Here is a 288,358-nt window from a genome sequence, read left to right as displayed (position 1 = left end):
CACGGACTTCCAGACATATTTGACCCGACCTTCGCTCACAGCAAAGCTGAGACCCATGGCGGACACAAGAGATGTAGGACCGCAACTCCTGGACATCATGCATTTTGCTACCTGCATCAACTTCCCGAGGTATCCCGAAGTTGTGCATTGGGGTGCTTGAAGCCCCAGACCAGAGCACTTTTTGCACCGAAACTCAGAGCCCCACACTTCATGAGTAGCCCATGGGCCCGCTTTGTGCATCTCTGCTCGACTCGTCTTCGCAGTTCCTAGTCCGTTGGCTAGTGAGACCCCAAGAAGAGAATCCTTTGTTTCAACTTGCTTTCTTGGTTGCTCCAGGCTTGCTCCAACTTCCTTGCAAAGGAAAAGTTCCACAGACCTTGCTGGTCAGCACCGAAGCCAATCTTGACATCCTGTGTGGGTTGCGTTTGCAAAGGCTTGTTGGGTCCTATCCGTATACCGACACCGCTGTCAACTAGATCCTTCGTGGGACAGTTCCAATCCAGCTCCTAGTCGTCGTCGACGCCTCCTGGTCCTAGTGGCTGAAGAGACAAACTTTACCTTTTCACCTGAAATCACCCGACATCTGGTGGCATCTTTCTATCGCCGCCCTGGTCACTGGCAAGTGGCCCAGACTCTGTCTCCTCTGCTTTCAGGTTCTTCAGATCTTTGATCCACCCTTGGATCCACCCGGACACTTTTCCTCTGGTCGCCTGCAGCACTTCTTTGCAAATCTCCATTGAAATCGACGACAAAACCAGACACCAAAAGAGTCCTATGCACCCGGTTAACACGAGTACTCTGGTAGTCTCGAGGGTATTGGCCCTCCTAGTGTCTAAGTCTAAAAGGGTTCCATTGCAGTTCATTTAGAAGTGTCCTTAAATTGTAAAATTGTAACTCGTTCGTTTCCCATAGAAAGTCAATGGTAACCCGCAGCTGTGTTTAGACACTGCACGCATCTCCCGTGCGCCTCCTCCATCTTAACCTTTGGTTGTCCTGAGTAGCCCCAGCGATTCCATAGGCCCCAGGCCTGATTTCTATTTCTCACGTGGTTCTTATACCACTATTTTAGTATATGGTTTGTGAGGCCCCTAGAGCAAAACGTATACTGTGCAACTTATTGTATGGTAATTAAGTTCCTTGTATTGTACTTTTACCTCTGACCTCATAAAGAGTGCAGAGGGGTTGTGTTTAGAGTAAATACATATATATTTTATATATACCTTGTGTGGTGTGCTTTCATTTGGTAATCAAGAGATTATAATTGGTAAAACATCTAGCTTAATTCGCTCTCTGAAATCTTAGCCTGAAGATTGATCACCATTGCTACCCCTAGGATAGCTTTCTATAAGGTTGACTTTACAACCACCATCAATAAGGGTCGATTAGACTGGTGCAAGGTGCCCACTAGAACTAGTGGACATCATATGCAAGGCTAACTTCTCACAGGTTGATTTTCAGAATCCAGAATCGTGGCGTGTTTGGGTCGGGAATGTCACCTGCAAGGTATAAAGTTGTGTTAACCTGCCCTGAGTGCCATTTGCTATTATCTGATATACTGCTTTTTTATGGCTCAAGTCCTATGCTAATATAGGGTGTGCAGAAAGGCCTGGGCTTTACTCTTGATAAGAGTGAGGTCCTGAGTTGGAGGGGCACAACAAGCAAGTCCTTATTTGTTTGATAGCAAACTACTGTCCCTGTCATGGGTATTTTGCATGTAGAGCGGAGTTGACAGCCTACCGTGTTTTGTAAATCAGTAGTTGGGACCAAACCTTTTATTTGTGCCCCAGGAGTAAAGGCCTACCTGCCCAGTTTCTGCTACTACATGGTAAAAAAAGTTTTTGGCGCTAGCAGCACAGTGTATGTTTACATGTAAATATTGAGCATGCACTGTGTGTAAGGGTGAAACCGAGTCAAAGAAGCATATGGGTGCCATGTTGGCAGCCCCTGGCCTGTTCATGTGCACAAGATGGAGGTAAGTTTGTTTTCTCAGACAATGGAAGTTTTACACTGACATTCCTGAAGCTGAGACAGGACTCACTTTAGAATTTCTATTAGGTCCTTTTGCTACAAGGAGCTACTGATTAGTCTTTCTAAGCACTGCCATCTGGTAGTTGATGGGGGTAAAGGGTGGGACTGTAGTATCCTGTTCGAAGTTTGAAGGGTCCTTTAGGAGAGAAAACAGCTAATACTAAAAAACGGGTGCATACTGAATTTAAATGGACTTGACGTGGAAAAGCCCTTATTCTCCTTTAAGAGAAGCGCTAATTTGAGAGATATCCTAGTTCACACAAGACCCAGTGTTATAAAACCAACTAACACAAAGATCAAAGGGCATTACCTCCCATCACGAGATACACAAGTTGTGGTTCATGTGATGTGTGTCACCTGACAAAGAATACAAAAAGCGTGGTTGTGGGCCTACAATATCCATGGGAAGAGAGGGCTCACACAAACTGTAATTTGGAATACGCCATTTACCTCATCACATGCCCCTGTGGAAAACGATATATAGGCATGACTACAAGAAAAGTAAAAACACATATCATGGAGCATGTTATGTTGAAATCTGTTCCCTCGGTAAGGTGCTCCAAACTTGTAAAAAGCTTTAAAAACAAGGACCAGTACCTTGAAGTGTATTCTTTTTCGCACCGGAAGCCAGTGCAGTGAGGATGGAAGCTGAGAGGTATGGGTTCTGGGCCCAATCAAGAAAATGGCCCTTACCGCAGCGTTCTGGATCACTTGTAATCGGCTCAGGAGATAATTCGGAAGGCCGAGCTACAAGGAGTTCACATAATCCAGCCTAGAGACCACCAGGGCCTGGACAACAGTTTTCCTCGTAAGGCAGTGGTTCCCAATCTGTGTGCCGCGGCACCCTGGTGCGCCATCAAAACTAGCCAGGGGCGCCACAAACACAGTTTGGGAACCACTGTCAAGACCTTTAACTTCTTCTTCAGAACTGTACGGCACTGCTACCAAAGCTGCGAGATAAATGACTTTGAGAGAAACATCAGAACAACCCAATAAATAACTTTTCATTCACTGCCAAAAGGCACACCACGGGCTGCAAAGCATTATTGCTACAAGGGAAAAACTGTTGGAGCTGCGCACAGAGCAGCAGATGATGTGCCCTAACCCTGCCAACTTCACCTCTGCGTCAGAACTGAGCAGGCAGGAATATTTGGAAACCCTATGTTCATCTTTCTGCATTACTTTTCTCTCTCCACGAACGACTGCCTTGCAGCAAAAAAAGTCTTACGATGCAGACTTTCACCACCCTGTAGTGTCCTGGCAATCACACAAGGACACAAGGTTTATTATTAACTCTGCTCTTTATTCTTTACGTCCTCTCTCTACCAGGTCCCTACTCTAACTGCCCGGTTCCTATCCCCGGCTCCTCCTGTTCCTGCTCCTCCCATAACTCCGCCCCCCAACCACTAGACTACCTCACACAATTCTACATCCCCCCCTTTCTTAACAAAATGAGCTTAATGTCTTCAGTATTCGCAATTCTTCAATCCACCACACGGGTCGGCGGACAGCCTGTTCTTCAAGCCTCAGTAGTGTCGAATCAGTGGTGGGCTTGGTTTTGGTCAATCTTTCCGTTACCTTAATCAGGGCATTATTGACCACGTTGCGTGTGAACTGTTTACTCCCACACTCCACAGTCATCATGTTCCCTTCCTGTGATGTAACTGTTGGTTCAGATGCTTGGTCCCTTTCATGAGTGGATAATGTTCTGGTCCTCTTCTGGGCACCTGCATCTACTCTTACTTGCTCTTCTCTTGTCCGGTCAAGGGCAACACTGTCCTCCAATTCAGGGACATGTATACCAGACAGTACGGTACTATCTGACGAGACTGTCTTGGTTTGGTTCGGTAACTCATTCGCCGCATTTACTTTTACTTCTTTTTGTCTAGTCCGGGCGAGGGCAACACTGCCCTCCAATTCAGGGTCAAGTATACCAGACATACGGTGTTATCTGACGAGACTGTCTTGGTTTGGTTCGATAACTCATTCACGGCCCGGGTTGTCTGGTGAACTCGTGGGCTATCTGTGCATAGGCATGTTTCTCTCTCATCTGATGATCTCTCTCTACTGACATGTCCGGCTTTCCTTGCGGAGTGGCTGGCTGGTCCCTTCCCGTCTGGTGACTAAGGTTCACTGTCTCTGTTTTCCCTTTGTAGGTCCTTTGAGTCAGCCTCGCGGACCCCTTCAGGGGTGACAGTGTCTGATCTATGTCCGGATATACTTGTGATTGACATGACAGGTTGTCTTGTAGCGTGACTGAGTATTCAGAGACCTTAGTGTGTGACATGTTGCTCTTGACGGGAAGGATGTCCTTTGGTTCCATGGTGCGTTCGGGTGGTTGACGCCATGGCTGTTGTCGGGACCGTGACTCGGTCGACTCACGGGATCGAACAGACGTGCTCTCTGGGTCAGAGAAGTCTCTTGTCGACTTCCAGGATCGGACAGACGCGCTCTCTGAACCAGAAGAGTTCCTGGCCATACTCCTTTTAAAACGTTCCTTTGAGAGTGTATCGAGTAATGGATGTCTGAAATGAGTAGGCCGTGACGCATCGTTCTTTGACTCAGGGTTGTCTTTAAGACGCTTTTCCGGGAGCCTTCGTCGATTTGTCTTTGGCGTTGTTTCATTTGAGAAGTTGTTCAACAACCACGTGCTTGTTCTTGGTGTTTGATCTTGAGGTTTTCCATCTTTGCCTTTCTCACATGTAAACGACTTCTTCTCAGTTTCTTCGTTGCCCCAGGTGCCATTGATGCGTTGGTCTTTTCCTGTTCGTTGTTGGGGAGGGTCAGTTCGTCTTATGCGACCTATTTCTTCTTCCCACTTATTTGGTGCTCGGGCACTCATGATATGGGTGTGATGTGTTCTCCTGCTGGATGTCCCTTCAGACTCATCTTCACAACTTGGCGAAGAATGTTCCTGCGCCAACTTCCAGTTTTGACCATTGTGATTTCTTCTTCTATATTTTGTCTTCCTTACTCTCTTGTTGTGCAGGTTGCCTTCTTGTCCAGGAGTGCGATCTGTCCCACTTGACGCTCCCTCCTCGTCAGACTTTGAATGACACCATGAGGGTGAAGAACTCCTTGAGGTTGTCCTTTGACTGATTGGTCTACCTTCCCTCTGTCTCCTTTTTGTTTTGTGCTTTACTCTCTTGGTGTGCAGGTTGCCTTCTTGTCCAGGAGTGCGATCTGTCCCACTTGACGCTCCCTCCTCGTCAGACTTTGAATGACACCTTGAGAGTGTAGAACTCCTTGAGGTTGTCCTTTGACTGATTGACTCAGAGTGCTCCTTGTCACTTTGTCTCTTCCGTCATCTTTTCACTGGTCTGCCTTCCCTCTCTCCCCTTTTTGTTTTGTGTATTTTCCGAGTTTCATCCGTCCAGGCATCTTGATCTGTTGCCTTCAGAGGCAAGTCCTTTGATCTGTCTCTTGCCTTGACGTGTATTCCAATTTCAGCCTTCCTGATGATTTCTTCTAATGACCAATTTCCTCGCAGGATCTTGAGCTTTGTGTCGGGGTTTGCGCAGCCTTCAATTATCCGGAGTGGAACTGCGTCCTCATTCGTAAAGGTGTTAAAGTGGCAGCCTTGTACCAGGTTTTGCAACCGAATGATGAAACTTGGCAATGGTTCACCTGGTTCCTGCCGAGCTGTGTTGAAAGCGATGCGCTCATGATCCACTTCCGCTTGTGCGGAGAGACGGGCACATAGCTTCTCTTGGAGTCTTTCATAGATTTCTGTGTCTTCTTTGGAAAATGTTTTGATTGGGCATCGGCCCTCAGGACCCACCAAATGGAGGAGCAGCATTAGATATTTCCTCTCTCTTTGTTCACCATTGGCGTCCAGGAAGTCACCCAATGTTGCCAGCCATTGGTTTCGTTTGAGACACAGACTCCAGGTATCCGTCTGCACCCCTGGGGGTGGTACTTCAATGCAGGGATTGAATCGTTGTGCTACTTCTTCCCCGCCATGAGAGGAGGATTCTGACAGATTTTATTTGCAGGGCACGGGCTGTTCGATCGTCTTCTCGCCTTCTTAGCTGATCCTCTTTAGTCGAAACCTTCGGTCTGGTCATGTGCTGGGACGTTGATAATCTTTGCAATCATCACAGTATGTGCCAGTGAATCACGTAGATTTTGTGCGTTCCGAAGTGTCCACCACCCAGCTGCACTGTGCTAGACACAAGGTTCCTTTTCTTTCAAGTCGCAAGCTAGTGGCAGGTGGTTACCAACTCTTCCGCGGTGATGTTGGGCACGTTTGACATCTTTGTTCGTTCGGGCGTTCCCTGTGTACTGGCGCAAGTCCTCCAGTCACTTCAGGGAGTGTTGTGCTTGTCTCTGGGACTGTCTTTCGCAGTCTTGCCCTTTTCTGAACCTCGTGCGGTTCTGTGCAGAAGCTTCTCTCTTTTACGCTCTTCGGTGCGTGTTCACCATCACCTGTACCCGTTGCTTGTGTTTGTTTTCTTATTATACTCCTTGCAATTGCTCGCGATTATTGATGTCCTGTAAGCGGGGCAGCAGGGAGAGGCAAGAGACGTGTCTTAGTAACAACTGGTAGAGGCTTTATTTTAGACAAGAGCTGATCGGTACATTTTAGTCTCACACCAGACTTTCTCGGAGAGCGACTCCGTTCTGCTCGACTCTTTGAAAGAACTCCTTCTTCCCTTCTTTTCTTTAGGGTCCTCCTTCGTTCTCCACCGTCAGGCTCCGTCGTGGCCTCCTCACCGGCGGTATTATGAAAAGAAACAGGAAACGCACGTTAGTATCACGGCCTTTCTGTTATGTGCCCAATCACCAGGGGGGGGCGTGCAGAAGTGGTCGACAAGTGTGCCCAACAAAGGGTCGTGACGAACACAGGGTATGTGACTTGTGACAAGATGGGGAGGTGATTTCACTGCACAAACGCCTTTTAAACAATTGCAGGGATGAAGAGCGCTAGCGCAGCGTCCTCCATCCCACCCAGCCCGCTATACGGGAACGTACCTCGCGAAGCCACGCCCCTCCGGGGGAGTGGCTGGGCGAATCGCGATGTCGGTGGCCTCCTGGCTCCGCTTCTTCCTCCCGTCTCCCGCTGTCAGCGTCCGCTGGTCTCCCGCCGATGCCTTCCTCAGCTCTCTCTGCAAGGACCTCGTCCACGTCCTCTCCGGCGGATTCCTCCGTCCTCACCTGCGGCTCCTCCTCTCCAGGTACGCTGCCACAAGGGATCGCCTCCGGCTCCTCTTCAGATTCTCGCCTGCCGTCTGGGTATGCCGCCTGGCGCTGAGGTCCTTCTCACAGATGCGGGAACCCTTGGCGCGTCTCCTCTTCCTCTGATGATTCGTCCTGTAGGTTCTGTCGCTGCAGTCTCCACTCCAGCGAATCGTCCTCCCACCACTCGCCGTCTTCTTCTTCTTTGCTCCACGCCGCACCGCTCCTCCTGCTGACCGCTCCTCCGGTGTATAGACACACCTGGTCGGGCGTGCCCTCCTCTTTTAAGGGGGAGTCCGGCCACTCCTCCTCAGTACCAGGTATCCAGTTAAAGGGGCCGCCGTCCAGGTCCTCCTCATCGCAGCTATAGCGTTCTTCAACTCTGTGCCATGATGGTAGCTCCAGGCTGGGCTGTGGAAAGAAAAGGGGGGGGGTCACAGGTTACTTGAACACCAGGGGGCCCCTCGGGCACACCCTTACACACCGCCCCCCCTGAACGCTTCCGTTCGGGAAGTGGATAACGGGAAAGAAAGTCAGCCCCTGTATTGTCAGTTCCACGTTTATGTAGCACAGTAAAGGCGTAGGGCTGTAGGGCCAAGAACCAGCGCATAACCCTGGCGTTATTCGCTTTGTTCCGGGCCATCCACTGTAGTGGTGCATGGTCAGTATACAGGGTAAACGGTCTGCCCTCCAGGTAATATGATAGTTTGTCAACCGCCCACCGAATGGCCAGACATTCCTTCTCTACAGTGGAATACTTCAACTCCCTGGGGAACAATTTTCGACTAATGTACAGTATTGGGTGATCCGCCCCCTCCTTCGACCTTTGGGATAACACTGCCCCGATCCCGTACTCTGAGGCATCCGTGTGCAAGCAAAAAGCCCTTGTGAAGTCTGGGGAAGACAAGACCGGAGTGGAGGTGATACACCTTTTTAAGGCGGCGAAAGCCTCCTTCATCTCAACCGTCGGGTGTTGTAGGGCTTTCTCAGGGGTTCTACATTTCAACACATCTGTAAGGGGGGCTGATACCTGGGAGAACAAAGGTATAAACCGGCGGTAATATCCTATCAACCCCAAGAATGCTCTCATGTCTTTTTTTGTTTTTGGAAAAGGGGTATCAGCGATGGCTCAGACTTTTTCTATCTGGGGTTCGATCATCCCGTGACCTAAAACGTAGCCCAGCTACTTCACTTTTTGATAAGCAATTCTTGATTTCTTGGCATTGATCTTCAAGCCTGCGTCTCTCAGAGTATCCAATACTCTCTGAAGGTGAGTTAAGTGGGTTTCCCAGTCGGGGCTGAAGACTACAATGTCGTCCAGATATGCCGATGTGAAGGATGATATCTTTTTCAAGACAGTGTTCATCAACCTCTGGAAAGTGGCTGGGGCGCCGTGTAGTCCGAATGGTAGAACAGTAAACTCATAATGTCCGTCATCCGTAGAAAAGGCGGTTTTATGTCGGTCGTCCTCATTGAGGGGTACCTGCCAGTATCCCTTTGTCAGATCGATGGTGCTGATGTATTTGGACTCTCCTAGTTTCTCGATCAACTCATCAATGCGTGGGATCGGGTATGCGTCAAACGTGGAAATTTCGTTGAGTGCGCGAAAGTCCATGCAAAATCTTCGTGTTCCATCAGGTTTAGGGATCAACACTATCGGACTCGACCAGTTGCTCTTTGATGGGCGAATAACCCCCAGTTTCAACATGTCTTGAATTTCCTGTTTGATCCCTTGTCTTCGGGCCTCGGGGACTCGGTAAGGTCTTATCTTCACGATTTTTCCTGGTTCGGTCGGTATATGATGGGTAGCCAACGTAGTTCTTCCGGGTATATCTGAGAACACCCCTGCGTTTTTCTGTAATGTGTCCATCAGCTCTCTTCTTTCTGTGTTCATCAGGTCGTCATTCACGACTAGTTGGTCTATAGTACTGGGGGCCCTGGGGGGAAGTTCTTCCGTTAAGTGTATCCCTGTGGGAGGGGGCCCCAGCCATTTCTTTAACAGGTTGATATGAAATACCTGTGTCTTCCTTTGTGTGAGTTGCAGTTTATAACTCGTTTTTCCAATAGTGCTCAGGACTTGATAGGGGCCTCCCCATTCGGCCTTGAACTTTTGAGTGGAGGAGGGTAGGAGTACCAGAGCCCAGTCCCCCACCATCAGCCTTCTCTATTTTTTTCCTTTATCGTAAAACGTCTTTTGGCGTTGTTGACTTCTTTCGAGGTTAGCATAGGCTAGTTCTCTCAGTTTTCCTATCTTTGATCGGAGGTTCCTGGCATATTCCAGGGTCTTCAGCGTCTCTTCTGGGGTTTCTTTTCCCCAGGCTTCTTTGGTCATCTCTAAAAGGGATCTGGGCTGCCGTCCATACAACAATTCGAATGAAGAGAACCCCAAACTGCTTTGTTTCTGACCCCTGAGGACGTACAAAGCCAGAGGCAGTACTTGATCCCACTCCATTCCGTTGATCTCCAACATTTTACGAAGGGTGGTTTTCAGGGTGCGGTTATATCGTTCCACGAGTCCGTCGGTTTGGGGGTGGTATACAGCCGTTCTGATTTGTTGGATGTGTAGGAGCTGACAGACGTCCTTCATTAGACGAGACACAAAGGGCGTCCCCTGGTCTGTGACGATCTCTTTCGGAAACCCCACCCGGGAAAACATTTCTAGCATCTTATCTGCTATCTGTTTGGTAGTGGTGGCGGTCAAATGATATGCTTCAGGGAAGCGGGTGGCGTAATCTACCACTACTAACACATATTGGTAACCCTTCCGGGTTTTTGGTAAGGGTCCTATCAGATCCATCCCGATACGTTCGAACGGAGTCCCTATAATGGGCAGGGGTTGTAGAGGTACGGCAGGGGGTCGGGTCATGTTCTTCTTTTGACATACCTCACACTCCTGACAGTATTTTACGGTATCCTTATAAATGCCAGGCCAATAGAAGTGTCGGAGCAGATTTTGCGTAGTTTTTTCTGCTCCGGTATGTCCGGCAACCAAATGAGCGTGGGAGTAGAACAACACCTGCTCTCGGAAAGACACGGGTACTAGTAGCTGTTCTGGATCATCCCTTTGCCCCTGTCGGTAGAGCAAGTCGTTTTTCACAAGAAATCTGGGATATTGTATGGGATTTTGGTCCTTATCTCGCTCGGCAGCTTCCCAGGCGTTGGAGAGGGTAGCGTCATTGCATTGAGAGAAGCGAAAACTACGGTCCAGCACCCATGGCTCTGCTGTCACTAGCGCGGGGACGTGTCCCTCAATCTTATTAGTTTGGGCAGGGGGGTCTCCCCTGTATAGGCTTTGACTGAACATACTTAGAAAGCCCGGGTTGTCAGTACCTATTATAAGGTCCTCAGGGAGAGTGGCCAGCACCCCTACCCTTATCTTGTGGGGTCTCCCGCCCTGGGGTTCTATGGGCAACATCGCCACCGGATAAGCCCTAACGTCTCCATGTACACAGCGTATATTCACCTGTTCCTGTCTTACTATCTGGGAGGGTCTTACGAGCCGTGAGTGTACCACCGACTGGCGAAAGCCAGAGTCTAATAGGGCCTGGAGGGAGGTGCCATTTACCCCAACACTTACTCGGAAAGCTTGACCCATTTCACTGGAGAACATCACCGCCCTGGGAAGATATCCCACTTCCATCGGTTCTTCCTGTTGCTTCCTTCGGGGACAAAGGCGGGCTATATGTCCCCACGTGCCACAGTCAAAGCATTGAGGCCCTGCAGGCAGGGGCCCCTCCGTTCTCCATGTTCTCGGCCTCGTGGTCTCAGGAGGTTTTACAGGTTTCCTTTCAGTCTTTCCGAGGGGTTTGTGTCTCTCACTCTCCCAGGCCTGGGAGAGTCTAGGTTGAACCCTTGAAAAAGTAGTAGCCATATCCACGGCTTTTTCAGTTGTGAGATGGTGGTGCTGCCGCAACCACCTCTGAGTGGCGTAGGGCAAGGCCTCCAGGAATTGTTCTAGATATACCCTATCCATGATCTCTTCCTTAGTACTGACATTAGGGGTCAGCCACTTGTCGGCTGCCATTTTTAGTCTCACAAACAATGTCTTAGGGGATTCCCCGGGTACTCCTCTCTCCTTTCTGAACCTGATTCGGTATGCTTCTTGGTCCAGACCCAAGTGGTCCAGTATAATCCGTTTCACCCCTGCATACGCCGTATCACCCGTCGGATTAGCCACCTGATAGGCAGCCTGGGCCTCGCCTACTAGAAGGGGCGATAGGAAGAATGGCCATTTAGGCACCGGCCACCCACATGCTCGGGCCGCCCTCTCAAAGTTAAGCAGGAAGGCGTCCGGATCCTCACCCGGCTGGTACTTTTGAAGGGATACACCGCTGATATGAGGGTTTGTTAGAGAAGCGGTGACAGGTCCGGTCATAACCGGGTTTTTCATGACCCTGGCGGTCACTGCATTCTTCATAGCTTCTCTATCCGCAGCTGCCGTTATGATCTGTTGCTGAATGGCCCACTCAAGCCGTTCTTGCCCTTTGACAAGTGATTGCACTACCTCATCCATCTTGGGGTTACAGATGGTCACACTGCCCGCATTCTCCACCACTGTAAGCGGGGCAGCAGGGAGAGGCAAGAGACGTGTCTTAGTAACAACTGGTAGAGGCTTTATTTTAGACAAGAGCTGATCGGTACATTTTAGTCTCACACCAGACTTTCTCGGAGAGCGACTCCGTTCTGCTCGACTCTTTGAAAGAACTCCTTCTTCCCTTCTTTTCTTTAGGGTCCTCCTTCGTTCTCCACCGTCAGGCTCCGTCGTGGCCTCCTCACCGGCGGTATTATGAAAAGAAACAGGAAACGCACGTTAGTATCACAGCCTTTCTGTTATGTGCCCAATCACCAGGGGGGGGGCGTGCAGTAGTGGTCGACAAGTGTGCCCAACAAACGGTCGTGACGAACACAGGGTATGTGACTTGGGACAAGATGGGGAGGTGATTTCACTGCACAAACGCCTTTTAAACAATTGCAGGGATGAAGAGCGCTAGCGCCGCGTCCTCCGTCCCACCCAGCCCGCTATATGGGAACGTACCTCGCGAAGCCACGCCCCTCCGGGGGAGTGGCTGGGCGAATCGCGATGTCGGTGGCCTCCTGGCTCCACTTCTTCCTCCCGTCTCCCGCTGTCAGCGTCCGCTGGTCTACCGCCGATGCCTTCCTCAGCTCTCTTTGCAAGGACCTCGTCCACGTCCTCTCCGGCGGATTCCTCCGTCCTCACCTGCGGCTCCTCCTCTCCAGGTACGCTGCCACAAGGGATCGCCTCCGGCTCCTCTTCAGATTCTCGCCTGCCGTCTGGGTATGCCGCCTGGCGCTGAGGTCCTTCTCGCAGATGCGGGAACCCTTGGCGCATCTCCTCTTCCTCTGATGATTCGTCCTGTTGGTTCTGTCGCTGCAGTCTCCACTCCAGCGAATCGTCCTCCCACCACTCGCCGTCTTCTTCTTTTTTGCTCCACGCCGCACCGCTCCTCCTGCTGACCGCTCCTCCGGTGTATAGACACACCTGGTCGGGCGTGCCCTCCTCTTTTAAGGCGGAGTCCGGCCACTCCTCCTCAGTACCAGGTATCCAGTTAAAGGGGCCGCCGTCCAGGTCCTCCTCATCGCAGCTATAGCGTTCTTCAACTCTGTGCCATGATGGTAGCTCCAGGCTGGGCTGTGGAAAGAAAAGGGGGGGGGTCACAGGTTACTTGAACACCAGGGGGCCCCTCGGGCACCCCCTTACATGTCCATTTGTCATTTTTTTTTTTACCTGGCTCTTGCATGCGTCTGTGCTCGTTTCTTTCCTCACTTGCGTTGGCCAATGTTTGTCGCATCACCTTTGTAGGTGCTCGTGCTGGTTTGCTGTTTCCCACCAATGTTTGTTTATTCGCTTCTCCAGTGCTTGATTGTTTCTTTTCGCCACGGCTTGTTGGTTTCTACTCGCCACTGCTGGTTGGTTTCTGCGCACCAATGCTTGTTTGTTGGCTCTTGACAGTGCTTGTTTCTTTCTGTTAGCCAATGCTTGTTTATTTGCTCTTATCCATACTTGTTTGTTCTTCGCCAATGCTTGTTTTTTCTTCGCCAATGCTTGTTTGGCCTTCGCCACTGCTTGTTTGGCCTTCGCCAATACTTGTTTGGTCTTCGCCAGTGCTTGTTTGGTCTTCGCCAGTGCTTGTTTGGTCTTCGCCAGTGTTTGTTTGGTCTTTGCCAATGCTTGTTTGGTCTTCGCCAATGCTTCTTTGGTCTTCGCCAATGCTTGTTCGGTCTTCGCCAATGCTTGTTTGGTCTTCGCCAATGCTTGTTTGGTCTTCGCCAAGGCTTGTTTGGTCTTCGCCAATGCTTGTTTGGTCTTCGCCAATGCTTGTTTCTATTATGTTTGCCAATGCTTGTTGTTAAACTCAGCTCGCCTGACTTCAAAATGGCCGCCTACGGTTTGCACAGGGAAGGTGTCTCAGAAGTTGCCTGACTCAAAGATGGCCGCCCAACTCTCACGAGACTTGGCCACATGCAGCTCTTCTCACCATGCTGGCTTCACAGCTCTTCACAGGGACTCACCCCGGTCTTCATTTCAGTCCCACGCCTTCCTTCTGGGGTTATTTCTTCACTACCACCAGGTAAGCTCACGGAATTCACTCCGACGCGATCGTCGGACACAGATGCGAATTCCCACGCATCGGGGGTGAGATTTTCAACAAAGCGGCACAGTTCTTCTTTTACGGGATGGCGCTTCTTCTCACAGCGCTCAGCCAGTCCCCAACATTTACTCCAGCAGTGCAGCAGGGTCGGGGTGGGCTCCCGAGCCCTTGCTCAGTTTCCTTTAGTCTCGCTTCAGCCCGTACTCACGTGGGCACATGCAGTCTTTCCTTGGTGCGAACAGCGCTCGATTACAAATTCCTCCCTGGTACTCGAGCAGCACTTCGTTCAGCTGCGCCAGGGGTTTTCATGCGATTCACTGATCGCGACGTGTAGACCTTCTTCTCTGGTCCTCGTGACGGCGATCTTTGGCGGGATCGCGTGTCACAACAGCAACTCGGTCAGCGCGACGCCCAGGGACCGGACACTGCTCAATTAGGGTCTTGGGATGGCGAACTGCCATATCCCACCTTCGTCGCCAGTTGTAGTGTCCTGACAATCACACAAGGACACAAGGTTTATTATTAACTCTGCTCTTTATTCTTTACGTCCTCTCTCTACCAGGTCCCTACTCTAACTGCCCGGTTCCTATCCCCGGCTCCTCCTGTTCCTGCTCCTCCCATAACTCCGCCCCCCAACCACTAGACTACCTCACACAATTCTACACACCCCCCAATTCTTTTAATAACTTCTTGGCTGCAACAATCGTTTTGAAGCAATATTTGCACAATTTAGTCCCAAAAAGGTATGTTTATTTTTTTCCTCCTTTATCATGCTACTGGTTAGATACACTGCACTCCACGAAAGAAGTACTCCCAAGTACAGCTTAATGTTTATTACATGTCTACTTGCGTATAATTAAGTCCCAAATGCAATTGACGCATCAAAGTAGTACGCTTCTTAGTTAACGCCACAAAATATGATTCATTAGCAGAAGCAGGGCTTTAAGTGGGCCGGGTCTCAACGGTGCTGAGCACTGACAGTTTTTTTAAAGGGGGCCTCAAAACGGGTCTCTATCCGCCTCTGTTTTGTGCCCTGGCACAGGCGGTCTGTTTTTTCCAGCCTGCTGTGACAGCAGGCACATCGATGTAGCGTGCTCACACTACTCACTTCTCACTAGTGGAGAAGTTACGGCATGGTGTCATGCCAAGTGAGCGTTGTAGGCGAAGGAAAATCCTTTAAAGAGAATCATTTTCTCTCTGGATTTCCCTTCTGTTTTTGAAACTCAGGAGCAGCAATATTGTTGTGGTGTCACCAGTGCTTTAAGTGAAAGCTTTTTCAATGTTATTCACAAACCAGAGTTGCTACTTATTTATCTTATGCAACTAACAACCACTAACAAAGCCAATAGGCCTGACTTGTTGTAGGTATGATGTTACTTGTTGTATCAAATATCTGGATGCAATGACAGAAACAGCAAAATACAAGTCGGGTGGCACACTATGGTACATACAGATATTTAGCTTATGTGTTTATAAGCCACGCCCTTAATTACATTGGCCACGCCCCTTTGAGAGTGCCCCATTTTTTTCATCCCACTTAAAGCCCTGAGCAAAAGTATTATACATTTTCACAGATAGAAAGGACATCAGGGATGAAATATCACGTAATAGGAAGACAAGTTGTCCCATCAATGTAGATTCGAGCCAGAAGGACCTAGATTTAGGATTTTCTAGGAGTAACACACCCGCCAACTGAGTGTAACAGCTATTTAGTAAACCCTTTGCCCCCAGATTGAATTCGTAGGCCAGGATTTAGAGTTTCCAGGTAAGTCTTTGCCCATGATGAATGGTATCCCAATACTGAATATTCCTGCAGGACTATATCTTTATAGAATGGCACTGATATTAGTCAGGATGCAATAAAGAAATATAAAAATATCTGAGATGAAAACATTTCATGTTACACTTGGGTAGATACACAATAAGTCCTCAGACTTTCAAGAGACTAAATTCTGTTTCTTTATGTTTCAGAGGAAATGGCACTGTTAATGTAGGCCAGAATATTGGCTGTACGACCACAATTCACAACACTAACATGCAGTGGTCACCTTCAGTCTCATGATAACTGGCATTGTGGAGACCTGCTGTTGGCCCAGTTCCTGCCAAACTGGAGTGGAATATGTCCCATTGTGACCTTACAGGCTCCAGTTTTGGTAATTCCTGGAATCAATATATCACCTTTGTATGAGCACCCCAATGACCGTCCAACAACCTTGCTACATCATAATTGAAGGAAGAGAACTGTAGAGTATTATGATACAACCACTTGGAATTATGTATCCAAAGTGTATTGTTTGTTTAATGATGCTCAACTCTTCTTTGGGAGCATTCCACCATTGGTTCAATCAAAAGCAACAGCTCAATGGCAGGAAATCAACCAGTGGGAACTTCTGAAGGTTATTAACACTACAAATGATGGATTCAACGCCTTAAAGGAAGAACTGCATGCCATAAAAATGATGGTAATGCAGCATCGTTATGTAGTTGACCTCATGATGCCCATGCAAGGAGGGGTATGCAGGAAAATTGGAACAGCATGCTGCACTTTTATTTTTACTTTTAAAACATCCATGAGCTCCTCCCTCTCAGTGAGGAGGTTGTAGTCCGTACCGTGACTAGGTATCACGGTACTAGGAGATTCCCAATGATGAAGCATGCCACCTGTACGGGGTGGTGGAAATCGTACTTCCAAAGGGATACTTCACTTCATCTGGGTCTTCATTGGTAAAAGCAATTTTTATAGATCCCAGTGTTTCTTGATTGTGGTGGGTTTTATCACTGCCATCCTGGATGTCGGGACTGTTGGGAGCCTTGTTGCAAACCATTGTGGTCTTATGGCTAATATATTGTGTTGTACAGTTAATCCTAGCATGTTGTAGGACAATAGGCGCAAAGGCGGAGGGATGTTTCTAGGTAGGGACACCAGCGCAAGTAGTAAGTTCCCAGGGTACTATGTATCACCTACTGCGAAGTACAGACCAAAAAGTCAAACATGGCGCAACAACAGACACCAGCAGAAAACACACCGCTGAACGCAGTAAAAGAACAGTTTAGGCCTAAATCTTGCTCCGACAAGAGAAAGGTGTAGATTTCACTTAAGGACAAAATGGAATAAGTAACGTGAAAGGGTTTTAGTTAAAAGCCAACTTGTGTTTAGCAAGCATGAAAATATTTATGGTTTTAGCACACAGGATCAACTGCAAGCACTTCGTGCTTCCAAGTAGATTGTAACCTGATTAGTTAATGGGTACAGGAAATCCAATTAGCCTAGTACACACAGAAGTCTTAGCTGCACAGTGATGCAAGCACACAGTCCACTAAAATGATATTTAACACAAATACGCAGTCACACACAAGTGGAAGACCGCTTTGTTTGCCAAGCATTGTTGGAAAGTCCAATAAAAAATAAGTAGAGGATTAGGTCAGAGATAGGGTTTATGGGGTCACACGTTTTTTGAGTGTTTTTCAGCCTTCAATCTAGAACCTGAAAGTCAATTATTATTTGCTGTTTGTAATAAAGCATTGTGAAAAATATGTATAAAAAGAACTGCCCCTGAAGCAGCAATTGAAGAGCGACCAGAAGCCTGCCTGTGTCTAAGGAGGTTTTAAGTCACCCTGCAAAAATGGAATGGCCATGCAGTATTCAAGAAGGTACAAAACACAGTCGAAGAATTGGATGCCAGTTTAGAAGGATGGTGAGCAAGGTGTGGATAAGTGACTACAGCAGGGAAGTAGTCGAAGAGAAAGACGAAAATGCATATAATTGTCTGGAGCTTCTAGCAGGATTTTTCGCTGTGAAGAGTCTGGTGAAGGATTGACTGAGTTACTCTATAATGTTGAGGATGGACAGTCGTTCAGCATTGAGGTATGCAAATAAGATGGAGGGTCCTCATTCAAGGGGTCTTGCAGAAATGGCCAGGGAGTTTAGGCATTTTTGCCTAGAAAGGAGAATTGTGATCACAGTGGCAAATGAAGGACTCTGAAGGATGCAAGTGAATTGGGTGTTGAATAAGGCAGTGTTTCTGCAGTTAGAGTAGAAAGGTGGCTCCTTTGCAATAGATCTGTTTGTGAACAGACTGAATGCTCATATTGCGAAGTTCTTCAGTTAGAAACCGGACCTGGGAGTAGATGCATTTTTGTAGGTCTGGAGGGGAAGCTCTCTATGCTGTTCGCCCAGAGGCAATGATCCCAAGGGAATTGTTGAATGAGAAAGAAAGTAGTTCTGTCACTAATGGCTCTTTTTGGCCATCTGAGGTGTTTTCTGGGTCCAATGGAAATGCTGATGGTGTGGTAGTGTTTTTACCGTGTTTTTCAGAGTTACTAACAAATGCAGCGGGTGGCATCATGAATTTTTGTTCCGCTGCCAGCGACAGCTGATGATATGGCAGATTTTTGAAGAGCCAGACAGGTTGCAGGGGTATCTGCCGAGGCTTTGAGCCTTCTTCCAGGATCTTGAAAGCCTGGCACAGCAAAGATACATGAAGACATTCGGTTTGTTGGTGTTCTGAAAGGGGTCTGGATCCCATTTCGACTTCTTTATTATGATTCCTTTATTTGCTATGAATTTCCTGAGTGAAGAGGTGCATCTTAAAGTGCAATGAACCTGTACAGATCAACCATTTCTACAGGTTATAATTTTGAGCATTAGTTACATCTTCACTTTTTCCTGGCCCCACTTGACGGTTCATATACATACATTTGTATGTGTGTGCATTTATATATTACATATATATATTTATATATATATATACATATTTATATATAATCATTTTTTTATTGATAAAAAAACAAGTTATAGAGCAATAAAGTGATGTAATCGTTTGGTGTTGGAATAAGACTTGAGCTAACTGTAAAATCAAACAAGCATTGTAAATGCAATAGGTCTCGCCTTTGATTAAGTTAAAGCCATTTGCTTTGCTAATGGTATTCTATAGCAAAGCAAATGGGTTTAACTTAATGAAATGCAAGACCTATTGCCCTTTTAATGCTTGTTTTGAATAATAATTTCCTGCGCGAGTGGCCCCCTCCTCCCCTCCTCCTATCCTGGTAGATGCCAGCTGCCACTGCTACCAAGTCATGATGACCCTTCTATGATTTTTTTTTTAATCTGTTTATTATTTTACAACACAACCAGCATACAAGGGACTCACATCAATACAGAATAATTCACAAGACGGAACCATGAACCTTCGCCTGATTACCAAGGAGTCACCCTTCATGGCCCCTTGACCGATCCACAACTCCCCCCCCCACCCCGCTCGCAGCTGGCGCCATTCCCACAGGAAAACAATGTCATGTGCGTACCATTCTCGTGCTATAGTAGTTCGGGTCGGAAATTTGTCCACACTAAATGTCCAACAACCTTTCATGTTACGGGGATCCCCCCCCACATGCTAACTCCTCCCAACCACAAGAGTGCCTTCTATGCCTGCTCCTCCCCGCCGATGTGCCTGAGTCCGACTCCGCCTCCTCATCTGCCATCCGGAGATCCGCCACCAGGGACTCCCACTCCCTTGCCGCTTCTAACGCTCTATCATTGTGGGACCTATGCGCCTGTTGCATCCTGAGTGAACTCTCACTGCCCGCCCACAGTATTAGCGCAGCCTTCCACCTCACATAGCTAGGGCCTGCCACTGCCTTCCAGTGGGATGTTATCTCTCTTTTGGCTAAAATGAGACCTAAGTCCAGGAATTTGCTAGTTATCTTATTTCTGCTAGTATGAGGGAACCAGTGTAATAAGCACACATCCGGGTCCCTATCGATCTGCCGCTCCGTTATCCTACCGAGTGTCCCCGTCACCTCCTCCCAATATGCGCCTAACTGCGGGCAATTCCATAATATGTGGACCAGGTCCGCTCCCTCAGTCGAACATCTGGGGCAGCTTGCCGCAGTACCATGGAAATATTGATTAATTTTCGCCGGGGTAAGATACGCCCTATGCAACACGAAGAATTGGATCAGCTGAGCCAGTTCCTTGTTAAGCAGCTGGTCAGATAAAGATCAAAGAGCAGGACATGCCGGCATTTACAGTACACTGCACCCACCTTTCTATCTCACTTCCAATCTGTTTCTGTTCCTTCCTTTACGACATAATCACTGATTTGGGTTGAGGGTTTTATGATGGGTTTGTCCGGCCTGAGCGAACAGGAATATTGGAATGTGCTTGGTCATTTCTGGTGGGCTGGACAACGGAAAGTGGGATTGTCGTCATATGCTATTTTCAAAATGTCACTCTGCGATTGGTCAGTTTGTATGAACCCAATGCTAATTTGAAATGTTGCCTGAGGCTTGATTTTGGCATAAAAGACCATGCTCCGCTCATTGAATTTGTGCAGTCTCTAGCGAACCACCCGTGTGTGCTTCTTAGACCTCTGTTATTGGTTGCAGCCAATAAACTTTGGTCTTTGACGTCATCAAGAAGTGTCCAGTGTCTCTGTTTGCCAAGGCAGGGGAACTCGAAGGCATCAGGCATTTTCCCTGACGCCGCTGGGTTCTAAAACCCGATCCTTCAGTATTGGGGCAAAAGCACAGTTGAAGTTCCCAGCGCTGCTTCGTGTTATGTGGAACAATCACATGCGCCAGATTAAAACTGGAGAGGAGGCGGATGCCCTTATTGTAAAGATTAGGGACAAGCAGGGGGGGGGGGGAGTAGGAACATAGGGAAGTTTTTGTTTGCACCGAAAAGTATGCTCCTAGTAGGAAACGGTAGCAGTTGAAAACCAGGTGCCGGAACTTCTCGCCGACCCCAAACTTGCCCAGGACCTTCTCCAAATAAGGCCAGTGCACCCTGTCAAACGCCTTTTCCCCGTCAATGGAGAGGAGTATGCGTTCCCCGGGAATCCTCGAGGCCTTCTCAAGGATATGAGTCACTCTCTTCGTGTTGTCCACAGTCTGCCTGCCTGGTACAAAGCCGGCCTGATCCGAGTCGACCATGCCCGGGAGATGAAGCGCCAGTATGCTAGTGAAAACCTTCAGGTCTGTGTTCAAAAGTGAGATTGGGCGGTAGGACCCGCAAGCAGTCCGATCCTTGCCCGGTTTCGGGATCACAGAGACCGTAGCCTGAAGAAATTCAGGGGGAATGGCACCCGGCTCCGAGAATGTATTAAAAAGACGCGTCAAAAGAGGCGCAAGCTCCTGGCAGAAAGTCTTGTAGAAGAGAGGGATAAAACCATCTGGTCCCGGGGCCTTACCAGTCTTGAGCCGGGAGATCGCTGTAACCACCTCCTCAATCCGGATCTCCCGCTCCAGATATTGGGCCTGATCCGGCGTCAGCGACGGGAGCGACACCGAGTCTAAATAGTCCGTTTCAGTCCATGCGGAGGGAGACTCGCCAGCGTAGAGGTCAGCGTAGTAGTTGCGGAAAACTTCCGCGATCTGCCCGTCCTCCGTGACCGACCCCCCGGTAGGGGTAACTAACTCCTTCACTCGGTGCTGTTGGTGTTGCACCTTGAGCTTGTGCGCCAGGAGCCGGCCGCACCTGTCCCCACCGGTGTAATACTTGTGCTTCAGGCGAAGCACCGCGTACTCCGCTCTGTCTGTGTCAAGAGAGGACAGGAGTTTCCTGGCGGCCTTCAATTGCCTCCAGACTCAGGGGGCGCCCGTTCTGTGATGTACCTGTTCCAGCTCCCGCACCTGTCGAGTAAGCTCGTCCCTTTTGAGCTGGCGATCTTTGTTCTCCGCCGAGGAGATAGCGATAAATTCGACATGGAGCACAGCTTTCAGGGCAGCCCATTGCGTCGCGCGGGTAGTGTCGCCGTTGTCGTTCACACTTTGAAAGTCCGCTATGGCCGCACGGATCTGTTGCACCGTCGATCGCCTGTGCAGTAACGTATCCCTAAGACGCCAGACCCCCCTCGGACGAGCCACTGGAGACAGACGGAAGGTGCCCTCCACCGGTGCATGGTCGGAGAGAGAGAGGACCCCCATGTCGGCATTCGAGGCCAGTTCGAACATCGGGCCCGTTACTAGAAGATGATCCAGCCGCGCGTAGGACTTGTGGGCATGGGAGAAATAGGAGTATGCGCGAGTCGCGGGGTGGAGGCGGCGCCACATGTCGTGCATATCAAGCTCCTCCAGTCAGGTACGAACCGAGCCCGAAAGCTCCCCCAACTGGTGGCGCCGCTGCACAGACCTGTCCAGAGTCACATCAAAAACCACATTCAAGTCCCCCCCAGTACAATGTGCCTGTCAGGAGTGGACGCCACGTCTTCCAGTGCCCTGTGCAAAAATTGGTCCTGACGGTCATTGGGGCCGTATATGGAGCCTACAGTAAACACAAAGCCCCCCAACTTGATCCTATATGCCAGCAGTCTCCCCTTCTGCTCCGCAACCTTTTGCAAAACCTCCCCCTTGAACCCTCTTGAGAACAGAAGCGCCACACCTGCTGTTTTAGAGGCACTGGAAGAAAAGAGTTGCGTGGGGAACTTAGGGGTGCGCATTCTGGAACAGTCCTTGGCCAGCAGGTGGGTCTCCTGCAGTAGGCAGATGTCGGCCTGGGAGTTCTCTAACAGGGACAGGACAGCCCACCGTTTCACCGGATTATTCAGCCCCTTCACATTCAGAGTAACAACTTTAAGGGCCATCACGGAGGGGAACACCAGAAACGCACATGAAGGCGGGCAAGGCCCACCGGGCAAAACTCAAAGGCCACAGCAAGAAACATCATCTCACAGCGAAAGCAAACCTCCCAACGGCACAGTACAGTCCCCAAACCCCAAAACACCCCAACTGTGTGGACCCCCCCTCCTCCCGGAACCCCGCACACCCAGCCCCACACTCCCCCCAACCCCCCTCCCCCCAGCGAACCCCCAAACTCGAAACTTCCCCCAGCAACTCCCCTTCCTCCCCCCGCTCCCCAAGCCTTTCAAAAACGTCATTGTCCCAGTCCGGTCCTTATCGGACAAGGCCGTGGAAAGTCGATCAAGTGGACGTCCAGCCACCACCACCAGCACCCCCGCCCCCCCCTACCCCTAGAACCCCCGCACCTGCAATGATGAAAAGCTAATGTAGACTCCCCCCGGAGTAAGTTCAGGCCGTCATGGCCATATCGCCGTTCGTCGTCGCCCTGGAGGCCTCCTGGATGGCGCTCGACATGTCAGCTCGAATCGTGGGCGAGTCAGGCCTCGCAGGCGGCGGGGATCGCCTCTCTCCGACCTGCTGCCAGCCGTCTCGAGTGCTTCGCCTGCGGCGAGGCGTCGGGGTGTCCGTGTCCGAAGCCGTGATCCCCAATACTCCGCAGACATCCTGGAGGGACCGAAGCTGATGCAATGCTCCATTCCACCGGAAAATCAATCGGAAGGGGTGCCCCCACGAATACTGCGTTTCGTGCTCCCTAAGGAAGTCCGTGGCAATCTTAAATGTTTTCCTCTTCTGTAGCGTGATCGTGGATAAGTCCTGATAGAGAGCCACCGGGTGATCTCTGAAGCGGAAAGGCTGCTGCCGCCGCGCCTCGCGGAGAATCCGCTCCTTCAAGGGGAAGTCCGGCAAAAAAGGCCAATATGTCGCGGGGGGGGGGCGCCGAGGCCCTGCGAGGACGGCCAACCCTGTGCGCCCTGTCGATACGTATTTTGAAGTCTTCAGACTCCCCCAGGATTTCGCGGAATAGGGCTCCCAGGTAGGCGGCCACGTCCTCACCCTCTTCGTTGGACGGAACAACCCGGACCCTGATGTTATTCCGCCTGGACCGATTCTCAAGGTCCTCGGCGTGGGCCTGTAACTCGATCTGTTGTTCCCGCATCCGGAGGACCTCTTGCTGCAAGTGGGTGATCTCCTCGTCCCTAGAATGACCAGCCGCCTCCACAGTGTTAACTCGCTCCCCGAGGGAGTCCACTTCTCTTCCGACTGCCCGGACCTCCCCGGCCACCTCCTGCTTCAAAGTCTGAAAATACTCCCTCAAGGAGCTAAACAGGGATTCCAGGAACGACCGGGTCACTGGGGGCTCTCCGCCGTCAGCGCCTCTGGAGTTGGCCGGGGGGCTCGGGGCAGGTGGGGCCCCGCCACTGCGCAGGGCACCGCGTCCCAACATGTCCGGCAAAGTCCGATCGCCTCTCCTCTGCCCCCTAGCATTCGACATCTTGGAGAGGTGGGAATCGCCGACGTCCACAGCTCGGCGAGTAGGCGCCACAGGCCAGGGTGGTTGAGCAGCAGAAGCTGGCCGGTCCCTCAGTCGCTAGTAAGGGAGCATTGTAGTCCAGGGCCCCCGTTCGAGGCCGGGCGGCTGCTCCGAGTTCCTCTTAATGGCCGCCCGTTACAGGCAATGGGGCCTACGCCCAGGAATCGAGGCTGACCCCCATCACGGGTCCCCATGCAGGGCGTACAGTCAAAGGGCAGGCTCGCAGGGCGCGAGGCAACTAGGGCCGGCTCGCCGGGATTGTAAGCACGCCGGAAGCAAGAACTCACTCCGTTGCGGCCAGGGGGGGATCGGAGCAGCCACGTGGGCAGGCCTTCTCGAGCCCCGGTCTTGCGTAGTTGCCGTAGGCCGGCTACGCCTCCGCAGCCACCGTCCATTCAGCTCCGCTCCGTCGACGAAGGCCGTTTCGGCACCCACCCAGGCGCCGTGTCAAGGGCACGCCGGCAGGCCACTCGCAGTCGCTGGATCACCTCGCCAGAACACAAAGCCTGAAGGACTCACGGCTCTCGGGCCTCCCGTAGGTCTCTCAGCGGGCACCGCCTCGGTCGGCGCCCGAGCTGAACCACCGCCGCGGCGGGACAACTGGGGCTCACCGACTGCTCTGCACCACCACGGGGATCACCAGGTGTGGTAGCCGCCCGATCTGGGGGAGATCAGCGGCTGTGAGCGGTGCAGGGTTTCCAGGGGCTCGGGAGCTCTCGGCAAGTGCGTCCTCTCAGCCCGCCATCTTGGACACGCCCCCCACAGGGCTCACTTTAGAATTTCTATTAGGTCCTTTTGCTACAAGGAGCTACTGATTAGTCTCTCTAAGCACTGCCATCTGGTAGTTGGTGGGGGTAAAGGGTGGGACTGTAGTATCCTGTTCGAAGTTTGAAGGGTCCTTTAGGAGAGAAAACAGCTAATACTAAAAAAAAGGGTGCATACTAAATTCAAATGGACTTGACGTGGAAAAGCCCTTATTCTCCTTTAAGAGAAGCGCTAATTTGAGAGATATCCTAGTTCACACAAGACCCAGTATTATAAAACCAACTAACACAAAGATCAAAGGGCATTACCTCCCATCACGAGATACACAAGTTGTGGTTCATGTGATGTGTGTCACCTGACAAAGAATACAAAAAGCGTTGGTTGTGGGCCTTCAATATCCATGGGAAGAGAGGGCTCACACAAACTGTAATTTGGAATACGCCATTTACCTCATCACATGCCCCTGTGGAAAACAATATATAGGCATGACTACAAGAAAAGTAAAAACACATATCATGGAGCATGTTATGTTGAAATCTGTCCCCTAGGTAAGGTGCTCCAAACTTGTAAAAAGCTTTAAAAACAAGGACCAGGACCTTGAAGTGTATTCTTTTTCGCACCGGAAGCCAGTGCATTGAGGATGGAAGCTGAGAGGTATGGGTTCTGGGCCCAATCAAGAAAATGGCCCTTGCCGCAGCGTTCTGGATCACTTGTAATCGGCTCAGGAGATAATTTGGAAGGCCGAGCTACAAGGAGTTCACATAATCCATCCAGCTTGGAGACCACCAGGGCCTGGACAACAGTTTTCCTCGTAAGGCAGTGGTTCCCAATCTGTGTGCCGCGGCACCCTGGTGCGCCATCAAAACTAGCCAGGGGCGCCACAAACAGAGTTTGGGAACCACTGTCAAGACCTTTAACTTCTTCTTCAGAACTGTACGGCACTGCTACCAAAGCTGCGAGATAAATGACTTTGAGAGAAACATCAGAACAACCCAATAAATAACTTTTCATTCACTGCCAAAAGGCACACCACGGGCTGCAAAGCATTATTGCTACACGGGAAAAACTGTTGGAGCTGCGCACAGAGCAGCAGATGATGTGCCCTAACCCTGCCACCTTCACCTCTGCATCAGAACTGAGCAGGCATGAATATTTGGAAACTCTATGTTCATCTTTCTGCATTACTTTTCTCTCTCCATGAACGACTGCCTGAGACGTGCACCTTGCAGCAAAAAAAGTCTTACGATGCAGACTTTCCCCACCCTCCAATTCTTTTAATAACTTCTTGGCTGCAACAATCGTTTTGAAGCAATATTTGCACGATTTAGTCCCAAAAAGGTATGTTTTTTTTCCCTCCTTTATCATGCTACTGGTTAGAGACACTGCACTCCACGAAAGAAGTACTCCCAAGTACAGCTTAATGTTTATTACATGTCTACTTGTGTATGATTAAGTCCCAAATGCAATTGACGCATCAAAGTAGTACGCTTCTTAGTTAACGCCACAAAATATGATTCATTAGCAGAAGCAGGGCTTTAGGTGGGCCGGGTCTCAACGGTGCTGAGCACTGACAGTTTTTTTAAAGGGGGCCTCAAAACGGGTCTCTATCGGCCTCTGTTTTGTGCCCTGGCACAGGCGGTCTGTTTTTTCCAGCCTGCTGTGACAGCAGGCACATCGATGTAGTGTGCTCACACTGCTCACTTCTCACTAGTGGAGAAGTTACGGCATGGTGTCATGCCAGGTGAGCCTTGTAGGCAAAGGAAAATCCTTTAAAGAGAATCATTTTCTCTCTGGATTTCCCTTCTGTTTTTGAAACTCAGGAGCAGCAATATTGTTGTGGTGTCACCAGTGCTTTAAGTGAAAGCTTTTTCAATGTTATCTACAAACCAGAGTTGCTACTTATTTATCTTATGCAACTAACAACCACTAACAAAGCCAATAGGCCTGACTTGTTGTAGGTATGATGTTACTTGTTGTATCAAATATCTGGATGCAATGACAGAAACAGCAAAATAAAAGTCGGGTGGCACACTATGGTACATACAGATTTTTAGCTTATGTGTTTATAAGCCACGCCCTTAATTACATTGGCCACGCCCCTTTGAGAGTGCCCCTTTTTTTTCATCCCACTTAAAGCCCTGAGCAAAAGTATCATACATTTTCACAGATAGAAAGGACATCAGGGATGAAATATCACGTAATAGGAAGACAAGTTGTCCCATCAATGTAGATTCGAGCCAGAAGGACCTAGATTTAGGATTTACTAGGAGTAACACACCTGCCAACTGAGTGTAACAGCTATTTAGTAAACCCTTTGCCCCCAGATTGAATTCATAGGCCAGGAATTAGAGTTTCCAGGTCAGTCTTTGCCCATGATGAATGGTATCCCAATACTGAATATTCCTGCAGGACTATATCTTTATAGAATGGCACTGATGTTAGTCAGGATGCAATAAAGAAATGTAAAAATATCTGAGATGAAAACATTTCATGTTACACTTGGGTAGATACACAATAAGTCCTCAGACTTTCATGAGACTAAATTCTGTTTCTTTATGTTTCAGAGGAAATGGCACTGTTAATGTAGGCCAGAATATTGGTTGTACGACCACAATTCACAACGCTGACATGCAGTGGTCACCTTCAGTCTCATGATAACTGGCATTGCGGAGACCTGTTGTTGGCCCAGTTACCGCCAAACTGGGGTGGAATATGTCCCATTGTGACCTTACAGGCTCCAGTTTTTGGTAATTCCTGGAATCAATATATCACCTTTGCATGAGCACCCCAATGACCGTCCAACAACCTTGCTACATCATAATTGAAGGAAGAGAACTGTAGAGTATTATGATACAACCACTTGGAATTATGTATCCAAAGCGTATTGTTTGTTTAATGATGCTCAACTCTTCTTTGGGAGCATTCCGCCATTGGTTCAATCAAAAGCAACAGCTCAGTGGCAGCAAATCAACCAATGGGAACTTCTGAAGGTTATTAACACTACAAATTATGGATTCAATGCCTTAAAGGAAGAACTGCATGCCATAAAAATAATGGTAATGCAGCATCGTTATGTAGTTGACCTTATGATGCCCATGCAAGGAGGGGTATGCAGGAAAATTGGAACAGCATGCTGCACTTTTATTTTTACTTTTAAAACATCCCTGAGCTCCTCCCTCTCAGTGAGGAGGTTGTAGTCCGTACCGTGACTAGGTATCAAAGTACTAGGAGATTCCCAATGATGAAGCATGCCACCTGTACGGGGGGTTGGAAATCGTACTTCCAAAGGGATACTTCACTTCATCTGGGTCTTCATTGGTAAAAGCAATTTTTATAGATCCCAGTGTTTCTTGATTGTGGTGGGTTTTATCACTGCCATCCTGGATGTCGGGACTGTTGGGAGCCTTGTTGCAAACCATTGTGGTCTTATTGCTAATATATTGTGTTGTACAGTTAATCCTAGCATGTTGTAGGACAATAGGCGCAAAGGCAGAGGGATGTTTCTAGGTAGGGACACCAGCGCAAGTAGTAAGTTCCCAGGGTACTATGAATCACCTACTGCCAAGTACAGACCATGGTCTAGATCATGGGTACTAACAAACTTTCTCTTGGGGGCCAAATTTACAGTGTGGTTTGTGTCCGAGGGCCGCACCGGTGGGGGCGGGTCAGTGGGGGAGGGGGCGGGGCTAGAGCAACAAAAAAACTGTGACCATGAGGTTGAACACAGGTCCCTGCAGCGGACGCCTTTGTCCACTGAGCCACCAGACCCAGCATACACATATCTCTCTCTCTCTATCTCTTTCTCCCTCTCTCTCTCTCCCTCCCTCTATCTCTCTGCCTCCCTCGCTCCATCCCTCTATCTTCCTCTCTCCCTCCCTCTGCCTCACTCACTCTTGACTGTCTCACTCCCTCTCTCTCCCTCACTCCGACTGTCTCACTCCCTCCCTCTCCCTATCTCTCCCTCACTCAGACTGTCTCACTCCCTCTCCTACCTTCTCCCTCCCTCTCCCTTCCCTCTCCTTTCATCTCCTTCCCTCCCTTAGCCTCACTCCCCTCCCCCTCACTCCACTTCCCCCTAATCCCCCTCTCCCTTCCTCACTCCCCTTCCCTCAATCCCTCCCCTTCCCTCACTCCCTCCCCTTCCCTCACTCCCTCACGCCCCTTCCCTCACTCCCCTTCCCTCACTCCTTCCCTCACTCCCCTTCCCTCATTCCCTCCCTCCATGACTCCCCTTCCCTCACTCCCCTTCCATCACTCCCCTTCCAGCACTCCCCTTCAAGCACTCTCCTTCCCTCACTCCCCTTCCCTCACTCCCTGCCTCACTCCCCTTCCCTCACTCCCTCACTCCGCTTCCATCACTCCCCTTCCCGGCACGGTGAGGTGTTAGCCGGATGCTTTTTCACATCTCCCCACCCTCAGATGCCTTCACTCTCCCGCGAAATGTCTCTTGCTGTCGAGAATCCCTCCCCATCCAGGACATAGTTCTTTCTCACTATTGCCCTTCCTGTGAGGGTCTTCGGAAGATGAAACCAACCCTCCAAGGAAACGTTTCTCCCCGGATCTTATCTAGGGAGGGATTCAGCACACCGCCCCCTCTCCCCCCCACTTGTATTCACCATTAAGGTTGTGACGAGAACCCCGCTCCCCCCACGGGGGTGGTCTCTCCGGCTCACCTCAGGTGGCTGTCTTCACCTCAGATCCCTCCCCCTCTTGATATGTTCTCGGCGCAGTTCATCATGTGAAGGTCTTGGGCTCCTCCAGTGAAAGAGCACTCTATCATTCAAGTGCCTCACATGATTTGGGGCCTCACGAGGAGACTGATGCTGCTTTTTCATGTTTATTTAAATCTAGATGTATGTCTTCCTTAGCTGCTCCCGACACCTTTCAAACACCCCACTTCACGAGATACTTATAATTCCTGCTTCTGTGTGACAGTTTTGTGGCCACGGTTCCAGGACGTTGCACAAACACAGACTTCACTGTTACTTAATAGGCTGCTTCCTCCATTCTAACCCTGCCTTCTGGACACAATCAATAATTGAAATGCCTGGAAGTGGAGCCCTGAGTTAGAAGAAAAAAAACGATAGTTTACAGAAATACTGGAGGAAAGCACTCTGTCACTCTCTGTCTCCCTCCCACCTTTCTGCCTCTCTCACCCCCCTTCCCTCTCCCCCCCTCTCCCTCCCTCTGCCACCTCGCCTGGCATGCGTGTGTGTCAGCCGGGGCTGAGAAAGCTTCCCACCGCACCCGAGTACTTCACAGGTCTTTAAAAGACCACTTACTTGTTAATGAGGCTTTGTTGTTCTTTAGCCCCTTCTTAGAGCCCCTGCAGCTCCACTCTGACCTTCGCTGGAATTGCCCGGCCCCATAGAGCGCTGCTGCAACCGGCAGTGTTTGCGGACACATGACACTCTTACATTTTTCTTAATAACACTGGTAGGATGTCTGCAAGGTCCGCGGGCTGCCAGGGAAGGCTTGCCGGGCCGCTGGCGGCCCGCGGGCCGTACTATGAGTACCCCTGGTCTCGATGAAGTAGTTGAAATATCAACAAGTGAGGAGAATGTTGTAGGAAATGCAAAACATAATCCTACAATAGAAAATGTAAAAAAGTCAAACATGGCACAACAACAGACACCAGCAGAAAACACACCGCTGAACGCAGTAAAAGAACAGTTTAGGCCTAAATCTTGCTCTGACAAGAGAAAGGTGAAGATTTCACTTAAGGACAAAATGGAATAAGTAACGTGAAAGGGTTTTAGTTAAAAGCCAACTTGTGTTTAGCAAGCATGAAAATATTTATGGTTTTAGCACACAGGATCAACTGCAAGCACTTCGTGCTTCCAAGTAGATTGTAACCTGATTAGTTAATGGGTACAGGAAATCCAATTAGCCTAGTACACACAGAAGTCTTAGCTGCACAGTGATGCAAGCACACAGTCCACTAAAATTATATTTAACACAAATACACATTCACACACAAGTGGAAGACCGCTTTGTTTGCCAAGCATTGTTGGAAAGTCCAATAAAAAATAAGTAGAGGATTAGGTCAGAGATAGGGTTTATGGGGTCACACGTTTTTTGAGTGTTTTTCCGCCTTCAATCTAGAACCTGAAAGTCAATTATTATTTGCTGTTTGTAATATAGCATTGTGAAAAATGTGTATAAAAAGAACTGCCCCTGAAGCAGCAATTGAAGAGCGACCAGAAGCCTGCCTGTGTCTAAGGAGGGTATTTCTCCCTGTTGTGACAGTAAGCAAAGAGCTGTCTTTGCATCGCCAAGAGTAGTCTGTGTATTTTCTCATTTTGGAGGTTTTAAGTCACCCTGCAAAAATGGAATGGCCATGCAGTATTCAAGAAGGTACAAAACACAGTCGAAGAATTGGATGCCAGTTTAGAAGGTTGGTGAGCAAGGTGTGGAAAAGTGACTACAGCAGGGAAGTAGTCGAAGAGAAAGACGAAAATGCATATAATTGTCTGGAGCTTCTAGCAGGATTTTTCGCTGTGAAGAGTCTGGTGAAGGATTGACTGAGTTACTCTATAATGTTGAGGATGGACAGTCGTTCAGCATTGAGGTATGCAAATAAGATGGAGGGTTCTCATTCAAGGGGTCTTGCAGAAATGGCCAGGGAGTTTAGGCATTTTTGCCTAGAAAGGAGAATTGTGATCACAGTGGCAAATGAAGGACTCTGAAGGATGCAAGTGACTTGGGTGTTGAATAAGGCAGTGTTTCTGCAGTTAGAGTAGAAAGGTGGCTCCTTTGCAATAGATCTGTTTGTGAACAGACTGAATGCTCATATTGCGAAGTTCTTCAGTTAGAAACCGGACCTGGGAGTAGATGCATTTTTGTAGGTCTGGAGGGGAAGCTCTCTATGCTGTTCGCCCAGAGGCAATGATCCCAAGGGAATTGTTGAATGAGAAAGAAAGTAGTTCTGTCACTAATGGCTCTTTTTGGTCATCTGAGGTGTTTTCTGGGTCCAATGGAAATGCTGATGGTGTGGTAGTATTTTTACAGTGTTTTTCAGAGTTACTAACAAATGCAGCGGGTGGCATCATGAATTTTTGTTCCGCTGCCAGTGACAGCTGATGATATGGCAGATTTTTGAAGAGCCAGACAGGTTGCAGGGGTATCTGCCGAGGCTTTGAGCCTTCTTCCAGGATCTTGGAAGCCTGGCACAGCAAAGATACATGAAGACATTCGGTTTGTTGGAGTTCTGAAAGGGGTCGGGATCCCATTTCGACTTCTTTATTATGATTCCTTTATTTGCTATGAATTTCCTGAGTGAAGAGGTGCATCTTAAAGTGCAATGAACTTGTACAGATCAACCATTTCTACAGGTTATAATTATGAGCATTAGTTACATCTTCACTTTTTCCTGGCCCCACTTGACGGTTCATATACATACATTTGTATGTGTGTGCATTTATATATTACATATTTATATATATATATATATATATATATATATATATATATATATATATATATATATATATATATATATGCATATTTATATATAATAATTTTTTTATTGATAAGTTATAGAGCAATAAAGTGATGTAATAGTTTGGTGTTGGAATAAGACATGAGCTAACTGTAAAATCAAACAAGCATTGTAAATGCAATAGGTCTCGCCTTTGATTGAGTTAAAGCCATTTGCTTTGCTAATGGTATTCTATAGCAAAGCAAATGAGTTTAACTTAATGAAATGCAAGACCTATTGCACTTTTAATGCTTGTTTTGAATAATAATTTCCTGAGCGTGTGGCCCCCTCCTCCCATCCTGGTAGATGCCAGCTGCCACTGCTACCGAGTCATGATGACCCTTCTATGATTTTTTTTTATCTGTTTATTATTTTACAACACAACCAGCATACAAGGGACTCACATCAATACAGAATCATTCACAAGACGGAACCATGTACCTTCGTCCGATTACCAAGGAGTCACCCTTTATGGCCCCTTGACCGATCCATAACTCCCCCCCCCCCTCGCAGCTGGCGCCATTCCCACAGGAAAACAATGTCATGTGCGTACCATTCTCGTGCCATAGTAGTTCGGGTCAGAAATTTGTCGACGCTAAATGTCCAACAACCTTTCATGTTACGGAGATCCCCCCCCCACGCTAACTCCTCCCAACCACGAGAGTGCCTTCTACGCCTGCTCCTCCTCCGCCGATGTGCCTGAGTCTGACTCCGCCTCCTCATCTGCTATCCGGAGATCCGCCACCAGGGCCTCCCACTCCCTCGCCGCTTCTAACGCTCTATCATTGTGGGACCTATGCACCTGTTGCATCCTGAGTGAACTCTCACTGCCCGCCCACAGTATCAGCACAGCCTTCCACCTCACATAGCTAGGGCCTGCCACTGCCTTTCAGTGGGATGTTATCTCTCTTTTGGCTAAAATGAGACCTAAGTCCAGGAATTTGCTAGTTATCTTATTTCTGCTAGTATGAGGGAACCGGTGTAATAAGCACACACCCACGTCCCTATCGATCTGCCGCTCCGTTATCCTACCGAGTGTCCCCGTCACCTCCTCCCAATATGCGCCTAACATCGGGCAATTCCATAGCATGTGGACCAGGTCCGCTCCCTCAGTGAAACATCTGGGGCTGCTTGCCGCAGTACCATGGAAATATTGATTAATTTTCGCCGGGGTAAGATACGCCCTATGCAACACGAAGAATTGGATCAGCTGAAACCTGGCATTCCGAGTGCCCTTCCATGCCCTTCGGAGTATCTGTGACCAGGCTACATCGGGGATATCCTTTCCCAAATCCGCCGTCCACTACTCCCGCAGTCTCAAAAGCGGAGCAAGTCCGTCACCCGCTATTCTTTTATATAAACATGTAATCGCCTTATGCGTGCCCACCACCATCACCACGTAGTGGCACAATCCACTGGCTGGGGGTTCAGATAAGCCCAACCCCCAATACTTCTGCAGAGCAGCACTCAAAGCTGCATGCAATAGGAAGTGTCCCTGCGGGAGCCCAAATGATTCCTGTAGGCAACAGTGCCCTGTCAGCATACAAGTCTCCCACCATCTGCAGACCCAACTCCTCCCAATCTGCCAGGCCAGACCAGTCGCCACCGTGCGGCAACGCCGTGCATATGCCCAGCGGTATCTCGGGTGCATAGGGTTGCAGCATCCCAATCCTGCTGTGATACCGATTCCAGCAATACCGGAGGGTATTTTCCGCCATGGACAATTCAGCCAGTCTTTTTGCTGGAAGATTACAAACGACAGCACGTGCCGTGGCACGCCAGGCATGGTCTCCATCACGGGTCCTCGAAACTCCAGTGCCACCGCTTGGGTGAGGACCTGGAATTGCGCGGCCAGATAGTATAATTCAAAGTTGGGCGAGGTCAAGCCCCCCTCCTCTACGCGGTCTCATCAATGTGTCCAAGGCCACTCTACGCCGCCCTGTTCCCCATATAAAGCTACTCATCGCCAATCGGAGTGATCGGAAAAACGCCACTGGTATCCGTATCAGTAAAGTCCTAAAAAAGTATAATAGGCGAGGAAGCGCCACCATCTTGAGGAGTGCGACTCGACCCATCACCGACAACGGCAGGGAGCCCCAAAACTGCATGCTACCCCTCAATCCCCTTATAGCCCTTTCGATATTACCCTCAAAGAGATCTGCCTGTGCATGATACACCCGGGTTCCCAAATAAGGAAGGCACCTTGGCTCCCACGTCAACCCGGGTGGTAACGTCGGCGGGCCGCACCCACTAGACACTGGGGAAACACAGGTCTTGGCCCAGTTAACCCGCAGGCCCGAGATGTCCCCGAAACGATCAAGAAGGTTCATTGCCCTGCTTAAAGCGTCCCCGGCATACTCCAAAAACATAAGGAGGTCATCCGCATATAGTGAAATATGATGGATCCAGCCCCTAGGTCGAAGGCCCCAGTATGCAGCTCCTAATCTCGCGCGCGCAGCCAACGGCTCTATCGCAAGAGCGAACAACGGAGAAAGCGAGCAGCCCTGTCTAGTGCCCCGTCCCACCGGATAGGAGGAAGAAACTGCCCGCCCCACTCGGACTCTGGCAGTGGCCGATGAATACAATATTTTAGTCCAACCAATATACCCAGCCCCAAGCCCAAACGCCTCCATCGCCAAGAAAAGGAAGGGCTATCAAACGCCTTAGCGATGTCGACCGACAGCACCAATGCCTCTCTGCCCCCCCTGCCACCCTCATCAAGGATCCCGAGCAACCTACGAACACTGCTGGCAGTATTGCGCGTCGGGATGAAGCCTGCTTGGTCCTCATGCACCAACCGCGTCATCAACGGGAGGAGTCTAGTGGCAAGCACCCGGCTCAATATTTTATAATCTGTAGTGAGCTTGGAAAGAGGCCTATAGGCAGTAGGATCGATCGGCATTTTCCCAGGCTTAAGAAGCGGTATAATAATGGCCTCCCTTGTCGACCCGGGCAACCTCCCTGTTTACCGAGCCTCCCAGTACACCATCAATAATCATGGCGCCAGGAGGTCCACATATGTCGATTAAAATTCAATAGGCAAGCCGTCGCCCCAGGCGTTTTGTTGCGCGCCAACTGTTTAATTGCGCAGCGGATCTCGGCTAGTGTAACATCCTGCCCCAAGGCATCCGCCTCTTCCTCCTCTATCACTGGCAACTCCAGGCCCTCCAAATACGCCCGGGGTCTCGTCCCGTCAGCCCGTAGGCGACTGGTGTAGAGGTCCGCATAGAAGGAACGGAACACCTCATTAATCCACTGCTGATCATGCTCCAACCGGTCAGCGGGGGATGTCAGCGCCAGGATAGGCACGCTCCGACGGGTGGGGTCCGCAAGCCAAGCCAACAGGGTCCCCACCTTGTCCCGCTCCGCGTGCGCATGAGCAACAAACGCCTTGTCATCAAAGCAACAGAGCCGCTCCACACCCCCGGCCACCGCCTCCTTTTGAGCTAATACGTCGTCGCGTGTCCCAGTGCCATCAGAGTGAGCCTTTTCGGCCGCACGCAAAGCCAACTCAGCCCATTCAATCTCCTGTAGGAGCAGCTTCCGAACCCCCACCCATTTGGCAATACAAACACCGCGGACCACCACCTTGAAAGCATCCCACTCCATAGCCGTCGTGGAGGCAGTGCCCGCATTCTCGGCAAAGTAGCGTTCCACCCCCTCGCCAAGCTCCGCACAAAATACTGGGTCCTCCAACATCTCGTGGCGCAATCTCCAGTGCGGAATGCTGGGACGCTCCCCCACCCAACAGAAATTCACCAATAGAGGGTTATGGTCCGATAAGGTACGCGTCAGATACTCACTGCTGACCGCCAGCAAGGTCAGGCCAGCACTACAAAAGACAACATCAAGCCGGACATGGAGGTCGTATAGTGCCGAATAAAAGGAAAAATCCCTATCCGTCGGGTGCTGCGCACGCCCAACATCAACAAGCCCCCAATTATCCTGCCTATGGGCGCGAATCGCGGCCAGTTTATGAATCGGGGTCGAAGGCAGCGGAGGGTGCGAGCTATCCATGGTCACATCAGCGATAGATTTGAAATCCCCCCCCCCATCAGGAACGGCATCGTGAAATAATCGGCAAGGGAGGAGGACAAAGATTCCAAAAAGGATGCTTGCTCCACATTAGGAGCATAGACACTACAAAGAATCACCACGCAGCCATACAAGCGGCCGCGTGCCGCTACATACCGGCCTCCTGGGTCCATTGTATGATCTATCAGTTGGAACGGAACCCCGGCCCTAACCCAAATCAGCGCCCCCCGCGCAAAGGCCGAATACGTAGTATAATACAGCTGCCCGCGCCACCTACGCTGCAGAGCCCGCACCTCAGTGGCAGTAAGATGAGTCTCCTGCAGGAAAGCAACCTGTATCCCCCTACGCACCAGATAGGAGTGGATCTTATACCTACGCTGCATAGAGTGCAATCCCCGAACATTCCAGGTTATACATTTCACGTCAGGAGCCAGACCCATAACAACTTCGCAATATCCCGCTCAAAGCAGCCCGTCTCCCCTAGCTGCCAAACAGGGTCGTCCACAATCAAAAAGGCAACATTTGATAGCACAGATAGAATACAAAGGCGCATCAGCAAGCAACATCCCGAAAACAAACAAGCCCCAACCCCCAGTCGCCCCCCTCCACCCCTTACACTACCCCCCCCCCCAAGAACAGACACTAACAGAGTGAAACCCATCCAAACCACCCCAACTGCACACACCATGCAAAGTCAAGGCAAACAAAACAATACCATCCGGTGGGGAATGGCTAGGGCCTAAGGCACAACCTGCAACAAAAATCCAAAGACTCTGCTCATGTCCGCCCCCCCGAATCCCCCAAATCATCCTTCCTCCCAGGTCCCCCCAAATCCCCGTACAACTCCCCACTACCACTGCAGTCCCAGGCACTCATCAACCAAGCCTCCGACCTCCCCCCCACTCATCCACATTAGCACTCAGCAGCCCGCCATCCAGCACTCCAGACATATCAAGGCCACCCACTAAAGTCAATCCCCCGTCCCCTTAAACAGTCCCGCAATTACTCATCCAGCAGTCCATCAGCTGTCGCAGGGGTGATTGGCGGCAGTCTCTGATCGTCCGAGTTCGAAGATTCCCCCTCCGACTGGCCCTTTCCACTGCCTTGCTCAGACGCCTCCAATGTGGCCTGCAACAGTTCACCAGAGATCGCCACCACTGCATCCAGGGCTCCCTTGCGTTCTATGGCCGTCTGCGAGGTCGATGGTTTCCGCAGACTGCGCTTGCGGCGCCACAGCCGCTGCGATCTGTGAATCCCCAGCCAGTTCACGGGCCTCCGCCTCCTGACCATTCTTCCCCGCTCTGTAGGATTCCAGCCACTCCCAGGTCTCCTCCGGCGTGTCGTGAAAATGAGACTTGCCATCCAGCACAATGCGAAGCTTAGCCGGGAAGAATAGGGAATACTGGATCCCCTCCACTCGCAGTTCCTTCTTCACAGCTTGAAAAGACATTCGGCGCCGTTGTGTTTCAAATGAATAATCCGGGAACAAAGTGACGTTGCTATTGTCCACTTGGTAGGGGCCATCGCTGCGAGCCTTCCGTAAAAGCAAGTCATGATCTCGAAAGTGCAGCAATCGCGCCACTACCGGGCGCGGAGGGAGGTCCTGCAACGGTGGTCTAGCTGGGACCCGGTGCGCCCTCTCCAAGGTGTAAAATGTCTATAGGCCCTCAGCCTAGTTTCCGTCTGTTTCCCGCGGTCCACCAGTTTCGAGTGGTCCGCCCGCAATAGGCCCAGTCCCGTGGTGACCTGCGCAATGTCCTGCTGAAGGGCCGCGCGAGTGTCTGTGATGGCCGTCAATATTTTATCCAGCTGCAGCTGCAGTCCGGAGCTCAGCTGCAGTTCCTGCTCCGCCTTGGTCTCCTGGAGAGGGGATTCAGCATCTGACGGGGCCTGATCACCCTCCCGCCGACCCTGCGGCTTGCCCATGGCCTCGGCTAGTGCCGCACTCTAAGTCCGTCTCGCCGTCTCCTTGCTCCTTCTATTCAGCCTCAGTAGGCCTCACCTCCCATGCGTCGTGGATAGGCGATCCGGCCCAGGGCCACAGGGTGCCCTCTCCGCCGTTCGTCTGCTCAAGCTCCCGGCCTTAGCGCTCCTCCATTGTCCCCTCGCCGCAGGCCACACGCCCTGCAGCCAGCCCGGGCGTGCACACTGTGTCTTCAATGGGCGGCCAATGCTAGTCCGCCGTCGCTAGGAAACTCCTCTTCCGCAGGGCCGCCCCAAGCCTCTCCTCGGGGTCGTCGCCTTCTTCTTCGCCCCTATGCCCGCCGCAGTAGCCGCCCAGCCTGCCCGATCCGGCAGAGGTCAGTTCAGGGGCACCCCCAGTTCATCCCACTCCTCACCACCAGCGCAGCACTGCTGGGCGCAAGTTCCACTCAGGCCGGAGGTATGACAAGATCGCCTCCAGGTATCGCTGCTCGCCGTCTTACGCTGCGCCTCCACCAGATCATTGGGGCCAGTGAGGTACCCCCGGAGGCTTCAGTACCTCAGAATATAGCCCTGCCTTTCCAGTAGGAGCCGCCAGTCGCAATACCCCGCCACCTCGACCAAGCACAGGAGAAGTTCTGGGGATCGGTGTGGAGCTGCTGCAATGGTTAGATAATGTATCCTTTTGTCTCCTAAGAGCGATTAACAAGCATTTGCAATGCAACAGGTCTCGCATTAGTTAGAGTTAGAGAATTTGGCATTGTTTATATGTAGCTGGATATGTTTGCTGGTTTGCGTACCGTGTGTGTTAGGGAATGGCAGGTTTGTATGTATCTGTGGAGTAAGTATGTGTATTATAGCGTTACCATGCCATGTTTACATTGCCAGTGAGGCTAATATTAGACATATACACAGAGACAAACATACAGAGAGACACATGCACCGATACACACAGAGACAAACACACACAAACGCACACAGAGAGACAGAAACGCACATAGAAACATACACACAGAGACGCACAGACAGTCACGCACACATAGACTGACACACGTATAGAGACGAACACACAGACAGAGACACACACAGAAACAAAGATGCACACACAGAAAAGAGACGTACTTACAGAGATAAATGCACATATAGAGAGGCACACACAGAGATAGAGACGCACACACAGAACAATACACGCATATAGAGACAAGCACACCGAGACAGAGATGTGCACCGAGAGACAGAAACAAGCACATAGAACTGCACACACAGACACAGATACAGAAACGTGCACACAGCAAAAAAACACATGCAGACAGAGCTATGCACACAACACAGAGACAGAGGCGTATACATAGAGACTGAGACACACACACAGACTGAGACACACAGAAATACACAGACACACAGATACAGACACACAGACAGTTTGGTAGCTAAATGGGCCTAGGCATCCGCTACATGGGCTTGTGCTTAACCTTACGTTTACAAGACAATAAAAGATAGTTATCTTGTAGGAGTAATAAAAGGTCATGGTATGTGGGGCCTGGAATGTCCAGAGAGTGTGAAATGTGTGTGAAATGTGTGGCTGTTTGCAAAGGACACGTAAAAGTTTTAGGTAAACATGAAAGGGATATGCAAAAGTGAATTGTATTGCGTCTGAAACAGTATTTGTTAGTTTTAATAAAAACTATTATCTGAATAAGCTGAAAAGATGTGTGTAAACACATTTCTTTTACTTTTTTTAAACATTTTGCTCCCCAAAGAATGCCCCTAAGAATTTTGCACCCCTGGCAACTGCCCCTGTGGCGCCCACACTACTTCATTTGGTTGCAGAAGAAAGAGGCATGAAGAGGAATCACACATAGGCAGCCATGACATTTGGCAACCCCGACATTCAGCAATTGCGGAATCCTAAGAAACCCTGTGGGCCGCTGCACTTATTTTATTATTACTTTTTAAAATTTTATAAATAAAACACTGGGAATGCGAGACGCAGGGAGGCACAGGGATCATGCACACACAAGTATGTATAATATTGATCACACAGCTACTGTGTCTGTAGGAGTACACACTAGTGCACAGTGTATTGCACCACAACACAGGGAAATAAGAGTGCATGCTCGCAGGCATGGTCTGAGCACCCAGTTATGTTCCTGCATGCCCACACAAAGATCATGGTGCACTACCAATCCACATGTGAATGGTGGCATCTGCTAGCAGCATAACCAAACAACTATGGGTTAAACATCTTGTGGCCTAGATCTAACAGAAAGACCCGCTGCAGTGCCTCGATGTCTTCCTGTTCTCAGGCAATCTACTCTCGTTTGCCTGATTCCTGTGTTGGAAAGGCCAGGCAGATTGAGATCCTGAGGGCATTGGGTATGCCTCAGGTCTGGTAGTCAACTCAGATAAATCCATTATTTGTTGGGTGCAGGCTGGTGAAATAGTGGTCAACTGGCTAAAACATGGAGGTGCACAAGAATAAAGCGGCGCTATAAACGCACCTGTGCGTAGTGCCATGAACACAGCGCCCCTCGGGTAATAATACACTCCACCTCACACTTTCCACGCAGGCACACATTCTACTAGACATGAAGCAGATTTGACGAGGATTGCACAGTGCTTCAGGGCTGCATGAGTGGTGGTGCCAAGATGTGCTATGCAATGCAGTAGAGTGGTACGGTGCAGACGAGGGCCTGTGCACAGAGAGGTGGGTCGTGGCATGCCAGAGGTCATTTCAGGCCCACTGCAAAGCCTGAGCCGTGTGCCTGCCTTGGGGAGTCAGAGGCAGTAACCTGCAAGAGCCAATGTGTGCAGGAAAGCACGTATGCGTAAGCATGCCTGCGGGTGCACGTGCCCAGTGATGGCGAGTGTGGCCATGGGTGCAATCGCAGAAAATATGCCTTCTCCTTTCTTGTGTAATGCACAGAACGCGGTCCGTGATGCCTGTGCACAGCTTCCCAGCTGTGTATCCCTGGGCAACAGTCGACCGTGCCACTTCTGTGGATCCAGGCAGGCTTAAATGTGCATGTGTGCCAGTGGTTAAAAGTGCACATAATCTCTCTGTGCCCGTGAGCGTCACAGCTGGTGCCTGTGAAAGGAGCCCACTGTCTCTGGCCTCGTCGGGGGCACGGGCGGTGTCTGGGGGCAGCCCTCGTCACTCCATTAAAGCTGCACATGTGCAGAGTTCATCCTGAAAGTGCATACAATGTATTATAAGCTTTTTGTCAGCTACTTTTGCTAAATACTTTGCCCACGTGAAGTCTCCTGTGAGAGGCAGAGCAAAAAAAGCCTGAGTCAATTGTGAGTCAAAGCTGTATTGCTTCACAGCTATTATAAATATGTTAAAATGTATCATATAACAGAGATCGGTCCTCTCAGGAGGGGTTCAAACTATACCAATGTGATGTCTGTTGCAAGAAAGCTGCATGAAAGGCCCCTGCAGTGTGTACAAAATTTGTTCCTAAGAAAAAATACAATAAATATAGGGCATTCAGGAATCGATTGTCAAAGTGTTTTTTTTAAACTAAAGTAAATGGTTGATTCATCACAGAGAACTAAGGAAAGGCTTATTTCTCTTTTTTTAACCCAGATATTCAATTATATTAATCGCAGAATGAAAGCGTTCGTCATTGTCCGTGTTGCACTCAATGTCTTTAAATGCACGAAACAAGTGCCTGCTCGTGGGAGGCATTGCTCCTTTCACGCTGCCCTCTTTTACACACACTCCGGCTTTAATGTCCAATCCGAAGACCAGCCGACATTTTGGTGACGTTTCACAACCTCAACTCGAGTGTCACTTCACTTCCTGCACACATTTCTTTTTAGCAAATGCTGTAATGTTCGGATTGCTGGTATTTATATTTACGTGATTATGTCTCCTGACATCCTTTTGGACAGTTAAAATACATCAGAACCGAGCCGGGGTGGTGTTCTGTCCCGATCTTCGCATGGGTATTTATATAGCACCTACTACCACTGACTGACGAGGCGCTGAGGTGTTTAGTCCAGATATTTTCAGGTTTATATCTCGGAGGAAAATAGTAAACTTGACTAAAATATTCAAAGCGATCTGAGAAATACAAGAATAACATCTTATTTGAATACATTCAATGTGTTAACATTAGGAGAATATAAACTTTATTTTACAATTTGACTTCGAACGGCGGTATAACTATGGAATTGTTGTAAAATGTTTAAGATGCTATTGGTAAGGTGTAGACAATATCATCTTCTGAGAAACTAACTCACGCTCCTCTTTATCAAAAATATTTGCGAATTCGGTATTTCAAAATGTTTAATTAGCTTATAACTAAACCATCCTGTTTATTATTGAGGACACAGTTCGAATACTAAGTACTTTGTCATATAAATATTAAACATTGGAATAAAAGAGGAAACAGCAAACTCAGCTACCTAATGTCTGCGAGTGTATGAACACCTGTTGAGTGTTGGTTGCTCTGCGTTTGGCTGTTTAGGTGAATAAATACATATAAGGGGTCGGCTTTTCGTTCGTGTTTGTAAACATATAGGGGCAGATTTACAAGCCCCAAGCGCCACTTTTAACATGGGAAAAGTGATGCAAAAGTGGCGCAAGGGGCATATAAATCTGCCCCATAGTGTATACATTACACACCTTAAAAGATATCCGATTCATTCACGCTTTTATCAACGCCCACATTTAACCTCCCCCACCCCCATAAATCCCCAGAACCTGGGCAGGTCTTCTAAGAGCTGGGGCTGTACTCAACAAATCAGATCATTTTTGCATGGGGGATGTTGACAGGCTGGTGTGCTCGGCTCCCCCGCACAGTGACAAGTAAACCCGTGAAGAGCTCTACACTACACAAGCACAAGCTCAATGCCACCAATGGATTGTTAAGCCCACGATCGTTGCCTACTATGGAAGGACTAATTGATGTTCCCACTCCAGAAACTTTTGATGAGAATTGTTATCGGAACTGCGTCACTTCCCTATGTATCGGAGCCGCTAAGATGGCGGACGAATCAACGCTGGGAGTTCTCAACGGGGAAGGGAGTCTCTGGACTTGACGATGTTCACGGCACTTTCGTTCTACTACTTTGTCTTGCATTGAGTTCTATTATAGTTTCTTCGTATTCGGACTGTCTTGTGAAAGAGTTGGTCTATCAGGAGGGTACTCATGTGTCTGATCGGAAGGGGCAAGGATGAGATCGAAAGACTGGGTTTGACTCAAGTATCGATGGGCACGGGATTTGGTAAACTTATGCTATAGTAAGGCTGGGCGGTGTTTTGAAGATTCCCTTGTTAAGACACATATTTGCTGTCCGATTGATGTCTTGACTTCAATTTGGGGATCCTTGGTTCTGGCGGGGGCAGGTCGACCGGGAGCCTGTACGAATATGCCCTCCTCCACTTCTCTTCTCTGCTTCGGTAGCTTTCTTCTTTTAGAACCTTGTTAGTTGGGGCGACAGGCACGGTGCTACTGGGGGTTAGGTGATAGCCGTTTGCAGGGGTGCAGGGATGGGTTTATTGTTTTCTTTCTGTTATCGCCCATATGGTTTTCTCTCTTTTTCAATTTTTTCTCAGTCTTTTCTTTACTTGTAATACTGGCGAAATATCCTGACTTTGATCCATAACCTCTAGTATCTGGTTGCCATGATTCTCCTGATGTTTTGATTTTATGGGTGGGAAAGTTTTGAGGATCGCCACTAAACTGTTAACCGGTTATACTGATGCTAATTTTATTTTGTACTGAATAGTGCGAGCCTCTCGAATATTTTTGCTGTTCCACGACTATCCTGTTTTTTGTACCAATTCACCCTATTATTGGATGTGTATATGGCACCAGATATGTCTGTTTATTTTTTTTGCTTTAAACAATAAAAAGATTTATAAAAAAAAAATTATCGCAGCCGTGTCTTGCAGCAATAATTGAAGACGGCTTTGGTGCGTGTAACACACACCAATAGGCAATAGGCGGAGCTACGCGACCGCCTATGGCCTACTGCGTGTTCTGTTCAAAAACAGCACGCACGCAAAGCCCAATCAAAATGGACCTAAGAAATAACACGCACGAGCTGTGTGGAATTTCCGGGTTCATTTTTGATATCCTACCAAAAGGGCTTTTTCGCTTTGCTTTGCTTGCGAGCCCTAAAAAGGGTGTCATATATCAGCGCCGGGATGCTCCAGGGTTACTGCGCGCTCTATAAAACCTTTAAATAAATAATAAATAAATATAGTGCCAAGAGATTTTCACCAGACTAGTGTGTGCTTTATAGCTGTAGTGAAGCAGTTGGTGTCAAAGCATTTTACACTAGGCTCCGTGGCTTACAAAAATTGTGAAGAGCCCTAATGAAGTCTGAGACTGGAGACTGGGAAAAAAGAACATGTCTGGGTTTGATTCATTATGAACGTGTCACAATGGATGCAAGTTCAATACTCTGGCTGAAATATGTAACCCTCTTAAAACTTTCAACTACCACAGCCCCTTTTATTATGATTGAAAGTAGTGTGAAAGAAAACATATCCCCAGTAGCTCGATAACTAAGATAAAGAGACATACCGAATCGCTTTAGCCTTACGTGCCACAACGGAGTGCCCCATCCCCCTCTGGTCGTCATTCGTGAATAAAATTTGTGACGTGGGCTTGGCTAGCTGATGACCTGCCCAATACTTCCTCCGCGCTCTCTGTATGACGGGAGAGAAAACATCACAGACTGTTACCGCCCCAGTGTGCACGACCGCAATCCCTGGACTGGACTGGTTCCCCCACGGACCTGACCCTGCGGTCTCCAAACCCCCTTTTAGCACGTGTTGTGCTGTTAAAGGCCCCAATCCCAAACAGTGCAAGAGCTGTGCATAACAAGTACTCCCACAAACATGCCATGTTTTAATAGGGCGGCAAGTACTATTGACGAACTCCACAAAGACCATTAGAGCAGCTTTTATTTTATTATTTTATTTATGCGTTTTTTTATAGTGCGGACTTTACCCGAAGGCGTCAGAGCGCTTCACAATAGGAACAGAAAATTACAAATGAACAAAATTACAAAAGCAGACGATAAGTTACATGAGGTAAAAGTGACAATTTTGAGCAAACAAAATACATGAGGTAGCAATCAGTGCAATACAGGAGGAAAGAGTGACAAGTGTGCAGGTTACAAGAGAAAACAAAGTAAAATTAGAGGTATAATACTGCAATTATGCTAGACACAGAGGCACAAGAACAAACGTTACATAGGCAATGGTGGCACTTGTGAAAGTATCAACAGCAAACAAAATGTGAGAGGTAGCAAAACAGTGTATTACAGCTGACCAGCCCACAACTTTCTACGTTTATCCCCTTCGGAGCTCCAGTTCGCCTCCTCTTTCCCTGGTGATCGTGGGCACACCAGACCATCACCAGGAGAAAACTCATTACCCCAATAGGCCTGGCACTCGCCTGTGATAGTTAACAAATTGGCTGGTCCACCTCTGTGTCATATATAGACAGTAAGAATGTCTGTATAGACTGCCGGCAGACTGTTCCAAAAATGCTGAGAATTAATTTCTCAAAAGACATTAAAAAACCTTTTTTTTAAAGAATAAACCTCTGACAGCAGTAGCACGAGTGGCATCACGTACCTAAAATATTTTGCATTGTAATCGACAGATTCTCTTGAGGCAGCACTGCGACCATGTTTTTTCGCGTTTTCTTAATTTATATTTAAAAATGCAAAGTTTAAGTTTTTCATCATCAGTCAGTCGTAATCAGGTCACTTGCGATACAGAAGCTTGGAGTCCGCTTATACACAGCCAAGTAGATGCGTGGTAGTAGCCATTTTGGCTCAGGATAACACGCACTCTTCAGCAGTTCAGGCTTCTCATGATCACGGCTTGTTTACTTGACAAGGCCTTTGACACACTTTAACGGAAAACCCGCCCAGAACAGAGCAACTATCACTGGCTGCTAGCAACGTCAGTCAAATGGCACCGAGCAAACACAAATCGTGTTTTCTGACCTCCTTCGCAACATCGAAGGCGGGTTCTACGACTAGAGAGTCGCCCATTGATTGGCCGGCAAAGAAGTCTATCAACCATGTGATATAGCAAGACGCTGTCTTTGGATTGGTTGCTATATTTGTCCATCAACTTCACGTTTCAAGACGCTTTTTGTGGATCGGCTAGCGTCAGCGTCAATCAGTCCTTCTGTGCTAGGTAGGCGCGTTCCTATGATTGGTGACCTGCGTTGTCAGTCATTGTGTCGCTGCCGACTCGTCTCTCGGTTGTTCGGTGTCGGAGAGTCTGGGGATTGGCCTGGGGCGTGCAGTGGGCGGGGCGGTTCTGCGCCCGCTCCGGTATGAGGCAAAAGTGTCGTCATGAGCGGTAAGTATCTTCAGCGGGCGCGAGGGGGGAGGCGGGGCTGGGGGCACGCTTCCGGTGCAAGGGAGTGTAAGGAGGTACCGATGGGGCGGGGCCCGGAGGGGATGTAGGCCGCGAGTAGGCGGGACTGGAAGGGTGTGGTCCCGGCGGCTCTTCCCATGGGAGATTGATGTGAGGCCCAAAATAAGAGTAGTTTGTACCCTCATACCATATAGTTTATCCCGCTAGGGGGAAATCAGGGAAACCGTATAACAGTATCCCCAGGAAACTCCCGCCGACCCATCAAGCCTATGTAGGAGGTACTGAGTACCTGCAGGAGAGTGCAATTCCCGATGCCACGCACCAAATTGATACAACAATTTGAGTTTACACTCCAAACAAAAAGTTTATCTGGAACTACTGATATAAGTATTTTGACAGGCACTAACTCGGGACTTTTTAATTGCAAAGCCAGTCAACGTGCAATTCACCTCTTATTGGTACTACGCTCCTGACGGAATACGTGCGCTACTCATCCTGTTAAGTCCATAGAGTTTAGAACCCGCACCATTCAAGATGAAGGCAGATCATACTTCCTCCTCCACCCCCTTGCTGCTAAGGCTATGTAACTAGTCCCAGAGAGAGCCTATGGAAATATCTCATAACTAGTTACAGCGAAAAGCCACAGTGACTATCCCGATTGCCGCTGTGCGTGTAATGTTGTTTACTGTTGGGACCTCAGGTACCATCGCTCTCCAATAAAGTAAATCCATTTGTTCACAAGGTATAAAGGAAATGTATGAATTTACAATATTCAGCTACGCTTTTAGATACTTAACGCACTAATAGTTTTCTCTTCAAGTTTAACCTCAAGTGCAGTTTCGTCAGCATTCAGCTGCAGCAGTTCCCGCTAGTAATAGTCATAAGAAACAGACATCGTAGTAGACCGATTAGAACTTTGTATATTGGAATGCACTCTAAAATTGTGCAGTCAAATAATTATTCTTTAAGTTTACACATAAATCAACATTTGCAGACTCAAACTAAACCGGTTTGTGGACACTGTTTTGTCTACAAGGGGTTTCCAATCTTTTCTGTAGCGAGAGCTTATGATTATTGAAAATCATTGTGAGCTACTGAATGAATGCTGAACAACTCTCACATTGTTACCAGATATACCCATCTTCATTGACTTTACGACTATTGTCCATAGATCCGGAAACTATTGTTTGAACAAAATACTTTGACTAGGATCACAATAATCCTGCTGCCATGTGTGTCTGAAAGCGTGTGTGTATGAATCTGATATATTGTATGGGTAAGTGAAAGCCTGTGTCCAATGTACTTTCAACAAAGGACCTACCTTTCGCCATATGTGGCACTGTTACATAGATAGTACAAACATCATTTTCTTTTTTTTAAATGGGCGAAATTTAAAGTGTAGAAAAATGCTCATAATATGGAACATATTTCTGCACTATAAATTTCTCTCATTCAGTTAAACTTATGGCACAGTGTCTGCTGGACACTGGGAATAAAGGGCCGCCTGTTTAGAAATGCATTACTTTGAAATGGGAGAAAATTAAAAGGAAGAATTAACTTAATAATTAAGGTAACTTTTCATTTAAATTTTGTCCCATTTAAAAGCATTCAGAAACATCATTTTGGTCACAGCTCCAATATTGAGATGACGATGACTTTTATTTAAGAATTTACTACCTCAGTGCTTCAGTTGTTGACCTCTGTGCCCCGGCCTGCCTGCCTGAGTACTCATTATTAGGCCCTGCTGTCTGCAGCCTGATGATAATGTAGCATAAACACAGCCTTCCCTTAACTTTAAAAGGAACATTTGGCCTTGTGCTTACTTAATAATTAAGTCATGGCTGTAATTGACTGGCTGGACACACCTGGTCTACATCAATGAAATTAACACACATCTACAAGACAGTGATATGGATGGCATGGAAAAGTCTTTTAGGTGGACATTGTTTTTGTCATTGAAAAAGTAGCGCATAATCGGTTGTATAGTCTTGAAAAAGTTCATATGCAGAAAAAATGCTGTGTTGACTGGTTATTTGTATTCAGATGGAAAAATAAAATAAATGATTTGCAAATTGGAGGTTTAAGACATTTTTAAATAGATTTGATAAAAGCATACTGAAAAGGAATATATATTTAAAGATATGAGTTTACCATTTTACAATGCTTTCCAGTACACCAAGTTGTAATAAAAAATATACGTCTCCTAAAATGATGAACAACACGCGTGAGAAGAGAATGTGGCATAATGGCAAGAGCAGCCAACTTTGGAACTGGGGGACCTGATCCGAGTCTCTGATTCAGCTCCATGTCCTGTGATTCTGGACAAATCACTTAATCTCCCCATGCCTACAAAAAAGTAAAAAAGCAAATGTGTCCTTGTGTAATGTAGCTAGTGCTCTTATAAAGTGCCCCAATACCTTCAGGCTGGGTTTTCTCTATATAAAACTTTCACACAAAATAAAACCAAAACCAGAAATTCCCAGCAGCCTCCTAGACAGATGACTTTGAAAGAGCTTATGCGCTAGCTCATTAATGCGATGACTCTGTACAGTGCTCTGCTTCCTTTCAGCTAGGGGTGCGCTACATAGATCCTGCATACATACATACCCAGGGGTCTACACTGTCTATTGTGCAGAGACTACATGACCTGACCGCTATTGGCTCTACTAAGTGATTAGGATAGAAAGGATGTTACAAATCAGGTGTTATATTATCTGTTTACCTCTCCTAATTTCTTCACTATCCAGGTGAAAAAGGGGAAAACTCAGTGGGTTTAAGATTAGAATCTATCAGAAATCTCACAAAATATACCCAGAAGAGGGAATAGTAAGACGCCAATGTCAAATTCCAGTAACTAACATGGGTTCTGCAGTAAACGACCGGGCATGGCTAGAGAGAAGGTCATTGGTAGGGGCAGGTACAGCTCTAGGCGTGTTATTTACACTACATTAGGCTACCAGCTTTGTGAACAGTTTTGTTACTCCATGTACAGCTGCTGGGGATAGTTAATTTACGGGGTTCATACCTCATAAATACGTTTGTGGTACACATTTTCAGAGGATGAGAAGCATCCCCTGGAATGTGGGGCTTTAAATCACGTTCCTTATGGTGTTGTACATCATCTATGTGGTACCACAGTGTGAATGGGGGAAGACGTTAGGGGTCAACAGTCACTGCAGACTTACCATGAGTTTCTCTCTGATGGATCAACAATGTCTTCTGCTCTGTGAGGTAAATGTCTTTGAATCTGTAACAGCTGTTTACAAAGTGAAATGTAAGTATAATTGCAGTTTGGGGAAACACCATTTACCATGCAGCCACTACCATAATGTGCCTTTACAAAAAAGTCACTACCCCTGACTTTACCATGCGTTCCTTTACCATGCAAGTCGTTGCAACGACTTGCTTTGTTTGGGAGGTGCTTTGGACTGTTTTTTGGATTTTAGGTCCAACACTTGCCCTATTGTTTCGTAGACTGGAGTTGAAATAGTAAATTATACTATTCCAAAGTCCAGTGCCACCCTAAGGCAAGTTGTTGTAATGACTTGCGTGGGAAAGGAACGCTTAGTAACGTCACAACTGTGTTGTATAGGCATGCATGGTAAATGCATGTAGGGTTCCATCATATAACCGCTATATACAGGGATGTGGAATTCCTATAGCCCGACGCGCAGTACATATTGTTTGGGGTCAAGGGCAACAAGTTTTCGTGTGTATTTTGTCCTTGGCACAAGTAGGCCCAACCCCATGCAGCACAAACCCTTTGGCTGCCGGTTTGCAGTACCAGATTATGGATCAGGGAAGGGCACTGTTTGCAGTTAAGAAATATTTTTGTCCTTGTGTTAATGCTGTTCAAACTTGTATTTATGGTTAATTATTATTAATTGAAAACCTTCATTATTAGGGTGAGCGCTCTAAGTAAATGTTGTAAGCTCTAACTGCAATATGACAGTGGTTCCATATAAAAATGTGCACACATTTTCAAAGTTTAGCAATATGAGGCTATGTATAATGCTCCCAGAATGCGCTCTGATTTGATGCAAATATTTGCAAATATTTGCAAAAGCTTGAAAGCAAGACTGATGATTCTTTGCTTTAAAAATAAAATGTTCATAAAAAAATGAAAGCAGCAAAAAAAATTCACTTTACTACTGTAAAATTTCAGGTACCATTTCTTTGCAGCACCATTTAGTAACGTGTTGATGCATGCTAGTATTTCCCAAAAACATTCATAAAGGAAAATCAGTGTAACCAGTATCCATAAGATTATGGGAAACACAAATAAACAAGCATTGGCAAAGCCAGTAGATCTGAAATTGGTGGTCAGCTTTTTAGATTCGTCAATGTGTGACTTGTGTTGGCATAGTTTTTGTAAAACCTTATTGGTATGAGAGCTGTTGGGCCCTCACCATTAAAACAAACATTTGCAAAAACAAAAATTGGTTTTGGTCTCAAAAAGCACACACTGCAACAGTAGCTACTGGCACTGAACAAAACTACTTTGTGTGCAGATATGCTCCTTGTGAAAGAGCAGAATGCTGACAGCTGATACAGAGAGAGAGAGAGAGAATGAATTTTAATAAACACAAAAGGTCATGGTCATTTCATTTCATTTCATAAACTTTTATTCGATTATAAAAATTTGCATAATCATAAAAAGTACAATTTATAAAAATCATCGGTTTTGTACAGAAATTCACATGTAATAGTTTATAAAACAATGCCCTGACGGGTTTTCATTACTTTTTTTAAAAAGGTTGATATCATTTTGGCTTCGTGCGGGTTTACCGGTGACTGGAGGTAAACAAGCGCTGGATATGTGCTTCTGAGACCGCTTGAACGAAGGAGGGGAAAAATCCATTTTTTCCTGGCTACGCTGTAGTATTTGCAGAACAGTGTGACATGGACCGTTGATTGCTTGGAGGCCCCGTCACACGGACAACAGCACAGATTCCGAGACCAGTTGTTCTGTTCCGGAAATGAAACCAAGCGGAAGAAAAGTCTTGTCAATAGAAACTTTTCGTGGTTTGAAAGATAGAACGTCAGGTAGGGCTGTATCAGTTTCGCTTGTTGCAATAGGCAGATATTTCCGTTTTGTGTTTTTACAAACTCAGCCTGATTGCGGAGTTCTCTTAAGTGACCCATACATAGTTCTTTAAGCTGTTTCTTTGAAATGTCTTCTATTGAAGGTGGATCGAGAAAATATTGCTCCCGATCTAGATCTTGAAAAAATTTAAAAATGTAGTTGAGCCAGGGAATTTTCCTCCAGTGAGCTAGGCTAAGGCAATCGGCGATGAGGGAGCGTGTTAAATGGCTTTCTGGATTGCACCATATGCGATGCCATAGAATGAGAGGCTGGCAGCGTATGGTGTCTGTCACAAATTCCATCCCTAGCTCTCGATGTGATGCTAGAATCGGAGAGCTTTGGGGAAGGGCCAGAATATACTTAATGAAGGCATTCTCCGTTACCTGTAGTTGGTTAATGCTTCCGTATCCCCAGATGCCTGCTCCGTAACTAGCCACGCTGTGGCACTTTGCATAGTATAGCGTTAACAGTTCGGAAGGAGCTGGTTTGCCGAGTTTCCTGGAAAAGGCACAAAGTGCTGATTTTGCTCGACGGAAGTTGAGGTTTCTGGCTTCAATGGCTTTGCGCCAGGACATTGAATCGTCCACGAGTATACCCAGATAGGGGTATACTGTTGTTTTTTCCAGCTTGGTGTTATTTATGTGTATGGATTTTGAGGTTCCGTGTTTGGGTCCTATGATCATTGTAAATGTTTTCTTTGTATTTACTTTTAGACCCAGAGAGTCCATAAACGTCACGTATTTGTTCAACTGTCGTTGGAGTTGATTAGCTGTTCGGGCCAGGATGACCGAGTCGTCGGCATAGAGGAGGATGGGTATAGGGCGGCGTGCTATCTGTGGGAGGTCCTGGCTCCCTGCCAACATAGCTTTTTCGATCCCGTTGGTGTATAGATTGAATAGGAAGGGAGCCAGTACACACCCTTGCCTTACTCCTCGTGTGATTTTAAAGGGACGTGACAGTTCGCCGCCGATGCCATAACGCACTCGGCCTTCTGCGTTGGTGTATCGACCCCTAAGGAAAGCCAGTATCGGTGGGTCTACTCCAAGATTGGACATCATTTCCCACAGCTTAGCATGCTGAACGCAGTCAAAAGCCGCGCTCAGGTCTACGTAGACCAGGTAGATTTTTCCTTCTTTTGCGTGAGCGTATTTTCCGGCCAGGAGGGTCAGGTTTAGGGCCTGCTCCACCGTTCCGAGCCCCTTCTGGAAGCCATATTGCAGGTCTGTGAAGATGTTGTTTGCCTGGGCCCAAGATTGTAATCGGTCCAGGAGTAGTCGGCCTGCAATTTTGCCCGTGGAATCCAGAAGGGAGATCGGCCGGTAGCACGCGGGATCGTTGCGGTCCCCTTTCTTAAATATTGGCAGGAGGGTGGATGATGACCATGATGGAAGGAGACCGATTTCAGCGACTGCAGTCATTACCCGGGTTATTATTAGCGACCAATAGTCACTATTGTATAAAAACAAGTCCATAGGTACCCCGTCTGGGCCGGGAGCCTTGCCAGTTTTTGACGCTTTGATTGCCTTTCTGACCTCAGTGACAGTGAAGCGTAGATCAATTGGAAGAAAATTTTTCTCTGCTTCGTCCTCGCGTTCTATTTGAGGTATGTCAGATGGCGAGCCAAAGATTTTTGTAAAGTGGTGAACCCAGTCATTCTCGGTTACTGCTACGTCGAGGTGGTATGGATCAGTGTTGTTATCTAAAAAAGGTGATCTGATGGTCTGCCAAAATGTGATGCTGTCCTTTTTTAGTGCGCTTTCGTGTAGTTGGCACCAAAGGTCTCTCTTTATCTGCCGCCTTCGGTTTTTCCTGGCTTCGTTATACGTTTTCCTCCGGAGTGAAATTAATTGGGCATCTCTTGGTTTCTGCCGGAGGGCTTCGTTTAAGGACGAGAGGGCCTTTCTGCAGTCTGAGTTAAACCATCTTTTGGTTTGGGGTTTAGGTTTGTTTGCCGTGTATTTGAGTAACTCGTCTCTTATTGCCCCTTGAATGTTATGGAAAGAGGTGATGATTAGTTCGGGAGAGGCCTCTGCGGACAAACAGTCCCTTAACCAGGGGTGCGTTTTTTCAAGTATCCTTTGCGAGGTCACTTCAGGGTCGACTTTCGCCCATTTGATGGCGTACCCGTTCTTCTTCTTTATTGTTATTGATTGTTGGTCAAGAGAACTGGTTTTAGTTGTGGAGGGGCCCGCTTTCTCCATTGTGAGCTCCACGCTGAGGGGATAGTGATCGCTAATCGGACTGGACCCTACTTTGTAGTTTTTTAGCGAACTTTTACACGTATTAGAGGCTAAGATAAAATCAATGGTGGACGTGCCGCCTCGCCCATGGAAGGTGGGTAGAAATTCCTGGGCCGGGTCCACTAGTTCGTTTACAAAGTCTAGGTCCAAAGTGAATAGGATTTCATTTAGCTTATTTCCGCTTTCAGTGTGTGCGAAATGAGGGATGGGATTTCCGGATTCAGATTGTAGGCCACAAATTCCGATTTTGTGGTTTGGGCATAATGGGTGGTTGAAGTCGCCTCCCCAGATGTATTTTATTGTCGTGCTTAGGTTCGCGCTTTGTAGTGTGGATATGTGAGCCACCATTTCGTCTAGGTTTGTACAGCAGTCCAGAGTACCTGCGTTATTATAATAATTTATGAGTATATATATGTTCCTCGATGCGGTAGTCTGGTGGGTAATTTGGATGATTTGAAAAGTAGGTGTTTCTTTCGTTAGTTTTACCGTGACTGCTATGGTGTTGGAGAAATAGATCATGAGTCTACCTTTTGGTCTTCCCATTGTGCTAGGCGTTGCTTTGGTAAAGAATGTCTTATATCCCGCTAGATGGAGGGGGGATGTACGCCAGGTCTCTTGTAGGCACAAGATTTGGTAGCTTCCTGCTATTTCCAGCCATTGAGGGCATGTTATTTTTCCGGTTAGACCTGCGACGTTCCAGAAAGCTATGCCTATATTCATGGCCTCGTTATCTGTCGAGGTGGCGGGTACTGTTTTGTGGTTGGTAAGGATTTCAGCGGCTAAAACTTGGTCAGTGGATGATCTTTCGCTCATGTCCGGTTTTTTGGGGGAGGTGTGGGTCAGAGGGTTGTTATGTTGGATCGTTGGTGTCTCTGGTGTGCCAGGCAGTTTTGGTGGGACTGTCGGGTGCTTATCAGAGACTGGGTGATATAGGACTGCAACTGTGTGTTGGCTAAGATCGACCATAAGTGGTCAATTGACCATATCGAGGCACTCGTATCGATTTTGGGTCGGGAATCCCTGCCAACCTTCGTATGCTGGGTAGGGTCTATCCTGCCAATATGGAACTTGGCCATCAACGTACCTTTCTCTTTCTCTTGGCCCCCCCCTGTCTAGGTACTCACGTGGGTAATCCCTCCGACTCCATGGCGTTTGACGCCATGGGTCCTGGTTTCGTGGGTCTTTGGGATGATGGTGCCATTCCCAGGGTGGTAGGTTATGATGTTGTTTCACTGGGGGGTAAAAAAGAGAAAGGTGGCGGGCGTCTATTCCCCCTTTTTTCTCGAGTTGTGGCCAGGCACAGATGTAGTCTACCGTTGCGGGATCTCTGCATGTTACAATGATGCAGTCACCGCGTATTGTTTTCTTGGTTTTGCCTATCCAGGCTACCCTACGTGCTGACGTAATCCCTCCTGATAGATGTGATTCGAGAGGTCTATTTATGCTGAGCCACTGCATGGCCTTATTTTTAAGTGACCATGCAGTTTCTGGAGTGTCTTCTGCTAACTCGGGTACTCCTGTTAAAACTATTGTGTAGGGAGTAGCTTCAGGGGGCAAATGGGCTGGACGTCTAACTGTGGGGAATTTTTTCGGAGTGGTTTCCGATGTGTTCTTGGATGTTTTTTGGGGAGGTATTGGATTTGTGGGCTGGGAATCGGGTTTCTCTGTGGGGATTCTACTAGAATCTGGGTTTTGGGCTGGGCATGGGGTGTGTGTCGTGATCTTGCCTTTGGTAGTTGCCTGCTGTGCTTTTTGTTGTGGTGGTTTCTCCTGCTGGGGGTGAGACGTATTTGTTATTGGTTTGGGTGTGGTAGACGGTGGATTTGGGTTCTTCTGTGCTGCGAATGTTGCGTTTGAAGGATTGACTGTTTTCTGTATGTGTTTTTGGTTTTGCTTTTTTGGTGGGTGTGAGGTGTTTCGCTGGCCCTTTACGTCTATCCTAGTATTTGTATCTAGAAGAGTGGCCGATATTATTGTCAGTTGAGCTTCGAGATTTCTGATGCTCAACTGGATAGGCTTTAGGTATTGGTAGAGTAAATCTTTGGTAGTGGTGAGCACTTGTGATGTAATTCTGCAGGTCTTACATTGCTCAGATGTGTTATTGTTGGAGATTGCCTTATGTGGAAGAATGGAGTCGGGAATGTGCAGTATGCTATTGGAGCATGGGGAGTTTGAATGGGCCATGGGTGAGCTTTGTGTTTTTTCCCTGAGTGATAGTCGAGTCTCCGATGTTGCCCTTTCCCTCTCGCCATGCGGCGGCGGATTGTCGGTGGTTTGGATATCTCCATGGGTTTGACATCCAGCTAGGTCGGGGGTTGCTTCCAAGTCTTCTGATGTTATTGAGAGATCCGACTCAGAATGCGTGACTGACAGATCGACTACTGAAGGGACGGTGTTAAGTTCTGTAATTGGGAGAGGCACTGGAAGTGAACTGTTTGGGAGGTCAGGTTAATTGGGGATGCAGCGTTCGCTATAGCACCAAGTGATGAACGCTTGGCGTTTGCGGTCATAAGATCCATTGAGACTCTCTTTTCCATTAAAGCTATGCTTTGATTTATTGTTTCGTTGACCCGTGATATAAAAAGGTCGATAGGGCCAGTTACTTGTGCTACCTCCTGTGCGTGTTTGGATTTGGGCTTGGAGGCACTTCTAGTTTTTGGCGGCATGCTTGTTTGTTGCTGGGTCGTCTATGAAAGAGGGATGGCCCGGTCCGGTCTCTATCGGGCACTAACGGGCAACAACGGGCCCGCCCTTGGCCCGGGCTTCGCCCGCGCGCGTCCCGCGATGCGCGTGTTAGGCCCTGTTTAAGTAAGTGAGGTGTAGGGAAGGGGTGGGGCACTGGGAGGGGGCGCGGCTCACGCGGGAAGAGGGAACAGCTGATGTTACTGACGCTGTCCCTCGCAGTCCCCGGGCCGCGCCTCTCGCCTCCGCTGCGGCCTCGCGTCTCCTCTCACAGGGTCTCCGGCTGGTAGGCTCAGGAAGGCTGCTCCTGCAGCAACGTCAATTAGGGATTGGAAAAAGCACTGGCGAGTCCTCACAGCAGCAAAGTCTCTCTGGCAGCGGCACCCGTGGAGCGGGGGCCGCGAGAGCTTTTAAACAGCCTGTAGGGGGCGGAGCACTGGGAGGGGGCGCGGCTCACGCGGGAAGAGGGAACAGCTGATGTTACTGACGCTGTCCCTCGCAGTCCCCGGGCCGCGCCTCTCGCCTCCGCTGCGGCCTCGCGTCTCCTCTCACAGGGTCTCCGGCTGGTAGGCTCAGGAAGGCTGCTCCTGCAGCAACGTCAATTAGGGATTGGAAAAAGCACTGGCGAGTCCTCACAGCAGCAAAGTCTCTCTGGCAGCGGCACCCGTGGAGCGGGGGCCGCGAGAGCTTTTAAACAGCCTGTAGGGGGCGGGGCACTGGGAGGGGGCGCGGCTCACGCGGGAAGAGGGAACAGCTGATGTTACTGACGCTGTCCCTCGCAGTCCCCGGGCCGCGCCTCTCGCCTCCGCTGCGGCCTCGCGTCTCCTCTCACAGGGTCTCCGGCTGGTAGGCTCAGGAAGGCTGCTCCTGCAGCAACGTCAATTAGGGATTGGAAAAAGCACTGGCGAGTCCTCACAGCAGCAAAGTCTCTCTGGCAGCGGCACCCGTGGAGCGGGGGCCGCGAGAGCTTTTAAACAGCCTGTAGGGGGCGGGGCACTGGGAGGGGGCGCGGCTCACGCGGGAAGAGGGAACAGCTGATGTTACTGACGCTGTCCCTCGCAGTCCCCGGGCCGCGCCTCTCGCCTCCGCTGCGGCCTCGCGTCTCCTCTCACAGGGTCTCCGGCTGGTAGGCTCAGGAAGGCTGCTCCTGCAGCAACGTCAATTAGGGATTGGAAAAAGCACTGGCGAGTCCTCACAGCAGCAAAGTCTCTCTGGCAGCGGCACCCGTGGAGCGGGGGCCGCGAGAGCTTTTAAACAGCCTGTAGGGGGCGGGGCACTGGGAGGGGGCGCGGCTCACGCGGGAAGAGGGAACAGCTGATGTTACTGACGCTGTCCCTCGCAGTCCCCGGGCCGCGCCTCTCGCCTCCGCTGCGGCCTCGCGTCTCCTCTCACAGGGTCTCCGGCTGGTAGGTTCAGGAAGGCTGCTCCTGCAGCAACGTCAATTAGGGATTGGAAAAAGCACTGGCGAGTCCTCACAGCAGCAAAGTCTCTCTGGCAGCGGCACCCGTGGAGCGGGGGCCGCGAGAGCTTTTAAACAGCCTGTAGGGGGCGGGGCACTGGGAGGGGGCGTGGCTCACGCGGGAAGAGGGAACAGCTGATGTTACTGACGCTGTCCCTCGCAGTCCCCGGGCCGCGCCTCTCGCCTCCGCTGCGGCCTCGCGTCTCCTCTCACAGGGTCTCCGGCTGGTAGGCTCAGGAAGGCTGCTCCTGCAGCAACGTCAATTAGGGATTGGAAAAAGCACTGGCGAGTCCTCACAGCAGCAAAGTCTCTCTGGCAGCGGCACCCGTGGAGCGGGGGCCGCGAGAGCTTTTAAACAGCCTGTAGGGGGCGGGGCACTGGGAGGGGGCGCGGCTCACGCGGGAAGAGGGAACAGCTGATGTTACTGACGCTGTCCCTCGCAGTCCCCGGGCCGCGCCTCTCGCCTCCGCTGCGGCCTCGCGTCTCCTCTCACAGGGTCTCCGGCTGGTAGGCTCAGGAAGGCTGCTCCTGCAGCAACGTCAATTAGGGATTGGAAAAAGCACTGGCGAGTCCTCACAGCAGCAAAGTCTCTCTGGCAGCGGTCAACGCCAGACCAAATTAGGGGACCAATTATTAAAGAAAGTCTCAAAAGTGCACCCTCGGTATATGTCCTGGCATTAAGTGCAGCTATGTGGCTTTCGTGAATTCCCAAAAAGTAGGACAATAAATAGTACTCCTAGAAAATATTTGTGAACTGCATTTTATCATGAGCAAATTTGCATGTGTAGATTTGCTCATGCAAAAATCTGAGTGTTTGCTAGTTCACTTTCCCTCCAACTACTTTTATCCCAACTTTGGAAAAAGGTTTATGTCTTCCATTGTCAGGAGTACATTTCCAACATTTCTCAGTATGGGAAAAGCTTAGAGAGGCGTTGTTGAAAACCATTATAACATGCAATTTAGTAGGTTTTCACAGACTCAAAAGGGCATTCTAACCCTGGAACTATTGCTTACCACTGCCCTCAGCCCCAGTATGTAGATCTGAGAAACGTGGCAACAAAAGGGGATTGCAAGTATTCAAACAGCACTATGGTATGAGCCCTGGCATAATCAGAGAGGCTATACCAGAGCTCTTACATAATGAGATTGCTGCTATAATTTGACGCCACACTACATGGCACCAAAGGGACACGTGGATTTTGTTATAAGACAAGTAGATATATGAAGCAACCTGCCCCTTGGACAAGTAGGTATTTTATTAAATTCCACACCCTTGTATATAGATATCAGTCACCTTCCCACTTCCTGTTCTGCAGGTATTTGGACATTATCTTTGATAAAGCACACAAACGAGCTGACTAACAAATGTGAAAAGAAACGTAGTTGGGTGTAGGTATCTGACTGAATCACGATGAAGGACCTCACCCAACTAACCAGTTTAATAATTCATCTCAGAACCTATATGGCACTGATCCTCTGGATCAAGGTGCAGACTGCAACCCATCAAACTATAGAAGCTTGTGTGGGGAAAGAAGTCAAGAATGGTTTGTTACATGCCATTCTGAAAAACATGCAGTTCTGAGGGTAATGTGCTGAGGGGAAGTCCGTATGTATCAATAAAACTACTTACATACATGGTAAACTGTGTAGAATTTATTTTGTCCCCTAATTGTAGGTTAAAAAGCAGAGGGGGATAATTCTACCCAATAGGCTTCAGGGACACAGCACTCTTTCTTTTCTTTAAAAAAAAACTTTAATAATGAGTGCTGCGCCCGCTTCACAGACACCGCTCTGCAATACAATAGGTATTGCTTTTGGCATTGTAAATGACAATGCCTTTGACATTTTTCATAAAAGGCATTGCCATTTACAATGGCAATAGCTCAAAAACTCACAATTGCGAAACCTTTTGCATTGTAAATGCTTGTCATAATAGCCAAGTTGTTTTTTTCTGTAAGGAAAATTAGTTATTTAGTGCTAGGTAAGCCTATTTATAGAGCGTGTTCATTCCATAACGGGTCAAACTTCTCCACGAGGAAGGTGATCCTTTGTATAACAGCCTAGGTTTGTGTATACAGAACATAGTAGTTTATATTGCTGCCTATTTAATGAGCTTATATTATTAAACAGAGACCATGGATTTTTCTGAAGGTGACACAAGCAATTAATTCTGTGCAGCCAGGGAATTTTCTTATAAGGAGATACTATAACAGCGGACTCTTGTCCTTTAGGGAACAGAAATCATTCCATAGTGAGTCCGACCATTTCTGGAGGGGACCTAATGAAATCGTTCATACTCTTTCCCACAAGAACTCAGTTTCATACCTTTGTAATCCAGGCTATTGTTTTATGGAGATCACTGGAGATAAATCAATTTAATTAAAAAAAAATATTTCGGTTCTTTAAACCATAAAAGATGCATTTAAACACGTACCATTTCCATATGCAAATAGTGCATCAATGCTATTACAATGTTAATAAATGGGAAAAGAAAAAAAGGTGTTGGGGCCATTTCATTAAAAACATAATTATGTTTAAAATAGGCATCAAGATAAAAATAGTAATAACGCTAATATAGGACTCCTTATTTTTTGTAATTTGTTTGTGCTTTCATCCTAAAACATTAAAAAACAATGAATAATAATAAATTCTGACTAACATTTCCCACGAACAAGACTCCCTTATACCTGTTGTATCTACATACTCATTTATCAGTACCCTGGAGATGCCTAATCATATTTGTTACAACTTCAGTCCTGATTTGGCCCTTAAAAAGCTTACGACAAGTAAAAATTTACTGACACTAAATACAATTGGTTGTGATGTATCCGTTTTTTAAATTCTTTCTGCCTCTCTGCAAGACCTAATTCCCATATTTATACAGATATGTCAAGCCCATTTCTTTCTGGGCTTGAGATATAGAGGACATAAGAATAATACATGCAAGTCAGTTTCTTTAACCTTCTTTGGGCATAAAGAACACAAATCATTGCCTGTTCCAACGTTATTAATGGCCCATTGTGACATAATTGCATTTATATAGAATACATCGTATCTAACCTTCATGTATAAACTTTTTGCTAATTGTGGACGCACCTCATCAAGGAAGGGCTCAAAATTTGCAACGTCCTTGAACAAAAGGAACTTAGTCGTTAACGATCCTTTGGTAGACCATATAACACGCTATTTTGAAGGTAGGCCCAGAAAGTTGTTTTTAGCTGTTTCGTTGGGCCTATCCCATTAATGGGCTCGTCCCAATTTTCTGAACCACAAGGAAACGTGTCTAAGCCACAGAATACTCCTATGCTGGTCCAACTTTAAATTCTCCTCTAAGCCTACCTTGTAGTGTAACAATTCTGTAGTGGAGCAAATTCTGTATAAGGGTCTTAATAATGCTTGATGGTCAGTACATTTGACATTCAAATCCAGGATAATTGGAATTATTGGAGCTTGCGCAGGGAGGCTTAAAAGCATTCTATAAAATTTGTTTTCCCCTATTTCAAAGTTCTTTTTGCAGTAAGGAACCCATATTTCGGCCCCGGAGAGTGTGGCTGCTTGGGCTTTATATTTGAAGACCTCCAAGGCTGGGGAAACTGCTTTGGAGAAACTACTCCTATGCTTTTTCATTATGGGCAGAGAGTTTTGGAGTAAAGCTATATTTTTTCCATTTGCGACTTCCAGGATAGCTTTGTATCCAAGGATATGCCCAAATAGTTAAAACTCTACACATACTCCAACTTTTGGTTATTTAGTACAATGTTTTAAAAAAAAGTTTTATGGGGGTTTATGGCCATGTTTGTTTTACCGATATTCATTTCAAGGCCTTTCTTTATACAATCAGTATGGAAGGAGTATATTAGGTGTTTGCGATATTAGAATGGTGTAGAATGGTGTCGTCAGCACATATAAGTGCTGGCACCAAATCTCCTCCCAATTTAGGTGCGTCGTTCTGGCAACCATTCAAAAAGTTGGGGATTTCATTTACATAAAGTGAGAATAAGGTTGGTGCCAGCACACATCCATAACGTACACCTTTTTTAATGGGGATTGCCTCAAATAATTCGCCCCTCGGACCCCATCTTACTTTTGCATAATCCTCTTCATGTAGTTATATTATTTGGTTTAGTCAATCACAAGGTACCCCTTGGCATCTCAACGAGTACCGTAATAGATCCCATGGAAGAAGTTCAAACGCTGCCTTTAAGAACACAAAAGCAACGTAAAGGTGACCCTTCCTTATTTTGACATATTTCCAACAAGGACATGTGAATCTGAAAACCTGATCCGTTGTGCTGAGTTTTGTTCTAAAACCTGCCTGGAATTTTGAAAGCACATTATTGTCTTCAATCCAAGGGTTTAGTCGATTTAAAATATGCCTAGCATAAATTTTGTGTAAAAGGTCTATTAGACTGATTGGGCGATAGTTTGCAGGGTCATAACGGTTACCTTCTTTTAAAATTGTAATAATTTCATCCCCTGTCCAAGTATCTGGGATGGGGGCTCCCAAGGCTATTGCATTACTTAAGGAATTTATGTATGGTACCCAGACACTGATCTCATGCTTCAGTAGATCACCCGGAATTCTATCAGGTCCGGGAGCTTTCCCTGGTTTGACTGCACTAATTGCCATTTTTGTTTCGTCCAAGCTAAAAACAAGAGTAAGATCCTTTGTATTGGCTGCTAGTCCATCGATATGTAGGAGTTGCCTACTTTCCCCTGCAGCATACAAACTAGAACAATGATCCGCCCAAGTGTTTGCATCTAAATATATATCTTTGACTTCCCTTCCTGTCTCGTTCCCTTTGGCCACAAGGTTCCAAAAACCTTGCTGGTCCTTTGCCTTGGCTGCGTTAAGTAAGTCTGACCAAATGCCATCGTCCCATGTTTTCCTCGCATTATCAAGCATTTTCTTATATTTAGTCCTAGCCTCCCTGGTACTGATTATACTGCCATTTTTTTATAGCCATTATTAGTTCGGCCTTGGCATCACGACATGCCTTATTGTACCAGGAATTTACTTTTTAGGTCTCGTAGAGAGACCTTTTGCCATCCATCCACAAAGCTGACTTTTTACGATGCGGATTTTCAAAAGTTCACGTGAATCCCAATCACGTGACCTGCTCTCATGCACGAGCCTTCCCCCTGCCAACAGCCCAGCCTTTCTCCCTTCACAGACATCTGTTCCTCTCTCCCTGCCCCCCCGCCGTCACTTATTCACGGCCACAGGCCGTCCTAATTGCATTTTTTTCAGCCTGGCTACTTCAAAGGGTTCGGCTTCGGCTGCCCCGCCCCCTGCAATGCCGAGAGCTTCTTTTGCGTTTCTTTTTTGCTCTCCCTCCCTGCTTCGGTCTGGTTTCTGCTTGTTTTACCATTTTTTTTTATTTTGTAGTTTGTTTTGATTTATTGTTGAGCACTAACCCCTTGCCCCCCACTGCTGTGACAAATCCTGCAGCTGAAGCAAGTTATTGCTGCTGGGCCAGAGTCAGTGTGTACCCGTGATAATAAACACACAAGCCACCAGATATCCGTCGCAGGAGTCAAGAAGTACTGCTCTGTGTGATTCACTACTTGACCTTAGCTCACTTCAGGTTCCCTGGTCATCGCATTCCCCTTTCGGATTCTCCTTCTTTCCCTCCTGCTTATATTCTCCTGAATATCACTCTCTCCCCACCAAGCACTCTTAGCCTGCCTCACTTCTGTGTGTCTTGCTGCCTGCCCTCAACTTCAATACGCTCCCGCCTCTGTGTTCTGCATCCCTCTCTTACTCACTTTTAATTTCATGTTTACTTCACGCACCCAAACACGTATGCTTTCACCCAGAGACTGCTACAAGCTTCAAATAGTCTTTGCAGTGTGTTGCGTTGTTTGGGTACTTTCCATCCGCGCTTCAATTCCCTCCCCCACCACAGATCGCGTCACTCTGCTGGACTCTCCACTCTCCCCGCCACCCCTGCCTCTCTATACTGCAGCAGGCCGAGAGCGAATGCCATAAAGAAACCTTTTGAAAATCTCTGCTGCTTAGGAAGTGCCTAGTGCACCCATCCTTGCATTCCAAGACAGCGCTCCCAGCTGAGGTGTGACCAACAATGCAGTTTTTTTGAATAACAGACATTTTCAAATATATACAAACCCAAGAACAATTTAACTGTCTGCGCTGCGCACTTACACACTGCTCCCTCTCACACTGCCACCTCACACATTAGCCCCCACACACTGCCCCCTCACACACAACCCCCCAAACGCACACACACACCCCACACACACCCACACACCCCCAACACACCCACACACACCCACACACAACCACACACAACCACACACACCCACCCACAACCACACACACAACCCCACACACACAACACCACATACAACCCAACAAACACAACACACACACAACTCAACACACAAACACAACCCCACACACACAACCCCACACACACAACTACACGCACACACCACGCACACACACACCCACCACACACACAACCCCCACACACAACCCCCTCACTCACACCAACACACACACCACACATCCACACAACCCCACACACACAAAACACCACACACACAATTCCACACACACACACCACACAAACCACAACACACACAAAACCCCAGACACACACACACACACAACTACACACACTCACACCCCACACAACCCCCCCACTAACACACCACACACCCCCCACACACACACACAACCCCCACACACACAACTGCACACACACACCACAGCCCACACACAAAACCCCCAACACACTCACAACCTCACACACATTGCAATACAAATGCTATAGGTGTCACATTTGCAAATGTAATAACTTTTGACATTGTAAACGACAAAGCTATTAATGTCAGTAATTTCAAAAACACGTCAATAAAATTTTTGACATTTACAATACCAATAGCTCAAACTTTCCAAATGAGAGACCTATTGCATTGCAAATGCTTGTTTAATTTGACCTTTGTTTCCTCTTTTCTCTTTCCTGGGTATATTAGTCACATTTGGCAACCACGCTGCCAAAAGTTCTTTGTATAGGTCTAACAGACAATCTTTATCTACTGGTTGGTCTATATGGGGTGTAAAGGTATCTGTAAATATATTATAAATGTTTGTCCGAAACTCTCTATTCCCTAAGACAGAAGGGCACTTCAGTGATCGGCGAATATTGCTTACTAGAAGGTCATCTAAAGAAGTGTTACTATCCTCAGTACAAGGGGAGGGGGGGGGAGGGGGGTAAAGGAAAATAGCTGACTAGATAACGTCAGTACAAGTGGGCGATGGTCGCTCTCAGTTCTTGGATCTATTTTTAGATCAATTGCATGGTGCCAAAGTTCCAACGATACCATTATGTAATCTCTGTGACTACAAGAGTTACCTCTACAGAATGTGTATGCTTTCGGTTTGTCTGATGGTAACTGTCCGTTAGAAGCTCTTAACCCATGCCCAGCTACAACGTTCATTATTTGTACTACTGCTATGGTGCATGGTACTGTGCTATTGCTTTCTAGCGCAGGAATCTTATTAGACGTATCTTCATCCTCAAATAGATTACGAAAAACAGTCACTGGTTCGAAATAACAGTTTAGGACCCCACCTACTAATACCATTGCCTCTGTTTTGGAACAGAGTCCAGATGTTCTATAACCAGTGACTCTTTTCTAGCTGGGCTCGGTCTGTTATAGATGTTAAATAGATATAGTACCCTTCCATCCTGAGTAGTTATTTTTACACCAACCATATCTTGGGATGGTATACTCAGTTGAGTTATTCCTATTTCAAGGGTTACTCTTATCCATATAACTAGACCCCCTTGATGGCCTACCCCTTATAGAAGGGATTGCATCCACACTAAGGGGTCGATTAGGATCGCTGACGGACAAAGCCCATCCGCCATCCTGTCTGGGGCAGGGACCGTCTGCCACCTGGGCGGAGGTACCGTGCCCCGTATTAGGATGCACCCTCCACAGTGGCAGGTGCATCCCGCATTTTTAATATTGCGACCGACGGTGCTGAAAGCACCTTCCGCCGCAATGTCAAAATTGCATGTTGTGTGTTTCACAGCACACATGACAGGCCCCGCGCGGTGCCTGCCATGTTGTACTGTGAAACGCAGGGGGGTACCATAGGTACTCCCCATGTGCACCTCCCACCCCCCTTCACCCTGGGGGCCCGCAGCGGGCCCCCAAAGTAAAGCCCGTATGCCTTTCCGTGGCGGCATTGCCGCCACGGAACAGCATCTGCATCCGGCCATCATAATATGGCTGGCGGTGTATGATAGACACCGCCACCATATTAGACCTTGCGACCGCGGCGGACGGTCTTCCCGTCAGCCGCGGTCCCCCGCAATCGTAATATGGCGGGTGGGGGAAATAGGTGGCGGACGGGCACAGATGGTGGACGGATCGCCACCGCCTGCTTGGCGGTGGCGATGGCGATCTGTCCGCCATCCTAATCGGCCCCCACATGTCTTATATCCAACTCTGTGTCATGTTTCTACGGCCCAGGTCTCTTGTAACAAGCAGATATCGCTCTGTTCAATATACTCATCCCAGTCTGCATCTCTGAGATTCCTGTTAATCCCTGCTATATTCCACGAAGTGAGGCGTGCATTTGATGATTCATTAATCGCACTAACAGTAAGCGGGCCACCCACTGTGTTACTATTAACTCTAATGGTGTTGCTTTCGCTCATAGCGACCTCTATGGACCCTAGTAAAATGGGTAGAAGGGCAGGTGTAACCCCCTCTTCCTCATGATTGTTGTGCTCATGTGTTCCTCCTTCTTGGAACCCTACATCACGTGATAGGCTCTGTAATTCTTCTAATCCCTTTTTATTTTGGGCAGTCTTTTTACTCATATTAACTTTTTGCTTTTTCCCATAAAATGCTGCTTTTTGTTGTCAATCAACAGCTTCTAAGGTCGATAGCCCCTGGTATCTGTTTAAGGTTGTTAGGGGGCCAGTGGTTCCATTTACAATCCTCCTGATTGGTGGTCTGTAATAATATCCCAAAGGAAGGGCACAAATACGAGTGCTCTGGCAGGGCATCTCCTCTTGGGAGTTTAATAGGGTTCGGACCATACGTGGCCGTCGGAAGTTTATAACTATGCAATCCTCCTTTATCTTCTTTGAGGAGTCACCTACCCTATGGACCATCAAAATATCGTTTGTGTTTTGTGGATTAAATTTAGTTAGCCAATCAACAGTTTTATTTCTAAAGTTGGACCATGACTATTTCTGTTCTCTTTTAAGAGCAGGGACCCCGGCTGAGATTAAAACATAAGGGCATAAAGCTGGCAATAAACGTAGAATGTCTGTGTTGGGAATTAGATCAGTTCCCTTGGGGCTGTGTGTTGTGTCAGGACCACTTCCCATTTTTGAGTGTTTTGCGCGCCATATACCTGATGTCCGTCATTAAATCCTTCTCCACTAACAAGCAATGTCTGTGACCCGCTCCTTAAATTTCCACCCCATAGGATACATTTGTTATTGGTGTTTGTTTCTCATCTCATAACTTGTGATCTGCTCTGGTTTTGTTTGGACAGGACAACAGCCTGCGTTATAGGTTGTGCCCCTTCCATAATCTCTTTATAATATCCTTACTTAAGATATCCAGTTGAGCCATGGCAGAATTAAGCTGCTCTAGTTTTACATCTATAGAACTCAGTTTTATATGTATGTGGTCGTCAATCTGAGACAACATGCGACCTAATGCAGCCTTACAGGTTGATGTAACAATGCCTTCTTCATGCTCAACGCTCATACCCATTTTAGCCGAGTGTGAGGAAAGGTCAGCTTCGGTTTTTGTGGCAAGTGATTTACTTAGGATTTCCGTTTGCTCATGTATGTGGGTGGTTTCCTTAAAAAAAAAAATAGGAGGGCCAGCTATTTTGTTTGAGTTGGTTTCTTACAACCGTTTTGTTTTATTCTTCTGTGGCTGTTTGGTTTTCTCCTTTGATGCATTTTGCTTGCCTTGGTACGTGTAGCCTAGAGATGTCAGGCCTGCTTGTGTCATCTGAGTTAGTGTTCGTAAATGAGTCTGGCGTGAATGGTAGGGTAGAGGCCATTGGCTCACTATGAACTATTACTATTGGGCTAGTGCTGGCTGGTTGCAATGTGGCAGTAGGATTTGGAGTCATAGTTTGTCTGTAGGTAGGTAATCTAGTGGGGTCAAGTGACAAGCTTCTCTCTGCCAGCTCAATTTTGTGCGTTAGGAGAGATTCGGCTCTAATGATGAAGTCGTCTAAGGTGCCTGCAGCACCCTTTTGCCTACTCATATTTCCAGTTATTATTATTTGCCCTATGTATTAAAACAAAAACCCTGCATAGAGACAGTAACTATTGGCACAATTAAGTATTATTAGGGTCTCCGCAAGAATAACAGCTTATCACTGGTCTAGTTCTTATAAGATTTTTCACAGGGATAGCCCACTCTAGTCGCGGACGGGCGCAGACGGTGCCGCCCGCGCGCGTCCCGCATTGCCGGAGCCCTTGTGTGCTTTTGTGCGCCTCCGTGCACCTCCCCTTCCTGCTGGCGCTTCCTGGCGCAGAACCTTGTGGGTGATGTAGTCCTTCACAAGAAGCGGCGAGCCTGGGTCAAGTTCGGCAAACGCGAGTAAAATGCGGTGAGGCGAGGCTTGGGGTTCCAAGACCAAGGTGCAGTAATGTCAAATGCAGTAGCGTTTGGATAGAGCTCCAGCGATGCGGGAGCCCTTGGGTGCTTTTGTGCGCATTCGGGCGCCTCCCCTTCTTGCGGCGTGCGTCGAGGCAAGGCTGGACCCCAAAAGCAAGGTGTAGTAAGGTCAAATGCAGCAGCGTTTGGATAGAGCTCCCCAAATCAGTGTTGGTATTCCCATAGAATAAAGTTCAGTAGGATAACATGCTGTACTATTTATTTGTGGTAGCATAGATCTTAAAATGGGGGCAATTTTAGATCTAGCATTGGCTTCTGTGATTGGCTTATGGAGATATGCTGCTATTTCCTTAGCAATTTCATACTGATATAATATACAATTAGTTTTATAAGTGTACCCCAACATGCCAAATAATAATAATAATTAAGTTTTAAAGTGCACAGCTACCTCAGCAGAGGTGTCCTGCCGCTGCATTGCAAATTCGCAGTGAGAGGAAACCGAGGGGTTAGTCTATTGCAAGGGCCAGGTTTTTAGAGCCTTCCTAAAGGCCTGTTCTGACTCATCATGCAGAGGTAAAGGGGCAAAGTATTCCAGAGTTTTGTAGTTTTCACCGTGAACACTGCCCCTATCCTGGCCTTAAGAATGCGGGGGAACCCTGAGCAGTCGCAGGTGGTTTTCTCTCCGGGCCCTACTTGCTGATGGATTTGCAATCTCTGCCTCTGGTAACCCGGGCCTTGATCTCTGGTGGTTCTGTAGGCCAAAGTGAGCTCCTTGAAATCAATCCTCCTAATGACAAGAAGCCAGTGGAGGTGCTGCAGATGCAGGGAAATATGATGGCGTAGCAGTACTTTCTCAGTTAATCTGGACGCTGCGATTTGAATTATCTGTAGTCTGCGGACCAGATAACCTGGAAGCCCTAGATATAGGCTGTTAGAATAGTACAGATGGGAAGTTACCAGTGCATGGACTGTAGTTTTCCTGCAGCCCTCCGGTATGAGGTGATGGAATTTTCTCAACGCTCTTAACTTCCAGAAGCATATGGAGGAGACATGGCGCACATGGGTCATAAAAGAGAGGTTGTTGTCAAATTTAAACCCCAGATTTCTGGCCGAATCTACCTGGTTAGGTGGCGGGTTAATCTCGGAGGGCCACCATAGAGTAGAGGGTGGTTGTGCCGCCTGACTATAGAATCATAGCTTCTATCACTACCTTGTAGTCTGGAATTAAATTACTTGTTTCCAGTCCCTATTAGTAACTCAACCAGGAGCATGACAGAGCTTTCCAACAAACTCCACCTTAAAGTAATTTAAAGGTGCAGATCATGATATAAAAACATTTTTGAAGATCTTGATTTTCTCTTGAAGCAATCACAGGATGACTAAGAAGTAGGCTGTGCGTGCGATCAACCAAACGATACCCGGATCTGGCATCCTTCCTAGCTAAATGATAATGCAAGCAGACTTATTCTAGAGAATACAAGAAGCCAATGGAAACTTTGAAGGAGCCACAGGAATTTAGGACCAATGCTTGTCTGAGTAATGCGAGAAGAATATGCTGAGCACTCAATAAATGTGGCCTATGGTATGGTGTCAAGAAAGAAGCAATTACTTTAGAAATAACAACCTTCAATCCCATTTGAAGTTAAACGGTGACGGGATTCTTATGCATTGTGGTAAAATGTTTTGTGGCCTTGCAAAACTAAAGTGAATAATTTCAGCCTAAAAGCTGATCTTTCTAGTTGATACAAATCCAGTAGTGCGCATGGCCTTAGTGTGAAGCATGGTAGTGTCCTCAGTATTTTATAGGCATGCCCACTCACTGGCAGTGTCTGGGGCACTTGTATAGCCAGAAGGAAATATTCTTGGAGTGAAGTAAAGGTACAGCTCCTGCCCTTTTCAAAATAGACCCGGAGCCCGTGGCTAAGGACCAAATGTCAATGTCATTGAATGGCCTAAACAGCACCCCTACAGAAGGACAATATAAATGTGTGGCGTGACATGAGATTGATGTTCATTAACATTCATCTTAGGAAGTTGACAGAGCTTGAACACTTTTGCATAGAAGAATGGCCAAATGTTGCGAACTCTGATTCTGCATAGTTAGTAGAAACCTATCCCATTAGATGTGCAGCTGATAATCTATACCAATATTTTTACTCAGCAAGGAAATCTATCCAATCATCATACTTCGGTTTTATATTTTTTATGTGTTGTATAGTTTAACATCGTAAAAATGTTTTTTTTTCATTGAGAGTGTGGATATGGCATGTTGCGAAGTAGAAATATATGTAATTAGCATGAATCTGATGCAGTGACAGAAAATGTGAAAAGTGCAAAGGGGTGTTGACATACTATGCGCTCTGTTGTATTTAATACTGCTAGAGAAGGGGCACAGACCATTACAGAGCTGCCTGTTCTTCATGCAGGTAATATTACATTTTGTGAGTCTATAATAGCGAATTTTACCGATTTGCTCTTATAGACTTGCAAAATGCAATGTATGTAGTAATCTGCTAATCTTTTGCGATTCCTACATGTTCCTTATTTGCGACTCACAAATAAGGAATGGCTTCCCATTCATTCCTCTAGGCCAAGAGACTCATAGGAATGAATGGGAATTGTGTGTGCAATTTGCGAGTACCCAATAGGTACTCACAAATAGCGCACGCAATTTTAAGGGTTGCAAAGATGCAATGGTTCCTAAAGGACACCCTGTTGCACCCCTGAAATGTGCATGTGTGCACATGCGGCGCACGTACATGCCCTAAGGGCATGTACGTGTGCCACATGGCACTTTGAAAAATGCTAAAATGTGCTTTTTTTCAAGGTAATTGCCAAATTTGCGATTCCTTACAGCAATATTGCAATTTGCGATGGCTGCTAGAATAGCATTTAGGAGTAGGTTTTCTTTCCTACATTGCACACAGCTAAATTGTGATCGCAAAAGCTGAAATTCTGCAAATCTGCATTTGCGATCGCAATTTAGCCTGATACATCTGGCCCTTTGAGCCTTAGAGTTGCAAGCTTTCCTCTAGAAATGTTTCAGTACCTCTCTTGTCGACCCTTGTTTTAGAATGTTGTGTCAATAAATCATTATGATGGCAAAATGAGTTGGTAATTCCTGACCAGGTTTCTGTGTTACAGACTCACATGACGGCATGGCAGCCACCGCAACAGTGAGTCCCAGTGAATACCTGCAGCCGTCTGCCAGTACCACCCAGGTAAGATCATTGGAGCGATGAGGTTATGAAATGGTTGTAAGATCCTCCTGGTGGCCATAATACTAATTTACATGCAAATAAAAAAACATTTTGGGAAAATAGCAGGTTTGTTTGGAGAGCCCCTAAAAATATGGAGGTACCTTTCGCCTGTCAAACAGCAGCTGCTGCAGAGACTAGCGACTCCTAAACAAAATAGCTACTACTAAAAATATCTATCCGTCAAAGTAGCTAAAAGAGCTGACTTTTATTTTCACTTATGTTGGAGGCTTCACATAAGTTCACATACTTTCTCCTTTCCGTGCTCATCGTGCACACCAGCTACTTTTTGAGTAAGGAATGAAGGTGAACCCATGCTGATCCCTTGCCCTGCATTGTGCAAGTATCCTTTTTAGCATGATCTTTGAGTGCCTTGACGCTCAGGGACATTGTGCTTGATAAATTGTTCATTTTTAGGGAACAGGAATAGATGATGAAAAGGGGCTAGTTCAGTTTGGGGTGTATGTAAACATGGTTCTAATGTTCACTCGTAATGCATCTAGTACTGCTTTGTGGAGGTTTGTCAAGTGCTACTCTAGAATGATCCAAATGTGTTCTAGTTAGTTGAAGTACTATGTTCAGTGTACCCCAAATTATTCCACCACACTTGATCCCAGACTGTCTTTGTGCAAACCTATAGGGCTGGTGTTGACATATGGAGACTCCACCCTCCAAGAGTGCAAGTAGTCTGGCTGCAGTTCTTGTGAAATCTCTGCGAAGCACTTCCTCAGTTATTTGGCAGCGTTAACGCCCCTAGAGCTATAGAAAGAGCCTGGTCTCAGTGGCCATACCCTAAATGCTGTTTCTTGGTTATACACACCTTCAGCTATAAGATTCTTTGGTGTCTCACTTTGAGCTACTAGCTGTTTTGTGTATTATTCTGCCTCCTTTGGGGTGCTTGCATTGCAATCTTTTAGGGACCATTTAAATCAGAAAGTAACCATATTTTTTGTCTTCACGGTAGCAAGCTTTTAAGGCTTCGGAAGACAACCCAGACCCGTTGGCTTTGCTGATGTTTTTTTTCTTTCATTTTGCTCTTGTCCAAATACAACTATTTTCGCCCTGCCTTCTTTGTGCGCCTTTGGCCTGCTTGCATGGAATTGTGTTAAATTATTTGACAAAGAAAAGAAAAATTTAGATAATTGGAATTTTATTTGAAGAGTTGGTTGAGACTGGGACTAGCTGGTACTGGTGAACTCTTTAGATCCGATAGCTAAGTCTGACTGTTGCCATTACAAAACAGTCCTGTGACTATACTGTGTCTGGTCACACTGCAAGACTTTGAATTCTGTCTGTGACTTTTTCTATTTCCATCCAAGTGGATTTTGCATAGAGCCAGCCAGCCCGCCCCCTGACTACTGTGAGTGTGCACCCCAGCCCTGCTCCCATTGGCTGTTTGTACCCATAGCCCGGTTACTGCTGCAGAGCTCAGTTTGAACCTACTGTCCGGTGATTTCTGCATGTATCTGTCTGCTGTGCCATCCTTGTTACTGCGGTACAAAAGGGGGGGTGATGGACGTTACTGCTGCACATTTCCATTAACAGCCCCAACACTACGACTGCTGAAACTTCAGCATCGTCCCTCGTGTATCTCGCAATTCACATCCCCAAGCCCTGTGACTGGTGCACATCTCCATTCACAACTCTAACCTTGTTGCTGCTGCACGTCCGTTCCTAACTCATGCTTTGTATCTGCTGCTTATCTGCTTTTCCTGCCCTAACTATGCAGCTGCTGCACATCTAGGTTCACATTTCCAGTCCCACAACTGCTTGGTACCTCCAGTCACATTTCCTGCCTTGTGACTGCAGCATCTTTATGTTCAGAACCACAGACTTTTTTATTAAATACGACATTTGTAAGCATTACCGAGAAATTTCCAGTTATGTTGATCAAATTGAAACAATATCATTGGAATCGTTTTAATTAATTCCCAATACAGTCATATTTAATATTACATAACAAACAACCTTTAAAATTCCAAACCGATTCAGTTTACAGTTCTCCATTTATCTTCCTGACTCTCTCCGGCTCCTCTTCTGTGGAAATGCGCCATCTCTTCATTGTCACTAATGCCAATGAATAGGCCACAGAGGCAATATCTCCCAGCCCTTCTGTTGGGGTATTTCTCGTTCCATAACCGCAAACTTGTCACTGTTGTATGCCGCCATTCAAAGTTCCAGTATTGTTATTGCTACAACTGACTGTTCCTACCAGTTAATGTGACTGCTACCTGTGTCCTGTAACACCGGATCCACTTTTGATCTCTGTAGCAGGACCTGATGAGCTTCTGTCTAGGCCCACTGCCACCCAAATCCATAAATGGAGTTAATTTTGGGCAAATTCATTTCCCGGCACTCAACTATTTCTTTGTTTAAAACCCTCAACCTGTGACTACTGCACATCTCGATTTAGAACAGAAGTCCTGTGACTGTTGTCACAGGGGCGTAACACAGATCCCCGCAGCCCACGGGGTGCGGGGGGCCTCAAGCTCCAAGGGGCCCCCTCGGCACTGTACTCTGGCCAGAGAGCTCAGTATTGAGCCCGGAAGAGGCCCCTCTACGTACCGTGCAGGTAGGCCCCCTTAGTTTTCGTTACGCCAGTGTGTTGTCACTGTATTTTCACAAGTGTAGTTAGTCCACTGTCCATGCGTCCTGTGACAGCTGCTTCATAGCAGCTACGAGCTGCTGTCCAAAATCTCCAGTGCCCTTCTTTCCCCAAAATAAACAAAGGAGGATATCTTTATGCATGCACATGTCCCCTAGATAGTAAGGCAGAGTTAATTGGGCTTGTGTTTCTGCATCAACAAAGCTAGAAATGTGCTTTTATGGTTTTTCGGTTGAGCCTAGCGCAGCGCGCATGCGCTGCACTATGAGAGGCTTCTAGTGAGCACTCCAAACTTCCCCGAACCTTCTCTGTGTGGGTGTGACTCTGCCCATACATTTGATTGGCCTTTGCATGTGGCTTTCATTAATGAAAGCAGGCAAATGGTGGGGGTGCATGTCCCACCTCTTCTTGAAATGTTCACTCCCGTGGTGTTTGGGTCTCGGGAGCGAGCAGCGGCGCACAGGGTGCCAGCTGCATTTCTCCCTCTTTGTGGCCGTCGTGGATCAGGTTACTAATTAAACACAGTGCGGTCGCTTTCACTTTCGCAGCCGCGCTTGTTGTTGTGGGCTTGTTTTTAAGGGGTTGAGGGAGGAGTAGATGGTAGCTGCCATACATAAAAATGTCAAATGTCTCATGATGCACTTTGGTTGCCTGGGCCCCTGTAAACAGAAGCCTCTCCAGATGCCGCAGATCCCTTTTATAAAGCCTACCGGTTGCGTTTCATAAGAGATTTGAGGCACACTGGGCCTTGCTGTAGTTCATTTCAAATGGCTGTATTTTTTAGAAACATCTTTCATTTTTAACTTAAACACTTCTCAATGCAACGAGTTCTACAACTTTACATTTCCACAGTACCAGCCCGCGGTTTGCCTCTGAGCTGCCCATGGGGAAGTTCCTATCATTTAATTTTACTGCCGCTGCCAGCTTTATTTTCTTTTTCTGACTGTTGGGTGCCTTGAGTAAACACGTGAGGTTAGCAGGCCGTGTATTGACAATAAGACGCTAGAGCGCGACGTTGGCAGGCTGGCTGCCGAGATCTGCGGTAAATACATTACACAGCACAGGCGGGTTGCCAATAGTGCTTGTTCAGCAGTTTGCAAGGGCAGTGGCAGTATGGATTTTCGAATTAGGAAGGAAGGCACTGTCCTTTCCTTTTGCTGGAACAACTAGTTGATGGTAGTCTGAAAATCGTCATCAGAACAGATTGTTGACTCAGTATCTGTTTTGAAAGTATCTGTTAACCCCTCCCCTTCTGGTGACGGAACCACTCCATCATCAGCCGCGGTCACGCTGTGCCGATCACGGCCCGCTCGGCACGCCTGTGCGGCGCGGATTCCGCGCCTGCCCTAAGCGGTCCATTGAGCGGGCGGGGCCGTGACGGAACCGCTCTGTCATGAGCACAGCGCAACCGCGGCTGGTGTCGGAGCGGTTCCGTCACCAGCATGGGCACGCCGCGCAGCCCCCGCCCCCTTAGCACTGCGGCGGAATAGTGAAGGGGTTAATGAGTGTAGTGTAGTTCCTATATCCTTGGTAGGCTCTGTGCATTGGAATAATATACACTATAGATTTGACATAAGACTGAGGTCAGTATGTCTCTATCGAGTACATTAAACTTAATTCTCCAGTATTAGGGGTGTATTTCATAGATTCACATGCTTGAATAATTCCTCGTCGTCTAAGTGGGAGTCCCACAGTACATAACATAGTAGTAAGAAGCATATATACATAAATATATACATAAAATATATATATATATATATATATATATATATATATATATATAATCTCCAAAAAGCAGTTGCCTGCAGATGAAGGAGCCCACAGAGATGTTGAAAATCTGCCTTCTTTATTCATGGGGTGAAAACACAGCACAAGTGGGTTGCGGACACAGGGCTCCTGAAGTCCGTGTTCATAACTTCCCCCATAGGCACATCTCTCCCAGCGCCGACTCGAACCTAATCGTATCAGCAGGGCTGCACAGCGTGCAGCAGGGCTCACAACGCGGCTCAGGCGGTGCCGCATACAATCCAAAAAGCAGTTGCCTGCAGATGAAGGAGCCCACAGAGATGTTGAAAATCTGCCTTCTTTATTCATGGGGTGAAAACACAGCACAGCAAAAGGGAACTGTTGCCAGCAAATGAAGTCCTTTCCGACGCGTTTCGTGCTTGCCGCACTTCTTCATGGGATGGGTTTTCATTCAGAGTGACACCTTGGCGATTTATGAGGCACCAGTTTGTAAAAAGTCCCGCCCACAGGGCGTCACCGCCGCGTGGCTTTCTGGTTCTTATGGTGCCACAGTCAAACTTCAGTGAGTTACCAAGTCTGCCATCCTTACTTTTTGAACACCAAGTGGGTTGCGGAAACAGGGCTCCTGAAGTCCGTGTTCATAACTTCCCCCATAGGCACATCTATCCCAGCGCCGACTCGAACCTAATCGTATCAGCAGGGCTGCACAGCGTGCAGCAGGGCTCACAACGCGGCTCAGGCGGTGCCGCATACAATCCAAAAAGCAGTTGCCTGCAGATGAAGGAGCCCACAGAGATGTTGAAAATCTGCCTTCTTTATTCATGGGGTGGAAACACAGCACAGCAAAAGGGAACTGTTGCCAGCAAATGAAGTCCTTTCCGACGCGTTTCGTGCTTGCCGCACTTCTTCATGGGATGGGCTTTCATTCAGAGTGACACCATGGCGATGTATGAGGCACCAGTTTGTAAAAAGTCCCGCCCTCAGGGCGTCACCGCCGCGTGGCTTTCTGGTTCTTGTGGTGCCACAGTCAAACTTCAATGAGTTGCCAAGTCTGCCATCCTTACTTTTTGAACACCAAGTGAGTTGCGGAAACTGGGCTCCTGAAGTCCGTGTTCATAACTTCCCCCATAGGCACATCTCTCCCAGCGCCGACTCGAACCTATTCGTATCAGCAGGGCTGCACAGCGTGCAGCAGGGCTCACAACGCGGCTCCATAATATGTATATTCTTTTCAAAAAATAAAGTCTTGAAGTACCATAGACCAAAATAGGCCCATAGAAAGCATTGAGGGAGAGCTCACTTTAGTAACATATCAATGTCATTATAATAGTACACTTTCCAGCCAATCAGGCTGTAGCACCCTCTAGAACCTTCTCCTCAGAAGCTCGAACCCTCAGATTTTCTACCGCACGTCGTGTGAAGGGAGTCTCCCAGAGCTCTTCTCAGTTTTCTTCAAACTTCAAACTTTCAGCTTTGTCTACACCAAAGAAGTCTTTATTCAGACCCTGTTCCTCATGTGGAAAACTGCGTCTTTTCAAGGAGGACTCTCATAAAAAATGCATTTATTGTTTATACCCGGATCATGAGGTGAGGCGTTGTAAAATGTGCAGGACCTTTTCAAATAAGACTTTGAAAGATAGAGAGGCCCGTCTCCTTCTGTGGCTACAGAAGTTGAAGACATCAGACAACACTGTGTCTGATTTGGAGAGTGTTTCTTCTCGTCAAACTGCAATCTCTCTGAAGCGTGGGTCTGAGTCTGACATTCCTTTGCCCTTTTTGAAGAAAAAGAAGCTTGTTGACGCTTCTAAGTCAGTCTCCCCACGGGATCTGCCGGCCTCTACGCCTGCGGGACCTAGTTCTCTGGCGTTGCAGATTCCCCCCCCCCCCCCCCCCCCCCCTGTGCCCTCGTTCTCTAAAACGAGAGCCAGCTCGTCGACGAGACCGTCGACGACGACGAAATCCGTCGACATTATGACGACGACGACTACTTCCCTGTCGACGACGATGAAGTTGACGATGACCACTTCGTCGACGCTGATTCATGAGGTCAGGCCTATTTCTTCTATTATCAAGATGTCGACGACGAAGAAGCCAATCTCGTCAAGGACCCAGTCCAAACGCCATTTGTTGACGAAAGCATCGTCGACGTCTGCCTCTTCGTTGACGGCGGCCTCGTCGACGGTCACTGCCCCGTCGACGACCAGCTCCTCCTCGATCGCGACTTCGTTGACAACATATTTCGACGACGTTATAAGTCTCGTCGTCGATAACAAAGCCAACGTCGACAAAAAAGACCTCGTCGACGGCAACAGTTCCTTCGTCGTCGGAACCCCTCCAATCCTCGGCGACGTCAGGAAAGTCTCCAGCTAAGATCTCAACGGCGACATAGTCGACGTCCTCGTTGACGGTACCGTCGATGGCTCCTTTTTCATTTGCCACTGCTACCAGCTTCACAGTGGTTAGGGCTACTTCTGTCAAACTCCCAGCTCCTCTGGATTTGAGCCCTTTGCGTCATCGATCCAGTCCTCCACCTCAATTGTTTGCCTCTGGAGATGAGAGTGAGTCAGAGGGCTCCTATGTGGACGATAACTTTCGGGCTGCCAGTAGCCCTTCGGAGTTGCACATTAAATATCAGGACTCTGATGATGATGATGATGATGACAACCAGGAGTTGCATGTCTCTGCTCCAGAAACCTTACATGCTGGTAAATATGAGGTTCATGGAGCATGTCTCTGCTCCAGAAACCTTACATGCTGGTAAATATGAGGTTCATGGAGCAGTTGCCTATGTCATTGATCTCCAACCTGCAGTACATGCTCGATGACTACAACCGTCGATTTCCACCATCCACGCCGGCATCTCCATTGCCACTAACTACACAGCCTCCTGTGCCTGCTCCAAGAGCCGCCTCTCCTACTCCACAACTTCCTGTTCATGTGGACACTGTAATAATACGGATACTGACCAGGATGATGACGTTGCAATGCCAGATTGGGATGCTTATCAGGCACAAACTCCCGTCTCCTCCTCCAACTTCCCCTTTGGCGTCGCCTCCAGTTGACATTGGGGGTTTCCATCTGTTGATGTCAAGAGCTGACAAAAGATTTCACTTGCCGATGGTTGTCAGGCAAGGAGACTGCTTTCTATATGATTTCAAAGATCAGCCTTTGAGGCAGGTGCATTCTATTCCGATCATAGACTTCATAGAATAGGGCACCGGAGGATTCGCCTGCTTGTTTAGTCTCTCAGCTGAAACCCGATTCTGTCATTAAACATGCTGCACAAAAGAGGTCCCGTAATCCATCTTCAGCTTTGACATCGCCTCCGGATCAGGATGGCCGCCTACTGGACACCATCAGCAAAAAGTTTTCCATGATGACTGCAAACCACTGTTCGGGCGGCAAATTCTTTAGCCATCCTCGGCTGTTACGACCGACAGATGTGGTCCAAAATTGCTGCCTTAGTAGACCTCATACCTGAAACGTCTAGAGCTGAAGCACAAAAGATAGTGCAGGAGGGTGAGAAGATTTCCTCTGAAATCATTGACTGTTCAATTGATATTTCCTCAACTGGTTTCCGACAGCTAGCTGGTGCTGCATTTTTACGGAGACAAGGCTGGCTCAAGTCTACGTCCTTTCGGCTGGAGGTGCAGGCTAAAATACTTGATTTGCCTTTCGATGGCGAGTCCCTCTTCGGAAAACATGTGGACGACGCCCTGGAGTCTATTAAAAAGGACACTGATACTGCTCGCGCCCTAGGTTCTCTGCAATACCGGAAGAGGCCTTTTCGTGGAGCACGTGGTCGGGGCACAACCTGCAATTTTTGTGGCTCCTCCCAATACCGCTCTTACAATGACAACAGACGGCGTTACTCCAAACAATCGCAGTCTCGACAGAACGACTCCAGGCCATACAGGTGTAAAACCACTTACAGATGTGGTAACGCCTCCAATAAAAAATGACTTTCACAATTTCAAGTCTTTTCCCATTCTGCAGATTGGAGGTCGAATCTCCCAAAGATTTTTCAATTGGTCACAAATAACTTCGGACCGTTGGGTTTTGGAGGTTATCCAAAAAGGCCATGCTCTGGAGTTCATCAAATTCCCACCCAACCCTCCACCATCTGTCCTCCTCCAAAACATCTAAAGGAGCTGTTTGCCCAAGTTGCAGTAATGATCCAAAAGGGTGCAGTCGAGGTGGTTCCTCGAAAACAAGGGAAGGGCTTCTATTCCAGCTTTTTTCTTATCAGGAAAAAGTCGGGAGAGTGGCACCCGATTTTAGATCTCCGAGCCCTCAACAAATTTGTCAAGTCCAAGACATTTTGAATGCTGGCCTTCCTGGAGATTTTGCAGTTCCTGAATCCGGAAGAGTTCCTCTCCACAGTCGACCTCCAAGATGCATACTTTCATGTGCCCATCCATTAAAGACACAGAAGGTACCTACGTTTCAAAGTGGGATCAAAGCACTACCAATTCAAGGTTCTACCTTTTGGCCTTCGTTCCGCACTGAGGGTCTTAACAAAAATCAAGGCTCCGGTGGCGGCTTATCTGCGCCTCCAAGGCATACAAATCTACTCTTATTTGGACGACTGCTTAATAAAGGCACCAACCTTTCTAAAGCAACTCACCACACTCAGACTTGCCTTTCCCTCTTCCGCAAACTGGGTCTCTCTATCAACCAAGTAAAGTCACATATCCGTCCATCACAACAGAGAGTCTTTCTGGGGGCGTTGATAGATACGCGTCTCGCGTAAGTGTTTTGCAGGAACGTCTAGATCGTATCATCAAACTAGTGACTCTTCTGAGCTCCGAAAGGTCAGTTTCTGTCCTTTCTGGGCATGACCTCGTCCTGCATACCACTGATTCCCAACTGCAGACTGCATATGTGAGTCCTTCAAGAAGAATTGGACAAACAATGGTGGCAAGTGTCGGGGTCGTTCAACGACAAGGTCTTCCTGACCCCCCGCATCCAGGGTGCATTGGAATGGTGGGCGCACCTTCCAAGCATCACAACAGGGAATCTGTTTCAAGAGCCGGCCACCATGCTTACCCTTACGACGGACACTTCCTTAGAGGGTTGGGGTGCACACCTCGGGGAGATGTCAATTAAGGGCAAGTGGACAGTCGATCAGCGCAAGTGGCATATCAATCGGCTGAAGCTTCTGGCAGTCTTCCTCGCCGTGAAATCGTTTTGTCTTCTGGTGGAAGGGGAGTCTCTGTTGGTGCGTACAGACAACACCACCAGTATGCACTACCTCAACAAGCAAGAGGGTACAAGATCTCTCCCGTTCTCCAAACAGGCACAACAGATCTGGTAGTGTGCACTTGACCGCTGTTCATGTCCCGGGTATTTCCAACGTCCTTGCAGACTCTCTCAGCAGATCGACCACAGACCACCATGAGTGGGAACTTCATCAGTCAACTCTGGAGTCCGTATTTCGCAGGTGGGGCCGCCCGGATATGGATCTGTTTGCGACTCCAGTCAACCACAAATGCCCACGCTATGCAAGTTGGCATCCCCACAAAGGATCGAGCGGGAATGCATTTTCGATCAACTGGTCCAACGAATTCATGTACGCTTTTCCGCCGATCCCTCTTGTACCTCGCCTTCTGCGCAGAATTAGGTTTCAACTGTGTCACATCCTGCTGATTGCACCCAGGTGGCCACGTTGACCGTGGTTCACGGATCTACTTCTTCTTTCTCAGTGCGATCCAATCCCTCTTCATCCGCTGCCTCCCCTTCTCACCATGACTCAGGGTCAGATTTGCCATCCAGACCCGGCATCTCTCCAGCTTCACGCTTGGAACCTGAACACCATGAGTTCGCCCATCTGAATCTTGATCCAGACTGTAGAAAGGTCCTTGCTCAAGCACGTGCTCCTTCAACCATTAAGACCTATAAATTAAAGTGGAAATGGTTTTGTGTCTGGTGCCATTCGGAAAAAAATGATCCTATGCTCGCTACTCCAGAGCAGATCTTGCCTTTCTTTTTCCATTTGGCAAAATCGGGACTTTCACATTCCTCCCTCAAGGTTTTCCTGGCAGCACTTTCCCGTTTTCGACATGATGGATCTACGTCTCTGTACTCCTCTCGGATCATTCACCAGTTCTTTAAAATTCTGTTCCGGATGTTTCCACCTATCCGGCATCCTCCTCCGGCTTGGCGTCTGAATCTGGTCCTAGCCCAACTTCTCAAACCTCCTTTGGAACCTACCTATTCACTCAGCGGAATTGAAATTCCTTACTTGGAAGGTTTCCTTCCTCCTCGCACTTACGTCATCTAGGAGAGTGAGTGACATCCACGCTTTTACCATACAGCCGCCCTATCTCCAATTCTCTAAGGACGCTGTTAATCTTCGTACAAACCCTAAGTTTATTCCGAAGGTTCCATCGGACTTCCACCTTAATGAACCGATCATTCTCAAGACTTTCTTCCCTAATCCTCAGTCCCCAGCTGAGCGCACTCTTCATTCCCTTGACCTGAATTGGTGCCTCAAATTCTACATCCAACGCACTGCTGCATTTCGAAAGTCTGACCAACTCTTCGTAGCCTATGGAAGGATGCATAAGGGTCATCCGGTCACTAAGCAAACAATCACTTGTTGGATTTCTTCTGCCATCTCCTTCTGGCATCAACGAGCTGGCAAGCCTCTTTCAGCTCCTGTGCGAGCACACTCGACGAGAGCAGTGGCTTCCTCTACTGCCCTGTTTGCTGGAGTGCCTCTGCATCAGATCTGCAGGGCGGCAACGTGGTCCAGTAGGCACACGTTTATGAGGCACTACTGTCTGGAGACCGTCAACGCTGCGGACACTGCTGTGGGTCAAGCGGTGCTCCGAAACCTCTTCAAATAAGGTGAGCCTCTGTTGTTTCCCGCCTCCTATCATAAAGGGTTTTTCTTATGGATATGCAATGTTGCCTGTATATGTCTATGTGATGCAACTTTCTTTATTGCCTTTTATGATTCTTATTGTGGCGTACTGCTTTCTACTCTTATTCAAGCATGTGAATCTATGAAAGACACCCCTAATACTGGAGAAGAACAGAAGTTACTTACCTGTAAACTGTGGTTCTCCAGTATTGGTGTCTTTCATAGATTTACATGCGGCCCACCCTTTCTCCCCTCAGAGGCTCTCTTCTCCTCATGCACTCTTGGTCACTCCTGTGCTACGAAAATCTGAGGGCTTGTGCTTCTGAGGAGAACGTTCTAGAGGGTGCTACGGCCTGATTGGCAGGAAAGTTGACTATTATAATGACATTTATGTTACTAAAGTGAGCTCTCCCTCAATGCTTTCTATGGGCCTTTTTTTGTTTTATGGTACTTCAAGAATTTACTTTTTTTAAAGAATATACATATCATGGAATATTATTTTATGTGTATATATGTATATATTATGTATATATTTATGTATATATGCTTCTTACTACTATGTTATGTACCGTGGGACTCCCACTTCGATGACGGGGAATTATTCAAGCATGTGAATCTATGAAAGACACCAATACTGGAGAACCACAGTTTACAGGTAAGTAACTTCTGTTCTTACTTGTGTGTGCCAGCTAACTCCGAGGTTACTAGAAACTTCTCGAATGAACAAGAAGGGATTCGTTTCTGACAACAGCATAAACATAACAACTTTGTTTCCCTTAGAGTCGGAACATAATCTTAAGAGTTGTGGAAACAATAGATAACAGTTTCACTCAGTCAATCGTACATGCTTCGGTTCTACAGAGTTGCACAAAAATAGAGAGACAGGCGTTTCAATAAAAGGGTTTATTGAACAGTCTTATTTCTCATGCAAGAGATATGAGCTGCTACAATCGTAAGACCGAATGCGAAGTATAATGCGTATAGCGTTAGCAGAACTATAAAATAATACTGTAATAGCATGTCTATGACATATACAAAAATACATACATAAATAACACAGGCTAAAATAATCCTACCCAGGTGTACCTAACCAAAGTGTAGTACGAGGGAAGAAGTAGGTGCTGTTTTAGCTATAGTTTAGTTGTAGCTATAGTTTAGTTTGTTTCGCCAAGAACTGCCAAAAGTTTCTCTAGGTTCTAATCAGCTCCATACCTTAGAATGAGAGAGGTTGGTATCTCTTTCCCGGTACTTGATCGCTAACACCCCGCAAGGGGAGTCAGAAACACTGGAGCTGAATTCTCGGTGAGGAAAGTGCGTCAGTTGGGGACTTGACTTCCTGTGGCAAGCCGCGTGGTGCAAGTAGGTAGCCGAACCGCACCATGTCTTGCCATAGCAAGTGAAGGTATATTTATACCTTGAAGGTGTTTAGAAATGCCAGTATTGACGTACAAATCGGGCATATGAATGTTGTGAATGAACCCCTAAGGAATAGATGTTCATGCATAATAAATGAGTTCTTGGAGAAATCAATATCCAGGCAAGGAGAAGTCCTAAAGGCTTAAGAGTCTGGTTTTCCAAGAACTCGTTGTGATGAAGAGGATCGGATGTTGTTGATCATGCCTGTATTTGGTTAGTATGAGCAATGCCTAAATAGGGACTGGATTTCTATGCCTAAAAAAGGCCAATGTGAATTGTACCTATATAAGGGCATGAATCGGGAAATCTATACACAGTATCTAAATCGACACACAACACCCACTCCACTTTCGTATGAATGACATTACTAAATCCTAAACATGTTAAACATATCTAAAATATATCTACACACGAAGTGCTAAAAACATGTCAAAAACCTATTCCTAAAAATACATTTAAAATGTTTTGGCACGCATTAAAGCATGCTTCATTCTAAGCATATGTTGACATTTGAATGCTAAATGAATGAATCAGAAAAATATACATTTATGAAATGGCTCCTAAATACAGAAGAAAAAGGGCCGAAACCATTTCATGTCATATTACATAAAACTGTTTGTTTGTGGACAAGGTCATAAATTGTCTCTAGAAGTATTCAAAGAATTCTGTTCTCTATGAGTAGTTCTACTAAAAGCAGATTACTTATGCCAAAAATGAAAAAATCAAATTTGGAAAAAAATATTAATCATAGGAAACAGTTCCAAAGTTAGTACCTTGTTTTCAAAATCAAAAGTCAGTGTTAGGGCTTGGAGAAAACATGAAATCTTCTATTTCTGTAGACAAAAAGTGGTCTACCGTTGTAGGTGAAAATTGGAATACCTTGTTTAGAAGATTAACCGCACATAGATGTGAACTATCGCCTTCAGCATTGGTCGGATGATCAATGTTCGAATCGGATGTTACCTTCACGCCTGATGTTTCCTCTCGTACCTCAGCAGTTGCAATTTGCATCTGTGAGATCTCAGTGAATGACGTCATCAGAATTGGTAGCCGCTGGGGACAACACAGAGCATGGGCCATTACGGGGTCCTGTAGAGTATAAACATCCGTTGGCATCACTGATGGGAGTGTTAGACAGATGTCTAACACACATTCTTCACCGCATAGCAGGCAGCGTAGAACAGGTAAGATGCAATCTTGCCAGATTGATCTGAATGACAGAAACCATGTAGTATTTAATTCTCGTAGATGCGGTTAAACCCAAAATTTGGACGATGCGCGCACAACACTTCATCTCCTGCAGAGCTCTCTCCACTTGAATTGGGTGTCGATGGTGATTTGGCTTGCCATATCGCAGCAGTAGGAGCAAAAATAATATCCCTGCAACGAGTCCCAGAAGTAAGGGCAGTCTGCCAAACACAGAGTGCACGAAGTTTGGAATGATTTCGAGGACTGCTTGAAAAGGTGCTAACAGTCCGGAAAACACGGTCTTAAATACATCTACAATACCGCTCGTATCAGACATGTTTAAGATACGTCCCAGCATTTCTAGGAAATTTATAGGGTAGTTTGTATTAAAAAGGGCATGTATTCCGGCAGAAGTCCTTGCGACTCATAGGTGTCTTTGGCTGAGGTCAGCGGCACAGTTTTTTGCAAAAGAATGGCTTTCATTCTGTTTAGAGTATCAATTTGTATAGAAGAGATGTTCAGTGAAGGCCATAAAGGCGACTCCCTGGCTGTCTAGGTTTGTGGAAACAATACTTGCATACAGCAAGTGACCCTGGATGTAACACTCATTAGATATGGGATACCTGTCAACATGCCACAGCAGCTGTGATCGTTGAACATGAGGTAACTTCCATTTGAAAGTTATCCCAAAATTGGATCCATCACTGCAGCTGGTGAGCCTTGTATGTGACAGGATAAGTTGTTAGAGGAACTATCACAGACCCCGTGTAAATTAATACCCTGACAAAGGAGAGAACCGCTAGGTGCGTTTTCTATTTTGTGCCGCTAGGAAACACTTCACGTCCCCCACTCCAACAGCTGTCTGTGTATGGTAAATTCCAGGATGTCTTGATGTATTCTTGACCCAACCTTTCATATTTACCTGCTCGTATGTGTTTTAGGCAATACTGAAAATGGAAAATTGTAACCGGCAGAGTGATTGTTCAATGTATTATCCATTCAGTAGCTGGTTTCTCTACTACTGTGAATGGTAATCTTTCCAGTTTTTCAATGCTCAGCACCGTATAGTCTGCTCCCCTTTGTGCCAGTTTGATCTGTTTATCAGTGAGATTGAATTCTGAAAACAGTGACGTAGTGTTGATTGAACGACAAGGCACATAGCCTGCACACAAGTTTTAGAGCGTCCAGCCTAATAGCATGATAGAACATAATTGTGACTGACCATGTTGTAACATGACCAAGTCTTGTTGCATGATGTCAATGGCAGAAGACACAATGCTGTCCAATGAATATATCCTGGATGACAGAGTGGTTAACCCATTGTCTACTACAGGGAGAGATTTCTCTAAATGAATACGATCAATTTCTTGTATTTGTTCTGCAGTCTCTGCTTGCGTAATCTTCCATATTTCGTTATATGCAGCATATATACCGGTATATATGAAAAGTTTTTGACGTGGTCTTCTTGGTCGTAGCAGGAATTCCCTAAGGTCTGCACCATCTTTAAGTAAAGATAAGTGTTTTACATCCTTTCAGGAATCGATCTTGATAGTTGTTTGTGTCTCTGGGCCAGAGCAACCATTTGTTCCAATCTGGATCTGATCTGTTGTGAACCAAAATATTATGTACGTCAACCTCCCCCGTGTAGTGCTATTACTTGCAGGCATAGGTATGGTCGGTGTGTTCATTTCTTTGATCTTGGCTAATGCAAGTGTCATTCAAAAACATAATTTGCTCAGGGATAATACAGGTTCTAAACAAAGCTTCTACCCCCTGCACTTTCCAATCTTTTGAACCCCAGACAGTTTTTGTCTCAATGTTGTCTTTCCAAAAGTCGAAACCTTGGCTAGACAGTTGGACAATAAAGGCTGCAAAATAAATCTCTTTAGTATTAGTTAACTTACTTTTCATTCCTGTTCTGTTCACATTTTTAAAATAAAATGTTTCAGCATTGGATACATTGAACCCTGAAAAATATGGAAACTTATTCGCAAACATTTTTGAGCTACCCTTTGGAGATGTAGGCAATGTTCCCATGGGTTATACATATATACATTCCTTGGCATTGCAGATTTGTGCACACAATGATGACCATAATGGTTATAACAGTACATTTGTCCATAGTCTGATGAACCTTCCAAATATTCATGATCAGTGAATACTGCAGACATCTCTAGATCAGACATCATATTATTAACAGTCTCGAAGTCCCAATCATCAGAAAAGGTACTAGAGGTAATAAAGTCACTTAATGAAATCTTGAATAAAGGTGGAATCTTCAACAGCTCCGACAGGCCAAAAATGTAATATTCTGTTTTGTTCCAAGTTATACCATCAGGTATAGGAACGGCTGTGATGTTCACTGCTGACAAGTCACTTTGTTCACGATGGGATGATTTGTGTGGTTTCAGAAGAAAGTTCACTTGTTTACTTGCTGTGTCCATTTTTACATATCTTCCATTTATCAGAATACCCAGAGTTATTACCAGAGCTAACCAAAGTAGAAGAAAAAAAATTCCCAACACAATCCAAAGGTCAATCCATGGTGAAACCATATAAGTCTTTTCCAGGTGATGAAACAAGTCTGTTGCTAGTTCTTTGAAAGTTCTTTTTGCTGGCGTCATTTCAGGTTCGCTGGGATCCTTAGAAAACATATCTGAAGGAAACAGGTTAGTATTAGATTCCTTACCTTAGAATATCCCCCGGCGTCAGACTGGATCCGGAAACTTTTGCGTAGCAGTACCCTTGCACGTCAGTAGGCGTCGTCTGCGGCTCCCAGTCCGTTGGCGCCGGGATGATGTCGCCGGAGTACCTAGATGCCGCCCTCGCGCGCTGACATCAGTTCTTCTTTTTTACGCGCCGATCCGGAAAAAGTGGTACTCTTAGTCAATTTTTGACTAAACTTTTTCAATCATTTTTGGTCATTTTTCGAAGTCTATCGACTCCGACGGTGCCGGTAGGGATGCCCGGGTTCAAACTCTGCATCGACTGCAACCGACTGATGTCGGTTACCGACCCCCATTGCCAGTGCCTTCACTGTCTGGGCCCCGACCACGACGACAAGTCCTGCACCGACTGCGGGGTCGGAGTCATCATAGCTCCGGGAGTCGTCACCAGTCTTAAGGCTCGAAGTCCTCGGTAAGAGGCACAAAAAGTCGAAGAGGTGTCATCGCTCTTCCGACTCCCCCCGACGCATCGTGCAAACATGGCGGCTGTGTCTGTGTGTCAGCTCCCTGAAGCCGGTGGCTTCAGCTTCGACAACTGCAGGAGGTGAGGCGTGGAGAATATTGGCGAACGGTTCTCTGTGAGGGGGACCGGCGTGAGACTCGGAGGGTGGGGACTGGAGACTGCGGAGGGAGGAAGGAAGCATAGAGAAGGGTATTCAGGAGCAGGCGTGTGTGGCCGCAGCCTGAGAGCCGGCTGGCGCCCATTGTAGGAGGGTGATGCGAAAGAGCCTGTTTTAAGGAGTCTTGAACATACTAACGTTTCTTCTATGTCTTAATATACGGTGGATGAAGAAACGTACCTTTAGCAGAGTTCTAGTTTTCCAGGGCTGTGTAGCCAGAATATTTCTTATATATCACTAGCAGATATACAGTGGCTTTCCTTGGATGCATAGTGCAGTAATGTGATGTAAAGTCCAGTTTTCTCTCTGTGGCATTTGTCTCAGAAATCATGAGTTGAGCACAAACCACTGCTCCTGGTGTGTTCTTGTGTTTGACACTTGTACTAGCTGTATTTCTACTGTGTAGTAGAATGTACACCCAAAATTAACATTGGAGTCTGTGTGAGCTTTTCCTAAACTCCCACCTAATTGATGGCGATGACAATTGAAATGTAAGTGTGGCTGATGCATGCACTTCTGTTATACATATGAGGCGGTAAGCAGTTGTGTGGGTTCGTACCTGAATTCTTGAGTAGGCATTTGCAGTTAAGCATTCACCCAGGGCATACTTGGATTTGACTTTAGGAATTGGAGATTTGCATGAGCCATGTTTCTGTATGCCATCCATAAAGGTGCCCTTATATGTTGTGAAAGTGTGTCACTGGTGTGCCTATGTGTTCTTTCAGTCTGTGACGATTGATTTTGTGCCTCATCCAGACCTGGATGTTTTGGGCCAGCCAAGGCTCAACTTCACCAAGACAAAAGTCCTGTTTATTGCCAAGAACAACGAGCAAGAAAAAGCCCAAACCTCGCTAAATAATACAAATCCTGAATGTTTAGAACACCAGCTTTCGCTGAATGCTAAGTCACTTGGATTCACATTGTACACTAATCTATTAAATAAAGTGAATCCTTTGCTTCCAGAAAGTGACTTTAGAACTGCGTTCAAGCCCTTGTGCGCTTGCATCTGAATAGTGGTAATGCCCTGCTCTGTTGTGCCTCTGAGTCAACACTTACCTACTTGGAGTCATCCTGCAGCACCTCATCCGGAGCCTGCAGAAATATCACATAATCTCTATTGTGATAGAACTCAATTGCCTCTCCTTACCATCTTTCAAAGCACCTGTATCACTTACAAAGCCATCACGCCCAGTACCCTGCTTATCTTGTAGGCAAGCTCATCGTTGTTGGATCTTGGCACGTGCGAAACAAGCACCCCATCAGCCTGGAGATTGAAGTATTAAATAAAAGCCCAGAGGAACAACATTCTTTTATCCATCGGGTAAATACCTACATCACAATGCAGTATCAGTACACTTCTGCTGCTAGAATCCTGCTACCTCTCCTATCCCCAACAGTATGCTTGCCTTTGACCCTATACAGTGCACTGCAGCCTTTTGACTAGGTTTACACTGTACAAAAATCTCATTCATACATATATTTTCCTTTATGGTTATCAGGGTCTTGTGAGATCGGATTGCAGCAAGTACTAGACATTGTCATGGTGGTCTGGCCAACTAGAGTGGGCTGTTGCTGTTCTATTTTGAAGTGTGTGTATGTTTGCTGTTCCTCAGTTGCGTGGATTAGAGTACAGCCGTAGGTAGGGAGAGTAGAGAGTAACATGCACTGTTGTTGTATGTTCTATTGGGAGATGTATGTTGAGGTTGTGTAATTCAATATGTGGTGTTTTTCTTTGCTTTCTTTTTAGTTTTGTATCTTGTTAATGTTTTGGTGCCTGGGTCATCTTTACAAAGGAAGGTCTGTGTAGCGACCTCACTTGTCCCCATGATGCCGAAGACACAGTGATGTGCAGCGCTCAGCTGAGTGAGAGGCTACTGGGTTGAGCCCATAGCGACACTTTCTCCTAATGGGGGTCCTTTACCTGACATTTGAACTATATGTATATTTTGTACTGTGCAGTATAATTATTTGTTATGCATTGGCAGAGCTTGCCTGGATTTGCCCTAGTCTTAATAGGGGTGTTGAATTTCATAAAATATCTAGTTGCTAAAGGACTAGATGCTTCAGAAATGTGCATGGTCTGTAAAATAATTCCACTTGTTTCATCTAGTGAGGTGATAAATGATGGCAGCATTCTCATATCAGTGCTCTGATAATGACTTCTCTGATTGTACCAAGGCTACTATTGTGCCAGGGTTTGGATTTTAGCAAGGCACTGGTCATGCATTTTTCTAATTACACTGGAGATTTAATCTCAGATCTTTGAATATTCAAAGGCTCTACATTTGTAGAGGCTCTCAATTCAGCAACAGTCTCTCTTTAGGCTACATTTCTGATCATGGTAGGGCTCTGGAAATGCTAGCTGTTTTATTATCCTGACATCTGATTGTAGCAGAGTTTTGGATTTGCCATTGCTCTCTTTCTTACTTTAGTTTCAAAGGAAAATCTTGTTATTTCCTCTGGCAAATGTACTTTAAAGCATTTAATGGAGTTCACAATATGTCACTGTAAATATATCAGATTCTACTTTGACCTAGGTCCTAGGTTGCTATCTGGAGATTTAAGGGATCAGATCGCTCCCAGTCTGACTCTCTTCACCTAAACACATTATTATTAAGCACAATTATAAAGTGAATGGCTTTGCCTAACGATGTGTCCCAGTGCTTGAAGATGAAGAGCCAGAGAGGAATATCACTATCTAAAACATCAACCCTATTAGAAGAGACAGAGCAGAAAGCTGAGATAAGGGCCTTTGCTAAAACAGTGCGAATAACTAGGTTTTAAGAATCTTTCGGAACAACAGTTCTGATAGTTCCATCCTTAGATAAAGAGGCAGTGAATTCCAAGTTCTAAGAATACAGCAGGATTGGTGTGTGGTCACCAAAGAGGTCAGATATCTTAGACCCCTATCATTAAAGATTCTCTGGTGACTCCTAGATATAAAGAAAAACCAAAGGTGGTGATGGACGGAGCGTTGACAATACAAACACTCACCCCCCAGTCAACTGATCTGGGTTTAATCCATCACCGTTCTTTAGCTCACTCCGCCACCCCAGTTCAGACATGGCCATATGCAAATCAGTCTGACCCTGTGCCTCATGGGAACAGTCCATCCCATTTTCAAGGTGTAAAAACATTTACCTGCCACTGCAGCTCTCTGATGTTCAAGAGATAGCGCCGGGTCCAGCCAAAATCCTACGTTCATTACTTTCTCCTTTTGGATTGGAGTAGATCCCATTACATCGGGTCACAAGGCTGATGTTCAGATGGAGGGGGATTTCCCTACAATGAGAGCCTCCCGTTTTATTACTATTTAGTTTGAGGCATCTATTAGTCATCCAATTGCCTACCCAACAACTTTCAAATTGGACAGCCATTCCATCTATCTCCTTGGATATTGTGACCTTTAATTGAGTGTTGTCTGCATAGGACACAATAGTAACATTGTGACACTCCATTTCCGCCAGTGGGCGCATATAGATGGCGAATAATGTAGGGCTCAAAATGGGGACTTGCAGCACCCACTTGGACAAGGAGATAGGATCTGAGGAGTATAGTTTCTGGATCGCTTGAAAAGAGCTGTCTTGAAGGAAGGATGCCAGCCATCGCCATGCAAGGCCCCCCACAATCCCCTAGCCGATGCAGAAGTAGGCCATGAGACACGGCGTCAAAGGCGGCGCTTGGATCTAGTATGATCAGCATCATTGTCTGACTCCCATTGGCATAGCGCCTCAGGGATTCAGAAGTCACCAGTGAGGGTGATTCCGTGGAGTGGTACGCACGGAAGCCAGACTGGGCCGGGGGTAATAGCTTGTTGGCCTCAATAAACATGGACTGTTGACTAGTTTTTCTGCCACTTTTGCAAAAAAAAGGCAGCAAGGAGACGGGTATTAGACTTTCCTTTTAAGAAGGATTGACGGGAGGGCATTTCTTTTAAACCAGTGACTACTTATTTTTTTGAGTAATAAACAACACAAATGCCAATACTGGATTTTACTCCATAAGAACCAGTTGTCAAACCTAAGGACTTTGATTTACATGCGTTAAGTAAAAGATACAAACAGGAAAACAATTGAAATGTACTAGATGTAGTCACTCAAAGAAGAGACTTGATTCTCGTTATATTTCTATATACATATGGAAGGGATATGAATAGATGTACTGCAAGAGTCACATAGGAATGTTAGAGTAGAAAGGTCTACTGCATATACTAGTGAATACAGTCATCTCTATATACAGAAAAAATGAGTTATATTTAGAGGGGTCGGAGTGGGACTTAGTGGGTGGATGGATGGATGCATGATGGATGGATGTATGCATGATGTATGGGTGGATGCATGGATGGGTTGTTGGTTGGATGGGTTGGTGGATTGCATAAATTGTTGAGGGATTGGCTGTATATATGCATCTATCCATACACCCATCCATACACCCATCCATACACCCATCCATGCATGCACCCATGCATGCATCCACCACCTCATCCATGCAAGCATTACAACAAGAGCCCGCAGCTCTCCTTCGTCTCTCCTCGCCCCCCCTTCCCTGAGCCCGCAGCTCTCCTTCGTCTCTCCTCGCCCCCTTCCCTGTGCCCTGCCCTGCTATTGTAAATGACAATGCCATTTATTTATGTTAAAAAAAACATAAATAAAAACAATTTCAAGAGCAATGCCAATAGCTCTAACTTTAACAAAGGCAAAACCATTGCATTGTAAATGCTTGTTGTGACATATCTGCCCTTTCTTGGGAACTTTGGGCCTTTGTGCCACTTGTTTCCCCCCGTTTTTTGTGACCTTTTCTGCCCGTTCTTGTCAACTTTCTGCCTCTGTGCCACTCGTTTCCTCCCGTTTTTTGTGACCTTTCTGCGCTTTTTTGTGACCTTTGACCCTGCTTGCAGGCAGGTCGACAGCACGCCGCTGCTAGTCACCTGACTGCCTGGTTCCTGCCTCCTTGCTGCCTCCTTGTTTCCTGGTTTTTTCCCTCCCCTCTGCCCTGTGCACCAGTTCCCCCTGCCGCTCCCGATCTGACCCTTTCCTGCCGCTGCATCCCTGCGGTCCCGCCCCCTCTGCACACCCATTTGCCTCCCCGCTCCCGCCTCCCAGCTGCTTCTCCCTCCCAAGCCACCTCATATGAAGGCCGAGAAGCAGCCGCGCCTGGACCACACCCAGCGCCAGAACCTCTGGACCCCACGAACGCCACAACACCGGAATCCACTACGACGCCAGCACCCTCCACGCACTCCATGCCGGCCAAAACCACACCTGCTTCCAGGCTGCCCCGAAACAGACCCACGGACCCTTCTCCTGCCACACCTGCTGCTTCACCTGCGACAGAACCACCAAACCTCTAAGGACTGGACCCAGCCACCTCCGCTGCATACTCCTCAACACCCGCTACGCACACAAACACGCCGTCGAGCTCTGGGATCTGCTTGACACCTCCGCCCCAGACGTGGCCTTCCTGACCGAGACCTGGTGGAACGCCTCCTCGGTGCCCAACATCGCCATAGCCATCCCGGACGGCTACAAGATCACCCGCAGGATCGAGCCAACGGAATCGGAGGAGGAATAGCCATCGTCCAATAGTCCACCCTCAAGATCGCCACCCACGCAGATGACACCCTCAACACCACCGAACACCTGCACTTCCGGAACCACACCGACCCCAACACCACCCTCAGAGGAACACTCATCTTCAGACCCCCCGGACCCCAGGCACAGTTCAGCGAATCCATCACCGACCTCGCCAGCACTCACGCACTCGCCTCCATGGACTACATCCTTCTCGGGGACCTGAACTTCCACCTCGAGAACAACAACGACACTAACTTCGCCACCCTGATCGCCAACCTGGGCCTCAGACAACTTGTCACCGCACCCACCCACGCAGCCAGCCACACGCTGGATCCCGACTTTTCCACCGGCTCCCACGTCGCCTTCGACCACACCACCTCCACTGGACCGACCACCGCTGCATCCATTTCACCTTCAAGAAACCAACCACGCACCACCGCACCCAACAGCTGCGTCGCCGCTGCTGGAGCAAAGTCACCGAAGACCAGCTGATCACCTCCCTCGCCAAGAACCCACCCACCGACCCCCACCAAGCCAGACGCCGCAGCCCGAAACCTCAGACAGTGGATTGACGACTGCGCCAACACCCTCGCCCCGCTCAAGAAACCCTCCAACAGCCACGCCAACAAGAGAGCCACCTGGTTCACCGACGAGCTCCAGACCTCTAAACGCGCATGCCGGAAACTGGAGAAGACATGGCTCCACGAACGCACACCGGACAACCACTCAGCCCACAAGGACGCCACCCGCATCAGATTACCAAGAGATCCTCCTTCAAAGATAGCTTGGATAACAACGCACACAACAGCAAAGAGCTCTTCAGCATCGTAAAGGAACTCTTCAACCCCAGCGCCAACGACATCCCGCCCTCACAAGAACTGTGCGACTCACTAGCCATCTTCTTCTACCGCAAGATCGCTGACATCCACGACAGCTTCAACACCACGACCACCCCGACTACGCCAGACTCCACCTCCCCTGTGAACACCACCAGCACCGACCGCCTGACCTCCTGGTCCAACGACGACGAGACACGCAAGATCATGAGCACCATTCACTCAGGATCTCCGTCTGACCCGTGCCCACACCACGTATTCAACAAAGCAGACACAGCCATCGCACCCCAACTACGGAAGGTCATCAACATCTCCTTCGAAACAGCGACATTCCCGGAAAGCTGGAAGCACGCCGAAATCAACGCCGTCCTCAAGAAGCCCAAAGCGGACCCCAAGGACCTCAAGAACTTCTGGCCCATCTCCCTGCTCCCGTTCCCGGCAAAGGTCATTCAGAAAATCGTCAACATGCAGCTGGCCCGCCACCTTGAAGACAACAACATCCGGATTCAGACGAAACCACAGCACCGAGACAGCCCTCATCGCCGCCACAGACGACATCAGGCGCCAACTAGACAACAGCGAAACATCAGCCCTCATCCTCCTGGACCTGTCAGCCGCCTTCGACGCGGTCTGCCATCGCACTCTAAAGACACGCCTCCTAGAAGCCGGAATCCAAGAGAAGGCTCTTGACTGGACCACCTCCTTCCTCTCCGGCAGAACCCAGAGCATCCGCCTCCCACCCTTCCAATCCGAAGCCACCGACATCATCTGCGGCGTCTCCCAGGGCTCATCCTTCAGCCCAACGCTGTTAAACGTCTACATGGCCCCCCACGCACAAGTGGCCCGCCATCACGACCTCAACATCATCTCCTACGCTGACGACGCCCAGCTCATCCTCTCCCTCACCAAGGACCCACACACCGCGAAAACCAACCTCTACGAGGGAATGAAGGCCGTCGCCGATAGGATGAGGAGCAGCCATCTGAAGCTGAACTCGGACAAGAAGGAGGTCCTCATCCTTGGACCCACCCCCTTAGCCTGGGACGACTCCTGGTGGCCGACCACACTGGGAACAGCACCAGCACCCACCGACCATGCACACAATCTAGGATTCATCCTCGACTCCTCCCTCTCCATGTCTAAGCAGGTCAACGCCGTCTCCTCCTCCTGCTACAACACCCTCCGCATGCTCCACAGGATCTACAAGTGGATCGTGACCGAAACAAGAAGAACGGTGACACAGGCCCTCGTCAGCAGCAGACTGGACTACGGCAACACACCCTACGCAGGAATCCCAGCCAAACACCACATCAACCCCCACCTGAGAGACCTACACTGGCTCCCCGTTGACAAGAGGATCACCTTCAAGCTCCTCACCCACGCACACAAAGCACTCCACAACGCCGGACCAGCCTACCTGAACAGCAGACTCAGCTTCCACACCACCATCCGCCAGCTCCGCTCCGCCAGCCTCGCCCTCGCCACTTTTCCCCGCTTCCAACGAACGACCTCCAGCGGCAGATCCTTCTCCTACCTCGCCGCCAAGACCTGGAACACCCTCACTACCCACATACGACGGACCCAAGACCTACTCGCCTTCAGAAGACTCCTCAAGACCTGGCTCTTCAAGCAGTAGCAGCATCCCCTCGCCCCCCCCCCCACCCCCTCCCTGCAGCACCTTGGGTCCCTCACGGGTAAGTAGTGCACTTTACAAGTACTCTGCTTGATTGATTGATTGATTTGTGTAGACAGGTGTTTCAGGACGAACTGTTAATTGGGTCTCTAGAAGAATAAGATCCATAGCTTTGTTGCTTAGTCCTTCTTTTCTAACTGCAGATTCCCAAATGGTGATAAGTCTCTCAGTTTGAACCTCTTGGATTGTAGCTAGAGGAGTGCGTCTGCTACATTGGCGGAGTCCACTTTGCCTACTGCTTAGTATAGCCACATAGTGTGGTCTGATCAGGTCGATGAGCACAAATCGGTTCTCCTTTTTACCAGCAAGAGGCGGCAGTATCACTGCTAGGACAGGTACTGGTCATCTGTAAGAAGGCCGAAATTCCTTCTTGTCCGCGATCTTTTCTCTGGCTAGATCACCAAGCTTTGGTATCCAGACAGGCCTTGCTGGGATGGTTGGTTTTTGCTTTGGTATCCATACAGGCCTTGCTGGGACGGTTGGTTTTTTCCCCAGTGGTGGTTGGCTTCTGGATGACGTTGCTCTGTTTTAATTTTAGTTCATTTAAGTCCTGTAAAACAGCGAAACAATCTTTGATATCAAATTTCTTATTTTCCACCACCGTTCTATGACAATCAAGGTCTGGAACCAACATTCTTGTCCCAAATAGGACCTCATATGGAGTGACTCCCCCTAGAGAACTTCTTGGCAAGTTAAGTGCACATTGAACCCCAATTAGATGTTTGACCCGCCCGTCACCCGAACTTAATACCCTAGCTTTTATAGACTGCTTTATGTCCCGGTTTTCTCTTTTCACAACAGAATTCCCCTCAGGATGGAATGGAGAAGAGTTCCGCAATTCAACGCCCAAACTGGCCATGGCTTCTTTGTAAGCTTGAGAGCTAAACGCAGGACCATGGTCAGAAAGTAGCGTGCCTATTGCGTATGTGCAGATAAAGACTTGCAAATCTTTTATAACACTTCGAGTGTCAGCCGAGCGCTGAGGCCACATCCAAAGGAACTTTGAAGTTAGTGTTTGTGGGACTGCATTCGTCCAATGGGACACTTGCACTTAGATAGTCTAATGCTGTCTAACAATGGTGTCTGTACTGGGCTGGCTACGCTGTAGTCCGGTATCTGATGGCATTCTGTACTGCGATCTCTATTGCAGTTTATGCAGTTTTTGACGAAGATGTGAATATGTGCATTCTTCCCTGGCCACCAGTACATCTCTTTTAAAGCTAATATTGTTCTTGAGATCCCCTGATGTATCAGACCCTCTCCCAAATGTGCTTCTTAAATCAAAGCTGCTCCTCGTTCCATGTTTGGAATTACCCTATCCCCCACACAAAGGATTCGAGCAAACGGAACGCTGTTAGCATCAATTATAAATGAGTATTTGAGTGGATAGTTTTGAGGTACCGCTGCCTTTGCTTGTAGCATTGACAGCCAGTATTATTTCACTGTCTATTTTTGTTTTTGAACGAGTGATTGCAACTACGGAAGCCATTTGCACAGCCCCCTTTGCAGCTTCATCAGCCAATGAATTCCCTTCAACGTGAGCGCCATCATGTTGATGACTCAACGTGTGCATCACGTGAGTGTTTTGCAGTCCGTTTCGCAACTGAACTACATGTTCCCAAAGCGTTTTGTGCTCGATTGTGCCACCTTTTGCATCTTTGAAACCGTTTTGAAGCCACTTCTGTAAATATTCATTGTAAGATTGAACACAATAGAAAGAATCGCATGCTATGAGTGTGGGGAATTCGCTATCCGTATTTTCAAGTGCCATGATGAATGCTTGTAGTTCAGCTCGTTGAGCTGTACAATCTCCTAAAGATTGCGTTTTCATGACCATGGGTCTGAAATTGCCATCGCGCATATGACCTTTAATTATCGCGCATGCTGCACTATAAGCTTGCTTACTCCTGTAGCGGGTTGTGCAGATCCATCAATATAAATTATACATTCATACTCTTCTTAAGGCAGAATTTCAGTAGGCAGAGGACATTCTTGTTCGTATTGCAGGAATTCTTGTGTTTTCAAACAAGGATCAAAAACGTATTTAACATCACTTGCAGCAAGATAATTAACCCATTGTATCCATCTCAGATGTAAAACTTTAGCATTTGGAATGCTCGCTTTAGTCACTGCCTCTAAGGCTGGTACAGGGGTTACGACCATAATGCGTTCTCCCTGAGCTAGGGCTCTTTCTTTTGCTACAGCGGTTTGAACTGCTGTCAGTTTTTTCTGTAGAAGTGAATTTCATTTCTGCTTGTGTGTACAAATGTGATTTGTACGCTATTGGTACTTTTTCACCTTCGTTAAAAGTTAAGTAGGTGAATCCGCACTGACCCGGAATTATTCGGATCACTAAGTTGCGTACATTTACGCGTGGTTGTAAATGTTTTGTTGCTAACATGTCTGACTGTAGTGAACGCAACATTTCTGTGTGTTTTTGTGTCCAATTTATTGTTTTAAAATCAGGTTTGATTAATTATTAGAGAGGTTTAACCCTTTCTGCGTAGTTTAGAATGTGAGTTCTTCCGAAATTCAGGAAATCTAGAATTGACTACGTTTTAAGCGTTTTTGGAGGTTCGAGCAGAGCGCACTTTTCAAAATAATTGGCTGCCAGGCTTTTGCCTTCACTTGATAACTCCTATCCTAGGAAAAGGACATTGAGATGGGCAATTCTTGATTTCTTAAAGTTGCATTTGTACCCTTCAGAGGCAGAGCCCAGTATAATGGTGTTCACCATGTTTGAGTGCCTATCCAGGTCATCGTCTGTCAGATAGATATCATCGACATATGACAATGCCTTGTCATCATAAGTTTGTAGTAACTCTGTTACCCTTGCTGAAAATAACCCCAGACTATTCTTGAATCCTTGAGGGAGACGACCGAACTGATGCTGTGTCCCCATTATCGAGAAAGCGGTCAAATACCTACTTTCAGGTGCAATGTTTTGACAAAAGAAACCGTTAGAAATATCTAATGTGGTTTTATATTTTTTACGCACAATGTTATTCATTAATGCTGTATTGTGTGCATTTTGCACTGCAAATGTTTTGCAACAAGAGTTTAAATGTCTGTAATTCAAAACTAGACGATATGTATTGTCTGGTTTGGAGACAGGAAACAAGGGATTGTTAATTGATGAGGTTCATGTTTCAATCACCCCCGGTATTCAAGTTGATCTAAGAGCTCCCTGACTTGTCTTTTAGCTTCTTGCTTATCTGTATACTGCCTTTGTGCAGTTGGTTGATTGTTTTTAACTGGATCTTGTGATGAGATGAATCCTCATCCCATCCTACATGATTCTTATATAATGCTGGGGCTTGGGCAACTGCCCATTTCCTGGCATAAGTATATTTTAAATGTACCAAAATATGATTGGAGAAGGCTGGCATAATGATGTCTTCACCATGTGGGCACTCCCTGACAAATTCTGGTGGCCAGTCTTGTTGAGCTAGAAGTATATCATAACCCTTAGAAAGTCTCTCTCAAAAGAGTGCTTTCACTTTTCTTGGTATATCTCCCTCCATCCGGAGTGTTATTTCATATAACCTATGTGGAGAACTAACCCTGGTGTCTGCAGTATCAACTGGAATGTCCTCATTCAAGTCCACTGTCTCCACAAGTCCCTTCAGGTTCTGGTGAGCTATTGACACTTCTGCTGCGCTGTCCAGCATTGTCTGAACCCATTCTCCGTTCTTGAGTTGTGTCCTCAAGATCCTCGGCATGACTGATTTTTTGGCCTGCTACCATCTTTTTGGTGTATTGAGGCTTTGGTTTGCTTTTCTGAACGTGTTGATTGTCTTTGGACTTCACACATTATTCCTTGTTGTCTGACCGTCCTCTTCTTTCGGATGTCTGTGATGATATCTGAAAGGTACGGGAGGAACGTGTATCAGTGTCTTGATACCTGTCAGGTTTTCTCAAATTATCCCTATTTCTGAGGTTATACCTCCTTTCAGAGGGCTCCTTTTGAGGAGACCTACTTCAGGAATGAGAACGCTTCTCTTTGGAAGTTTGTTTGCTGTTTTCCCACTTCTTTTTAGAAGATGTGGGAATGTTTTTAGTAAAGCCCTTTACAGGACTTTCAGACAGTTGTGGTTTCACTGGTTTCCCACCCAGACTGTTTCCGCCTAATTCCTCACAAGATTTTTCAATTATTCTGGCTAGTTCTTGTGGTTGTTCTGTTACATCAAATTCCCTTAATTTCTGCCGGATCGCCACTGATGCTGCTTCTCCTTTGTTAAATGTAATTTATATGTTATGTTAAATGTAAATTATATAGCGCACTGACACCGAAGCTTCCTGGCGCTGATGAGCAGAACAGATGTGGGGGGAGCATTAATGACAGATTCTAAGTAAGAATGGGGAAAAGATGGGTTTTTAACATCTTTCTGAAATTCAGAAGGGAAGAACAATCAATCAATCAAGCATTTATATAGCGCACTACTCACCCGGAGGGTCTCAAGGCGCTAGGGGGGGTCCGCTACTGTTCGAACAGCCAGGTCTTCAGCTGCTTCCTGAAGGCGAGGTGGTTCTGGGTCAGGCGGAGGTGGGTCGGGAGGGAGTTCCAAGTCTTGGGGGCGAGGTAGGAGAAGGACCTTCCCCCTGTGGTGGCTCTTCGGATGCGGGGGACGGCGGCGAGGGCGAGGCTGGCGTTTCGGAGCGTAGAAGTTGAGGCGGCTGTTGAGGTATCCTGGGCCTTGGTTGTGTAGGGCTTTCTGTGCGTGGAAGAGGAGACGGAAGGTGGTTCTCTTGTTGACCAGGAGCCAGTGCAGGTCTCTCAGGTGTCCGGAGATGTGGTTGCGGCGGGGGATGTCCAGGATGAGTCGTGCTGAGGCGTTCTGGATTCACTGGAGTCTCTTCTGGATTTTGGCGGTGGTTCCGGCGTAGAGGGAGTTGCCGTAGTCCAGACGGCTGGTGACGAGGGCCTGGGTGACCGTCTTCCTGGTCTCTGTGGGGATCCACCGGAAGATCTTCCGTAGCATGCGCAGGATGTTGAAGCATGACGAGGAGACGGCGTTGACTTGTCTAGTCATGGAGAGGGAGGAGTCCAGGATGAAGCCCAGGTTGCGTGCGTGATCTGTCGGTTTGGGTGCAGTGCCCAGGGCAGCGGGCCACCAGGAGTCGTCCCAGGCGGAGGGCGAGGAGCCCAGGATGAGGACTTCTGTCTTGTCTGAGTTCAGTTTCATGCGGCTGATCTTCATCCATTCGGCTACCTCTTTCATCCCATCGTGAAGGTTGGCTCTGGCGGTGGCGGGGTCGTTGGTGAGGGAGAGGATCAGCTGGGTGTCGTCGGCGTAGGAGATGATGTTGAGGTTGTGCTGGCGTGCGATGGCTGCGAGGGGGCTCATGTAGACGTTGAAAAGTACCCCCGAGTTGGAAAGGTGCTGTCGTCAAAGCTCTTTTGAAGAAGCCTAACCTGGACCCTGCCGACCTTGCCAACTTCAGGCCTATCTCCCTGCTGCCGGGTCTCAGTAAGGTGGCTGAGAAGCTGGTGAACAGCCGCCTGTCGGACTTCTTGGAGGCTAACTCCCTCCTGGGCGATTCCCAAACGGGTTTTCGTCCTGGTCAGGGGACTGACACCGCCCTGTTGGCGGTCGTGGAGAATGCCAGGAGCATTCTGGATTCGGAGGGGATCAGTGGCAGTGATCCTCCTGGACCTTAGTGCTGCTTTTGACACCGTGGACCATCAGGTGCTTCTCCAACGGCTGTCGGGGGTGGGGGTCACCGGTTTGGCCCTCAAGTGGTTCGCTTCCTTCTTGGAAGGCCGCACATTTGAGGTGTGGGAAACCCATGAAAAATCATCTTCAGTCCCTCTCCAGTGTGGTGTGCCACAGGGCTCTTCGTTGAGCCCTACTTTATTCAACGTTTATATGGCCCCCCTGGAGAGTGTGGTACTGCCGCTGGGTATTAAGATCATCAGCTATGCTGATGATACTCAGCTGGTGGTAGGCCTTTCCCAGTCGGCTCACCAACCCGACCGGCTGCACTCGTGTCTGGATAAGATCTACACGTGGATGTGCAACTCAGCACTAAAGCTCAACGGCTCCAAGACGGAACTGATGCTGCTGGGGAACTCTTCTCCATCTTTATCCCCCAGCAGCTGGCCCGACTGCCTGGGTCCAGTACCCACCCCCAAGCAGGAGATCAAGAGCCTGGGGGTGTGGCTCGAGCAGGACCTTTCGTTTAAAACTCATGCAAAAAAGACAGCCGGCGTGTGTTTTGGCCTGCTCCGATCAGCTCGGAAGATTCTACCTCTGCTCCCAGCGGCTACTAGGAGGCTTCTCGTCCAGGGGCTTATCATCTCGCGGCTGGACTTCAGCAACGCGTTGTTCATTGGTGCACCAGAATCTACCCTGAACAAACTGCAGCAAGTGCAGAACGCGGCCGCCAGGCTCCTGACGGGTCTTTCCAGGCGTCAGTCGGCTCGCCCTGCGTTGAAGGCGCTGCATTGGCTCCCTGTCGGGGACAGGGTGAAATTCAAGTCACTCTGTATCGCCCATAAAGTCCTGCAGGGGGTAGGTCCACCCATTCTGGGGGATATGGTTCAGCCCTATAAGGCCCCCGTTCTCTCCGTTCCGATCATCAACATCTGTTGCAGGTTGGGAGGGTGAGGAAGGCAAGAACTGGTGGCAGAAGGTTTTCTATAAATGTGGCCACCCTGTGGAATTCTCTTCCTCTGCATTTACGCTCGGAAGCCAGCCTTTTTCGGTTCCGCAAACTTTTAAAAACTTTTTTGTTCTCTGCTTAACTCCTGCTTCAGTGTGGTAGCGTTTCTCTCTGGTGAGCGCTGGGATGCCTGCTGGTAACCAGGCGCTATATAAAACTCACAATAATAATAATAATAATAAAAGGTTTGGGCTGAGCGAGGAGCCTTGAGGGACGCCGCAGATGACTTCGGTGGCTTCTGATCTGAACGGGGGGAGCCAGACTCTCTGTGTTCTTCCGGCGAGCAAGGCGATGATCCACTCCAGTGCCTTCTCCTGGATTCCGACGTTGCTGAGGCGCTGCACTAGGGTGCGGTGGCAGACCGTGTCGAAGGCCGCGGAGAGATCCAGGAGGATGAGGGCCGCTGTTTCTCCGTTGTCGAGCAGGGCTCGGATGTCATCGGTTGCTGCGATCAGGGCGGTCTTGGTGCTGTGGTTGGCCCGGAAGCCAGACTGCGAGAGGTCGAGGGATCCATTTGTCTCGAGGAAGGCGGCCAGCTGTTTTTTGACGGTCTTCTCGATGACTTTTGCAGGAAACGGGAGCAGCGAGATGGGGCGGTAGTTCTTGAGGTCGGTGGGGTCGGCTGATGGCTTCTTTAGTAGCGCGCTGAGTTCGGCGTGCTTCCAGCTCTCCGGGAAGGTGGTGGTGTCGAAGGAGGTGTTGATGATGTCCCGTAGGTGGGGTGCGATGACGGCGTTGGCCTTGTTGAAGACGTGGTGAGGGCAGGGGTCGGTTGGGGATCCAGAGTGGATGGAGTTCATCCTGCGGACGGTGTCTTCGGTGCTGATCGGGGTCCAGGCGTGGAGGGTGGTGGTGGGGGGCGGTGGTTCGGTCGTGGCGTGCGTCGGTTGAGTGCTGAAGCTGTTGTGTATGTCCGCGATCTTGTTGTGGAAGTAGGCGGCGAGGGCGTTGCAGAGGTCTTGCGAAGGGGTGATGTCGTTGTTTCCGGCGTTGGGGTTGGAGAGCTCTTTGACGATGTTGAAGAGTTCCTTGCTGTTGTGTGCGTTGTTGTCCAATCGGTCCTTGAATGCAGTTTTCTTGGTGGCGTGGATCAGTTGGTGGTGTTTCCGGGTGGCGAGCTTGAGGGCGGTCATGTTGTCCGGTGTAGGGGATTTGATTGGGAGAGGGAGGAGGTTCCAAAGCACAGAAGCTAGGTAGGAGAAGCGACGGCCGCCGAATCTCTTGTCTTTACACTTGGGGGTGGTCAGTAAATCGCGGTGGGCAGATCGGAGATTGCGTGTGGGACAGTGAGGGCGAATAAGGGATTTTAAGAAGGTGGGGCTAGGGCAGTGAAGTGCTTTGAAAGTGAGGCATGCCACCTTAAAGGCGGCCCTTCGATCGATTGGGAGCCAGTGTAGGCTCGTGAGCAGAGGCTTAGCTGATTGCCATCTGGGCGTTCCATGAATCAGGCGGGCCGCCTGATTCTGGACAACTTGAATGCGTTGAATCAGAAATTGTGGCAGACCGTGGTAGATAGCGTTGGAAAAATCCAGACGAGGAAGTACCAGGGAAATGATCGTTTGAGTAAGTGCCGCCAGGGGCAGAAAGTGACGGACTTTACAGATCCTTCGAAGTTGATACATGCAAGAGGAGACCACTGCTCCAACCTGAGCCCTGAGAGAGAGCTCGGTGTCAATAATGACGCCCAGACTCTTTAATGTTTTGCTGGGGTAGGGGGGGGGGGGGGGGGGCGAACTCTGGAGGCCAGAACTGTGGACCCCAGTAGATGTGACTGAGTCCGGGGAGAAGGAGCTCGGTTTTACCGGGGTTCAGCTTCAATTGGTTCTGGTTCATCCAGAGTTGGATGTGGGTCATGGCTCCATGGAAGGTTTTGATGGCGTGTGGTGAGTTGAGAGAAAAGATAATTTGTAGATCGTCAGCGTAGTTATAAGTGACGATATCCCATTTCCGAAGTGACTGGATGAGTGGCCGAAGATAAAGATTAAAGAGGAGCGGGGAAAGAGAAGAGCCCTGGGGGACACCACAAGAAGTGAGGGTCTTTTTTGCAGTGTAAGGACCTAGGCTTCCCGTGAGGAAGGATTTGACCCACTCAAGAACAATGCCCTGGATGCCCGCCTGCTCGACGCGGTGGAGAAGGATGTTATGATCCACCGTGTCGAACACGGCAGACAGATCCAGTAGGACGAGGGCTTGGGGGGTACCCGCATCCGCGTTATTCATGACTGTGTCAAGAACTGCCAAAATAACGGCTTCCGTGGAGTGGGCAGGTCTGGAGCCGGCCTGAGTCGGCTCAAGATAGCAGGAAGATTCTATAAAGCTTGACAGGCAGCGGGTGATGTGGGCCTCCATGAGTTTAGAGAAATAGGGAAGGAGGGAAATGGGGCGATAGTTCGACGGCTCCGCCACATCAGCACCAGGTTTTTTTAGGAGGGGTACCAGGATAGCCTCCTTAAAGGAGGTGGGGCAGATGCCGCTGCTAAGGGAGCTATTGAGTAAGTATAAGATACTGTCAGGTAAATTAAGGCATATGCTCCGCAGAATGAACGGCGGACAACAGTCGTTCGGGGAGCCAGATTTTACACGAGTGGCTAGTTCCGCCAAGGAGATGGAATCTAGAATAGGAAAGGAAGTGAAGGTCGAGGGGTTGTTAAGGGAATTGTCCGGTGGTGGCAATTGGGGGAGTGGAGGGATGGATTTTTTGATTGTAGAGATTTTTTCTAGGAAGAAGGAGTTCAGGGTATTAGATCATATTACTGATGAGACCTGAGTAAAAATTTTCAGCAATTTCATACCTAAATTTAGAGCAGGCTCTGCCCCATATTCGTTTTGAATCTGTTTCAGGACGTGAGGTATTACCGCCATAGACTGAACACCATGTGTTTTAGTGTAGATAGCAGCAAGTGGTGCAGTCTTCCAGATGTGGTGTGATCCCCATCGGTAAACAGATAGTTAGAATTCTGTGTTTCTCACGAGGACTTGTATTAGGAAATACTGCTTCGATTTGAGTCATTTTGTGAACTATCCAGAATAGAATTTGTTCACGTTTTACAGGTAATTTGCCCATGACTGTATGTAAAGTCTGTGGTGTAATTTTCAGTGTATTCCCCTGGTGAGAGGTTTGTTGTGGAATAACTATTGGGGGTTGGACTGTGAGAGTCCGCATGACAGATTGAACCAATTGTCTGTAGATTTTGATTACTCTTTGAACTCTTTGAGTTGAGTGAGTAATTCTACGTCTGTCATGTCTTCGATTTCAGGATGAGGTGTGTAACCTGCTAAAACCGGCCATGTCGCTCCTGGTCTACCTAGTAGACCGAGCCTGGTAATGTGTGATTAAATGTTTTAGGGCGCCTTTAAACCAGAGCTCATGCTCCTGGTATGTGAGTGGAATTTCAATATCCTCTAAAGGTATATATTCCTCTGGTGGATCATCTTTGTAGAAGTGAAACATATGTGTTACTGGATTTGATTCAGCGAATACTATCCATGAGTAGAATAACTCTGTCTGGTGATATTCTTGTGCCTCTCTCACAAAAACTGCTCTACTACCTCTTGATGTCAGGCCATGTTTTATAAGTTTTAGAGTGATGGCTCTCCTTGAATTTGGAGGAATGATTATAGCATTCTCGTCGGTTTCTTGGACACCTGTTAAGTTAAAAGCTGGTACGGTGTTGTCGCCTGTAGCTCCACCGGCTTCGGTGTTGTCGTTATTAGACATTGTTTAATGAAAAATGCAGAGCAAGTTTCAAGGGAACAAAGATAAGGTGCACAATATTTTGGAACACTGTATCTTTCAACGTCGAACAAACCAAATAGCTAATACATAGGATTTTCGTCCTACTCAGCTGAGGCGGATATTATCCCTTACCCACTCCAGACCTCCATTGGAGTATTATGAGTAGGGGGTCTCTGAGAAAAGAGTTACTTCAGTATCTAGCGTTAAATTAGTGCCGTACCAAAGCATGTCAGAATCAGAATCAGAAAAATGCTTTATTCGATTTTAACAATAAATAAAATCATAAAAGCTACATAGCTATATATACATCATTTCATAATAGATAAATAGTACTCAACCGTAAAAACCATTAAAAAAGTATTAAATTGGTACATTTTCAGAATAAAACATTTACATATTAGCAGATATGTCAATCAAATTCATTAATCAGTTATCATTAGTTTCCGCTTCCTCAAGATACTCTTTAAAAAAAACAGTCATAACCAAAATACATTTCTCATTTTCTAATTGTTCTAAACTTAGTAACGCTGGTCTACATTGTCGCCAATAATCCTGTCTAAAATATTGTTTGATCCATCTTCTGCATTCAGTATCGTAGTATTTACAAAATAAAATCAAGTGGAAGGAGGATTGTAAAGACAAGTTATCACATGGGCAAAGTTCCAGATTTCTCGACCAGTCATTTTTTAATGGAAAAGTTACCAGGCGATGGAATAATTCGAATCTAAACCTAGTCAGTATAAAACGATCAAAACCAACAGTGCAAATAGATAGATACGGTTGCATTAACTGGCAGGTCAGAGTCATTTGGTGGTGGATTACTGTCATTTTTGTACATTCACCTGCACATCTCAGCATTTCAAAGTGGTACATACATATTCCTTTTAATTCTTTTCTGGATAGCCCACTGTTTGATTCAGGGTTATTGTACAATTCTTGTCTTTGCAAATCATTAAGGGTCTTCTTTACATACACTATCCATGGGATATGTTTTGCATTATCAAGGGACATATCATCCTTTATAATTTCCTGGTTAAGACCCAAGGCTTCTTCAGTCCATACTCTATGCCAGAGGTAGGATAGGTTGTAGTTTTATTAGGTCAGAAATATGTTCCATATCTAATTCTGCATGGCAGTTAAATACTGACGTACCCTGTGGAAGCGATAACAAGTATCTTAAAAAGCCATTTTCGGCAATTTGAATAGCGCATTCTGGATACCCAAAATACCAGCCCCGTAAAGGGCAATACTCCTACATTTAGCCATGTATATTTTTAGGAGAATTTCGATTGGTCTTTTACCCAGTTGTTTGGAGAAATTCATTAAGGCCGCTATAGAACGTTTAAATAACAAGGTCCTATTTTTAATAGGCGCCACCCACGAGCCCGACCCTTCAAGTAACACCCCCAGATAGAACGTTTTCGTGCATTCAATGGAAAGGCCATCTGCCTGGATTGCCTTGGCATTTAGCCCGTCCTTTCCCGCACGTCGTCATCAATGATTTTTTTGGCATTAATTTTTAGCCCCCTTATTGCCATAAACTCATTATATTTCGCATGTGCCTTTTGGGCTCCTATCCTGGTTCGGGCCATAAGTCCTAAGTCATCCGCATAGAGAAGTGAGACCACCTGCTTCGTACCATATCTTGGAGAATCTTGTGTGCTGGCCTCCAATTCCCCCTCCAAAGCGTTTGTGTAAATGGAGAATAGGAAGGGGGCCAGCACAAAGACCTGTCTTACCCCCTTCTCTATGCGGAACTGCCCAGTTATTTCTCCCTTTGTCCCGTGTCTCACCCTGGCAGTCGCACCAGAGTACAGTTGGCGAAGAAATTGCATAATAGCAGGTTCCACCCCGATTTCTTCCAGGGTTTGCCACAACTTCGTGTGGTCCACACAGTCAAACGCAGCTGTGAGATCAACAAAGATGGCGTACAAACACTCTCTCTTTGCTCTGGTGTAATTGCCCTGTATTATCACAAAATTAAGGACCTGCTCCACCGTGCCCATCCCCTCCCTGAAGCCATACGGACGGGGCTCAAGATGTTGTTATCCCCTGTTCATATTTGTAATTTATTTAGAACCACCCTGCCTGCTATCTTCATGAGGGAGTCCAGGAGGGAGATTGGCCTATAATTCGCTGGACTCTCTCTGTTCCCCTTTTTACAGATCGGTATTATTACCGATTCGGACCAGGTTTTGATAAATCCTTTTGCACAACACGCCAATAAGACACGTGTGCAAATTGGGGCCCAAAGCTCAGTGGTCAATTTGAAGATGTCATTAGGGATACCGTCTGGGCCCGGCGCCTTACTGCCTTTACTCATATTTATTGCCAACAAGACTTCGTCATGTTCAATTTCTAGGCCTATCGGTATGTATTCCCTTGTTGATACTCCCAGCTCAGTTATCTCATGGGTAAGGTCCGAATTCCCCCCCTCCTTTTTATATACATTTGAAAAGAAATCAATCGATGTATTTTCATCTATGGCGATCTCTATTCTGGCAATCTCTTCTTTTAAAAAATAGGGAGCCTTGACTGCTTGCCAGAACAATTTGGGATTTCGACATTCGGAAGCTTTTAACAAGTTTTGCCATGCCAATTCCTTAATTTCCCTTTTTCGTCGGGTCATGGCTTGATTATATGCCCTTCTAAAGGTTCGTATTAGTTGGTGATCCCCTGGTTTAATACTGAGTGCGACTTTAAGCTTGGTATAGGCCTTTGTACAATGGGTATCAAACCAGCCATTAGCCTTGTCGCGTTTTCTGGTATTAGATTTAGTCAGTGAATCCCGTATAGCCCCGGTGATAAGACCAGCGGCATCCAAAATTTCCTCATGTGTGGAACCTTCATCTAAACAGACCTGTATATGTGGCAGTGCCTTAGAAATTATCCCTTCATTTGTTTTCACGGGGTCTAGTGTGCTCTATTTCAATGCATAGCCATTTTGACCACAGGAGAACACATATTTGCGAACCCAAGATCAAAGGTGGCCATAATATCATTTAATCTTTCCCCTCTATCTGTGTGTACAAAGTGGTTTATATCGCTGTTTTCTTCCCTCTCATTTTCTCGTGAACTGCATGCTTGTGAATGACATATATGTATGTATGTATGTAGGCACACTTATATAGCGCAGCTGTTACCCAAAGGGCATCCTGGCGCTTTTATATATATATATATATATGTATATATACTTATATTAAAATCCCCTCCCCACACCACAACTACATCTCGTCTGTTAGCTACATTTAGGTGGGTTAAATCTTCCATTAAGTTGCTCATTACCTCTCCGAAGTTACCTTTATTAATGTTGTTATAGAAGTTTAATGTGAGAAGTTGGCCCGATATGCAACGTTCGCTATTCTAGTGACCGCTATGTATCGTTCCAACGACCCTTATGGTGTTTGGTTGTAAGTCAACCTATAGACCAGCTATCCTAGTAGCGTGGATACGAGCAGTCTAAGGCTAAAGACTCGAGAGGGCGTGTTAAGCCAGCTGTTTACCACACATGTACCCCTTGAACACCAAGTGAAAGGACACCACACAAGTGTTATGAAAATAAACAGGATATTTATTGAGAATCACAACAGCCCTGTACTCTTTATGAGGACAGGGTACTAAGCACAAACCAAATCTCTTTAGGAAAATACTTCAAGTGCACAATTAAAACAAGTGTCCGAGGACACGGAAAGTTTAAGGTCTCGGGCGGGCCCGATAAGGCAAGTCAGAAGCGAGGGACTCGGGACCCTAGAGTAAGGAGGCTATGCAGGCACCGAAATGCCGAGTTACCTAGCCACGAGGGCTGCGGCTGCACAAGTCTTACAGGCGTCGGGGTCTTCGCTGACGAGCCAGGAGCCGGAAGAAAGGAGTTGCTGGCCGGCGACCAGTGATGAATAGTTCGTAGAGATCCAAGCCTGGATCAGAGATTGTTGATACCTGAAAGCAGAGGGGACCAAGTTCGTACTACTAGCCAGTAGTCAGAGGGTACCAGGAGGGCACCGGTTGGCCGTCACCTCGACCAGGTGAGTAGGCGACGCTAGGCTCTGCAGTCTCACGGACCAGGAGGCGTTGTCGGCGACCACGTCGGAGGTGCGAGCTGTCCCACGAAGGATGATGCTGTCGGCGTCGCTGGGCCCAGGATGGGGCAACAAGCCTTGGCAGATCTCAGGGCCACGTGGTGGGCCTAAGATGGCGTCGTGAGTGGACCAGGAGGGTCCGGGGTGCTTCTCGCAAAGATGGAAGCAAGGGCCAGTCTGGAGCAACCAGACCGGCAGAGTTGTTTGTCGGTCGTCGTCAAGGAAGGGCACAAGCCGGAGGCTAGTGACCAGACAACGTGCTGAGCAGCGAGCAGAAGGGCCCCACGCAGATCGTGGAGATGCTGGGAGACTGCACTTCGGTGCTGGAGCGGCTCAGGGTCGGGGCTTCTCGGACCCCAGAGCACTCACCAGGGAATTGCTTCGAAGGTCGTGCTGGTTAAGAGCGTGCAGGTTCTGATGATGGCCGGTCCCTCGAGGTCTCGTCGCACCCACAGATCACAGCTGAGCTGATGACGTGGGTAGAGGTCAGAGGTGCCAGGGAAGCCGGTTCTCGTCGAGCTGGGCCGTCGGATTCCTTGAGGAAGGACTTACAGCAAACCGCAGAGTTCTTAGATGGTGCCCGCTGATGCAGGGTGACTACTCCTTAGTCACAAGGGAGAAATCTTGAGAAGAGTCTTGAGTGTCCTTTCGTAGAAAGTAGTTCTTGATTCAAAGATGATCTGATTTGGAAGGGTCCCCGCTCCGGCCTTTATTCTAAAGAAAGGGGTGGGTACAAGACTAGGTCCTGCCCTAAGGGTGGGACCAGGAAGGGAGGTAGTTACACCCCTCTCCCCTGCCAGACTTTCCCCAGGCCAGGGTTGGTGCCCCTGGAACTGGTTCTGACCGGCAGATGCGTAGTGAGCACCGGGGTGCCACTCCGCAGTCACCTTCTCGCAAAAGCCCTACCTACCCAGAATACACAAACCCTGTCTGGGACGGTGCGAACACCGCCCTCGACAGGAAACCCTTTGTCCAAGCTCTCCTCGCTGGAAGGACTCCCAGCAGCAGGAGGTCAGACTCGTGTCTGTGGTGGCAGCATCCATTTTGTGGAGCTGAGGCTTTAGTTAACTTTAACCGGGGTTCACAGTTACGTACATGTTGTGTCCCTCTAGAAGGGCGGAATGCTAACCTCGTCGCCAGAGTTGGTGAGAGGGCAGCATCCCGATTCGTATGACACCTTACTCGACATGTCTTGATAACGCGACACCGAAGTTACCGATGTGGTACGCGTTATCATGGAACAGCCATTGGGTCTTGATTCCGCAAGCTGCAACCGGGCTCGGCTCGGGCCAGAACCTAGTTCACACGAGCCCATGCACTCTGCCTTCAGGATTGTCAAGGCCTGCCATAGGAGTGACTGATAGGAACTCGAGTGTCCATTGTATGGTTAGATATAGGGCTACTATATCTAAAGCAAAGTGTGATTACACGACTTCGCCCCAGCTGTCATGCAGCCAGTTGTGTCAAATTTAGGAGGCCAGCCAGGGGTGGCATAATACATGCTGCAGCCCCTGACGGCCTAGGGTACACCCTTGCCCTGGGTTACAGGGTCTGATAGGGTGGCCCAGTACCAATTGGAAATGCACCTAGGGTACATGGAATCCATTTTACAGAGAGAGCAGTAGGCCTGGGGTCCTGATTGGCAGGGTCCCAGGTCGACTATGTCCAAAACCAGCTAAAACACAGGGCAAAAAGTTGGGGGCAACCATAGTCAGGATGTACCTTCCTACATTTACCACCAGCAAAACTAGACCTGATGATAGATTGATGGATACCATTTGGTAATAGGAAGAGTACTTCATCATTTTTATCCCACGCACCCTCAGCATATTGGAAACATATACACAAATACCTCCTTTGTGCCGACCGCACCGCCGGTATGTGAAAGGTCTTAAAGCCATCCACATGTATTTCCCTTATAAGCCATGTTTCCTGGATACAGAGGACATCGAAGAGGCTAACCTTTCCGTTAGATGACGTTGGTACTTTCCTTATAGCAACAGCTGCTTCACTTCCTATGTTCCTTACAGCTTTATCATCCACTATTTTGATAATTACTTGTACACTATTCAGACGTATCAAAACAGCACTTATATTTTTATTAATTCCACAGTCTGATACATTTTCAGCCGGGGAATATGATGGAACCAGCGCTAATTCAGGTACATTTTGGGCATCTATTAAGCCTAGCTGATCCCCTCCAATGGTTTTTACTCTTTGGCCCACACTCTGATAGCTGAGAAAGCCATTAATTTCCGTATGCCTACTATAGCCTACCCTTTTATGACAATCAGTCGCAGTCATTTAATGTAGAGAGAGCTGCAAATCTATTTTGGCCTGAAATCGTAGGGAACCCCAGTCTACCCCAGTTCGGCTCCCCTAATGGCCCAACCCAGGGTCTATCCACTCTGTTCTCCTCACTTGCTGCCATCTGTTCCAAGTATCAGGTCTTGCTTGGGTCTTAATCTCATAGAAGAAACCAAATGGTAAGATCTCTATGCCTTGTCCATTGAGCCCTCCGCCATTTCCCACTTCCCTCATAATCCTATCAACTGGCATTGGGCTATTAAAGTTGATCACGATGCAATCCCCCTTTTTTGATTTCCTTGAGCTACCAAGCCAAGACACCCGTCGGGTCATTATGATGTTCTGCCCTGCCATCATGCCCTCTACGGTGTTACTTGACAGCCAGCGCATAACCTTATTTCTTAACTGACTATAATCTTCTTTAGCTCCCTCCTTAAGGGGCGGCACATTTCCTAGCACTAAGGCCAGGGGTGCAGATTGTGGTGGTAGGTTAATAGTCGGGAGCTTAACCGTAGTACTAGTAAATTCTTCCACATATTTTTTACCCTCTAACTGTACAGATGACGAATTTGCCCCAGCATTTTTGAATTCAATAAGATTACTATCCTGTCTAATTGCTTTTTAACCTGGGCTATCCTTCATCACATCCTTATTTTTAATCAACCTTTTTTCCCCCGCTACTCTGACTGGTTTCGGGCACGGGCTGACTGTGGAGGTAGTAGGCTGCTTACTTTTTTTAGGGGCAGTACCCCCACTTTGTGCTTTAGATACTAAGTTCCCCGTCCCATTTATGTTCTCTGCAAGCACCTTATAGAGGTTATCTACCTTATCATTTAATATCTTCAGCCTCTTGATGACTGGAAGCGTAAATGATTTTAAAAGGTGTTCTACGTAGTTCAAGGTGCAAACCCCATCATTAGGTATCAGTGGTTGGACGCCCATAGTAGACGGGGATTTATCTAATATAGGGCAAGGTGTGGGTATGGGAGGAATGAGCGGTGTTTCAGTTACTTTCTTCTTTCGCATCTCTATCAGTTTGTTTGATGTTTTTGGTACTTTAGGTTTCCTATCTATTTGTCGATCCCCTCCCCTTTTCCTATTGCCCGCTTGCTTGGGGCATACCGATCTATCCTTAGGTATGCCCTTTGGCGTAATCTTGGTAGTTAGCACAATTTCACGAAATTCCTCTGAGGAAGCACTATTACAAGTTGACATATCATCATCAGTAGTTGAAGTTGTCCCATTAGCATTTTTGCTTGGGGATATTAGGCTATTTGCAATGTGACTTTGTCTATCAGCATATTCATGTTCAGGTTCGGGCGTGACAGCATTCCTTATTTCACCCAGGGACGACCTTTTTGAGCATATTAGATCCACAGATAACCGCTTCTCAGCCAAAGCTATTTCTCACTCCAACGCCACTGCAGCTTTTTTGATGCAGTTATCAAGGGTCCCTGTAATGCTGCCGCCATGTTTCGTCAAATCAGCTTTTCTCCCCTTCCTAGGTTTCTGGGCCATTCTACCCTATATAGTGGAGAGTCAAGTGCACCTGATCGTACAATAACAAATAGGCCCGACACCCCCAATACGCTCTTACCAGTCTAATGCCAAGCTTAGGGGGTGGCCCAGTCCAGTCTTGTCCAGCCTTGGACGGCCTGGAACGGCCCGCCCTTTGCCCAGGCTTCGCCCGGCTAGTCCTGCGCGCATCCCGCGACGCAGAGGAAGCCGTGATGTTTTTGAGCGCCTCCAGGTGTATTGACGTACAAGTCTGGCATATAAACATCATGAATGCACCCCTAAGCAATCGATGTTCATGCATAATAAATGAGATCTTGGAGAAATTAATATCCAGGCAAGGGGAAGTCCTAAAGGCTTAAGAGTCTGATTTTCCAAGAACTCGTAGTGATGAAGAGGATCCGATGTAATTGACCATGCCTGTATTTGGTTAGCATGATCAATGCCTAAATAAGGGCTGGATTTCTATGCCTAAATAAGGGCAATGTGAATTGTACCTATATAAGGGCATGAATCGGGAAATCTATACACAGTAACTAAATCGATACACAACACAAATATTTAATTTTTGAGTCCATATCCGACTACAATCCCTCTTTGAGGAATGCAGCCGGACGACAAGACAATGGTAAATAGGCGAAGAACAACGTGGTGTCCTTTTATTTTTTTTTTATTTTTTTGGTCCTTTAAAATCGTTTTTTGTTTTTCAGAAGGTCCACAGATTGCCCTTTTAACCCCTTCGATGCTGATGACGAGCTCAGCTCGTCATCAGCCACGGTGGTCGTGTGCTGATGACGAGCTGAGCTCGTCATGTAATGCGGTATTTTTTAAAATGCCGCACAGCGGAAAAATAACCGCCGCAGCGATGCGGTTAATGCTACCATTGTTTAAGTCTGGCACTTTTGAAGTGATTGTGTGTAGAAGATGGATGCTGGTGCGATGTGTGGGGCAGTTTTTTCGTTCATTCGAGGCACAAATAAGCTGCTTCACTTCGCCTTTGCCAGGTACAAACTCAGTGTTCCATCACACAAATATTCCATGTATTTGCTTGTACCGAGTATAATGCAATGGCTGCGCAGCCAACCCCGGAAAGGAGGTGAATCTCTAGGTCCATCACCTTGCAACAGTCCATGGAAAGACAGTGTCAAAAATATGTACTCTGGATTCAATATTAATGACCCCCTGTTTAAGGGTTTCATCTTTTCTATTTTAACGTATATGTTGTGTTAACATTAAGGGACTATCTGTCACATGCATCAACGTTTCAATTTGCGATTCCTTATTTGCAATTTTTAAGGAATTGCAAATATGGAATCGCAAATTGGAATGCATCATTTTTTTCGCAATTTTTTTTGCGATTCGGTAAAAATCACAATTTTTACCGAATTGCAAGATTTATGCGAATTCTTATTTGCAAATTAGCATTTTGCGAATTCGCAAATTGCGATATCGCACACATGCAGAATCAGAATGTGAGCACAACCAGGAAGCCAGAAGCCTAATTGCTCACACCTGCTTCCAGGTTTGAAGTGGAGGAGTGGCAGTTGGCAGTTGGAGCTCAGGCTGGAGGAACTGGAGCAGAGACTGTGTGCCTGTAGCATTTGGAGAAATGGCAAATGAAAATGCTGGTGAAGACATGCAAGCAAGAAAAAGAAAAATTAAATTCAGTGACCACGAGTTGGAAATACTTATTGAGGAGGTCACTATGAGGCAGGACCAGCTTTTTGGTAAACAGTCTTTGAAGGTTCCTGAAGGAGTGAAGAGGAAACTCTGGTTTGCTATCCAAGCAAAGGTGAATGCTGTGGGAGTTGCACACCGTGATGTGAACAATTTACAGAAACGCTGGTATGACCTGCGCAGTCGTGCAAAGGAAAGGATTGCAAATAGGATGAAGGCAGCGAAAAAAGCACTTGTGGTGGTTCACCCAGGGATAGGCCCAATACCCCCCTTGAGGACATGGTTGAAGGAACACTTGCTACTGAAGCTGTTGTGGGAGTAATAGCAATTGACACTTCTGAGCCTGTTGGACTGCCTAAAGGTAAGATTTTTTTTTCTGCTTGAGAAAGTGTGTGTAAGAGGCCCCTTGATGAAGGTCTAGCTATCATTCTTTCTTTCCCCTTCAGTCGTTGGTTTGAGGATTAGTGTTTAAAATACACTTTCAACTCATGAAGCATTGCATCACTGTACTAGTACTATTCACAAACATCATTCAAAGATCATTCAAATGAATGCAAAACATCCAAACATGCATTGTTTTGAGATTAGCCATGCAAATTGTTAATTTTACTAGAAAAATTTCATTGATAATGCTTCTAATTAGGAAACAATTTAAAGTAACGTAATTTTTGCACTACTTCATTCATAGATACACAACAAGAGAATATTTCTAATGAATGGAATGAGTTTAATAGTCTGGAAGGACAAGACACTGATGAATCCAATGAAGCAACCACATCATCCACAATACAGCAAAGAAGGCAAAGGAACAGAGTGCGCCAACTGCAGCAGTCTGATAGTGATGAGGCTCAGAATGACAATGTACCTGAAGTCCACACAGTTGTAACTCCAGCAACCACATCCAGCTTGCAGAGCAGGCGGGATAGACTCCAACAATTCTATAGGCGCAGGGCACAGCCATCAAATAGTGGAAGAGCAGTAGAGGATAACAGCACCGCAAGTGTTGTTGAGGTTAAACTTGTGAAAGTACAGCGCCTACAAGGCAAAGATATCGTGACATGAAGGGCAAACTCGGTCACATCAGTCATGACATTGGTGAAAGGCACAACAGTCTGAAACACATGACAACTATAATTGAGAAAGGGCATGGGGCGACATCAGACAAGCTAGACCGCATTGCTGCAGCATTGGAGACAATGTGTACAGTAATACAGGCTCAACAAGTGGGAAGTGTAAAGAGGCATCAGAGAGCAATGGGCAGCATGCAGGGTTACACCAGGGCAATGTCCCGTCTTACAAGCACTACTGCTCAGCTATCTGAGAACACAGTTACCATCCAAAGGGAAATAACAAAATGCTGTGGAGACATTGCTAGAGGAATGGTGACACTCAATCATGTTCTTGATAAAATGCAAAATGAGGAAGCACCTGCAAAGCAAATGCAAATGGAGGGTAGTGATGTTTGCGCAAATGTCAGTAGCATAATAGCACCGGCTGAACATGGTGCACGACGCAGCAATAGAAAGCAAGACATTTCAAGCAGCATGAGCACTGTCAATGTGTTGAATACTGGCAAGGCATTAGGGGTGCGTGGTCGCAAAAAGTAGAATGTGTACATTTGAAAAACATTTGAAATTTTGTACTACATCTTATTTTCTAAAAAATTATTTTTGAGTTTGAAGTGAATGACAAGTAATTCACTATTTTGAAAATTGAATGTCTTGAGATGTCCAGTATTAGATGCATAAGTGAATAACCTTACCAAGTCAATGGTTTGAAGTCATGAATAAGATGGTGTTGTGTGGTTCTTACCTCTTTTAAAAATAATGTTGTTATCTCTGCCCTTCTTCTTCTACCCTCTGCTGCGTCTGGTCCTCTTAACCCCTTCCATGCTCATGACGAGCTCAGCTCGTCATGCAGTACACTCCTCCTGTGCTCATGACGAGCTGAGCTCGTCATGACCACACCCGTTTTTATTGCTTTCCAGCACAGCAGAGGAATCTCTCAAGCAGCGATGTGGTTAATCTTGGTTGGGGTTGTTGAGGCTGGTTATCATTGTGAGGTAGTACATCCTCCAACTCCAGTTCTATTCCTCTCCTAGTGGCTATGTTGTGAAACATGGCACATGCAGCAACTATTTTGCAGCAAATTTCAGGACGATATTGTAAAGCCTCACCAGTCTTGTGTAGTATGCGGAACCTTGATTACAGTACACCAAAAGTTCTCTCAATTACATTGGAGGTTGAAATGTGCGCATGGTTGTACTGCTGCTCTTTATGGGTTGCTGGGTTGAGATAGGGTGTTAATATGAATGACCTCACTGCGTAGTAGGCACTGTCTCCTAAGGAATGGGGTAATGAAAGGTTTAAAAAATAGGTAAAAAAGTCTATAAGTAATAGAGAACTTAAAAATGTTAGTCAAATTTACCTAGCAATAACCATCTCCAAAATCACCAGCAACCAGACGATTGTGGATGGCACTGTGTCTGAAAATATAGGAATCATGGGCACTTCCAGGGTAACTTGCCACTAAATCTGTGATGATGGTTTTAGAATTACAAATTGCTTGAATGTTAAGAGAATGGTAACTTTTCCGGTTACGGAAAATGTACTCCTTTTCAGATGGTGGGCATATGGGAACATCTGTGCCATCTGCACAGCCCTTGACATGTGGAAAATGTGCCATGTTGTAGAAATCTAACTTTGTTTGTAGCATTTCCTATTGTGTACTGGGAAATTGAATATGATGCCTAATCCTTTGCAACATGGCATTGAGAAATGCATTGAAAAATCTAGATAGGGAACTCTGGGAGACACCACCAGCAATGGCTATTACACCCTGGAATGACCCAGAGGCAAGGAAGTGTAGTGAACACAATACATGAACATGGGTTGGTATGGCTTGTGTCCTGCGTGTTTGTCTCTGCAAGATTGGGTCCAATTCATCTATCAAATCTAAAATGAAATGAGCATTGAGCCTATATTTATCATAGATTTCTGCTTCAGTCTGCCCTAGTAAGGTGATGCGAACTCTGAAAATTCTCTCTTGAATCATCCTTCTCCTCCGTCCTGCTGCTGCTCTCAACCTCAGCCTACGTGCCAAATAAAAGAGAGCTGCCATTGTGAAAAACTGTTTGCTGCATTCTGGGGACCCTTATATGCACTCTTGATGGATTTCACCTGTATTGTGCCATTTTCTGGAAATTACCACCAGGTTTGAGTTCTTCTAATTTTAAGAATTGGTATTTGCGATTTCTAAAAAAAATCGCAATTTCATGCATGCAATTTTTTCACAAAAAACTGCGATTTGCACAAATTGCGATTAATTTAAGGAATCTCAAAGTAATTTGCGATTCCTAAAATAGCGAAAATACACTTCAAACATGCATCCCAAACATGCATCCCAAAACAAGAAATTGCATTCGCAAACGGACGAATTTTGCGATTCGCACCGTTTGCGAATGCAATTCACAATGATGCATGTGCCCGTAAGTGTTAAAAAAAAGTGTGGTGATGTGCTAGTGCACTATTGGTATTTTTCCTTACTGCCGCGTAATAGATACTTAGCTCTTGAGATGAGGGTGGCTTTGCACTTCAGCCGAATCGCATGTGGCCCGGACTGTTCCCCATTAAGGCCTCTACAGGCAACTGCCTTACAGTGCCGCCAAAAATTGCCACAAAATGGTGTCAGAAGGCATCACATTTCCTCTAAAACAACTTATTTTTTGATAGAAGATAGCCAGCTGCTTTTTTAAAATTGCTCGTATCGCAGCTGCTTCTGAAACCGCCAAACACAAAATGCCCATAGCTTTAACAGCAACACTGGAAAAGGTATTATGTCCACACATATGCTGTCGATCAGAAGCACTGGGCTCAGTGAACAAGCAGTTGAAGTGGGCACTCTACTCTGTGCTGGCGTTCTAGCCAGAACCCTGGCGTTGAACCGGTAGCTGAACATTTCCAAGCCAGCTCAAAGTCCAGTGCATGGCAGTATTGGAGCTGCTGAAGCTGGTTGCTGCCAGAGAAGTTCCTTTCTGACATTTCAAATAGACTGCTGTTCTTTAGCCAGTGTTATCTTCTTTTGCACTTTTAGAACATGTTGAACTCTGGTATTGCCTTCAGGGTGTTGGCAACTAGCATCATGTAGTATGGGGCCCACGTTCATATAAATGTAATGTCTTTTGGCACTTATGTGCTCTTTCTAAGGAAAAGCCTCTGATCACTGAAACTCACACATCCAATGTTTTGGCATGTGTTAATCGTACCACAAAAAGGCATCCGACCTCCCTTCTGTGGCCCGTCCATCCATGTCCCCCATTTTCCATTGATGTGTTTGAGTTCCGCCACTTGAAAGCCGCAGCACTTGAATGTTTCCTGAGTTGCTACAATTGCAGGCCTCTATAGGATATTTGTAGCAGTTGGAGGGATTTGCTGCTTACATTTCTCCAAAACAAACCAGTTTGCTGCCGCTTATACGGTCCCAAAGGCAGACCTATTGGCTATGCAAATGCTTGTTTTTTATGTTGAAGGTTCCAAACTCTAAAGTATCTGGATAGGAACTTGATGTTTCTGTCTGACTTTTGTGGGTTTTCAGGTAAAGCAGTAGTTATGATAATGTATTTATTGAATCATATACTCAGCCTTAGGGGAATTTGATAAGATTTGTTTTAGCCTTGTTTGCTATCTAGCAGTTTTGTAAAATGTCAACATGTCGCCTTGCAACCTCTAGTGATTTAGAGGGCATTCCCAACTCTGATTGCAGTAACAGGTTTTTCTCTCTCTTCCGGTTACCTTCCTTATTGAAGTATTGCCTCTAATTTTGACACGGTGTTCCTAAGTTGTACCAAAGGTATGCACCTTGTGCTCTGTTTAGATGAGGGGAGTCACTGTACAAAATTTCATATGCTATTATGTTACATGTACACTTCTGTTCCTCTTACAAATGTCTTAATCGTTATCTGGTTTGTATGGGAGAACTTGGTGCTGTCAGTTCCTGCTGCATAGATGGCATTTTTTGGTCCGCTGTAGATATTAGAGTCGTATTCTTGCCATGATTGAGGTGCTGTTGTTCCCTTGAAATGTATCCTCATTGCACTTACTTACACCTTTTTTAGTATTTCTTTTACTTCTTTGCTACCACTATATTCTATGTTTTAATAACCGCATTTGGGCAAATTGTTTTTAAATTCCCAAATTAACCTCCGCATTAATTTGTGTTCTTAGGATTTTGATCTTCACTTTGTGGGCGTGGAGGTTGGTTCCATTTAGGTATAGAGATGGGAAGGGCGGTGTACCATAGGATATTATTGGAGAATTCAACTTAGGTAAGTCGGGAAGAAACGGTGTGAGGCTTTGGAGCATGAACGGGTTATTTGGTTTTTAACAGGATCTGGTTACTGGCTTACATGACTATCATATTACATGTTTACTTGAATCACAGGCTGAATGTAAATCTAGTGTCTTCTATTTTTTCACATTGGTTTGATCCTGGGGGAAACCTACAATATCTTAAAAAGATGTCATGTGCTAAGATCTGTCTTTGTAAGTCTGTTTATGTTGGTCATTACTAATATGATCTGTTTCCCTTTTTTGTAGGATTCCCAGCCTTCTCCATTAGCCCTTCTTGCAGCAACATGTAGCAGAATTGGCCCCCCTGTAGTGGAAGAAGCTGTTGCACCCCCAGTTCCTTCCCACCCAACACCTCGAAAATTGGTACCCATAAAACCGGCACCTATCCAAGGCAAAGGCGGCTTTGGACTTCTCGCCTCCAAAGGAAATGTTATTCAGCTCCAGAACACTCAGCTGGGTACAGCTTACCCCACCGGACAGCTGGTCTTTACTATTCAAAACCAACCTGTGCTAAGTAAGGGAGCATTCACAACTAATAGCCTGCAGTACCAAGGGGTGCCACAGGCTGGGCAAACCTTCCAACTGCAGCAGAACCTTGCAAACCAGATTCAGCTAATCTCTGGTACCAACCAGACCATAAGCACCACCACTAAACATGTGCCTATCAAACCGTCTCACACGCCCAAAATCGAAGTGGGGTCAGCCTCCTTGCAGGGTGTCATCAACATGAAGACATCTGACGGATCCACCATCACCCTACCTCTCAGTAACCTCATTGGGGCCGGGGACCACAGCACTCAGTCTCATTATGTCACTGACAGTCCACCATTGCAGACAATGAAGCCCAATAAAAAGACAAGGAAAAAAGTAATGGCACTACCGGCCATGTCACCTACAGCAAACATTGGCGATCAAGTGGAGACAGTGCTGATCGAAACGACGGCCGAAAACATTATTCAAGCAGGCAACAATGTGTTGATTGTTCAGGGTCAGGGCCAAGGCCAGCCGACCATGATGCAGCAGATGCAACTTGTGCAGCCCAAGCCGGAGCCACAGGTGGTGCATATCCCTCAGCAGGCACTGCGTGTTGTCCAGGCAGCATCTGCAACCCTCCCAGCAATTCCACAGAAGGCGCAGCAAACCTTTCAGGTTCAGCAAGCTGAATCAGTGCCCTCCCAGGTAAGTACTCCGAGGGGATTGGTAGTGACGTAGTTTGTTGTTAATGATCAATGTAAGGGGTCAAGAAATCTTCTCCAGTCAGGCAATGTGTGCTAGGCTTAGGGAGGTGGAGAGGTAGGAAAGATGATGTATTGTATGGGTTTGGAGTGAATGTGACTGATTGTACAAAGAATGTAGTCACCTAAATATTTTACTCTGCCAGGCTCCTTTTTAGGTGTTTTGTGCAGACAGTGTTACTGTCTGCACAAATTATATCCAATAGTGTGAGCTTTAGGTCTGTTCTTTTCACATTTTTCATTGACTTTTCATCAAGGAGTTATTTCTCATATCGTAGTATCATGAATGTTGTTGACTGAACTGCCCCGGACCCTTCTTACCAGCTCACGGGCTAAGCCACACTATTTACTGTGGAGAAAGAGGGTTGGGGAGAAAGAAAGGTGCTATTACCGGCTGCATGTCCTTCGCTTCTGAATTGCTTGACTGACATCCTCTACTTAGTGTAATCTGCAGTTTCTGCCATCAGCTAACTACTCTATACTAAAGAAAGTACAAGGGTTAGCATATTGCATTCTCATGGCCTATACTTTGTGCAAATATCTACTTCTCAACACGTTTACCTAGTTTTCTTAGTCCCAGCATCTAACTTCCTTATTATACCAACACTGTTTGCTGAGTGGCAAAGAAATTGACCTTTTTAGGTCTTGCCTATCAATGCAGCGCATGCGCTACTCGCTTGGCGAGATCTATTGTCGTCGCTTTTTCTTGTGAAGGGGGACAGGCGATGTGCACGGACTGGAGACGTGCACGCGTACCGTTACAGGTCGCTGCGTTTCAGCACAACGCGCACATGGCTCCCTTTTTCATTTCCCTCATCCACCCCCCACACCCCCTCCGCCGTGGAGACTGTGGGTGGCTCCTCAGCTGTGCGACAGTTCGTATCATCAGCCGGTGATTGCTGAAGTCCTATTAAACAAGTGGTTTAGGGGCATGCCATAATTCAAGGAATTGTAGCACCCTTTCTTATGTATGCACGTTAATTTGCTGGCTAAGCTTGAGGTCTTGTTAAAATGATTGCTTTCCGCCCGTCATGGACTTTACACCGAAAGCCTGTATTTTTATGCGCTTTGGAGACAGTCATGAGAAACTACCTCGCTCACTTATTGATCAACTTGTCTGGGACTTCTGAGGTGTGTTCAACAGGCACTGCTCGCAACCCGCAGTGCCTTCAATACCTTCAATACCTCACACTCCAGTGTTATATAGCATGAGCCATACACAACGGGAAGACTAGAGGCAGCAGGATCGCTCATGGTTCTCTCTCGCTCTCTGTCTTGCTGTTCTACTCTGCTCCTTCATGTCAGAACTAGGCTGATGTGAGCCAGCTGCTAACCCCAAGTTGTTTCACTGCGCCTACTGCAGAGGCCTCGTCTATACCAAGGCTCTCAAATTGGGCGCTCTGCAGTGCACCAGCAACTTTTTTTAAAGACAACCTTTATTATGTTTTTTATATATCAAAAGTACATTACAGCATGTATTGAAATGAAAATAGACTATCTTCCTGAAAATGTTCCCTGCAAAACATTAATACCATCAATATAAACAGTTGAATAGAATATATCAAATCATGGCATTAATCATCGTATAAACCACTGATATTAACAATAATACTTGAGTAGAACCCAGTAACACCCCTCACCCCCGCCTTACTACATCCCTTCCTCCCCTGGCTCTGGCTGTACAATTTAATGTTTTGTGTACTCGTCCCTCTCTTAGCGTAATTCCTTGCATTACAATGAAGTGCTCCTCTGTCCTGCCAGCAGCGTAGCTAAGGGGCGGTGTGGGGGGAGGGCGGTCCGCCCCAGGCGGCACAATTTCGGGGGCGTCGCTTGCAGTCCTGTCAAGTATCACGCAACAGTGTACCTGTCGTGCTGGCTCCAGGCTGGCGCTGTAATTTCCTGCCGTGCCGTGGCTTAAGTTTACACAGACAGTTAATGCTGCCAATTAATTACGGGGGCGGGGGCCTTGCCGTCCTGTCCGGAGGAAGTAGTGGCAGAGCACACTGAGGCAGAAGCGGCCGCGGCGGGGGACTCAAATCGAGTCAGGGAGTCCACTCCTTGCCGTGGCGTGTTGCACTGCTGCACAGTTTTTGTTCTCACCTCGCGTTGGTTACTTGTGTCCTCAATTGGTGATCTGACCCGTCACCCGCGGCCCGTCCACCCGCCAAAGTCAGTGATGGTGCCTCAACAGGCACTGAAGCCTGTAGCGCAGCAGTGAGTGCAGCAGAACCGAGGCCATGATAAAATGCAAGGCCTGCTCCAGTCCTTGACTTGAGGCCTGGACCGCGGCCTCTGCACACGGTGCAGGGAGGGGAAGTCGTCGTGGCTGGCTGGCCCGTACCGCGACGGCGCTTCAGTGTTCCACAAGTAAGTGTGTCACACTGACTCCCTATTAAGTTAGCATCAGTTGCTTGTTTCAGATATTAGTTCAAAGTTGCCTGTATCACAGTCTCACTCCCCCCTTGATATTGTAAGACACCAGCTCAACTAATGTAGATTCCTAAAGTATAACCTACTTCTTTAGGTACTTTTTGAATTCTAGCGCTTTGTAACTGTACCCATCCATCTAATTACCTAAATGTTCTCGCTATATAAAAATGTACATAAATAAAACTTGTATTTCAAATTCCCTCCTTCTTCCCCATCAACCCACGTACCAAACCCTCCGTTTCTGGGACGTCAGCCCATCTCCTGTCAATGAGGCGCTATCCATCTGTTAGAGGACAGACACGCTAGAGCACCGAAGGGGGGGAACTTGCAAACTTTTAACATCTCAGCAGTGTTCTGAATTCAGAGCAACGGGGGATTTGCGGACATTTACACCCAAATCATGGCACAGGAAATGAGGGCCTCTAGGCACTGTTGAAGCTAAGTCAGGACACAGGGAGCTTGGGCTTCTAGGCAAGCGCACTGTTAAAACCGAGCTCGGGTACAAGAATAATAGAAACAGAGAAAGCTAAGAGAAACAATCACAGGCAGGGCTGTATCTGCAGCCGGTCTGATTCTCGCCTGTAGAGTAGCTGACATTCCTTAAGGCACAAGAGCACTTTTACTTTTTTAATTTCTTTAAGCGTGCATTGACAATGCTGCAATCATTAGATACATTACTAGATTAAAATAACTTCAACATTGTTATGCAGATCTGCAGTGGAACTTTTTAAATAAAAAGATAACGTTTTATTTGATTATTGTATTTCTCTGCTTGTAACATTCAAGTTAGTAGTCGCCATAAATGACCAAGCAGGGCCGGCTTTATCACTGTTGGCACCCGGTACGAGAATGACATTTGACACCTCCTACACTCCATGACTGCCTCCTCAGATTCTCGCACTACCACAGGGCAAATTTTCCACTCATCTCACCTAACATAATATATTGCTAAAAACAGCACCTCCCCTGAGGTCAGCGCCCCCTCCACAGGTCAGCGCCCAGTGCAGCCGCACCAGTCGCAGTGCCCTAAAGGTGGCCCTGTTTCTAAGCTACATGTTTGCATTCTTGCACCTATGCATGAAGTGTACTCTGAAGTGCAATGTCTGTGAAGGGAGATTAGTCTAAGTATATGCTATTATAGTAGTACATCCAAGGCAAGTGGAGCGCTGTACAGGGTCAAAGGCGCGACTACAGTCAGCGAGTGATCGGAGAGGTACCTGGGTTCTGTGAGGAGACGTTTAATATTACTGCATTGTGCTGTCGTGTTCTTTAAAAAGGTGCGTCTACAACTCCTTCCTAAGTTGGAGCAGTGTTGAGGCAGTCCTGCTGGATACAGGGATGTTTTTTTTTTATCCTTGATGCATAGATGGAGAAAGTCACTTGCCTGTTTTATCACATTTTAGTGTTTTTGGTCACCAGTCTGGTCCATACCCGTTTAGCTTAACTACTTGTGTTTGAACATATGATCCTAAAGACCAATGGTGTAATTTCTGTTATTTATATGTTTCCCTCGTCTTCATTGCTTCATTTTGTTTGCGAGAAAGTGTCACTCATAGTCGTTGAAATGTCACTCATAATTACAATGAGATTATGAAAATGTCACACATAGCAATCTGAAACCTTGGCAGCTATGCGCGTGGCACTGGTGGCCTGTTGCGGCCTTTATAATTTATTTGGGCCTTTTTGGGTACACTGTGTACTGTCCACAAATAAATTAGAAAGGCCGCGCATGGCCCAGTTTGAAAGTGCGCGCTGCGCGCACCTGAAGTGTGACTGCCGCAGATATAACAGCAGCAGCAGGTCAGGTCAGTGCTTCAAAAATTGCGGCCACAACATCCCGGTCCCGACTCCCGCGTTTGAATTTGCTGCTGTCCGTCCGTCCCAGCCTCCAGGGCAGTCAATCAGATTTGTAGCACGCGAGTGCTACCAATGATGGCCCTGGCGCGACATTAAATAATTTATTTTTACCAGCCCTGCCACCGCGTCGTGAGTAGGACGTAGCAGTGAGCGTCAGGCGCTTGACCGCTACGCGCTCTCGCGCTCGTTTTGGCCTGGGGCAGTCGGCACTGTGCTGCTCTCTAATCAACCACCCCTGGCTGCCTGGTATAGAGACTTGTAGTTTGGAGCGAGTCACTCACGAGTGAGGTAATAGAGCTTTCAGTCGGCATCATAGATACCAACAGGGCTTTAAGTGGGATGAAAAAAATGGGGGGTGGGGGGTGTCTCTCAAAGGCGGTTAGCCGATTTAATTAAGGGCGTGGTTTTAAAACACACTAAAAAGCTGTGTTTACCATGGTGTGTCAACTGCCTTGTATTTTGCTGTTTCTGTCATTGCATTCAGATATGTGATACATCATGCTCACTCTGTCTAGGAGCGCTGCTTCTTAGCAAGAGTTTCAGAAGTCCACTGCTTGACCTGTGTATGGTGTTTACCTGGGATTGCACACACATGATTGGCCATCATTGTTTGCTCATTTTGGATTCAGTGCATTCAAAGGTCGTTCAGTCGATTGCTTTGATCTGTTTATAAAATTTACATGGGGGTGCATTTCAATTTCTTATTTTTGTAATTGTTGTTTGCATTTTAACGTGCCACCTTAGTGACGGCCATAAGGCTATTCAGATTTAAAGATGGCCCCTAATATTTGCCTTGTCATAAATTCAGACCCAGGTCCTTGTGAAGGAAACTAGTCTAATATCAATTCTGCACCTGATGAGGGACTCACTGACAAGTTTTCATGTTTATTAGCACATAAACACGAATACCTTTTGGGCATTCAGTTTTATACCAATATTAAACACGTCACCAGTTTTTGCATCAGTGGATCTCCAGCAGGCTGAGCCAATCACCCCACAAGACACATAGTTGAAACGCATGGAAGTGTTAGGCTGATGCATATTGGCAAATGACCTAGGGGTTATTCCGGTGCAGATAAAAAGTGTCTTAAGAGTGTGGTAGGTGATTATAAAAGAGAGGTCGGTAAAGCCATTTTATGCAAATAATATTCTTGGAGCCAACAATGGGGCAAAAAAGGTTTTTGAAATTCTTCGGGGACTAACAGACTTGGATTGCTCAAAGCAAGAGGTTACATCTTCCTAGGAACTCTGTGATGATCTGGCTGATTTCTTTGATTAAAAATATCAGCAAGATTTTGGAGGACATAATTACATCTGTTAAGACAGAATCCCCTGATCTGAGACACTGTTCAGAGCTACTGGTGACCAGAGCTTTACTGAACTATCGGTGCTAAGTGAACCTATGACCCTAAAGGACTCTGCTGACAATCATGATGGCAGGCCTAACCTGTGATGCGATCTCTGAGACCTTCTTAGATATCACCTGGTTCACTACCTCGGGATCTCCCTTGGATCCCCTAACCTCCGAGGATATGGAAAGAGCCGGTCGATGATCTCACTCTTCCTACATTGCAGGTGTGGAAGCAATCTTTGAAGTGGGGTGTGGAACCTCAAGTCTGGAAGAAAGCAATTGTCTGTGTGTTCTCTCTTGTACTGCCAGTCACCGGTGTATTCAACTGTGTAGCCTTGGACCGCGTCATGTATGTGCATGTAACTTGCATGATCGAGGTAACTATTAGCGGCAATATTATGTGTCTCTCTGACCTCTTTCAAGTGCTCGCCGTCCTTTTTCCCCAGCATCCCCCCCTCCAGGGGCAGCAATCCAAGGGATAGCCCCGGGCGCCACAAGCTCTAGCTACGCCCCTGTGTCCTGCCCATGTCTAATGGTGAAGGACAGCATAAAAACGCAAAGCTCCCTCTGCTACGGAGTATGCAGAACGTCGACCGGGCTGATACTTTTGTGGGCTTCTAACATTGCATCCCATTCCATAGAGATTCGGTTTTTCCGGACCCACAGGCCTCCTCCCTACACAGAGCAGGACTTTCGGCTCCCGCCAACCTAGTCAGTTCATTATGCCATGTGCTCAACGCAGGAGCTTTGGCTGACTTCTAGCGTATGGTAATAGATATCTTAGCCACTATAAGCGCCAAGTCCAGAAATCGTAACTGAGTATTATGTTTTTTTGTCACCGACGGATGCCTAATATGCACTCTAATGCTGCGCCCCCATGGAAAGGTGTGTAGTTTCCTCTGCCAGGCACTTGACCCCTTCCCAGAACTCGCCATGGCATGGACACCCCCAAATCATATGAAGTAGATCTGCGTCCGGCAGTTTTCACCGGGGGCATTTGTGGGCTGTGGCCTGATACATATTCTGTAGCCTACGTGGAGTTAGGTAGGCTCTATGTGGAATCATACATTGAATAAACTTGAATTTTGCTTTACGGGGTATCCTCCGCGGATAAACCAAAACATCCGCCCACTCCTCAGCCGTAAAGGCCCGTCCCATGTCCATTTCCCCCGTAGAGTGTCCAGGGGAAGCTTTGCATGTTCCCGGGTACTAATGTATAACCACTTAATGAGATGACTGCCATGTCCCATGTAATACAGAGACTTGACTAATTCATTAGTTTGGGGTTCTACCTGGTTTGTTATGTTATTAAAACTTTTTAAGCGCAAACTGCTACCCGAGGGTGTCGTGGCGCTGAAACCAAATGTCCTACGGAGGCCTAAACACGGAAGAGAGTGGATATCTAGTTAGACTGGAAGAGCCAGGTCTTCAAGGCCCTCCTGAAGTTCAGGTGATTGGTTACACACTTAAGATGCATCGGTAAGTCGTTCCATGCCTTGGCAGCTCCAACCACAAAACCTTTGCCCCCCCATTTGGACTTCTTTATAAAGGGCACTGATAACTGTTTTGCTTCTGAGGAGCGCGGAGTTCTTCCAGGAACATACCACTGGAAGTTAAGTTTCAGTGAAGGGGTCCGTAGCCTTGGAGGGATTTATGAACCTCACAGAGAGCCTTGAAACTGACGCTTTTTTTTAACGGGCAGCTAGTGGAGCTTTTTAATCTCAGCTGAGATAGAAGCAAACTTGGGTGTGCCGGAGAGCGGTCTGGTTGCTGCATTCTGCAGCAACTGAAGTCTCTTCATAAGCCCTTCCTGGATATTGAGATAAAGCTATTATAATAATACAGTTTGCACATGACCAAGGCAGTGATGACAGTTTGTTAGCAATCGTTAGGAAGGAACGGCATGATCTTCTTGCAAGATCTCAAAATGTAAGACGTTGCAAAATTCACCGCATTCACCTGATCCTTGAAATTTAACTCCTTATACTCCTCAGTTCTTTACCTTCCTTATCGGAGTCAGTAGAGGGCCCATTGTATCCGGCCACCATGCCGGTGACCAAAAGGCTGGGTTGTTGCCAAATAAAACCACCTCTGTCTTACTGGAATTAAGCTTAAGGCAGTTTTGGGTCATCCAGTTACCAACTACTGTCATGCAGTCCTGGAAGCGGGTTGCCGTTTCCTGAAACCCATCAGGTAGCAGTGACACTACAATTTGAGTGTCATCTACATATAATGTTAGATGAAAACCAAAGGATTCAATCAAGGTAGCAAGTTGGGAAACATAAAAATTAAAGAGTTGGACTGATGGATGACCCCTGTGCAACTCCACAAGGCAAAGTGAAAGGTTTCGCCGTGAACTCCCCAAGGGACACAGTCGGAACTCTCTCGGATAGGAAGGATTTGAGCAGCTTCCAGGCGGCACCCTTGACCCCAATCTCCTGTAGCCTGTCCATCAGTGTTCCACTGCTTCCAACCCTAGATTACCTATCCCTCAGACAGACTCAAACAAGTATCGGCAAACCCAACAGATCTACCTTGCGCCAAATCATGTGAACAAAAGCATTCAAAAAAATGCTGTTTGCATGTGTTGTATGCACAAATGTTTGTTACATGAGAGCCAAATCTACTAGCATTGCCAATTCTGAGAAGAAATGCAAGGTAAAACACATTGATATTTACCACGCCATAGCTAGAACTCTCAAAATGCGAGACCTATTGCATTGCAAATGCTTGTTTGTATTCCTCCTAGTCATGATTTTTCAGCTAAGGGTAGTGTCCAAGGATTGTGATACTAGTGATATGCATTTGTTTTCTATTGTTTATTTTCTTGTCTATTTTTTTCAGATATGTATTGTTTATGTCTTTGCTCTTATGTGTTGTATTTGAAAATGTAATAAAAACAAAAAAAAAAAAAAAGCTAAGGGTAGTGTACACTATTACTGGGTATTGACTTACTGTCACCATAGCTTTGACTGATTTAATATACTTGAGTTGTTGCATCACTCTGAAATATATCTGGTCTGTTTTATTTATAATGAAACCAAGAAGCTTAATATGACAGTATTTTCTCTCAACCATGTAAAAGGTCACAAGTATTTACAATGAGTAATATTGCAAACGGAGTTCAGATGTACACAGAATTCTGAATGCTTTTAAGTTGTACTGCAGAGTAGGACACCAAGTTTAGTGCCTGTACAAGGGAAAATAAGGCCACAATTAAACAGATCACTGTCCGCCTCTAATATTAGATGAAGGCTCTGCTGTTCAGTATTCTAGTTTCAGACGACCACTGTTCCATATGTGGTCAGCTTTTGGAATCCGTAGACGAGGTTAGCAAGCATTTGCAATGCAATAGGTTCAGCGTTGGCGAGATTTTTAGCTATTGGCGTTGAAAATGACAATGTATTTTACCTACCTTAGTTTGTTTATTATTATAATGTTTTTAGTTTAGAAAAACAGTCAATATTTGCTTGTGCAATGTAAACATGAGTACATACATGTCTATTTATAGATATGCATACATATATGGGGATATTGCTATGCCTTAAACTCAAAACTGGAAACGTGGAGCACTTGCAGCATTCCCTGGCTGTATTATTTTCTACAGTGTGTGTGATCGAGGTGCCTTTTATGGTATATTACATCAGTTGTGTGCAAATTTTATAATGTCCTGCATGAACATTTTGTACCTAGAGAGAACCGCTGGTGCATTTGCTTGCCAGCCCGCTCTCTTGGTAACGTGTCCCTGCCAGCCCGAAGTTTTAAGATCCGGCTTCCCGAGAAAAACTGCGAGCAATGCAAACCACTGATGAAGGCGTAATGGAGGCAAACGGCTTCCCTTTTTGTTGGGTCAATCAGGGTGAGAAGAACTATCCTTGGCACTCGCCGCGCATGGAGGCAAGCCCCCGTCGAGAATATTGTTATTTATAGCCCCATCATCTGGCATAACAACAATTAAAGTGCTTCTATCCGCAACCGCCCCCATGTCATTTTAACATTACATTCCTTGTCCTCTACGTGGAGGCAGGCCTGTTTTTGAAAGAGAATACGGGCAATCTGTAGTGCGCTATACACTAATGAGACCGCACACCAGTATTCACAATGCGATTTTATTAAATAAAAGCAGGTACAGTAAAAGATACTAAAGGGATTTTTCACTGCATATTATGACCTCATCTGCTTACAATCAAATAATCAGTGAAAGGAATAGGTGATGCTAGTCTGTACATGCAGCGTTAAAAAAAATGAAACTGACACATTTTCACTAGAATGCAGCCTAAAATCTCCTTATTTACTGGTAAGCTTGAGTTTGAACTTGAAATGAAAACGGACAGACAGAGTAGTTATTCCTCGACAGTGAACGCACCCGGAGGAGCACTTCCGGACAGTACGCCTCCGGACTGGATGGAGTCATTGGGCGAAGGCAGATAATACAAGTGCAAAGGAAATGTCCTACCTCTGAGGTCGTGCTGGAACTAGTAACCAGATTTTCCACAATATTTCTCAGAATAATATTTTCCAGGCATACGTTTCTGTTACAGAATTTCAAAAGCCCCAGTGAACATGCTATGTTTATCCTCCTTACGGCGGGCAAGTTAATGCCTAGACTTCAACACAAAACAAGCAGAGGGATAGCGGCATGGTAGACGGTCTCATGCAGGAGGCAGGACTTTAGGTCTCGTTGGTTGGGAGGGCAGACACAAGGGTGATGGAGCGAGATAAAGCAGCGACTGGTTGGGTGTGGGGTTGGGATGATGCCAGGCGCCTGTGTTAAACTGAAAGCGGGTGCCCATGTTGTTTAAAGTGGGCGCCTATGTGCTACCTGCAGTAAGAGAAACTGGTTAATCAAAGTAGCGCTCCCTGACTAAAGAAGGCCTATTGTGCAACAAACTAAGTAAAGGGGCCAGTCGCATGGGAGGTTACAAGTGAAAACAAGGCGGTACTAAGGAGGGACGAACAAGCCTCTATACCAATCGGAAGCCATCATTTACAAAGAACAATGACACAAGCCAATGAAAAATATGGGCGGAGAGTGGGTGAAGCTTTTAGTCAATACTCCACTACAACAAGTATCCCAAGCAGCGCATGCGCGCTGACTCTAGGCTCGGCCTTTAAAGAATTGCAGAGGTTGCAGAATTGAGCAGATCCTTCCACCTTCAGGATTTCCGTTGTTGGGCAAGGTCTTAACACCTTGGTCCTGCGCCAGATGGCTGCCTCCGCTTTCTGTGCACTATACCTGGAAATCTCTTGTGGGGTTCTGAGTCCATGAACAATGCCCTCTGCGCGCCAAATCAAACAAACTGTCCAAAGAGACAGATTTAGAGGAGGGTCTTTTCAATATAAATGTAGGTGCTGAGTCCCTGTTCTGTATTGCGATAGTATACTTGTGATATTTTCATTAGCTTCTCCTAAAGTTTATTGTGGGGAATGCAGCCACACTCTGGCGTGGTTGGGGACTGCACCAGTCTTCTGATACTGAATATCCAAGTTTAGGACCGCAGTGACACCTGTACACTGTCTTCACTTCACCTTCCTAACCTTCCTACTTTCTTGTCTAACTCCATTTCCTGCTCCTGATTGAGTAGCTGGCAAATTTCAGTGGTTTTGTGAGCTTGAGCCACAAACATAACTCACTTTTTAAATGTGGGGGAACCTAACCGCAATCAGGCCTGCTTACGGTATGGCTGGCATTTACAAAGCATAATGCATTTATTATTTGTGTGTCCGTACCTAGTTATTTCCAGAGAACGATACTACTTGGTTTTAATATTTAAGAGGAAAAAGATTACTACCCTGAGAGAATGAATCAATAAATGGTATATGCAGACTCCTTCATTATTTGATATCAATTTTATATACTTTGTTCACATTTAACTCCTTTCTGGGTATATAAATTACTGATAAAAGGTTTTTTAAATCTTGATTTTTTTAATGACCATATTGGAAATAAATGATCTATGAGCATTATAACTTGTTTTACACTTTATTCTGTGGAAAGGAGAAAAGGTTTTTTAAATCTTGCTTATTTAATGACCATAGAGGAAATAAATGTTCTATGAGAATTATAACTTGTTTTACACTTTATTCTGTGGAAGGTGGTGTGTAATAAAACAAAAATATCAACAAAATAAAAAAATATATTATATATATTGAAAAGCACCATCGTTGAGCTTGAGCCTCAAACATAACTCACTCTTTAACTGTGGTTTTGTATATATATATACACCTAACCTGCGAGATAATTGTGTTTGTGTATATATAGTTAATCAAATTATATATTTTAATATACATTTAAAATATATACTTTAGAAACTATTTCTAAACTCAATCTTTTTTATTTTTATTTATTTTTTGTCATTTGCCACCTAGGTTTTAAATGTGGAATCGATAGGTTAACAAGCAACATGCTGCCTCAGTTTTCTTTGAACTCGTAGGGACAGAACTGGAACGTAGACCTCATCCCTCAGCAATAATGCTTCAACCAGCAGTGATTGCGAGAATAGAACCTTGCGGAGGTTGCCAACATACAGCCAGGATACTGATTAGAGCATCAGAGCACAGCTATGCCAAAGGGAGGGATTGATGGCTTAATCATTGGAGGGGGGGGGGGGAGTTTCTCAATGATCCCACTTCAGGAGATTCTAGAAAGATCTTTTATCTGGGTTCCCAGCTCTGATCAGGTCTAACCTGGAGACCTGCAGGGCCGAGGCGTACCAGTCATTGATAGAGGGAGGTAGGGAGTCCTTCCATTTCCTGCATATCTCCCTCCTAGCAAGCAGAATAGAATAAAAGACTAACTTCCTCCCTGACATGGGAACCCCTTCTAAAAGTCCAAAAATTACCAAGGAGAGGTCCAGAACAATGTTGGAGCCTACTGAGGACGACAGAATCGTACTTATGGCTTCCCAAAATAAGGATAAACGAGGGCACTCGAAGAACATGTGGATGTCTGCAGCGGCCACCAGACCACATTTAGGACAAGCCACCATGTTCCCCTGGGTAAATTTGGAAAGTCGAAGGGGGGAATAGTAAGCCCTATGAATGGTGTAAAAGTGCTTTCTACGTAACCATGCCGGTTTAACAATGTCCCACATCATTCAACATGATGCACTCCAAAGAACTTGAAGATTCGAATTGTTCACATGTGGCGACCAAAGCTCATCTGGTAATAAGAAAGCACCATCCATTTCCTCCAAGATCAAATTATACCAGGATGAAATCTCCTTCTTATCGGGAAGTTTGTCGACTAGGAGGGTTATAAGGTAGCTGTAACCACCTAAGGGGAATTTGCTTCCTCGAGAGGGCAGTGCAGTATACGAACGGGACCAGCTGGATATTTGCAGGAATTTAAGCCTGGCCCGATCCTATTGCTCAAACACTCCCAAGAGAGCAGGACCCCATCGACAAACAAGTCTCCCCAAACCTCCACCCCTGCTTCTCTGATAGGCACTGCAAGTGTATCCCTCAACCAAGCCGGGCTGTCGGGAAGATCCCATAAAGGTGTCATGCTACCATAGTACCCTATTTTAATAGACTTAGATAGCTGAGCCCAAATTCCTGCCATTCCCAGTAAGATCTTTAGTTTAATTTTTTTTTTAAACTTGGGGTCCCCAAATTTGAAAAGAAATCCTGACTGGCTAACTCCCTCTCCCTTAAGCAGAATAGAGTACTCAGATGGTTTATTTAATAACATCCTGGCATGGGATAACTGGAACGCCCAGGCATACACCTGGAGGTCCGGGGCAGCAAGCCCCCCCCCCCCCCCTTTTCCCTGCGCCTCCTAGTCTTTTTACAGGAAATTCTTGGGAGATGTTTATTCCAAATAAAGGTGTTAATTTCGGCCTGTAATTCTTTAATAAAAGAAGGATCAAAATATAAGGGAATAGTATTAAATAAAAAAGAAATCTTGGGCAAAATGGTCATTTTGACCAAGTTAACCCTTCCCAATAATGACAAAGGGAGATGTGCCCAAGACTGTAGTAACTTACGACAATCCTTTGCAACCTTAGAGAAATTAGTTGAGGCAATCTGGTCAATGTCCTCTACAATGTCAAGGCCCAAATATCTCATCCTATTCCCCGGCCGGATATCAGAGCTGAATAAGCTCTGATCAACGCTCCAGGTCATCATCTCAGTCTTTGAGGCATTGATCTCATAGCCGGACACTTCCCCAAATTCCGAGGCCAGCTTGAATATTACCGGAAGGGCCGTATGTGCGTCAGTGAGGATATCATCGGCTTAGAAGCCCACCTTTCTCTCCCAACCCCTATACACTAACGCCTTGATATTAAACTCAATCTTAATTTTGTTTAAAATAAGCTGTTTTAAATGCATAACATTGTAATTACTATACCAAAATAATAAGACCATTCCTGCCCGTTCTTCAACCCTAAAATCGTTTACTACCAATATACCCTACCCATACCTAAACTATTAACACCCCTTACTAGCCTCTAAAAAGTGCCCATTCCTGGTGCCTAAAACAATGTGCTACCCTAAAGCTCTACCCATCCCTGAACCCTAAAAAACCCTTACTACCCATATATGCTATCCTTCCTAAGCCCTAAGAAGCTTTACTACCCTTATACACTAACCATCTATAAAACCTATTAAAAAAAGTTACTAACCCTATTCCTACCCTCGTAAGAGCAGGAAACATCCTTCCAGGCAGAGAGCAGCTGTCCCAACACATGCCAAAGTTTCTCCTCTCTCCAAAATAAACACGAGAATATCATTATACGATTGAATCTTATTGAACTAATGGCATTGAGCGGGTTATCTTCCAAAAACTCGGTTGTTTCTGCATTCATCAAGCTAGAAATATTGCAATTCTCAAGACTTATAGCATTTAAACATGATTGCGTTTTTGTCTCTTTGTTAGGTTTGTTTTAGAAAAGTTGTAGGAATTTTTTAAGAATGGGGGATATCAAGGTGTGTGCTTACCTTTTGCAGACGTCGAGATTTGAATAAGCCTTGAAATTATTAATCAGTTTTTAAAAGCCTTGCTTCATATGTTAGAAAATTCTGTGTGAACTTTGGGAAAGGTGCTTTACTACTAGGTAACTATGCAGGGGGGAACCTAACCACAATCATGCCTGCTTACGGTATGGCTGGCATTTACAAAGCATAATGAATTAATTTGTGTGTCTGTACCTAGTTATTTCCAGAGAACGATACTACTTGCTTCTAATATTTAAGAGGAAAAAGATTACTACCCTGAGAGAAGGGATCAATAAATGTATATGACAGACTCCTTCAATATTTGATATTAATTTTATATCATTTGATCAAATTTAACTCCTTTCTCGGTATGTAAATTAATGATAAAGGGTTTTTTAAATCTTGTTTTTTTAATGATCATATTGGAGATACATGTTATATGAGAATTCTAACTTGTTTTACACTTTATTCTGTAGAAGGTGGTGTGTAATAAAACAAATGAGAGAGTATTGCAAAGTTACACAGTAAAATGGCAAATTGAGATTTTGAAAAGATAAGACGTTATCAACAATATTTGGAAAGGAAAGAGAACAGCACACCAGCTGGAGTGGAATTGTAATGGGGGGGGGGGGGGGGAGTTATATGGAGTAGAATAAAATGCTTGGTAATATGTGTCTTCCTTCCCGAACATTAGGGGATTGCACAAGTGTTAGCTTGAAACTTAAAAACATTTGCAGTTCTAGTTAAAGTTCCTCAAATTATCCCCCCAAAAAACTTAGTAGAAAACTGGGTCTTCATTTAGCACATTGTTATGGAAGTGGAATTAACCGCTTGAATGCAGAAGATGAGGCATTCATGTCCTTTACATAACCTCCGTAATGCATAGGATATGAACGTCTTGCCTTCCACACAGTAAAACTCTTCTCTTTTTTGAAGAAATTTTATTGGCATTTATAATTGCAGTTACAGTACATTTAAACAGCATGGAACATCAGTCTCACCAGTAGGATGTTGTTATGTAAGATACCCTTAATCCCCACTGCTGCATTAGCTGTGAACATAAAATCCTAATCTAAAATACAAAGTATGCGCTGTCAAGATTCATTTATGTCTTGGTCCTCGCTTACCCAATGGAAATGGCACCTGATAAATCAGGTTTCATGCTATTTGTGCTCGTATGTGATTATCTCTTTGTCAATCTATCGGTGGTAGTATATGTCTCCAGGGGAATGCCGTGGGTGAGTATCTTGAAGTGGCTCTTCTCGACGGGGAGCCACTGGAGGCTCCGTAGGTGTTGGCTGCTTGTGTAGAGGGATGCTGAGGACGAGTCTAGCTGCGGTGTTCTGTATTGTCTGGAGCTTGTGGAGTAGAGACATGTTGATACCGGAGTGGAGGGCGTTTCCGTAGTCTAGTCAGCTAGTTATGAGTGCATGGGTGACTGTCTTCCTTGACTCAGGGGATCCATTTGAAGGTCTTGCGGAGGGTGTAGAAGCAGCTGGAGGCGACGGCGTTGATCTGTCGGTTCATGGAGAGGGAGGAGTTGATTACGATGCTGAGGATTCTGGTGTGGTCTGTGGCGGGTCGGGGGGCTGCCGAGGGCGGTGGGCTACCAGGTGTTGTTCCATGCTGATGGGGTAGTTCCGAGGACGAGAACTTCTGTCTTCTCCGCGTTGAGCTTCAGGCAGCTGTTGCTCATCAAGGATTGGGACGTCCTGCAATCCTTCCGGAAAGTTGAGTCAGGTGGTGGTGGGGTCCTTGGTGAGGGAGAGGGTGAGCTGGGTGTCGTCTGCGTAAGATACTATGCTGAGGCCTTGCTGTCTGACGATGGCAGTGACGAGGGCCATGTAGATGTTGAAGAGGGTTGGGCTAAGCGATGATCCCTGGGGTACCCCACAGTTGATTTCCGTGTGTTCAGAGAGGAAGGGTGGGAGTCTGATTCTTTGGCTTTTGCCAGTGAGGAATGAGTGGATCAAGTTAAGGGCAGTATACCTTGTATGCCACCTTTGTGTAGTCTGGTGATGAGTGTGTAGTGGGAGACTGTAGAATGCAGCTGAGAAGTTGAGTAGGATCAGTCCTGCAGTGTGGCCTTGGTCGAGGAGGGTACTTATGTCGTCTGTGGAGGCGAGTAGGACGGTCTCTGTGCTGTGGTTGTTGTGGAATCCGGATTAAGAAGGGTCGAGGATGGAGTTGTCTTGGATGAACCTTGTTAGATGTGTATTGACTGTCTTCTCTGTGACTTTTGTCGCAGAGGAGAGGGATGGGCCGGTAGTTCTTGAGGTCCGTGGGATCTGGTGAGGGCTTCTTGAGCAGGGGTCTGACTTTTGTGCATTTCCAGTCGTCAGAGAAGGTGCTGGTCTTGGTGTTGATGCTGCGTCATAGTTCCGGAGTGATGGCGGCTTTCTGGTAGATGTGCGGTGGGCAGGGGTCTGTGGGGGCCTGAGTGGATTCCTTTCAGGGTCGAGGCAGTCTCTTCGGTCGTGACCAGTGACGAGGAGGAACTGGCGGGCTGGCTGGTGTTGCCGGAGTCAAGGGGTTTGGTTGTTGAAGTTGTCCTAGAGGTTCTTGATTTTCAGATGGAAATATGGTCTGAGCTTGTCGCAGAGGTCCTGGGAAGGAATTGATGTCCGCGCTTTCGCTGGGGGGCTTGGTGAATTCCTGGTTGACGCTGAAGAGTTCCTTGGAGTTGTCAAGGATATTGTTGTGGATGAAAGTTCTTTTGGTGGTTCTGATGCATTGGTGGTATTCCTTCATGGCGTTCTTGTAGGTGGTGTAGTTTTCAGGCGTTTTGCTATTTCTCCAGTTCTTCTCGAGGCGTCTGCAGGTGCGTCTGGCTTCTTGGAGGTCGGCGGTGAACCAGGCGGCTTTCCTAGGGCAAGCTTGTCTGCGCAGTTGGAGGTTTATGTGTGAAGTTCTCTGGCTGCGAGGTTGGCGTTGGTTGCAGCAGTGGGGTTGTCGCCGTTGAGGGTGGAGTTGAGCTGCTCCTCAGTGATTCTGCTCCAGTTCCTTCGCGGAGGGCACGGAGCAGGTTTGGGCGGCTTGGGTTAGTCGACGAGGAAGTGTATGCAGTGGTGGTCCTTCCATGGCGGATGCATGGTGTGGCTGAAGTGGATGCTGTTTCCTCCTGCGAAGATGGGGTCGAGGGTGTGTCCTGCTTTGTGGGTAGGCGTGGTGACGAGTTGTTTCGGTCCGATGTTTGCAAGGTTGTCCAGGATGATGGTGGAGTTGGGGGTCACTGGGGTTGTCGAGGTGGAAGTTCAGTTCAGTTCGATGAGTATGTAGTCCGTGGAGGTGATGGTGTGGGATGCGATGAGGTCTGTGATAGTGATGGCGCGGGCCAGGGGGTCTGTAGGCTAGGGTGACTCTTGAGTGTGGAGTCGGGCTGGTCTGGACCTGGAAGTGCAGGAGTTCGGCGGTGGAGAGGAAGATTTCGTTTGAGGTGGAGAGGCGGAGGGAGTTTTTGTGTGAGGTTGGCGAGTCCTCCACCCGGGTGGTTGTGGTGTCCTTCCTCTGGATCTTGTATCCATCCGGGATGCCGATGTCGGGGCGGAGGAGACATTGGTCCAGGTTTCTGTAACGAAGGCGACGTCTGGTGAGAGGGTGTCCAGGCGGTTCAAGATCGGTGAGAGGGTGTCCACGGCGTGCATGAAGCGCACGTTGAGGAGGATGCACCTCAGGGCATCGGCGATGTTGGCGACGGGGGTGGTGGTGAAGCTTTGGTGGTAGTGGACTCAGGAGAACTGGCCGTGGGTTGTGTTCGGCGTGGAAAGCTGGCAGTTGTTTCTTCCGGGGTTAAGTGCGAGGAGGGCAGCTGCTTCTTAGCGGTGGATGGTCGAGGAACCAGCGTCCCTGGCGATGGTCACCGTAGGGTCGGCTACCATTAAATAGGAGACGGGGAGGGAATAGGAGCTGGGAGGCGGGAGCCGGAAAAACCGGCAGGGGAGGGGCTGCAGGGCAGCAGTGAGAAAAAACGGGCGGGGATGGTGTAATGACCCGATTTTTGCCAAGGGAAAGGTCATGCAGGTATATCCCCCTTGGGACCCCAAAAATAAAATACAATACTTACCCAAGGCTGGAAGAAAACTAAGAAGAATACTTCGTCACTTGCTGAGAGGACAAACACAACAACAATTTCCTGGCGACAAGCGATGTGCATGAGGCAATTAGCCAATCCTCTCTGCCACAGAATACTCACCTAGGAAAAGACCAACCTCTCACCACAAGGCAAAGTAATCACTTTGTGTATCTTGGAGTGAACTACTCAGAATTTGCACATTACTTGCCAGGAGTAGAACAACTTCCTATAACACAATTACCTGCAAGAAGGGAATCTACCCATCCTTCTACAACATAAGCATTTGGCCAAGAAGAGTCCACACCACCCGCCACAAGGAAAAAGGCGAATTGGTATTATGTGGTATATATATATCTATAAATATGTGTGTATATATATATATATATATATATATATATATACAGTTAGATATACATATATATAGATATACATATAAATAGATATACATATAAATAGATATATTAGTACATGATACACGGTAGGCCAATTTGTAGCCAACAACCAACTAACAATTAGGCAATTGCTAAACACAATCAGGAAAACATATGTAGAAATAAATGTATGGAACCTGAAAACAGAAGGAGATAGTAAGCAAGAATAGTAAGGAAATTAGAGATTAGTGGAACACTTCACCAACTGTCTATTCTTCCCGCCCCACTTCGCCAAAGGGGAGTTTGTTTCTTCGGCTGAGCTAGGAGACAGTCAGGACACCATGCGTCCCACCACCACAGCTGCACGTCTACCCTGTGCTGAACTTCCGCCGGACAGAAATCAGGCACCTCCTTTAGTACCAGTGGAACTTTAAGACGAAGCTCCTAGTGAGCCTCACCCCCTTTTCCCATCCGAGTTCGTACCCCTCCGCACCAAGGCCACAGCTCCAGCTGGCCAGGCGTCTGTTATGGCTTCAGAGCAGAGCAAGCACATTCCTCCAACAGCAACCAGTTTCTACCAGTCTACAAAGTGTGAAAACAAATGAAAAGTGAAACATGCCTTCTCACCTAGTAAGGCTTCAGAAGACGGCGACAGCTTAGAAAATGGAGTCGCTCAAGCATAGGCCTCTATTCACGCAAAAGAGCAAAATTAGTATGCAAGATGGCATAAGATCTTGCCAAAGGCAATAGTAAGCAATGCCATTAAGCAAGGTAAAATCGGGAACATAAAGGGGCATAATCAAGTCATACTTTGTAGCTTATTCTTACTAGGCAGGCCTACACATCACTATGTTATGTTATAATATGCTAAATAGGACTGAGATGGTGATAGGCGACGGTCATCATCAAACTATTTATTCACAAAAATAGCACATTCTTTACAGAGGGTGGGGTAAAAGCAAGACGAGTACAGTCCGGAAAGAGGCAGAATTAAAAAAACGAGGCAAAAATAAAGATAACCAGCATTAAAAATGCAATAGGTCTAGCCTTTTATTAAATTAAAGCCATTTGCTTTGCTGTACAATACCATTAGCAACGCAAATGGCTTTAACTTAATTAAAGGCGATACCTATTGCATTTTCAATACTTGTTCAATGTGGGTTCACAAAGCGAGGGACTCGTGCAGCAGTTTAAAAGCTAGCACCGTGTGTTCTCATTGGTGGAGTTGAGCGGCCATAGAGGACTGTTGCTCTACCACATTGATACTCCCTAATGCCACACCAACGCAATGCAACACAGCCAGACAAATCCCAGAGGCTTGTGCCCGAATCTGGATGCAGTGATATCAGGTAGGTTGATTGGTTGGTTAATAACTTTATTCAATCTGAATTGATCAGGTCATAAAAATATACAGATCATACATTATTCAAAGTATATAAGAAAGATACATCACAAGCCGTATAATTAAAACATCACAAAGATGTACGAATAAGGAACCATTTAAAATAGTAATACTGTTCATTGAATTATTCAGACTTACTTATAAGTAGCTCATAAAGTGCATAGTGCTTACATTGCTAACCATGCCCTTTGTAAACAATGCCATTAAATTGATAAAATACATTGCAATGGCGAATATATGAATTGTAAAAGCATTTTGGATACTTATCAAATTAGACTCCTCCCAAATCAATTAATATAAAATGTTAATGCTTTTTTAAGCAGTCTAGTGCCTCATTAACCTCCTTTGTGATAGAGCCAAACATAAATACGATGCTACACAGTAGTTGACATATGGATTAGGGAGCATTTGGTGGAAAAACAGGGCAGGTCGGCACTGGATAAAATTATATTTTAGCAGTAATGGAAAATATACTTTTTCCGAATACATGAATTAAATTTACAAAAATATAACAAATGTAAGTTAAATTTTATGGATATATTGTCACAGGGACATCAGGTAATCCCAGTCTCTTGATTGTACCATTTATTGGCAACGTTGTTTGTGGCATTGTGCTCTGCAGTCCTACCCTTGGTCACTCCTGATCAATGTCAATTCCAATGTGCCCCTCCGTGAAAACGAGTAGATCCACATAATTAAATGTCCTCTGGCACATCGTGTACATGCAAGGCAAAGTCCCCTCCATGTAGACACATTATAATGTCCCGACTACGGCCAGCAGGAGTGTATATACCATGAGATCGGCCTTTCTGTGCTCATCCCATGTCACATCAGCGAGGAAAGGTCTGAAGCAAAGCTGAATGCCAAACGTAATGGCATATGATCCTGTGGCTTTGCTTATAATCTTTATATGCCTTTATTTCTCCACACAGCTGTGTTACACATTCGTCAAATAATTCATGGGCTCTAGTAACTAACTGTAAAAGATAGAGAGGTACCCCTTGTGTAGGCCAGGGGAAATGGGGTTATTCAACCTAGGTAAGAGAAACGGTTCCCTTAAAGCACAGATAAAGACAGGTATAAAATAATGTACCTTATGACTTAACAAATACATACAACAAAATATGGAAAAGTTAAAAATTCATTTATTTGAATATATTAAAAAAAAACAATCAATAGGGATAACTAAACTAAATCCCTGAACTAAAACAAGATAAAATTGAGACAATACATATAATTGCGACCTGCACAATTACAAGCAGACAGAACAGTTACAACATACATTTGTTGGATACAGGTTTGTATATTCTTTCTCCGCTCTATTATCACCAGAGTAGTATCACTACCAAATCAGCGTATCTATTATGGTGTTGGAGACTTGAATTATACGCTTTAGGTTGCGTCAACGCGTTTTGGTGATAACTCCTTATTATGATCACCTTTATCAAGACATAAATTTTGTCTGCAGAACCAGAGGGTATTTAAAATCGCCCCTGGGAAAATATTGACGATCCTTTATAGGGATCACTTCACGTTTCCTAATTGGAGCATGGGCTTCTGTAGTCGCCTTATACAATGCTGCTGGTAGTAGTATATTTCTGTTTCTGTTCTGAAATAAATGCGATCTTTTGTTGTCCCCCTGACCATAAGAGACCAAGGAAAAATGGTTGTGTTGTAGACCATAAGTATTGTATGCAATCAGGCCACAATTGCCATGTATAAATATAAATATCACGAATTCTCCACTTCTGACGGGTTATGTTGCAGAAGGTTGCGGTTGTAATTCTCTTTTAGGCTTCACAAAGATAACCTAATGGGACGATCTAAGGTTTCACAGTCCCTTGGTCATCGTGATATGGCCAAACATAATAAGAGTCTACCTAGTTAGTAGATAAGGGTTCTGCTCTCTGTGGGGGTCCGAGTCGTGCCCGTGTTGGAGTATAGGTTACTAGCTCTCTGTTTAGAAACACAGGTCCGGAGTTGCGGGAAGCCTTGTAGGCAATGCATAAGGCCTTGAACTTTATACGGTTTCTCACAGGGAGCCAATAGTACTGCTGGATGGCATGAGAAATAGACTTGTGTTCAGGGGTTCCTGATAGCATTCTGGCTGCTGCGTTCTGGACTGATTGCAATTAATGGATGGCCTTGCTTCGGGCATTAAGTAGAAGCCCATTGCAGTAGTCAATGGCGGCCATGACTAACATACTGACTAATGTTTTTCCCGCATTCAAGGGGAGAAATGGTAGAATCTTCTTTATCATTCGCAATTTATGGAATGAAGTTGCAACCACAGAGTTAGCATGAGGAACAAAAGTCAGCCTGTCATCAAATGAGACGTTCAGATTTCTCACTTTGGTCACTGGGTGTGGGTGCGGACCCAATGAGGGAGGCCACCAGGAAGAGGACCAGATGGGGGATAGTTTTACGAATATCATTACCTCTGTTTTATCAGAGTTCAGCTTGAGGCAGTTGCTGGTCATCCAACTACTGATGGCCAGCCTACCCTTTTGAAAATTAGCTGCTACTTTTTCACCATTGTTGCGTATAGTAAGCACTAGTTACGTATCGTCTGCATACAATGTAAGGCCCATTCCGTGTGCTTTGATAACTCTAGCCAAGTCCGACACATAGATGTTAAAAAGTGTCGAATTTAAGGATGATCCTTGCGGAACACCACACGGGAGGGACCTTTGGGCAAAGTTGAAAATGCCAAAATTTACCGACTGTGTGCAGTTGGTTAGAAAGGAGGTTAGCAGGGCTCTAGCTTTGTGTTGGATGCCCATTTTTGTGACACGGTCCATCAGGGTGGTATGATCGACCGTGTCAAAGGCTGCTGAGAGATCCAGCAATATAAGAACAGCCGTCCCTCCCTGATCTAGGATGATTCTGATATCTTCAGAGGCTTTGATGAGCGATGTTTCTGTTCCGTGGCACTTACGGAAGCCAAATTGAGTCTTGTTTAGTAATTTATGGTAAAATTGTGGCCGGGAAAGGCAAACTAGCTATTGGCCTGTAGTTCTTTAGTCCAGGTTACGTTTTTTTAACGGGTTTAACCCCTTCAGTGCTGATGACAAAGCCAGCTCGTCATGGGTGTTGTCTGTGCTGTGCTTATGACGAGCTGGCTTTGTCATGAACAGTGGAGATTTGCCATATTCAGCACCCAGCGGGAAAACCCCTAGCACCCAAGGTGTTAATGATGGTTTTCTTCCAAATTGTGGGATATATGCCTGATGGAAACATAGCATTACAGATGTTAAATGGAGTAGGTGCGATCAATTCTGCAACAGGTTTAAGAACAGCCTGGGGGCAAGGGTCAATGGTGGAACCTGATTTTCTGATTTGCTACTGGAGATTAGTTTAGTAATCTGATCAGGTGTGGTGTTGTCAAATTGTAGTAGTGAATGATCAGTAGTATCAGGAGTTGAGGGCTGATCAACAGTGTTAGTCTGGGATGAGAATTTAGTATAAATGTCATTCACTTTTTCAAAAAAATAGTTTGCTAAAGAGTCGCATAATGCTTGTGAAGGGGCTGGAGTATTGGTAGATGTTTGTCCTGATAATTTAGCGACTACTTGATACAGCTGTTTATTAGAGTTTTGTGCGGATTCAATCTGTGCAATGTAGTATTTGCTTTTTTCCTGCGCAATCATTATTTTATATTTAGTGAGTGCTTTATAAAGAAGTTTCTCTTGACTATTCTAGAATTTACGCCATTGTCTTTCACGGTTTCTGCACACTTTCTTCTGGGCTCTGAGAGGTTCAGAGAACCAAGGGGCTGATGGAGAGTGACGATTTTTCGGGAGTGATTTGTTTGGCCTCAACAAATTAAATACATTATGCAGCCAATTAGAGTAGTTTGCTGTAGCAAGGTTGGGTTCTGAGGAGGCGTCTGGTTATAGGTGTGCCTTGAGAAGCTGGTGGTCTATACTATTCCAGACTTTGATTATGAAAGGCGTGTTTGATAGGGTGCTATGGGTGGATTTATTATCAATTTGAATGTTAAAAATAATCGCATGATGGTCGTTCCAAATCAAAGGGACAGCACTGCTGCGATTAATTAAATACACAAACGCAGACGAAACGGACCGCGCTTGTGCGATTAAATAATATACCGACTTACAAAAGCGCGACCCAGGCAGCCCGCACTCACAATGACAAAGAAAGAGTGTGTCCCAGCTAATGAAGGAGACCGTGTAACGCCGCAAGTGAGAGATCCAGTCCCAGTGGGCGGGGCCAACAGTGGACAGGGTGGTAACAAGTAGGGACTAATAAGCCTCCTTTTCAATCATGAGCCAGTGTTTTGCATGGAGGATGACGCCAGCGAATTAAAAAGATGGGCGGGGCTTCAAGTCCGCCTCTGTAAGCTTCGGAATCCATATTGATTTCAAGAAGCCCTCGCATGGAGAGAGCAGCGCATGCGTGCTGCTAACGCCAGGCGAGACTTAAAAAACAGAAAGAGGACACCTAGGCAATATACGAGTAAGCAAAGGCAAAAATACCAATACCACAGTGCAAATCAGCAGTAACTAGCAGGCACGCCACTGGGACTCAAGGACAGCAGCCGCAAACTCCTACCTGGCGCAGAGGAAGAAGGGGCAGCAGCGGTGGAGGGTCATTGAGTGGAGCTGCACGGGCGTAGAGCTGGGCCACTGACCAGGAGGTCTTACATATTGTATGGTGCTTCTGTGGACATCCGCGTGCAATAAATATAGGAATTTCTAGCTTCATATTAAAGTCTAGCCCTTTCTTCCATTGTGTTACAAGTGGTGGGGTTTCGGCCTTCCTTAGTTGAGCTATGTCTCTTATGGCGAGTGTAAGGCCTAGGAATAGTAAGTGTATTTTATGCTTATTTCGCCCTATTCCTTCTGTGCAATGTAGCAGTGTACATTTCGGGGAATCCAGGCAAGTCCCAAGCTAGCACCTCTGCTAGGCAGTTTAATACACCTTGCCAAAAGCGATCTAAGGGCGGGGCAGATCTAGATTGTGTGTATAAGTGTGCTGGCTTCTGACTGGCATCGAAGGCATTGTGGGGTAGCTAATAATCCAACTGTCCATAATCTATGTCTGGTATAATATACTCTGTTTAGGTATTTAAACTGTATGGAACAAAGTCGATAGAGATTGTTGCTTCCCGAGGTGATTGAAGTGCCTCTGCCCAATCGTCGTCATCAGTCGGTCCTACATCCGTGTCTCATGTTGCTCTTAGGGTAGTCAGAGTAGTAGGGTTATTAGTATTAGGGTTTGATACATTATGGAAAATGTGTGGTCTCCAAGGTCTCCCATCTGGAGTTTGCCCTCCAGTGGGCTGAATTCGGGATGGTTGGTTAGGTCTTTAATATGAGGATGAAGTGCATGTCTAAGTTGTAAGAATTGTTGATTGGGCATTGAGAATGTTTTTCTTGCGACCTTGAAAGGATTTAAGGATATGTTCTTTCATTACATCCCCTAGTGTTGAGATTCCAATTCTATCCCAGCCGCTAAACCTGGGAGGGTCCGCGACTTGTCAGAGCATACAATTTTACCACAGTGGAGTCTCTTTTGTGACTCGAGCCCCACCTCCCCGTGCGGCAAACGGACTGTCTCCAGGTCTTAATCTCCACCTGTGTCGCTGGGGGAAGGCTTTTCGAGTCCGATCTGCTATATAAGAATGTCTGCATGGAAGAATCTCCCATAACCCGCTGTTCGATTTAAAATACAGGATCATCTCTGTGCCAATACCACCATTCATTCAGGATTTTCAGGTGTGCAGGTGAATGGAAGGATTGTACATCTGCGGTGGCGATAACCCCACAGTATGTAGATTGGAAACATGTGCGTAGGGCGACTTGGCCCGTGCTGCCTCCTCATAGGAAGTGTCCCAGTCCTGCATTTATTTGGTGGAACCAGGACACAGTGATTGGGTAAGGATGGGACTGTAGTTGGCATAGTAGATGGGGTAAAGAAACCATTTGAAGATAACAGACCGTCCGTAGAGTGAAAGAGGGAGTGTGGACCAGGACTTCACCTCAGCTTTAACCTTTTCATTCAGTGCCTCTATGTTGTGTTTCCATGAAGTTGCTTGGCTATCTGCCATGGAGATGCCCACATATGCGAAGCCAGCGTGAGTCCCTCTGCCCATCGGCTGCTCCCCTAGTTCCCTTGTATTGGCCAGTGTAACTATTTTGTATTCGTCCTATAAAGACCTGATGTCTTCCCTAAGATTTGCATTATCTGGCGGATTCTCGGTCCAGACCTGTGATGGTCGGTCAGGAAGAATAGGACATAGTCTGCGTATATTGCTATACGCTCAGACATTTCAGTCGTCCTTTCGAAGCCTCAATATTTTGCATCTCGTCGCACCCATGCGGCTAGGGGCTCAATGGCCAGGGCAAATAGTTCCTCGACTCATAGGAAACTGGGTTGAAGTGTCGCCAGTCTCTCGGATGGACTTCCGTGAGGGCAGTATATAACAGTTTCACGTGTGCAATAAACTGAAGGCCCTTATTTAAATGTTTCAGCAGTATAAACATGTACACCCAACTGACGGAATCAAAGGCTTTGTCTATGTCCACTAAAAGTAGGGCTGCTGTTCTGTCAAGTCGATCGATAGCCGCAATTGCGTTATGGACTCTACGTGTGTTATGTCAAGTCGCTCTTTGTGGTATAAAGCCCGCCTGGTCTGGATGGATCAAGTCATTAAGGTGAGGGATCCACCTGTCTGTTTGCGAGTACCTTGCCTAGCAGTTTGGCCTCTATATTTAAAAGTGAAATTGGCCGATACGATGAACATAGTTCTGGTGGGCGACCCGGTTTAGGGAAGACCACAGATTTTGCGGGTCTCCAGTCAGGGGAATGCATTTATTTTAAGAGCTTCATTAATGACTATGAAAAATCATAAACCCAGTATTGACACATACGATTTAAAGAATTCACACGGGTCTGTTGGGACCCCGCAACTTTCCTGGTGCCATGGCGGCTGTTAATTCCTCTAGCGATATAGAGACTTATAATTCCCGCGCGCTGTCAGATAATGCCTTTGGTAGGATGTCCCAAAAAATATCCTCTATCCAGGATTCAGTTAGAACTTCATGTGCTGCTTTTCGAGATTGGTAGAATTTGGCGGAGTATTGTGCAGGGCTAGTAAGTATCTCATTTGTATGCTATTTAATGACCGGCCGCTGAATTGGTTTTAGAGTTTATTAGCATAATCTATGCAGGAGCTTCCCAAATTTGTCTCCCCATTGGTATATCCTGCTTTGTGTCGCCTGCCATATGTATTTGGCCTCATCAAGGAGCACACTTTGATAGTATTTCTGGAGCATGCTGAGGTCCCAGGCGCGACTTCCTTAGTGCAGAGAGTATGGATGTAGGGCGCCACCTGTCTCGGTTAAGATGAATGACAACATTCCAATCCCTTCCAATCAGTGCAAGGACGTCAGGCAGTGATCCCCAGATGTTTGTAATACGTTCATTGAATGTTTGGCGGTGGGGCGTATATACTACCTTCTATTATAAGTTTGCCACTAATCATACTTTGGACAAACGGGTATCTGCCGGACGGATCTGTGCAAATGTGTGTGAAGGAAATTCTACGATGGATCAAAATAGCGCACCCCTGGAGCCTCTAGTGAAACCTGCATGAAAGACTTGTATAAATCCAAAACAGGCCAGACGTGGGGCCTTGATCCCTAATAGGTGGGTTTCTTGGAGAACGAGGACGTCGGCCTCAGTGCGTTTCGCATATTTGAGTGTGCACCTCTCTTGATTTTGTCTAGGAGGCATCACACATTCCATGTTACTACCTTAAGTTCCCTTGTAGGAGTGTCATCTTACATTAGTCATCGCAGTATATAGCATGAAGTGTAAGGGATATAGCGATCTGGGGCCGAATAGAGATAATAAGATGAATGCGCATTGTGAAAACTAAATTCAACAGCATCTATAACTGCAACTCCCCCAATCCCTCATTGAATATTGAAGCATCTGTCGCGGAAAGTGAGCAGTTCCCTGCCCAACAGGGGATGGGGACTTCAACTGTCCAATGGCTCCCAACGAGTCCCATCCCTGGCGAACGACGCAGGGGTACAAGGAATCAGTTTGCACAAAGTAGCCCATGTAGGTGCCGGTATGAGAACCAATGTTCTAGATTAGTGTTGTCTTTGTAGGTTATGTGGTCAGAGAGTGCCACAAAATCTTTGTACATTTTTTTTGCTTTATATAAATTATCTTGGTGCACAAGGGATTAGATGATGACTGCTTTTACTTTGATCGGTGCTCAGGTCGCATATCTCAGCCCCCCGACAAACCGATCAAAGCGGCAGAGGTACTGTTGGAAAGGTGACAATATTGCCTTCCCAGTGGTACTTCTGCCTAGGATTGCATAGGACACTAATCCCCAAGCAGGAATCCATCCACTACATACCAGGAAGGTGGGGGAAAGTGCCCCCCGCCAAAAAAAAAAAACAATCTAACTTTATACCCTCAGAAAGCTCACCAGAGCCATTGAATTTTTTAAATTAAATAAATTGGGTGGGTGGAGCGGATTTTAGATGTGGTGGGGACTGGCCTGTCCTAGCATCAGGACATACCTGCCACCACTGCAATGCCAGCTGTCTGTGAGATCGGATGATGAGATTAAATGATTCACCCCCATACTGACCCCCATGGATACGGAGGGGGTCAAAAAGCCCACTGGGTGCATAATATCCTAGCATCAGGCCCCACCCCCGAAGCCTTCACAGTCTTTCTGCATCCCTAGGGCCTAGAGCATACCCATCCTCATGGCAAGGAAAAGGATATCTAAATTCTTTGGCCCTAGGTTTGACATATGGGCTGGCAAAGAAATGGTAAATCCTAACATTTTATCACTTGCCATGTGAACTGCTGCACTAGTCAGGTTCTTGGTCAGTAGTGTGCCCCCACCAACCTTGGGCATTTCTGAAACCTACAAATGCATAGAGATCCAGGGTAGTGCGGTTTCAGTGAACCTCAGCATGTTTTCTCACCCAGAATGCCCCACAAATACCAGAGTATGGGTAAAAAAACGGCTGTTTGTCTAAGATTTTTGTAACAGAAAACTTGGGAACTTCCATTCAGTGTCCAGAGTCTTACCACACTACCTTCCCACACTTTGTGCATTAAAATGCAGCCTCCTTTATTTGAGTGGGGTTAACACACGTCTTTGGAGGAGATCAAACCTAAAAATTATGAAGATATCATTGACAATACATTGACTGCATCTAGTACTAGTTTTGACTTGTTTTATGGTCAATGACCAGCTTAAACTGAGACTTGTTACTTTTATGAGCAACAGAATCAGCCACACAAGTGGGCAACCGTTTTTAATAGGAGAAGTTTGGACGTGCTGGGCGGCAGATATTACAGAATTTGCTCTCACAGAAATATGAATAATATGCGAGATTTTAGCCAAAGTTTGACATTTGCAGGTCATTTTGAGAAAAAATCTTGGTGGGAGCAATGCAAGTCACACTGTCCTGCACTGCACTGGTTATCCAGTTTTCAGAAATGTCTGGGTTTGGGTGTTGGCCTAACCCAGCACAGTTACCCACATCACTAAAAAGGGTTAATTGGCAAAGCAAAATATTGATGTTTCTACATTGTATTATGTGATCTTTCTGTCACAGCCGCCGAAGTGGGGTACTGTTTTAATGGGAGTGTCGGAAATGAAAATAGTAGAACATTTGTTATTATCAACTGATAATCTCTCCCAGTTTATGGCCTCCAAATGTAAACCAGTATGCAAGAAAGAATACATTTTGCAAAATGCCCTCTGAATCACACGAAAGTTTGAATAGTCTCAAATTCATATTTGTACATATAACGACTATTCCTAAACTTAGTATGTTGAGCAGATGTTTCATTCATTAGATTTTACTAAATGAATTGGTGCATGCAAGGTACACAATGAAAAATCATTATATGCTGCTACTCGGTTGTTGGCTCTTGGTACTGCATGTATTTGGGCAAACAACAAACACTATGTATACCTACTAGCAGAAAGGCTTGACGTACATAATGGAATGTTACTTTTTGTAAATTGGCAATATTGGCCTGTTGCCACCACAAACTTCAGGTAGGTAGAAAGCACAAAAAAATAGGTCAAATTGGCCGCTGTTTAAAAAATGCAAACACTGAGGTTAAAAAAGCATGATTTTGTCTACAACCCTGCCTGTTCCTGAAAGCCGGGATGATCTTTGCATAGCAAACTATATATTGAAGCAGCATTTTTTTCCCATTAAAAAATATATATATTATGGCCATTTTCCTGGTACCCTCCAGGGAAATATGTAACCCCTACCTACTTTTAGAATCACCAACTAGTGAGGGGGAAAAACATTAAAACTTGTTTAAAAAAAGTTAGGAAGGCTTAATCATGAAGTGCCCCAATAATTTTTTTCTTTTAGGTCTCCGCTAGCGTGGCTGCGCACATGCGCAGCTCGCTCGGCGAGATTTAATGATATTGAGTAACTTCTGTAAAGGACTTTAGGCCCCGCCCCTCTTTTCCATTGGCTGGTGTCACCGTTTATGCTAAATGGTAGCCATCCATTGGAAAAGAGCTTTTTATGACGTGTACTTTTGGCTTTTTCAGACGGCCCGCTTGGACGGGCTTCCCTGCTTTCCTTTTGTCGCAAAAGGCTTCTTATCTTTATGGGGCCATGTGTTCAAAACACATGGCCCCATAAAGACAAGAGAGTTCAGCAAGCTTTTGCACGTACCGTCACGCGCGTCTTCTCTTTCTAATTAATCACCCAAGGCTCGTTAGTGACATTCTGGGTTGCCCCGGTCATAGAGTGGGTCAGAGAGTGCTGTCTGTCCTGAAAAAAGCCACTACTTCTGCATTTGTTTGCAATGGCGGCTGAATTTTCCGGAACCGGACAGTGAGTCTGTGTCTAGAACAGTGGTGGCATAGGGAGGCTGTCCAGTTTAAGAGCCCTTTGCTGAGACACTTTTGGCCGGGATTCACCTCACAGTGGCTGTGCAGTACTTTTCATCGTGCATGTGCTCCTCTTGCCAGTTTACTGTCATTCCCACACACAGTTCTGCCCAATGTATCATGTTTTCCGTTTCTCAGCGTATTCTCACCCTGTGGTTAGCTGCTCTCTCTTCTGTGTTAATTACAGTACCAAGTATTTTTTGTCATCTGCAAATTTAGAAATTATGTAATTTGTGTTTGGCTCAGGAACCACTATAAATAGCCCAAGCAGTGAGACAGGGCACTGTGGTGACCGTAAAAGCTTTTCAGAAGCAAGGTTTTGAGCCCTCAGTATTCATAAGGCATGCGTTCAAAGGAAAGACAGTAGTAGCTTCACACACCTGACACTTTATTCTACCCGATACAGAAGTATACCTAAGGACGTCCCCAAAAAGACATTGTGACAAACCTTGACCCCCCCAAACTTCACCCTTCATGGGTATCCGTGACCCCCCTAGTCTCGCGGAGTAGCTCAAATATCGTTCGATTCAGCACACAACTTTTGATATCATCCTTGTCCCCTTAAGACCACCATATCTAACAAGACTGAGTGGCTCCTTGAGCGGGCTTCAAGTGGCTTCATGCCAAGCCTGTGGTCCGTCTGGATGCTCCCTCTGGGTGAAAACTTCTGTCCAACCCTAGCTTGCTGTTCTACTTCTTGCCAACAGAAGTACCTCAGTACTTCTGTTGGCAATGTCAGCAGAGAGGCCAAGGATTGCAGGGGCACAGGGAGAACACCCTCCTGAGCCAGGCTGATTCCACTGCTGGGAACTGCCAGAAGCTTGCACTGCATGGGCAGTGTGAGAGGCTTTCCCTGGTAGGCACTACGAGAAGGTGGCCCCTGTGGGGAGTGTGAGACGTTAGCATGATCTGGGAGGACATGAGAGTAGTGTGAAGAAGAGACACTACTGGGCAGCTAAAGAAGCCGTAAGAGTGTGGAAAGGTGAACACAACATTTCATTAATTTTACTAATACAAATCACTGCATTTTATTCACGTATTGAGGAACTGACCTCCTGAATGAGTCAAAATGACATTTTAAACCGATCGCTACACTTGCCTGGTGCATTTAAAAAGGGCTGACTTTTAACACATAAAGTAACAATTCTGCTTGAATAGTGCAATATTTTGGGACAGCATTTATGGAGAGTGAGGGGGGTGGCTTTAAGTGACGCCCCTCCCCAGACCCATGTCTGACAGTGCATGAGCCTCGCGGCGTAGGGTCAGGCAGTAAACAACGTGTAAGGTCCTAGCCCAACTCTTTTTCTAGGTCTCAGCTGACGTTGGAGCACAAGACCTATAGTAACCAAGTTACTACTCTCCACTACTCACTCTCTACTACTCACTCTACTACTCGCTCTCTGCTACCCTCTAATACTCACTCTACTACTCACTACTACTCTTCATTCTCTACTGCTCACTCTCTACTATCACTCTACTACTCACTCTCTACTACTCTCTACTACTCACTCTATTAGTCTCTACAACTCACTCTCTACTACTCTACTCACTCTCTACTACTCACTCTCTACTACTCTACTCACTCTCTACTACTCTCTATGAATCCAAACTTCACAGCTGTTGGTCCTGGGTAAGGGGAAAAGGGGATGGGAGTACCTGCACTTATATATGTCCAATTCAAATACTGGTAACAAGAGGATGTAGCCTAGCGGCTAGGGCGTTCGACCTCGAATCTGGAGAACTGGGTTTGAGTCTTGGCAGGGACGTTAAACATCCTGTCATTCTGGGCTAATCACTTAATCTCCCCGTGCCTAACAAAAATAAGCATTGAAAATGCAATAGGTCTCGCCTTTTATTAAGTTAAAGCCATTTGCTTTGCTATTGGTATTGTATAGCAAAGCAAATGGCTTTAGCTTAATTAAAGGCAAGACCTATTGCATTTTTAATGCTTGTTTTAAAAAGGCGGAGAGTGAATGCCTCCGTAGTAAATGGGTCAATGATTTTTAGAGCGAGCAGTTTCAGATGTTTCAGATATTTCTAGTGTTCATAAAAAGGAGAACTCTTCAGTGTTAATCATGAAAATACTTACACTCCACTTAAGAGCGAAAACCATATGTGACAATAAAGGCGCTAACAGCACAACTTACTCAGCTTAGAATTTAGCTTCTGTCAAATATTTGCTTCCATATTTTTTAAATCTTTTCTCTCTCTTCTGCTATTCCGCTTTTAAAGGTGTATATCTGAGTTCCCATTTCAAGTCCTCTTGTTGCTCAGATGGTGTCACTCTATATAATTGCTTCAAAAATTCCAATCTCGACCTCTCAGCAGCTTCCTGGGACATGCAAGACGTTGTAGCGTTTTTTTTTTCCTTTTACATCTTTAAACATTTTGCCCAGCAGAGGATTTGTATTACTTGCACCAGTAATATTTCTAAGTTCAGGGCTGTGACCACAACTAAAAACTGTTCATAGACTTTTGTTGCCTTCACACTTAAATTTCTAATGCCTTGGTATCTTCTTCCTGCTTCTCTGTATCCATAATCTGACAACAATAAGCATGTGGATAAACTGTCCTGGCTATTTGTAATCCCCGGGGCCTTGAGCTCATAGATAACATTGTACAGAACGGGGTACATATGAGGGTGGTTTTCTGCGACTAGTCGTTGGAGCTACTTCAGACTTTACACAAGGCTAGCTTTTAAATCCAGCAACCCACTATGGTTGTTTAAAAACATTTCCCAGTATTCAGCCAGTGTAGGTATCCTTGTTTAGGAACTTGAAGCGCCCCTTCAATGTATCAAGTTAGGACAGTCCGTTCTGGAGCAGTATTTGGAAACGGCAATACAAGAACTGAACTGGTGTATCCGGCTGGAATTCTGTACTGGGGAAGAGGCCATTGATTATGGCCAGCCTCTCTCTAGAAAGGCCAAGATGTTGAATGAGCTGTAACTTGGACTTGTTCTCACTCTGATTCATGGTATGGAAGCTGTAACAGAAAGTGAAAGGTTGGATAAAAACCATTGCTTGAATCCTAGTGCTAGGTGCTATTCTCACATTGTTTCCTGTTCCTTTACAGGTCTACTTCCGGACAGCATCTGGAGAGCTGCAAACCCTTGTTCTTCATGAAGGGTCCACGATCACCACATCTCCTCCCACCACTTGCACCGTCACACCCAAGAGCTGCAAAAGAAGCCCAGTGCGCAAGGAGCGCAGCCTTCCCAAGCTGGCCCCAGCAGGAGGGGTCATCAGCTTGAATGCTGCTCAGCTCGCAGCTGCTGCCCAGGCCATGCAGACCATAAACATCAATGGAGTGCAGGTGCAAGGCGTGCCTGTCACGATCACCAATACCGGCAATGGTAGGATTAGATCAGGAGTTAACCTGCTTTGGCACAGTCCATTAGGGTGGGAAAACCGATAGCACAGACCAGTGGAAAGAGGATGGTAATATAAGTGGACATGTAGTTCCTCGTCCCCGTTTAACTCCATCAGGGTTATGGTCTTGAATCGAATAATGAACCTTGATTCCAGGCGTCTTAATAAGAGAGTTCTATTCCCACCTCTTTCATTAATGGGTATCGTAGCCAATCCACTGTATGTTATATCCTGCCATGTCTTGTTCTCATGTGTCAGCATGTGTTTGGCTATCGCGTATGTCAGGTCTTTGTTCTGGATGGCTCTTATATGTTCGAGAATTCTTTTACTCAAAGGACAGATGGTGCTGCCAATGTATCTTTTGCCACAATGGCATTCCAACAGGTAGACCACATACGTGGTTTTACAAGTGATGCAGTCTTCAATATTAAAGATTTTTCCTTGTGGGTCCTCAGTTGAGCTCATTGTTTTTCCAATCTTACAGGCCTTACACTGGCTGCATTTTTTGAAACCCTTCTGTACATTTTGTAGCCATGTATTTTATTTCCTAATTTGAAAATGACTCCTGACTAGTTTGTCAGACAGAGACGGTGCTTTTCTGTATGTTAATTGGGGATGTTTGCCCAGTTCTTTCCCAATATCTGGATCTTTGATTAAAATGTTCCAGTATTTGTCCAGCACCTTTTGTACTTTGTGACTCTCTTTACTGTATGTTAAAATCATTCTGATCGGTTCTTTTGTTATTTCTTCCTCATTTTGATTTTTTCTATTTATCAAAGTCTCTGCGCGAATGATTTTTCTTGCTTTCAATTCTCCGCGTCTTACATCACTGAATTTATATCCTCTTTTTAGGAACCTTTCGGTAGTGTCTTCAAATTTTTTGTTCATCTCAGTTTTGTTGGAACAGTTGCGTTTCATCTGAATAAATTCCCCATATAGAATATTTTTCTTTATATTATCCAGATGGAAACTTGTACCATTTAACACACTGTTCGTTGCTGTGCTTTTTCTTATACAGTTGTTTCTAGTTGGTCCTCTTTAATGTATACCTTCGTTTCTATGTATACAATTTCACTTTTACTGATGGTGTAGGTGAATTTCAACCCAACATCATTGTTGTTCAAAACTTCGAAGAATTCGAGAAATTCCATCTTGGTGCCATTCCATATTAGGAAGAGGTCATCTATAAAACGTAGCCAAAGTACTACCTTGGCTACATGATGGTCGTTCTCTTCTCTCCAAGCTACGATATTTTCCCACCAACCCATTACTAGGTTGGCGTAGCTTGGAGAGAAGGAAACTCCCATGGCAGTACCACAGCTTTGGGAGTAATATGTTTTGTTGAAAAGGAAAACATTATTCCTTAAACATATCCCCCGTGGGTTAACTTCTGTCAGCAACCCTAATCCATAGAATTTGAGGCGTCTACGCCCATATGGTAAAATAGTGCAATCAGAATATACAGTACGTGCAAAACAAGTGCAAAAATAGATACAAAACGTGAAAGAGCGAGCTCTTATTTTAAAATCCGTCACAAAAACAGATAGTTTGAAAACACTGAGCTGTGCAATACCATTCAGTTTCCAATGGTGCTAATATGTCTGGGGGTATGTTCTAGAGACAGGTGTGAAAATCTTCGCTGGCATTAAGACCTAGAGGGTACTTACAGTCTAATTCCACAATATACCTTGTTTCTAGTGCACGTAAGATGGCTTATCGATTACCGCCCCTTCTCAGGGGAGAGACAGCATCTATAACAAAGTATTGTAACAGCTGACTTTTATTTTCATGGTGGTCCTTAAAGTGGCGTGCGACTGGGTAAGCGGCGTCACTGGTTACTGGTCACGCATCCTGGTTCTACGATGATCTTAAGAATTCGAAGAAACTCTGTTGCTCCCTCGAGAAGGCCTGGAAAAAAGACCCAAACACCAGCACCAGGGACGCCTTCAAAAACGCCACCCGCATACACGTTCCGAAATGCACCACTTTGACGGTCAAAATTACACCATATGTCGGTGAAAGAGTTTAATTTTCAGATCGAAATGCCAGCCATTTCGATCTGAAAATTAAAAGAATCCTGAACACTTGCTTGCAATTTTGGACTCAGCGCTCTTTTATTTGGATTATCTTTTTTCGAATATAGACTCTTTCACCGACATATGGTGTAATTTTGACCGTCAAAGTGGTGCATTTCGGAACTTGTTGTAAATCTCATGTTTACCCAAAGCTGCTGGGTTATACTCTCTGGACAGGGAGTATTCTGAATATTGCACACGTTTTTGAAAAACAATTTAAATGTAAATATTGGAAATAGTTGGATTGGTGCTTGTAGGGTGTTGAAAGTGGTCCACTGTCCACATTGTGTTTTTGAAAAAGCCACCCGCATACACCACCAACTAATCCGGTCTGCCAAGAAAGCCGCATTCAAAGACCGACTAGACAACAACGCCCACAACAGCAAGGAATTATTCAACATCATCAAAGAATTTACCAACCCATCAGCCAACTCCAACGACATCACCCCCTCCCAAGCCCTCTGCGACTCCCTAGCTTCCTTCTTCCACAACAAAATCGCAGACATCCACAACAGCTTCGACAACCGACCCGGAGACCAACCCACCCAACCTTCTGCAGGACCTTCACCCCCCTTGAACATCCTTAACGACTGGAACCCAATCTCCACTGAGGACACCATCCGCCTGATGAACTCCATCCACTAAGGATCCCCAACTGACCCATGCCCTCACCACATCTTCAACAAAGCAGACTCCATCATAGCACCACACCTCCGAGATGTCATCAACTGCTCCCTCAACTCCGCCACCTTCCCGGAAAGCTGGAAACACGCAGAACTCAGCGCCCTTCTCAAAATACCCACAGCTGACCCCACCGAGCTCAAAAACTACCGCCCCATCTCGCTTCTTCCATTCCCGGCCAAAGTCATCGAGAAAGCTGTCAACAACCAGCTCGCCGCCTTCCTCGAAACCAACAAATCCCTCGACTCCTCACAGTCCGGATTCCGAGCCAAACACAGCACTGAGACCGCACTAATCGCTGCAACAGACGACATTCGAACTCTGCTGGACAACGGAGACACAGTCGCCCTCATCCTCCTCGACCTCCCCGCTGCCTTTGACACAGTCTGCCATAGCACCCTTCTACAGCGCCTCAGAAACGTCGGAATCCAAGGAAAAGCACTGGAATGGATCACCTCGTTCCTCACCGGAAGAACCCAGAGAGTCCGCCTCCCACCATTCAAGTCAGAGACCACTGAAGTCATCTGTGGCGTGCCACAAGGATCTTCTCTCAGCCCCACCCTCTTCAACGTATACATGAGCCCCCTTGCGGCCATCGCTCGCCAACACAACCTCAACATTATCTCCTACGCTGACGACACTCAACTGATCCTCTCACTCACCAAAGGACCCTAACACCGCCAAAACCAACTTACACGAAGGAATGAAAGAAGTAGCCGAGTGGATGAAGCACAGCCGTCTGAAACTGAACTCAGACAAAACAGAAGTCCTCATCTTAGGCACCTCCCCCTCCGCCTGGGATGACTCTTGGTGGCCAGAAGCCCTTGGAAAAGCACCCATCCCGACAGACCACGCACGGAACCTGGGCGTCATCCTGGACTCCTCACTCTCGATGACCAGACAAGTCAACGCCGTTTCATCATCTTGCTTCAACATTCTTCGCATGCTCAAAAAAACATTTCGTTGGATCCCCACCGAAACTCGTAAAACGGTCACCCACGCACTGGTCACGAGCCGCCTGGACTACGGAAACACCCTATACGCCGGTACCACGGCAAAACTCCAGAAAAAACTCCAACGCATCCAAAACGCTTCAGCCAGGCTCATACTAGACATCCCGCGTAAAGACCACATCTCTGGTCACCTGAAAAACCTCCACTGGCTCCCCGTAAATAAGAGGATTACTTTCCGCTTCCTAACCCACGCACACAAAGCACTTTACGAACTTGGACCCGAATGCCTCAACACACGACTGTCCTTCTACACCCCCTCCCGTCAGCAACGATCCTCCAACCAACCCCTTGCCACTGTACCTCGCATCAACAAAACCACCATGGGAGGTAGATCCTTCTCCTACCTGGCAGCTAAAACTTGGAACTCTCTTCCCACTCACCTTCGCCTTACTCAGAACCACCTAGCATTCAGAAAGCAACTTAAAACTTGGATATTCGACAAGTAATACCCCCACCCTTCCTCAAGCGCCTTGAGACCCTATGGGTATGTAGCGCGCTATATAAATCTCTTGACTTGACTTGACTTGACCTGCAACTTGGTACTCCTAACATATTGCAGGCCACACGAACACTCCAGCACATACACCGCAAACTCAGTCTTGCACGTCAGCTGTTTGTGGATAACACGGGGGATATCAGAAAAAGGAATAGTGTACTCAGTTCTGCTCACCCCGTGTTTACAGGCTTAACATGAAGAGCACTTTCTGAATCCCATGCTAGCCTGCAACCATGTTGTATTAGGAATCACCTCAGGACTGGACTTGACCAAAGCACATGCTCATCGAGCGTGCTTTCCTAAAGGAGATTTCCGGTTTAGCTGACACCGAACAACCTATAACAGGATCATTACGTACCAAGTTCCAATTCCTATTCAGGATCTTGCGGAGAGCTTGGTGCTGTCTGTTATATGTCAGTATAAGCCTGGTCGGTTGTCTGGCCAACTTAGGGTCTGCTGCCCCAGTTCTTTTATGCAGCAGCACCTCCTTTCGAGGGATAGAATTTGCCTTCCGGATAGCCGTATCCATTGTTGTCATTGAGTACCCTCCAGCCAAAAATCGTGCTCTGCTGGCCTCCTGCGCCAGTTTGCATTGAGATTCAGTGCTGTCAAGTCAAGTCAAAACATTTATATAGCGCACTACATACCCAGAGGGTTTCAAGGCGCTTAGGAAGGGGAGTTGGATTATTTGTCAAATATCCACGTTTTAAGCTGCTTTCTGAACGCTAGGTGATTCTGGGTGAGGCGAAGGTAAGCGGGTAAATGTGTCTGATACGCAGCATCTCCCCGTAGGGGACACTGTGTATCAGATGCGTCGGATGGTGACTCTTGGCATGCAGCACTATGTTGCCTGCCATAGGATTCCTGTAAAGTACTGTCTCTAGTTTGTTATACCTAGCCACAACCTCTACATCCAAGAAACAAACATTCTCCTGACTGATATTAGAAGTGAAAGCAAGGTTCAGTGCATTATTGTTAAACATGTTAATGAAATCTACAGCCTGCTGTTTGGTACCACCCCATATTAAAAATATGTTGTCAATGTAACGATAACAATATGCCACATGTTCTACAAAGATGTCATGGAATACGCCATGGAGGACCTGCTTCTCCCAGTAGCCCGTATGCAAACAGGCATAACTGGGAGAGAAGCAGGCCCCCATAGCCACACCCCTGATCTGTTGGAAATATTGGTTGTTGAACATGAAAAAGTTATGTAGGCAATAAGAAATCATGGCTAACAGCATCTTATTGTGTTCAGATATTTGGATTGGTCTACTTCCCAAATAGAATTGGATGGCCCTCAACCCATCAATGTGCTGGATGCTGGTATATAAAGCTGCTACATCCAGCGTGATTAACCAACATTCTGAATCCCATGATACCCCCTCCAATTTCCCCAGAAATTCACCTGAAACCTGTACATAGGATGGCAGAGCTTTAACAAATTCCTGGAGGAAAGAATCAAAGTACATGGTGGTATTTTCCAACAGTCCATTGCGTTTAGAGATGATAGGTCTGCCGGGGGGTTTCTCAGGGTTCTTATGGACTTTGGGGATAAAGTAAAAAAAGGGCATTACTGGATATTCATTTTTGATGAATCTGAATTCATCCAGACTTAGTAATCCCGCACTGTGCCAACCCATCAGAAGTGTATGAAACTCTGCCTGTGCTTTTCTGACAGTGCTGACGTCGCACAGTTTCTAGCAGAGTATATCATTCAACTGAAGGTAGGCTTCCTCCATGTAGAGAGAGCGTGGCCAAAGAACGACATTTCCCCCTTTGTCAGATTGGCGGATAATGATGTTATTATCCGCCTGTAGTTTTTTTTACCAGATTCGTATAACTGTTGTTCTGTACTGAATATTTGCGTTTCTCTGTTAGTGTTCTTTCATAGAGTCTCTTGATCCCCGTAACAGCCAATTCATGGAAAATATCTATGTTGCCATGTAACATTAATGGGGTGAAGGTTGATTTAGGTTTAAAATTCGTGTAGCCCTGCATATTTAAAACCAAATGTTCTTCTGAAGAGCCTGAGCTTGGGATTTCATTACGCAATGCTTCCCAATCTTGTAACCGTTCAAAATCATTGACATGAATGCCAGGTGGCAAATTAGTTGATGAAGTCTGGTGCATTTTAGGTTGGAATTTGTTCCACATAAAATGTTTCTGTAACTTCAGCTTGCCGGTGTACTTGTAAAGATCAATCCTGGTCTTTGCATAATTAAAGTTACTGGCCGGGACTGTATGTTAGTCCCAGCGCAAGAGTCGTCAAAACCGCAGGAGTGAGGGCAACATTGGTGAGATTGATTACTGATGAGTCAACTGGAACAAGATCTGTTTTATGGGCTGGACTTATTTCTTTTGATTCCATTTCTTATTCAAATAGTTTCTTTTCTTGGGTTTTTCTTTTACAGCTTGCTTTGCATCGCTGTCGGCGTTGTTGTTCTTCCTTTTCTTGCGCTCTGATTGGATCTTCTGGGGCGCAGTGTGTCTCGTCTGCCTTTTCGCAGGCAGTCTACTTCCTGCGCCAACGAGAACCTGGTAAACCCCAATCGAGGGTCATTTCGGGTTAGTTCCGTGTCAGACTCCCTGTCAGGCAAATAATTGACATCCGAGGTAGAAGACCGCAGGTCTGATGGCGGTATAGAACCAGTGCGGGCCATGGCTGATGGAGGACCTGAGGCACATTGGGAGTCTTTGATGGCATAAAATTTTCTTGCGAAAGTAAAAATGCAGCCCTGTTGGTAGTCTATTTTATCGCGTTGAAATTTGAAAGCCTTCCGTTTTTTAATTATTTCCTCCTCTTTACGAAGTCTGGCCAACATGTCTGCCCTCAGTTTAGCACATTCCTCCTCATCCCCAGTTTCCAAAGTGCTGATTTCAATATTTAACTCATCAATTTGTTCCTGTAAAGTAGTATGATGACTTTCTGCATATTTAACTAGGATGGTAACCAATTTCCGAGAGGAATCGAAGTTGCATTCCGCCCATTCTCTGGGCATATTGGGGTCAGGTTGTTCGTAGCTGGGTGCCAGCATTATTCTTAATGCTCGAGGGATTCTTCCCACCTTTAAATATCTGCTCAGTGAGCGGTACTCCCACCATTTGGCCTGTTCCCTTTTTTCAAGTTTCTTGAAATTATCACAGAGGTTCAAACCCCCCTCTCGCACAGTCTTTATGTGTAAATTTACATTCGACTCCCCAGCCGAGGAGTCATCGAAGAGGTCTAATGCTGCCTCCTCCCTACTTCTCAAAGCGTCTGCTGACATGGTGCTTGATGACAAACACAAATGGTTGCTCACCGGAAAAACGAACAGCTGCCTCAAAGCTCCTGTCCGCCGTCCGCAAACTCCTTCGCCGGACAATCCACCCGCAGCAGACCCGCTCCGCAGCGAGTACCTCGGCTGGTGCCGGGACGTCCGTCTCACGGCACCGGTCTCGTTTTCGGAAGCGGGGAAACTTTACGTGGTCTGGGGGCTAGAGCAGCTACTCCGCACTGGAGTCCAGGAAAACCTCCGGAGCACCGAAAGGAATTTCTTCCTGCCGCTCTGCCTCACGTTGAAGGAGGGGTCGGCTCCAAGACCCGAGAAGCAATACCAGTCGTAGAAATGCCCAAAGACTTGTTTCAAAAAGATCCAGAAGTCCCTCGTAAATATCCTTTTTCTTCCTGCTCTTCTCCCAATCTAGATTGATTCAAGCGAGCATATTCTGTTGTGTGTCTAAAAATATGTTTCTAGGCTGATAAACCTAATGTTAAGCCTGCCTTTGTTTATTAGCAGCATAGCTGAGGTCACTCCCTTTGACCACAGCATTAAGGCAGTCTCATACCATCCTTACGGAAGCGGTTCCAACATTCTCCTTATTAACGATTTTTAAACTTTTAGACATATAATTCTGATAGTGTAGGTCCAAAAGTAAGGCTTCATCAAAAGCCCACTGCCTTATATAAGCATTCAAGCAGAAATTGACTAGATCGGGATAGTTGTCTGAATTAGTATTGGGGATGTAATTCCATTGAAATGTGTAAAAAAAATTGTGATATCAGTAATATTAACTGTAGAGTGCTGTTTGTGCTGGGCTGAGTAAAACGTAACTCCGGTTGAGCAGGATAAGAATACTGCTAAGCATCAACTAGCCCCATTGAGTTAATAAGCAAATCTACTGTTGAGTTGGACATTCTGATATTAATACACTCGTTAACTCTGTAGATAGTACAAGTGGTAAAATGATATTGTCCCAAAAGAATAAGGGGCAATTGGAACAAGGTGGGGTCCTCATTATTCAGGGCATAATACTGCAGATAGTAGCGGCGAATTCTGCTTTACCGGTTGTTTGCAGACATATTTCAATCATTTTCATGAATAATCTTTAACCAGCTAAGCCACTGCCGTAACTGTGGCTGGTTGAGAAGTTGCTTGCCTAAGCAGTGCATCTTATTTCTCTTATGTGAGGTATAATGTGTTTCCTGTATGTAAATAATATTGGCAGCTGTGTAACGTAATTCCATGCATTTCATATACATTTTAGAGCGATCCATGTGAGATTCGATAAACGTTTCTTTAAAGGTTCTTTACTTCATATCATCTATTAGAGTGAAGCTAATCGGTTTGTTACCATAGCAAAAACATATTTTGGGTGTTGACTTGCATTTTGAAGGGTTCTAGGGGAAATTTCTGGAAGCAATGAGGGTTCCGAACTTTTACTTTGGTCTAACTTTATTAGTTTTGCTTGTAATGCTGTAACAAAAGTGATGCTTTCAGTATCTTAGATGTGATATGGTGGGTTTTTGCCTTTGTGTCAGAGGTGTACTTGATCTGCCTTGTGGTTATGGAATATATTTTGGTTACAAATGTCCCTCTGTGGTTGCTTTTTTAGATGAGGTGGATTTTGTTTGGCTCTGCTGGTTGCATGTTTATGTAGTGATTTGCTTCTAGTGATTTGCTCTAGTAATAGACTTGGATATTGAGGTGAAGAATCCATGGAGTGCATTCTGATATAACCTGATCCAATTGTATTTACTAGAGTGCTCACGGAGAGCAGTGTGTTGCAGTCAGTATGCTTCATGTTATTACGTGAAAAATTGTTATTTGTTATTATGGATATCCCTTTTTGTTCCGGGAGCTGTGTGGGTATGGAGTTGATGGGATCTGGAGCATTGTCGTACATCATTTTGCAGTCATCTCGGTACTTTGGAGTGGGCTTTTTTTAAATATATAAAGTGTTTCAGTTTCTATTAAACATGTTGGTTCTATTCTGTAAGACAATTTCTCCATTTGCTTTGTTTTCTGCGAGGCCTGATTACTTTTATTGAGCTTCTTAAAAATTAATAGGGTAGCATAGATTTGACGACAGGGTTTGTGAACTGAGGCTTGGTCATCTATCAACTTGGTCAAAGTGGTAGAGCGTTCTCTTGCCAGACAGTAACACACATCAAGAGGGAATACATTGGGTAATTCGTCTTCCATTATAAATAGGGGGAAAAAACGTGTTCCCTTTTACTGCATCTCGCACACTTTCCACCCAGGGATTTACTGGGCTGCTGCACATAAGTCTCTTGTTTTTGTTCAGGGGAACCACCAGGTGATTCCCCCTAGCCGAGGGTTGAGATGAAATCACCTGAGAAGGCGGGTGCGATTGGCAAATACAGACCTGATTAAGACCATCAAAATGATGATCTAAATGTGTCCAGTGTTAGCCCTCACAAAGTTGGCAATTTAGCATTTGCTGCCCATATGCTAAGGACTCACCAGCACAGGATTCCTGTGATGGGAGTCTACTCCAGCACTGCTGAGGTTTGTAATGAGACAGTAGCTTTTTCTTGGGCAGAGTTCTACTTACTGTCAAGTGAGTGCTGTCACCTCAACAGACCTTAATCATCCTTTTTAATGAGATCCTATGGATCAAATGCTTAAAATCTATTCATCTGCTTGATAACAGCCTCTGTGTTTCAAGGCTCTTTATTTAGTATGCAGGATAGTAATTGTGTAGAGGATCAGTACACCTATAGTAACCAAAGTAATGTAGAGGGTTATTCAGTTGAAATGTGATTTTTGGAAGTCAGTTTTCCAATGCAGCTCTGTCCCAAAATGAATCCTGTGAACTATTTAATATTTAACCTTGTTTCAGAGAGAACTGGTGTCTGCTCTAAGTTTTGGCAAGTTCCTTTTTTTCTCTTGGAGCGTCTGTTCTAGTGTCAAGTAACCCATTGATACACCCATAAATAATTGTGTATAGCTTTCCTGTCAGCCTTTTGACAGATCAATTGCTGTCTTTCACAGGGTATCAGTGTAATGTGAGTTTTGAATGCTTTTCTCAGGTCAGCAGCAGTTGACGGTGCAAAATGTGTCTGGAAATAGTGTGACCATCAGCGGCCTAAGCCCCACACAGATCCAGCTGCAAATGGAGCAGGCGTTGTCAGGAGATCTGCAGCCTGGCGAGAAGAGGAGACGGATGGCATGTACCTGCCCCAACTGCAAAGATGGCGAGAGGAGGTGAGCATTGGCTTCTTCCTCAGGGGCCAAAAGGTTTGGCCTATGATGAGAACGAGGGTCGCATTCCAGCAGGGTGGCGGTCAGGGATTGGGGGGTGTTGGTGGTAAGGTGGGTGTAGGGGAAGCGAAGCATATATATCTAGTGGCTGAATTGCACAATGTGAAGCCAGAAAACCTAGGATTAATCACAGCTTCTCCACTTAACCAAATTACATGATCCTAAGCAATAGTTTTATTTCACTCTTTTTTGGGACTCAATTTTTTTTAATTAAAGTTCTTTATTGTGCTTTTCAAGGACAAGAAAAATTCCATATTATAGTTGTACAATCAACATAGGACACATTTAATTTATTATGACATCACAATGACAATTGTTCCTGATATTCTTACAATACTTAGTGTAACAGCATAGTAGGCAAGCAGTATAACACATCATATACATCACGTGTTGCTTCCACCGACGGGCCAGAAGACATAAGAGCAGCATATCCCCGATCTTGAGGTAACTTACAGATCTACAATATCCCACACTATCCCACGCTCTCACGGATTTCTCTAAAGGGCGTCCTTCTCACTAAGGAATACCCCTACTGGGGTGGGAACAATCATGTCCAGTCTCCCCATAATCTCTGTCTTTATTGGCTCTATCTACATTGTACAATGCCCCAAAATTCTTAGGCCTATTGGGGGGAGGTAGAGGGTCACTATAACATTCCGTTTGGGTGGAGCAATACAACATAACAGCGCTAAAGCTGGCTCAGATGTAAGTGCCTGCTCTATTATCGCTGCCAGTTACGAAAACACACGTTCCCAAAACTGGGCTACCCTGGGTTCAAAACCATGCTAAATGCATAAAACCCCCACTTGCAAACCGCAAAGCTTACATCTTGAGTCTTCCCTCAATCCATATCTACAAAGTCTTTCCAGGGAATAGTAGACTCTTTTGAGGTATTTGAAGTGTATAAAACGGTGCCTACCATTAAGGGAAACTCGTTTCGTATTAAGGCAGCAGTACAACAACATATCGTCCTCAATTTTCTTATTCAGGTCGACTTGCCAGGCCAAGCTGGCTTTTGTAAAATGATTCTCCCTATACTACATAGCGTGTTTGTACATTTTAGAAACTAGTCCCGCTGGGTCCTGCGTTTTTGTGACTAAGGAGAGGGCAGTCACTTCCGGCGGTTAAGCCAGGTCACTCCCCAGTAGCTGTAGCAGTGCATTTCGGGTCCTGTGATATTGGAACTTGGTGAGGAGTGAGGCCGTAGTGTCTCCCACATTCACGGAATCCCAATCCTTTGCTGCGCCTCCCTCAAATAAATTCCCTATAGCGTTGACCCCGACGGAGTTAAGTGCGCGAACCACACTCCATCCCTACATGGTGGCAGCCAATGACACCATTCCAGCGGAGCTAAGGGTGAATACAGGATAGCCCCAGCTTGCATCTTAGGTGATGCCAGGTGTGAGTGGTCGCATTTATCGAGTCCAGAATGCCAGTCCTTCGGTCTGGAGGTATAAAGACCAACGTGGGCGGCGGGCACGGGGTAGCGACCTCGCGCTCGAGGGGCAGATGAATATCTGGCGAACCGTGTATCTAAAAATGGGCATGGGCACTCTTCGCTGCTCTATAATAAAGATCCAAGTCCGATGCCCCTAGCCCCCCCATGTGATAAGGTAACGTGAGAATTTGCCACTTATCCCTCGGTTGTTTGCCCACCCGTGCCAGTTTAACCATTAGAGTTGTGATTTTCTTAATAAATATACCAGGGAGGACCATCGGGATACTTGTGAAGAGAAACCGGAAACAAGGGAGTATCACCATGTTCATTATTGAGATTCTACACAAGAGTGTCAACGGTAAACAAATCCAACTGTCCACCGCATCCTCCAGTCTACTAATACTCCATAATTTTCCCTAAAAACCACTTCAGAGTCTGAGTGCACTTGTATACCAAGGTATCTCACTGATTCCGTCGTCCATTGTAATGGGTAGTCCAGTTCGAATTGAGCCGTGGATGGCGTAAGGGGGAATATAATGGATTTCGACCAATTGACTTGTAGACCTGAGACCCCCCCCAAAGTGCACTACTTCCCCCAAGACTGATGAGAGAAGCCGTTCTGGATCTCGAACATAGAGAAGCGTGTCATCTACATATGTCGAAACAATGAGTTCATAAAATAGGATGCGAATGCCCTTATATCTATAGTATTCATGTGGCGAATGCCCTTATATCTATAGTATTCATGTGGCGCACAAGCTAAGGGTTCGGCAACTAATGCATAAAGGTTCGGAGAGAGCAGATAGCCCTGCCTCGTACCCCTCGTAATACGTATCGGTTCCGTTACCAAATCTCCAATTTTAATACGGGCCATGGGCAAGCTATAGAGTATCCCCAGCATTGTAAGAAGACCTCTCCCAAGCCCATACGCAACAGAACCTGTCTCATGAAGGGCCATTCAACAGAGTCAAATGCCTTCTCCATAGCTAGAAGCACCGCTACTGCGTGACTGTCCGGTATAGTATGCTGGAGGGCGCCAAACACTGTGCATAAATTATAAGTGATGTTACATCCCGAACCAAACCCAGCCTGCTCTGGCGCAACCAACGTGGGAACCAGAGCCACCAGGCGATTGGGCAGGATCTATGCGAAGATTTTGGTGTCAACGTTAAGCAATGAAAGTGAACAATATGACGAACGCTCCTCAGGTTGTTTTCCCGGCTTCAAAATAGCCACAATCATAGCCTCTCTCATTGATGGCGGCATCATGCTCACACATGTCATCAAATAAAGTGGCTCAGTGCGGCAGCATCAGGTACAAGAATGCCTTATGGAAGGCGACTGTCAGGCCATCTATCCCGGGGCGATGCCGGCTCTCATACTAGATAGTGCTAGAAGGATTTCCTCTTTTTCTAAAGGTCGCATCAAGAATTTGCAATGCTTATTAGTCAGCCAAGGCAACTTGATATGTGTAAGTAATCCAAAATGTCCTCCTTAGTGCCTGAACTACGATAAGAGTATAATGTCGAATAGAATTGCCTAAATCTCTCTGCTATGGCAGAGTCGTCCGATAACGTGACCCCCTCTGTGGGCTTTGAATTCTCCCATCGTCAACACCTTGTTGTAGACGTGTGTCTAAGTCGGCCAAAGTGGCCTCCAAGTCAGTTAACCTCTTGTGCAGCTCCTTAAGTACTCCTGAGTGCTTAGACATCGTGACCCCTCGGATGTACAATTTAAACGCCTCCCACGCCACCTGGAAGCCCTCTACCGAACCCACATTTTTGTTAAAATACGTTTCAATTGCCTCTGTCAGTTCAGCCTTGAACACCGCTTCCAAAAAGGAGTATGGGGGGTACCTCCAAGTGTATTGGGGGAATGGTCCGAGAGTGTACGTGGCAGCAGCTCGCAAGTTCGCACATGGCTATATAGTTGCCCAGAGGCCAACCAGTAATCAATACTTTTGGGTAAGTCATGGTATGCCGAATAGTGTGTATACCCCCTTTATGCGGCAGTGACATGTCTGACCGGTCCTCACGTTCCGGATTTGAAACTAAATTGAAGTCCCTGCCCCACAGTTGCTGCCCCACCCCGAAGGTCTGCACCTTACCAGACAAGGCAGTATAAAAGTCAGGGTTGTCATAGTTGGGCCCATAAACATAAACTACAAGTAGGTCCATACCCTTGCCCCGACAACTAGATATCACATATCTACCATTAACATCCGTATGTAAGGGTTCAAGTGTGAAGGCAGATTTTGGGCAAACCCATTTAAGTACCATCCGGCATGAGTGGTGAAGCCCGCTGCGTGCGTGTTTACCTGCAAGTCCTTTTACGAAGCAGTGGACTAGAAAGCGGAAGGTGTGTTTCCTGTAGAAGTGCGACGCCGATGTTCTGCCTTGTCAGGTATACCAGCAATTTGCGTAGTTTCCTGTGGTCGTTGAGACCTGGCACATTCCATGTGAGAGCACACAAATTACCATGTGTAACTACCCTGCGGGGAGAGCCACCAGCTGTATCTAACTCTGTTGAACTTGTCCTGTCCGTGTCAGCCATAAGATTCTGCTACATGCATAGTAACTGTGCAAAGTGTGTTGTGTCCTTAATCAATTCTGCGTCTCGCAAAACCCATCTCTTCCCACCCCCCACCCATGCCAGACCAGCCCCAACAAAGCCTAGACTAAGAACCAGCAAACGGACCTCCTGAGCCCCACCAAAAGAAAACATCAATTGCAAATACATCAATACAGCGCATAGAGGTCCCTTCCCTCCACCCCCCATAAAACAATACCCCAACTGAGCATTACACTCGCGGGCAGAGGTAGCACGCTCCCTACACATAAACTGAAGGAGACCTCGCCTGGTCTCTGCTCCGCACACCACCTCAAGGATTTAGAACTTCTGAGGTTGACATTATACAGTTTAAACCCCCCTCCCGACATCTTGATTTCGAACTATCATGACCGACAAATAGGTTGGTTAAGTCTTTGTAGTCCTTTTTCCCTGCGGCTAATAACTGTGCGCACATACGCTTTACGGCTACAGTACCAGACTTAAGGCACTAAACCCAGCATCTTGATATAATACTCTCACAAGGCTGTTCAGCATCGCACATTCCCCCCAGCAATAACTGTCTTATCTTCATAGTACGGAGTCCCACAATCAGTCTTGTTCTTCAAAACCGCTTCCTTATGCTTCGCCCAGCGGGGATCTCTCAGGGCTGCGACGTTTGTCTTTGACCCATGCCTTCATTGCCTTCTGCAAGGCCTTCGGTCTGTGAAGATGTGCGACTGTCCTTGACGATTAATCCGGAGTCTGGCTGGGTTGCCCTCTCTAAGTTGCTTCCTCAATGGAGCAAACTGCTGGTGCGCTTCTTGCACCTTGAGAGTAAAGCCAGGGAACAGCAATATAGTGGAGCCTTCTAACCTGACCCCACCTAATTGTTGGCCACGGGCAACGGTTCACGTCATTTACTTAGACCTTGTAATAGTTAAACTTACCCAGCAAAAAGATGCACTTCTATAAATGTTAATTGTTGGTAGAAATCTTCTTTTTGAACTCCCCGCTGTTTGTCCATTTTTGGAATTATAGCAACGAGGATCGAAAAAGGTGCGTCAAAATACACAGAAGCTCATTTTTGGTTCTAAAGTGCAGCAACTGTATTGAGTAGTTAGAATTACACAATAAACTCATTTCGCAATACACAGTATTGTGATGCCCTGGTTAATAGATAGAGCATTGGTTACTCTTGGCTTTGAAATCTTCCACCACATTTTCATTGTTTACTTGGTCTGCCTTTACAAATCACACTGTTTTAGTAGGTGAATAGTGTACATTTGTCCCGCACTGTGGCTGTTTTGTTCCCAGCCTGACGACCGCCCCTGCTACATGGATCCTTTCTCTATTGGGCCACATGTTTTGTTTTAGTGCTCTACTTAATTTTTCCACTCTGTCCTGGTGCTCGCATGTGCTTTTGTTCCTCTATGCGTTTACCCCATATGCCTACTTTGGGCATCTGTACACCATTTCTAATTTTTGCAATTGTAATGTTTTGTAATTTTTTTGGAGTTCTCAAATTGTTTAATTGTATTTGTTCCGATCTGCATGTTTTTTGTAAGCATGGGGAGAGCCGACGCAGAGACTCAAACATGGCTCCTCAGTCCCAAAGTCGACAGCCCTATATGTTAAGCCACATCCTCTCACTTGATAAGTACTCTGTACGTTATTAGTTGTGCAGCTCCAAAACAAGGGAAATAGGCTACCCTCCCAAATCAAGCGCACTGTCTCTATTAAAAACCAATTAACAGCTTCTTCTGTTGATGGTTGTAACTGTTTGAACATACCCTTCCTAATAATAACATATTCACAGCAGTACGTACACTTCTAAAATTCCAATTGTTTTGCATAGCTTCCACGGTGTTAATGGAAACACAGAAACTCACGGCTGATTACAGACACAGTATAGACCAAAAACTGACGGTCCATGTGATATACCATTTAGGATAGTATTATTTCCATCTACTGTTCACAGTAATAGTCTGTAGTCAACGTTTTATAACTGCATTCTCAGAAACGATACTGGCGCTGAATGTCCAAACCCTCGAAACTGAAACATTAAAATCCCAAATAGCATTCACAGACACAATACTGGCGCTAAATGCCATGCGCCTAAACCTCGAACTCTGGGTCGCTAAATGCCATGCGCCCAAACCTCGAACTCTGGGTCCAAATGCTAGAACTGTATCCAATAATAGTATTTGGAATGGTAATGTGTTTGTTTTGAATGTTTAAACCCAGAGTTTGTGTGGATCAAGGCCTTATAATTGTTTGCTTTAGGGCCTTTAGACTACTTGCTGTGCTACTGGTGGACCGAGGTGTAGCTTGCGACAGGGCTGGCTTTATTATCGATAGCGCCCATTACGACAGTCTTTGTAGCCCATCCCTCTGCCCACAAACTACTTTGTTCTTCACGGATGCCATCACTTCCAAACCCCCGTCAGTGCACCTCATCTCTCCTTAGCTTCCTCTCAGATTGATTTAATTTGTTTTATAGCTCCACTACTTGTTTTTGTCCATTCCCTGATGTATAGCTCTTTTACCATCCTTTTGATTGTCTGACTTGTATCATCACTCTGCTCACTTTTAGGGATCTACTTTTTTCTTTTGGGTTTAAAATTCCATAAGTGTTCCAGTCTCCCAATGTACTATTCTCCTTCACACTGCGTTCCCTTGTGCTCTCCTTTTTGCTCTAACCTACTCTCACATGTCTCCCTTTGTGTTATTTACATCATTTATAGAGCCTCTGTTCCTGCCGGCATAAATGTTTGGACTGGGTAAGAGTGGTCTGTTTAACTCAGACACTCTGTTCATCACCACCCCCTTTTCTAAATCGTTTTTGGCCACTATAGGTGTGGCAGGGTATACTCAGACATGAGTCCCTTTCTCACTGCTCCATCAGGATTCAAGCAAGCCGGGCCGAAGAAGGCTGAAATGCCAGAAACCGGTCCCCGGTAGCTTGTCTCCTTTCTGGTGAAGAATTGGCTTGGTAGTTTAGTCTGCCCTGTTCCCATGATGCACTGGGCCAGGGACAGACTGATTTGCATATAGCCAGGTTCTGAGCTGGGATGGGGCAGTGAGATAAATAACGGTGATGGATCAAGCCCTGATCTTTGGACTGGGTAAGAGTGGTCTGTTTAACTCAGACACTCTGTTCATCACCACCCCCTTTTCTAAATCGTTTTTGGCCACTATAGGTGTGGCAGGGTATACTCAGACATGAGTCCCTTTCTCACTGCTCCATCAGGATTCAAGCAAGCCGGGCCGAAGAAGGCTGAAATGCCAGAAACCGGTCCCCGGTAGCTTGTCTCCTTTCTGGTGAAGAATTGGCTTGGTAGTTTAGTCTGCCCTGTTCCCATGATGCACTGGGCCAGGGACAGACTGATTTGCATATAGCCAGGTTCTGAGCTGGGATGGGGCAGTGAGATAAATAACGGTGATGGATCAAGCCCTGATCTTTGGACTGGGTAAGAGTGGTCTGTTTAACTCATACACTCTGTTCATCACCACCCCCTTTTCTAAATCGTTTTTGGCCACTATAGGTGTGGCAGGGTATACTCAGACATGAGTCCCTTTCTCACTGCTCCATCAGGATTCAAGCAAGCCGGGCCGAAGAAGGCTGAAATGCCAGAAACCGGTCCCCGGTAGCTTGTCTCTTTTCTGGTGAAGAATTGGCTTGGTAGTTTAGTCTGCCCTGTTCCCATGATGCACTGGGCCAGGGACAGACTGATTTGCATATAGCCAGGTTCTGAGCTGGGATGGGGCAGTGAGATAAATAACGGTGATGGATCAAGCCCTGATCTTTGGACTGGGTAAGAGTGGTCTGTTTAACTCAGACACTCTGTTCATCACCACCCCCTTTTCTAAATCGTTTTTGGCCACTATAGGTGTGGCAGGGTATACTCAGACATGAGTCCCTTTCTCACTGCTCCATCAGGATTCAAGCAAGCCGGGCCGAAGAAGGCTGAAATGCCAGAAACCGGTCCCCGGTAGCTTGTCTCCTTTCTGGTGAAGAATTGGCTTGGTAGTTTAGTCTGCCCTGTTCCCATGATGCACTGGGCCAGGGACAGACGGATTTGCATATAGCCAGGTTCTGAGCTGGGATGGGGCAGTGAGATAAATAACGGTGATGGATCAAGCCCTGATCTTTGGACTGGGTAAGAGTGGTCTGTTTAACTCAGACACTCTGTTCATCACCACCCCCTTTTCTAAATCGTTTTTGGCCACTATAGGTGTGGCAGGGTATACTCAGACATGAGTCCCTTTCTCACTGCTCCATCAGGATTCAAGCAAGCCGGGCCGAAGAAGGCTGAAATGCCAGAAACTGGTCCCCGGTAGCTTGTCTCCTTTCTGGTGAAGAATTGGCTTGGTAGTTTAGTCTGCCCTGTTCCCATGATGCACTGGGCCAGGGACAGACTGATTTGCATATAGCCAGGTTCTGAGCTGGGATGGGGCAGTGAGATAAATAACGGTGATGGATCAAGCCCTGATCTTTGGACTGGGTAAGAGTGGTCTGTTTAACTCAGACACTCTGTTCATCACCACCCCCTTTTCTAAATCGGCATAAATGTTTGGGCACTAATCACTTTCGTAAAGACTTTCGAAGGCAGTGCAAAGTCCCCACGTACCATCGAATGCTTTTTACAGCAGATCTTCAAAAGAGCTGCAGGCACAAATGTGCTCTGTACTTCACACTGATTTCTCGTTAGGCAAAGCCATATGGTTTTTAAGTTGCATGAAGAACTATCTGTATTGAACAAAATAATTAAGCATGTAAACCTTCAATGAAACATGCACTGCGGAGCAGGATCGAAAAGCATTGATTGAACCTCACATTCTCCATTTTTAAAAGACTTGGGGCCATATGTAGGTAAACTCTATGTTCGAGGCATATAGGCTGCAGAACCACACACTTTTGCATTAGATCACCATCTGGTGGTGGGCCCGGATGATTACACTTTGTTGTTGTCTTGGAAGAGTCTTTGTCTTTTGGGTGACTCCTCCCTTAGACCGTAGTGCGCATGGGCATCGACTCCATCCTCAGATTGTTTTTTTCCGCCATCGGGCTTAGATGTGTTCATCGTTCAGTCCCGTTATCGATCATCTCTTTTCAAATCCATAAATCAATCTACAACATCAACTTCGTCTTCGATACTGATTCCTGTTGCCTGCGTCGAAGAGAGGACCCACTTCTCCATTCCAATGCTCGTCCGGCCCAACTGCGCCATTGGGCCTTTGTCTCATGGAAAGAACACCGTTCAAGAAATGCCCTCAGTGTGGACACAAGTTTCCCCACACCAGCCTTCATGAGGTTTACAACTTGTGCTTGTCCCCAGAGCACGAAAGTCGAGACTGTGAGGCCTGTGCTTCGTTCCGGTCCAAGAAGACAATCAGGGACCGTCAAGCTCGAAGAGCTATGGAGCAGTCCTCGTCGTCGACACCAGACCTCATCATAGACGAGGCACCAATCGAGGAAGACGTCGAAGAACAGCAAGAAGACGCCACTTCCGAGGCAGAAGAGTCAGCTTCCGGAGAGGAGGATCGATCCGAAGATGACGATCTGCTTCCAGCTGGTCAACAGGTCGTGAGTAAGAGCGTCGACCCTGTTCACCCCCCAATTACGGGACAGGCTTCGGTTCCACCCCCACCCTCGGGTCCGGGTGCACACCGATTAAAAACTTCTGATGCCCCGCCTTCGAGCTCGGCAGCGAAGTGTGTTAAAAAGCCTCAGGTCGACTCGGGCTCGAGTCAGACCGTCGGTCCTGACAAACAAAAAGTGCTTGAGCCGAAGTCAGCACCGGCACCAAGAAACCCTTCAACACCGAGGGTTACTGAACTGTAACCGAAACCAAGTTCGGCACCGAAGGAAGTTCCGAAACCAAGTTTGGCACGGAAAGACGTTCCAAAGGTTACCAAAACAAGAACTACGCCGGTACCTAAAAAATCGGACCCGAAAATGGTTTCCATAGCTAAACACATTTCGGCACCAAGAACAGACGAGTCTAAACACTCGGCAGCCAAAGCTTCGGATCCAAAAAACGTAAATGCAAGCAAAAAGCAAGATAAATCTTCGGAATCGAAAGCTAGACATGTTCCAAAGATAATAGACACTATAAAAAATAAACCTGACCGCTCCAAACCTCAAAAATCGACGCAGAAGGAAGATTTACCAGTGGAGGAGCTTTTCCAGCCTGATGTAAGGCAAAAGACTCTAAAAATTCATCCACAAACAGGGCAAATATATACCGTGCTTGAAAAGAGGAAAATAGACCGTCGTAAACCATCTCCTGTTCCTCCAAAGAAGCATATTCAGACTGTACCCACAAGACCTCCCTCACCACAAGTAGAAATACTCGATATTTCTCCTTCACAGTCACCAGCTAGTACACATAGTATAGTTCCACAGGAGGAGGATTATGGGGATACATACTCTCAACAAAGTTATCAACAAATAGAGGACAGTGATGACCCAGATAATATGGCTAGGTCATCAGGTGACCCATGGGAAGATTACAATGCACCAGATCTACCACAAGAGGAGGCATACCCGTCAAGACCATCTCCACTAGATGTCACCATTGAGTTCACACAGCTCATCCATAGAGCTGCTACTTTCCATGGAGTAGACCTGCATAGAGATCCAATAGAAGAGGATTTTCTTATGGATACACTGTTAACAGCTCATAGAACCACTACCACACTGCCAATACTAAAGCGCACACTATCACAAGCTGCCAACATATGGAGGATTGCTAACACTCAAGCTCTGTTAGCAAGATATGACAGAGCTCATTATGATGAGCTAGAGTCTCTCATGCAGCACCTGTCAGAACAATATAAGACTAGAGCTGCTGATTTAATACAAGAGGGCAAGGTTATAACTAATTCCTCCATAAGATGTGTACTAGACATTGCAGATACAGCATCTAGAGCGGTAAACACAGGAGTACTGTTGCGTAGGCATGCATGGCTAAGAATCTCAGGATTCAAACCAGAGGTACAAACCAGTATACTAAACCAGCCATTTGACCAACAGCATCTTTTCGGTCCAAATGTAGACAGTGTGTTGGAAAAAATGAAAAAAGACACGGATACTGCAAAATCAATGAGCGCTTTACAAACACAAGCCCATAGACCTTCCTTTCGTCGCTCCTCATATAGGGGTGCATCAAAAGGCTTCCAAGCTGACAATACCTCCACTACTTACAAACATACCAACCAAACCTCACCCAGTAAGGGATACTATAGAGGAGGGTATAGAGGAAATAATAAGGGCAGAGGCAGAGGCAACAACAATCGCAACGCTAAAATACCAAATTTTACCGATTCATTATTTCAGAATCGGTAAATAGTATGTAGGTAATAATTCGGTAAATATTACAGATTCGGTAATATTTGGTATTACCAAATCGGTATTTACTCTTAGGAATGAATGGGAAGCCATTCACTATTACCGATTCGGTAAATACCGAATCGGTAATAGGGGGAACCTATTCAAGGGTGGCAGGGTGTCACATTGACACCCTGTTGCACCCCTGAATTGTGCATGTGTTCACATGTGGCACACATACATGCCCTAAGGGCATGTATGTTTGCCACATGGCATATTGCTTTTCCAAGGGTATTCGTTATTTACCACCAACTTATAGTTGGTGGTAAATAACGAATCCTGAATGCAAAAATGCACTCACTTGTGTGCCTCCTACATAGGATTTCAAGGATTCGGTAATTTACCGATACGGTATTTTAAGAATTCGGTAATTTACAGATTCCTTAAATTACCGATTCGGTAAATTACCGAATCCTTGACACCTGCCTCCTAAATCTGAAATCCCTAAATACCGGTCGGTAACGGTGAAATTTACCGAATTTCACCATTACTGACCGGTATTGACCCACCTACATATGGCCCTAAGTTAACTATCATGCACCTTCCTTCAACATTACCCATTTAGAGCTATTTACAGCGATGCAGTTTTCAGTTTACAAATTCATGATCATAGTCTCCCATTTGACTTGTTTTGGATTATCGGCTGACATTTGTTTTCTTGTGTTGGGCTCAACAAGACCACTCCCCTGTGTTTAAAAAAATATATTTACTGTTAATACTTTTATTTGGGCTTCAGGTTCTGTATGGCATGTGCTGGGTTCGGGAGTTTGTAACCGCCTGTCTAGAAGGAACTGGTTGTCCCCCGTCCTTTTTTGTGGCCTTCGTTCACTAGCCCAATATGCCACCTCCAGTCTCTTTCTGAGCCAACAAGGCTCCAGGGTTGCATCACCGGCCTCCCAACTGCTAGACGTTCTCTGATGCAGCTTTTGCGGCCTCGTTTTCATTGCGTGGGTTGACAGGAGTAAAGTGACATCGCTGGACTCAAACTGCTGGCTGTTCCCTAATCTTCAGTCGTCTGATAACACTCCTGTGCTGCTTCCACTTTTTAGGTCTCGCGCCTGCGATGCATATGGCGAAGCCATATGCCATCGCGCAGGCGCGATACTATTGCTGGCGGGTCTGCTTCCCAGGAGACAGGAGATGTCACGCGCACGCTGTGGAAAGCGATCGGCGCCGGCCGCGCACGCGCGCGTTTCCCAATCTCCTGTCTCTCTGGGAAGCGCCGTGGCAGGCAGCTGAAGCACGAGCCGCCTCAGGAGGGGGTCTGCGCGCGGCCGCCTCAGTAGGGGGGTCTGCGCGCGGCCTCGTTACACTCCCTTTCACTTGTGTGCACTGAAAGTGAAGCGAGGTGCGTTTAGCCCGCAGGTAACGCCAGCAGCCGCGAGACCTCCAGCAACAAGTCTGCGGGGATTAACGAAGCCTCTCGGTCATTAGCGCCGGGTAAAAATATGCCTCCCCGGGAGGAAATCATGGCCGGGACTGCTCCTACATTTCACAATGAGCTTTGGCGGGTCCGAGATAGCTTGATAAATCATGGCCGGGACTCCTCACACATTTCACAATGAGCTCCCCAAGCAGCGCAGGGCTCCGTCGTGTCGTTTCGGGAAGCCAAGGGTGTGAACAAGAACGAGATCTGGGAATGCATATTGCAACTGCTTGACTTGCTCACTGAGTCTGTGGTGGGTCAAACTATATTCTAGAATCTCTTCTAATAGGATGGAGTCCTCATAATGCATTGTCTGGTCCTATGTACTCACAGTCCTGCATGCAGTGAGACCTATGCACCCATGAGTCCCAGACCCTTTGCTTTTCATCCCTGCGCACACCGCCATGCACATTCAGGCACTCGGGACTCAAACATACAAGCATGCAGACAACAAACCTACATCAACACACATACATCAACACACACCAGATTTGCTCACTTTATTGTATTGGGTGCAAAAGTTTTCTAAAGGCTTTGAAATCCTGCAGGCAGCAGCTATCTTCAAACACTACATAGCACCTAAGTAATATAATGTTGGTATGAGAATTACTGCAGCTTTGGGGTACACAGTTGTGGGAAAAATCCATGGATGTAATTAAATGCGAGGCTATTTCAGTGCGGTGCACTAAAGTAGTTATGTATTGTTGCATGTTCAATTCCTTATTAGTTATGCAAATGTTAATAATTTCCTGGCCGTACTTGGTTTGTGAGGGCGCGCCTGTGTATTATTGAGGGTTGACGTCAGTTTTCTTCGTGTAACTGTGCAGTTCTTCGATACTGATTTGGCACCCCTTGTGTTCTGTGAGGAGGTACTTTATTCCCATCGCTGCACTGTGCTTCAGCGTGCATTAGTTGCCCCCTTGACTTGTCCTCATTATTTCTTTGTTGGTGTTCTAGTCCTTTGGAGGAGGGAAGAATGGCTTCAGCAGGGGGTGGAGTGGCATGTTATGCCTCTGAGCAAGGCATCGTTTACTTCCTTCTTCACAGCCTCCTTGACGCTGTCGGGAAGAGCTTTTTTTAGGTGACGCTTCCTGAAGGATTGAAGCACTGTATACTGTACTGCTTTTCTTTTCTTTCCGAGCACAGTGCTGATTCTTGGGGCATGTTTTTTTCATTGTTATATTGTGCATTTATATCTTCTCACTCCTGCTCCTCTTCTCCTGTGCATTTCTCCTATTCTACTTTCCTTCCACGTGGGAGATCCTTGAGTGCTTAATTTAGGTCTCGAGTGCAGCCAGACCGTTTCATCCATTGGTCTGTTATGTTAATGCTCGCATTTTCCTTACACCCACTACAGCATGAGGCAACTGGGCAGCCCACTGCAGCCATTGCTAACTTTACTGTGATTGACCCCTTCACAGAGGGCACATCTGCCCACAAAGTAGTTCCTGTCAGTGCTGTGGAGTACTATTGCACTAAGTTCTTGTAGAGACAAAAATAATATTATACACCTCAGCCATTTTTTCTTACATTGACGAGGCTCCAGCAGCTTCCCAGTAACAGTTTTGAAAATAAAATACGCATTGACAGACCTATCCGCTTTGCCAACGCTTGTTTTAGGTCTCGTCTAGAGACCACTTTGCCTCGCCGCTTCTTGTTTTCTAGAAAATTCGTAATAAATATATACATAAATACAAATACTTTAGGTCAACTGTCTTTAACAGTTGGTCCGTTCAGGTGTTAGTCACAATTTCCTTCCCCCCACCATAGCATACAGCATGAGGCAGTGAGTCAGGCCACATCATCCACTGACTGTCCAGCACTGCGAGGGACGGCATTTTGCCTGATTACTTGTGCTCGGCCACCTGACAAGGAGTGCATTTCAGCGTCGGGGCTGGTGTACCTCTGCTGCTGGGCCACTCCTTTAGTTATATATATTTTTTATTCTTATTCAAGTGGGGTGCTTTTCACATTGGGAATAACAGTTACAACTAATTGTATGCATGCTAAGACCTGAGGTTTTGGCTTCCTTGGCAATGCTTGTGATTATTTATTTAGTCAACTACTAGACAGTGCAAAAACTTAGAGTGGGCTTAGAACAGGACCCTTGGTTAACATTGGATGGCATTATTGTCACTCATTTGCTTTCTTGTTATTTGATGGCTTGCTTTCCCATTCCTCTGTTTATCCCTCCTTTGGAGCATAGCCTTTTTGTGACCCTTATGGTTGGTTGACTTGTATTCTTCCCCTGCTCACATTTAGGGAACTACTTTTTAGGGCTCGTCCTATTAATCGCGCAAGCGAAAATAGGACGAGAGTATTGAGGGCAAAACAAGCTCTGAAACCACCAGGCGGATTACATCGAGTGCATGTGCTCGTGAACGCGCTTACCATTTGCTCCCGAGCCGCCTGCCTCCGAGAGCTTCACTTCAAAGGGATCCACTCCCCCGCCTTTGCACTTTTCACGGCTGCCAGGCCGTGTCTCGCATTTCTCTCCCCCACCCCCCCCCCCTACAACATTCTTTATCTACTCCGCATATGCTTTACCTTCCCTCGCTCGCTCCCCCCCAGGCTCTTTTATCTACTTGTTCCTATTGCTGTCACAACATGCTTTTCTGCAACATTCAGCATGTGATTTGCGCTTTCACTTTCCAAACAGCCGGTCACTTCCGTCACATGTTTTTTTAACTAACTCATTTTATCTTTCTCCCACTCCTTCCGAGATGTTGTTTATTTATTTATTTTTAATTTAAAAAGTGCCAGATCTGCTAATAATTACAGATGTTGAGCCATCGCCAAGGCTCGAACACTGGTCCCCAGCTCCACAGTTCTCTCTTCTCTCTCCATGCTTGTTCTTTTTAAATTCAGTTGGGAGCATTTCACTTCACTTCCCATGCTCGCTAACACAGCAACACTGTCCTGTCCTTACTACATAGTGCCTTTGTAATGATGAGTGTGGGGGAGTCTCATGCTCCTTACAGTTGAATGAGGCATGCCTTTCGCCTTCCTATGCCTTGTTATGCTCCTCCCACACTTTTCTTATTTGTTTATTTTACCTACGGCAGTGCTAACACTGCAGCAGAGCGCATGCACACACTACTTAAAAGACACATTAAACATAGATTGTGGAGGTGCTAAGTGGAGTCGCCCACTCAACAGATATGCTCAGGTCAGTTAAATTGTTGTAAGTTTCCAGCAGCTGAAACGTAGAGTGACCTCACAAACAGGCAGCTTCAGAACTTCCACTGTAAAATGCGGCTGCGCTTGAATTACTTGTTTATTTTTCTTTACTTTCGCAGGCTTTTTTAATTAAATATCGTCAGAAGGAAAAGAAGCTGGCATTAGCCCCAGTGTGGTGTGAATGTCCTTTCTTATATTAAAGATGCTGCTGGCCACCTGTCTCGGGTCCCACGGGCAGAACTGGGAGGGAAGGTGCCGCAGCTCTCATACCCAAGTGTGCTCCGAAGTGCGTGAACAGAGCTGCTGGGAGACAGGAACACACTGACAGAGCGAGGAAGTGGCCTGATGTAAAATGAAGTGCTTGGCCAGCAGATTTCAAGGAACTCAGACGAGAAAGTACATTCTTTCGGTACTTCCTATTTGGCTTTCAAGAAGCTACACGAGAGCCGGTTAAAGGTTGCCCAGAATGCCAAGGGTCCCGGAATTGACACTGTACAGTCTTCAATCTCGGACATCCCTGGTCTAACGCCCCAAACACCCCACATAGCACCCATAGCCTCCTAAAAGCCACCTGTCTGTTGCAGAATAGCTGTACGCAGGGCCATAGACTGCAGATGGTACTTGGCTCTCCGAGCTCTGCCCTCTGTTAGACTCGTTTTTTTGTGCCTTTCTGCCCCCTATTAGACTGGTTTTTGTGCCCATCTGCCCTCTGTTAGACTAGTTTTTCCCTTTTTTTCTGCCCTTCTGCCCCCTGTTAGACTCGTTTTTTTGGGCCCTTTTGCCCTCTGGTAGACTCGTTTTTCCCTTGTTTTTCTGCCCTTCTGCCCTCTGTTAGACTCGCTTTTTGTGCCTTTCTACCCTCTGCATCGCCACATCATCACTCGGCGCTACCCCAGCATCACTCGGCGCTACCCCAGCATCACCCAGCACCACCACATTATCACTCAGCACCACCACATTATCACCCAGCACCACCACATTATCACCCAGCACCACCACATTATCACTCAGAACCACCACATTATCACTCAGCACCACCACATTATCACTCAGCACCACCACATTATCACCACAGCACCACTCAGCACCACCACAGCACCACTCAGCACCACCCCATTATCACTCAGCGCCACCCCATTATCACTCAGCGCCACCCCAGCATCATTCAGCACCACCACAGCAGCACAACAGCACCACCACAGCAGCACAACAGCATCACTCAGCACCACCACAGCATCACTCAGCACCACCACATTATCACTTGGCACCACCACAGCACCACTCGGCACCTCCACAGCACCACTTAGCACCACCAAAGCATCACTCAACACCACCAAAGCATCACTCAGCGCCACCAAAGCATCAGTCAGCGCCACCAAAGCACCACTCAGCGCCACCACAGCACCACTCAGCACCACTCAGCGCCACCTCAGCACCACTCAGCGCCACCTCAGCACCACTCAGTGCCACCACAGCACCACTCAGTGCCACCACAGCACCACTCAGCGCCACCACAGCACCACTCAGCGCCACCACAGCACCACTCAGCGCCACCACAGCACCACTCAGCGCCACCACAGCACCACTCAGCACCACTCAGCACCACTCAGCATCACTCAGCACCACCCCAGCACCACTCAGCACCACCCCAGCATCACTCAGCATCACTCAGCACCACACCAGCACCACACCAGCACCACACCAGCACCACACCAGCACCACCCCAGCACCAATCAGCACCACCACAGCACCACCCAGCACCACCCAGCACCACCCCAGGACCACCACAGCACCACTCAGAACCACCACAGCATCACTCAGCACCACCACAGCACCACCCCAGCATCACTCAGCACCACCCCATCATCACTCAGCACCACCCCAGCATCACTCAGCACCACCCCAGCATCACTCAGCACCACCCCGGCACCACCCCAGCACCACTCAGCACCACCCCAGCACCACTCAGCACCACCCCAGCACCACCCCAGCACCACTCAGCACCATCCCAGCATCACTCAGCACCACCACAGCACCACTCAGAACCACCACAGCATCACTCAGCAGCACCACTCAGAACCACCACAGCATCACTCAGCACCACCACAGCACCACCCCAGCATCACTCAGCACCACCCCAGCATCACTCAGCATCACTCAGCACCACTCAGCACCACCCCAGCACCACCCCAGCACCACTCAGCACCACCCCAGCACCACCCCAGCATTACTCAGCACCACTCAGCACCACCACAGCACCACTCAGCGCCACCCCAGCATCAATCTGCGCAACCATTCAACAACAACTGTTTCAAATATGTTCTCTCAATGTATCCAGCTTTATCACAAATGTCACCAAAAGATGTTAATATTTCACTTCTGTTCTTGGATTTTCGTCACAATAAAATACACTGAACATAATCTTCACAAAAGTTATTTACAAAAGTTTAAGCTATTGCCATTATAAATTACAATCACTTTTATTTAAGTATTAATTATTTAAAAATATTAAGCTATTGTTTTTTTATTATCAATACATCTAAGTCACGTAAATACAACATATGTTGCATTACAAATGCTATAGGTGTCACATTTGCGAAAGTTATAACTATTGGCATTGTAAATGACAAAGCTATTAATTTAGCCATTTTCAAAACCAACACATAAATAAAAAAAAATGTCATTTACAAGACCAATAGCTCAAACTTTCCTAATGCGAGACCTATTGCATTGCAAATGCTTGTTCTGTTAGTCGCTCCACTGCCATTCCTATTCACAGTGGATCACGATCTCCTCCACCAATGACAACTTCTTGCCATCTATTTCAGGATGCCTGGTAATGGGCCCTGGCCCCTTGAATTCACCTTTCTCAAAGACTCATTGGCACCATTGACTCCTATTGGTCAGCGCTTTGTGTGTCTCATTTGAATTTTCTACCACTGCTTCTTTCAGTGCTTTCGGATTCACGCCCCCATCAGCACCCGGAGTAAACCCGGTATACGGGCAGACTTCCACCAGGCATGTTTGCTTGCTGAGGAGCCCATCAGACTGTTATGAGAATGGGCCAGGGAGCCTCCAGCAGGGCATGACTGCATGCAAATGGGTAAACGTTTGCTATGCGCACTGGCAAAGTAAGACTAGGTCCTCGATAGAAGTTCCTGCAATCTGATGCATGGTCCTGATCTGACTGTGCTGAGTCAGAGTGCACTTGGAAAAAAAACGGGACTATGTGCCTGGCTTAACTGCTGGTGTCATGTCTCCACTGTTGAAGTTAAGATCATGCACCTAATGGCCTTTAGGATTCTCAAAAAGAGGTTGTTCCAGGTGTTTCATCATGGCAGCAAAGTCCTTAGCTGTGCTTTTGCATACTGCAGAGTGAAAATGTGTCCGTTAACCCTGCTGGCGCCTTTCACATCCTATTTGGTACATTTGGCTCCCACAGTGCCCTTCCATTTCTGGTGCTTTTCAGCAGTTTTAAAGATCTCAAATGGGTATAATTTCTGATATTTGTTTCCCACGTCTTCATTTCTTGATTTTGCTCACGAGAAATTAACACCCATAGTCTTTGAATGTCACTCATAATTGTACTGAAATTATGAAAATATCACACATAAGCGATCTGAACCCTTGGCAGCTATGAGACCATGCAGGTGCGCTGCCCAGCCCCTTCTCTAAAACAGATGAGGCTTTCATGACATCATTCACAGTCGCCAGCTATTACTCACCGTTCGACTATGCTTCCACTGCAAGAGGTGCAAACTGTACCTTGAGCACTGGTGTAGGCTAATTCTTGTAATTGGGAGAAGGACTTCTGCTGCGTAGGTCCCTGCACATCTGTAATGCAAGGCATTTGTGGAAAGTCATCGGTGGTGACCCTCCGTGAGAACCTCTCTTCTAGGGGACATACTGCCACATGCATCAAGCTAAGCAACTGCGACTCCTTAATAGCGAATATTAGGGAATAGCTATTAAAGAATCGCAATTACCTTTGCATGTAGGTTTTGCTAAAAGAAATAGCAATTCTTGGCAATAAGGCCGAAATGTCAACACATCAGTCCACATCTTTTCTTCTTGTTCAATATTTGATTAAGTTCCATACAACGTTACTTTTTGGTTACATTGACATTGTTTCGTTGTGCGATTACTTATAACAAGAGTGGACTACAACGCAAGTGGACTTTATAGAACAATTGATAAATGTCTTATCCACTTGTACATTGCTGATTATTGATTATTGTTTTTTTAACAAAATTGTACCCCATGAAATGAATTGTGATATATAAAACTTTTTTCACAAAACTACTCCCCGTGTAGCATTTTCTATAGTGAGTTGTTACTCCTTTGTTTAAGTAATGAATGTGGAATTAGATTAAAAACAGGTTTTTCAATTAATTTAAGTTGATCATATTGTCTAAGCCAGTCAAGCCTGATCATTTTCCTGTTACTAAATCGTTTTTAAATCAATAGACACCAGAAAAAATCCCTTGCAAGCAATTTGCATTTATCATATCTTAGCCCAAGCTCGCAAGGGTATATTGGGTCACCCACCTCCATAAACCTCAACATCTCATCAGCGGTAGCAAGCGCTATATAAATGCAAACCTCTTCTATCGCGCCGCTCCCCTTCTCTATCTAAATAAATAAATAGCATATCCACCACTCAAATTACTTTCATATTTCACTATGCTAATTTTCAACACTAATCCTTTATGGGTTCCAGAGTAGCATGCTACTTGCCAAAAAAGCGCTTCAACACCCCATTAGGGGTTACAAGCGCTATATAAATACAAACCTTTTTTCCTCCGCTATCCTTCTCACTCCAAATAAGTGACTAATATCCACCACTCAAATTACGTTCATATTTTACTATACTAACTCACCACTAATCCTTTATGGGTTTCCTGAGTAGCGTGCTACTTGCCAAAAAGCGCTTCAATTGATGGGGTATGAGGGGTAACAATCAAATGAAATGAAAGTGATTTTTTATAAAGCGCAATAGCTACCCTGAGGTGTCCTAGAGCTGCGGACTGGCATGTGTGATTGAAAGGTTCAACTGAATTTATTTACTGAATAATAGGGTTTTTAGCTTTTTACGAAAAGATAGCAGGTTGGGCTCTGATCGGAGGTGAAGAGGGAGGGAATTCCACAGTACCGCTGAATTAAAGGAGAACGTTCGGCCCCCGCACCTGGCTCTCCGAATCTTGGGTACTGTGACACTGAAGGCATGGGCAGATCTAAGCTGCCTGCTTGGGTAGAAGGGTGAAATAAGAGAGTGATTATTGATGGCCCCCTTTCTCCAGAAGGCACGGTGTGCAATACACATGCTATTAAATTTGATTCTTTTCCTAATTGGGAGCCAGTGGGGATCTTAGTTCTGATTTTACGGGGAGGCGACGAGGAATCTGGAGGAGGGTTCGTGCAGTACAGTTCTGGATGACTTGAAGCTTGTTTAGGGTTGCTTGGGGGGCCCCCAAATAGAGTGCATTTCCAAAGTCCAAGCGGGAGAGCATAAGGCCCTGAATCATGATCTGTCTTGCCTTGAACGGAAGGAGGGGGAGGATTTTACGAATGAGCCTGAGTATACCAAAGCAGGTAGCTGAGAGTTTGACTGCTTGGAAGTTAAAGTTCAGTGACTGTCCTGCCAGATTCCCAGGCTCTTAATTGTATCCTTGGCTATAGGGGCAGGTCAAGACAAGGCAGCCATATTGAGTCAAATAGAATGGTGTGGGGAGTTGCCTAGCACCATCAGCTCAGTCTTGTCTCCATTCAGTTTGAGACAAGACGGAGTCATCCATGAGAAAACTGCTTCTAAACAGCTCCTCATGTCACTGGGCCTGGATTGGGGGTGGTTCAAAGCCACCACTAGCTGAGTATTGTCTGCGTAGGAGATGATTTTGATTCCAAATGGGCAAACGATCTCAGCACATTGAAAAGTGTAGGGCTCGGGGAGGAGCCCTGTGGCACACCGCAGTTGAGTGGTTTGCTGGGGGAGGTAATTTCGCCCTCGAAGACTTGAAAGGAGTGGTCCGACAGAAAGGACTCTAACCATTTAATAGCTTTTGTTGATATTCCTAGATTGATGAGCCTGAGCAGCAGGATGTTATGGTTTACGGTATTAAAGGCGGCACTGAGGTCCAGGAGTATAATGGCCCCAGGGTCTCCTTGATCCGTAATCATCCTGACTTCCTCTGTCACAGCGAGGAGAGCGGTCTCAGTCCCGTGCATGGGTCGAAACTCTGTCTGGGAGGGGTCTAGCAGGTGATTTGTTTCGAGAAACTCAGTCAAGGTGTTGTTAACATCTTTCTCAGTGATTTTGCTTAGCCAGGGCAGTAAGGAAATGGGTCGGTAGTTTCCTGTTTTTTTTTTTTATCTAGGTTAGTTTTTTTAAGGAGGGCTTTAACCATTGCCCGTTTCCAACAGGGGGGGACGATGCTTGTGGCAAGAGAGGCGTTGATCAGATCAAGGATAGTGTGGAGAATATGTGTGGAGATAGTCCGCAGGGAGTGCGGGGGTGCTGGGTCGTTAGGGGAGCCAGATTTGACCTGCGCCATGATGGATTGTAAGATAGTGGAGTCCAACGGGGAAGGGTTTCCAGGGAGACTGAAGGTTGGAACCTTGGCTCAGTGGGCTCAGCTTGTGAAGAGGGGGTTGAGCGTGGGGGAAGGAGGAATAGATGGTGTGAATTTTGTTATAGAAGAACTCGGCTATATCATTACAGCGTGATTGGGCATTATGGATATCTGGGTTTTTTCTGGGAGTTTGAGAAGGGTTTTTGTGATCTGGTATATTTCTTTAGGCCTTGAGGCTGCAGCACTGATTTTATTTTCAAACAAGATGGCTTGTGCGCTTCTAATTTCACTTTTGTACGTTTTTATGGCAATTCAGTATGCGGTTTTTTGAGAGGATGAGTAGTCTAAACGCCATTTTCTTTCCAGTTTTTTTACATTGGCGTTTCATACCTCGTAGATCCTGGGAGTACCAGGGGGCCGTTCTGGGGGTGCATTTGAATTCAATGTGGTTTATTGGCAGTATTGAATCTAATGATTGGTTTATCCATCTATTATAATTCTCATTACTTAGAATGGGGTCAGAGTTGCAGGGAGGTCTCGGGGATTCAAGGGTTGTTGGCCACTGTGTGTGGGTAAGTTTTGAAAAGTTGCGATCCATTCGGGGAACTGTAGGTGGAGATGGATGCAGAGTAGGGGCTACTCAGGAGATGGGTGTCAAGAGATGGTCTGTCCACGGAAGGGGGGAGGGTGTGCCAACTAGGAGGTCTGTACAGGTACTAAAGATGGGGTCAAGAAGGTGACCCTTAGAGTGAGTAGGTTTCAATACTAGTTGTAGGAGTTGTTTTTCCTTCGAGACTGGCCGTTAATTCTACGGCCGCGTGGTCCGTGGGGTCATCAAAATGAATATTGAGATCCACTAGAAGGGTGAAGTTAGGTAGGCTGCAGGCTCTGTTGGCTATAGAGGAGGGCAGACAATTGAGGAATTGGCCCATAGTCCCAGGTGGGTAGTATATGAGCGTTCCTGAGAATGTGCTGGTGGGGGAGAAATCTAGGGAGAAGGAGAGGCTTTCGCTGTTGGATATTGGGTTGGGGGAGCTGCGGCAGTCATAGCATTCTTTATAGATGATAGCTAAGCCACCACCTCTTCCAGTTGAGCGGTCCTTACGTAGGATTTGGTATCCTCTTGGTAGGGCTTGAGTGATGTCAGGGTCGGACTCTGAATGGAGCCAGGTTTCTGTGAGGAACAGCGCATCGGGTTTAAGTTCATCTAAGATTAACGAGATCTGGAGGGAATGTTTGGGGAGTGATCTACAGTTTACAAGAAACATGTGGCGCTGTATGGTTGGAATTGGGGGGTCAGGGTGGGGCTGGTAACCACAGTGTGGGCAGGTAAAGCTTTTTTCATCTGGGTTCCATGAGGAAAGGCAAGGGGCGGGCGTCTTTCCTCTGAGTTTGAGTAGAGAACTGGGGCTGTAATTTCTGCCTCGGGTGGGGGGACGACCAGGGCTTGTGGCCCCTGGTCCCGGCCGGGTGCAGACTGGCGCAGAAGGGCTTGCCTTTGGCGCGCCGCCGGCACACGTCCACGCACGTAGAGTGTGACATTGGGCTTTTATGGGATGCAGTAGGTGGCTCAGTAGGCTCCGCCCTCCTCCCCTCTAGCCCGGAAGTGTTGACTGTGCCGCGCCTCCCTCCACAACAATCGTGAATAATTCCTGTGGTGGACCAGGGAGAATGCGGGAGTTTCCAGGTGTCAATGGGTGCAGGAGTGCGGGGTAAGTCTTACTGGCAGTAAATTGTTCAATTGCAGTTATTTTGAAAGATTTCGGCGATTTTAAAAACAGTGATGGTGATTAGCGGCAGTACCGTGATCGGGTCAGCTTTCAGTGACAGCGCTATATAAATACAAAACTTTTTTTCCTCTTCTATCCTTCCACTATCTTTCTGATTCCAAATAACTGACTAACCTATCTACTACTCAAATTACTTTCATATTTCACTATACTAATTCAACAGTAATTCTTTATGGGTTTCGGAGTAGTGTGCTACACTAGATCTGGAGGTCTCTAGTTGGCAGAGGTAGTTACCAATCTCTAAATAGGGACCCTTGCTTCTAGTCAGGGCAAGGGGGACACACTCTTTAGATAACCCCTGCTCACCCCCTGGGTAGCTTGGCAAGAGCAGACAGGCTTATCAAAGGCAATGTGTAGAGTATTTGTACAAACACTCACAGTAACATAGTGAAAACACTACAAATGGACTCTACACCAGTTTAGAAAAATAAAGTATCTTTATCTAAACTCCACAAGACCAAAACGACAAACACCCAACATACACAGTTCAAGAATATGATGTTAAAAGTGTTCTAGGGTTTACGGCAAAATAATCCACAGTTGCGTCACTTTTAGCCCAAAGTACCTGTAGATGCGTCAAAAGTTCCAAGCGGCAACTGCAGCGGCGAAAAACAAGCGATGCGTCACTTCTAAGACCCTGGGGAGGCGATGCGACAACCCCGCTGCACGCAGCTGGGGTGTTGCGACGAATCCGGTCCCTGTGGGAAGCAATGCGATACCTTGTGTGGATTCCGGCGTGCAAGTTTTCCAGTAGGATGCGTCTCGCACAATGCGCCGATCTTCGGGGCGGCATCGATCTCCAGTGCAGCGGTGATGCGCGGCACAGCGTTGATCCTCTTCTGCCGCGATCCCTCGATGCGCTTGCGCTGGACTCTGAGGCGATATTCGCAGCGAAGTGATGCGGTCCGCAAGCAAGCTACGATTTCCTACAGTGACGACAGGCTCTGCGACAATACTCGCAGCAACAGAAATCTTCCCGCACCGGGGCGATGTGCTCCACAAGCGAACTATGCGTTGGTTCTTGCAGCGGCAACAGGTGCTGCAACGATCTTCGCGGCAACAGGAGTTCACTTGCACTGTCGACGATGCGCTCCGCGAGCGATGCGTGCAAATTTGTAGATCTTCTTTTCTTCTTCTTTTCCAGCTCCCCAAACGGCAGGCAACAACCTCCAGAGGCCCCACAAATGGATCAAGCACTCTAGGCAGGTCTGCACTCGCACAGCAGAGTTCGGGGGGGGGGGGAAGCTGGGGGTGAAGTCCTTTTGTTCCTGGGACTTCTGAACAGGAGGCCAGCTCTCCTCAGGCCCTTTGAGATCTTTCAAGCAAGGGGACACAGCAACAGCAAAGACCTTCCCCTCTCCTTTGCAGCAAAGCTACTGCAGTTCAGCCCACAAACATACAGCAGGACAGTCCTTCCTCTTCAGTCATTCAGCTTTTCTCCTTGGCAGAGGTTTCCTCTTGATTCAAGAATTATCTAATTTTCTGAAGTCTGGGTAGCCCTTTTTATACCAATATTCACTTTGTTCTCTGAGGGCAGAGAGGCATTGGCTTAGTCAGAACCAGTTCAGGTCAGTCCTGGAGCACTTTGTTTACTTGACTTCTTCTTTCCTTTGAGAGAGAGGGGCAGGGTCGTCAGACGCCCAGCAGGAGGGGAGCCGGCATTGTGGAAGGCAGGCACAGCCCTATTCAGGCCCAGGTGATATCCCCCCACCACTCAAGATGCAGATGGAGCTATTCAGCCCAGGAATGACTCACTCAGCCTCTGGGAGCCAGCCCAGCCCCTGTCACTCACAAACCTGACAGTCAATTCACAAACAGGCCAGGGCACACAGATAGGTCAGACAAGAAAACAGCCTCTTTCTAAAAGTGCTGTTTTCAAACACAGGATTTAAAAACCATCCTTCCTAAAAAATGGGTTATTAAATTCTGAGTTCAGGGATACCAGACTTTTATTTTCTATCTTGCTCCTATGGGAAGATATGCAGGTAAACATTATATACAGCATTCCCCATCATTGCCTAATGGCAAGATAGCCTTTCAATAGTGAAAAACGAAAATGGCTGTAATTCACTACCAGAGCAAGTCACACACACTAGTACATGCTCTACCTTTCACATACACTGCACCCTGCCCAGGGGGATACCTAGGGCCTTCTATAGGGGTGTCCAATGTGTACAGAAAGGGAAGGGTTAGGCCTGGCCAGTGTGGACACTGGTCAGGTCAGTATGGCAGTTAGCAACTGCACACAGGCACCGTGGTGGCAGGCCTGGAAACAATTTTAGGGCTACTCATGTGGGTGGCACAATCGGTGCTGCAGGCCCACTAGTAGCATTTGAATCACCAGCTCCAGCACACTCAGTGCACTTTACAAGGGACTTCCTGGTAACACAAATATGCCAATCATGGATAACCAATCACAATAACAATTTACCTAGGGAGCACTTGCACTTTGACACTGATCAGCAGTGGCAAAGTGCCCACAGCATCTAAACCAGCAAAAACGAAATCCAGCACAGCGTCAAAAATACAGGAGGTAGAGGCAAAAAGTCAGGGGCAACCACGCCAAAGATACCAGGTCTAATCACAACTAATCCTTTATGGGTTTCAGAGTAGCGTGCTACTCGCCCATAAAGTGCTTCAACACCCCATCAGTGGTAGCAAACGCTACATAAATGCAAACCTCTTCTATCCCGCCGATCCCCTTCTCTATCTAAATAACTGAATAGCATATCCACCACTCAAGTTACTTTCATATTTCACTATACTAATTTTCAACACTAATCATGTATGGGTTCCTGAGTAGCGTGCTACTCGCCAAAAAAGCGCTTCAACACCCCATCAGGGGTTACAAGCGCTATATAAATACAAACCTTTTTCCCTCTGCTATACTTCTCACCTCAAATAACTGACTAATATCCACCACTCAAATTACTTTCATATTTCACTATACTAACTCACCAATAATCCTTCATGGGTTTCCGGAGTAGCGTGCTTCTTGCCAAAAAAGTGCTTTAATTGATTGGGTATGAGGGGTAACAAGCGTTATATAAATACAAAAAAATGTTTTCCCTCTTCTATCCTTCCGCTATCCTTCTGAATCCAAATAACTGTCTAACCTATCTGCTACTCAAATTACTTTTATATTTCACTATACTAATTCAACACTAATCCTTTAGGGGTTTCAGAGTAGCGTGCTACTCGCCGAAAAAACACTTTGACACCTCAGGTAGTAAGCACTATGTATATGCAATTACAATACAATACAACTGCAAGCACTAGGTCCCTCTCAAGTGTCTCGTTCTTGTGTTCTATTGTTGTATTTTGTCTTTTTGCTGAGGGGAAACAGCATTAGCAAAAACTATTGGCAAAGCCAGAAGGTCAGGTAAAGTTGGTGCTTAATTTGAGTCTGTGGGGCCTGTGAGCTTTTTTTTGAGGGCCAGCACTTATTTTTCTGCATCAGATATTTACCAAGGGTAACAGAGGGAAAACAGAAACATAGGAAAGACTCAGTAAAAGAAGGACTACAAAACCGTCACAAAGAGAAAGCAGAAATCTGCAAAAGCGAGATAAAAGAGGAGTAAGTGTCTGGATTTAAGACTACTAGCCTTGGTATTCAAGGGTACTGACATTTAATTGAACAGGTCACAGACTTCTGAGGAGAGCTTTCGGAACCAACACCCTTTCTTTTCCAAATTAAGCACTAGATTAAGCCATTTCACAGTGAGACCTGTTGGCTTTGCCAGTACTTGTGTCCAGTGGCTCTGCTTGTACCTTACCACCTCCTAAATAGCAGAACCCTTAGACTGCTTGTTTCTACTGCTCCTTGTGAAAAATCATTGAAGTTTAAAAGATGGTGATTCTAACAAACCAGCTGCTTGGCTGTTCTGCTCAGTGCATACAATTCCTGTTAAGATTTCAACATCTAGGCTACCGTTTATGAAGAGGCCTTCTTCTCCATCTTTGCAACAGCAGCTTTCTTCACGGTACCCACCTACCCCCTCCCCCTAGCATACAGGGTCACTAAATTTAATCTACTCACAGGCAACTGCCCGAGCAGTGGAACTTCCACTTTCTCACACCTTGTGTAGAGCTCCACTCACCAGGATCTCTAACTGGACCATGCTCCCTCCAGATGCTCTCCTCCTCCTCACAGGGTCCTCTAGACTCGGCAGGCGGGTGCTGGTGTTCCAGGTGGTCTTGATTTCCCTGAATGATGTCCCTTCACCAAGCTACAAGACATTGATCCCCAGCCTGTGGTTTGTTTTTACAGTTTTTTAGTAGGTTAAAAAAAGATAATCCCTTTGAGATATTCAACATGATATCAACACACGTATTCCCTACATGCAATCACAATCACTCTCTGAATATTGGATTACAATTCCATTCGGGATGCTGAAGCACTTATTCAAGATATTTAATACACAATATAGCAGTTACAAAAAAACATATGCAAAATAATATTTCTTAAAAATTCGTACAAACTGCATTAAAACCCACAATAATACATCTAGAAGTCAATAGTGCAAGAAATCCTTAAGCAAGTCGTTTCCCTGGAAAGCAATATAGTGAGACAATAAAATCTGTCATAGTTAATGTCAATTTAGATGAAATATGCAGCACCCCCCAGGGGGATCAATTTCCTGTGTTGGTGTGGTTGCTGTCTTTTCCCAATTTGACAGAGTAACATGCTTCGAAGCGTTTCGGTAGCGTGGGTAAATCAGGCCACCTTCTTCAGGACAAAGGCTTTCATTCATTCCTTTCCATATTTAATGTGTCCCACAAGTGTTTTAAATCTTTGTATACCTAGATTGAAAAGATGGACGGACATGTTGACATATGTAGAAAGAATTTCACCCTACATCTATACAATTAAAAATAGTCCCATCTAAAATCCTATTTAAAAAAACATTGTTACCTTAAACAGATCTTAACGATATTGCATTTAACAAAGAGGGCAATTATCAATACTAAATAGATCTATAAAACTCATTGTAAAATATATCATTAGTGCCCCACACATCTTCTAATCTGCTGCAATCGTCCGTACTGAGGTTTATATACTAAATACCATTCAAGCTCACTATATTCATTCATGCTCCAATGGGACCATTCACCCATTTATTCTTTCAATGATTGAGCAACTCACAGGTGCAAAAGCACTCAGTTGCTTGTTGCTCCAACTCAACTCTTTAGGTGATGCACCAAGTGTGCCTTATATTCTAAAGTAGAAAAATTTGATAGCAAACTTTACATATTGATATGTTACATATTATTCAATAAATCCAGACTTAATTTATTACTGGACTTGTTACTATATTACCTATAGATCTTTTTTTCTGATCCAAAAAAGGAGTAGGCCACTTATCAATCGGTGGTACAATATTAATCAGATTCCCCCAATGTTATGGAGAAATGGTTATTACTAATATTTAGTGTGCGGGGTAGCCATCCCTTACTCATTGTATTCAAGATGTCCCCTCTTAAATACTGATGTATACTTTGTGTAACTAACTTATACACCTCACCTATCTATGGTTTACCACCCATCCGGTGAACCCGATAGTTTATATTTCAACATCTCACCTCAAGTTCACTTGATTTAGGTGATCTAATGTGATACTGGAGCGCGTCTTCGTGGCTATAATAAAAATATATATACATGATTACGTTTTTTTTATAAAAAAAACGGGGCGGTTACATTTTTCTCTCATAAAAATACTAAACATAATCCACTTCAGCGGCTTATATTAAATTCCCTAGCGTATTATTTATCTGTTATGGCTGTAACCTCTAGTTAGATAATGGCCCATATTACTTGATGTTTAAAATCACGTAGACCCTCCTGGTATTAAATCGTGACTTCGAATGCATAAATGGATATATGTTTAGATCCTCCTTTAATCAATAGGTTGACAAATTGAACTGAATGGCTAACTGTCACTGTACAAGAAAGGAAAGCAGCCAGGAAATTCAAAGCTGCACCGCCTAATGTAGTCACAAAAAGAGACAGACCATATGTTGCCCACCTCAATGGTCCGCACATTGACCATATATTAGACACGTTTTAGTACAGAAAATAGAGAGGCAATGGAAAACACTTGTCTAAGAACGCATTTAACAACAGACCTTGGACACTCAATAGATGCTTGTGGGTCTTGGTTGTTGATGTAATTGTTTTACTTTATTGTGTACTTCCAAAAGAGCGCAGCCAACGGTTTCCATCTTCATCAGGGCAAGAGATCAGAACCACTGGGACACACAAGATTCCTCTTGGCATAAAATGGAAGGTATTTTAGTCATTCACTTGTGAGTCCTGATGACAAAATATTTTGTTCAGTCAGGGGCCAGATGTCCGTCATCTGTTATAAACAGGTGCAACGTGAGCCAAAAAAAGAGTCCTACCATGATCCTGTGGTTCACATACACAAGTCACTTCTCTTTAATACTATCCACCAGCCACCATCCTGTTTTCAGAGATTTAGTCAGTCAGACTCCATCTTCGAAAACAGGACGGAGGCTGGTGGCGCCGTACACGACCCATATAAGGAATCTTGGAATAAGAATTCCTGTAGGTATTTCGCCGAAAGGTTTCTTGCAAGTCCTAGCCCTAGAGGAACATGTCTTGGTAGTATGTGAACCACGTGATCTATTCAGTGTCCAATGTGCATTTTTAATATGTTCTTAGGTAGGTGTTTTCCATTGCCTCTCTATTTTCTGTACTAAGACGTGTCGAACTGTCATTATGCTGAAAAACAGATTTGTGGAAAACCTTGGTTCAGGTTAGGGTGCTAGTTCAGGCCTTTCCTTTAAAGTGAAAACGAAAAGTATTTTAACAAGAAAATCTGCTTTATGTTTTTTAAAGAATTTTAATTTACTATTTTTTTAAAGTATTTAATGCAGCTTTAATAAACTACATATAAAATATGAATAAGGATACAAAATGTGGCCTTTAATTGTAGATTTTCTTTCTCCTTTTTGTAAAAGTGCTTTGGTTCAAGCACATGGGCAACAATGTTCAGTGTCTGTGAACTTGAAGAAGATACCTTTAATAGAGAATCCCATTATGAGATTTTCAAACATAAAAATTGTGGAAGGAAATCCTGGATTTATTTTCTAGTTTGTTTGCATTTTTATAATCATGTTTGTAACTGTAGTGGCAGGAAGAATACCTCTGCTATTATGTTTAAGCAGCGTGCTTTCTCGGATAATGATTCTGTTCAGGAGTCTATTTGCTCCGTTCTCTTTTTCAGCTTGTTGAGAGATTCATAGCTATTTGTCCGAAAGTAGTAGCCATCATTAAATATATGTGATCAAGACATGGAGCGGATCTAGAGTTAATTGAAAGTTAGATACCTGTAGCAATAGTTGTTATTGTCTATAATATACTACTGGGCCAGAAAATGTTTTCTAGTGTATAGTTACAGTTAGAGATTAACATAACCTGTATGCTTTGTTGTCTCAGACCGCAGGACCAAGGAAAGAAGAGACATGTTTGTCATATCTCAGATTGCGGCAAGACGTTCCGGAAGACTTCGCTGCTGCGGGCACATGTACGCCTACATACTGGGGAGCGTCCCTTTGTCTGTAACTGGGTGGTGTGTGGGAAGAGGTTCACACGCAGCGATGAGCTACAGAGGCACGCCCGTACACACACAGGTTTGTTGTAAAGATATCGACTCAGTTTCACTTTGTAGTATAGGTCCAGTCCATGCTTGGCTTCTGCTGTCCTCCTATCGCCAAGTAGGTTACATGAGAATTTAACCCACAAGATTTGTCAATGGGTTTGCAGTAAGATTGAAACACTATACCCAATGGCTTTTAGACACTGTTCTCTGAGCAGAACTGAGGAGACGGTTAACAGAATTGAATAAAATGTTGTATGGTAGAGCATCTGGGGTCTGAAAGTTGGGGGTGCTCCTGTATTTCAGGTAAATGGCCATCTCTATTACCTTGTAACATTTGTAATGTGTTTGCCTATATGCTTTGCCTCTCATGAGGAAAGGCTTTACTCACTCTATTTTGGATGTTTTAACAAGTTTGACATCAAACTATAGTGAAGCTTAAACCGTTTAATTGTCCCATTTCTCTTATTGTCTGGGAGAAGTAGGTCCCTGATAAGAGCTGATATGTTAAGAACAAGTGGCAAAAACCTTTAACAGTTATTTTCCTTTATAGGTGATAAGCGATTTGAATGCTCCCAATGTCAGAAGCGCTTTATGAGGAGTGATCATCTAACAAAGCATTACAAAACACATCTGATCAGTAAGACTTTATGAAGGAGCAAGCCTACGTCATAGAGATGAGCAAGACTCTACCGGAAGACTGAGTTCTCTAGCCGAAAATTAAGCATGAGTGGATCGGAGGGCTGTACAGGACTGCAGCAGAGGGTAGATAAAACTACATCTTACGAAAGAGCAAGAAGTCACCTGAGGATTCATCCAGAATTCTACCTCTACTAGCAACATGTCTGTTTGGGTCAGGTGGTCCAGTTCTCCGCTGCACATGAGATTCATTTCTGTGCTAAGTTGCACCACAAGTTCAGAGTTGCAGTGTTGGGTATGTTATCCTCAGTCAGAATGTTGCAGTTACCTTTTCTACTTATGGGGGTTATATGCATAGACTGAGATTCCCTGTAAGTGATGGTATTCTCTAGTCTTGGCAGGCTGCGATTCTCTTTCACATCTATCAAACCCTTCCCGCAAAAGACGGCAACGGCTGGTTCACCGGAGAATGCCATTCTTCCTTTTTTCTCTCAAAGAAAGCACCTTTGGCTACGTTTTGGAGCTGTAACTACTATTTGGAAGTAATATTGCCTCACAATTGTAAGTCCTAAGGAAGCTGCCTTGTGCAATGATCTCCACACAGGGCAGTGGCGTGGATGCATATTCAATTGATATTCTAAGCAAAACAAGTTGGATTCTGCACTATGACCGGGTTTTGGATCCATAACAGACTAAGCCCAGCTACCACTGAAGCATTTGATCAACTATATTATTTCCAAGCAAGAACATTTCCCAGCACATTCCTTCTTTTGTATTTAAATAGTGGGAAGGGGGGAGCAACTGCCCTTGCCCCCAACCTTTATTAGAGTTGCCTTACGCGCTTTATGCTGAATAATGAACTTAAATATTATATTATTTTTATTTAATTGGTTATATTTTGTTATTCTTCCCTTAGATGAAGCGATGATGGGTGGAGTGGCCACAGTTTGGCTCCATAAGCCCATTTCATTAAAACAATGTAATTTCTAATCTGCAATTTAAAAAAAAGACGAAAAACTGTAAATACTGTAAATTAGATTCTATCTGCCATCGTGTCACTGTGTGTTTAAAACATTACTTGGTATTTTTGAGCTTTTAAATTAAAAAGAAAATGCTATTTCTACTTTATTTCTTGGTTACCTAGTATCAGTGTCGTCTGAAGCATGCCGGGGCTGTAACTATCCCTATATATGTTCACCGAGTGTACCACATAATACTCTCTGGTAGATTAACAGTGCCTACTAGGTATGGGACTTTTTTGCTCCTAGTTAGACATACATCTGGTGGATTAGCAAGGCCTGTGTCGGGATTAATCCTCTATTGCTCCTGCGTGGCTTCATACAGTACTTCATTGGTATTCTAACATTGCAACCATTTTTTTGTCTTCATTCTACTGGGTGGTTCCTACTTATTCTAAAGGTCCTCCAATAATGCACATCAACAAAGGTTTCTACATGTTAAGATCCATGCACATGAATCTATTGGTGGTTCCTAGTCTCGGATGCAAACGGACAGGAGGGTCGTGTTTCTCACTACAGGGACCAAAATTTTGGAACGCTCTGCCCACCTCATTGAGTCTAGAAACCAACTATTTGCGCTTCAGAAAAGAGCTGAAGACCTGGCTTTTTACTCAAGCTTATAGTTAGACATGGACTTTTCTTAACTGGTGACCACAAAGGGAAAAAAAGTGCCAAGAGACCTGTTGGTGAACGTGTGCTCTACAGAGTTTCAATAACATATTACTCTGTCCAACGGATAAAGTAGCGGCCTTCGCCGCAGCACCCCATGCTTATGCGAATTAGCAGTTAATACATTGTTCTTTTTCTACATTGTTAAACCTTACACATAACCCAGCATGTCCCATATAGGTCAAGCTACAAATACCACCCTTTAGAAATATACTTCAAAGGACTCTTAGGAACCCAATGTAAATCAGAATCTTTCATGACCTTGCCAGAGGTATGCAACACTACACAAGCTATACATTAAGTCAATCCAGAAAGAGCTTTGCGCCTCGCCAGGGCAACAAAGGTGTTGTACAAATGTGAATACAGTGAAATGCAATTTCAAGTAATCATTCGATTAGAAGAGGAAAACCTTACAGTATCTGTCTTTTTTTAATCCAGTAGTAAAAAAGTAATTCAAATTTATAAATATCACATAGCCTGGTTTAGTGCCTGCTTCCAGCTAGGGACCAAAGTTCCACTGCAAGAGACATATGGGAGAAGTCTCCAGGAGTGGTAACGCTGGACTAGTCCACTTCAGAAGACTGGGTGTGTGTTCATGTAGAGACAACTTGCTTTGAACGGCGAACCCGAATGCAGGAACACCTTTTATTAGTCAAGTGGCACCAATCCTTGTACAACAGGCACATGCCATACTAGGGTATACATACACAGTCCTCCCTTAAAGAGTCAGTAAATGCCAATGTCAAAATATCTCTACGAAACACACAACAGAGGCAAGTCCTTAATGAAATACATTGCTCAAAATGTGCATGTTGGGATGAGATTATGGCACAATATTACAATCAATATAATGGTCATCATTCTGGCATTAAATGGTACAGTTGTCATTTTTCTAGTTCACCCGAGAGCTGTTATCACCATATTCTGGGAGTCAGTTGGTCTTGCAGAAGAAGCAGTGGCTGTCTTTGTTGACCCCTATATAGTGCCTGGTCCTGCACATTTTTCTTAATCCTCGTTTTACTATGTTCCTTCATCATACAGGTCTTGTGAGGGGCCAGCCTCGTAACGTCTTGGTTGAGGAAATCTAGCTAATGAGCTAGCCCAAGCCACAGTTTGTAGTTAGTGTTACCTGTCTTTCAAGCAATAGTTACTGTATTTTACAGATATCATTTGAAGCAACATTCCAGAGTAATATGATACACAGAAATCGGTGTGGTAAATAGGAATAAGGCGCTCTAAGGTCTTCTTACATAAAATTTCGGTTACAGTATTTTATTTATTTGTATTTATTTATTTAACTTATAAGGCGCACAGCTACCCGCAGTGGGTTCCCGGCGCCAAGGGAAAGATTAAAAGGAGGAAAAGAGAGCAACCATGGATTATTGCTGAAAAAGCCATGTCTTAAGTCCTTTGCGGAAGCGGAGATAAATAGTTTCAGTTTTCAGTGCAGCAGGCAAGGTATTCCAAAACTTAGGACCTAAGTGGGAAAATGAGCGACCACCCATTTTCACCAGCCTGAATCTCGGAATTACAAAATCACCTTTACAAGAGGATCTGAGAGAACGAATAGGGTGATAGGCGTGGATAAGTTCCTGTAGGTATGCGGGGGCTGTGCCTTGTTTGATCTTGAATATATAGCAGAGAGTCTTAAACTTAATTCTGCTGGCAATCCTGAGCCAGTGAAGATCAAGAAGTGATTAGGAAACGGAGACTCTCCGCGGAACATGGCATAGGAGTCGTGCGGCCGCATTCTGCACAGCCTGAAGTTTTCTAAGAGTTACTTGATCGGCTCCCAAATAAAGAACGTTACCATATTCCAGGCGTGAAACAACTAAGGCCTGGACCACCGTCCTTTGTGTGGAGACAGGTAGCATCCAAAGAATTTTGTGGAGCCATCTTAAAATAGTAAAACAAGTGGAAGCCACTATTACTACTTGCTGCCGCATAGAAAGATTCTCATCAATGAGAAATCAGAGGTTGCGAACCTGGGCAACAGGCTGAAGAAGAGAACCCATTTCTTTAGGCCAATGTTGAGGGCCCCATGAGTTCCTCCCTTTGCCCAGGATGACAACCTCGGTCTTTTCCCAAATAAGCTTCAAAAAGTTGTCACGCATCCATTCTGAGACCTTGATCAGTCTAGTACGGTGCATTCAGGTACAATTATGTTCAAGGCATGTGGGCTGCTGAATTCATATCTGTGCATAGATCGCCGCCTAGTGTTGGGTCCGGATGATTGCATATTGTTGTCCTGGAAGAGTCTTCGAAGTATCACGAGATAGGTGGCTCCTCCCTCGGACTACAGTGCGGATGGGCATCCTCTCCATCCTCGGATTTTTCCTCCATTGGGTTCGGATGTACTTTTCTTTACTCTAAGTTCGGAATCGAAAAAAGTTATTCTAGAAGGCCAAAAGGCCTTAGAGTTCGTCGGTATTGTTTCGATCGGTCTAGGAAAACTTTGTTTAGAGTTATCCAGCTCTGGATGTCGAATCGGGCCGCAGGCCTTCTCGACGCTACGTGGACCGGTCGTCGATGGAACGGACTCCTTTTAAAAGATGCCCTCAATGTAACGCAAAATTCCCACATACAGACAAACACACTGATTGTAACAGATGTCTATTCCCAGATCATAACGAAGACGACTGCCTAGCCTGTGCCCAGTTTCGATCCAAAAAGACGATCTGGAATCGAAGGGCCGCTAGGTTAATAATGCAGCAATCCGCGCCGGAGCCAGAAAATATCTTCGACGAGGAAGAACTTGTCGAAGCCGAAGAATCGGAGGAACAGTCCGATCAAGACTCCGAGCATGAATCCAATTACTACGTCGATGACGAAAAAGACATCGTCGAGGTAGGAGACGGCGATCAAGGGATTGGAGCGGTCGAGGACGACTCCAGTGATGAAGTGGGGCGAATCGTGAGTACACCGCCCCACAAATACATTATGTTTGTTCCAAAGGCTCAGGTCGCGGCATCGCCGGAAGGCCTTGGCCAAGATCTCGATACCGATTCTATAGCCCCGCACTCCAGCTCGGCTAAGAATATTCAAAAAGAGCCATCTTCTAAACATCATCAAAAATTGGTATCAAAACCAAAAACAGTGGAACCGAAACCAAAACCGATAGACAATACAGTCTTCGGACCGAACTACGTAGACCCATTGGAGTCGAACAGAAAGGTCGCCGAGCCGAAGGCCAACGTGCCTATACAAACTCCGAAACCGAAGGCCGTCGACCCGATAAAATCGGCTCCGACTGCAAATAAAACAAAAGGAGTTCTTCGAGAAGGCCTCGATCCCAAAAGGGTCGTCGAACCGAAACAGAAAGTCGACAAGCCAAAAGTAGTTTCATCGAAAACTATTGAGCCGAAGCCAATCAATCCAAAGAGGGGCATCGAGCCGAAAACTCAAGGCATCGTTCCGAAACAACAGCTTTCGAATACGCCTCAAGTTCGAGCCGACTAGAAATGTCGAACCGATCAAAACATCAGCTCCGAAGAAACAAGCACAGCCAAAAAACACGGTTGGACTGCCGAAACCTTTGGGACCAATTAAATTTGGACCTCCAACTCCCCTTGACAAAACGTAAAAAAACTCTTGTAACGTCAAGACTGGTCGACCCAACGAGGAGTGTTGGACCGAAACAACGAAACAATTAAAGACAAAAACTGCTGAAGAGGAGATCTTATACACAGACCCCTCAGCAGAAGAACAGTCAAAACTCTATATTGACCCTAATACTGGCAACGTTACTGTCTACAAAAGGAAAGTCAGACCAGTATCCAGTAAAGACTCCTATACTATCCCACTAAAGAAGAAAAGGGACTGTGCTACTTCCCGTATTCTATTTGAGCCTATCCATCCAGCTATGCCTAACCCATAGACAGATTCACCCACACACTCAGAGGAAGAGGTGATTGATGAAGATAATGAGGATTACATTTACCCAGTAGACCCTGACCCAGAAACCCAGACACAACCATGGGCGGACTCAGTGGACCCTTATAGCTCTACACCCATTCCTGATACACCTGCATACCCTACTAAGCCTTCCCCTACAGAGGATACGGCGGCATTTAATGCACTAATAGACAGAGCAGCCCTCCATCACAATGTAGAGATGCATGCAGACCCCGTTGAGGAGGATTTCCTTTTTGACACTTTTGCTACATCAGAAAGGTCTGTAAAAACATTACCTATGTTGAAAGGGGTACTTAAACATGCAGGAGACATATTTAAGGAAACAACTAGGGCAAGGGTAATTAACCCTAGAATAGAGAAAAAATACAGGCCAGCACCATTAGACCCCACATATATTAAGGGGCAACTGCCTCTAGATTCATTGGTTGTATCCAATGCACGTAAACGTGCAAACTCTCAAACAGGAGAAGCTCCTCCTCCAGACAAAGAGTCGAAAATTCTTGAGGCTTCAGGCAAAAGGGTAGCTGCCCAAGCAGCAAACACATGGCGTATTGCAAATACGCAAGCCCTGCTAGCTAGGTACGACAGGGCACACTATGACACCTTCGAGACACTCCTCCAACATTTACCTGAACCTTACAAGGAACAGGCTGAGGAACTAGTACAGGAGGGAAAGTTAATAACTAATGGCTCCATTAAATGTGCCTTAGACGTTGCAGACACAGCTGCCAGGTCAAATAACACCAGTGTCAAGCTCAGAAGACATGCGTGGCTTCGCATCTCAGGTTTCAAAAACGAAGTTCAGTCCACTATATTAAATCAGCCAGTAAATCCAGATTTCTTGTTTGGTCCAGCTGTAGACAACAATCTGGACAAAATGAAGAAGGACACTGAGACTGCTAAGTCGATGGGAGCCTTGCAATCCCAACAACATAGGGGCTCCTTTCGTCGCTCCAATTACAGAGGAGCTGCAAGAGGTACCTTGTCACAGCATAGCTCAAACTACAAAGGGAACACGCAAACCACCTACAACAAAAACAATAATAGAGGTGGTTACCGAGGCAATAGCAACAAGGGCAGAGGGAGAGGAGGTAATACCACCAGATCCTCTACCAACACCAAGCAGTGACTTCTTGTCGCTACCCCCAGGCCATACAACACCAGTCGGGGGACGACTACAGCAGTTCCTACCTGCCTAGCAAAACATCACCACGGACAGGTGGGTAATACAAATTATCCAAAATGGCTATTGCCTAGAGCTCATCTCCACACTGCCCAACATACCACCCGTACACCGTTCTATGTCCACAGAACATCTCAACCTATTGCAGCAAGAGGTTATCAGTATGCTGCAAAAAGGAGCCATAGAACCAGTACCAATACAACATCAGTGTACATCTCTATACTTCCTAATCCCCAAAAAAGACTGGTCTCTCAGACCAATATTGGACCTCAGGCCCCTAAATCAATACATTCTATCAGACCATTTCCATATGCTCACTCTACAACAGGTCTTACCACTGCTGCAGCAGGAGACTTCCTCGCAACTTTAGACCTCAACGATGCATACTTTCATATACCTATACACCCGGATCACAGGAAGTATCTCAGATTCACAATACAAGGTCAACACTACCAATTCAAAGTCCTTCCTTTTGGTGTGACAACAGCCCCACGGGTGTTCACAAAATGCCTAGCGACAGTAGCTGCACATCTAAGAAGACAGCATATTCATGTCTACCCGTACCTGGACAATACAAGCAAAGTCGGTCCAGCAATGTGCCAGCCACATGTCTCGCACCATTCATCTCCTACACAGTCTAGGCTTCTCGCTGAACTACCCAAAATCTCACCTACAACTGCTCATCCAAAAGTTCAAGCCACCACACTCGCTCCCTGCACAAGTGTTTATGCAACTCATAGGCTTGATGGCTTCGTGCATATTCATAGTCCCTAAAGCACGACTACACATGCGTCTGCTACAACAGTGCCTAGCACAACTGTGGAACCAGGCTCAAGGGCAATTGAAAGACCTAGTGTTGGTAACCAGTCCTGCTTACAACTCTGCATTGGTGGAATCCACAAAACCTTTGCAAAGGTCGACTGTTCCAAGAGCCTGCACAACAGATAGCCACGGCGGCGGACGCATCCCTGTTAGGATGGGGAGCCCATGTCCTTCCGTACACAGTGCAAGGCCTATGGACAACACAACAAAAGAAAATGCACATCAACTTTCTAGAACTGATGGCAGTTTTTCTGGCACTGAAAGCATTCAAAATACATTTGTGCAACAAGACTGTGTTGAATCCGGATGGACAACATGACAGCAATGTATGACATACAGAAGCAGGGAGGAACACACTCTCCACAACTATCACACCTAGCTCAAAGCATGTGGAAGTGGGCCATTCAAAGAAACATTTTTCTCATGGTGGAACACCTCCCAGGCAAGGACAATCAAATAGCGGATCTGCTCAGCAGACACAGCCAACAGATGCACGAGTGGGAGATTCATCCCAAAGTGCTACAACCATACTTCCAACAGTGGGGACAACCAGACATAGACCTGTTCGCCACAAAGGAAAACGCAAAATGCCAGTACTTTGCCGCCAGGTTCCCACATCCGCAGTCGAAGGGGAATGCGATGTGGATGAACTGGTCAGGCAAATGTGCGTATGCTTTTCCCCCAGCACCACTAATACCGCTGGTGGCACGCAAACTACGCCAGCATTCAATGACACTAATCCTAGTTGCTCCAACAGGGGCGAGGCAACCGTGGTACACAACATTTCTAGAGCTCTCCGTGGTGCCTCATCAAAGACTGCATCTAACACCGGCTCTTCTAACGCAGAGCCATGGAGACATACAGCACCCAGATCCGCAACAGCTGAACCTTGCAATCTGGCTCCTGAAGTCCTAGAGTTTGGGTACCTAAACTTACCTCCAGACTGCATGAATATTATCAAAGAGGCAAGAAAACCTGCTACCAGAGCAAGTTACGCTTCAAAGTGGAAGCGTTTTGTCATTTATTGTAATAATAATGACATAAACCCATTAGATGCTTCACAAAACATCATTTGCTATCTTTTGCACTTACATTGTTGCAATTTCGCTTATACGAATACACTTAGCTGCCATAGCAGCGTATCTTCAAAACAGACAGCAACTTTCTCTGTTTCGCGTGCCTGCAATTAAAGCATTCATGGAGGGACTCAAACGAATCATTCCTTCAAAACACCCACCTTCACCGGTCTGGAACCTAAACATTGTTTTAACCAGACTGATGGGACCACCATTTGAGCCATTACATTCATGTGAATTACAATTTCTAACATGGAAGGTAGCTTTTCTGGTAGCGATTACTTCGCTTAGAAGAGTTAGCGAGCTGCAAGCCCTAACTATTCAAGAGCCATTTATCCAAATACATGCAAATAGGGTGGTGCGTGGAACAAACCCTAAATTTATGTCAAAGGTGGTATCCCACTTTCATATCAATCAGACAATAGAACTGCCAGTGTTCTTTTCAAATCCACAGTCAGTACCTGAAAGAGCACTACATACACTAGATGTCAAAAGAGCTCTTCTTTACTACATTGACAGAACTAAGGATTTTAGGAAAACTAAACAATTGTTTGTTGCCTTTTCACCACAACACAAAGGCAACCCAATTTCAAAATCCGGGTTAGCCAGATGGATCATTAAGTGCATTCAAATATGTTATCAAAAAGCTAAACGCATCTTAACAGTTCCCCCAAGAGTGCATTCTACACGCAAACTAGGGGCATCTATGGCTTTCCTGGGAAACATTCCTCTAGAGGAAATATGTAGAGCAGCCACATGGTCTACCATACATACCTTCACAAAACACTACTGTGTAGATGTACATTCCAAACAGCAAGCTGCTGTAGGACAGGCTGTTCTAAAAACTCTTTTTCAAACTGCTGCAGCTGGCACAGGTAGCCACTGCTAAGGGAGAGACTGCTATACATTCTATGCACAGATATGAATTCAGCAGCCACATGCCTCGAACGGAATATGCTACTTACCAGTATGCATCTGTTCTTGGCATGTAGGGCTGCTGACATTCATATTGCCCACCCTCCTCCCAGGTGCCTGTCGCAGCTGTAGCATTCATTCTTTCTTGCATGGACATCTCCTACTTTACTATCCTCCATCTCTGCCACAATGGCGAAAAACAATCTGAGGATGGAGAGGATGCCCATGCGCACTGTAGTCCGAGGGAGGAGCCACCTATCTCGTGATACTTCGAAAACACTTACAGGACAACAATATGCAATCACCCGGACCCAACACTAGGCGGCGATCTATACACAGATGTGAATGTCAGCAGCCCTACATGCCAAGAACAGATGCATACTGGTAAGTAGCATATTACTTATGTTCGAGGCATGTGGGCTGCTGAATTCATATCTGTGCATAGATCGCCACCTAGTGTTGGGTCCGGATGATTGCACATTGTTGTCCTGGAAGAGTCTTCGAAGTATCACGAGATAGGTGGCTCCTCCCCTGGACTACAGTGCGCATGGGCATCGCCTCCATCCCCAGATTGTTTTTTTCCGCCATTGGGTTCGGATGTGTTTCGGTTCCCTCTGTCGGAACCGATAGTTGTTCAACTTCTACTCGAGACCAAAAGGTCTTTAGGCTGGGCGTCGGTATAGTTGCGTACGGGGTTTTCTTTCTGACTCTCAGCTCCGATCTCTTGCTGCCCTTCCACGTGCTTTCGGCGCGGACGGGCCTACACTACACTCTTGCTATGGAGCGAACTCCGTTTAAGAAGTGCCCGGTGTGTAACTCTAAATATTCACACCTCGACGTGCACCCTGTGTGTAATACCTGCTTGTCGCCGGATCACCGCGAAGACACCTGTATGGCGTGTTCGAAGTTCCGGAGCAAGAAGACTTTAAAGATTCGCCGGGCTAATAGGCTCCAGGCTCAGTTGTCGGCTACGGCGCCCCCACCAGACGACATTTTCCAGGAATCTGTCGAGGGAGAAGACGACGTCCAAGGTTCGGACTCTAATCCCGCATCCGAAGGTGAAACCTATGACGAAGGTGCGGAGAACTTTGACGAAGTCATCGACGAGGTAGGGGACGACGAACAGGCTTTTGCCACTATGGGTGATAGCTCAGAGGAGGAGCATCCCCAACGAGACTCTGGGGTTATTACCCCTCCTACGGCCCAGGTCGAGGGATCGCCTTCGGGCCTTACCCAAGATCTAACTATGAGTCCTACGTCCCCGCCTCCGGGCCCGGTCACGGACACTTATGAACCATCACTTACGTCGAAGAAAACGAAAGTGAAGCCAACTGGTCACGCACCCTCGGATGCGAAACCGAAAGTGAAAGTTGCGCTGGTGAAGAAGGTTCTGGAGGCGTCAACTTCCAAGGAAACCAAAATGGCCGACTCTAAGAGCCATGCCAAGATGGCCGACCCGAAGTCCTCGGGGTCGGTACCGAAGGCGAAATCGTCCGACGCGGCTGCGTCGGCTCCGAAAGGGGTCGTGAACCCGAAGTCGGCTCCGAAAGGGGTCGTGGACCCGAAGTCGGCTCCGAAGAAGCGCCTGGGCGACGACGAGCGTGGCCAGGGGGCCTCGGCCCCGAAGAAGGCGCATGTCGAGCCAGTCAAGCCCTCTCCGGCCTTGACGAAGAAGGTGGAGGAATCCTTGCAGCGGATTCGAAAGGACACTGTGGCGCCGAAGCTCACGCCTAAGCCTGCGAAAGAGCAGACGCCTATCCGTTTCACCTTTCCTCCCAAGTCGGCGCCAAAGGCCTTCGCGCCGAAACAGAGTGGACCCTCGAAGGAGGTGTTGGCACCTAAAGCGGCCTTGGTGGTGTCGAAGCTCCGACTCCAACCCCTTGCTGAAGAGGAACGTCGTGAGGTAATCATCGACGCCAACACCGGAAAACTGTCGCTCCTCAAAAGGAAGATCACGACGGAGCCGGCGTTGGAACATTTTAAGATCCCTCTCAAGAACAAACGGGACTCCGAGGGCTCTTCGGCTTTGGTGGAACCTGTGTCCCCACAAACCCTGGGGTACTCGCCGACGCATTCCGTCGCAGCCGGTGCGGACGAGGAGGATGCCGAGTACGACTACCCAGCGTACTCGGATCCGGAGGAGGAGCACGTGCCGTGGTCCGCCGGAGGCGACCCGGAAGACCCGCAGGGGGGTCAGGACGCTCAACTTTTCGCGGCCAAGACGTCCCCGACCGAGGATTCGGCGGCCTTCAATGCCCTGATAGAGAGAGCTGCTGCTAACCACGACGTCGAGCTTCACTCGGACCCCGTGGATGTGGACTTCTTGGTCGACACCTTCTCGGTAGCCGAAAAGTCAGTCAAAACGCTACCGATGCTGAAGGTGGTGCTTAAACATGCAACAGAGGTTTTCAAGGAGCCCACCCGAGCGCGTGTGGTCAGCCCTCGCATCGACAGGAAATATAAAGCAGCGCCCACGGATCCGACATATATCAAGGGACACTTGCCATTGGACTCCCTGGTCGTTTCCAATGCTCGGAAGAGGGCGAACTCTCAAACTACTGGTGACGCTCCTCCCCCAGATAAAGAGTCCAAGATTTTCGAGGCCTCAGGCAAACGGATTGCTGCACAGGCAGCTAATATTTGGAGAATATCTAACACCCAAGCCTTGCTTGCACGTTATGATAGGGCCCATTATGACACATTAGAGGCCATACTGCAACACTTGCCTGACCAATACAAGGAGGCGGGGGAGATGCTGATTCAGGAGGGTAAACTCATTACAAATGCATCCATTAAGTGTGCTTTGGATGTGGCAGACACAGCCTCCAGGGCTATCAATACTAGTGTGCTGCTTAGACGCCATGCCTGGCTTAGAATCTCGGGGTTCAAACCCGACATCCAAACCACTATACTGAATCAGACAGTGAATCCTGACCATCTGTTTGGCCCAGAGGTGGATGCCACACTGGAAAAAATGAAAAAAGATACGGAAACTGCCAAGTCCATGGGGGCTTTACAAAGTCAGCAGTTTCGGGGTAATTCCTTTCGCCGCTCAAACTCCAGAGGCACCTCAAGGGGACAAGCATCCCAGTCCACACAATATTTCAAGACTAACACCCAAGCCTCGTATAACAACGAAAATAGAGGTGGTTACAGAGGCAATAATGTCAAGGGCAGGGGACGTGGAAACAATAGCTCCAGGTCCACCGCCAACAACAAACAGTGACGTCTTGTCACTGCCCCCCGGCCATGCAACACCGGTCGGGGGGAGGCTCCAGCAGTTCCTGCCGGCGTGGAAGTCCATCACCACGGACAGGTGGGTGAGGTCTATTATCCAGTACGGGTACTGTCTAGAGCTTACGTCCATTCCACCGGACATACCCCCAAGGAGCCGTCCTATGTCAGGCGAGCACTTGACCTTGTTGCAGCAAGAAGTTGTAGTCATGCTGCAAAAAGGGGCGATAGAGCTCGTTCCATTGCAAGAGCGGGGAACATGGGTTTACTCCCTGTATTTTTTGATTCCCAAGAAGGACGGATCCCTCAGGCCGATCCTGGACCTCAGGCCCTTGAACTGGTACATCCTCTCGGAGCACTTCCATATGCTCACGTTGCAGCAGGTGCTTCCCCTGCTTCAACAGGGGGACTTCCTGGCTACGCTGGATCTGAAAGATGCCTATTTTCATATTCCCCTGCATCCTTCCCACAGGAAGTACCTCAGATTCTCGATCTTAGACCAGCATTACCAGTTCAAGGTTCTGCCGTTCGGGGTCACCACGGCACCAAGAGTGTTTACCAAGTGCCTAGCGACTGTGGCGGCGCATCTCCGTCGCCAGCACGTCCACGTCTTTCCCTACCTGGACGACTGGCTCATTCAGGCAAGGACAGAACAGCAGTGCGTCGACCACGTGTCACGCACTATTCATCTCCTGCACGATCTGGGATTCTCTCTGAACTACCCAAAGTCCCATCTCCAGCCCGCCCACGTGCGACAGTACCTGGGTGCGACAATCGACACTCTGGCAGCCACCGCGCAGCCGAATTCAGTGAGAATCGCCAGTATCCAGGCGCTGATCCAACGATTCAGACCCCAGCACTCGCTTCCGGCGAGGGTGTTCATGCAGTTGATAGGCATGATGGCCTCCTGCATCTCCATTGTCCCGCACGCGAGACTACATATGCGTCCGCTTCAGGAGTGCCTTGCACGTCAGTGGACTCAAGCTCATGGGCAACTGACAGACCTAGTGTTGGTGAGCGGTCGGGCATACAACTCTCTGCATTGGTGGAATCCACACAACCTTTGCAAGGGCCGACCATTCCAAGAGCCTGTCCCACAGATTATCCTGACGACGGACGCCTCTCTCCAGGGATGGGGAGCGCATGTACTCCATTACACTGTGCAGGGACTATGGACACTACAGCAAAGGAAGATGCACATCAATGTGTTGGAACTGATGGCAATCTTCATGGCCTTGAAGGCGTTCAAAGTACATCTGTGCAACAAAGTCGTGTTGATCCGGACGGAAAACATGACGGCCATGTACTACATCCAGAAGCAGGGAGGCACGCACTCTCCACAGCTGTCTCATCTGGCTCAGAGCATGTGGAAGTGGGCCATTCAGAGGAACATCTTCCTCATGGCAGAGCATCTCCCGGGCAAAGACAATCAAATGGCGGATCTGCTCAGCAGGCACAGCCATCAGATGCACGAGTGGGAGATACATCCATCAGTACTCCAACCGTACTTCCAAAAGTGGGGTCATCCAGAGATAGACCTGTTCGCCACAAAGGAGAACGCAAAATGCCAAAGCTTCGCCGCCAGATTCCCACACCCCCAATCACAGGGCAATGCGATGTGGATGAACTGGTCAGGCAGATTTGCGTACGCTTTTCCCCCAGCACCTCTGATACCGCTGGTGGCACGCAAGCTCAGGCAGCACTCGATGACTCTCATCCTGGTTGCTCCAACGTGGGCTCGCCAACCATGGTACACCACGTTTCTCGAACTGTCCGTGGTACCGCATCAAAGGCTTCATCTCACTCCCAGCCTTCTGACGCAGAGCCATGGCGACATTCAGCACCCAGATCCGCAACAGCTCAACCTGGCGATCTGGCTCCTGAAGTCCTAGAGTTTGGCTACCTCAATCTTCCTCCTGATTGCATGAACATCATTCGGGAGGCAAGGAAGCCCACTACCAGAGCTTGTTATGCGTCTAAATGGAAGAGGTTTGTCATCTACTGTGCTAACCACAATATTGACCCGCTAGATGCTTCCATTCAAAACATCATTTGCTATCTTTTTCACCTGTATCAATGCAATCTTGCATACTCTTCCATCCGCATTCACCTGTCTGCTATGGCAGCGTACCTCCAGAATAGACAACACCTGTCACTCTTCAGGGTCCCTGCTATCAAGGCCTTTCTGGAAGGACTCAAAAGGGTCATTCCACCAAGGACCCCACCAGCTCCAGAATGGAACCTCAATGTGGTTCTTACGAGGCTGATGGGTCCTCCCTTTGAGCCACTGCACTCTTGTGAGCTTCAGTTTCTGACTTGGAAGGTTGCGTTCTTAGTAGCGATTACTTCGCTACGGAGGGTTAGCGAGCTGCAGGCGCTCACCATCCAAGAACCCTTTTTCCAGGTACATGCTAACAGGGTGGTGCTCCGCACTAACCCTAAATTCTTACCAAAGTGGTATCCCAATTCCACTTAAACCAAACAATTGAATTGCCGGTGTTTTTCCAAAACCCAGATACGCTGGCGGAGCGCATGCTCCACACCCTTGATGTTAAGAGGGCCTTGATGTATTATGTAGACAGGACAAAAGATTTTCGCAAAACCAAGCAGCTTTTTGTTGCTTTTGCCACTCACCACAAGGGAAACGCTATCTCTAAAGCAGGGATTGCTAGGTGGATAGTGAAGTGCATTCAGATCTGTTACGCTAAAGCAAAGCGCACTCTCACTATCCCACCGAGGGCCCACTCCACCAGGAAGTTGGGGGCCTCTATGGCTTTCCTAGGTAACATTCCCTTAGGAGATATCTGTAGAGCAGCCACATGGTCTACCACACATACTTTCACTAAACACTACTGTGTAGACGTACATTCCAAACAACAGGCAGCTGTTGGTCAGGCTGTTCTAAAAACGCTTTTTCAGACTGCTGCAGCTGGCCCGGGCGGCCGCAGATAATAGAGGGACTGCTATGTATTCTATGCACAGATATGAATTCAGCAGCCCACATGCCTCGAACTGCAAATGCTACTTACCAGTATGCATCTGTTCTTGGCATGTAGGGCTGCTGACATTCATATCGCCCACCCTCCTCCCCGGCGCCTGTAGCAGCTGCAGAATTCATTCATTTACATACATATGCTCATAGCATGGTCATCACTCACATTCTTCACTCCATCTCTGCCAATGGCTAAAAACAATCTGGGGATGGAGGCGATGCCCATGCGCACTGTAGTCCAGGGGAGGAGCCACCTATCTCGTGATACTTCGAAGACTCTTCCAGGACAACAATGTGCAATCATCCGGACCCAACACTAGGTGGCGATCTATGCACAGATATGAATGTCAGCAGCCCTACATGCCAAGAACAGATGCATACTGGTAAGTAGCATTTGCATTATTGAATTTTTGTATAGCTCTAGTTGGACGTGAAGGTATCAGAGCGCTTCACAGCATGTACAAATTGTGAGCAAACAAGTTCTGAACGGAAAACGAGAGCAGAGAAGAAAATAAAAACATCATTAGTATACCAACTCAGAGGCAAAATGACAACAGTTGCGGAGCATGACTCCCGTTGGTGGGATTTCAATAGTAAACCTTCCTCAAATCCTTTCTGGGTTTCCCTTTATGGTCAAGAGTGCTCTAGGAAGAGGGCTTTGAGAAGTATCTTGAATTTCGGGAAGGAGGTGGTCAGTCTGATGTGGGGTGGGACGGAGTTCCAGATTTTGGGCGTATTACCCGCGAAGGATTTAGTTCCGGTTTTGAGTTTCCAAGCTCTTAGTGGGATGAGTAGAAGCGTGTTGGAGCTTCTGAGGTTCCTGGACTGACGGCCCTTTTGAGTTTGGCGGCCAGATATTCAAGTTTGCCTGTGTGCAAGGCGTAATGCGTGAGACAGGCTCATTGGTCAATAGGAAGCCACTTCAGTTCCCTAAGTGCCGGAGAGATGTGCTCAAATTTTATCGTTCCTGTGACTATTCTTGCTGCGGCATTGAGGGTCGTGGTCAGGGGACCTAAGTGAGATTTTGCTGAACCGGTCAAAGTTGCAATTCCATAATCAATTCTGGAAAGCACCAACACCTGTGTGGCCTGTTTGAGATCTTTTGGAAGTAGGAAGAGTTTTATTCTGTACAGTAGCTTTAGGTTTAGGAACACAGATTTTGCGGCTTTTGAGATGTGTTTTTTCATGTCCAGCTTGGGGTCAAGGGTAATTCCTAGGGATTTCACAGAGTTTGTTGGCATGAAAGCCCCATTAAGGGTGCCTAAGGCTTTGAGCCATTCCTCGATTTGAGGGTTTTTGTCTCTATTTGAGATTAGGAGAACTTCTGTTTTCTCTAGGTTGTGTTTGAGGTGGTTCATTGAGAGCCACTGTTGGACCTCTTTGAGCGTGACATTCAGTCTGTGGATGTCTTCGATCGAGGTGGTTTCCAGGAAGAGTTGTGTATCATCCGCGTAGAGGTGGAAGGGAATGTTAGACTTCCTTAGAAGTGTGGTGAGGGATTCCATATATATGTTGAAGAGTTGAGGAGAGAGAACTGACCCTTGTGGGACTCCTCTGCTGACGGGTCGGGGTTGGACTCGAAGTTGTTGATTTTTATTCTTTGTGAGCGGTTGTGAAAGAAGGAGGAGAACCATTTTAGTACCATCCTTTCAATGCCTGCTAGCTCTTGGAGGGCTTTGAGGAGCAGGGTGTGGTCAACTGTATCGAACGCGGCCGATAGGTCAAGTAGGATGCATTGGTCAGAGTCGAGAGACATGTGAAGATCGTCTAGGACATTTAAGATTGCGGTTTCGGTGCTGCATCCCTTTCTGAATCCTGATTGGTGAGGGTCTAGTAGATTGATGTTCTCTAGGTGTTGGGTTAACTGAGGGAGAACACATCTTTCGAGAATTTTGGATAGAAGCGGTAGGTTTGACACCGGTCAGTTGTTCGTGTCCTCAATGTCCAGACCTGGTTTTTTTAGTAACGGAGTGACTTGGCCTACTTTGAGGCAGTCGGGTATGAGTCCCGTTCTCAGTGAACTGTTGATTATCTTGCACCAGATTGGGGCTAGGGTGCGCTTCATGTCTTTCATCAGGTTCGAGGGTAGCGGATGAGGGTTTAGCAGCGGCTATCAGCTTGATTATCTCATCTTCCTGGATGGGGGAAAGGAGGACCAAAGCGTAGGAGTGCTCACTAGGGAGTTGCTTATTGTTGCTCGTGTTGAGGTCCTCATGAGGGAGGCGGGTCAGTGCTGAGAGCCAGATCTATTTTGGCGATTTTTTCATTGAAAAAGCTAGCAAAGTTGTCACAGAGCGATTTTGACGCCGTCATATTGGATGTTGACGGTTTGGATGTTTGGCTCCTAATGATGTTGAAGAGTTCATTGGGGCGATTTTTAGCGTTGTCTAGGGCATAGCAGAAGAACGATGACTTTTTGTTCTTGATGTGCTTGTTGTAGTTTCTGCGTGCTGCCTTGAGTTGATCACTATGGAGGGAGGAGGGACTATTCCTCCAATCTCTTTCTACGGTTTCTTCATTGATGTCAGTGGGGAACCAAGACCTAGAGGGGGTGTTTCTGGTTTTTTTTAGTTTCAGGGGCGCCAGCCGGTCCAAGGTGAGCGTCAGGTTAGAGTGGTAGAGTGAGGTAAGTTCGGAGGTTGAGAGGTGCTCCGCTTCGATGGGAAGGAGCGTGCTTAGCCCTTCTAGTATGTCTCGAGGGACTCGGGATGTATTCCTGGCCCATTTCGAAGGAGCCAGAGTAGGGGGTTTGGGAAGGGCCGGTTGGTTGATATGAAAAAGAATAATGTGGTGATCGGACCAGTCAACAGGAATGATGTCGTCAATAGTGATTGATTTCTTGTCCGAGATGATTGCATCTAGGATCGCTCCTCTGTGGTGTGTTTCTTCTAGGCAGTGTTGGAACAAACCGTTGTCTAGCAGGAGTCCATTCAGAGATTGGATGAGCAGGTTTTTTGTTTCATTCCATCTTAGGTTGAGGTCCTGCAGAGCGGCAAGCACCGGGACGCCCCTTGGCTGGGGCAGCCATGCGCGTTACAAGTTCATTTAACATTAACATTAAGCTGTTGTTGCTGAGAGCGCATTGGGTGATCAAGTCAGAGAGCTGTGTTCCAAATTCATTGACGTTACCGGGAGGGTGTGACAGGAGATGGCAGTGTAGTGAGCTGTTAGTACGTGATTTGATGATGACCGATAGGCATTCAAAGGAATTATAAAGGCAAAAGGGATGTTCTGAAATGGAGAGGTCGCATTTGTGAATGATTGCTACCCACCCCCTCTGTGCTCAGGTCTATCTTTGTGGATGATTGACATGGATATGCTGGCGGCACCAGCATATCCATGATGGGGTGAGACAGGGTGTTTAGCCAGGTTTCCGTGATGAAGGCTACATCCAGGTCATGTGAGAGGATGGCCTCTGCTATTTCAGTAGTGTGTTTGGAAGCGGATCTGCTATTGATGAGCATGCAGTTAATGCGCGGTTCTTCTTTAGGCTTCTGAGTGTCAGGGAGGGCCCTGGGTATAGAGGATAGGTGCTCGGGAGGTCTGGGGGCTCTACGGTGGGGAGGGTCCCTACCCATACCAGTAATAACTTGGATTGCGGATTTGGGTGAAGATATCAGAGTCTGGGTTTGAACTAAGGTTGGCGGAGTCGTTATCTGGGGGTGGGGACCTAGCTTGTGGTAGGGGATGGTGGGGTGATCGTAAGATGCGGCGAGTGTGGTCGATTCCTGGGGGGAAAGGTTGGGATAAGTTCTTCTGAGTCTGTCTGTTTGTGATTCCACCCAGGGTTTCGTGAGTGAGGGCCGGGGGCCTGCGGGAGTCGTGGTCTGGGTGGGGGTAGTGAGTCAATTCTCTTTGTTAGCGGAGGAGGGGGGTGGGTAGCTAAGACTGGGGTTGACAGCTGTATTTTACCTTAGTGGGGGAAGAGGGGCTATGGAGCAGTAGTGGTTGAGAGGGGGGCACTGGAGGTTGGGTTGAGAGGATGAGGGGGGCTGGGGAGGGTGGTCGGAGGGGCTGCGGTTGCGGAGGAGGCTAGGCTAGGGAGTTCTCGTAACATGAAGGGGTGGGCTCTGGGATTGGGCCCGTGCGGGAGCAGGAGGTTTAGTGCTTGAATGGGGTTGCTTGGAGGGGTGAGCCATGCCTGTTGTGCGTTTTGTGATGTTGCTTTCTTTAGAGCGGGGAAGATGGAATCGAAGAACTCAAGGTTCTCGTCCTTAGCCTGAATTAGTATGGTGCCGTTCTCGAAGATGGTAATCGAGATGTCTCCGCTCAGGGACTGGTGTTTCAAGAGGGAGATGGTTAATGTGCGGCTGTGGGATGTGATGGTGGTTTTGGAGATGGGGAGGTGAGAGTTGAAGATAGTGACCCAGAGGTTAATCCTGTCAGTGTGGAAGATGAAGTCCATTTTCCGCTTCCCTTTAGATGAGCAGTGATAGATGTCAACAACTAGTGTTTCCGGATGTCGTCTAATTAGTTTGAGCTTGAAGTGTTTTTTCGCTTTGAAGGAGAGAGTGTGGGTGAAAGATCTAGCGAAGGAGTTTTGTCTGTGGGGTATCAGGAATTTGGGTGCAGGGCATGTGTGCGTATCCAATTGCGAGGCCGGAGGCATCTTTACTGGACAGGGGGAAGAGGCGGTCGTCAGGAATGGGGTTGGGGAGTGTTGGGTCGGTGGAGGCTGGGCTCTTCGGGGAGGTGTCTAGTGGGGTAGAGCGCTCAGAGGTCTCTCTAATGGCGCAATTTGTTGACTCGGAGGTGAGGGGACGACCTCCTGAGGGACCCAGTTAGGCGGGGTAAGAGAGAAGGTGTGTCTGGGGGGGAGGTGCAGCGTGCAGGGAGGGGGATGTGGTTGTAGCAGGTGCTAGCAGGAGGCCTCACTAGGGGCAAGGCGCTGGTAAACCGGGGGTGTCGAACGCTTGGTTCTTTTCAAATGGGGGTGTGACGCAGGGTGCGGGGCATGCTGGTTGTCCGTGGGGTCCGGGTGCTTCTTAATTGTTCTGATGGTGTCTGGGTGCGGCGGCCATGTGTGGTCATAATGGCCATTGATACAGTAAATACTAATCCTCTGCACACATATGATAATTAGACATATATGGTATAGTTATAGATCACAGTAGTGTTTGTTATTCATTTCAAGATTGTTTATTTATGTTCTTCTGTAAGCGAATTCCGTTTTGCACTTCACTTTTTCTGATCCCTAGCCAATTTGTGTTTTGTTTATAAATATACCATTTATGTCTGTAATTACCATAGGTGTGCAGAGGATTAGTATTTAACATTCCATAGAATGTGAATTCCAACTTAATTGTCTAAATGGTGAAAGGTTAATGCATTATTGTTCTTTTTCTACCAGGGGAGGTAGGCATGGAGGGTGTTGGTCAACATTTGTACCATTAGGATGATATGAGTACATTTGATTGAGGTGTGAGGAATGGATCGGTATTCATGTAAACATCAAAGTTTGCAACTCTAGGTTGAAGGACTCTCCCTCGTCCTCTTGCAGTGCTTGGTTTTGCAGCATGGATCCTTTTCTGGATTCACATGCATTATTCCACAATCTAATGGTTGGGTCTGGATTTTTTTTTCTTCTTATGTGGGCATCGTCTACTACCATGTGGTGACATGTCCATCCCCTGTGTGACGTCAGGAGGGCGACCCCGATATTCGTGTGCAAATTTGCCATCTTCAGATTGTTTTTTCCGTTGTTGGTTCTAGAAGCAACGGTGGATATCCAAAAGGTTTATGAGGAAAGGTCAAATTGTTTGAAGAAAAATGATTCGTCCTAAACCGCAAAGAAGACCCTCTCCCTTCCAACGGGGACCCCACCGGTACCAACCACGTTGTCAGAGAATGAGGCCAGATCGAGGACATGGAAAATATCCCCTTTAAATTCTGCTTAAACTGGCATGACAAATTTTCACAGAGAAACCCCCAAAGTCTACAATCTCTGTCTCCCAGAGGACCACATGGACGGGGACTGCGAAGCCTACGCCATATTTGTACCTAGCACGTAGGTAGAAATACAGAAGACAGAGGCTGAAGCACTACTACACCATGATCAGCACTCGCAAGTCTCAGTGAAAGACCCAGGACTGTCTAGCCACAACGTTGAGGAGGCCAAAAGAGCTCATGGAGCCGAATAGGATGTCGAATATCTTCTAGGCCGATACCAAAAAGAAGCAGGTGCAAAAGGAATCTGTGAGGGATGCCGACATAAAACCCACAAGGTATTTAGACCACCGAAAGGTCCAGGGCCTAAGCCCTCAGACAAGAAGTCCCACAAGGCAGCCTCAAGGAAATCGTTGGAGATAGAGGGAGACAGGGTGGGAGACAGGGAGGGAGACAGGGGCTAAGGGAGCGAGACAGGGAGGGAGGCAGAAGGAGCGAGAGAGAGGGAGGGAGACCGAGGGACAGGGAGAGAGACAGGGAGATAGACAGGGAGGGAGACAGATAGAGGGAGAGCGGGAGGGAGACAGAGGGAGGGAGAGAGTGGGAGACCGAGAGGCAGGGCGACAAAGAGGGAGGGAGACGGGGAGTGCGACAGAGAGGGAGGGAGGGAGGGAGACAGAGAGGGAGGAGACAGAGGGAGGGAGACAGGGAGGGAGACAGACAGAGGGAGGAGGGCGACAGAGGGAGACAGACAGAGGGAGGAGGGCGACAGAGGAGGGACGGAGACAGAGAAGGAGACTGAGGGAGACAGATGGAGGAGGGCGACCGACAGAGGGAGACAGAGAGAAAGCGAGAGATGTGTGTGTGCCGGGTCTGGTGGCTCAGTGGATGAAGGCATCTGCTGCAGGGACCTGTGTTTAACCTCGTGGTCACAACTTTTTTTTTGCTTTAGCCCCGCCCAGCCCCCTCTGACCCACCCCCACTGGTGCGGCCCTCAGCCACAAACCACATTGTAAATTTGGCCCCGAGATAAAGTTTGTGAGTACCCATGGCCCAGAGCGAAAGAGCCTCATGGATCCTACCCAAAGGATACTGATGCTAGCAAAATGCCAGAAACCTCGACAAGCTCATCTGCTTGTGAGGGGATAAAGGATGGGGGGTTAGGCATATAGGATCACGTCTTCGGAGATAGCAGAACTGTCGACTCTAAAAAAGTGGGCTTCTCTGAATGTCACCACCAAACAGAAGGAGCAGGAGGTCGAAAAGAAGGAGATCACTGACTCCTTAAGGGGATTTAAAATTTTGGCAAAACCATCTACATCCAATGACACGGACGATGACCAGTCTGCCTTGGAGGCTCCAGCAACACTAGATTTCCATGAGAAAGAACAGGTGGACTTCTACAAACTCGAAGACGATGAAGGAAGAGAGATCGATGAAGGGTAGTGGAACAATCTCGAAACCGAATCCCCAGAGGAGTTGACTACTACCCTTCAAGCCCTTCGCCACCAGATGGCCTCTCAATGTAAAACAACCTTATCAAGAGGGCTGCAGAAACCTATGGTGTCCAACTAGAGGAGGAGAAGGGAGACTCTTGCTTTCACCTCAAAACTTTAATGCCAGCCAACAAAGGAAACTTATAGCTGATAATGCTACCCAGCATTTTGGATCAGGGCAAGGAGGCTTTTCAAGAACCTGCCAAAACAGTGACTCACAGAGTGGAAACAAAAATACAGTCCTTTCACACTAGCCCATAAATACATACTGGAAGATGCCCGGGCTGACTCCATCATTGTCACAACTGCTAGAAAGCAGAACAATGCTCAGACCTCCACAGGACCACCACCTGAAAAGCAGACTAAAAGGCTTGACATTGTGGGAAGGAAGATAGAGAGGGAGGCAGCCACCCAGTGATGTATTGCCAACTCAAGTGCACTCCTAAACAGATACGGCCACCAACAACAGGAGAAGTTGGTGTATCTCATGCAACACCATCCTTAGAAATACAAGAAGTGGGCCAAGTCAGTAATGCAAGAAGGGCATAACATGGCCAGTACATGCCTGAAGTCGGCCTTAGACGCGGCTGACCGTGCCAGGAGGCAGATGTGCATAGGCACAACGCTGAGAGTGTCTGTTTTTTAACCAGAGGTGCAATTCTCCATTATCAATATGTCTTTCACTGGAGAAGCACTATTTGGCCAAACCTGCGATGAGTCCTTACAGCAGCTGAAAAAAAGACATAAACAGCCAAGGCAATGGAGACTCTACAATACAGAGGCTCATTCTGAATGGGTGGAAACACAACCTGAAGGCCCACTGGCAGAGGGCCTTTGACATCGAGCCAGCAGCAGCAGCAATCACAAGGCAGGCCACGCAGCAGACTTTTTATCAGCAGTGGCAGCAACCAGTCAGGCAGGTTTTTTGTGCACGAGGAAAGGGAAGAGGGCAATCTCCCCGAGGTGGAGGAACCTCAAGCCAGTGACTTGTTCAACTTTCCAGGTCACCACAGAACACCAGTGGGAGGCAGGATAGGAGATTACCCACAAGAGTGGTAAGAAATCACCATGGAAATTTGGATTTTGAAAGTGGTACTTCACGGATACAGCATAGAACTACTCAAAGAAACACCATGAATCCCCCAAAAACCAAAACGATTTCAACAGAAAGACATTAAACATCTAAGCAAAGAGGTCAAGGAACTCCTACAAAAGAGAGCCATAAAAAGGTACCAATACGAGAAAGAAACAAAGGAAACTTTTCACCTTACTTGCTGGTCCTGAAACACGACCTCTCCCTAGAAAAATCTTGGATCTCGGGTTCATAAACAAATTCATCCGAACACAGCATTTCAGGATAACAACACTTCAAGGAGTGATCCCACTCCTACAAAAGGGGGCCTATACGGCCACCTTAGATTTGAAGGATGTCTTCTTAAACATACCTATGAACAAAAGAATAAAAAATACCTAAGATTTGTACTGGCAAAGGTTTACTACCTATTCAGAGTCCTACCATTTGGAATAATGTCAGCACCAAGGGTTGTTACAAACAGTCTCGCAGCAGTCGCAGGTTACTTAAGAAGGAAGGGAATACATGCATAACAATACCTTGACCACTGGCTGGTAAAGGAGAAGTCAAAACAAAAGTGCCAAAAAGAAATCCACACAGTAATCGCACCCTTAGAGCGTCCAGGGGTCTCCATAAACCACAAGAAATCATCACCTCAACCAGAACAGGAAAAGGTGTTTCCTGTTAGCGTCTATAAATTCGAGGACAGCACGAGCATACTGTGTCCCAAAGACGACAAAGGCGATGGCAGAACAAGCTCACCTATACCAGAGAGGGCAGTCTCCGACAATGAGGACAGCCATGAAACTAATGGGCAGGATGTCATCACGCATACCGCTTATAACACTTAAATGACTACACATACGACCATTCCAGGAATGGATGTGCAACAAATGGTCACAAGTCACCAGGAGTTAGGAGGATCTAGTGGTTGTCACAGCAAAGATACAGAATGAGATACACAATGGTGGCAATCAAAACACATGACCTTATGGATACCATTCAAGACACCAACTCCAGCAGTCAATCAATCAATCCGCACTTGTATGGTGCACCACTGTCGTCCCTAGGGGTATCTTGGCGCTGTGGGTGCAACGTCTGTCGGAGAGCCAAGTCTGCCAGAGAGGTTACTGTTCGAAGATGGAGGAGTAGGTAATTCCAGGTCTTGTCGGCGATGAAGAAGAAGAGGCCTTGGCTGCGGGGGGTGCGTACAGGCTAGTCGGAAGGAGCACAAGTGTCTTGCCGGTAGGTGGCAGTTCAGTCATTGGTCGATGTGGACCAGTCCTTGATGGTGCAGCCAGGCAAGCGTGAGGATCTTGAACTGGCCTCTCTTATGCATGGGGATCCAGTGGACGTTTCTGAGTGGAGGTAATGTGGCTCCCTTTGGGGGGTAGGGGGGTCCAGGTTGAGTCTAACTGCGGCATTCAGTATGGTCTGGCGTCTTTTGAGGAGCTGAGTGGATATGCTATGTGGATTTGCAATAGTCTAGACGGCAGACAGCTGGCGATGAGGGCCCGAGTGATGGTCTTTCGGGTGTTGACTGGGATCCATCTGAAGATTCTGCGAAGGGTGAGGAAGCAGGAGGAGGCGACTGCGTTGACTTGTTTCATGGTCAGTTCACTGTCTCATGATGTCTAGGTTGCGTGCGTGGTCGGTAGGTGTGGGTTTTGTACAAGTTCTGTTTGGCACCCCAGCTATGGTCCCAAACAGGTGTGTTATTACTAAAGATCAGTACTTCAGTTTTATCGGATTTGAGTTTAAGACATTTGCCTCTCATCCAGTTAGCTAAATTGGTCATGCCGTCACAGAAGTTGATTCTGGTGGTACAGGTGTCTTCGTGAGCGAGAGGATGAATTGAGTGTTGTCTGCGTAGGAAATTCTGTTGAGGCCGTAGGATCTGATATCTGCAAGGGGGTCATGTAGGTGTTGTACGAGGTGGAGCTGAGGGTTGATCTTGGGGTACAATGCATAAGATGTCCTTGGGTTCGGAGGTGAAGGGAGGCAGCTGGATGCTCTGTGTGCTTCCAGTGAGGAAAACAGGGACTATCACAACAGCTGTATCCCACAAGGGTTAGGGAGCACACACAAGAAAACTGAAAGTTCGGGGACACTGGAACAAAACAGATGCAATGAAAAACATAAACTGGGAATAAAGACTGTGTTCCTAGCCCTGCATTCCAAGCACACATAAAAGGCCAAACAGTACTGATGCAAACAGACTACACAACAGCCATGTTTTACCCGAACAAGCAGGGAGGAACAAAATAGTTCACACTGAGCAAACTAGCCCAAAAACTAGGGCAATGGTGAATACCAAGGAACATCACACTGCAGACAGTCCACCTATCAGGAAAACAAAACACTGTGGTGTTCAGACTAAACAAGCAAGAAATAAGTTCCCACTAAAACAACAAAGACGAGAAAGTATTCAAAACATGGGGGAGACCAGAAAAGACCAGTTTGCAAATCCCAACAATTCAAAATGCCAACACTTCACCTCCAGGTTTCAGCACCCCCAATCAGAGAGGAATGCCCTATCAATGAACTGATCAGAGAGATTTTCCTACCCCTTTCCACCAATTACCCAATACCGAAGCTGCTGGAGAAAGCCAGACAACCGGGGACATAACTCATCCTCATAGCTCCACAGTGGTCCTCAGACCTTCTAGAGATGTCCAAGGGACAAGTGATCTGCTGATAATGCAGGAGGGGAGAGTATACCACCTGGAGCCAGCAACTCTTTGCCTAGAGGCCTGGCCCTAAATATCTAGAAGTCAGGCATCTGAATCTGCTGCTCAGGACAATGGAAATCATTAAAGAAGTAAGAAAAGCTCCCACGAGAAATGTTATGCTGCAAAATGGAACACTACATACGCAGGTGCACAGCTAAAAATTATATGCAAACCAGAACAAAATAAGAAACTGTTTTAACTTGCCTCATCCTCCTGTTAAATGCTGGGTTAACCTACTCATCCTTAAAGGTAGATATAGCGGCAGTAGTAGCCTAGATCAGGGATGTATCATGTAACAGCTTCTTTTTATCACCAGTGTTGAAGAGATTCCCAGAGGGGGGCCAAAAAGATTGTGTTCCACCAAAACAAGCCCTGGTACCATTGTGGAACTTAAACAGAGTGCTTAACACAGTTGATCACGAAACCCTTTGAGCGTAAGCACAAGACCGATCTCAAATCACTCGCACTCAAATCATTTCTAATCGCAGTCCTGTCACTACGTAGAGTGAGTGAAGTACAGGCACTTAACAATACAGGAACCATACCTGCAAATACAAAAGCCCACGGTAGTTCTAAGAACTAACCCACACCCCATACCTAAATAGTGATCCACTTTCATGTCTGTCAAACCATTCAGTTACCAACTTTCTTCAAAAAACCAAATACGGAAATGGAAAGAGCCCTACAGACATCGGATATAAGAAGGGCTTTAATGACCTATTTGCAAGAAGCAAAGAAATTTCATAAGGTAAACCAGTTATTTGTCACTTTTGCAAAAGCAACCAGAGGAAAGCCAGTAACTAAATGACCAATCTCAAAATGGATTGTGGAAGAGATACAGGCTTTCTGTTCTAAAGTAGGAATAACACTTCCCACGTGACCAAGAGCCTATTAAACAAGGAAAAAGGGCGCCTCACTAGCATTCCTAGCAAACGTATCCATGGATGCATTCTGTGCAGCAGTCACATGGGCATCAGACACCTTTGCGAAACATTATTGTGTGGACATTCAAATTGACAAGGAAGCACAGGTGAGACAGAGTACTACAACACCGGTTTGCTAACACTTCATTTTATCCGAAGCAAGCCGCAGGAAGGGAAACCTCTCCATGATTTACTGCACAGCATGTGAATCCAGTAATGGATTCATGCTGCAAAACAAAATGATTACTTACCAATAGGAGATGTGTTGCAACTTTAAGAGTTTTCTGGATTCACATGCTCCCCGATTGCCTCCCTGGAAATGGGAGATGCTGCAACCAGGTATCTAGCAAAATAAAAAGGAGGAAGTATACTACCAGAAAGAGAAAGAAAAAAGAATCCGAAGATGACTATGCACAGGAACATCCGGATCGCCGTCTGACGTCACACGGGATGAATATACCACCAAATAGTGGTCGACGATACTTAAAAAAGAAAACAGCCAATTCCGGACCCACCCATTAGATGGCTAATTAATGCACAGCATGTAAATCCAGAAAACTCTTCAAGCTGCAAAACTACTGCTACTGGTAAGTGACCATTTAATTTTGTTTTTTGCATGTTTCCACCTAGGTGTAATCTGTTAATCATAATTGCTGAAGGTTTCTAGATAGCTCTGCTTTCAGACAAGAAAGTCTGAGTTACTAACAATCTTTATAACTTTTGTATTTCTGCTTCCACTGTGAGCTGGCTTCTAATGAAATCTACACTGATTCTCCCTCAAAGGATTTTTATATAGCCGACAAGTGCAACTGGTTTGTGTGGTCCAATGGTTATATTGTGAGGCACCAAAATTGAGCCACCACTTAGATACCACAGCCTGTCCATCATGGGATTTTCATTGGTATTCATAAACGATCAAATATATTCATCTGTGTCTGGGATCCCAAGACACATGCTTGTAGATAACATTTTCATTTTTGAAAATAATCTGAGCAAGAAAAGATAATAGTAAGTCCAAATGAACTACTTATTGCATTATTCAGAAAAGTTGCAGGAATGAATCAATTTGATAAGTGTGAGAAACAACTCTCATGGAATGTTCAATACAGCCAATCAGTAGCAATCAGCATGTATAGAAAAATCAACACTGGTGCATTGATCCATTGTATCAAGAAACTTATTTGTGTATCGGTAAAAACACAACCAAGCACTGGTCAAACTGTCTGAATAATGCAATATTTATTTCCTGAGGAAGCTACTTTGGTTGTCTTATGTATGTAAACAAGCTCTCAAGAGGTTATCAACATTTTATTTATGTTTTTTTGTCCTCTTGAATGTGGCAAAGTTACCCAGGCACATTACGCTTCGGGGGTAACACCTGACCTACGTTTTTTTTTACTTTGTCAATTTTAACGACTGCACACTCTTGCACACTCCTCACTTAGAACTCCTCCTGCACACCCGCATGCATCAAACGGCAGTTTTCAGAAGATCTCCGACAAAGTGACCCTTCGGGGGACCCACAGGGCATTGCAGCGCGGCCCGATAAGGAGCAACTGCCTGATGTTGAAGCATGACATCCTCGGGGTTTGTGAGGGCAACAAAGGACAAGACTTGTTCTTCCTCTTTCACTATTGAGTCCAAGGCCTAGTACACCTAGTACCCCTATCCCCCTCTCCCCCTCTCTCTTTTTGTCTCTCTTTCCCTTTAGGAGTGAGCAATACTTTGCACACCTCCCTAGGAATAGTGTCCTCACCCTGTGCATTTACGCAAATTAAAATTCAACATTATAAAAGCTGGATTCCATTCCTCCTCAACAATAACCAACCATGAAATAGTGAAAGAAAAATAAAAAGGATTAGGATTCTGTTGTGTTTGTTTTATGACATTTTATGGAACGTTTGCTCTCCACATTTTTCCTTTGGCTGCGGTCTTTTTCTTCTTTCTTAGTTTAATACTCTCTAAGCTGAGTACTTCCAACAATTCATTTACCCGTATTCTCAATGTTCTGCTGGATATGAAAGAATGAAGTCTGGATTGTCCAGGGTCCCCTCCTGTAGTTGTCAGATCTCAGACTGGACTGAGGCTTCTGTATTGTCTTTGGTTCTGCCTGACGTTAGCAGAACTCTTCCCTGTAGCCATTAGACCATCTACACACAGTAAACAATGCTTGGTAAGAAGGTGTCCTCAAAAAAGTTAACAATAGAGAAAAACCCTGAGGGGGAAAACCTCTAGAGGGAGAAGAAGAGGTTTGAACTTGAATATGAGGAGACAACTACTCAAAGAGAGTAGAAGGATTAGGGAACAGGAGACATCCAAGAAAGACTTGCAAAACATTTTCGAATTCAAGGAAAATCTCCAGGAAAATTCAGACAATATCTAATGCTAATTGAGGGAAGACCACAATGAAAAATACTATTGCTTGCTAAAGAGACCGGTAATGCCATCACAAGAAGTAGAGGAGCCGTCTTAGTTTGGGAACCAGCCATAGGAATCCACTGCACATAACATCTTTGATTGGAAATGATTTTATGGTGCAGCTCCACCTCTCCCTGGGAAATTATGGGTCAAAGAAGGTAGCTTAGTTACTAAAATAAGTAAGGTTTACCTAACACTATTTTTCTATCAAAAATGCTGCTTGCAGAAGTTAGGCATTTAGGAGAAGAAGTTGGACAGATTCACAAAGCTAGAACAACATTATAGCATCCTCTAGTCACACAATATCTCCCTGCCAAAGTTCTGGGCTCCTCTGGAAATCGTCTAATATGTCACAAAATAACTTGGTCGCGCGTAGAGAAGAGGCATCTTTCCAAGGGCGCGTGATCAGCCATTAATGTAAGTAACTCCGTATGAAAGGAAAATTCTTATTTCGGGTCACTTGTCAGATTTTCAAGCATCTTTGGATCTTATTGGGAATAAGGTAGGCATACTCTCTGGTAATGGTAATGGTAAAAAGTATTTATAAAGCGCTAACATTCATCCTAAAAGGATATCATGGCGCTAAAATTAACAATGTACATATAACTGGTAGTTGTTGATGGTGATATTGTGATTTAGTGAGTATTAGGGAACAGTGTTGTTTTAAGTTTTTTCCTAAAGATAAGATAGTCATCTGTGAGTCTCAGATCTGTCGGTAAGTTGTTCCACAGGTTTGCAGCTAAATGTGAGAAGGCACGGCCTCCCATCCTAACCTTCTTTATTCGCTCTTGCTGTGTGTTGGGAGCGAAGATTTCTATTTGGAACATAGAAATTGATTCTGTTTTTTAGGATGGTTGGGCCTGTTTTGTGCAATGCTCTGTGGGTGATGCACAGCATTTTAAATGTGGCTCTTTCTCTCATTGGCAACCAGTGTAAGGCTCTCAGACAACTTGTAGCGGAGTCATATTCTCTTTTGTTACATACAGCTTTTGCTGCCGCATTCTGAACAAGCTGTAATTTTGAAAATAGGTAATCTGCCATGCCAACGAATAGGGAATTCCCGTAGTCAAGTCTACTAATTATTAGTGACTGTACTAAGAGTTTTGTACATTCTAGGGGAATCCATGGAAACATTCTTCGTAGCATTTTCAGTAGTGCAAAGCCTTTACCACAGATAGTTGTCACGTGGTTTTTCATTGACAATATATTGTCAATGTAGATTCCCAAATTCCTCGCCATCTGGGTTGGTTTGGGGGGGGGCACCAAGAATGTTGGGCCACCAGGTGTCATCCCAAAGTTGTTGGGAAGCGCCGAACAATAAAATCTCCGATTTATCGGCATTTAATTTCAGACAGTGATTATGCATCCATCTGGATAGTTCAGAAAGGCAGTTGAGCAGTCTATTTTTTGGATCTTCTTCACCATCTAAGGCAATCATTAGTTGTGTATCATCGGCGTATGAGCAGATGTTAACGCCCCACTTTTTCCCGATAGTGGCCAGTGATGATACATAAATATTAAATAATGTTGGACTTAATGATGCCCCCTGTGGTACACCATACTTGATCTTACAGGGTGTAGAGGTGTAACTGCCTAGTCGGACAGATTGTGATCTGTCTGATAAAAAAGAATTCAACCAGGTCAGGGCTTTTCCCTGCAGTCCTTTTGCAGCTAACATTTGCATCAGGAGGTTATGGGATACGGTATCAAAAACCGCTGATAAATCTAACAATATCAGGGCCACAGTTTTGCCTTCATCAACCTGGCTTCTGATGTCATCCAGTACTGCCAAGAGGGTTGTCTCGGTACTATTATTCGACCTGAAGCCTGTCTGCGAGACATCGAGCAGGTCATTAGTTTCCAGATAGTTTGATAACTGTTTGTTCACTAATTTTTCCAATACCCTTGAAAGGTATGGCAGCTGCGAAATGGGCTGATAGTTGGCAGGGTTGTTTATGTCCTTACCAACTTTTTTAAGTAAGGGAGTCACTGCTGCTGTCTTCCAGATAGCTGGAAATTCCGCTTGGTCTAATGACTGATTTAATGCTTGCGTAACTATTAGACCAATTAAGGGGATTAGTTGTAGAAAGATGTGATGTGGGAATGGGTCCGATGGTGAGCCCGATTTAATTTCTGACATGACTTTATTTACTTCTTCCTCTGAAAAAGGGCCAAAGGCAGAGCAGGTGGCCAGCGGGAGAGGCTCTACATCAATATGGTGCTCAGTCAATTCCTGGTCATTACTTGTGAAGGATGAATAAATTGAATCTATTTTATCACAAAAGTAATTGCTGATTTGATCACATCCCTCCTGTGAGGGTGGCAAATGTGATGTAAGGCTAGGGGGGTTGCACAATTCTTTAACTATTTTAAAAAGTTCTTTAGAGGAATGTTTGTGTTCTAATATTTGTTGTAAAAAGTGATCTTTTTTTGCCTTTCGAATAGCTACGTTATAGGCTTTCAATTCTTTTACTCTCTGTACTGTTTTAACTGCTATTTGCACAGACTGTTACCTTTGATCTTGTGCCCGCCTCAGTCCATCCCAGCTGAGTGCTGTTGTGTGGAGGGCGTGGCAGAACTTGCTCAGAGCTGCACTTCCAGTCGGGGAGGCGGAGGAGGCACTTCCGCACTCCCCTATTAAAAACCGATGTGTATGCGGCCGCTCAGCAGACACGCGCAGCGGGTGCGCCGCTTTCTACAACTAATCCCCTTAATTGGTCTAATAGTTACGCAAGCATTAAATCAGTCATTAGACCAAGCGGAATTTCCAGCTATCTGGAAGACAGCAGCAGTGACTCCCTTACTTAAAAAAGTTGGTAAGGACATAAACAACCCTGCCAACTATCAGCCCATTTCGCAGCTGCCATACCTTTCAAGGGTATTGGAAAAATTAGTGAACAAACAGTTATCAAACTATCTGGAAACTAATGACCTGCTCGATGTCTCGCAGACAGGCTTCAGGTCGAATAATAGTACCGAGACAACTATTTTAAAAAGTTCTTTAGAGGAATGTTTGTGTTCTAATATTTGTTGTAAAAAGTGATCTTTTTTTGCCTTTCGAATAGCTACGTTATAGGCTTTCGAATAGCTACGTTATAGGCTTTCAATTCTTTTACTCTCTGTACTGTTTTAACTGCTATTTGCACAGACTGTTACCTTTGATCTTGTGCCCGCCTCAGTCCATCCCAGCTGAGTGCTGTTGTGTGGAAGGCGTGGCAGAACTTGCTCAGAGCTGCACTTCCAGTCGGGGAGGCGGAGGAGGCACTTCCGCACTCCCCTATTAAAAACCGATGTGTATGCGGCCGCTCAGCAGACACGCGCAGCGGGTGCGCCGCTGGCACCCCATAGGCAAGTCTGTCTGCACCCGACCGGGCCCAGGGGCCAGGACCCCTAGTCTTTTCGGGCCACAAGTGAGAATTAAGTACTCAGCTGAGGAGTTACTTGGACTATCAAAGCCCACTGATAAAGCATGCAAGCGTAATATAAATGTCGATAGCGAGGCACTAATATGTGGGCACTGTAATATGACCTTAATTTGTAAAACATAATGAGGGCAAGCTGCACTTAGCATTTAAACTGCAGATCTGATAGAGGCTACTAGCCTCAGATTCCTTCACATAGAGTATCCCCAGGCGTCAGACTGGATCCGGAAACTTTTCTTGCCACAGCAACCCTGCGCACCGGAGGCTGGGCAACATCACGCGACTCCGCCCAGGCGTCGTCCACGTACTTGACGTCAGCGAGGTCACATAAGACCCGCCCCTGCGCGCCTACATCAGGGTTTTTTCCTTTTCCGCGTGCAACGTGGATCCGGTCCTTCGTGCCTGTTTGGGGCCCCCCTTTTTTTCCCCATTTCTCTTGTGTGGGACAGTGTGCGAATGCCTTAAGCCTTCAAACCTTGCTCTTTTTGTGGGCGTCTTATGTCGGCGACCGACCCTCACCTCATTTGTATGTGGTGTTTGGGGGAGGATCACTGCACCACTGATTGTCCAGAGTGTCGACAGTTGAGGTCGCGGCGGGAGCACTGGATGAAACTTCTCTCGGCGCGCCTCTCCAGGTCAGTCTACTTCGGCAGACGGCTTCAGATACGGCCGTGGTCATCGTCCTCGCCCTTATGCGATGTTGCGTGAGCGTCGCACCCCGATGGGTAAGTGTCACAGTTTGTCCCCGGGGCTGTGGACTCTCCGTGGGTGATGCGGTCCAGCGTCCTATCCACCGTTTCCCAGTGTTGGGGTGTCTAGAGTCCAAATGGAGACATATATGGCGGCTCTGCATGCCTCGCTTGTGTCTACTCCTCCTCCTGGGGCGATGGCGGATCCCCCGTCTCGCACGGGGCCGCCGGCGGCTTAGGCCCCAGCGCTGACTGGTTCGGATCCAGACTTGGAGGATGCGGTGATGTTGGGGTGCGGCTCCTCTGGGGCACCTCCTTCACGCCACGGCGTCTCTGCCTCGCTGCACACTCCTGCGGGAGTTCCTGTGGCGTTGTGGGAGGTCGCTGGGTCTCGGGTCGCATCCCTGAGCCCCTCTCGGTCCTTTGACAAGGTGGTCCTGTCTAAGGCAGAAGTGATGCCGCTACGGCGCCGGCAGCAGTTGGCCCGTGTGGAGCCACAGGGGTCCGCAGCCCCTCCTCGTCCCGCTCCAGGTCGAGACCGGATGAGGACCCCTCGTCCCTCTCCGGGCCCCTCTCGTTCCTTTCCGCAGGCGGCGGCCTTGGAGGGAGAGTCTGTGGCTGAATCGTCTCCGGCGCCGCAACATGGGTTGCCAAGGGATCTCTGCCAAATTCTGGACTGCTGCTGGCAGGAGACTTTGGGTCATTCCCCGGGGCCGTCTCATTCCCCACACGCAGGTGTCTACCTCGGAGGGGGTCAAGTCGGCACCGTCCCGGGGCCGGCTCGACTCAAACTCCACTCCGGTCTCCGGTGCGGGATGACTTGGTGGACTCTTTTCCAGTGACGCCGGATGGTTCTGGCGTCCTGCCTCAGGCGGCGGACTCTACGGATCCGCGCTGGGGTTGTACCGCGGATTCGTCTTCGGACGTTCCATCTTCCCTGGAGGCAGGCTGTATTTTGGTGTTGTCCTCTCCGGAGACTGACCGACGTGTGGTGTCTTTTTCACTGGCGTCGAAGGGCGGCTCTCCGCCCTTCCTGAGGCAGAGGTGTTTGTCGGAAGAGCGGCAGGTCTCTCATTCTTCGGCTCCCTCTGGCTTCCAAATCTGACCCCCGCTTGGCCACGGGGCCCTACTGAGGCAGGTGCGGCCTTCGCTCACGCGGTGTCCACGGCTGTGGGCTTCCTGCGCATGGGTGACCCGGTGGCTCACATTCCGGCGGACCACTTCTTGGAGGTCCTCCACCAGGGCTCTGGTGGGAGGGAAATCTTTGAAGGTTCCCTCCTTTCTTCATTGACTGGGGCTTGGAGGCAGCCTGCCTCAGGGATCCGGTGCCTCAGCATCTTCTGCACCTGCACCTCCTGGCGCCACGTGACCCGGAGTGTCTGTCCCTTCACCCCTTGGCTGCCTGCCCCTTTTGCGGACAGCTTTTCCCTCCCTGCCCTCACTGTTGACTCCACCGCCCCGGGAGGACTCTTGGGGGCGCAACATATTTGCCTCAACTAGCGCTGCCCTGCGGGCCCTTAACACAATGTGTGCTCTGGCTATGACCTCCTCCTGTCTGTGGGACTCGGCTGAGTCTCTGGGATCTGCAGCGTCCCAGGAGCCTGGTCAGGTGGACTTGCGGCATCATGCGTCGGATGGCCGGGAGCTAACTGCATTTATCCTCCATTCTGCTCTGGTGCTGGGCTGAGCCATGGCTTCCTCGGTCGCTGTCCGTTGCCTTGCTTGGCTTCGGGACGGAGTATTCCCTGAGAATATTCACGAGCGACTCATTGACCTGCCGTTTGACGGTACCGTGTTGTTCCATGCCTCGGCCGACTCGGCCATCCAAAGACTTATTTATTTATTTGTTTATTTTATTTATTTGCAAAGTTTTATATAGCGCTGTCTAGACCCGGAGGTATCAGAGCACTTTACATGAGGATCAGCAAATTACAGGATACATAGTTAGATCAGTTGAATCAGCGACTTACAGGTTATATAGTTACAACTGTTTGAATCAAAGAATCAAAGAGGGAGGAGGAGTGAAGCAGGCACGAACGTGGAGAAAAGGAAAACAATGTCAGATGATCGGCTGGGTAGGTGACGGCCAAGGGGCCAGACTCCTCTATAGCTGCATAGGACAGCTCCACCGGGCATCGGCCAATGTTGCTCGGTCTCCGCGGTAGGTACAAACAGATTTGGTATCCGCCCATGGGCATTGTCATTATTCCATCGAAGAAGGAGAGAAGGAGACGCATAACGGGGAGACGAGGAAAAACAATGTCAGATGACCGGCTGGGTAGGTGACGGCCAAGGGGCCAGACTCCTCTATAGCTGCATAGGGCAGCTCCACCGGGTATCCGCCAAGGTTGCTCAGGCTCCGTGGTAGGTACAAACAGTTTTGTAAGTTACATCAGTTGAATCAGCGAGTTACGGGTTACATAGTTATATCAGTTTGAATCAAAGGATCACTAGAGGGAGGGAGGAGGGAAGGAGGCACAAACGGGGAGATGAGGAAAAGAATGTCAGAAGACCAGCTGTGTAGGTGACAGCCAAATAGGTGCTGGAGAATAGTTTCATGAGTTGCAAAAGCATAGCATAAACATAGGGTAGAGGGGGTAAGAAGTACAACGGGGAGACTAGGAAAAACAGTGTCCAAAGTCCGGCTTGGTAGGTGACGGCCGAGGGGTGAACCCAAGCCAAACTCCTCTTTGGCTGCATAGGGCAGCTCCACTGGTCATCGGCCAAAGGTTGCTCGGGCACCGCAGTACATACAGAAGGTTCTAGATTCTGCCTAGGGGGCATCGTTAAAAAGTTCCAACATGGGCATCGGTCACGGCGCGGCTCTTGCCTGAACTTGATAGGTGGCTTCTGAAGTGCCATTCTCGGAGCTGGTGGAGTTTTGCAGTCGGAGATGACCAGCCCCAAATATGGAAAAGTGTGTATGCTTAACAGTTTTTCAGAGCCTGAGTTGATTATATTTATAGAATATTTTTTTGGGCCCGCAACTTAAAAAAGGATTTTTTTTAATTTGTGCAAAGGTCCAATTTATTCATAAAATCTACAAACCCCCCAACTAAAATACGCAGTGTATTGGGTGTGCGCCCCATTAGGACCGCATCATATGCGTACAATAAGGCAGGTAACTTATTGCCATTAATCATCGGGACGTCCTTAATCAATTTGCATAACTCGTTATTCAGTTCACTGATATATAGGATGAAAAGCAGAGGAGCCAATACACATCCCTGCCTGACCCCTCTGCCAATCACTATGTTACCTGATACCTCCCAGTCCCTACTGATCCTCACCTTAAGTCGCTATGTAAATAAGCCAGAAAGTGTACTAAATCCTCATCCAGCCCATAATTTGAAAGACCTAGCCAAAGACTTGATCGGTTTACAAAATCAAATGCAGAGGTAAGATCCATAAAGGCCAAGTAAATTGGGGACTGTCGAGCTATTATGTATTTTCCAATAATCAAATTTAAATTAAGACATTGCTCTACAGTTCCCAATTTACTTCTAAAACCTGACATTTGTCTAAATGCTTTCTTCCTCACCCCAACTCCTAATTCTGTTAAATAATACCCGCCCAAGTATCTTGAGTGTGTTGTCGATCAAGGAGATCGGACTATAACAGCTCGGGTTGGACCTATCACCTTTTTTTAAAAAAAATCGGTACTATAATACTAGTTGACCAGGTGCTGGAGATATGAGAATTTGTTAGATTAAAAATGTTGAGTAAAAGCGGAGTCCAGAACTCTCGTTTATGCTTAAGATCTATATAGAGCCCATCTGGACCAGGGGCCTTATTACCTAGGCATTGATCAATATGCAGCTACTACCTCAGGATTAGGGTCCATGGGCGACAAACTGGTATAAACAAATGTTCGATAAGATGTTACCATATTCAAGAACATTACTATTGTCGACACCTTTCCAGATAATTCTTAAATTGTCGGTCGAGGGTGTTAAATTGTTTGCTCCTGGTTCTACGGTAAAATTGGCTCGAGGGGTGGCCTTAAGCATAACCAAAATAGGGTTATGGTCCCCAAATAGTTGGTATAACCTCCGCTCTGACAAAAATATCTTCCAGCGTAGTCGATATAAAAACAATCCATTGAGGCACAGCCACGACCTCGTAACGTTGATATTGGGTGACTATCATTATGGTTTATGGCTGCAATGTCCATCGCATTCAAGAACTCGTGATTTAGCAGGTAGTCCATCAATTCAATCCCCCTTTTACACAAGTTTACATAAGGCACATGATCAATGTCCAGTATATGTGCCCCAGAAATCTTAACATTAAAATCTCCGCCCAGGCAAATTCCGGCTAATTTGTGGTTCCCTGTTACAGTTTGTACGTCTGACAAAATTTAAAAGATTTGCGACAATCATATTGGGTACATTAAAAAATTATAAAAATTAATAAAAGCCCCCCCACTCCCCCCCCACTCCCCCCACCCCCCTTTCGCCCCCCCCCCCCCCCCCCCCCCCCCCAGTGTATATCAAGGCTTGGAAGATGGGGCTGTTTGTAGGAATAGTTTTGACACTGCCACCAGACAAGATAATAACCCAAATGGGCCACCAGAGGGTCGCCCATGTGTAGGAGCAGATGCATGGACATTGAAACATTGGAATCCCTTGAGATATAACCCCCCTGTGGCCAAAGTCTCCAGAAACATTAAAATGTCAAATTTACCAGCTTAACCCAGTCCTCGTTATTTACTTTAGAGGCTAAGCTGGCAACGTTCCAGCTTGGCACCTGCAAATAATGATCAAGAGGCCCAGGAACACCATTTACCAGGGGAACAGATGCTAGTGTAGTAGGGGCCAATTTGGTGGGCAGTGATATAGATCACAGTCAATCTAGAGTATCTAAACCAGAAAGGGAAGTAAACCTATTTTGTGGCAGGCTGGTGTTGTGGGCGGCATTAGGTTTATAGAAATAGCCTAGGGGAAATGACCAAATGTCAGTAGGTGAGGAGCTGTTGTACTCTTGAGCTTAATATTGATTTTACCGGAGCCGGCCGTCGAAAGTTAATAAAAGTCTCCTTCTATAGTCTTGTCAGCCGTACACACCATCAAAATGTCGTTGATGTTACACACTAAACCCTTTATGCTTTGCCAACCAGTTAGCACCCTTATTGCTTAGTTGATCCCAGGATTCTGGCTGATTTCTCCCTATAGGCGGTACCTCTGCTAGGCCCAAGACATAAGGACAAGCCTCCGGTGGTCCCGTACTCTGGTACTTGTGTACTAGATTGGCGTTGTTTACATGGGATTCACTAGGAATGGAGGCAGCTCGTTGGCTAGAATATATTAAAAGTGCTAGGGTCTGGAATTTTTCCCTGATGGATGGAAGGTACAGGAGGCCCGATTCACAGATTCACCTCCTCCTCCTCTGCCTTATCGCCCTAGATCTCATCCTCAGTGACTCGTGAGTTGGGCTGCTTCTGGGCCCTCTTAGGCTGATTGTTCTGGTTGTGGAGTGTATTTTTCCAGCCATCACGTCCTCTCAGGACATTGGCATTGTTGGCCGCTGGACGTGTGGGTTATTGCCCAGACTCTGCCTCGGATTAGGCCTACTGCTTGGTTGGGCTGCTTGTCAAGCCCTTCGCGGGGGTGATTTTTTCCCTGTGGCACTTTTGTTTTTTCCTCAGCTGCAGAAGTTCTTCCAAAGAGAATTGCCATACCCTGTGGAGTACTGGTAGCTGTTCTATGGCCTGCACCCTGCTTGGGGTTCTTGTCGCCTTCGGGTGCCTGTTCTCCATGGCGTTGTGTGGTTGCCTTGCTGCTTGAGGTCGTCTGAGCGGCCACTCGTAGTGGTGTGGCCGGGCTCTTCCTCCTCCTCCTCCCCCTCCTCCTCCTCTCCCGACTCCTGTCCTGAGGGCTGGGGTGCTCATGTGTTCTCCCTTGCGAAGGCGCTACCTACTCTCCTCCGGGGGATTCGGGCTGCTCCTCTTGCTTCTGGTGGCATGTCTGTTGGTGTGTCCTAGCTGGCAGGTTGCTCTCCGTCTGGAGTGGGTTTGCCTTCTTTTCCCTCGCTTCAATGGGTCTTCTAGGCTTCTTCTTCTGCTCTTCCTGTCTTGGCTTTGAGCGGAGGCTAGTGTGCCTTGTGAAGGAGTGGGGTGCTTCGGCCCTTCTGGCCTTGTCCTTGGTCCCTCTGTTGTGAGTGTGCAGGACTCTTCTGCCTTCTCTCCCGCCTACCTCCCTTGGGTCAGGAGGGGTTCTGCTTGTGGGGGTTCCCATTGCCTGGCAGGGGCGGGTTCTCCCTGGGCCACAGCTCTGGTCCCCTGTGGGTCCCCTGGTCTGTCTTGGCTGGTGGGGTCCTTTCGCAGACCCTCCTTCCTAGGGGGTATTGCTAGGGTATCTATTCTACATGAAGGAATCTGCGGCTAGTAGTCTCAGATGTGAGAGTTACTTACCTTCGGTAACTATGTATCTGGTAGAGAACATTCTAGCTGCAGATTCCTTCACGACCCACCCTTCCTTCCCTGTTCTGCGAGGACCCTTGTGTTGGTCTTTGGTGCTTGCCTCCCAGCTGAGGGGGCTGTGTCTCCTGTGAGTGCCTTCCTTGTTCTGTACGGATGGCTCCGTCTGGGGGCGGTTCATTCCTCCTTGGTTCTTTGGAGGATGGAGTTCGGGTGCCTTGGTGCTCTGCTGCTCTGCTGCTCTGGCTCTCCTGGGTTAGGGGGGATTGCTTCTATCCCTGTCCTTCCCTCCCCTCCCTTCCTTCTATTGCTTCCTCTGATATGGGTTCCCTGGCCATGTTTGGCCCTTGCCCCTTGGGGGGATTTGCCCTTGCCCATTGGGGGATGTTGCCCTCTATATTGGGTTGGTTTGGAGGTTGTTGTCCCTGTCTGTCTTGGAGCTGGTTCCCTTCCTTGCTCAGGTTGGGGGTGGTGGTTTCCTATGTGTGCCATGACTTCTACGGATGTTCCATGTCCCTGGGGCACAGGGATGGGAGGCTGTCTTATGCTGGAAGGGTGGCGGCACAGGGCTCTGCTTGCTCTTTCTTCTTTCCCTGTCTTTAGGTACTGTGGTGTTGTCACTACTCTTGTGGTGTGATTAGTCACTGTTTCTTTCCAATTTTTCTGCTCTTTGCACACTGTCCCCATGCTCCCACAGTTTTTATAATGTGGTTCTGCGTTGTGGTGCGGCAAAGTTCTCCAAACAAAAACTGACGTAGGCGTGCCGGGGCGGGTCTTATGTGACCTCGCTGACGTTACGTACGTGGATGGCGTCTGGGCGGAGTCGTGTGATGTTGCCCCGCCCACGGCGCGCAGGGTTGCTGTGGCAAGAAAAGTTTTCAGATACAGTCTCACGCCTGGGGATAATTCTACGTGAAGAAATCTGCGGCTAAAATCATCTCTACCAGATACATAGTTACCGAAGGTAAGTAACTCGTGCATCATTGGCCAAACACAAATATGAAGTCCATGACGTACTGAGGGAAAGATCATTGGACGCTCTATTACTGACCGAGACCTGGCTTAACGAGAGTTCAACTCCAGATGTGCGGGACGCGATCCCTAGCGAATATATGCTAGTCAGGCAGGATCGAGGAGGCCAAATAGGTGGCAGAATTGCTATAATCTATACATCCACAATGAAGTGTGAGATTAAACGAGCAGACCTAGAACATTGTGAGTCGTTCTTATTTACCCTATCAGGGGCAGAAGATACCATAGCTGGCTTTCTAATCTACCACCCACCAGGTTCAGTATCACAATTCATGGCGAGCCTAGAGGAGAAAGTAGTGCACCCAGCTCTCAGATACAAAACTTTTCTGGTGCCAGGTTATCTGAATATGCACTTTAAAAACAAGCAGAAGCGAGAAGCTTGCACAATATGCAAGGACCTATTGACACTGAATTTAGCACAAAGAGTAGAGACACAAACACACCGAGGGGGGGTCACAGTCTATATCTAATTTTCTCAAACTTTATGGAGACGGAGGTGGGAACACCATGGCCAATCCCTTGGTCAGATCATTATCTAGTCTATTTAACAGTGCCTGCCTATAGAAAGAAGCTAGAATAACCAACTAAGAAAATTACAACAATTGTAATTCCACCTCTTTCACCCAGGCACTGATGGATAAAAATGTTGTACAAGACAAAGACATTAACCTAGCCAATACAAAACTGGAAGACTGGATTACAGAGGCATTAGATGAGATAGCACCTTGGAGCACCAGGAACCCTAAGAGACAAAATGCAAAGGCACCTTGGTTTAATGATGAACTGATGATGGCCAAAAAAAAGTGTAAAAAGCTCGAGCGGTTAAGGAGGAAGGAATTTTGTAGTAGGGCCAAAGAACATTACAAAAAGGAACTAAAACAATATCATTCATTAATTAAGAAATCCAGATGTAAATTTTATACAGAAAAAATTGAAAGGGCCGTAACTCCTCCAAAGAAATGCTCGCCATACTGAAGTCTCTCAGAACATCCAAAAATAGAAGTGATACAACTGCCTCTGTAGAGAGCTGCAATAAAGTGGCAGAATTTTTCACTGATAAAGTGACAAAAATCTATGACACCTTTACGGTAGAAGCGCGACAGGGAACTAGCCTGACTTGTAGAAGGAAGTCAGACAAACTTTGCAGGGGTGACCCTAGATGAATTTAAGATCCAGGAATCGGAAGAACTTACAGCAAATGAAAGATTATCCAAACTACAGTGGATGCAGAATGCGGCGGCTCGATTGGTACTTCGCCTTCCGAGAAGAGCTAACATGAAGAAAGCCTTAACAGTACTGCTCTGGCTGCCAGTGGAAAAAAGAGTCATGTTCAAGGCAATGTGCCATTGCCACTGCATTCTATTAAAGAACAGCCCAAGGTACCTTCAACCGTTAATTACCCAATACATCCCAGGACGGAATTTGAGATCTGTGGGGAAGGCACTGGTAAATGTACTAAGAATACTTAGAGCAAGAATGTGGGCACGCTCAATAAGTTATCTCGCAGCAAAACCGTGGAACACCCTGCCAAGGGCTCTAAGAATAGAGCAATGTGAAAGTAGAGTCCGTAAACAGATAAAGACCTGGCTGTTCGCTAAAATTTAATAAAGGTAACTCTCGGATAGTTTGTACAACTCGGTACGGCATGCAAATGCAGTGCATCCTTTTCAGAGGCTCTGTCTTAGCGCGTGGACAAACCGGTGGTGTAACCATGCGTCTACAAATGGATAAATAAATAAATAAGAGTGAATTGTGAACCACACCAATAATTCAATGAGGTTAAATACTGTACTGATTGTAGGTAAATTGAATTTCAGGATATCTCTGAGAAAGGGCATGAGCAAAAGTATAATTGGATCCAGGAATTTAAGTAATAATGAAGTAATGTTGAGCGAAAAACTGAACTTTGCCTGTCACGCTTGGTGACTTCCTAAATATAGAGACACTGTAGCTTTTTAGGATCAGTCCGGATCTCAAGAAATCCTAATTAAGTATTGGGTCTTTTCAACTGATTTTCATTGCTGGAAGTTCTCTTTCTAAGACCAATTAGTTTCAATCATAGTTGTTAAGCGCATGAGAAAGCTAGAAGGTGGGATGTTTAAAACTATCATCATCTTGGGACAGCAACAAAACTGCTCCCACGGCTTCATCAGTAGGGCCTGTCTCTGCAATGAACCTAGCATGATGTGAATGGTGGAAAACAGGTGCTCGAGTAAAGGCTCTCTTGAGTTTACAAAGGGTTGGTTCTTCTTGGGTATCCCAATAAACACCTTTCTGTAAATATTTCTTTGTCTGTGTGATTTAATTTCGTGAATATCGTGGCAGCTCTTATCGAATATTGTATTTCTAATGAGTGGTGAAGGATAGCAATATTTGATGGTTATCTAATTACGTGCAGTGATAGTCAACACATGGTCTGAGTTTTGGGGTTTGCTTAGTTACAAAGACGGACCAACAGCAGATCAAGGTTTAGTTAGCAATATGTTTTCTAGATTCTCTTGGAAATACCTCTTCAATGTTTCTTTTTTCTGAATCTGATGGGGAGTGGATGGGCCAAAAAGTGCAGTGTAACCATGTTGTTTTGGTATTACACAGTCCTACTTCCTATGAGGAGACTGTGTCAAGAATTTGGCTTCCTTGAAAACCTCCAGGACGGGCATATGAATTATTTGAAGTAATAGGAAGATTAACAACCACCTATATCGTCCTTGATTCTGTAATTTGTAAATCAATTGTACCTCATAAGAGATCCAATGACCATGACAAAGAGCTATAGGGTTCGAGTTTCACATTTAATATAGGGATTATGCCTCCTAAGGATAGCCTGGAAATTAAAACATAGTTGCAGCAATAACATCAATTGACCCAGTTTCTTTATGATCACCAAATCTCCTTACTGAGAGTGGAGTTGTCATCTCCGTGACTGGCCCAGACGGCAGTGGTATACTGTGTCTTCTGGGCCAATGCTTCTTGGGCATCTTTGGAATTTTGTTTTTTTCAACCCATTAATCCAAATGTATTCCACTTGTCCCAGAATCCAATAGAGCTAGAATATGGAAAAATACAAATTCTTCAGTGCGGATAAATACTCTTATAAGGGAAACCTGGGATTTTTATTTATTTGAGAAAATGCAGGAAAGAGAGGTTTTAGAATACCAATCTCTTCTTCCTTTATGAGATTAGCTTAAGTGCTTCCTAAAGACCTCTTAGATATCACTGCACAGGTTCAAACTAGGAGTCCTGGCTCACCACAGTACTTATAAAGACAAGATCTTTAACATTTCTTATCTCAGACTGAGACAGTGAGCTTCTGATTGCCCCTATCTGCATAGGGTTTTCCTGCGAAGCTTCAACAGGAATGATCCCAGTCTTCCAAGAAGGCATGTCTATCCTGGTATTGTCACATGAGCCCTTCTCTTCTCAGCTCCTATGTCACTCAGACAGTATTCAGTTAGAATCAAGGTGAGCCATATTGTTGATCAAGCCTCCTAATAGATCTGGGGGAAGGCATCAGCCATTCCTTGATTCCTTCCTTCAATCTTCTTTGAAATCAGGCAATTGGAGTTGTTAGAAATGGGGGTCTCTAGTTGGCAGAGGTAGGTACCTTTGCCCAAATAGGGACCTGTCCTTCTAGTCAGGATAAGGGGGAAACACGCTGTAGATAACCCCTGCTCACCCCCTTGGTAGCTTGGCATGAGCAGACAGGCTTATCCCCAAGGCAATGTGTAAAGTATTAGTACCCACACTCACAGTAACACAGTGAAACACCACAAATGGACACCACACAGGTTTTAGAAAAATTTAGTATTTTTATCTAAGTTATGCAAGACCAAAAATGACAAAACCCCAACATACAGAATTAATGATCTTCTTTGAATGGTTCTTTGGAATGTTCTTTTCAAAAACAAACTTGTCGATTCTGTATTTCGCTGATGTTACCAAAAATAGCTTGTAGGTGTAGTCTTTTAAGCAAATAGAGTGTGATTAGAACAGTCTCAAAAATACGGCACTTGCATGGACTGTATTTCTTCTATTTGGTAAGCTGTTGCTCATTAGTGCCTATCACGCGGCACCGGGGTACGAGGCTGGCTGTGCTGAGCCCTTCAGTGTTTTCCCACAGCAGACTGCGCAGCCAACGATAATAACAAAATGCCCCCAAAAATGCATGTAACCAAATCGGGAGACCGGGACAGGCCCTCGGTACCGCAACCCCCAACTACGCTACTACTGGCTGTAATCCAGGCAAAGTTAAGGTACAGTTCGGCTCGCCGCCTCAGACTGCTGAAGCGAGCCCTACCTGCGGTGGTGGGCTCTTAACTGCTGCTTGCACCTCTGGTTGGACACGGACAAGCTCTTTCCTTGCAGACGCTGCACGAGAGGAACGGGGCGGCCTTCTCCGACTCGAGCGCTGCTCTACTCTCTACGCAGCAAAGACGTCCTGCTGGGCGGCTCCCTTTGTTGATGGTGATACGTCTCTGGAGGAATCCCGGTTGCTAGGCAATGCCTCGCAGCCGGGGATCTCAGCACGGCTTTCCTTTCTTCTCGCAACGGCCTTGCTGATGACTCGGGCTAGTGGGGGCACACATGCAGCACTTCAATGATTACTCTGTCGGCCCCCACGAAGGTCACGGTGCTAGCTGATTTATGGGCAGACGCATGCACACAGCATTGTGGCGCACCGGCTCCACAGAGCTCTTCAGTGTAGGCAGGACCATGTGCAGACACAGGCACACAGCGTCGAGGTTGGGGAAACTCATGATCTCCAAATAACATGGTAGGCTTCACAGAGATCATCAGCTGTAGGCCGAGACACGCTTACAGCTGTGCAGGGACGGTCTTGGAAACTTTGATATGCCCGAGTTCCCACAACAGGAGGCCAGCTCTCCTCGGCCCTTGGAGACGTTTTACTTCAGGACACAGCACACAGCAAAAGTCCTCTTTCTCAAGCAGGGGGACACAGCACACAGCCAAGTCCCTTGTCCTCTCCTTAGCAGAACAGCAAACTGCAGGCCAGCCCCAGACACACAGCAAGGGCAGTACTCCTCCTCAGTCTCTTTAGCGGTCTTCTTTGGCAATAGGTTCCTCTTGATCACAAAGTAGTCTAAATTACTGAGGTTTCAGCTCTCATATTTATACCCCAAAAGTCTTTGTTCTCTATGTGTTAGGGGTCCTGGACCCAGTTCAAACCAGTTCTGGGTGCGCTCTGCCAGTGCACAACTTCTTCCTTTGTGAAGGTGGACCAAGGTCTTTAGACGCACCACAGGAGGTGGAGCCAGTTATTTGTTGAAGGCAGGGACAGCCCTAGTCAGGGACAGGTATTACTCCTCCCACCACTCCAAAATGCAGATTGGCCTATTCAGCCCAGGTTGACTCACCCAGACTCCTGGACCCACCACAGCCCCTGTCACTCTCAAAGCCAGACAGTCAATCCACAATCAGGCAGAGGCACACAGAAACACATAATTTAAAAAACATCCTTACTAAAAGATGTGTTATTAAATTTTGGGTTCAGGGATACCCGTCTCTATTTCTCCATCTTATTCCTATGGGAAGATATGCTTGTAAAATGTAACACAGCATTCCCCATTCTGCCATATGGGCAAGATGGCCTTTCAATAGTGAAAAAACGAAATTGGCAGTATTCACTATCAGGATATGTTACACACGTCAGTACATGTCCTACCTTTCCCATACACTGGCAAGTGGGTACACTTGCCAGGGCGATATGGCAGTTAACAAACTGCTCACAGGCACTACGGTGGCAGGCTTGAGACCTTTTTTTAGGGCAACTCGTGGGTACACAATCAGTGCTGCAGACCCACTAGTAGCATTTGATTTAACAGCTCTGGCACACTTAGTGCACTTTACTAGGGACCTACTAGTAAGTCAAATATGCCAATCAGGGAGAACCAATCATATTCACAATTTACACAGGGAGCAATTACACTTTGACACTGATCAGCAGTGCCCAAAGAATCTAAGCCAGCAAAAGCGAAATCAAATCCAGCATCGCATCAAAAACACAGGAGGTATGCTTGGGAGAAGTGGAGAAAACAGCGACGCGGCTCTCGACGGACACGGCGAATAGCAGATCAGAGTACGCACACTGGAGCAGGACAACACCATGCTGAAGGCTAAGCTGGACGAGCAGGAAGGTAGATTCCCATGCAATAATGTATGCCTGGTTGGCGTGTCGGAGACGGCCGGGGATCCGACCCTTGACCTCTTCGTGGAGGACTTAGTCCAGAACCGGCTTCAGCCTAGGGGTCTCTCTAAATATTTTTCGGTGGAGCAAGCACATCGTGTCCCAGGAGGAAAACCGCGCCTAGGTAATCCACTGCGTCCGATTTTGGCGCGCATTTTCAACTTTCGGGATCGGGACGCTATATTGCAAGCTGCTCGGATAGCCCCACCGATCAAAATTGAGAACTCGGAGGTCACATTTTACCCAGATTACACAGCAGCGGTGGCCCAGCAACGGAGGAGCTTCACAGAGGTGAAGAAGGAGCTCCGCGCCAGAGAAATCAAATACTCCATGATTTTCCCAGCGAGGCTACGTGTAGAGTCCGAAGGGAAGGCGTGGTTTCTGGAGTCCCCTGAGGAGGCGAGGGAATGGCTGGAGGGCTGGCGACCGGCGCGGGGACCCAAGCATCGAGGGAACGCTTGCAACTATTCAGAAGGTGGAGGGAAGAGCGCAGACACTGGACACTAAGAAGTGGACGGCGCAGAAAAAACCCGCACAGGCTACGAACTGACAATGGTAACCGGAATCATGGAGGAACTGTCGGTCCCGAGGACCATGACCCATAAGTGGGCTCTACGGAGGGAGGCGGGTGGGGAAGTTGTACCTGATCATCACGAAGGTATTTGGCAGAAGCTGCCGGTCGGCAAATGAAGACTGCAACAGGTAGGAACTATCGAACCAAAGTGCACTGACGGGACTGACCTCCTATGAGAGGACTTCATAAGGGTCACGGGGACTACCCCCACTTGTTATGAAACTCACTAGGGTTAAAAAGCACTCTGCTCAGTTGGGGAGGTGGATAGTTCAGGATCCGCCGGGCAGGGAGGCAGGGAGGGGGGAAGGGATTTTCAGTTATGCATTGTTTGTATGCATTTGTTCACAGGTTCGGATACCACCGGGCAGGGAGTTAGGGAGGGGGGACGGGGTTTCTAGTTTTGCAATGTTTCTAAGCATTTGTTTGCAGGTTGTAATCACGCAGTCACTCCAGGGATCAGTGGTGGGTGGATCTAGCAGGCGGAACCACATGTAGGACATGGATACACTACTTCAGGCTCCAATCCTGATACTACACTTCACAGACACCATGCAGGACACCAGCCGAGAGGGATTTTATCCCCGGATGCCACGAATGGTCACCCCCCCCTTTCACAGTAATATCATGGAATGTCAATGGGTTGGGCCACAAAATTAAACGGGGTCTGGTCCTGCAATATTTGAAGCAGAAGGCACCGGCCGTGGTTATGCTGCAGGAGACCCACTTAACAGGGCTGGCATGTGAGGCTCTCAACCGCTGGGGATTTAAAATGGCAGTACATGCGGAGTTCTCCTCCGGTTCCAGAGGCGTCCTGATACAAAAAAGTTTCCTAATAGTGATCACCAAGACATGGAGGGACGACCTGGGTAGATTTGCGGCATTGACCTGTCAGTGGGAGGGACGTAGCTACAATATGGTCTCGGTATACATTCCGCCGACACTGCACCAGGCGACACTTCAGGACCTCAGCAAACTATTGGTAGAATTACCAGAAGGTGAATTGATCCTAGGTGGGGACTTAACCCCTTCCATGCTGGTGACGAACCCCAGCCGTCATGCACTACGGTGCTCGTGTGCTGATGACGGCTGGGGTTCGTCATGGCCCGCCCCTGTTCGTTTGTTTACCGCACAGGGGCGGAAACCGGCCAGCAGGGAAGGGGTTAAACGCTGTTTTTGACATGACGATTGACCGCTGCCCCCCCAGGTATAGTACTAGACCCAGCCAGCTTATTAGAGACTTCCAGGAGGCCATGGGTTTGACTGACATATGGAGACTCACACATCCCACAGATCAGCAGTACACATACTATTCGGCAGCACACAATAGCCTCTCCCGTATCGACTGTCTCCTTACTCTGGCGGTCTCCCCTGAGAACGTTGCAGCGATTGAACATCTGGCATGGGGAATCTCTGACCACTCCCCGGTACAGCTAACTTACAATACACACCGTCCACGGCCACAGCGGATCTACCCACTACACCCAGGCTTCCTTCAGGACCGCAAGATTGCGAAGACCCTAATGACGGCCAGAGACCTTTACTTTGCTGAAAATGCTGGATTAGTAGATTCCCTGTGTGTACTCTGGGAGGCGTACAAATCGGTCATTAGGGGACAGGCAATCTCCACAATCACCCGACATAAGCAGGAAAAAACAAGTCATGGACTCATAGAGGCGACAGCTCTTCATGCGGAGAGGGAGCATGCACTAGCACCTACTGCCACCACGGTGCACGCATTAACACTGGCGGGGCAGGAATTTCGTACACATGCCGAGACCGAGGCCAAAGCGAGACACATGAACACGATGCACAGGATTTATGATCTGGGGGACAAAACGGGTAAAATGTTGGCCTGGCTGGAAAAGAAAGAAAGAGTGAGTAGATGGATAGCACAACTGACACTTAGGGATGGTACACGGACTGCTGGCCCACGGCTCATTGTCGAGGAGCTGGCAACACACTACAAAGGGGTTCACACTCGTCGGACACAGGCAACAGAGGTAGAGTGTGAGGCTTTCCTGGCGGATATACCACTGCCGGGGTTGCAGGAGGACGAGGTGACTGCGTTGGAGGCCGATCTCTCGGTGGAAGAAGTTGGGAAAGCACTGGGGGCACTACACACGGGTAAGGCAACGGGTCCCAATGGGCTGCCGGTAGAACTATACAAAAAAGCGGCAAGCAGGGTGACTCCACATTTGGTACAGATGTACAATGACAGCCTAAAGCAGGGAACCCTACCCCGAGATCAAAGACTGGCGACAATAGTAACAATTCATAAACCAGGTAACCCCCCGTAACAGCCATTGTCCTATCGGCCGATATCCCTGATTAATGTGGAGGCGAAACTACAGGCCAAAACACTGGCGATTACAGCCCCACCTAGCAACGCTGGTTCACCCAGACCAATCCGGCTTTATGCCCAATCGCAACACCTCCCTTAATCTACGACGCCTTCATGGCGTGCTGGCCTGGACCCACTTCCTTAGTCAGACGCGGCCATCCTGTCCCTGGATGCGACGATGGCTTTTGACCAGGTGGAGTGGCCATTTATGTTTGCTGTTTTACGACGAATGGGTTTCGGCCCCAATTTCTGTGGTTGGATTAGACTCCTCTACACAGCGCCCCTGGCGCAGGTGATCGCCAACGGTCACATTTCGAGAGAGATCACACTGTGCAGGGGGACACGCCAGGGGTGCCCACTTTCACCGATCCTCTTCGCCTTAATATTGGAGCCATTGGCTACCTTGACACGCACAGCGCCACTATACAAAGGAATCACCTGGGAGGCGGGCTGGGAGGACCGTAGCTCCCTGTATGCCGATGACGTTTTGCTATACATGACATCCCCGACAGCATCCCTACAGACAATCCTGGACATATTAACCGGGTTTGGGGAAAAATCCGGCTACATGATCATTGCTTTATGTGTTGCACAGCCAGGCCCCTGCCCTACCCCCAGACTGCCCAGTACAAATAGCGACCAGGGGATTTAAGTATCTGGAATTTACATTACTCCTCAGGCCACTATATTCATGGCAGAGAATCTTTTGAAGCCACTCCATAGACTAAAATCAGATGTAGCCCACTGGCGTTCTCTCCTGCTTACCCTGTTAGGTAGAGCAGCGCTCTTTATAATGTTAGCGCTCCCCAGATTTCTTTATGCACTACAGAACACTCCTTTCCCGGTCCCGCTCTCATATTTCCAATCTATCAATGCAGAAGTGACGACTTTACTATGGGATGGGCGTCAAGCCCGCATAGCGCAACCCAAACTGACTCGGAGTTGGTACGATGGGGGTATAGCACTACCAAGTGTAAAATTGTATTACTGGGCGGCTCAACTAGTGGTAATTAATCAGTGGCTGCATGCACCCCGTGACGACCCAGCTTACAGACTGGATAGGGAGGTACTACCGGCTGACCGCCTGATGAGGACCTTGTACACTACTAAGAGACGCATGACACTGACAGGCCCCACGGCCCACACGATTCGGATATGGCACACGGCTCAGAAGGAGCTGGGATGGAAGGGAGTCCTCACGCTGGCTACTCCACTCTGGGAAACACGAAGCCTAGGAACAGTAGCAAACACCAAAGGGTTTAAACCCTGGGACCTCATAGGCATCACAAACATTGGGGACTTATGGGTCCGGGGGGAAATCCTCTCTTTCGCTGCACTCAAAGAAAAATACGGCATGACAGAGTTGTATCGCTACTCTCAAATCAAGCATGCACTGCACTGTGCCATTGCCCCCGACATTACCTTGGTGGACGCTCCCCAGCTGGAAGATAAACTCCTCACAGATCATTTAGACAAAAAAGCAATCTCACTAATGTACCGGAAACTAATTAACAACCTACTGGACCCAACAGTGGTACTGCGAAGCAAGTGGGAGATTGAACTGGGGGACATAGACGATTCAGACTGGATGGAGGCACTGGCATCAGCGAGAGAGGCCGCAATCCCATCCCGTTTCAGACTGATACAGCTTAAAATCCTACACTGTGTCTAATACTCCCGCACAATGCTACACAAAATAGGGCGGGGGTCCGATCCGTTATGCCTCAGGGGTTGTGGTCAAGCAGGTACCTACTACCACACGTTATGGGCTTGCCCCAACATACAATCATACTGGGAGGGCGTCCTGGAGCAACTCTCAGAAGTGAGTTGGGTGAAGGTGTTGGCGGGTCCCCGCTGTTGTATCTTGAACATATGGCAACCAACAGACCTTAATGTGGCACAGAAAACTTGGGCGATGTTGGGTATGGCCCTGGCAAAAAGAAACATAGTACGGAACTGGGGCTCTGGAGTGACACCAGCACAATCACAGTGGGAAGAAGACATGGACATCGCCATGATAGCCGAGAAGGCGGTTTACACGAACAGGGGCTGCCCAAAGAAGTGGACATAGGTGTGGTTTAAATGGAATGAAGCTAGGGGAAACCTATGTGAGCCTCCACACACAGAACTCACACCAGAGAGCAGCCCATGAAGGACATGATTCTGCTGATGCCGATGGCTTGCCTCTGTTGACGGGACGGAGGGGCGGCGGGTGGTATGCGGGGTGGAAGGGTTTGAGGAGATTGGACTGTAGTAATGATGTCCTAATGATCACATAATGTTATGGTAACAACGTTGATTAGCCTTGATTGCTGGAACGGGAGACAACTGTACTTGATGGATTTGTTCTCGATGATTGATAACTTGCAAATAAAAACTGTTTTTAAAAAAAAAAAACACAGGAGGTAGAGGAAAAAAGTCTGGGGGAACCACGGCGAAGATGCCAGGTCTAACGTGTCCCCTCCAGCTGAAAAGTGGGGAAAACTACCCACCTTCTTGGGAGTTCTCAGCACTAAGGCGGAAAAATCTGGACAGACCATCAGCATTGGTGTATTCAACCGGGCGGTGTTCCACCGTAAAGTCCATTCCCTGTAGGGAGATGGACCACCTCAACAGTTTTGGATTCTCACCCCTCATCTGCATCCACCATCTGAGGGGCCTGTGGTCTGTCTGAACCCAGAAGTGAGTCCCAAACTGGTAGGGCCATAGCTGCTTCAGTGCTCAGACCACAGCAAAAACTTCCCTTTTAATTGCACTCCACCTCTATTCCCTGGGAAGTAGCCTCCTACTAATAAAAGCTACGAGTTGATCCAAGCCCTCGTTGTTCAATTGTGAGAGTACTGCTCCCACACCATGCTCTGAAGTATCTGCACCACAAACTCTTTGGAGAAATCGGGCGCCTTGAGCATGGGCGCCGTGCACATGGCAGCTTTCAGGGCATCAAAAGTGGTCTGACAGGCATCGGTCCAGATCACTTTCTTGGGTTGCTTCCTAGAAGTCAGCTCTGTCAAGGGGGCAACAATGGTGCCATGTCCCTTGGCAAACCGTCTGTAATACCCGGTGATACCTAAGAAGGCTCTCTCCTCTGTCTGGGTCTGGGGGGCTCCCAAGCCAGAAGGGTATCAATCTTAGCCTGTAGGGGCGCCACCTGGCCACTACCTACTTGGTGTCCCAAGTACACCACTGATCCCTGCCCTACCTGGCACTTACTTACCTTGATAGTGAAGCCTGCGCTTTGCAGAGCCTTCAACACTTTACAGAGGTGTCGCAGATGCTCCTCCCAAGTGGAGCTGAACACAGCAATGTCATCCAGGTAAGCAGCGCTGAATTCCTCCAGCCTGGACAGTACCCGGTTGACCAGTCTCTGGAAGGTGGCAGAGGCGTTTTTCAATCCAAAGAGCATAACACAGAACTGGTACTGCCCCTCAGGAGTTGAAACTGCTGACCTCTCTTTGCCCCCTCAGTTAAGGCAATCTGCCAGTACACAGAGGTTAAATCAAATATACTGAGGTACCGAGCAGCTCCTAACGATTTCACGAGCTCATCAGCTCTGGGGATGGGGTGTGCGTTGGTCTTGGTGATAGCATTGAGCCCACAGTAGTCCACGCAAAACCAAAGTTCTGGATTGGCATCGGGTGCAGCAGCTTTTTGCTCTAAGACAACTGTGCTGGCCCAGAGGCTGCTGGTGTGCTCCATTACCCCTAGCGCCAACATCTTGGAAACTTCTTCCTTGATGCTGGCGCTGACCTTGTCAGCTACTCTGTAAACTTTCAGTTTCACAGGCAGACTGTCCCCAGTGTCCACATCATGGACACACCAATTGGTGACTTCTGGTGTCAGGGAGAACAGAGAGGCGAACTGACCCAACACATGGCTGTTCTCGGGTCAGGGTAGCTGAGAGGTTCACCCCATCCACTGACCCTTCCTGCTCTTTTGCTGACAGGAGGTCAGGAAGAGGTTCACTCTCCTCCTCCATCCCATCATCTGTAGCACGGAGCATTGTCACATCAGACCTCTCAAAGTGTGGCTTGAGGCGGTTCACATGTAGGACCCTCAAAGGGTTCCTGGGAGACTGCAAGTCAACTTGATAGGTTACTTCACTTTTGCACTCCACCACCTCATATGGACAAGTTCACTTGTCCTGGAGCGCACAGGGCTCCACTGGTGCCATCTCCGACACTTTCTGCCCAGGTTGAAATTCGACCAGAGTGGCATTCTGGTCATACTATCTTTTCATTTCTTCCTGGCTAGCTTCCAGGTTCACCTGAGCGAGTTTCCTGAAGCGGTGAGTCTGGTTCCTGAAGGCCAGCGCATAGCTGAACAAATCCTGTGGGATCTTACCAAGAGACTTGTCTCAACCCTCCTTCACCAGACTCAGAGGTCCTCTCACAGGGTGACCACCTCTCTGGGGAACCCCACAAAGGAAAAGGTCCTCATCAAAGCACGGCTCACCACGGGGACTGTGATTGTCCTGAGAGGGACAGCTTCCAGGTACCGGATGGCATGGTCCACCAAGACCAAGATAAACTTGTTGCCTAAGGCTTTCTTGGGTTCCATTGGCCCCACAATGTCGATGCCCACACGCTCAAAAGGGGTGCTCACCACTGGAAAGGGTTAGAGGGGAGCCTTTCACTTCCCTCCACTCTTTCCACTTGCCTATCAAGTCTGACAAGTCCTACAATGTGTACCGACGTGCTTCCTCATTTGTGGCCAGTAAAAGTGGGTGACAAACCTCTGATAGGTCTTGTCGCACCCCAAATGTCCTGCGAGAGGCATGTCATGCGTCAAACCCAGTAGAATGTTCCTGAAGCGCTCGGATACCACCAGCACACGGACTGCACTGGGCTCAGTGACCTTAGGCTCTCTATAGAGTAATCCATCTTCCCAGTAAAGGAGATGTGATCTGGACTGATCACCTACTGCCTGGTCTGCAGCCTGTTCGCATACCAATGAGAGAAGTGCATTCCATCTGCCCCTTGCAGAACTCCTCCCTGGGGGGAACTCCTTCCTAATGCCAATGGGTCATCTCAGGCAGGTCTCCCAGATCAGCCACTTGTTCTCCTGTAGGTTCAAGTACATGCCCCTCAGGTTCTGTCTCCTCCTGGACCGGGGGAACTACGGGGCTGGTTTCCCACACCCCCACCCCTCCTCTTTCTGGCAGGCCCCTGGGCCACTGTTTCAGGCTCCAAAGCCTCTTGATTACCCCAACTGGCTGCCATTGACAAAGTGGTCTCACGGACCCACTCAGGCAGACCCTACATCTCCAAATGAGCCTTGCGTTCCACCTCCTTCCATGGGGAACTCTCCAGGTCATTTCCTAGCAGACAGTCTACAGGCATAGATGAGCTAACAGCGACCTTCAAGGAACCCGAGACCCCCCCCCCCCACTCAAAGGGAACTAGCGCCATCTTACACAGGCGCACAAAGTTGTCTACTACAACTTTACGGTGAAGTGCATTGGGAATAACCTGCACCTCTGACACCTGACTAATGTCACACTGGCTCCAGTGTCTCTCAGACCCTCCACTCATTGATGGTCACCCACTGCCTGTATTATTTAGTGTTCTCAGGCAGGTAGGACTCCTGGACCATCTCTCTGTCTCCTAAAGAGACAAGGGTCATCACTGCTTGCTCCTCCCCTTCAGTGGAAACCAATTCCTCACCCAACGCTACACTGACTTAACCCTTGGTGCATTTAGGGGCTATGTGGCCAACCTCCCTACAGGAATAACACATGGGTGGAAGTCGATGGTCCTGTCTGCCCTTAGGGGGCCAGGACCGCTTAGGCTTGTGGGGCCGGGACTCCTTTTCCTGTGAACTGTTTTGGGGCCCTTTAGAGAACTCCCTTTGGTTACCCTTGTCCTCCCAACCCTTCTGCTGGGGACCCTGCCCACCTTTGGCTGTGGTACCCACAATCCCCTTGTAGACCCTGGTTCTGGCCTAGCGGTCCGCCTATTTAGCAAGCTCCCTGGGATCAGGGGGGGCCAGACATGATGGCCGCTCAATAGGGTAGCTCCACCCGAGCCGTCCATCCGACCAATATCCTTCAGTTCCTGTCAGCGATCTGCGCCCTACCTACAGTTATTGTTATTTTTAATTGATATTTATATAGCGCTAAATCACCGTCAGGTCTCTTAGCGCTCGGGAGGGAGTGGGCGTAGCTGCATAGACGACAGCCGAAATCGAGCGTGGAACAGAGGTAAACTGTGCTTAGGGCTTCCCTGTACAGGATTGTTTTGAGCCGCTTCCTAAACTGGAGTAGATTGAGTTCCTTTCGGAGTTGCTCAGGTAGCTGGTTCCAGAGCTGGGGGACTAGGACAGAGAAAGCTCTGCCCCCTTTTGAAGTAGTCTTGTACCGTGGACAGGACAGACGACAGGCCTCGGAGGACCATAGTGAGTGGCCCGGAACATAGGCCTCAAGGCGTTCTTTTATGTAGGTTGAGGCTTGGCCATAAATCGCTTTGTGGGCGATGCAGAGGCCCTTGAACTTAGCTCTTTGCCTAATAGGCAGACAGTGCAGTTTGTGCAGCAGAGGGGTGGCATGGGACTTTTTAGGGAGCCGGAAGATCAGCCTTTCTGCATCATTCAGGACCACCTGCAGTCTGTTAGCCAGTTTCTGTGGAAGGCCAATGTAGAGAGCATTGCCGTAGTCTAGACTCGAGACGATAGTGGCCGACACTATCATTTGGAGTGAGGTGGTGGAGAGAAGGGGGACACGTTTCCGCAATTGCCTAATCAGGCCGGTGCAGGTACTGACCACAGAAATGTGATTGCCCATGGAGAGCTCAGACTCAATTTTTATACCAAGACTCTTCACGACTGGCATGGGTCGGAGGTGGGGCCTAGCTCTTGGGGCCAGAAATGGTCACTCCAAGGGAAGTCTGTTGTGGGAATGACCAGGACCTCTGTCTTGTCTGGATTGATTTTCAGTGAGTTAGCTGTCATCCAACTCACTGCAAATCTAATGACATTTTGTGCCTGGTCCTGAGCATGAGGGGTGTTGAGGAGAAGTTGGGTGTCATCCGCGTAGTTGAAGGTTTTACAGCCCATGTTGGCTAAGGCTGCTACCAAAGGTTGCAGATAGACATTAAAAAGGAGTGGGGACAGGGCTGAGACCTGAGGGACTCCACAACTAAGCATGCCTTTATCTGACACCAAATCCCCCAATTGAATCCTTTGGGACCGGCCAGATAGAAATGATTCAAGCCACAGGTATGCCAGACCGCCGATGCCCAAGATGGTGAGTCTGTCCAGCAATTGAGCTTGGCTGACAGTATCAAATGCCGGTGATACATCTAATAAAATCAGGGCACAGGGTCTTTTACTGTCAGCCATTGCTCTAAGCTCAAGTAATGATAGCATGACCAGCTCGGTACTATGGTGTGCCCTAAACCCATCCTGGCTCCCCTGGAGAAGTTGGTGGTCCTCCAGGAAGGGTGAGAGTGTTTTAAGAACATGTTGTTCTAGGACCTTTGCCAGGAAGGGTACCTGGGAAATAGGCCTATATTTTTGGGGGTTGGCCGTGTCTGCACCTGACTTCTTCAGGAGGGGTATGACTCTAGCTTCCTTTAGGTTCGATGGCAGATACCGGGTCTTCAGAGAGTGGTTTAGCATGGTAATAAGTTGTCTTTCTAGACCAGGAAGGGCCTTTTGAAAGATTCTGTGGGGGGGGGGGGTCGTGGGAGGGAAGGGTCGGGGGGGGGATATTTGTTGAGTGAAAAACTCCTTCCTAAAGTTTTTATTGGCTGTTCCCAAAAGCACCACCACATTTGGTTGTCACCTTGAACTCGGAGTACACTATATATCGGACATCATTAAGATTCAGCCTATCATGCTATGGCGTAGAATTTGGGCCAGAGAAGAATGCCACCTTACAAGAACAATAATAGAGGACTGCATGAAACTAGACCATATGAATAAGATAAAATGGTTGGCATATGTAAAATCTTTTTTCACTGACATCGGCCGTCCGAGCTTCTTTGAAGACCCACCATCTGTAACAGACATTTCAAAAAAAGATCTAAAAACACTTTGTCTGTCACATTTATCTGAACTCCGAATGCTGTGTGAAATAGGTAAACCCTCAGTACAACAATGCTTAATGATACAGCTGGTCCCAACTATCCAACCTTATTTACAGTACCATTTGTCGCAATATGAAAAGTTACTCCTCACTCGTTTCAGGCTTAACATATATCATTTTTTGGTTCTATTTCCCATTCAGAATGTATGGACTCATAACACTGCAGTGTGTCCGTGTGACTCTATGTCCCCACAGTCTACAATACATGTCACATTTTTTTGTAAATTTTATATGGAACTACGCAGGAGGTGGATATTACCACTACTAAAAGTTATGAACATCCGTAGATGTCGCCCTGCCTATTTAGCCCTGCAACTCCTGGAAAATTCTTTGATGACAAAATCTGTGGCACAATATCTAAAATTATGCATTAGGCACCGTACGAACCTGTAATGATGTGTAATAGTTTTAATAATTTTTCTACAATGAATGAATAATGATTTTTAATATTTATTGTGTTTTTATGTACTTTTATGGTTTTCATATATGGAACCCGAATAAAGATATTTTGATTTGAGTGAATCACTTTCCTGGTCTAAGTTTCCCTTTTCAAAAGTGAGGGGGTGGAGGTAAGGAGAGACTCCACTAAAGATGCAGGCTCAATTCTTTTCCAGTTTCGCACCATTTTCCAAATTTGGGGAGGTTTGGGCAGATGGCTATCAATCGGGACCCAGCAGCTGATTAGGGAATGGTCAGACCACACACACGGGGAGATGTCTGTAAGCTTAGCTTATGGTTGAGAGGTCCAAACGAGGTCCAAAGTGTGGCCTTTATTGTGTGTGGGGCCATCAACCAATTGTTGGAGACCTAATGTGTTCATGAATGTCTCAAGTTGTAGAGCCACCGGGTCTTTGGGTGTTTTGTCCCAGTGGTGGTTAAAATCTCCAACTACAAGTAATCTTTGGTACCGTGTACAGAGGTCAGAGATTATTTCTAAGAAGATATCGTTAAAGCGCGGGGTTGACCTCGGGGGGCGATATACTGTCAGGAGGGCGAGGCACAAGTTTTGAAAGGAGATTTTTACCCCAAGTATGTCTGCAAAGTCAATATTCTCTGCCACTATTTTGGTGGCTGTTAGTTGTTTTTTTAAAGAAAATGGCCACTCCCCCACCTCTCGTGTTTTCACTACGGTTGTACCATAGGACGTCATAATCTCCTGGTAGAGCGGAGATAATGTCTGTGATTGATGTGTCCCCTAACCAGCTTTCAGTAAGTGCCAGGATGTCAATGTCCCCATCCTGGAGGAGTGCGAAGACTTCGAGGTGGTGTTTTTGTAGGGAGCGCGTATTGAGAGTTGTCATCTTCAGCTTTGTCTGAATTTTGGCAACTGGGTTTATTTGGGGTACAGGTTGTGCTGGGAGTTGAGACAGGATGCAGTCTCCTCCTTTCCTCTTTAGGATGTTTTCCTCCTTTTGTTTGGTAAGTGTGTTACTACTTATGGTATAGTTCTCTGAGTCTAGGGATTGTATTTCTTTTGCTGAGTATGACAGCCATTGGCAAGGGTTTCTGGCCCCTGGGCCCGGTCGGGCGCAGACGGGCTTTCCTTTGGCGCGCCAACAGCACGTCCGCTGCGCGCACACTGACACATCGGTCTATGTAGGGTGCCAAGTGGAAGAGCTGCTCCGCTCCCTCTTGACCGGATGTGATCAGCGAGTGGTCTGCCTGCCGAAAACCACGCCCTCCACTCAAACAGCTAGAGGCTGCGGGGACTGAGGTGGGTAACAGCCAGAAAGTACACGAGGAAAAGTGCTAGTGCAGGTAATTTTAAAACGTTTAAAAAGCGCTATGGTAAAATCGTTCTCAACAAGCGTTTCAGGTTTCCAACACAAGTTTCACAATTTACACAATGCGACCGCGTGTGAGGTCAGTCAGCTGCCTACTCACCGCAATCCCTTCAGCGCACGCTGACACATCGGTCTCTGTAGGGTGCCAAGCGGAAGAGCTACTCCACCCCCTCTTGACCGGATGTTATCAGTGAGTGGTCTGTCTGCTGAAAACCACGACCTCCACTCAAACAGCTAGAGGCTGCAGGGACCAAGGCGGGTAACAGCCAGAAAGTGCACGAGGAAAAGTGCTAGTGCAGGTAATTTTAAAACTTTTAAAAAGTGCTATTGTAAAATTGTTCTCAACAAGCGTTTCAGGTTTCCAACACAAGTTACACAATTTACACAATATGACCGCGTGTGAGGTCAGGCAGCCGCCTACTCACCGCAATCCCGCAGTAGAATCCTGGCTAAGATCGGCAGGGAGCCTTTCCTGTGCAGAACTGCCTTCCACGTCCTCTGCAGCCGTGAGGGGTGCCCGACAATCTTCTGGGTCAACACCGCCGCATGGCAGCCTGGTCTGGGCCCTAACTGTGGAGCAGCGTGAGTGCTGCGCCGTGCTGCTTGGGCCTGGGCGGTGACACGGAGGCAGGTTCCTGCAGCTTGACTCGGGGTGGAGGGCTGTGCGGGCGGGACTGGGGGGGATCGGATGCTCCGGCACTGTTTGGCTTGCCGGTGTGCGTGCCCTCTACTTGCTCCCTATCCGTGCGGTGATCTGCCCGTTAGCCGCGGGCTGTCAGCGACACTCGCGTTAATCTGGCGCTCCTGGGCTGGACCGGTGCGTGCTTCTAAGGCCTTCTGCAAAGTGTGGGTCGTGGCCCAGGCCTGTGAAGTGGCACGTTCTGTGGCATCAGGTCTCCCCTGACTTCTCTGTGGATATACAGTACGGGGCCCTCCTCTGACTGGTGCTGCCCAACCACTGACGGCGCTGCTCTCGGTGGCCTTGCACCGGCTGCATGGAGGTGCGGGTTCCTGACGGCGTCTGACATCGCAGCTGCCGTTGCTCCATGCTGTGGCCTGATGTGAGGCGGTGAATTAGGCGGCTGCTTGATCTGTGTCCCCCCAGGTGCTGCCTCTGCGGCCGTTGTGGGCCCCCGCCTGCAGTGCCGCCCTACCTTGCTTTAGCCTGCTGCACCTGGAAACGCCCATATTAACTATTGGACGCTGGCACTCCTCTCCTCCGGTTGCCTGTGGTGCTGAGACCGGGAGCAAAGCTGATCACCCTAGGGCCTCCTGCTGCTTCAGACCACCGAGACCTACCTCCGAGTGCCCTCTTTTATATATATATTCGCCCACTGGTTCTCCCGCCCAGGCTCACCTCACCGTATGTACTGCTGTGGAGGACCTCAACTCTGTTTCTATGCCGAGGACTGGTTTCGCTTCTCTGGCTGATATTATCAGCGGATTATGTGAACTGCGCCGCACTGGGGACAGTGGCCTGTGGAGGGGAAGGTCTGCTGGAGCATGTGGTGCACTGTGGACTGACTGCGGCCACGTTGATATCACAGTACTAACTGCCCAGGAACTGTGCCCTTGATGTTGTGGCCCCTCTCAGTCTCAAGAGCATCCGTCGCTGACCTGACTACACTGGGATTGCGGTGTGTGAGCAGACACGTTGCGCGGTCTTTCGCACCCCTTGCTGCCGGATGCTGGACACCTGCTCATAATGTTTGGGGCACCATTTGCACAAACACCGTCTTCCTGCCCAGCTGCATCCCCCCTCTGTATTACTACCATGGGGATATCTGAGCGCAGCCAGCCGTGCCTTACCTTTGAGCCCCGTCGATCCACAAAAAACGCTCAGCAGGCCGCCTCAGACTCCGAACTGGATGCGCCCAGTGATCAGCTGTCCAGTATCTCAAAATTCTCCTTGCAGTCCAAGACAGCCTCCAAACTATCGACGGAAAGATCGACAATTTGAACTTATGTATGGATCACATGTCACAGAAACTAGACAAGCATGCAATGCGTCTAGGGGAGGCCGAAATACGTATATCGGAGGTGGAGGATGGCCTGCAGCAAGTGACTGAGAAAGCGACATCCATGTAAAGGGTATTAGCCGTCATACAATCCTGCAACGAAGATTTGGAGGCTAGTACGCATTGCAACAATGTGCGCATCACAGGTCTACCAGAATCCACCAACACTGGCCACCTTGAGACCTATGTAGAGAAACTTCTCTGTGACAACTTTGGGGAGGAACACCTGTCGCTGGTTTTAATTGTGGAACGGATCCACAGATCCCTTGCTGCACGCCCTCCGCGTGGCGCTGCGTCCCATCATAGCTCCCTGGCTCATCGATCGCAATCCCATCCTCCGCATGGCCAGGGAGAAAGGCACTATCACGTACGAGAGCAACACCCTTGCGTTCTACCCTGACTTCACCGACGCAGTGCAAGAAGCCCATCGCGAATACCAGCCTGTGAAAAAACTTCTTATAGCGGCACAGATTCCTTACGCCATGCTCTGCGCAGCTGTGCGTTACTGATAATGGGAAGCCTCGGATTTTCACCACTCCAAAATCCGCCATCGACTATGCGAAGACTCTAGCCAGACGCAGCCGGACTCCCTCCTCTGAGAAAGCTGATGGTGTCGGTACATCTTGTGAGATTCCTGATGAATAATAACACTTAAGAGGGCACGTGAGTTGGATGGCTGTTTCCCCCCCCCCTTTGTTTTGCTCTTATTTGTGACTCTCGTTACCAGCTGCATTGGAACTTGGCTCTGTGGCATGGGATAGTAACTCAGGAGTTTACACTATGGTGCATGTCATTTTCTGTATTTTTTGAATATCGTTATCTGAATGCAGGTAGTTCTCTTGTTGCTATGATATACCACACGTCATTGACAGGCTGACACCATTACTCTTGCTCGGCCACCTACCATTCCAACAGGAGGGATTTTGCGCTCCAGCGCTCCCACATAGGTGAGCCCCATTCCTGTTCACTACTTTGGTGCCACATTTTGGGACAATCTGGGGGTTTGGGATGGCTTTCGCATGTTTGGGTCGCTAAAGTGGGAGGGGGGATTTCGATGGGTTTTTTATGTGGCTGTCTATATCGTTACTCTCGAGTGCACTGTAGATGTGTTTTTCTGTATTGTGAAGGTATGATGCTCAAGACATAATATGTGTTTGATTTGCATGCTGATCACTCTGTAATTACTTGTCTAACATGGAATGTCCGGGGGCTTAATTCACCTAAAAAGATACATCAGGTGTTTGCATATTTAGACCGCCGCGATATCACGATTACCCTATTGCAAGAAACGCACCTGACCCCACAACCTGATGACCACGCTGGCTCAAAATGGGCTGGCTATAGACTGGCCTCCTCCTACTCTTCTTACTCACGAAGGGTACTCACGTTGATTAAGAAGAATGTTCAGTTTACCATGCTCAAAACTTACACTGACAACGCTGGGCGTTTTGCCATGGTGCATGGGAAACTAGCAGGTAGCCTAGTCACCATTGTAAACACATCTGGTCCTAATATTGATGACCCTACCCTCTTCGAGCGCATCATTTCTACACTGCACGCCTGGCCTGAAGCTGTGGTCCTATGGGGAGTGGACTTCAACACACATTTGGATCCCAACAAAGATAAAGCCAGTGGCAGAGGAGGGCTGTCCCCTAGAACAGCCCAGGTCATTAATGATGGTATGGTCGTGCTAGGATTGATGGTTGTCTGGCGTTACAGGAATTGGGACAGGCGGGAGGGCACACATGTTTCCACAGCGCATGGTAGCTGGTCTCGCTTAGACTATTGGCTACTGAGCAAATCAGTGGGAGGCTGGGTGTCTCGGGTGGAGGGACTGCTCCGCACCCTATCCGATCACAATCCAGTCTGCATCACACTGCAGTTTCCACACACTGCCCACCGTTCATTCACTTGGCAACTCGGCACGGAGGCCTTGCTAGATCCTCTCTGTCACAACTATCCGAGACGTCATCACGCAATATTTTTCTCACAACAAGGGTTCGGTTGACAGCGCGAACACTCTCTGGAAGGCCTTCAAAGCGACTATTCGTGTCACCTGCATAAGCACGGCTGCCAGTATTTTGACAGAACTACGGGGACAGCTCACTACGCTTGAATCCAAACTACATGACCTTGAACGCTCCTATGAGTCCTCACCATGCGTTCGGGCGCTAGCTTTGATCAGGGAGATCACACTGGAATACACTGAATTAGCGGAGCGGGAGATCATATACCTTGCTAGCAGACACGTTGCCCGTGCATACGGGGAGGGAGGGCGACCGGGACGACACCTGGCACATAAGATTAAAGATCAGCTGCAATGTCACATTATCACCAATAATAATAATAATAATAATAATCTTTATTTAGATATAAAACATATCTTTAAAAGAATTTACAAATTCACAACCTGACCAAGTATAAAGATAAAAACTTCTAAGAAATAACCACACAATATAAATATAAAAACACAATCCATTGGCAATCTTTAAAAAAACAGGAATTTTTGTCTCATGGTGTACTTTAAAATCACAAAAATTGAAACAGGGCACCAGCTTGCATTGAGTATCACCAGATTATGTCTAACATTACTGAAAATAATGCCAATTGTTACTCATTTCGGTGTGAGAGAAAGGAAAATTAGGCACTTTAGCATGGTCTCCTTAAATTAAAGATGTAATATGCTCGCTGAAAATTTTTTGTAAATTTTAGGTTTAGCACTATGTTTTCCGGGTTTAAGGCTGCCATGATGGCTTGCCTGCAAGTCCGAACCCCCAGCCTATTCCATTCTAATTTTAGTCCGGACCTGCGTTCTGTATTAAGGGCTGGGCAGAGGCAACTTACATGCAACATGGTTTCCGCTGTTTTCCCACACCCTCTACAGGAGAGATCTTCCGATGTACGTCGCCATGATGGTAAGTCCTGCAAGAAACGCCAGTCACCCAGTCTGATGGCAATAAAGCCACGTTTCAAGTATAATGGGTATGTACTGGCCAAATAACTGACTGGGGCTGGGTGTCTGTAGGAATTTATCATGGCCCAGGCGTGGCTACGTTTCAGAAAAAGTGCTTTATCAGTGAGACAAGAAGTCATTCTCACACATTTTTTTATGGCTTTTTAAAAGCTATCTGGCCAGGGTTTAGGGCCCACAGATCGCTTGCTGACATTTGCTTAATGGCTTCTGTAAAGAGTAGTCCGTACAAACCCCCGGGTTAATCTGGCTGATTTCTTGCCAGACTAGGGATTCTAAAGTTCCTGGCTCAGTTTGTCTTAACTTGTGACACAGGTTAAGGTATGCCCCGGTGGCTGAGGCCTCGTAGTTTGTCAGCCCCATCTCCAACCTAATCTGTGCTGCGGAGGATGTCTTTGGCAGCCGAAGCACCCTTTTATAAATTTTAGTTGTCTGTTGGTTCAGGGTTGTGTTCATTTTACCACTGAAAATCTCAATCCCGTAGGATAAAGTGGGGCCAACTTTTGCTCTCATTACCTCCAAGAGAGGGGCTGAGGTTGGGCCGGAAAGGTCTTTAGCAAGTTTGCCTAGTGACACCATTAGGGTCACCGCTTTGGCTCCGATCTCTCTGCGCTGTTTTTTGTAGCCACATTTTGAGTCCAGGTGGACGCCTAGGTATTTATAGGTCTGGCCAATTTCTAAACTGACATTGTTGAATGACCAACCGCCCCCTGTGTATCGTTTCTTACCAAATGTAACTACTTGCGTTTTCTTCAGGTTAACCTCGAGTTGATTTTTGATCGTGTAATCAAACAATTTGTCGAGGAGTCTTTGTAACCCAACCCTGGTTAAACTGAAGAGAGCCAAGTCATTGGCATATAAAAGATTGCTTAGAATCATGCCACCCACCTTCGGAGAGTGACTATTAGTGTTGTCTAGGGCCACTGACAGGTCTGCTACAAATAGATTAAAAAGAAGGGGGGCCAGCACGCATCCCTGCTTCACTCCTCTGGTTGTCATTATTTTACGTGAGAGATGTGTGCCGGTCCCCAACTTCACCCGCACCCACGTCCTAGTGTGGAGCTGAATTATTCCCTCTAGTAATTTCTCTGGAATCCCCCACATCTTAAGTTTGGCCCATAGGGCCTCCCTGGGGACTCTGTTGAATGCTGCTTTGAAGTCAACAAGTCAAAAAACACAAGGGTGGCTGGGCCCAAGGGGAAGGAGGGTAGGCAGGGCCACACAATATGAAATAGAAATGTTTGCCTATGCCTCCAAACTACTTCAAGTACACACTAGTTCATGTACAAGTAAACCACAACATGTTAGTTTACAAAAAACAATTTATGTTTTCAATTTTGTACTCAGTTTACAGAAGAAAAATTCACAAGAAACAGAACTAAGACCACTATCAACCTCATGTCTTAGCCATATGTAATTTCAAAACACTTAATATAAATGTGCAATAAACCAAACATGTGGTGAACAATTAGAACAACAGTGATTTTTTGACGTAAAAAAACATTATCATGATTACATGGACCACAAAACCTTGTACATTTATGAAAAAGGTGCTCTTACAAACATTTAGGAACACGGGGAGAAGACAAAGGGGATGCCCCTTTGTCTTGTTTGGCTAGTTGGCCATTGTTATTTGTTGCAGAAATTGGCAATGCTCCTGAATTCTAATTGATTAGCTCATGTTCAGGCCGTGGGAGTTTAACTGTTGAAAAAGTTGTGTTTTATCTTCTCCCCGTGTTCCTAAATGTTTGTAAGAGCACCTTTTTCATAAATGTACAAGGTTTTGTGGTCCATGTAATCATGATAATGTTTTTTTACGTCAAAAAATCACTGTTGTTCTAATTGTTCACCACATGTTTGGTTTATTGCACATTTATATTAAGTGTTTTGAAATTACATAAGGCTAAGACATGAGGTTGATAGTGGTCTTAGTTCTGTTTCTTGTGAATTTTTCTTCTGTAAACTGAGTACAAAATTGAAAACATAAATTGTTTTTTGTAAACTAACATGTTGTGGTTTACTTGTACATGAACTAGTGTGTACTTGAAGTAGTTTGGAGGCATAGGCAAACATTTCTATTTCATATTGAAGTCAACAAAGCAGCAATGAACTAATCTTGAGGTTACAACTGCCCTGTCGACTACAGTTGATATTGCTAGCAAATTGGTGCGGGTTCCTGAATTTGCCACAAACCCTGTCTGATTCATTGGCAATAGCTTATTGTCCTTTACCCATAACCTTAGGTCCTCTAGTAGAAGACCAGCATAGTGCTTTGCTTCTATGTCCAAGAGGGCAATGAGTCTATAATTGCTCGGATGTGCATGAGATCCAGATTTATAAATTGGGTGTATTATGGCTCCCCGCCATGACTCTGGTATTATGGCTGTTCTTAATGCGTAGTTGGCCAATGTTCCTGACCAGAGGGCGATATCTGAGTTAAACAAAGTCTGTGGCAGGCCATTTGGGCCTGGCGGCCCATTCGATCTTGCTTTTGACAATAATTTCGAGACCCTTTCCTGTTTTATACTCCACGTGGGTTCGTGGTCTTGGCTGGTCTCGGTTACGTTGGCATTTCCGGTGGGGTTTGGGTAATCAGGAGACTTAAAATGATTGAATAGGAAATTTGCCCAGTCTGATTCCAGGATATTAGCCGATCCCGTACACACTGTTCCTAAACTGGTGTGGTTTAATAAGCGCCCAGAATTTCCTTGAGTTTTTTTGCTTACTTTCCCACACCAGTTTACTCCAGAATTGATTTTCATGTGCCCGTTTATCCTTTTTGATCGCTTGCTTGAGTGATTTTTGCGAGATTTGATAATTGGATATGCAATCACTATTTCCCCATTATCACCAAGATCACTGATGATGCTGGCTGTGATCACTACACCACCCCGGGGATTCTAGCACAATTCCGCACCTCATACGCCAAACTATACACCTCACGAGGAGTGACTGATGGTGACAACTTAGCACATATTTTAGGGACATTGGGGGGTGTGGCTACGGCGAGTTGCGAGATGGCTGCCTGCTAAAGGAGCTCCGCAGGTCACGCTATACAATCCTGCTAATACCATCCTTATATCCCACCTAAGCTCGCTGAAAACACAAGTTTTGCGTGTGGACATACCTGGGGCATGCAGCTGTGATCTGCGAGTCCGAAATCCAAGGCAAACCACCAAATTGAGAGATGGCGCTGTGCGGCGGGGACTAAGAGAAAATGGCCGCAAGTGATCAAGACACTGCCGTGTGAGACGAGCGGCAGCTGCGGTGCCGTCGACTGGCCGGGCAGCGTCACGTCAAGCCGCATCGGCAGTGGGTGATGGCGCTGTACCCAATCACACTCCTGCTGACACCTGCACTGAGCTGCCGGAGAACGGCGGACTTTGAAGGCCTCTGTCTTCTGAGCTGCTGGGGACCGCTGTGAGGCTGTGCAGAGAAGACGGCGGCGACTAACGGTGCGGTGGGCGCTCCCCCCCAGAGTGCAAAAGGATTTGAGGTGAGAGCGGCGGGGCCTGAGCTTGGTCGGTGCTAGGCTGACTAACGCTGTACGGCCTGGGCTTCCTTTGGCATTATCGCCTCGCGGAGCCCGTGACTGGTGCTGCGTCTTGTTCGCCCTGTGTGGGAGCCCTGGGCCTGCCCTGCTCCCTCCACCCAGAGTAATCCTTTCTGGGCCGTCCGATGTGGGAGGGGGTGCGACTGTAGGAGGACTGCGAGAACCGTCGGGCGGTCCCTAAGCTGCTAACGCAGGGAGGGGGGCTTCTTTGGCGGTGTGCGTGCCTTCCTGGTTTCCCCTTCCCCTGTACTGCAGACAGGCCAGAATCCCATGACTCATCGGCAGGCATAGCTGGAGAATACTCTAGGCCAGGGCACTAGCCGAACGCAGGCGATTGAGACCAGGGGGAGCTGCCTGTATCTATTCTGACACCATGTGCCTCTCACCTGTGGATGGGAACTGACTGCTGGGTGCGTCTGAAGTGTGGTCCAGTGGTGTCGCAAATCCCTTTTGTTTCTCTCGGAACTATCCCCTCACATGCTGGCCCGCCGCACCGGTGCTGCGCCATTTGATATCGCGACAAAGAGGAGGGCACGCCCTACTATGCCTTAGAAGTTCTACTTGGGTTCCACCGATCTGAGGCAGGCTTGAACCTACAACCGACGGCGCAGCTCGTCACAGCGAGACACGACACACCACGGAGTGCGGCCGACTGTGCCGCCACTAACCCTCGACCATGGGCAAGATGGACCCTAAACAGCCCAAGATCCCATTCGAAAGTAAACGCCTCATACGCACCGTAGAGGACAACGAAGCTGGGTGACGCTCAAGTCCCACCAGATGCTGCGGCCGACTTGGAGGAAGACACGCGGTCCATATTGCTGGAGGTGTGCACTGGTCTTAAAACTATTCATAACAAAATCGATACTCTCACATCCAGCCTTGACGCAGTCAAGAAAAAGGTGGACACACATGAAACCAGACTAGATGTGCTGGAGAATAGGTTGTCTGATACGCAAGATTCCACTGCTGAAACGAGAACTTAATACTTAATATATCCTTAATATGGATAAGGTGATAGAGGTCATAAGAAAAAACGAAGACTTGGAAGCGCGCTCCAGTCGGAACAACCTTCCAGTAATTGGCCTTCCGGAATCGACAGCCATCACGAAAATGGAGTCCTTCATTAACAACCTTCTACGTGAGCTGTTTGGTCCCGTGCTATCCCCGGTCATGATCGTTGAGAGGGCGCACCGGATAATCGGACCACGACCGGTACCGGGCGCACCACCGTGCCCGATAAGAGCACGCCTCCTCAACTACGCAGACAAGGACGCTATTCTCCGTTAGGCGAGGGTCAAGAGCCCCATCACTCATCAGGGTAACAACTTGTCCTTCTATCCGGATTACACCCCAACAGTACAGGCCGCCCGCAGGGAGTTCATGCCAGTGAAACGGATCTTACAGTCTGCCTCTGTTCCCTACGCAATGCTATACCCTGCTAAATTGAAAATCGCCCACGATGGTCAAGGACACTTTTTTACAGATTCCAAGTCAGCTCTGAAATTCCCGAAACACATCTGTCCTCGTAAACCTTCTAAAGCCGTCTCAAAGAGTTTAACGACTTCACCATCTGTCAGTGATGCTGATCAATAACTGACTAAATTGATGAACATTATCGCTGTTTAATCACGTAACTGCACATATGTACACACTAGCCTCTGGCACAAAGGTGGAGCCCTGCGATCTGGCTGTGGCCTTGTGCTGACGGTATCTTATGGTTAGTGTCAGACTAGATTTGTTATGGATGGTTTTTCTGGTATGTCTCCTTCATCAGGGATTGCAGAGCTAGGTGGTTACACTGATACTGCAGCCTATCCACCCTGCCGTTTGGTAGGTGTTTGGTGTTGTTCCTTCCCCCAAGAGGGTGATCCTCCACTTGTTTTTAGGTCTCGCGTGGCGTACTGCGCACATGCACAGTAGAGCTCCGAAGATTTTATGTTATTAGGAGTAGTTCACTAGTGAGGGTTAAGCCCAGCCCCTCTCTCCATTGACTGACCTCCTAAATGGTGGGCAGCCATTGGAGAAGAGGTCCTAGTGACATTCTCCTTTCTCTTTCAGCCCCATCCTTTTCAGATTGGGTTCCTTGACTGCTGAAGGAAAAGGTTTCTTATCTTCTTTATGGGTCCAGATGGCCCCATAAAGAAGATAAAGAACCTTTTACCCCAGCAGGAAGTCGGGGCGCCCAGTCGGAAAGGGACGGGTCTAAAATAGAAATTCTTTCTCTCCTCCTACTGCCCCAAACCATCTCAAAACAGCTTGCAAGGTTTATTTTGTCTTGTAAAGTGAAGTTTGGTTACTGGCACGTATAACCATAACGTATAATATAGAAACGCGGTTGTTATAGAGTCAGGCGCAAGATGGCGGCAAGATGGCTGCTCACTGAAGCAGCTCTGCCGGCCTAGTTTGACTATCCGCCCATAATCCTGTTTACAGCGGTCCATCTGCAGCCGTGGGCAGCTGAATCGGACTGGGAATAATGTTCTGACCATTTTGAGCCATGGAGCGCAAAGCGACCCTGATGAGCCAGTAAACTAAACTTGAAGCCGGAGGTGTATTGCGACGGCAAAATGGCGGAAGCCGTACTTGTGCTGTGTGGCCGGAGCTGCTAGGAACCTGTGTTGCGAGTGCGGGCTGCGGACGCCCCCACCCTGTGCCGGGTGTGATTGGTGCTGAAATGGCAATGGCGCCTGGCGAGAACATTGTTGTGGCAGCAAGTACTAGTGAAGAATGTGGGAGCAGAGTATGCGCGCTTGACCTGTTAGCTGAAGGCAAGGGGGAGTTGCGGTCGAGTTGGAGCGGCCAGGCATGGATCGGGGGTATGAGATTGCGTGCAGATACAAGCTGAGGTGAGCAGTAACCCCCCTCCCCCCAAGTCGGAACTAGTAGCGAGAGCCTGCCTTTGGGTGTAGAGACTGCTGAGAGCGCCACAGAGGTGGACGGAGAACACAAGGAGTCCTGGCTGCCTGGAGGCCTATAGCTGGTATGTGGCTTCGAGGGGTGAGATAGCGTTGGAGCTGGTGTGTGGGTGTGGAGAGCCCTGATTGTGTTTGCAGTCCGCCTGGCATGCCGGCAAGGAACGGCTGTATGTACCATCCCTAGGCGTGAGTGATCCGACAGCTAAAAGGTCCTGTGAGCTCCGAAAATACTTGTGGTGGCTTATCTCCCCCCGGTGTTAAGCTGGGCGTGCGGTCTAAGTGTGGAGTGGGCTGCGGAACTGCTTCTGGAGGCCACACGAGCGCCTCGTTGACTGCAGTGAATAAATAGCATATAAAGAGCCCGGGCCTACGTGAGGTGCACCTGCCAGCAGGGGGAGTCTGGAGCTGGTGACTGCTGTGGCTGCAGTGAAGGTGGGCCCCTGTGTACCCGGCGCCAGAGGTGGTGAGTGCGGCGCGGCCTAGCACAGGTTAATGGTGGCAGAGGAGGGTGCAGGCCGGGTGCGGGCGGCGTCCCATGAGCCGCAAAAAGGTGCTGGGGTGCGTGGGTGGTGCTTTGCGCCCTTAGTTTTAACCCCTTACTCCCTCCACACACTCACCTTTTCTGACTCTTGGAATTATGCTCTGGGGCTCTGTGTGTGTGTGTGTGGCTCTGTGTGTGTGTGTGGCTCTGTGTGTGTGGCTCTGTGTGTGTGGCTGTATGTGTGTGTGTGTGTGTGTGTGGCTCTGTGTGTGTGTGGCTGTGTGTGTGGCTCTGTATGTGTGTGTGTATGTGTGGCTATTTGTGTGTGTGTGGCTCTGTGTGTGTGTGGCTCTGTGTGTGTGTGTGTTTGTGTGTGTATGCAATAGGTCTCGCATTTGCGAGAGATTAAGCTATTGGCATTGTAAATGACAAGGACATTTATTTATCTGTTTTCAAAACCAACACAAACAAAAATGTTGTCATTTACAATGCCAATAGCTCTAACTTTTGCAGAGGTGAGACCGTTGCATTGTAAATGCTTGTTGTAGTTTTGTAAAGGGAGTGGTGTAAAATTGGGATGGGGAGGGGTTTGTATTCTCAACCTAATTGGGAGGTTGGAGTGGGTGTGGGGGTGAGCACAGGGGTACCATGTGTCAAACACTAGCCAATATATATATATATATATATTTATATATATAAATAGACACAGAGAATATTGATTATTGTGGTTGTATTGACACCAAATCTGGGAACTGTGTATTTATTCAATGTACTATGACAGACAGCTGTACGATTCACTTGTTAATTGCCACGCGTGGGGGCCAATGGGTGAGGATTATAGGTTACTAACATGGAAAATCAGAGGGCTAAACTCTGCTGAGTAGATTTGCTATGATTTTGCAGATTTGAATCGCCATGGCACCCAGATCGCATTCTTGCAAGAAACAGACCTGACTAAGGCCTCAGCAGCAAACATTGCGCTTAAATGGGCGGGGTTCAAGTTGGCCTCATCTTACGCCGGGGAGTTATCATATTGATCAAAAAGGGCATCCAGTTCATGCCACACAAGACCCACGTTGATGACGAAGGTCACTGCATAATGGTTCAGGGCAAATTAGGTAATGCTTTAATCACCCTCATAAATATGTATCGTCCCATAACAGATGCGCCAGAAGTGTTTCAACGAATGTATGGCATACTAAGACAGTGGCCTGAGACAGCCGTTGTGTGTGGGGGGGGGGGCCTGAATACATATCTAGATCTCGCTCTGGATAAATCTCGGGGGGCAGGCTCAGACTCCGCAGTTGAGGAGTACCTAGATGACATAGCCTGTGTGTGGCTGGCGGATGGTCATCGGGAGTACTTGAATCAACCCATATACGAGGCGGATATAAAAGCCGCGATCTATGCTTTACCAAAGGCACCAGGGTTTGACAGTAGAATTCTATAAAGCCCATGTTATATGTTATGTTATAATGGATTTATACTGCACACAAATACTTGAGTGTCCTGGCGCACATAATAACAGTGACCTGGTGGAGCAAGGAATTTAAAACGGCTGCTTGAAGAGGAAGGTTTTAAGTGGCTTTTTAAAAAGACTGAGGTTCTGAGTGTTCCGTAATTCCAGGGGCAGGGAGTTCCATGCTTCATGCCATAGCTGCTTTGATGGAAAAAGACTGGCCCCCCAGCCGCGTTTTGCGGAATCGTGGGATCGCCATCCGTCGTTGGGTGGCTGAGCGTAACGATCTATTAGAGACATAGAAAGCAAAACGCTTCCTTTTTTAAAAAAAAGTTTTTTTATTAAGGTTTTTTTGTCAGCACACGGAATACACAAAATACAGTTTAAATACATCGAGTGCAATAAATAAGAAGATGTATGAGCAAAACATAACAAAGCAGCCAGTTCAAATAGCCATATAGACATATAGAGTCCTAAATCATACAGATCAGTGTAATCACAAAATCTTGTCACATATTTATACAAATAATCATATTAACTAACACTAAGATCCTAGCCATTTAGCGATCGGCTCCCATAATTGGTTCCCTTGAATTTTTTTTCGGATGCCCTTTGTTCTATAAAGCGCCATCTCCAAACGGTATGTCGAGAGCAACCTGGTTTGCCAATTGACAAAAGTTGGAGGATTACTATCTAGCCATTGTGATGTAATGCACAAGTGGTACAAGGCCATACATATAAATATCAAGCCCTCCTCAGCAGCCGGCAACCCATTTCATTGCCATCCAAAGATTGCCATTGTCGCTGTAAGCTGGACTGAAATACCCAGACTGCCCGAAATAAAGGTCTGAATTTCCTTTATAAAGTTGCTTAGTTTAGGGCAGTTAAAGAACATGAGAGATGCATCAGCTGCGTGCTGTCCACAACCATTGCAACTGGTTCCCCTACCAGTATTCCATTTTGCCAGTTTCCCCGGGGTGTAATAGAGGTCAAAGATTGCCATGTAATGCTGGCTCTTCAGAGGGCCATTAAACAATACATTAATTGCTATTTCAATACTTGTGGTTAGATTGACCCATCAGTGCCGAGTTTGTTAGCCCATTTTGGCTCATGGAATTCTAAATCATCTTTGACTTAATTCAAAAATAAATAATAAAGGGGGCGCATTTTACATCTAGATTTAAGTAGCTCAATGATCTCAATTTTCCGTAATATAATTGTGTTTTGATTTTTTTTGCCGCTCACAGTAGCTACGCAACTGCAAATATGTAAAAAAAGCCCCCCCGAGGTGGGTTATATTTCTTTGTAGACTTTCAAAAGAAATAAATTGTGACCCCAAAAATAAATCCCCTAAGGAGCAAATTCCCAAATTATGCCATCTTTTCATAACGGAGTCAACCAAAATTACAGGTAACAGAGTGCAGTTCTGGAGCGGAGTGTAAATGTTCAATTCGGGCCAATGCCCAACCTCTTTTTCGTTTTCCTTCATATTACATGTGCAGCTAAAACCGGCTTAAACCTAGTTTATTTGAAGTAACTGGGCTCGATAATACGATTTATACATTGCTTAGCTTCTTGCCCCAAGAGCATCTCATAAATTGAGAGAGCCGCGAAATCAGGGGTTGGATCTATAGGTTTTTCTCTTTTGCAGTTTCCTTTTCCGGTACTATGTTACGGTCAGCGCCGGGACGCCCTTTAGCTGGGGCAGCTGTGCACTCAAACAAACCATTAACATAACATAACATAACAGTAGCACTCCCATATGCTGTAAGATTGAAATCCAATGATATAATTGAAAATCAGGGATCCCCCCATCCTCCTCTATCTCGGGGCAGAATGCATCTGTTCATGGCACGCCTGGCGCGATGATAGCTCCAAAGGAATCTTGAACACATTCTCTCTAAACGAGAAAAAAAAGCCGCAGGTATTAAAAAAGGGATAGCCCGAAAAACATAAAAAAATTTGGGAAAAATAAGCATTTTAATGACGTTGCTACGGCCAAACAGGGAGAGATGAAAATTATTGATCCTTTCCAGTGTTTTATTAGATGAAGTAATAATCGGGTCGAGATTTTTAGCGACTATATCCTCCACGTTTGATGTAATCTTTATACCCAAGTATATTACCTCTGAGTCGAATACAATATTCGCTGGCCGACCAACAGGTGAATGAATCAGCTGGGTTTTTGCAACATTTAATTTATACCCGGAGTACCTCCCAAAAGCATCTGCCGCCTCAATAATTCGGGGGAGCGCCGCTGCAATGTTGGCAGTAACCACGACAATATCATCCGCGTAGGCATAAACTTTATGGCATTGTGTTCTTATCTGAACTGGGTTAATTATGCTATCTGCCTCCATCATAGTAATAAACGGGTCGATATATAGCGCAAACAAGAGCGGGGAGCATGGACACCCTTGTCTTGTTCCCCTTGCTATCACAACCTGCTTAGAAACTTCGCCCCCTACCCGGATTGCCGGAGTTGGATGAATATACAGCGTTTGTATTGCTTTTATAAACTTGGGAGGAAACCCCTTCCAGGCCAAAACTGCCCATAAAAACCGCCACGTGACCCTGTCGAATGCCTTTTCGGCATCCAACAGGGCCACGCCGACGGGTGAGTTACTACTCTGAGCCCAGTCCAGAATAGATATTATTCTCCGGATATGGTCTGTGGTGTCTCTGCATTGAATAAACCCATGTTGGCGGAGTGAAACTAGTCCAGGAATCAGGTCATTCAGCCTATTAGCTAGAATTTTTGAGTAGATCTTGTTGTCTGCATTCAATAATGAGATAGGCTGATATGAGCCCATTTCCATTGGATTTTTCCCTTTCTTTTTAAAGATAACTATTGTGGCCTGAGACCATGAGTCCGGTGCCCGACCCAGAAAAGCCTGTTGACAGACTTCCAACAATTCCTTCTTGATTGCGTTCCGGAATGTGCTATAAAATTTTAAAGGAATACTATCAGGGCCCATCGCTTTCCCCTGTGCTAAATCTAGAAGCGCAGCTTCTACCTCATCCCAGTCCGGTGGTGTAGATAAAATTGTGCGATGGTATTCTGTCAAGGTATTGGATGCTAGGCGACATAGATATTCTAACTCCTCCTCCCCAGTCCCACCCACCTTCGTCTCGCTATATAATAATTGGTAAAAATCATGAAATGCGTGAAGTATCCCTGGCTTTGACTCTTGTAGCCTCCCTTTCGTGTCTATGATTTTGACTATGTCATTATATACGGTCTTCTCCCTCAACCTCTTTGCCAAAAATCTCCCAGTGTTTTCACTATGCTCATATGCCTCTTCTCTATGTTGTGTGTATTTCTCTGCAATCTGTTCTGCAATATTAGCATAAGCCAAAGTCCTCATAATTGTAAGATCTTGCTGAGCCTTTTGAATTAATTCTGTCTCTCCACCTTGAGATATTACATCAGCTAGATTATGTTCTTTCAAGACAACCTCTGCAAAATCGTGTTGGCATTTGGTCATCCATTTCTTGTATTTAAATTTGGAGGAGCTGAGAGTTTCCCCACGGACAACAGATTTAAATGTATCCCATACTACCTCCTGAGATGCTGTGCCTTTATTTAAATCAAAGAATTCCTGTATATGTTTGAGCATTGCTTGGCAGTACTCCTCATCGGCCAAAAGCTTCCTATCATAAGTCCAAGACCGTGGGGAAACCCTCTGGGGCCCCTACATAGTTAGTTTTAATATCACTGGATTATGATCAGAGACCATTTTCGGATGTATAACTATATTAACTTTAGTTAACAAAACAGTGGAGATAAGAAAATAATCTAAGCGGACAAATTTAGAATGTGGGGCAGAAAAGAAGGTGTATCCAGGACTTTCAGGATATAAAACATTCCATACATCATAAAGGCCTTGCTCTAGCATTAAGCCCCGGAGGGCACCATACATTAATGTCTTTCTTCCTATATACCTATGGTTCGATCTAACATTTAAATCTGCAGCGATATTTATATTCAAGTCTCCGCATAACACCACGGGTTGCGGCCATTGGGCTAATTCCACATTGATAGAGTTGCACAATTCCACATCGTCCAAATTTGGCCCGTAGATATTACAAAACGCTTCCTGATGTACAATGGTCCAAGATCGTGCAGGGCTCTATGAACCAGAGTAAGAACTTTAAATTGCACTTTCTGAGCCACAGGAAACCAATGCAGATCACTTAAATGCTGTTTAACGCTAGATCTTCCAGAGATGTTAAACAGAAGTCTAGCCACTGCATTCTGTATGGTCCGTAGTTTTTTTTGGCAAATATCCAGGAATACCCATATACAGAGCATTGGTATAATCGATGCGGGAGAGAATGAGAGCACGAACGACCTGTTTCCTTGGCCCGCCTCGGAAGCAAGGGGAAGAACCTTCTTAGAGACTTAAGGGTGCCGAAGCAAACTCCAGTGAGTTTAATTTGCACTGAAACCGCAGGTCTTCGCCAAACCAGACCCCCAAGTTCTTTGCTGGAGCACCCTCTGAATTAGGTCGAGGAAAGCCTGGAGGCCATAAAGTTTCTCTGAAGGCGGGCGGAAACTGACCATATAGAAGGACCTCGGACTTCTCCTCATTGCATTTCAGTTGGGCATGGGCCAACCACTTAAACACAGACGAGGGACAGTTCTGGGCAATTTCTGTCGACAGGTCTGAGTGTTTCCACGCAAATAGGAGCTGGGTGTCATCAGCATATGCGATTATTTTTGCACCCAGTTCCTCAGCCAGAAAAATCAGAGGAGTCAAATAGATATTAAAGAGCTAAGGGCTCAAAGTAGAACCCTGAGGGACTATGCGGATCTCATCACTCCACACCTATTAATGATGAACGCTGAGGCGCACACAGCTGGTGTTATGCCACCATCCCTTCGACAAGCTCTCATCATCACTCTTCTGAAAAAAAACAAGGCCCCTGACGCATGTGAATCCTATCGGCCCTTATCTCTGATTAATATTGACAGAAAAATACTAGCCAAGATCCTTGCCACGAAACTCCAACCATTGATGTCGTGTTTGGTTCTACCGGACCAATCAGGATTTATCCCAGCTTGATCCACGTCACATAATCTAGGGAATATTTTTGCGATGATGCATGTTCTTGATGTAAATTTGCATGCTGTGGTGGTCATGCTTGACACGGCCAAAGCGTTTGACTCCATAGAGTGGGACCACATGTTTCGTATTCTGCAGTGTATGGGATTCCCATTACTGTTTCCGGGGTGCGTAAGGATACTGTATACTGAACCGGCAGCAAGGTTTTTTCGAGTAGGAGGTCTAACTTCTGAGTCCTTCCCTTTCATGCGAGGTACCCGTCAGGGCTGCCCTTTGTCGCCACTGCTATTCGCTATTGTAATTGAGCCCCTAGCGTGTGTGATACGCCTAAGACACAGAGAGACAGCTTTTAATTGTAATCACCGTCCAGTTGGTATCTCACTTTACGCCCACGACATGGTGCTTTTTACACGAGAACCTGCTCGATATTTGGGGCAGGCGCTCAGATAGTACATTAGATTTGGACTAAATTACTATCCATCTGATGGCAGTCACCTCTGCACCGCCTGTGGAATATCCGATAGTGTGGTCAGCAGACCCGGTCAAATATTTGGGGATCTGTTTTCACTGAGACCCTGATGTTGTTGTAAGGGAGAATTATGGACGGGCCTGTGTATCGCTAGATCACCAAATAGATACATGGATGGCACTGCCGCTGCCCTTAGCGGACCGCACAGCTATTATAAAAATGGTGGCATTGCCCCATTTTTTATATCTCTTCTCTAACATCCCAATAAAATTGACGCAGGGATTTTTCGCTTTACTGCGTACATCGCTGCTTCGACTGATCTGGGGAGGCAAGCAGGCTCAGGTGGCTTGGGATACTATTACCCTAGTTTACGCCAAGGGGGGGTTCGGTGCAACGGACCCCTACATATATTATCTGAACGCACAGGCAGAATATGCTTACTATTGGTTTAACAAACATGACTTCATTCCACATGTGGCAGTTGAAGACGGCGATGCCTCTCCGGTCCCTCTTCCTATTATCATCACACACATGCGACGGGAAACTCCAAAAATGATAATAAATACGATAGGTACTACGGTGGCGGCATGGCAAGCCAAGGGCAGGTCGCTGACAAATTGCCTATATATGCCCCTGCGATGCCATTGGAGCATCATATGGCTCTCTCGGTAACAAAGGAAACTGGCCCAATGCACCTGCTTGGGGAGGCGGGACTGAGCACTATGCAGGATCTCTACCCGGGTGGCACCTTCCTCACCCCTGAGGACTTGCAGTATATTGTTAATCCCACACTGCTCTTTTGGTTTGCTGTGCATTGGTTGAGACTTGCTATCAAATCGCACTACCACACATACCCGGCCTAGCCTCCGGCTCTCCAATCCTTACAGCTAATACTCCCACACAAAAGAAATGAATCGCAAAGCTATACAGGGCAATACGGGCTGAGAAGACTAGCGGGCCAGATAAGAGCTTTGACCGTTGGAATACCGTGCTGACCCCCCCCCTATGACAATAGCAGAGTGGGAACATGTGTGCAGCCTCACCGGTAAGCTTACTCCGAATGGAAACCTCCGCATAATTCATTTTAAATATTTGCATCAGACATACTACACGCCCCTTCGCTTACACAACTATGGTTTGCGAGACACTAGTAGATGTAAACGTTGCGGTAAAATGGAAGCTGATTTCATGCATCTCGCTTGGGACTATGGGAGGGTTGCCTCTTATTGGAAGCAAGTGGTGCAGAATATACAGGAAATGCTGGGTCAGAGATCCAATGTATGCCGCTGGTATGTCTTCTTTGTTATATTCCTCATGAAAAAGTGGTCCTGGGAAAGTGCATATGTATCGCCCTACTCCTGGCTAAACGAAGAGTTGCTATAAATTGGGAAGGTACACAGGCGCCGAAAGTTGCGCATTGGATCAGAGACATGGTCTGCTACAAAGAAAACCTGGAACTATATGCAGAGGAATTGCCGATATCATCCAAACCCAGGGACATATGGGAGCCACTACGTCAGTTCCTTCAACGACCGTCCATGGCTGACTCGCAGGCTGAGACAGAGTAAACATTATACATGGTAGTGCCTTGGCACACTCAGGCTGCACTGGTCTTAACAATTGGATCTGTTATATATATTCCTTGTGGTGTTGATCGATCACAGTTTGTAAATGGCTGGTTTGACACAGATGCTACTCTGTGTAGTAGTATTGATGACTATTATTTTTGAAATGCAATAAAAAATATATATTTTGCGACAACACAGTGGCTCCGGGATCTGGTGGCCTGCCGCTATAACTTGGTACTCTATGCGGAGGAACTGCCCACTGCCTCTAAGCCGCATGATATCTGGGAACCGTTCCTACAGTACTTGAGATCAGTTGAGCAAACTAACTCAGATGACTAAATGAGTGATTAATGCATGATTGAGCGTGTTACCCTATGGTATTATTTGGAACTGTGATTTGCCATGTCTATTGATGATGGATTGTACGATGTATATGTTTAACCCCTTGCATGTTCATGACAGCCCCCGGCCGTCATGAGTCACTCTTCCAAAGTGAGAGTGTTCTTGCTCTACTATGCTTTCTTTTCGCTGTCAAGGTGCAGCTTCCTTTCCTCTGCCTGAGCCTTGAGTTTCAAAACTTCCAGCTCATGCTCTCGGACCCTTTGATTCTCCTCCAACTCCTCTGGAGAAAAGCCCCTATTGGAATGGTTGCTGGCAGCCCTGGAGGCTGGCCTGCCCACAGGCAAATCTTGCGAGATTAAACTATTCCCTTAGACATCCTCATCCGCATCCTCGGTCTCCTCAGCTTCTTTGGCCTTCCACCAGGTCTCAAGACCTTCTGCAGCTCATCCTTCTTAGAGCTGTTCCTCACGGGACATCCAAACTCTTTCAAAAATTGCTTGAGTTGATCTACTTTGTAGGAATACAAATCCTTAATGTGAAACTCGAATTCTGCCTTCTCACTTGCCGCGTTACCATTCTGAGACATGGTGCGTGGATGCTTTTAAGGGTCTCAAAAATAGACCCAAAAACAAAACACATTATGTGATTGGGTAGTGGTCTGCTAAACTAGTGATGTACACCAATCACTCTGGGTCAAGTACAAATACAAGTTCAAATCCTCATCGCTGACCACCAATGTTAGAAATGGAGGTCTCTAGTTGGCAGAGGTAGGTACCTTTGACCAAATAGGAACCCTTCCTTCTAGTCAGGGTAAAGGGGAAACACAATGTAGATAACCCTTGCTCACCCCCTTGGTAGCTTGACACGAGCAGACAGAATAATCCCCAAGGCAATGTGTAAAATATTTGTACCCACACTCACAATAACACAGTAAAACACACAGGTTTTAGAAAACTAAAGTATTTTTATCTAAGTTATGCAAGACCAAAAACGACAAAACTCCAACATACACAATTAATGCTCTTCTTTGAATGGTTCTTTGAAATGTTCTTTTCAACAACAAACTTGTTGATTCTGTATTTCACTTATGTTACCAAAATAGCTTGTAGGTGTAGTCTTTTAAGCAAATAGAGTGTAAACAGTCTCAAAAATACGCCACTTGCAGGGACTGTATTTCTTCTATTTGGTAAGCGGTTGCACATTAGTTCCTGTCACGCAGCACCGGGGTACGAGGATGGCTGCGCTGATCCTTTCAGGGTTTCCCCACAGCTGACTCCGCGGCCAGTGATAATAATAAAAATGCCCCCTAATATTCTCGCAACCAAATCGGGAGACCGGGACAGGGCCTCGGTACCGCAACCCTCAACTAAGCTACTACAGGCTGTAATCCGGGCAAAGTTCGCCGCCTCAGACTGCTGAAGCGAGCCTTACCTGTGATGGATCTCTTTACTCTTTACTGCTGCCTGCACCTCGGGTTGGACACGGACGAGCCCTCTACTAGCAGACGCTGCACGGGAGGAACGGGGCAGCCTTCTCTGACTCAAACGCAGCTCCACTCTCTACGTAGTGATGACGTCCTGCTGGGCGGCTCCCTTTGTTGACCGCGATGAGTCTCTTGAGGACTTGCAGCCAGGGATCGCAGCACGGATTTCCTTTCTAATCACAATGGCATCGCTGATGACTCGGGCCAGCTGGGACATACACGCAGCACTTCGATGATTATGCTGTCGGCCCCCACGAAGATCACGGTGCTAGCCGGACTATGGGCAGACACACGCACACAGCATTGTGGCGCGCTGGCTCCACAGAGCTCTTCAGTGCAGTAAGGACCGTGTGCAGACACAGGCACACAGTGTCGAGGTTGGGAACTTTGATAGGCCTGAGTTCCCCTAACAGGAGGGCAGCTCTCCTCAAGCCCTTGGAGACGTTTTACTTCAGCACACAGCAAAAGTCCTCTTTCTCAAGCAGAGGGACACAGCAAAGTCCCTTGTCCTCTCCTTATCAGAACAACAAACTGCAGGCCAGCCCTAGACACACAGAAAGGGCAGTACTTCTCCTCGGTCTCTTCAGCTGTCTTCTTTGGCAATAGGTTCCTCTTGATCACAAAGTAGTCTAAAGTACAGGGGTTTCAGCTCTCATATTTATACTCCAAATGTCTTTGTTCTGGGATCCTGGACCCAGTCCAAACCAGTTCTGGGTGCACTTTGCCAGTGCACAACTTCCTTTGTGAAGGTGGGCCAGGGTCTTCAGATGCACCGCAGGAGGTGGAGTCAGTCATTTGTGGAAGGCAGGCACAGCCCTAGTCAGGGACAGGTACTACTCCTCCCACCACTCTAAATGCTGATTGGCCTATTCAGCTCAGACTGACTCACCCAGACTCCTGCAGCCACCCCAGCCATTGTCACTCACAAAGCCAGACAGTCAATCCACAACCAGGCAGAGGCACACAGAAAGGTTGTACAAGAAAATATCCACTTTCTAAAAGTGCTATTTTCAAACACATAATTTAAAAACCATCCTCACTAAAAGATGTGTTATTAAATTCTGAGTTCAGGGATACCAGACTCCATTTCTCCATCTTATTCCTATGCGAAGATATGCTTGTAAAATGTACACAGCATTCCCCATTCTATCCTAAGGCCAAGATACCTTTCAATAGTGAAAAAACAAAATTGGCAGTATTTCACTATCAGGACATGTTGCACACGTCAGTACATGTCCTACCTTTCACATACACTGCACTCTGCCCAGGGGGGTACCTTGGGCCTGCTATAGGGGTATCCTATGTGCACAGAAAGGGCAGGGTATGGCCTGGCAAGTAGAAGCACTTGCCAGGGCGACATGGCAGTTAACAAGCTGCGCGCAGGCACTGCAGTGGCAGGCCTGAGACCTCTTTTTAGGGCGTCTCATGTGAGTGGCATTTGATTTACCAGCCCTGGCACACATAATGCACTTTACTAGGGACCTACCAGTAAATCAAATATTCCAATATGGGAGAACCAATCATATTCACAATTTACACAGGGAGCACTTGCACTTTGACACTGATCAGCAGTGGCAAATTACCCAAAGCATCTAAGCTGGCAAAAATGATATCCAGCATAGCATCAAAAACACAGGGGGTAGAGGCAAAAATTCAGGGGAAACTACGCCAAGGATGCCAGGTCTAACAGGAGTCATTTATATTTATATGGGTACTGCAGCCTGTTGACAGAAACAAATAATATAAGAAATGGACATAATAATTACTTTGTTGAATGTTAAAGCAAGGCTTCTTCCGCTGTGTACTCCAATTCATGTTGTTCAAGCATTTTTTTAAATGTATTCATAAAGGCGTCATAGGCAGAGAGACGATGATTGGAAAAAGTCCCATGAGGCGTAGCCAAGGCAAGCATTGCTCCAGAGAGCATCATTAATAACCTACTTTTAAATGGTACTAGGCGAACTGTGAAATATACAAAGAATCCAAAGATTGCTTTAATTTCAACAGGTCACCTAAAGGACGCCAGATTTGTCTAAAGGAAGAGCGATTGATCGATCATACATCCTGTGCCATAAGGACACTTTTTCATGCTGTAATTGATGTATTCCTTATATGTGCTGTTGAATGTCTGAGCCAAACCTTGAGTTGGGTCGAAGCAGCCCTTTTATTTGCATCCATTATAGATACAGAAATAGAAGCCAAATCTACTGGTGCAGCAATCTGTCTAGTTTCGGACTGAACTGAGGCTTCTGTTCTGACTTTGGTGCTGCTAGACCTTAGCTCAGCTCCTTCTTGCAGCCCCCCCTTACACAAAACAAATCATGCATAGTAAGCAGCTTCCCTCAAGAAAGGTCTCAAGGGAGGAAAAACTCCTAAGGTGAAATAAAAACTGCTGAATCAAATGTTTAAGCTCGCAGAGGAGTATTGGAACACAAGTGCCCAACGACGGAGTTGAAGGAACCGGAAAGACTTGCAGAGAAACTTGAATTCAAGGAAAATCCTGAAGAAAAACAGGTTTACAAAAATCTAAAGCAAGAACGAAGACTACAATGGAAAATCCCACCACTGCATTACAGTGCACCTCACGTGAATTCAGAAGCCTTATATTCCAAAGAGACAGGAGGTGGCATCAGAGGAAGTACAGAAGCCTTCTTGTAATGGGAAGAAGACATCGCAAACCACTATGCCCACCATCTTTAGTTGGGAACAATTATATTGTCCATCATCCCTACCCTTCCCCCTGGTCGTCATCCTAGTCATTACTTTTGAGGTAATCTTTACCTTTGGACAAGAGAAAGAACATAAAGTAAGAGCAAATTCCTCCTAGCCTATTTGCCTACCCATACTCATGGCCTATCCGTAAACATTTCATTTTTTTCTCCTGAGACCAGGACTGGAATGTGACATCTCTTCTAGGCTTGGGTCCCCAGGAATGTGGCTGGAATCTTCCTGTATCAGACAAAGGGGAAGGGCTATGAAGAACAGAGTGGACGGAAAAGTATGTTCTGTTACATCTTGTATAACCTACCTCACAGAAGTATTCTGGCTGTTGGGTGAGGAGGCATGGGTAAGAATAGTTTGCTTACCCGAGGAGACGGTAATTGAATCCAATTTTGAAGGTAATTGAATCCAATCTTGACTAATCATGCCGGAGACCCATGATCATAGTGTGTATAGCTCCATTAGGAAGAATACTACCCATGCATAGAAAGGGAAGTCAGGTGGCTACTGTCAATGCTCAACCTTTTGGTTTCTGTTGACTCAGCTAGCATATATCTCTTGAATTTATAT

At 46.7% G+C, this 288,358-nt stretch overlaps 1 protein-coding gene across 2 annotated transcripts; it reads left to right on the top strand.

The window, feature by feature from the left end:
• Window positions 1–46,264: 46,264 nt before the first annotated feature.
• On the top strand, window positions 46,265–202,964 carry SP2 (Sp2 transcription factor). Of its 2 annotated transcripts, none has more exons than XM_086924295.1 (7): window positions 46,265–46,475; window positions 71,743–71,819; window positions 122,698–123,630; window positions 158,118–158,397; window positions 168,998–169,172; window positions 201,038–201,231; window positions 201,751–202,964. In XM_086924295.1, exons 1-7 carry the CDS (start codon window positions 46,469–46,471, stop codon window positions 201,849–201,851), a joined length of 1,767 nt encoding a protein of 588 aa, XP_086780421.1. In that variant the 5' UTR covers window positions 46,265–46,468; the 3' UTR covers window positions 201,852–202,964. The 2 variants fall into 2 exon arrangements, with proteins under 2 accessions (XP_086780421.1, XP_086780420.1); XM_086924294.1 differs by lacking the exon at window positions 46,265–46,475 and adding an exon at window positions 47,148–47,193.
• The last annotated feature ends 85,394 nt before the right edge of the window (window positions 202,965–288,358 follow it).

The sequence above is a fragment of the Lissotriton vulgaris genome, chromosome 5 (assembly GCF_964263255.1).
Source record: "Lissotriton vulgaris chromosome 5, aLisVul1.2, whole genome shotgun sequence".
Taxonomy (NCBI): Eukaryota; Metazoa; Chordata; class Amphibia; order Caudata; family Salamandridae; genus Lissotriton; species Lissotriton vulgaris.
This window is presented reverse-complemented; position numbering and strand designations above follow the sequence as displayed.

Coding starts and splice junctions, on each gene's coding strand:
- SP2 (XM_086924294.1), top strand. CDS start 47,169: ATGTTGTTTACTGTTGGGACCTCAG. Junction 47,194..71,742: donor GTTTACTGTTGGGACCTCAG/GTACCATCGCTC, acceptor TCTGTGTTACAG/ACTCACATGACGGCATGGCA. Junction 123,631..158,117: donor CTGAATCAGTGCCCTCCCAG/GTAAGTACTCCG, acceptor GTTCCTTTACAG/GTCTACTTCCGGACAGCATC.